At 38.9% G+C, this 225,765-nt stretch overlaps 3 protein-coding genes across 3 annotated transcripts; all 3 read right to left on the reverse strand.

Moving 5' to 3' along the window:
- Positions 1–31,241: 31,241 nt before the first annotated feature.
- Positions 31,242–33,369, reverse strand: LOC306650722 (ferritin heavy chain-like). Its single transcript, XM_079122979.1, has one exon. It carries the CDS (start codon positions 31,974–31,976, stop codon positions 31,422–31,424), a length of 555 nt encoding a protein of 184 aa, XP_078979105.1. The 5' UTR covers positions 31,977–33,369; the 3' UTR covers positions 31,242–31,421.
- Positions 33,370–57,711: 24,342 nt separating this feature from the next.
- On the reverse strand, positions 57,712–163,059 carry PRRG1 (proline rich and Gla domain 1). Its single transcript, XM_079122972.1, has 4 exons — positions 162,924–163,059; positions 116,365–116,417; positions 95,360–95,520; positions 57,712–58,916 (listed from the first exon to the last, which is right to left on the reverse strand). The coding sequence occupies exons 2-4, from the start codon at positions 116,372–116,374 to the stop codon at positions 58,431–58,433; spliced, it is 657 nt and encodes a 218-aa protein (XP_078979098.1). The 5' UTR covers positions 116,375–116,417; positions 162,924–163,059; the 3' UTR covers positions 57,712–58,430.
- On the reverse strand, positions 71,019–78,463 carry LOC306650730 (ferritin heavy chain-like). Its single transcript, XM_079122985.1, has one exon. The coding sequence runs from the start codon at positions 78,265–78,267 to the stop codon at positions 77,713–77,715; it is 555 nt and encodes a 184-aa protein (XP_078979111.1). The 5' UTR covers positions 78,268–78,463; the 3' UTR covers positions 71,019–77,712.
- Positions 163,060–225,765: the final 62,706 nt, after the last annotated feature.

A 225,765-nucleotide genomic window follows, 5' to 3' on the forward strand; every position in this document is an offset into this window, starting at 1 on the left:
AATTACAACTCTGGACAGAACACGTGGCATGTAATGTTTGTTTTTTCTTTTGTTTTGTTTTGTTTTTCGAGAAAAAGCAAAAAGTTTTATTGCTTTACTAGCAAAGGAGAAACACAGGGACTCCTATCCCAGAGGCTGTGATTTTGCCCATCAGCAGGAACAGGGGTCTTTTAAAGAGGTGGCTCAAAGGCTGCATTCCACATGTTCTCTGTCTGGAGGTGTAATTCACTTGTTAATTTGGGAGATAGTCATTTCTGAGATCTTCTGGTACCATCCCCAAAGTCTGGATTACTTCATTCCTATGGTGGGTGTGTACTCAGAGACAGATAACTCTACCTAGGATGGGGAAGAAAAGTAATCCTGTTTCTCCTGAGATTAGGGAAAGGGAGCAATTAGGTAGGAGCAGGGAGAGAGGAAGAGAAAGAAACATGTCCATTTAAAAAATAAGCTGCAGTGGCAGAGCAGCAAGGGCTACATTCAAAGCATAAAACTGACCACTGTTACATTTCCCCACTGTCAAATTCTACATTCCATTTCTATGGAAAAATGGGTGAGAACATCTCCAAGCTGCTTCCTGCTGAAAGGGGGTGAAGTTGAGGGAAATAACCAAATGTCCCTTGTTGTCTCTCATGTGAGGCATGGACAGTTCAGAGTATTCGACATCAGAGCAGTCCAGAGGTCCACAGGTGACTGGACAAGGCATACATAGGGAAGGGATCATGCTAAGACAACAATAAATAAGACAGCAAAGCGTTGGATTGTAGACTTTGAGTCACCTCTTTAAAAGCCCCTGCTCCCCTTGATGGGAAAAATCACAGCCTCTGGGATAGGAGTCCCCTGTGCTTCTCCTTTGCTAGCAAAGCAATAAAACCTATTTTTCCTTTTCCTCAAAACTGTGTCCTTGTTACTGAATTGGCATTGGGGACAAAGACTGAGCTTTTGATAACAATCTGCATGTAATATTTTAACTTGAATGAGATTCAGTAACTAGCTCAAAGTCACATAGGAGACTGAGAGTCAAACCCAGGGCATCTTGACCACAATATCTGTGCTTCTAACTGACATGCTTCTTCCTTCTTACTCCATGGTCTTAACTCCCCAGGTGTAGCAAAGACTCCCTTGTAAGGGGGCCTCAATTAATGTGGATTTCTAGTAGGTATAGATACATTTGCTAAGTGAATTCCTCATGTCCTTCAACGACTACATAAATCTGTGTTCTGACCCCTATATTTCATATTTATTTTTTCTTCACAGTATTAATATTGTAAGAAAAATGAAGCTAAGTTCGGGTCCCAAGGCAGCTCAGACCCTTGAATCCAGGGGAGCAAGCACTCTGGGGTGCCCGGTCTGAGTCATGGTCCAGTGACAGCACCCAGAAAGCCACTCCAGACATGGGAACTTACACCAGAGATTTTATTAGGTGGACGATCGCGTCTGCTCTCGGGGCTGGGAGAGAGAGAGAGAGAGAGAGAGAGAGAGAGAGAGAGAGAGAAAGAATGGCACAGGAGCTTCTCCTAAGTAGTGGAATTTCACGGGCTGACAACAGACCAATGACTGAGAAGGGGGCTCACAGGCTGAGTAGTGGACCAGTAACTGACTAGGATATTCACAGACTGACAATCTAGGCTGTAAGATCAGAGAGGGAGAAATGGCTGCAGCCTAAAGGGAGGGGGAGCAGTTTTATATTATAAATATGAATGCTGTCTAGTGCTCATTTTCTTTGGAGAGATTGTCTAGTCATATCTAAGCCTGGTCCTCTAGTTTCTGCTGAATTCTGGAGTCCAGTAATTTCTTAGATTTGATCTCATATAATTGAACCCTAGGGTGACCAAGAGCTCCTCCTCCCCCTTTCCTATGATCAACCAGATGTCAACATATCAAGAACAGGTCCTTGTCCTAGCACTTTAATGTCTACTTCTGTTTGTCCCTTGTCTTCCTGGTATATTGTAAAAAATGGTCACATTTTTCTATCATTATGGTTTGGATATGAGGTATCCCCCAAAAGCTCATGTGTGACATAGTGCAAGAAGGTTTAAGGGTGAAATGATTGGGTTGGTTAAGCTTTAATCTAGTCAGTGCATTATTCCCCTGGTAGGAATTAACTGAGTGGTGACTGTGGGCAGACAGGGTGGAGACGGTGGGTCAGTGGGGGCATGCCTTTGGGCTATATATTTGGTGAGCTAAGTTTAGTCTCTCTCTCTCTCTCTCTCTCTGTTTTCTGATCATCATATGAACCACTTCCCTCCACCACACTCTTCCACCATGATGTTCAGCTCACCTTGAGCCCTGAGGAATGGAGTTGGCTGTCTATGTACTCTGAAACTGTGAGCCCCCAAATAAACTTTTCCTCCTTTACAATTGTTCTTGTCAGGTTTTTTAGCCACAGCAGTGAAAAATCTGATGAAAATGTCCATTCTCTGCACCCATGTCCTTATATTTTGACACTGTAAACCCTCCACTAGCTATGGAATCGCTTTCCTTGCTCCTTTTGAATCTGATTGAGACAAATGCCTTGCTTTGGCAAATAGAGCACTAGCAAATAGGGCAAAAATATAGGTATTAAAAAGTGCTTGCACATTGGGCATGCCATGCCCTCTTGCTGCTCTTAGAACCCTGCTGTCATGTGAATTTTCCTGGGAATGCCTGCTGGAGGATAAAAGGTCGCATGGACAACTGAGGTAACCCAGCACACTGACAGTCAACCATTCCCAGACCATCCTGCAGCTGATGATGATGCCTGATGGGGCCCCAGGCAACACCAGTTGGTCTGGTCCAGGTATGAAGTTCTGCCTAGCTAAGCCCAGCCCAAATCACTGACCCACAGAATCATGAGTTAACAACAATCTACCAAGAGTCAGAGTAGTTTATTACACAGCTAAAAGTAATACCCCTCTTTTCCAAGCCTCAATTTAAGCATTACCTCCTTAATGAGGTATTCCCTAATGACCACTTATTGCAATTTTACTTTTTTTATATTTTGGTACTGGAGATTGAACTCAAGGGTGCTTTACCACTGTGCCTCATACCCATTCCTTTGTTCTTGTTTTTGTTTTTTTTTTTTTTTTTTTTGGAGACAGGGTCTCACTAAGTTGCCCAGGATGGGCTTGAACTTAGGCTCTACCTGCCATAGCCTTGAGGACCACTGAGGTTACAGGTGTGTGCTACCATGCCCAGCTATTTATTTTATTATCTTGTTTATTTCATTATTTGTCTCTCAAGCTAGACTGCAAGCTCAGTGAGGGGAAGGACCATATTCAGTATGTTCATTTCTGAATTCTTAGTTCTAGGCACATAGCAGATATGCAATAAAACTTGGTCAAATGAAACACATCACACTTTAGGCTCCTGGCTGGTAATCACGTTATGTCTAGAGTGCAGTGTGAGTTCTGGAGGGAGACTCTCCAACCTCCTTCTTGGCACTGGCACAGACAAGGGCACCTCTCTCCACAGCAGATAGTCTTTCTAGTCTCCTTTCTCCTGCCATAGTTCACTACAGCAATCTCCCAAAGAGTTTATACAAGTCAAACATTAGAAGGTAGCATTATGTAGTGGAGAGAAGATCTCTACCAGGCAATGTTATTTACCAAATTATATTGTTATGTTGTGGGCATGTATGAATATGTAACAACGAATCCCACTGTTATGTGTACTTTTAATGCACCAATTAAAAACATGGAATAAAGAAAAGCAAGATCTCTCATAGAGTAGAATCAAGTGGTGAGAGAATCAAGAGTTGTAAGATTTGAACAGTTTGTGTGCCTTCATTTTTATCATTTTGAAATTCATCCTTTTAATAACTGTTTTATTCATCTTTTTTTCATTGCTGTGACAAGAAGACCTGATGAGAATAATTTTAGAGGAGGAAAAGTCTATTTGGTGCTCATGGTTTCAGAGGTCTCAGTCCATAGTTGGCCAACTACATTGCTCTGGGCCAGACGTGAGAAAGAACATCATGGTAGAAGGGAATGGCAGAGGAAAATAACTCAGGATATCATACCAGGATGCAGAGAGAAAGAGCTCCATTCACCAAGAACAAAATACATGCCCCTAAGGCATGCTCCCAGTGACCCATCTCCTCTAGTCACACCCCACCTGCCTACAGTTGCCACCTAGTTAATCCCTACCAGGTTAAATTAGGTTAAAATGCTCATAATTCAATCATTTCATCTCTAAATTTTTTGTATTATCTCACACATGAGTTTTCATGAGACACCTAATATCTAAACCATAACAAAGTGTTAAATGTTAAATATTTCTGTTTAAATAGTGAGCAATTCCAAGCACTGTTTGTAACTCAGTGGCCCACATAATTCCAGATGAATACCCCCAGTGGAACATGATTTTACATGAACAAATGGCTGAATGCAACAGGAAGTCGGAATCACTTTTCTACATTTACTAAGAGGGTAGTATTTGTGACCTGACAGGGCTAGCTGGGATTACAAAAGAAAGAAAATTTTCTGGGTCCCAATATCATAAATATGCTGCCAAACAAAAATAAATAAATTTTATGAACATGACTTAGTAGCTAATACTGATGATTGCCACCATGTTCACACCAGCGCTGTTCAGTATAGCAGTCACTAGCCACATTGACCACTAAGTATGGGAAATTTGGCTATCCTAAACCAAAATGTGCTGTATGTGTAATGTATAAAGCCGCTCTTCCGCCCACCAGGTACAGCCATTTTGCCCGCCTCCCCACCACTTGTCAATCTGCGCTCTGCCCGCCTCTTACATTACAGGAATTTCCGGCTTCCGCTGCCGCCATTTTCCTGCTTCCCACGTTACATCCTAACATGGTATTGGTTCATCAGTCGGCTTGCAAGAATTCTCCTCCACTATTGGTTCCTTCCAGCCCGCAAGATTCCAATATCTGGGAGAAGCCACACGCTATCTTTCTCTTTTGCCCCTTCTTTTCGCCCTGAGCGGGCACGCTAATCGTCTGCATAAATAAAGTCTCTTGCATGAGACCTCGTGTCTGAGGAGCATTTTTTTCTGGGAGCTATTAGGAGCCACAACTGCCCCTAACAGTATGTATAAATAACACATCACATTTTGAATTGTTACTACAAGAAATAATGAAAAATGATTAATAATTTTTGTATATGATGACATTAAAAATTATATTTTACATATGTTGAGATAAATAAAATATATTATTAAAATTTTAATTTCATTTCTTTCTATTTACTCTTTCACTGTGGCTACTGGGACATTTAGAGTTTCCCATGTAGCTCCCATTTATGGTCTGTTAGAGTGGTCACAGTTGCTCCAGACCTTTGGCCTGGTGGACACCCAAACACCTGCATCTTCATAAAGAATGCTGAATGCATCTAGAAATGTCAGCTCAACCAAGCTTTGCTCCTCAGATGGCACTTTCCTTCACTCAAGTTAGGAAAGGTGTTTACAGTAAAAACAAGGACTCCCCACCCTAATTTATCACTTCTGTGTTTAGAGAATGTCCTAAGCAGCAGGGAAAATGTTTTTCTGTGCATGATTCCTAAACTTGGAGGCCCATTATCATCACCTGGGAAGGAGTACTGAGCTGATGGTCAAGAGTACAAACAAGAATAAATGCTGGAGAAGATGTGGAGAAAAAGGAACACTTACACTGTGGGTGTGTTACTGTCCGGGGTATTGGGTTCATTGTCTCCGTTCAGCAAAGAATTGAAGAACAGACACAGTGATGGCAAGCAAGCAGTGGGTTTATTGCAAAAGTGACAGAGACAGACTTCTCCAAAGAGAAGGGGGCCCAGAGCTGGGAATCCAGTGGAGAGTTTTGGCTTGTTCTTTTTATGGTCTCTGGAATTTCCTCCTTTCCTTATGTCCTCCTCTGTTCACACTCCTAACTATTATTGATTGGTGCCCCTTCTGTCCATGCATCTGTTTTAGTTTTCCTATTGGATTCCCTACAAGTATGGATGTGTCCGTCTGATTGTGTTCCCTGCTTGTATCCATACATACTTTCCTCAACTAGGAAGTTGACCTCATTAGAAGACTCTCTCCATACTCCTTTGTTCTGGACCTGCCCATGACCTCCTCACTCACCATCTTGCCCTGGCAGCCTAAGCCCTTCTACATCTCCCTCAGGTAGATTATAAATTAGTACAATCACTGTGGAAATCAGTATGGAGGATGCTCAAAGGACTAAGTATGGAATCACTGTATGACCCAGCTATACCACTCCTCAGTATTTATCTTGAATTAAAGTCAGCATATTATAATGATGTATGCATATCCAAGTTTATAGCAGCACAATTAAAAATAGTTAAAATATGGAACCAGTCTAGGTGTCTGTCAGTAAATGAATGAATAAAGAAAATGTGGTATAGATACACAATGGAATTTGACTCAGCCATAAAGAAAAATGAAATTACGTCATTTGCAGGAAAATGGATGGAACATGAGGCCATTATGTTAAGTGAAATAAGCCAAACTCACAAGGTCAAGGGTTGCATGTTTTCCTCATATGTAGAAGCCAGAAAGGAAAAAAGGAAAAGAAAGGTGCTGGTGGTTGGGAGTCTCATGAAAATTGAAGGGAAATCAATAGAGTAGAGGAAAGGGAGCAGGGGGATGGAGGAAGGGAAGAAAGGGAAAGTGCTGGGGAATGATTGGCCACATTACATTGTTATATTGCAGTGCATGTAGGAAGAAGTGACAATAGATCTCATCATTAGGTACAACCACAATACACCAATAAAAAAGGTGGAAAAAAAACAACAACAAATTTCTGATAGTGGGTCACACCTCAGATCAATTAAACCAGCTTTTCCTGGGGTGGGGCCTGATGGAGGATTTGCACCATAGCTCTCTAGTGTTCTAGAAATCTTCCTTCATAAGCAAAGGCAGGTGCCTGGGGCTTAACAACAGTGGGCCATTCATCAGATGAAAGTGTGGAAAGGTAGAAGAATCACTGGTTTCCTTGCACTGTGCTCCGGTGTCCGATTAAGAGCCCCTTCCTTGTACTCTCCAGTGGATTCCAACCTCCTCCCATTTCCCCCGGCCTTGGTTCCAGGCTGCAGGAGGGTCCTCTCATTGCCAGCACAGGGTGGCCTCACCCCTCTAGGATTTGTTTGGAAGGTTAAGGGCGAGCAAAGGGAACTTGAACAAGGTTTCTCCCTCCCAACAAAGCCTGGCTTTCAAGATGGGACCTCAACTCAAAATATCTTGCTTTTGCCACTCCGGAGTGGAAACACCACGTTCCTCTTTCCAGTTCCACCCATCCCATCCCTCTGCTCCTCCATCCCAGGCAGATGAGAAAGGAAAAGCTCCCTCATATTGTGAGAAATAGAAAGCCTGGTGGTCCATTTTCAGAATACAGTATTCAGCCTAAATTGGAACAAATTGTAGTCGTTTTAATTATAACCCTTCCCTTTGCCCGCCCCAATTTTAAGCTTAGCCAATCACATAGATTGTATCCCTGGGCTCCTCCAATCACCGCAAAGGGCACCGCTGAGTGAGGTATATAAACAGGCAGACTGCCCGCCCATGCTTGCTTGCTAGCCAGGTTTTGTAGCATGCCCTTCTGTCAGAAGTAAAGGTTTGCCTTGCCCACCCACTTTCAAACCCACGTTTGCTTTCTTGGGGCACCTGGTATTTCTAACAATACACATCTTAAGAGGATTATTATAGGGACAGTTCACTGATTTCCAGGCTCTGATCTAGGGACTTTACAGGAGTCAAGGCCTCTTAATCCTGACTACAACCTAGTGGGAAAGTGAGCACAGAGAGGTTAAGTTACTTGCCCAAAGACACATAGCTGTCATATGCCAATCAGGGATTTGACTCCAGATGACTCCAAAGTCTGTGCTCTTAACCACTGAGCTCTTGTCTACCCGTGTGGCCCTGTCCCCTCTGCTTTCTCCACATCTCTCTTCTTGGGCTACGCAAAGATGAAGAAGCTATAAGAAAGCAATATTTTGACATGGGAAGTCCAGGACATTCACTCTGGTATGCTTTTTGGAAGCGGTCGAAGTACGATATTTGAAAAGTAAATAGGAGACTACTTCAACTGTGCTTCTCATCCCTCCCTAAAGTCCCTTCCCTGACAGTATTCACTCAGTCACTGCCAAGTCCAGGTCCTTTCCGTAAGGCTCTCTGGAATTCCAGACACTTCCGTGGACCCAGTGTTGCTTCTGTTATCCCCCATCCCCCACAACCTGGTCCCTGGCCTCACTCACCAGAGTCCTGGTTCCTTGCTCCTCTCCTCTCAGCCCTGCAGCTTATGACACACCTTCGTGCAGTTCCATGGTGGCTTCTGACTGCTTCCACATGTGTGTTTGAGTGTTCCGACTTGACTGGCCTCCTTTAGGCCAGAGACAATATCCTGTAACTGGTTGACAGCCCCACAGTGTTTCGTGTAGTGGGGGACACATAGTAGGTGCTCAGGAAATATTTGTGAATGGATTCACATGGAAAGATGTTATCTCCACATCTTCTCTACGAGTTCAGCTCTTTTCCTAACTTATTTGCCCTCCAAATCTTTGGAATTCACATTCAATCTCTTGTTTCCTTTATGTTGCACATGTGTGCATTGGGCTGTGAGCTCAGCTGCCTGGGTAAACATTTCAGCACCGCCAGCCGCTTGCCTAAGGACTTTGGGCTAGGTGTATTCACCTCGCTGTGTTTGTTTCCACAATGTAAAAGTGTGTCTCAGGAAGTCACCAAGAGAAGTAAATGGGACAGTACACGTGCAGCCGCCTGGGACACTGTCCAAACGTGTCAGCTATGAAAACGGAACGGGTTTGCAGGGTGTGGTGGTCTGTGCTACTCGGGAAGCTGGGGTGGGAAGATCCCTTGAGTCCAGGAGTTCCAGGACAGCCTGGGCCACATGGCGAGACTCAGTCTCAAAGCAACAACAAATGGATTCCTGTTCCTCGTTCGCCCTATGATCTCACGTCTGCTCCCTGGCTCCTGTTCCCCAAAGACGGATTTGCACACGCATGGTAAAGCGCTACATCGTCAGTATTTTGCTTCTTCTGTCTGTTCACCCATTTCATCACATTGTTCAAATATTTGTCCTTTCCAAAAGCACCTCTCGGCTGTCACGTTCTCCCTGGCCAGCAGGCGGCGCTAGCTGCTCAGCCAGGCGCAGACTGCGTCCCCGCCTCCGTGCTAAGGCAAGCCAGGCTCTGTGGCTGCTCTGGAAGTTGCACGCATTCTAGTATTTTCTCTGGCGCGCTTTTCTTATTCTGTGACTGGATGTTTCCTCCTTCCACTTCTCCCCTCTGCTTCTGCCTCCTCTCTATACGCGTGTAACCCCTCCTCAAACGCGCTTCTTGTGAATTGTGGCCTTTCCGAAACACAGTGACACTCCCCACCTCCCATGCGCAACAGGTGACCAGAAACCATGCTTTTAAAAACAGCCATCCTAAAAGGTCTGCAGAAGTCCAAACCACTAAATATTAAAACCCGGAGAGGCAGGAAGGGCAAGCACTGAGCTGACCTCCAACGCTGTCCCCTGCAAACCCAGGTCAGGCCAGGGGGGTCAGGTCTGAAGCTGTGTCACCACACTGGGGCTTGCCCTGGCTTCAGAGCCCTTCTCAGCAGAGTCTTCCTCTAAGAGGCTTCCATAGAGTGACCAACAGGTAAGCTAGACCCTACTGGCCCGCCCAGGTAGAGCGAGTTTTTGGGTTAGTGTGTCAGCTCCCAGAAGCTCCCTGGTGCATTCAGTTGAGTCCCACAGGCCACTGCCTAGGTCTGGTCACCAGGTCCTCCTCCCACATGTGCTGGTGACAGCAACATACTAATAACAGCAGCTATCATTAGTGAGCCGAGCCACGTGCCAGGCATTCTGGCATTCCCATGCATCACCCTGATTGATCCTCCAAACAGGCTGAGAAGTAGAAGTTTAGCTTGGGTGAAGTAATTGGTCATGTTCGTGCAGCAGCTCATTCAGGGGAAGAGCTGGGGTGGAGTTCAGGCCACCGACTTTCAACCCCTGGCCCTTACCCTTCCACTCCCTTGAGGGTCTCCTAGAGGTCATGTGTGGTTACTCCAGCAGCTGCAGGTGGAGCAGTGCCTTCCCACCATGAGTCCCAGAAGTCACTGCTCTTCACTACCCCAGCTCACAGCTCTGCAGAGAAATCGCACCTGGCCATGTGGTCTGCCACCCTGGGAAGGCAGTGTCCTCTCCTTGGAGTCCATCTCCAGCCAGGTGGGAAGAGGCCCCACAGTACCCAGACAGGCACATGAGCCCAGGGGCAAAGCACATGGCCTGGGAAATGACATTGTCTGCAGGGATGCAGAGCCCGGGTGGACTTGGGCACATGGGGGGACATGAAGCAAACAGGAACGGCCTGTCCCTTGATTTAGAGCTGGGGTTTGCTCCTCTGAATTCTGTTACCCTCCACACCTGGAGAAGGACCAGTTCTGCTGGACCCACAAAGAAGGAAAGAGAAGGGGTCAGCTCTCCTGCAGCCTGGGAGAGGGATGGACAAGCCACTTCCAGGACCTGAGGTTCCCAGGAAGGCTGGCCTGGTTCCCTGTGAGAGCACAGCCCACAGACCATTCCTGCCACTTCACCTGGGGGCTGCAGTCCCAGTTCTGAGGAGGAGACAGGAGCAGATTGCCCTGATAGTTTTGGTGCACTGCATGGTTGACATTATAGGCCTGAAAAATGGGTAGTCATGGCAACTGTCGAAACTGTAAGTGCAAAAGAACGGGAAGCAGACCTGGACGGATTCAGAGAAGCCTTTATTCCTTCGCAGATTTGAGCACCATTCATGTCCATTTTCTGGATGGGAAAATGGCCGTGAGTTACAGAGGGGATTTTGGTTTTATGGGGTACAATGATGTAATCATTGGGAGCTGTGTACGTGCAGTTTTGACCATCAGGGGCTAGTTGAACAGGTTAAAACTTTAATTTAGGAGGGTAGTTTTAAAAATGTTGAAACTCAGTGTTTCCTGGGAAGATAAGAGTCCAGATCCCAGAGATGAGTACTCTAATCTTGCCCATTGGTATTTGCTGTGCTTCCGTTTAGGGCTAATTTGCCATGGGGGAAGGTCATGGTTTAGGGTCCAGCATTCAATATCCTCCCCTTTCCCCTAGGGCCCATTGTTCCTTGGCTTGTTTCCCCTCCCTCCTCCCGGGCCACACTGTCTCTCTGTTTTTCTTGGAGTGCTGTCTTTTAGGAGTATTATTTTCCATAACCCTTCGTGCCAGACTCTGAAAGGGGAGAGAAAATTGGGGCACTGAGTCAGATCTGGCTGCTTCAAGCTGAGAAGGGGCAAAGAGCAGGGACCCTCCTTTCAGAGTTCTAGAACCAAGCATGGAGACCCTGGTGGGGAGAGGTATGGGGGAGGGAACCTTGAGATCATCATAGGTGAAGTGCCCTTTGTGGTCTCAATGAGTCAGGAGGTGAGCAGGAGAATGATGTCCATGTGTTCCAGGAGGCTGCTGGGGTTGCACAGGTAAACTTACTAAGAAATTGTTCCTTTACAGATTTAAGAATAGGCAGGGGAAATGTCATTATAAGTACAGTGAAATCAGGCAGTTATAAGAAAGGTGACAATTATACTAAGGGAATAATTTCAGCAGGTAATGCAGTTGGGACCCTATTGTCCTTAGTCAGGACCATGGTCCCTACTCAGATTTAGGGAGTACTCTCCATGATTCCAGAAGTGTGGGTCCTTGGGGAGCATAGCAAGCATGATTAGCCCTGGAATCATAGTTTCCTGATGCTTTAATTATTGACAAATTATGCAAAATAAGAACAGAAATAAAATTAACAGTACAGTTATAACTAGTAACCCAGCTACATGTGTAGAAAAGTATTTAAAAGGGTTCAGAGAAGAAATTCCTTCAAATAAACTGCCCCATACTTCTTCATTATTAAGAGTAGCTGCCTTTGCATGGGTCAGGACCAGAACCTGAGATTGTAATTTTAACACATCCAAAGAGGCATTATGAAAAGGATCAAGTTCCTGATCAATATGTACTTGAATTGATCAGGTCTCAGTAAAATTTTTGAAATTATTGAAGGAAATGAGTTGTTGGTGCCTGCTGGTGCAAGGCTACCACTGCAGTAGATGCAGAGGCAATTATTCCAGCCACGATAATAATGTCAGCTATTAGCCCTCAGATAAAACATTTAGCACTTTTACAGGGAGACAGGTGGCTACTGACTTTTTGGGAAACATGACAATTTGTCCTGAACCCTATCACATAGTCCAATTGACATATTGTTGTAACAGTTTTCTCATTTAGCATATGTTCTGAGAGGCATTATATTGTACTTTGATAAGTCCATACAATAAAACATAGGGGTTTAATACACCTTCTGTGAGATAGGACTCCTTAAGAAAGGAAAATATTAATATGGGTAACATTTTAAACTTATTATATTGAAAAATCACTATTTGAGATTTGAAAAGCCTCCTGAGTCAGACTTATTTTCCATATTCCAGGTGATCCTAGAGCTGTTTAACCTTGTCTCTCATCACTCCTGATTGGTTTATATCGAAACAGCATTCGTCCCTGCTTGACAGATGTCAGGGAGTTCAATTGAGTTTGTAAAGTCAGTACCAAATCAGTGACCCATTGGATATCTGTGATAACCTGTGCTGACTATTTTTAGAGTGAATAGAGGTTCCTAACCCTGCTGCTCCTGTATTAATCCTAGTGGATGTTTTTAGCCCTATGAGTAAGGGAATAAGTTGGGGGGGGGGGCTTCTGCATCTGGTGTGTGCTGTTATTGGAATGGGTAAGCTTTGGTTGTGGGGTAAAGTGTTAGTTTGAGGAGTAATTATGGTAGGCAGGGATAAGTATGAGTCAAAGGAAAAAAAAAACCCTCGGAATTTGGGGGCATCAGGGCTGTGGGACTGACACAAGTGTACTTTCTTAGACTCTCATGTAGTTCATCATACAAAGACCTTCTTACCCAGAAGCATTTTCTTTTTCCTTCTACTGAATATATTTCCATACCTAGGACCTTCTATTTTTCTTTCCTATCTGTCGACACCTCTTTTAATTCACAATCTGAGACATCTGAGACAACCCTTATGAAATTTCTTAATTTAAATAAATTACTCCATTTTAATAAGAAGAAATACTTTATGTTATTTACAGTACTCTCATTGAAACAGCTGAAACTTTTGGACTCCTTGTGCATAGAATCACATCTGTTTGTTTACCAATTTATGAAAACTCAAACAACATTCAAGTATATCACCCCATGGAATTCAAGAAGTTAAGAGTACTGTAAGAACCCAGAAACCACTCCGGACATGGAACTCACATAAGAGAGTTTATTAAGCAAATAGAGTGTCTCCCTGCAAGTAAGAGAAAAAATGAGAGGAAAAGAGAGAGAGCACGCACAAGAGTGTGAAAAGCAAGGAGGAGAGAGAAAGAAGCATGAAAGCGAGGAGAAGAGAGAGAAAGCATGAATGTGAGGAGAAGAGAGAGAGAAAATGGCGGGGAGCTATCCTTAAGCAGTCAAATTCTGTGGGTTAACAGGACCAATAATGGAGAAGGATACTTGCAAGCTGACTGATGAACCAATAGCTAGCTAGGATGTTCACAGACTGACAAGAAGTTGGGAGGTGGGGAAATGGCTGCACCGGAAAGGGCGGGGGAGCAGCTTTATATTATATTACAAGTACTTTGTTATACTTGTTAGCATTTAACTTTGTAAATTAATCAGATGTTTCTAACAAACACATTTATGAAGATTAATCCCATATAGATCAACTCTAATTTACTTAATAACTCTAATTTACTTAAGAATCAAAGTATCAGACAAGGGTATTGGACAGCATTTCCCTTTTCTTTGTTGAAGAAAAATCCTAGAAATAATGGATGTATACCTTTACATTGTCATCTGTGTACCTAATGTAAACTGAACCTTTTAGCTTTTAGCAGGTGAATCTCCATTGCAATGTTATAGATGTTAAAAAATAAAATTAAATAAAACAAAACAAACTCTAGAGCTGAATAAAAATAGAACTGATCAGAAAATAACATTAACGTAGGTATGTATGTAGGATCAAAATTGTGAGCTCGAAAAATATAGCATTTAAGAAAAACAAAATAAAACAAGAGTCCTAGAAGAAAAAATGATAATGACTTAATTATTTTAGTAAAACAGCATGAGAGAGTGAGAAAGAGAGAGAAAGGCAGAGAGAGGGAGGGAGGGAGGGAGGAGAAGAAGAAGAGAGAGAGAGGGAGAGAGTCTGAAAACCATTTTTCTGTGTTGCAGGCCAGGAGAAGTTTAAAATTAACACTTTTTTTCCCCTTCAGTCTCAGGTTGGTCCCTTGCTGAGCCTGCTGGCTTACATTCCAATGCATGCTTCAGCAAGGCTATCCTAGGGAAATTGCTGCCTAGGGCTTTTTAACCCTTTTTCCCCTGGTTGGTAATCAGGTCAGGTTTGGATGCAGAAAATTATGAAACATTATCTCTCACTTCTTTTGAGGAATGGGCCTGTTATATTACACTCCTTACTGAGACAGGTCACTGGCTGTTGGGCTGTTTAGGGGTATTTTTCTTTGTCTCAGTGACAAACAGGTTAAATTTTTGCTCCATAGGTAAGTTGAGGGTAAGAGCTTGAAATAAGACTCTTTACATAATTTTGGGTTGGGACCTCACTTCATTTGTCATTTTGCAATAAATGATTTTTTAATTTTTGGAGAATTTCTTGATCAAACATTCCATATTTGGACCATTGGTGCAAATTATCTAATTTGTAGAATGGTCAAATTTGAGTGCTGAGCTTAATGAGGCTTTTGATTTTGAAGTAATTGACTGATTCCCATGTTGTAGGGGGTGAACAGGGTGTCAGATTGAAACCAAAGTGTCCCCTGGATTCTTTCCGACACTAAGCTGGACAGTGTAATGTATAAAGCTGCTCTCCCGCCCATCAGGTGCAGCCATTTTCCCCGCCTCCCAACCACTTGTCAATCTGTGAACATCCTAGCTAGCTATTGGTTCATCAGTCAGCTTGCAAGTATCCTTCTCCGATATTGGTCCCCTGTTAGCCCAGTGGAATTCAACTGTTCACTGTAGCTACCCCGCCATCTTTTCCCATCCTTTTGTCTCTCCTCCTCACTTTCTCTATCCTCCTGGCTTTCACACTCTCTCTTGCATGCGCCCTTTCTTTTCCTTTCTCTTTTCCTCTCATTTTCTCTCTTACCCTGCAGGGAGACACTCTGTTTGCTTAATAAATTCCCTTATGTGATTTCCCGAGTCCGGCGTGGTTCCGTGGAAATTACCTTACAGACAGTGCCACCAGAAATAGGGGAATGTCTTCACCCCAGTGTCAATCAGGCCAGAAGGTGTGGGTCTCAGGGCAGGGCACCTATCTGCTAGAGACCAGTAGGGGGAAACCTGGGGTCCTGTGGGCCAAACAGCATGGGTCTCAGGGCAGGGTGCCTGTCTGTTAAAGACAGGATGGACAAATGAACAGAAGGGCATGGATGGACAGATGGGATTTTACCTCTCTGGAGAATTTAAAGGCCAGCGTTAGATGCTGGAGCTAAATGGCAAAAGGGTATTGGGTCTGGAGGGTACTGGGAAAGGAGGGATCAGGGAGAGGATGGCAAGGGGGAAGGGGGTCAGAAAGAGGATGCCTCCAGCACAAATAAAGGACTCATACAAGTCCTTGCACTGTTTATGTAACAAACTGAGAAAACCTAGTGCAGGGCTGGAATCCGTTACGGGCCGTATACTGGCAGCCAGTTCAACCAAAGATGACTAGGAGGGTGTGGAGGGTCTCTTTCCGCAGGGTGGGGTGTGCGCAGTCAGTTTGGGGATTCAACCTTAGCATAAGCGGTGACTTGGGGGACCCCCGACTTCAGAGAACCGTAGGGGTGCCAGACTCTCAATGGTCACTCCCCAGGTCTTATCAGCCATTTATCTTAACTGCAGGGGAAGGGGAAGGGGGAATGGTCAATTTTACCTTACACTCGTTTCTGGTCAGGGAACTAAAATGTAAGTGCAAAAGGACGGGAAGCAGACCTCAACGGATTCAGAGAAGCCTTTATTCCTTCTTGTGGACTCAGGTGCACTTGGGGCCCATTTGGCATATCATTTGTAACATATTCCAGAATTCTTCCACCTTGGGTTGAAAACCATTAGTGGACACCCCCTCCCATCAATTTACTAAGACACAACCAGAAATATTCTTTAAATGGAATTAGACTAAAACTGAATAAGAAAGAAAATATCAGAGTGCACTGCCAGCTATTTTTGTAATCAGGTACCCTGACTCCAATGCTGTCACTTATATAATAATAAGAACTTAAAAAAAAAAAAAAAGAAGAACTTCACTTTATCAAAGGATCTCATTAAGTAGCTAGGCACTGTGACACATGCCTATAATTCCAGCGGCTCAGGAGACTGAGGCAGGACTGACTGCAAGTTCAAAGCCAGACTCAGTAATTTAGCAAGGCACTAAGCAACTTAGTGAGATCCTGTCTCAAAATAAAATATAAAAAATGGCTGGGGATGTGACTGAGGAGTTGAGTGACTCTGAGTTCAATCCCTGGTGCAAAAAGAAGAAGAAGAAGAAAAAAAAAATCTACTAGACTGTAGAAATACAAGCTGTGGAACAAGAGAATATATTTTAAGACATATATCCAACAGGTAATTTACCCAAAACTTGTAGAGGTCTCCTGGTATGAGAAAGACATTTTCAGCTTTCAGTTTTCAATCTGTCTTTATTGGTTGCTGCAAAACATCTTTTCAATGAAAGGTTCGCAGAAGTGATTAAGCAGTTAAATTACACCAGGTCCAGTTCCTTCCAGGTCAGTGCCATCCATTAAAACTAAGTGGGGAGGGCACTTCTGTATCCATGATGTCAAATAGGTGTGGGTGTGGAGCAAATGAGATATGTCCAGTGTGACTGTGGAACTGAACATTAAATCATATTTTATTTCAATTCATTTGAATTGAAAGAGTCACATATAGCCAGTAGATACCTTGTTGGACAACACTAGTAGAAAGCCACTTGATAGACATAATCAAAAGTACTGATAGGTTGATAGGCTTTCTTTCTTTCTCTCTCTCTCCCTTCCTCCCTTTTTTCTTTCTTCTTCTTCTTCTTCTTCTTTTTTTTTTTTTTTTTTTTTTTTTTTTTTTTTTTTTTTGGGTACTGGGGATCGAACCCAGGATTGTTCTACCTCTGAGCTACATCCCAGCCCTTTATTTTTTATTTTTTTAGAGAAATCTAAATTTGAATTCTACCTGTTACCTCCGTGGTGAAACTTCAGGTGGGTCACTTGCATTTTCTAATCCTCAGCCAGTGACATCTGCTCCATTAAAATGGAAACATTTCCAGAAGACCCAGCCATTGTCCTGCTAACTAGCTCTTTATTTCTCCTTAGCTTCCTACGGGCAATCATCTCCTGCTGAGAAGGGAAGCTGAAGCGGGTAACGCCCCTCAAAACCGGGGTGCCTGGCGCCAGGAGGGTGCCCACAGGATCCGACAAACCAGGTCTGCAACCGCACACAGACTGGGACATATGCATATTCTGAGCCCCTGATTCTGTTCTTCCCCGTTTAATCCTAACGCTTCTGTTGGGTGGATGGAGGCAGATTCGCTGTCTTCTCTCCATTTGGCCAGTCTGCAAATAAATTCAGTTTTTTAACCTTGTTTTTCTCATAGTCCCAACGCGGGCAAGTCATCTAACACAGCCTGTTGGGACCCCAGTGCCGAGCCTCGGGCCGCCCCCACCCGCAGCAGAATCCGAGAACCCGGCCGAAGCGCCCCCTGGTGGCGACATTTGGACATGACGCCCCCAGGGAACGGGGAGCAACCCGGTACCCAGGGGACTTTGGAGGAGAGGAACACATAAACTAGTCCTTGATAGTTTTGTTTTGTTTTGTTTGATTGGAAAATAGCTTCGTTTCAGGACCTTCATTTCTTTCCCTACGGGCCAGTATTGCCTGCCCTTGCCGTTTTTGATGAAACAGAAAGTAATTTTTTGGAATAATTTTTTTTTTCTTATTCTGGATGTCCCCAGGTGACTGAATTCAGCCTCTTGGAACCCCCAGAGCCAAGCCGCTGGCTGGGGTCCCGGTAACAAATACCCATCTGTAAAATACGGATGAGAAAAGATGCACCTTGATCTTGAGTGAATACTGTAAGCTCATGGGCCACAAATGGTGGAGGCAGGAGATGGGAAGCAAATCTTGGATCAGAAAGCTTTCCTTTGTTCTGCAGTAAAGTCCATCAATCAGGCACGGGAGGATCCATTTTCTGGGTATAGAGATGGCACCCAGGTTGCAGAAGGAGTCTGGGTTTTTATAGTTTCATTGGAGACTATTGATGTGAAGTTTGGACAGTCAGGGACTAGTTGTACAGGTTAGAAATGTAACTTAAGAGGGCAGTTGTAAAAAGGTTGAAACTCATTATTATCTGGGGAAATAGGAGTCCAGATCCGGAGGGAGGGGTACTCAAATCTTGCCCATTGTTCCCCCCCCCCCCTGGAATCCATTGTTTCCCAGAGTCTCAATATCCGCTGTGCCTCCATTTAGGGCTAATTTGCAATGGGGGAAGGTCAAAGTCCAGGGCCCAGCAGTTCAGTATTTGCCTCCTTCCTTCAAGATGTACTGGGGTTGGGAAGGGGTCAATGTTTGCTGATGGTGGAGATGCAGGGGATGAACCTGGGAAGGGATGAAACTTTGCTTTATCCCCTCTGGGCCCATTGTTATTGGGAAAGGATGTACTGGGAGAGTTTTAATGTTTAGCTAATTTCCCCTCCCTCCTCCCAAGCCACACTGTCCCTGTGTTTTCCTTGGGGAACTGTCTTGTAGGAATATTATTTTCCATAATCCTTCAAACACCTTATTAAAACTCATGAATGCGAACCAACTATCACAGAGACTGCTAGCAGTTGATGTTCAAGAACTATTGGCTTTTCCTTCCCCTCCCAATGTGGCCTTGGCAGTGTGTGACTGGTGAGAGAATCCTGATGATTTAGTGCACTCTACTCAGCGTCTCTAACAGGAAGTGCCAGCACATAGCTGCAGGGCAGCGGCAGCCCTGTGGCTCTGCAGCAGGGTTTCCTCCAGATACACACCTGCGCTCCTGTTCCTAAGGGGAAATGCCCAGCAGAACACCCAGCCAGCACCCAAATACACAAAGATCCCTCTTCCTATCATGGAGTTTTCTTTGTCTTGTTTTGTTTCTTAGGCTCAACAGTTTACACAGTCTATTCTAAGTAAAGAAGAGACATTATATACTTCTTCACTTGGTAAATAATTCTTCGGAGAGTCCTCCTTTGATATGAAGAGGTCCAATCTGATGTTAAATGTTACTGAAATTCAGTTTGTATTCTCTCTCAGCTTTTAAATGTCTTTGGGCCTTTCTAATGTATTAAAACGGGACAAGAAGTCTTGACATATTTGCAGCATTTGAGAAATGGAATTCTCATTCACAATTGTCAGGGGCTGAGTTGTCTCCCTGAATTTATATGTTGAAATCTTAGCTTCCAGCACCTCAGAATGAGGCTGCATTTGGGGATAGGTCTTTAAAGAGGCAGTTAAGTTAAACTAACTCTTGAAGATGGGCTCTAATCCAATATGACTGGTGTCATTCATATTGATGAATCTGGTTTCATCTCATGGTCTTCACATTTGAAAAAGGCCTTGATGGGGCCCATTAATGTTTCTACAGGTTAGCGTCTTGGTGTGATCTTTACATAAGAACAAGACCTTAATTGGGCCCATTACCCTGATTACCTCCTGACTATTGATTATTCTTATTCATTTATAAGAAGAGGAGGCTAGGATGTGGACATGTACACATAGAAAAAAATTCTCTGTGAAGATGAAGGAAGAAGATGGTCATCTACAAACCAAGGGGAGAGGCCTAGGAACTGAACCAGATCTTCTGAAACCTTTATCTTTGACTCGTAACCTCCAGAACTGTAAGAATAAAAATGTTTGTTGAATGAGTCCCACAGACTGAGGAACTTGGAAAAGGTGTTCCTGAAAACCAGCACAACAATACTTCCTTATATGAAGCTCTTCAATTTATATATACTTGGGCAGATACTTTTTCTATTACAATTACTCAATTGCTATTTTATATATTAGAAAGTTCTGATGGTTGTAGTTGATCGAACATTTCTATATGAGCTGATGTTGGGAGGCAACTCTTAAAAGGGTAGCACAGTGGGTTTGCAGTTGTACCATGGAAGTGTGGTCTCCACAGAGGAAGTTGAGATCCTCCTTTACTCTTGACCAGTCAGGCCATACTTGGAACATTTTCTCAATCCTTTGTAGCACATTTAAAAAGGGAGGCCAACTCATGCATTGCGCAGTGACCACTTGTGAAACAACAGGCCCTGTGTACACCTAATTCCCTTTCCCATTCTTCTGATGTCTTCCTTGGCTTCTTCATTCAGAGATCTTCACCTCACATGTACCTTCTCACCATCACTTCCTGCTCCTCTGGCTTCCTTATTGACTCACATTCAAAATGTAAATAAGTAGACATGGTCCTTTCTATATTTTGGATCTCGAACACCCCTCCAATGCTCATGTGTTAAAGGCTTGTTTCCCAGAGTAGCACTATTGGTAGATAGTTGAACCTTTAGGGGGTGGGGCCTGAGGAAGGTCTTTGGGAGTGTGCCCTCAATGGATATTCTGAGACCCCAGTCTCTTCTTCTTTCTTTCTTTGCTTCTTAGCCATGAGGTGAGTGGTTTTGCTGTGCCACAAGCTCCTGCCACGATGTACTGCCTTGCACCAGGCCCAAAGTAATGGGAGCAATTGATCATGGACTGAAAATTATTAGCTAAAATGAACTTTTACTCTTTATAATTTAACTGCCTCAGATATTTCATTACAGTGACAGAAAGTGAAGTAGCACAGTCCTGTTCCAATAAAATTTTATTACAAAAACTTGGTGAACTAGATTTAGATTGTAAGCCCTAGTTTGACATCTCATGGTATAAGATAGATCAATTAGTGATAAAATGAAATTTTAAAAATTTTGTGTGTATCTGTGTGTAACTTCAATACAGATAAAAGGTTTCCAAGCCCCTTTAGATATTTGTCAATTCAATAATGTTGAAATTTTCATAAACTTTTATTTTGTTTGGTTCCATACTTGCATGAGGGTATAATTGAGTGAGTCTGAATAGAAATATCAGTATTTTCCAGCTCCCTGGATATCTTAGTCTGCTTGAGCTTCTCTTATAAACAATGAGGTGCTGCAAGAAATCAAATCCATGCTAAAAGTGGGTGGGCAAAGCAAACCTTTATTTCTGACAGAAGGGCATGCTACCAGAACCTGGCTGGTAAGTGTGCCTGGGTGGGCAGTGTGCCTGTTTATGTACCTTTGACTGGAGGAGCTCAGGGGTATAATCTATGTGACTGGCTAATTTTAAAATTTGAGCAGGCAAAAGGGAAGGACTATAATAAAAATGACTGTAATTGGATCCAATTAAGGCTGAATACTATATTCTGAAAATGCATCACCAGACTTTCTATTTTTCACAACCTTCCCTTTTCTTTTTATACCTTTTGCTTTTATTTTTATTGTGTCTTTTGGTATTGCCATCTTCCTAGCTATATTAAATTTTTGAGGTAGAAGTCACCACTGGTAATGAGTTCTCCTCTTTTTTGCCATTTGGCTAGCCATCCTGGTGATCAGGAGTACTTGGTAAGGTCCTTTCCAGCTTGAACATTGTCTTCCCTCCAGATCTTGATTAAAAGAAGTCTCCTGGCTGGAAGTGATGAACTGTAAATTCTAGAAGGGGACTCTGAGAGACAGTTTGTCATAATCATACCAGGAAAAATTTTTTTAAAAAGCACAGATAGGTCTCAAATTCACTCAGAACAAACTTGTGCATTAGATACCCCTGTAAAAACAAAAACAAAAACACATTTTTTAAAATAACTTTCCATTTTAACTTATTTTTAGAGAACAGACACAAATGTACATTTCTAGTTACATTAAAATAACTGTTTTTTTTTTTTTTTAATGTCCATGTAGGACTTTGCTTTGGTTATACTCTCCTGCCAGGTATTTAAGACCAAGTTGGTCAAAATTGACCTTATTCCTTCCTATCCATTACTGAAAGTCAGCTCAGATTCCTCAGGGAGTCACTTTGGGAACTTGTGAGAAGCCTCTTAGCTTCTCTAGTGTCATCTACCAGGATGGGTCAGGATTTGCTGACCTTGTGTGGCTTTCCCTTGGAAGCACTAAGGAATTTCCCTCTCTAATTGCCCTCCTTTTTGTAGAATGTGCACTGGTTGGCTTCCTGTCCTCCAGGGTCCCTTTGATCCTCCTGATTGGGAGATCAGTTGACTCCACAGAGTGGTAGGGAAGGCCCTTAGAAAAGCCCCAGCTTCCCTGCATCCTTGCTGACCTTAGAGGGCAAGAGCCAAAATAGTGACTATTTTTCCCTGGTCTTCTCATGTCCTTGCCTTTGGTTTTGGTTTTAAATGTCCACCAAGTCAATTTCATCAGTCTTAAAATGAGAGTACTGGGTTTTAACTTTAATGTTTATAACTTTATGATTATTTATCCCTTCCTTTTAATTGGGGTAGCATCAGTACTGGAAATCAGCCTTATATTTTGTTTGTCCTATAGATGATGACTTTTTTCAAAATTAACTCAGGTTTTTTCATTAGAAGGAGTACTTCTTTAAAACACTAACAGACAAAAGTTAAAAAGATTTATAAGGAAAATACAAAATGAAATTAACAAGATCAAAACCATATTCAGTTTGTATAATAGATTTGAACCAAGAAATGTAACTTCTATAACACCAATACATCTGTGGTATCTGTTTTGCCTTCACAAAGACATATAAAATCATCAGCTTAATCACATATGAGACCCTTTACAATTTTACTTTCTTTTAAGACTCTCTTATAATATTATATATCTTTTATAATTTACCAAATCTTTACTTAGTGTTGTATTTTATCCCTTGGTTATTTTGAGATCACAGTAATCTTTACAACAAAAGTCTATTTTGTGAACATAACTTTAAATGAGCTTGTCTAGTTTACTTTGGAGCCATCGTAACATGGAGGCAGAAATTAGGTAAGGTGGGGCTTTTGACAAATAAGACAATAAAAATATTACCTCTGAAACATGAATAAAATAAAAACTAAGAGATCTTAACTTTTTTTGTGTGTGGAAAAGTGGCAAAATGTTTTCATGTTCCACATTGTCCACCTTTAAATAAACCAGATTTTTCTTATTACCTACTAAAAATACATTTAAATTTCCATCCCAGTGTAAAGAGTGACACAAAATTTTATATCTATCACTTATTGATGAAAGGCTATTTTTATCCAACTTCAGAATATTAAATGACATAAATAAATCTCCAACTAAAATTGTTATTTTTATATAAGTCCAAAGGAGACTTCTGTTATAGACTAGTTTAGTTTGGAGAACATCAGCTTGGTAATGTGCTCTCCTAAACTTTACATTTTACTTGGAGGACATGAATACATCTAATATACAAAGAAGCCAGTAACAGCATCACAATTACACTGTTGTCCTTATATTAACCAATTTTAACCTTTACAGAAAAATTTAGTATTTATAGCGTAGAGGAATAACCTAAAATAACAGTTGTTTGTTTAGCCAGAGTTGTACAAACCCTAATTCCTTTAAGATCAGTCCCCTGAATAACAAAACCTAACAGACACAAGAAAATTACCATGATAGATAAGAGCATATCAATGCTCAGAATTTGCTTCCTATCAGTACATTAAAGTTAGAATAACTTTAAGGATGGTGCTAATTATAGCCAATTTAATCATATATGAAAACTTTTTGAGATTTATCTTCCCTAAACCTTCTATAACATAGATATTCTACAACTTGTTTACATCCTTAGTTTGTCCTCTTTAATCTTGTATCATAGAACAAGAATATTACTTTACCATACAAAAATATTATCTCATTCAGAAACATTTCTTACCTTCTAATTTTGGGGTGGGGAGGGTACCAGGGATTGAACTCAGGGGAACTCAACCACTAAGCTACATCCCCATCCCTATTTTGTATTTTATTTAGAGACAGGGTCTCATTGAGTTTCTTAGTGCCTCACTTTTGCTGAGGCTGGATTTGGACTCGCAATCCTCCTGCCTCAACCTCCTGAGTCCCTGAGATTACAGGTGTGTGCCATTGTGCCTGGATTACCTTCTAATTTCTCATATTAAAATATATTTCCATACCTGTAACTTTATTTTATTGTGTTTTTCTAGTTCTAGACCCTTTCTTAAATGTATATTTTGAAGCAATCCTTATGAATGTTATCTGTGCATTTAATTTACATAATAAATTTCATCCCACGAGACGTATTAGACAATCTGGCATATACAAAATCTATGCACCCAGAGACACATTTTGGGGCTTTTTATTACACTAGCCGTATTGATTTTTAATGAAGAAGGTCCTTTCTAGGTCCTATCTATCCTTTTTTTTTTTTTTTTTTTTTTTTTGTCTCCCTTTCTGAAACTTACAGAGAATAGGACCTGAGAATATGAGGAAGTGCCATAGTGGTTTAGATTTAAACATGACATTTCTTTTTTCCTTCCTTTGGTCTCAAGCTGGTTTGGGTAATTGCTTATGTGATTCTGGCTGAAAGATGAAATTATATTTTATTCTTCCCTCAGTAGTTATCTCCCTTTGTCCTCCAACTAGTATCTGGGCCAAACCTGAATACAGAAAGTATTGTGCATTTCCCCCCAGGATTTGCAGGTCAAAGGAATTCTAGTGCATGAGTGCTTCTGCAAGATCGAGTATTACCCATCTGAAAGACAAGGGGAAGAAGGTGATCCTTGGCATCCCTCCATTGTCTGAATCAGATTAAGGCATCTCTTGATATTCCGTGGGTCTCAAAGCTTTTGGCAATTTGAGATCTGACTAGGACTCTTAAGTTGGCTGGATTAGATGCCCCTTATGGACACATGGCCCCAAATCCCCTTTATGTTCTTTCCCTTTTCAAGGGAAAAACCCTGGTTTTGTACTGTTCACCCCAATGATAGAAGCATGGTAGTTGGGGTTGAGTATCCCAGAGAACACAAACCAATAGTGTTCTCAGTTACTGTACTAAGGGAGAGACAATTTCCTGAAAGCCATGTGTCTTGGACAAGTTTACACCTTTCCTAATGTCTGTATTTGACCTCTTACTCATAATTAGGGCAACCAAAGTCCTGTCATACTGGTTGTTATATAAAGGAATCTAATTTAGAGGCCAAAGATAATGTACTCACTGTAACAGATCCGAAATTTGAGACCGGGAAGAGAGAAGGAGTAGATGACAATTGACTCTGCTATCTTTATTTAACCTAGGAGGTAAGGAGGCAGTGGACAAAATGTCTTAGAGCAGTTAAAATGAGAGTCATGGGGTTTTCCTAGGGAATCTGGCAGGGTTAGAAACCTAAGGACCCACTATTCTTCCTAGAAGGTTTAGGGTATCTTTTCTGTAGTCCAATTAAGTATAAACTGACAAAACTGCTATCAGTGGGACAGGATCTAAGACTGAGTGCCATTTTCCTGATCATGCTGAAAAGTTACCTCAGCCTGGGATCCAAGGAGCTACCAAGGGAGGCCTTCCCTCCACCATTGGGTGAGAGGCCATGAAAGGAGATTAAAGTGGAGACAGAGCTTCCATGTGCCATCTTTTGGCATTCAGCCATCGGAAGAAACCCTGTGATCACAATGGGGAGTAGCCCCAGCCAAAGACTTAGGGTGCTTCTAAGTCAGACCTCAGTTTCTTAATCAAATGGATTACTTTGGAAAGAGACTGAAGCAAGAACAGACCAACATTCTCTCTGCCAAAGGCAGAGAGGGATGGATAAATCTCACTCGAGCAAAGCCTTTCCCTTGAGTCTTGAGTTCAGCAGCCACATTTTTAACAGAATGATAGGGTCCAGAATTTTTAATAGAGATGGAATGTGTAAAATGGAGTATGACTCCTGGAAAAGAAAAGTGATGGAGCGTTAGTCCAGTTCACTCACCCCTCTGAAGCTCCCCATACAGCCTCAAAGATGAAGCTGGAGTTCTGAGATGACTAGGTTCCTTGCTTTGCCACCTTCCTCCTGGGTTTTTGTCTAGCAGATTTGAAAAACGAAATCCATGGACAATAATGGAGGGGAAGAAGATCTGGCCATGTGAGAGCGTGCCAGATAGCAGGAAAACCCATTTTGGTATGCTAGCTTAGGGGCTTATATATTAAACAGGCACTGAAAAAGTGTCAAGGCCACTGATTTTCTCCTTGAATCTGAATCTTAATTCTTCTGGTAACTTTTATCTGGTCATTCCCACCTTCAATTTTCCAGCCTCTGGCACAAAGGAGCTGGCTGGAGCATTCCCACAGGTAAACCTCATGGTCATTTACATTTGAAATAGGCCTTGAAGCTGCCCATTTATAGTTCTACCAGTTAGCATCTGGGTGTGGCCTTTGCATTTGAACAAGACCTCAGTTGGGGCCCGTCATTTCTTATTGCTGACCACTGGCTATTCTTATTCATCAGCACTCTGATTGGTGGCCACCTAGAAAAAAAATGTGTGGATTAGTAATTTCACACTTTATCTTAGCCAAAAGGCTAAGAAGCAATGGGGCCAGTAATTTCAAAGGCATCTTTACTTTTACCAATTAAGACTGACCCTTATTGTTAAAGTTTTATTTAAGTCACATGAACTGAAAGGCATTTGGGTCCATTAATTAAACTTATGAGTACTCATTCATCTATAAGCCAATTTTGATAGGGTGTCAATCACAAAATCATACAGACATGACAATACAACACACAGGTGTGCATACATACATAAAACAGATAGGAGACAAAGATCTTGTAAAATAGGGCCTATCACAGATATTTAAAGAATGACCCAGAAATAAAAAGGACCTGTACAATTGAGAACATTAGGAATAGAGTCCACCAGCCATTGTGGATGCTGAAATCAAAGGATCATCAGTCTTCCATGGGGAAGATTTACTCCTCCCATGGGGAAGATTTACTCCTACCATCGTTACTGTTTATTTTCCCTGCTTAGTGATACCGTAATGATGTTACCTTAATGAGTCCTGCTTCCTCAGGTATTAAAGTATAATGCCAGAGAAGCACGCCAAGGCAAGTGTAGAGTAGAAAGTAAGAAGCTTTATTAAAGAAATGTAAAAGCAGACTTCTGCCAGGTGGAAGAAGGGGATTCAAAGGTGGAATCCCTGGGATGAGCAAATCTTGTCCTTTTTATGGGTTTTATTCTCCCATTCTTTCCCCCTTATCTCTTTCCTTCATGTCTATGTGACTAGGCCCAGTTTTGCAGTTGAGGTGCAAAAAGTGAGAAGAGAATGGGCAGGGCAGGGGCAAAGGTGTTCCAGGCAGTTAAGGACCCAGGGGGCATTAGTTAGCAGCTCCCTGCCTGTAGTCCTCAATAAGGGCAGGTAGATTTGGTAATCAATGGACTCCAGAGATCTTTGACATTCCATTCTCCGAGGGGCAGTCTCCAACTTCCAGAGGCAGATGGCTTTCATGGCCTCCATTTCTTCGATTTGACCTGATCCCCTATTTCTACAGTAACTGCCTGTCCCTAATTCTGGCTTCATTAGGACTCTTCAAAGGAGAAGATTTATATATATGAGCTCTTTCCATTACTTTTTCTTTGTCCCTAGCCCTAGAATTTTTATTCTCCATTTTTGGTAGGTCCCTGTAACTGAGTTTCCATTTGTGCATTTAACTTTTTGCCCCCTACCCCACCCCCTGTGTGCTCAATCCCCCTTATTGGAGATTTCTTGTATACCCTGGCCCCTTGTATGCTCAATCCCACTTACTAGGATTTCTTGTATATCTCCTACCATTTTTCTAGGTGTGATCTTGTGTTCACTCTTATATTACCCTGGTACGGCCCAACCACCAAAGAAGTACTTCTTCCTCGGGAGAAGGTTGAGAATAGATTTTCCTACCTTGGTCTGTGCACAGAACTACTTGGTTGCTGTAGTACTTGCTGAGGTCCTTTCTCAGTTACCAGTCCACTTCTGATCCACTTCAGATTTTGGATCCTTTGTTGACCTCAGGGATTGCAGTTTCTTCCCTGTCTCAGAGGCTACCAAAACAAGGCCGTAGGACACATCTCCTCTGAGGAGGGGGGTCCCTGAGACCCCTAGGTAATATATGGAACACCACATTGGGTGCCAAAATTATTAGAAATAACGAGGTGCCACAAGAAATCAAACAAGTGCTTGAAAGTGGGTAGGCAAAGCAAATCTTTACTTCTACCAGATGGGCATACTACTGGAACCTGGCTAGCAAGTACACTGGTTTAAAAACCTAACAGTGCCGCCCTTTGCCCTGATTGCAGGACTTTTGGTTATACAATTGGCTAATTTCAAAATTGGGGTGGGGAAAAAGGGGAGGACTATAATTAAAATGGCTACAATTGGATTCAAATAATGCTGAATACTGGGTTCTGAAAATAGACCACCAGACTTTCTATTTCTCACAACATCCATAACAAAATATCACAGTCTTGGTTGCTTCCACAACAGATTTTTCTCACAGTTCTGGCAGCTAGAAGTCTGTTATCAGGGAATTAACTCTACCTGACTTGCAAGAAGATAGCTGTCTTCTTACAGTGTGCTCACAACGGGGCGGGGGAGAGAGAGAGAACTCTGTTATCTCTTCATAAATAAAGACCATCAGAACAGGTCATAAGTTCATGTCCTCTTATGAATCTAATTACATACCAAAGGCTCGCACATCAAATATCAGCCACATTGGGCATGAGAACTTCATGATATGAATTGGGGGAGCACAAATGTTCAATTCATAGCATTTTATCCCTGCCTTCCCAATATTATGTCCTTTAGACATGCAAATCACACCCATTCTGTCCTAGATCAATGTTATCCAGAGAAAGAGAACCAGTAGGACAAATGTAGATATATATGAGGTTTATCATGAGAATTGGCTTATGCATTTATGGAAGTCACTAAATTCCACTCTTGGCTGTCTGCAGACTGAAGTTGTGGTATAATTCAATCTAAGACTGAATGCCTAGGAACTATGGGATCCAATGGTGTAACATTTAGCCTGAGACCAGAGGTCTGAGAACTATAAGCTCCAATGCTTAAGGCAGAAAAAGATGGCTGTCCGATGTGAAGGAGAAAATTAAGTAATTTCCCCTTCTTCCACACAGTATTTATTTGTTTGTGTTTGAGATGAGAATCTCACTATGTTTCCCAGACTGGGCTAGAACTCAAAATCCTCCCACATCAGCCTCCCTAGAAACTGGGATTATAGGTCATTGTCACAATGCCCAGCCCTCAACTTTTTTGTTCTATCCTGGTCCTCAACTGTTTGGATGACGCCTGTCCACAATGTTGGCATACAGTGGATCACTTTTACTCAGTCAACTGACTCAAATGCCAATCTTTTCCTAGAAACATCCCCACAAATAAACCCAGAAATAATGTTTCAATATCTATTTGCGTATCTCTTAGCCTATTTAAATGGATATATAATGTTAACCATCACATATCCAAACCTCTCCAAAGGTCATAACTTACTCCAGTATCATCTTTAAAGTCTAAAATCCAAACTCTTATTTGAATCAAATATGGGGAAGATTCTAGATTGATTTTGAAAGATAAACAAATGTGAGTGATGGGTAACTTTATAGACTAGGACTACTATACTGACCCCCAGATGCTTTCTTTTCAAGGGCAATTTGCCTAAGGCTGCTCTGACACTACCTGGCTCAAGTCAATAGAATATGCTACATTCCTCAGCAACCAACTAGGTAATTACAGGAGAAATGCAGGCCCGAAAGTGTCCTCCCTGCTGATAAGAAGAACACAAGTTACCTTGAAGTGGGGGACTTCTGTGATCTTTACAACAAATCAGATTCCAGAACTCAGGAAGACAGGATAATTAGAAGCAAAGTCCCCCAACCATAAAAGTTTGTAAGAAAACGTTCCAATTAGAGCTGGTCAGCATGGACCAAGGCGACTTAGAGTTGCCTTAGATCGTTAACATGTCATTATAATAGTAAAATCTCTCTTCCATGATGTAGGATCATGTGCAGTACAGACTTGAAAGTCCAATGCTATCCTGCTATCAGTCAAAAGTGAAGAGGTGGACATGGGCAGCACTCTCTGGATAGTTCCCTAGGACTCCCATGAAAACAGGAGGAGCACCTGGTCTTCTCCCCTCTGAGAAAATCCACTCTCTCCCTTTCTCCCTTCAAAGTGTTTCCTTTTTCCCTTTTCTCTCTCTTCTAATAAAGTCATGCCTGCTACTATGTGTGATATGTCTGAAAACTTTCTGGCATGGTTGCAAGAGTGGTGACTATGGACATGCATGGTTGCTTCAACTCCATGGATGACCTTGCTCTGCAAGATTTAATCCTGAGGCAAAATTTCTCTCAGCTGTGAACCTGTGAAACCAGATGAGTTGTTTCCAAAATACAATGGTAGGACAAGCAAACAATAGAAATTCCCAATCCAAAAAGTACAGACAAGAAATGAGGAAAGGCTGAAGGTTACCATGAAAGCCCAAAACCAAAGTAAACATTCCATTACATTTCAAGGATTAAGAATAATCGATTTGGTTCCATACTTTCCCTGCAACCCAATGGAGTGGTCATGTCACTTTGCCTCATGGTTCCTGTAACAAGGCTTCTTAAGAGTGGACTCACCAACAAGGTTCTACAGCGTCTACCCAGTCTTCAGGGAAAAGCTACTGGCTTGATGAAATCTGGGTGGTATCCCTGATAATCTCACAATCACCTTGGGGGACATTTTATTGTGAAGAATCATATGTGTTCATACCTGAATTGTCTCTTTCAGATGAATCCAAGAAATCTAAGAACCTTCCCTCATTTGAAAAATCTCTGTCCCCATCTGCTAAAACTGGTAGTGTTTCTCTCTTGTTTATCAAAGAGTAGTACAACCACACATTGTGTCCTCTTTAGACTAAAATCTGAAAGTTTTCAGGTATAGTTTAAGATTCCTTTATTATAATACATACTCAATCCCATTCCCTTCACTTCTTCACCAGAGGCGCCATGTTCTTACACCCAGCAGTAAATAGCCATGAAGACCCCACGACAACCTCCCACAGGATCCTGTCCCTCTTGCTCGCAGAGGTTATAAAAGACAAATTTTGTGTTTTCCAGGAGCCTGTGCAATACTTTTTCCTCTCTACTCGTGGAGATTCTGAGCAGCCTGTGGATGGGACATGCGTGGCCAGAAAGAATCAGGGATCTGCCCTCATTCTCAAAAGGTGAGAGTTTTGCACGCGTGCGCGCGCACACACACACACACACACACATCAACTGGACACCTTCATTTCCTTAAGAACCAAATAAATAACTTTATTGGAAGTAACAATGAAACTGAAAGGCCGAAACTAAGGTGAATGGGCTGCAAGGGCAATGTGCAGGCCGGCCTGGGACCCACCCGGGGCAAGACTCCCTGGCATGGGCTGGGGCACAGTCCTGCTCAGTTGTCCTTGTCGCTGCGGCCCAGGGTGAGCCTGTCAAAGAGGAGCTCGGCCAGGGGGTTTTCCGGGGCCTCCATCCTGCGCAGGTTGGTCAGGTAGCCGCCCAGCTCCCGGATGATGAGGACCTGCTGGTGCAGATAGTGGCTCCGCAGGAAGTGGCAGAGGTGGGGGTCCTCCCTCTCGGTGGCCAGGCGGTGCAGCTCCAGGAGGCTCTGGTTGACCCTCTTCTCCAGGTGCAGGGCGCGCTCCATGGCCTGGAAGCCGCTGTGCCAGTCATCGCGGTCGGGCTTGAGGATGTCCTGGAGGCGGATGCGGCCTCCGCGCTGGTTCTGCATCTTCATCAGCTTCTCGGCGCCATCCCCCCACTCGTGGGAGCGGCGCAGGAAGAAGCTGGAGAAGTGCTCCAGGGCCACGCTGTGGCCGTCGCAGTAGAAGGCCAAGGACAGGTAGACGTAGGAGGCGTGCAGTTGCACCTGGATCTGGCGGTTGACGGCGACCTCGCAGTCGGGGTGGTAGTTGTGGTTCACCTGCGAGGCCACCACGACGGGGACCATGACAGGCGGCGGCTGGAGCGGCTCCACCACGAAGGGGATGGCTGCGCGGGTTCTGGGGCTGCGCAGTGGGCAGCGGCGCCGGCCGCGGTTGCGGCGGTGCCCTCTGAGCACCGCCAGGGTGGGTGAGGGCGGTACCTCGGCTGGTGGGCGGTGGGCGGTGTCGGGGCGGGGCTGGGCTGCGCTGGGCGGAAGAGAAGCGGGTAATGGCGGCCGTGGAGCCAGTAATGGCGGCGGAGATTCCCTCAGGAGTCAGGGGTCAGGGGTTGGCGGAGCCCGGATGTGGTCCGTTGAAACCCGGGCAACTCCGCTCAACGTCTCACCTACGTCATATTTTTTAAAGTTACAAGCACACAAGGGCAAACTGTTAATCGCGGCTTAGGTTTGAAAGAGGCTCATGTGAATACTGTCTAAGTGTGGTTGTTTCATTAAATGGAGGGCTTTTGCTGAGGGTTAATATCATATTGCTTTATTTGAATGGCAGCTTTCCTCAGTGATGTCAGTGTCTATATTAATGACCCTTTTCAATACGCCCTCACCCCTTTTCCAGAACTCAACAAATCCAGCCACTGCCTCTTTTCTCCTCCCACTCACGATCAAGTTCACACTTCTCCGACAGCAGAGCGTCACTCCAAAATCTCTGCATCCTTCTACCTTTCTGGGTTTCACTCTTTTCGGACTGGTTCCTGTCGTCCCTAGACTCTCTGGAATCTTCCACCACAATCCTAGCAACACATTCTTTTCGTCTTGTCTGGACCCCCAAATGGACAATCTCAATGGTCTCTTAATATCCCGGATCAGCTCACCCCATGTAACTAGGTCATGGATTTCCTCTTGGGTAAATACAATGTTCTCTTTTCTCTGATGGAAAACAAAAGGTTTAGGTGTATTCTTGGGAAAGCGCTGCTAACCATGTGGAAGTATTCATGCCCTCCAACCTCCTCTAGACTTTCATTGCCCCTCAAATAGCTTTGTTGTTTTTTATTCTCTAATTGAGAATCAATAAATCCCAAGGTTAGTCTGAGAAAGTGACTAAACTTGCAAATGTAGCTTATTCAGGAAAGATTTAAATAGGCCCGATGTTATTGTCCTCAATTGCTCTTTTTATCTTTCTGTCCAAAAAACTAAAAATTTTAAGATGGGGATCCTTAGTTATGTCTATGTGATTCTATGGCAAAGCTTCCTGTACTGGAGAATTAATAAGAATGATATCAACAGATCTTGTTTTTTAAGCTATTTTCTTTTGTATTACACAATTTTATTATAATAGCAATGTGATAGATATTATGTTAGACTATTTAATGTGCAGTAGATCTTACTTTAGTCTATTGAATGCATAACCTCACAGTACTGCCACTACTATTTTGTGCTTTATTGTAATAAATTTGATAGTTCAAAAGCTGAATTTGTGGGGGCTGGGGATATAGCTCAGTTGGTAGAGTGCTTGCCTCACAAGCACAACGCCCTGGGTTCAATCCCTAGCACTGCAAAAAAAATCCAAAAAAACAAAACAAAACAAAAAACTGAATTTGTTTTTACTTAGGGAAATAAAGAATAATAAAGAAAATGTACATAGATCTGACTAGTTTTTCTTTTTAGACATTAGTTATTTCCCCTGGACACCAGAAAGAAGGGCTGGTTGATAAGATATGATGAGAACCACAAGTAGCTGTCAACAACTCATGTTGCAGGACTGGAGATGAAAGGCACAGAATGCTTCTTTTAAATAAATTCTTACATTATTAGCAAGCTAGAGCCTACAAGGGACCACACCTTCATTACGAATTTAGGGGTTACTATAACTTGCTTTTCCTCTACTGTGTCAAAGTTGCTTTGCTACCTCCCTATCCTTAACCCATTCTACTCTATGCTTATAGTGTTACCTTTGTGCATTGAACTTGAATTACATGAGAATTAGTCTTTTTCCAGTGTTTACTGAGAAATGACACATCTCACTGCTGTCTTACTTACACATCTGACTTTACACATCTTACTGATGTAGGATTGTGTCCTCATGAGAAACTTTCAACTTCACATATACATGGGGACCAGTTCCTGAGAGCTCATAGAAATGTGGTTATTTTCATCATATGGAAGTGTTCTAATCCTTTATTTTCTCTAGCTAAAAATGTGTTTTAGGGTAGAAAGATGACAAGTCATATTGCCCTAGAGAATAGATATGTGTTTCCTTCTAAACTTAGATCATACTTGACTTTAGTGGATAATTATATGTCCTATATTTTAATGACACTCAATAAATACTGTATATTACGATATGCCCAACATTTTTAAAAAAAAATTTCCTCCATACCACTATCAGGAAGAATTTGAAAGTAGGAAAGTAAGTGATGACTTTTTTTTTTTTTTGAGACAATATTATAAGATTGCTGTGATGAAGTCTTACTTTTTTTTTTTTTTTGGTACCAGTATTGAACCCAGGACCACTTTACCACTGAGCCACATCCCCAGCCCCTTCTATATTTCATTTAGAGACGGATCTTTCTTAGTTGCTTAGGGCATCACTAAATTGCTGAGGCTGGTTTTGAACTCATGATCCTCCTGCCTCAACCTCCCAAGTCACTGGGATTACAGGCATGCACCACTGCACCTGGCTGTTGTGATTAAGTCTTTTCATCCCCATGCCACTTCTCAAGGATATGTTACTGAATATTAGCAAAGGACGTATTCTGATAATATTTATCTTCTGTCATTTTATGAGGCACTCTTCACCCAGTTCTCATGGAGCTGAAAACCTCAATAAGAAAGTATATATAGAAAAGTAATGTATTTGTCTTTGATGCTTGCAAGTGATTTTCTGTCTCAATGTTTTCTACCTAGTCTAATTTTACGTGAAACGTGTGTGAATAGAGGGAAGAGTAGTTTATTGGTAGAACATTCCAATCAACTCAATAGTACTTTGGTTGTAAACATTGGGTGTTAGTCCTAGAATTAGAAAAATTAATAGAAATTTAACATTTGACATTTGTTTTCAGTCTACTCTTTCTACTCTGGGATTTTTTTCCTCTTAGTGTTGGAATTTTAGCCAAGGGACACCTTATTACTCAGCTATACACCCAGCCCTTTTTAATTTTCAGATAGAGTCTTCCTAAATTGCTGAGGCTGATATCAAACTTGTAATCCTCCTGCCTCAGCCTCCCAGTTCTCTGCTATCACAGGTGTTCCCCACCTTGCCTGGCCCCCAATCTAGGAAATTAATTACAGAGGTATAGCATTTTTGTTCAAAATCCCTCAGTATTAACTGGTGCCCAGAAAGCATGTAAAATTAATTGATGACCAAATATTTGCAAGCATTCACACCTCATAATCCTTAGAGACCGTAGCGAAATATTTGTTGTAAGTTATCATAAGGAGACCTTCTTTGAAGCAGTTTGCCTACAGCCAAGGATAAAAACACAGCAGCATGGGGACACCAACTGGTTTCTGCCTTGCCCCATAGGCCTCAATCTTAGTGTTTCTCCATGCAGACTTTCAGAAATGAAATGAAATCATTAAACAAAGGAAATATTTCATCGTACATGCTCCTAGAACTGGGTTCTCCAGAGGTTTATTGCCTCTATATGACACTGTAATCCGACTGGTTTGTTCAGTATTTATCCACTATACCATTAGCTTTACAGGTATGACTGGCTTAAAGGAGAGGCTTACATGGATATATACATCACTACACGAAAATTTCTCAGGAAATTTGCTACAGCCTATTGTAACCTATTTTCACAGCCCAGACAAATCTTCTTTAAAAATAATCTTAATGTGAACGTGATGAATGTGGTTTGGTTTGCAATGTTTAAGAATTAGAGTGTTTGCAATTCAAAGTAGCCAAATTATGGAACCAGACTGTAGGTCCATCAATAGATGAGTTGATTAAGAAAATGTGTTATAGGGCTGGGGAGATAGCTCAGTCGGTAGAGTGCTTGCCTTGTAAGCACAAGGCTCTGGGTTCAATCGTCAGCACAAGGAAAAAAAAAAAAAGAAAGAAAATGTGGTATATATACACAATGGACTTTTACTTAATCATGAAGAAGAATGACATTATGGAATTTGCTGGTAAATAGATGGAAATGAAGAACATGATGTTAAGTGAAATAAGTCAGACTCAGAAAGTCAAGAGTCGAATGTTTCTTCTCATGTGTTGAAGCTAGAGCAAAATAAGGGGAAAAGTGGGGAATTGGCATCATAAAGATATGGTGAAGATCAGTGGAGTAGAAGGAGGAGATTGAGGGGGAGGGAGGAGGCACAGGAAAGGGAAAATGCTGAATGAATTTAACAAAGTCACATGATGTGTATACAGAAATATACCAGTGAGAATTACACCTTTATAGATGTAGAAAGCTCCAATCAAAAATATGTAAACAAGTGAAAGGAAGATCATAAGAGTAGAGGAAGGAGGACCAGAATTTTTGCAAATACAAATTGTTTCCCCTCAAAATTAGAAAGGCTGATATATAATTTTTCTTTTCTTGTGAGATACAACGGAATTTGTAAAGTTAAGTGCTGTCTGTGTCCTTGGATTAAAAAAGAAGCAGACAAAGAAGATTAATTAAGAAAGTGACAGATTCTTGTTTTTTGGTCATATATTAAACTATACAAATAGCTATTTCATCAGGTTTTAATTCTTCCATGTGTTGTTGAATTCCTTTTCCTGATGCAAATCTTTGTCAAATGAATGATGTTGTGAACATTTTTTTTAATTTAAAGCCGTAATATTTATTATGAACAACAAAAAATCCTTAGGTAATCTAATGACAGTGAAAATAAGGACATTATCTTCTGTTTAACTGGTGAGAGATCAGGAGCTCCTTACATAGGTACCACTGACCATGCAAACCAATTCCATTTAGTTTGTGGCCTTCCAGAGCTGAATTGATCCCCACTCCTGCCTCACTACTCACATGTGTGGTTGCTATGCCAGGCAATGGAGAATCAGACTCCAACTACTTGCAGAAACATGATGCATAATATTCTGTTTCCTTTGTTAAAGGACCCAGTTTCTATCCTAGTTTGAGTGGCATCATCTGGAGTCCAAGATTTCAAAGTCAATAGTTAATTTTCATAATATCATTAAATGTCATTGTGGAAATATGGCACACAGTGAGAAGATTTTCACTCTAGACCTCACTCCTGACCTTACATAACTCAGTTTTGAAGGTTTCTTACCAAAAATGGTAAGAAAAACATATTTTCCAGTCTATGTTGCAAGCGTCAAAAAGAAAGATAATGATGCAAAGACTGAAGTGTTTAGGAATCTATATTAACATATTTATGAGGCTCTCCTGAATTTCCTCTGTCTAAAAACCGGATTTGAGGCCATGTTCTTTAATGAACTCTTAACTTTTGAATAACTCAAATACGGCTTCCATTGTGTGTGTATGTGTGTGTGTGTGTGTGTGTGTGTGTGTGTGTTTATAAGAGAGAGAGAACTACTTCCAATGTGGATAATTATAGCATAGAGAAACTGAAACCCATATAATTTTCTCCAAGGAAAACTAATTTTATTGGGATTAGCCATCACCAATAAGCAAAGAAATGCTTACCAGTGACTCTTATTTTTCAAATACTTTTCTTCATTTTAAGCAATAGCTGAAATTAATTAATTAAATGTGATCCATTTGGAGACTCACCCAGGATTCATGTCATCATATTGTCCCTTGGCTTATTTCCTTTGTGCCTTTGCAATATCTGCTTCCTGCCCTCCCTGCCTCCTTCTCTTCTATAAATATATGCTGAGTTTCAATTCTGTGATGCTTGTGGCATTGGGCAATTATGTAAAGTCATCCTTTAATTCTCACTACAATGCCATGAAGTTTGTTGTTATGGTTTTCATTTTATAGATGAGGAGCTAAGCTACCTGAAACATGAGGTCACGTTAAAAAAATGTTGAAAAACTGATATTCAGGTACTTGATTTCTGAATCCAAATATGAGGCTATGTCTATGAAGCATGCATTTTTAAAGTTTTTTTTTTCTGATGGACATTTATTTTAATTATTTATTTGCAGTGTTGAGAATCGAACCCAGTGCTTCACACATGCTAGGCAGGTGCTTCACCATTGAGCTACAACCCCAGCCCTTGCATCTTCTTTAGTGAATATTTTGCAATACAAGAAAATCTAGCTTACTGATTTGGGTGAGATAGGAGACTGAAATATCCTTTCTCACCTGTTTCAGACATCATTGCTGTCCTGGTGAACCATTGCCCACTGTCATATCTCAAATACTATTTGGTATACCTGGGTTTTAAAAAATTTCCAAGATGCCTTCATTAATATATGCACTGAAATATCTCACTGCCTATTGTGGTTAAAATGAGGTGATGGTTATTATGATACAATAGGTGATTATTAGCAGAATCACTGACACATATAATGTTGAAAGTAAATGACACAGTCTTTGTTTTGGATGTGATTATAATAGAAATGATGAGAAAGGTGTGTGTTAAAATGACTGTTGTCAGAGCTTGATATATATATTTAACCTGGGGATAGAACACAGCTTGGTATATATTATTCCAAGCTTTCCTAGCTTTTAGGGTTTGGGTTGAGAAATTGACTGAGATTTGGGTTAGATTACCTCAAAATGTGACCAGTAATTTTTCTCTGGCAGCCCAATTCACAATAAGCTATGGAGTCAGTCTAGGTACCTTTCAACAGATAAACAGATAAAGAATATGTGGTATATGTGCACAATGGAGTATTACTCAGCCATTAAAAAGAATGACTTTATGGCATTCACCACTAAATGGATGGATCTGGAGACTATCATGTTAAGTCAAATAAGCTAGTACCAAAAACACCAAGGTCAAATGTTTTCTCTGATATGTGGAAGCTAACCCGCAATAAAGTAGAAGAAGGGAAAAATAAACGTTCAGTGAATTAGACAATGCGGAGTAAAGGAAATGGAGACGGGATAGGAATAGGAAAGACAGTGGAATAAATCTGACATACTTCCCTCTGTTCATATGTGAATACATGACCAGTGAAACTCCACATCATGTACATCCACAAGAATGGGGTTCTAATTAGAATAAGATATATTCCATGCTTTTATAAGTATATAAAAATGGATTCTACTGTCGTATATTACTAAGAAGAACCAATTTTTAAAAATGGCTGTTGTCAGAAAGATGAAACAGTGTTCTTTGAAAATACTTATCTTTCATAAACAGCTGTTGGATAAAATGTTCTGTAAATGTCCGTTAGGTCCATTTTGTGTATGATATGATTTAACTCTGATTTTTCTTTGTGGATTTTTTTGTCTTGATGATTTGTCCACTAATGAAGGTAGGGTGTTGAAGTCTCCAAGCATTACTGTACTGGCATTTATCTTTCCTTTTAGATCTAATGTTTACTTTATGTAATTGGGTGCTCCAACATTGGATATATGTTTTTAATTGTTATATCCTCTCATTAAACTGATGCCTTAATAGTTATACAGTGACCTTCTTTGTCTCATTTTATAGTTTCTGACTTAATGTCTATTTTATCTGCTATAAATGAGCTGTTCCTGCTTACCTTTGGTTTCACTTTATGTATTATATCTTTTTCCATTCCTTCACCATCAGTATATATATCTTTACCAGTTGCATATGTTACTTGTAGGCAGCATATATTTGGGTATTTTTTTTGTCCATTCAACCTGTCTGAATATTTAAACTGGGGAATTTAATCAATTACATTCAAGGTTCTTATTGATAAGTTAGGACTTGCTCCTAATAGTTTGTTAATTTTTTCTTCTTGTTTTGTAGAACTTTGGTCATTTCTTCCTCTCTCTCAGAGAGGGACTTTTTTGGTTAGATCTATTTGGAGTCCTTTGAGCCTCCTGGATTTTGATGTTCATCTCTTTCCCAGGATTTTGTAGGGTTTCAGCTACTATTTCACAAAATATGCTTTCTATGCCTTTTTTCTTCTTTACTCCTGAGGCATACATGATGGCCACTTAATGGTGTCCTAAAAGTCTTATCAGTTATCTTCATTCACTTTCCTTTCCTCTCCTTTTCCCTTTTTCTTCCCCTCTCTCTTTCTTTCTTGTATCACTGGGTGTTATGGTTTAAATATGAGGTATCATACAAAAGATCCTGTGGTAATGCAGAAATATTCAGAGGTGAAATGATTAGATCATAAGAACTATAATCTAGTCAGTCCATCCTAGTTTGAATGGACTGACTGGATGCTAACTACAGGCAGTTGGGGTGTGACTTAGGAGGTAGGGTCACCTTCCCTGCAGCCCCCCAACCCTGCCCTCTCTGCTTCTTGGCCACATGAGCTGAGCAGATTTCCTCTGCCTCACCCTTCTGCATGATATTCTGCCTCACCTTGAGCCCAGAGCAATGGAGTTGACCAACAATGGAATGAACCTCTGAAATGATAAGCCAAAATAAACTTCCTCCTCTACACTGTTCTTGTCATGTATTTTGGTCACAGCCATGAAAAGCTGACTAACACACTGGGTTATTTCAAAATAACTGTTTTCAAGTACAGAAATTCTATTTTCGGATTGCTATAGTCTGCATTGAGGCTGTCAAGTGTTTTTTGTTTATTTGTTTGTTTTCACTCATTAAGTTCTTTAGCTCCAGGATTTCTGTTTGGTCCTTTTTATTAACTGTATTTTTTTCTGATGGTGCTGGGGATCAAACCCAGGGTCTCACTCATGCCAGACAGGGACTCTACCACTGAGCTACATCCTTGGTCCCCTATGATCTCTATGTCTTAAGTTTATTTTTCATCTGGAACAGAATGAATTATTGTCCTAATTTTATTGAATTATTTTTTGTATTCTCTTATATCTCATTGTTTCCTTAAAATAATTTTTTTGAATTCTTTTTCAAACATTTCATTGATCTCTTTTTCTTTGTGGTTTGTTGTAGGAGAATTATTTTGTTTCTTTGAAGGTGTCATGTTGCCATGTTTTTTCATGCTTCTGTGACTCTTAATTAATATTTGTGCATCTGGCAGATCAGTTGTCTCTACCAATTTTATAGGGCAGCTCTCATAATGAAAAACTTTTTCCTGGAGATATGTCTTATGATGTCAGTTAGGTAGACTACACTAGATTTGCCACTAGGTAGGCACAGTAGTATACTGTCCATACAGTTCTTCAGCTGTAATGAATGTTAGCAATGCCTATGATGGCATTGAGTATGTGGCTCTGGGGGTGATGCCTATGACTGAGTGTGAGGTGCCTATCAGTTTCTGTGGTTTGCATGGGACCAGGGTTCCTCTGGTAGGCTCAGACAAAATGCCTATACCCACTCCAGAGGGCTACACGTGGGTGGGGGCCACTCCAGAGGGCTTGGGTAGATAACACATGGTGCACATGGTGGCAAGGGCAAGGCACCCATCACTGTTTAAGGGTCATGTAGGGATGGATCCATGTGTGGATATGACATGGAATGCCAAGGAGTGGGTGCAGAGTGCCCATAAGTGTCTGAGAGCTGCATGGGGGACAGGCCACAGTTGTAATATTGGTGTGCTCAGTTGGGGTACCCATTAGTATCCAGTGGCTGAGTGGGAGCTGGGCATCTCCAGAAGGCTTGGGCAGATGTGATGTGGACACTTGACAGCAGTGTATGGGTATCTATCAGTGTCTGATGACTGCATGGGAATAGAGCTGCTCTAGCAGGCCTGAGGGACTATGGGACACCTGTTAACCTCTGTAGGATTTGAGTGGGCTTTTTCTCAAAATGGTGCCATACATCAGCAGCCTGGGTTGAGGAGGGTACAATGTGTACTAAGCTTCTTCTGTGGAACAATGCAGTGTTGTACACTCCCTGATAGCTCCCCCAGTTGGACTTGGAACCTATAAAGTCTTCAGGGTTCCCCAGCAACAATAGTTCCATGGTGTCAATGAGAGCTGAGATTTATCATTTCCCCACCGAAGGAAGTTTCTCCCAGTTTCAAGCTGATCCTGACTTGGGCAATGGAGTGGTTGTTGCAAGACACTTTGGTCCCTTCTTTACAAGGCCATCCTGAATCTCCATGTTCTGTTTCTTTATTTCATTTACTGTACTCCAACACTCTCCCACAAATAGTCGACCCAAATAGCAGCTCTTTATTCTTTGATTTGTTCCTTCTTTATGGGAGGGAAGCATGTCAGTGACCTCTAGCCAGTCATTTTGTTAGAAGTTTGAATATACTTGTGAATTAAGAACAACTGAACTAGATTCTCAAGTTGGCAGATTAGTGTGAGACAGCATTGCTCTTAGTTTGACTACCCAGAACTCCAACAGTGGGAATAACATGTCTGCCTGAGGTCTAGAGTGAAAATTCCTGATCCTGTAGGGGCAGTCTGCTCTAGCCAAATCAGAGATTGATTCATTAATTGGATATTTTTAAAAAACCCTCTCCACCAGTCCACGATCTAGGAGCCACCTACAGCATAGCAGAGCCTAAGGAAACTGGAAATCCAGATCCCTGAGTTTGCATTTCACCTTGGGGAACACAGGTTAGAGAGGCAGGAGAGAGCCTGAAGCTTGCAGGGACTGATTACAGCTAGTTGGAGTTGGAAGGTTGGAAGAGGGTGTGAGGGCATTTTACTCTCAGCTCAACCAGCCAGCCAGTCTGTCACCTGGTGGGTTTCTGGGACCCACCCAGACCTGCACTCACTGAGTCCAAGCACCAGCCTGGTCCTCAGTTCCCTTCCTAGTCCTGTATATACTTGTCTCTGAGTCCCACCAGGTCCAACATCAGTCTGGCACCCAACAGGGCACTCCATATCCCCAATTAGAAGTCTTCCAAACTCTCCCTAGCCCTTGACCCAGCCCATTGCTCCCAGCTTCTCAGCTGGCCTACAGGTCATGGCACCTGGCCTTGATCCAATGGGCACTCAACAGCTGGGTCCCTGATGTGGCCCAGCCCCAAATAGCCCCAATGTGGAATAGCTGCTGGACCTGCCCAGTCCAGTGCCCAACTTCGCCAGCAACCATGGGTCCCAATGTACACCCACAGGTCCTGGAACCCTCCTGCAGGTCCCTGGTGCCTGCACACAGGTTCTGGTGCTCAGCTGTGATCCATGCCATGGTACAGCTGACGACTCCACCTAACTATTGAGAAGGGAAGCTGAGAAACTTTTGAACTCCAACAGAGATGATTGTTCAATTTTTCATTGAGATCTTTTCTCTCTCTTTTTTTTTCTCAAATTTCTACCATTTTTGAATCCAGCTATTTTTCATGCATCAATGTCTGAATGTTATATTTCAGCATTTTGTTGCATTCTTTTATATTCCTTTTTCTATTTTTAAATTTTTATTAAATTTTTATTTTATATACATATATTTTTCTCTCACTTATCTGTTCCCTTTGATATCTTTTTCTCTTCTCATGCTAACAATGAACCTTGATTATTCCCTCTTTCCCTCCTCATATAATTTTTACTTCTATCTTCTCTCCTCCTTCCTCATAAACATCACATCCTATACCACTACTGTTCTCTCTTTGTTCATCACCTGAAATTGTAAACCCTTTCACAAACTCACTGTTTTTATTGTAGGCAATAACAGAACACATCATTTCTGTTTATTGTGACAAAACTGTAGATATTGTAGTAGGGGCTGTTTGGTTTAAGGCTATCTATTTTTTGCATTGGTTGCCACTATTGTTTGTCGACCCCTTAAAGGCAAGGTACTAGAAACCTTCAGGGACACTATAAGTCTACAGTGTAGAAACTGTACTGCCTCAAGTCCACACTGCTAGATGGGTAGACACACAAACAGCATGACAAAACAAGGGAACAAATCACTCCAAAGAAACCAAGATGTGCCAATAATACAATCCATTCACACCATAGTGGAAGAAATGTCAGAAAGGCGTTTAGAATGTACATAGTTAAATGATCCATGAGGTAAAGGACGATGTAAGGACTGAACTCAAAGATAAAACTGAGGAGGTAAAAGAGCACTTCAATAAAGAGATAGAGATTGTGAAAAAAAAAAATCAAGCATAAATACTCAAAATGCAGGAATCAATAAACCAAATTAAAAATTCAATGGAAACCATCACCAACAGACTAGACCACTTGGAAGACAGAACCTCAGGCAATGAAGACAAAAAAATCGTGAAAATAAAGTTGACCATGCAAAGAAGATGTTAAGAAACCATTAACAGAACTTCCAAGAAGTATGAGACAACATGAAAAGACCAAATTTAAGATATATCAGGATAGATGAAGCCACAGACATACAAACCAAAAGAAAGCACAATCTTTTCAAAGAAATAATATCAGAAAATTTCCCAAACCTAAAGAACAAAATGGAAAATCAAATACAAGAGGCTTACAGGAACTCAAATGTACAAAATTACAACAGACCCACATCAAGGGAATGAAAGTGCCTAACATACAGAATAAGGATAGAATTTTAAAGACTGTGAGAAAATATGAGAGGTAACATTCAGAGGGAATCCAATCTGGATCTCAGCTGATTTCTCAACCTAGACCCTCAAAACTAAAAGGTCTTATCATAATGTGTACCAAACTCTAAAAGAAAATGGATGCCAGCCAAGAATACTATTCCCAGGAAAATTAAGCTTCAGATTTTAAGATGAAATCAAAACCTTCCACAACAAACAAAAGTTGAAAGACTTCACTACAGAATATTACTAGAAAGCCTTCACTACAGAACATTCTCAACAAAATACTCCATGAACATGAAAAAAAAAAAGTGAAAACCAGCAAAGGGAGGGACTACACTAAAGGAATAGTCAATCATAGGAGAAATTAATTCAACTTATAAACCAGAAATAAATCAAAATGACTGGGAATACAAATCATATCTCAATAATAATCTTGATTGTTAATGACCTTAACTCATCAATCAAAAGACATAGACTGGCAAATTGGATTAAAAAACAAGACCCAACAATATGCTGTCTCCAAGAGACTCACCTCATAGGCAAAGACATCCACAGACTGAGGGTGAAAGGATGGGGGAAAAAAACATATCATTCACATGTGCTGTGTAAACAAACGGGTTTATAGCCTCCTATCAGATAAAGTGGACTTCAAGCCAAAGTTAATCAGAAGGGACAAAGAAGGACATTTCATACTGCTTAAGGGAATTCTACATCAACAAGACATAATAATCATAAATATTTATGCCCCAAACAATGGAGCATCTACATACATCAAACATACCCTTTACAACTTCAAGAATAAAATAGACCACAATCCAATAATACTGGGTGACTTTAACACACCTCTCTCTCTACTGGATAGATCCTCCAAACAAAAACTAAACTACAAAACTTTAGAACTAAATAATACAATCAATAACTTAGACTTAACAGACACATACAGAATATTTCATCCATCAATGAGTGAATACACTTTCTTCAGAGCAGCATATGGATCCTTCTCTAAAATAGACCATACCTTATGCCACAAAGCAACTCTTAGCAAATGCAAAAAAATAGAGTTAATAACTTGCATTCTATCAGATCATAATGGAATGAAATTAGAAATCAATTATAAAATAAAAAATAGAAGCTACTCCAACACCTGGAGACTAAATAATATGCTATTGAATGACAAATTGATAGCAGAAAAAATCAGGGTGAAATAAAAAAATACTTAGAGGTATATAAGAACACCAATACAACATATTGAAATCTCTGAAACACTATGAAGGCAGTGCTAAGAGGAGAGAGTTCATTGCATTGAGCTCATTCATTGAAGGAATTAAAAAGTCAACAATGAAATGACCTGACATTACATCTCAAAGCTCTAGAAAAAGAAGAACAAATCAACACCAAAAGCAGAAGACAGGAAATAATTAAAATCTGAACTGAAATCAAAACAAAAATAATTCAAAAAATTGACTAAACAAAAGATGGTTCTTTGAAAAAAAATAAATAAAATTTATAAACTTTTAGCCACGTTAACAAAGAGAAAGAGAGAGAAAACTCAAATTACTAAAATTCATGATGAAAAGGAAATATCACAAAGGACACTATTGAAATACAGAAGATAATCAGAAACTATTTTGAAAATTTATACTCCAATAAATTAGAAAATCTTGAAGACATGGACAAATTTCTAGAGACATATGACCTACCAAACTGAATCAAGAGGATATACATGATATAAACAGATCAATTTAAAACAATGAAATAGAAGATTCCATCAAAAGCCTACCAATTAAGAAAAGCCCAGGACCAGACAGATTCTCAGTTGACCTTCAAAGAAGAATTAACACCAATACTCCTGAAAACATTCCATGAAATAGAAAAAGAGGCAACCTTTCCAAACTTATTCTATGAAGCTAGTATTACCCTGATACCAAAACTGGACAAAGACACATCGAAGAAAGAAAACTTCAGACCAATATCCTTGATAAATATATATGCAAAAATTCTCAATAAAATTCTGGCAAATCACATACAAAAACATATTAAAAAGATAGTGCACCATGATCAAGTGGGGTTCATCCCAGGGCTGCAAGATTAGTTCAACATCTGGAAATCAATAAATATAATTCATCACGTCAATAGACTTAAACACAAGAATAATATTATCATCTCGATAGATGCAGAAAAAGCATTTGACAAAATACAGTACCCTTCATGCTCAACACACTAGAAAAACTAGAGATAGTACAAACATACTTCAACATTATAAAAGCTTTACATGCAAAACCTAAGGCTAGCATTATTCTAAATGGAGAAAAATTGAAAGCATTCCCTCTAAGAACTAGAAGAAGATCACTTTTATTCAACATTGTCCTTGAAACTCTAGTCAGAGCAATTAGAAGAAAGAAATTAAAGGGATACAAATAGAAAAAGAAGAACACAAAACTATCACTATTTGCTGACAACATGATTCTATATTTAGAATATCCAAAAAAATTCCACCAGATAACTTCTAGAACTAATAAATGAATTCAGCAAAGTAGCAGGGTATAAAATTAATACTCATAAGCTGGGCATGGTGGCATATGCCTGCAGTCCCAGTGGCTTGAGAGACAGAGGCAGTAAGATCAAAGCCAGCCTCAGCAACTTAGTGAGGCCCTAACTAACTTATCAAGATCCTAAATAAAATATAAAAAAAGGGTTGGGGATGTGGCTCAGGATTCAATCCCTGATACAAAAAAAAAAAAAAAAAAAAAATTAACACTCAAATCAAATGCATTCCTATATATCATGATGAATCCACTAAAAGAGAAATTAGGAAAACTACCCTATTCACAATAGCAATAGCCTCAAAAATAAATATTTGGGAATTAATCTGACAAAAAAGGTTAAAGACCTCTACAATGAAAACTAGAGAACACAAAAGAAATAAATAGAAGACCTTAGAAGATGGAAAACTCTCTCATGCTCATGGATAGGCAGAATTTACATTGTCAAAATGGCCATACTACCAAAAGTGTTGTACAGATTTAATGCAATCCCTATTAAAACCCCAATGACATTCTTCATAAAAATAGAAAAAGCAATCATAAAATTCATTTGGAAAGTAAGAGACCCAGAATAGTCAAAGCAATTCTTAGTGAGAAAAGAGAAGCAGGAGGCATCAGATCACCAGATCTTAAACTATACTACTGAGCTATAGTAACAAAAATGGCATGGTATTGGCACCAAAAGAGACATGTGGACCAATGATACAGAAGAGAAGACACAGACAAACCCACCTAAATACAGTTACCTTGTACTAGACAAAGGCAGCAAAAACATACATTGGAGAAAAGATAGCCTCTTCAACAAATGGTGCTGGGAAAACTGGAAATCCATATGTAGCAAAATGAAGTTCAACCCATACCTCTCACCCTGCACAAAACTCAGTTCAAAGTGGATTAAGGACTTAGACACTAGAACAGAGACCCTGTGCCTAATAGAAGAAAGGTAGGCCCAAATCTTCACCATGTCGGCTTACGGACTGACTGCCTTAAGAAAATCCCTAAAGCACACAAAGTAAAATCAAGAATCAATAAATGGGATGAAATAAAACTAAAAATCTTCTTCACAGCAAAGGACACAATCAATAATGTGAAGAGATCCTAGAGAACGGAAGAAAATCTTTACCACCTGCAACTCAGATAGAGCATTAATCTCCAGGATATACAAATAACTCAAAAAAACTTAACACCAAAAAACCAAACAAATAACCCAGGCAATAAATAGGCTAAGGAACTGAACAGAGTGAAAGGAGTGGAGGGACTCTGGGGGTAGGAAGGAGAGTAGAATGAACTGGACATTATTACCCTATGTATATATATATGATTACATGACTGGTATGATTCTATACCATATATAGCCAGAAGTATGAGCAGTTATACTCCATTTATATATGATGTGTGAAATTGCATTCTATATATAACTAATTAAAAATCAACAACAAAGAAGAACAACTGAACCAAAGAGAGATTTAATCCCCAAGCAGTCTATATGTGGAAAAGATTCTGTAGATGTGTTTGGAGTGGAAGGATAAGGAACTATGAAATTGGAGATCAATAGGGGATGTTATATTACAGTAGTTTTTCACATGTTCATCAAATTCCAGTGTTTGCAGTGGTGATGTGCATTGAACTGAATAAAGTAAGGAGGGTTGACAAGGAAGATAGTTTTCCTAATTTCTTTTTCAGCAGATTTATTATTGGAGTATAGGAAAAAATATTTATATGTGATGATCTTATATCCTACTACTTTGCTAATTGTGGCTCTTCTAAATATAAGATCATGTCATCAGCAAACATAATTTGATCTCTTCTTTTCCTATTTGTATCCCTTTCATTTCCTACTCTTGCCTAATTACTCTGGCTAAAGTGTCAAGGACTATACTGAATAGGAGTTTCAAGCTGAGAGTGGACATCCTTATTCCTGTTTTTAGAGGAAATGCTTTCAGTTTTTCTCCATTCAGTATGATATTGGTCTTGGGTTTGTCATATATAGCCTTTACAATGTTGAGGTAAGTTTCTTCTATTCCTAGTTTCTGTAGTGTTTTAAACTCAAATGGGGACTGGACTTTGTCTACATATATTGAGTTAATCATGTGATTCTTGTACTTAACTATACTTATGTGATGGATTACAATTATTGATTGAGGTATGCTGAACCAACCTTGCATCCTTGGGATAAAACCCACTTGATGAAGGTGCACTATATTAATGCATTTTTAATGCAGTTTGCCAATATTTTATTAAGAATGTTTTCATCTATGTCATTGAGGATATTGATCTGAAGTTTTCTTTCCTTGATGTGTCTTTGTCTGGTTTTGGGATCAGGGTGATACTGTCTTCACAGAATGAATTTGACAGTATTCCCTCCTTTTCTATTTTGTGGAATAATTTAAGGAGGATTAGCATCAGTTCTTTAATTAGTCTGGTACAACTTAGCTGAGAATTCATCTAGTCCTAGGCTTTCCTTTGTTGGAAGGTTGTTAATAGCTGCTTCAGTTTTATTACTTGGTATTGGTGTGTTTAAGTTTTCTATAGCCTCATGGTTCGATTTCTTTAGGTCATACGTCTCTAGGACCTTGTCAATATCTTTGAGATTTTTCTAGCTTATTTGAGTATAAATTTTTAAAAGTTTCTAATGTTCCTCTAGATTTTATTAGTTTCTATGGTGATATCCCCTTTCTCATCTTTAATTTTGTTAATTGGGATCTTCTCTTTCTTTTAGTTCATTTGGCTAAGGGTTTATTGCTCTCATTTATCTTTTCAAAGAACCAATCCTTTGTTTCATTGATCCTTTGCATTTTTTCTCAATTTCTTTAATTTTGGCTCTGATTTTAATTATTTCCTATCTTATACTCATGTTGGTGTGTATTTGTTCTTTTTTCTAGGGCCTTGCAGCATAACATTAAATTATTTATTTCACATCTTTCTTTTTTTTAACATAGCAAATCAGTGCCATAAACTTTCCTTTTAGAACTGCCTTCATACTGTTGCAGAGATTTAGATATGTTGTATCTCTACCCTCATTTATTTCTAAGAATGTTGTTTATTTCTTCCCTGATTTCTATCTATTCCTCATTCAAACATGTATTATTTAATCTCCATGTGTTAGAGTAGTTTCTGTTTTTTAATGTCATTGATTTCTAATATCATTCCATTATGATCTGATAGAAGCAAGGAATTATCTCTATTTTTTTGGTATTTGCCAAGATTTGCTTTGTGCCCTAAAATATGATCTGTTTTAGAGAAAGCTCCATGTGTGCTGAGAAGTGAATTTAGTTGTTGATGGATAAAATGTTCTATAGATGTCTTTTAGTTCCATTTGTCTTTTAGTTCTGAAGAATCTTGATTTATGTCTGGATGACCTATCTAATGGTGACAGGTGTATTAAAATCATCCAGTATTATAGTGTGGTCTATTTGATTCTTTTTATTGAGAAGGGTTTGTTTTATGTACATAGATGCCCTGTTGTTTGAGGCATAAATATTTATAATCATTATGTCTTGTTGGATGATTCCTCTAACTAGTATTAAGTGACTCTTTTGTCTCTCTTGATTAAATTTGACTTGAAATCTACTGTGTCAGATATGAGAGCAACTACCCCTGTTTGCTCGTGGTTTCCATTGTGTGGTATATTTTCTCACATCTTATCACCTTCAGTCTGTGCATTTCTTTATAAGGTGAGTCTCCTGTGAACACCATGTTTGGGTCTTGATTTTTAATCCAATCTGCCAATCTATGCCTTTTGATTGAGGAGTGTTGACTATTTACATTCAATGTTGTTATAGAGAGATGATTTTTTATTTCCTGACATTTTAATTTATTTCGAATGCTTAATTCAGACTTCATTCTCCTTTAGTTGAGTATTCTTCTAGTGCAATACGTATATCTATACTGGTTTTCACTTATATTTTTCATTTTTTCTGCCTGAAATATTTCATTGGGTATGTTTTGTAGTACAGGCTTAATGTTTATAAATTCTTTTATTTTTCTATTTTTAATGAAAGGTTTTTATTTCATCTTCAATTCAGACAGATAATTTTGCTGGATATAGTAATCTTGGTTGGCAGTCATTTTCTTTCAGGGCATGGTATATATTATTCTAAGCACTCCTGGCTTTTAGGGTCTGGATTAAGGGATCATTTGAAATCTGAGTTGGTTTACCTCTAAATGTGACTGCCATTTTTCTCTTGTGGTTTTAAAAATTTCTATAATCATTCTTATATTAGACATTTTCATTTATAATGCATCCTGGAGAGGATTTTTTTTCCAAAAACCTTTCCTATTTGGAGTTCTATATGCCTCTTGAATTTGGATTTTTATCTCTTTCCTAAGATTTGGAAAATTTTCTAATATTATTTCATTGAAAGGATAATGCATTCCTTCAGTTTGTATTTCAGAGTCTTCTTTTACCCCAGTGATCCTAAAATTTGGTCTCTTAATGTTATCCCAAATTTCTTGACTATTCTGGTCATGGTCTCTTAACCTTCTTTTCTTTTTTGAACTCAGGGGCACTTGGCCACTGGGTCACATCCCTGATGACTTTATTTTCAAGATTATGTACTTTGTCTTCATAGCCTGAAAAAATCTGTCTTCAAGGTGATCTAATCTATTGATGATGCTTTCCACTGAAAATTTTATTTTGATTGATTCTTTCACTTCCAGGATTTTCATTTGGTTCTTTTTCATAATCTCTTATCTACTTATGTAAATGATCTTTCACTTCTTGTATTTTATAGTTCATTCTTTACATCTTCTTTTAGCTTGTTGAACATTTAAACTTTGGCCTTTCTAAATTGTTTCTCAAATATTTCCTCCACTGTGGTGTCAATGGGGTTGGTTGTGGAAGTGTTATGGGCTGTTTGGATTGGTTTTCTCTCTTGCTTTTTCATACTACTTGTATGTCTACCACCATCTTTCAAATGATTATCGCTTCTTCTTTTAGGCAAGGGACTAATCAGTGAGCTTATTTCTCTTAAAAGCCTCAAGCTGGGTGAATATCCAGGTATTGATACTTTTGCTCAGTATTTGTCCTCTGCTGTTCCCTGTATCAGTACCACTCTGTGATAAGACACTAAACCCTATTTACTACAATTACTTCAGAGCAAAGCCATGTACTATCCAGCCTTAGGGGGGAAGAACTTGTTGATGCTGTTCTCCACAGTTCCTCTAATCCAGATATAAACTTTTAGTAAAGATTTAAAATAGGTTTAAACATTGGTTATTAAATATAATCAAATTCCCATAATGTTATATAGGGACTGAAAGTGGGAGGAGAGAAAAATTGGGCAAAAGAAGAGAGGAAAAACAGAAAGAAAAAAAAAAAGAATAGATAAAACAGAAAAGAATAGTATGCACCAAGGTAAAAAGAAGAAAAGGATGGATGGGGAGGGGGCTTGAGGCCATAGTACATAATGTAAGAGGGAAAAGAGGGGGTAAGAGGGGCAAGTGTAAACCTGAGCTAGAAAAACAAAGATAGAATGATTCCAATTAGTGCTTTAAAACATGGGAAGAAATAAAATCAAGCGGGTTGAGGGCAAAATATTGAATATTAGCATAACAACTATCAAATCAAAATGAAGAGGGATATATATCAAAGTTTATGTTAGTACTATTTATAGTAAACCATGCCAAGGCAAAGAAAATCCTTTTTGAGCCTTGGTTTGGATTTCCTCAAGTTCTGAGACCTTTAAAAGATGTCTAAGACTCTTCGGCTTTGGATCTCCCAGAGGTGCTGGGTCCCTGGTTGTTGCGGACCTCCCCCAGCTGGTTCTCGTTTGTCAGCAAAGGAGCCTGAGAATGGATTCTTGGAGGGTGCTGTGCTATGTCTGCTGGCTGTTGCTGTTTTGTACTGGAGCTCAAGATGCAGGGCTCAGAACTGTGGCTCTGACTACTGCAGGTCATCGTGCACCCACTCCCCTCCAAAGGGTCCTCTTCAAAATGTCACAGAGCTGGTGGCTGTCTGCAAGCATGACACCTTGGTTGTGGGTTCTCTGTGGCTGATCTATGGTGTACAAGCATTTCCTTCACCGACACAGATTGCCACAGCCCTGTCTCTGCTACCAGGAAAGAGACTCAGCCAGTTTGCCTGAGTTCAAACTATCACTGTGAACCATGGGCATTGCAACCCTTAGCTGACTGGGACAGAGACAGCTATTTTGTCTGTATCCAAGGTCTTGGCGGGCTGCAGCTGCAAATCCTCAGTTCCATCCCTCTCTGCTGCTGTCTTGAATGAAGACTGCTCCCACCAGTCTCCTTCTGAACTCTCACTTCCTACTACTATGAATCTCTGGTGTCTGCTCCATCTCTGCCCAAGCTCCCACAGTATCTATGCAGAGCACTGGGTTAGGGCCAGCACTTCCCCTGAGTTTCCTGCTCAGGTTGCTCCAGCCCACTCCCCTTGTTGGCAGTAAGGAAAAGGGATTTCAGTAACTTTCAGCTAGTAGAGATCCCTTTACAAGTTCCTTCTAGATGGATTATTGACTGCAGGGGTACTCCTTCTGGTTTATTTGTTACTCTACAATTGGGGAGATGCTGTGTTGATTTAATTTCTTCTTGGGTGGCTGACCAGCTGTTGACTGCATAAAATGACTGCTGTGCTCCACATGGTTTTCAGTTCATAATTTGGGTTAAACTGCTTGATCTTTAATGTCCCAGCCGCAGCTCCTGTTGTGTTTTAACTTGGTCTGCTCCCAAGCCCCTAGTTATTGTTAAGGGAGTGAGCTTATGTGCTTTTCCTCTCATTTGGTCTCCATTTCTGCCCTCCCCGCAACACTGGTTCAGGTTCAGGGTTAAGGAACTCTGCCCTTATTTTCTTCTCTGGTAACCAAATTTCAAGTCCCAGTCTAATGTTGGGTCTTAGAGCATTTATGTCACCTATATCTCTGGTCAGCTGTTCCTTCACTGCCTCCTTTCTGTGCTATAGAAGGGTCAGGGTTCACCACCAAGCTCTGCTCTATCTTCTTAAATCCGTAATAGTATTATTTTTAATGAGAAGATCTGAACTATCCTTCTGGTGTACTAGAAATGTCTTTTGTCCTTTTTTCTGTACTGGGAATTGAACCCAGAGCCTTCTGAATGCTGTACTACTGAGCTCTATCATTTCCAGTCCAGCGAGGTCTTGATATAGGTGTTGAGTGTCGTTGAAATTGCTATATATTTTAAAAGTATTTTTTATGCTTTTTTGGTAAGTGTTTGGGGATATATGCTTACAAAACACTTAGACTTATAAATTACATTTGAAATTCTTCCTTGAATACAGCTTTAATTTTTATAACATAAAGACCAACTTAGGTTTACATTTGCTTGGCTAATGACGTGATGTATTAGCATTTACTCTTTGAGGTGGCTATACTTAGGAAAATGCCTGTGGTCACAATGTTTTCATGTTGTGTTTTCTTTTATCATCTTCTCAAATGTCAAGAGCAAGCTATTCTGCTAAGCAGGATAAAATCAGCTTTTTGCAAATACCACCATTCCCAAGTCTTGACAAACTATTGGGGGACTCAATCTATTCTTTTAGTGTTTACATTTTTTTTTTTTTTTGGTACCAAGGATTGAACCTAGGGTCCCTCTAGTCACATCCCTAGCCCTTTTTACTTTTTGTTTTGAGACAGGTTCTCGCTAAGTTGCTGAGGTTGGACTTGAACTTGTGATCCTCCTGCCTCAGACTCCTGAGTTGCTGGGATTATAGGCGTGCACCATCACACTCAGCAAGTGTTTTCATTTTTATCATGCCAGGGTCATTCAAAAGTGGTACAGAGAGGATTTATTTATTTATTTATCTATTTATTTATTTATTTTTGTGCTGGGGATTGAACCCATGTCCTTGAACTTGCTATGCAAGTGCTCTACATCTGAGCCATAACTGAGCCTAGAAAGTTCTTTTTTTATGCTGGGAACATCCTGAGGTTGTCACCAGGTGATTTCTGGTTTCTTAGCAATATTCCCTAAATCCCCAAAAAGGGAAACATAATCATTGTACCTTATCAAAAAGAACATAATTAATAAGAGCTTATGCAGCATGTTTATCATCTAACCATAATATGATTAACTCATGGCAGAAAAAGCCTCTTGGGTTTAAAAATAGCTTTATTTAGCATACCAAAAACACAGAAACAAGAAAACCCCTACCTAGTACAAACATAAAAATAGTTAAATACCATAATTTAATGTAAACCAAGCATTTAAAAATGTGAAATATTAGAATAAAATTCATGCTATTTACATAGAACCAAGTTAAAGCTACCTCCACAGTTATTGGATCAGATCAGTCTTAAAGAAGTCATCATTAGCAATGTAACAAACACAACATCTCCATTTGTATTGGTCAATAGGAAAAGAAGAAATCATTTTATTTCCTTTAAACAAATACAATTTATTGTGACATTTAGAGCAGAGAAGCAAAAAGTGCCAGTTCTAGGATTCCAGACACAACCACTGCATGTGGAGGTTGGTAAATCATTCCACTGAAAGACCATTGAGCCCATTCTTCAATTTCAGTCCAAATTGGTTGATTCAACTTAGTTACTGCTTAAGAAAGGTACTAAATACATTCTGCAAAAATAAACCTTTATTAAAAATGATCAAAAGCGAATGCAATATCAATCAGGTAAGAAAGGTAAAAGCATAAAAATATATATTATTCCAGACAAGCCCCTTTATTATAATAAATGTTAAGAAACTCAGTTTATAAAACCAGACGGGGTAGGAAAAGGGATTTTAAAAATATAAAACCCAAATCATATTCAAACAAAACAAACAAACCTAAGATAATGTTTCATGAAGAAAGTGGTATCTTGTTTATTTTCTCATCATCATGTGAAAGCTGCCATGAGATTTTGTGGTTGATGGAGCTATTTCTATGGGGGAGGTTTTCTTTAACCAACATTCTAAAAAGCTGTAGTTATCGATCAGTTTAAATATTTGGCTTTTGCTTCAAGGATCAACATTCATTATTATACTGCAATCCAGGTATATCTAAAAGGCAGCATTAAATTCAGTATCAGGAGTTTAAAATGTAAAATCAAGTCCCAAGAATAGATACGAAGCAATAGACTATTGTGTTTGCCTAAATCCTGCAGTTCTCAAACTTTTGATCTCTAGACCTCCTTTTACACTCTTAAAATCTATGGGGATCTGGATGCCAAAGCATTTTTGCTTATAAGATTTATGTCTATCAGTACTTACCACATTAGAAAATAAACAAAAAATTTAAGTATTAATTCACTTAAAAATAAAAATTATGTGCCAACATAAATAAATCACACTTTTTATGCAAAATAGCTATATTTTCTAAAACAGAAAAAAAGATGTGTGGGAAAATAGCATTGTTTTATGTTTTTCAACTCTTTAAGAGAATTAGAGTGAAAAGACAAATAATCTCCTTATATTACGATGAAAATATTTTGACCTCACAGAGTCTCTCAGAGGATTTCAAGGAACTTCAGAGGTCCACAAGCCACACTTTAAAAACTGCTGGTCTAATTTAACATCTGATATTAATGACAAAAGAGAAAAAATCCACACAAAAGGAGCCTTAATTTTCATTTGAAAACAAATAAAAAACTCCATACATACATACATAACTCACCGAATCAAACATTCCCTCCCACCTGCAGATTTAATTAGAAACCAAAGATCACCATGTAGTCATGGCAAAATTTGAAACAATATTATTGTTTCTGAGACCACTATCAAGATATGTTCAGTTTTTGGTCTATGGAAGCTATGATATCTATTAACCAAACTCATATATTTCAGTTCCCTTTCCATTTCTTCATCTTGTTTGCTGAGTTGGCAATCACCTTTAAGTTGGCACAGCTTTGGTATAGACCAGAGTATAGTATGGGTTAGGCAACAGCCCATATACTCAGACTGGGAATATGTTAGGGATTTATGGAGACATCTGCTCTATTTCTCACTATGTGAAAACTCTGATCAATTTTTGGGAAACAGGGAGAACATTCTCCTTGAAACACAACAATAATACTAGGATCTCACACTTGGATCACCCTCCATGTTGTATAAATTACATATGCACTATCTCAGTGGATGCTTTTTTTCTCTTTCTGAGCAATTTACATTGGCAGTTCCTTCACTGCCTGTCCCTTCTGCTCCAAGGGAAAAATAAAAAACCTGCATTTTTAAAAAAGTCTAATGAAAATACAAAATGAAATAGCAAAAATAATGAGATCTGTGTGGGGCTATAACTAGATTTAGTGTGCACCTGCCACAACACATACTTTGCAGTCTTTTTTTCACCAGATGAAGGGTGATGTAAAAAACTGTTTATTATTTATTTATTTGGTACCTGGGATTGAACTCAGGGACACTTGATCACTGAGCCACATCCCCAGCCCTATTTTGTATTTTATTTAGAGACAGGGTCACACTGAGTTGCTTAGTGCCTCGCCATTCCTGAGGCTGGCTTTGAATTTGACTCGAGATCCTCCTGCCTCAGCCTCCTGAGCCGCTGGGATTGCAGGTGTGTGCCCCCGCACCTGGCACATTTTATAATTTAATGGCAAGTGGTCTCATAATCTTGAGGCAAAGACTTCAGTCTGTACGAAAACATTAAGAATTGAAGAACTTTTAACTGAACTCATGGGTGCTTGAAGATTCTGTGGTGGTAGGAGAGACAATCAGTAGATTATAAGGAAACAAAACTGCAAGAAGAAAATAATTACTACCTCCCCCCAGGAGCAAAAGATTAATTGGTATCTATTGCCTATTATTAATACATCTATCCTCATTAAAAATTATTCCATTGCCAGGAAATCCTCCCCACCAAGATGTTAATACAAATAGCATGAGACATTCTAAGATGCTAGGCAATGTGTTTAATGGCAGGGGGTGGGGGTTGTGGGTGGTAGTCAACCAAGAAGAAAATCTCTAGTTCAAAATGAGTCAAATACCACTAATGAGCAAAGATTTCATTGCTAAAACTCTAAGTACTGTGTATACGTGCTGTCTTTATCTTTTTTTTTTGAGATGTTTCTAAAATCGAGACTGACTCTATACTTTCTTCTTTTAAGGTAAATGAAGAAATATGAGGTTAACAAATCCTTTAAAAATTAGAAAACATGCTAAGTACATCCTTTTCTGCAAAATTATACACCATGTTTATGGCTATGTATGACAAATTCTTGGTGCCCTTTTCCCCCCAATTTTGGTGAGTAATGCTCTGTTTACAGGTGATTTAGATAGAAGTTAATGAATTTTTAAGACAGTTATAAAATATACTGAGTTGATGCACACACATGGACACATGCATATATATACACATGTGTGTGTGTGTGTGTGTGTGTGTATACACATATCACATGAAGACCCTCACTGGGATGTTTTTCCTTCTTTACATTTTTCCTCTAGCAAAAATGAGCATGGATAATGATTTTATAATAGGAAACAAAACAGAAGAAAATCAAACCAGTAAGAATGAAGTAGTATGCTGAGTCTAATAAAATAAGTCAATACACATTTATGTAGTGGTAAAGTGCTAGAAAGTTCTTTCATTAGTATTTTAAAAATGATTAGAATAAAAAGAAGTTTGCAGCTTCATTTGATGGTGGTGACCACAGGCACCATAGCTATGGCACTGGCTGAGCTGGAGTTGACTATGTCTTCATATTCTGGGGGAGGGTCTAAATGAGGTTCTGTTTCACTCCTCCGTAGGTTCACCTGGCCAGTAGCTTCTTCATAGGTTGGTGGAGGATCACAATTGGACAGGCGAGTGGAGACAGAATCTGAGCGCCCAACTACATATTCCAGAAAGCCTGGAGACAATCCACTGCTATCAAACACTTCGTCTGGTGGGGGAGGCGGAGTGATGATATTAAGGTGCTGAGGGAAAGGAATATGGCTTTCAGTCACTGTCTGTCTACGAGTTTTGTTTCTTAGGAAGCATCTCCAGATAAGGAAAATGACAAGGAGGATAATGAAGAGACCAAAGATTAATGGAAAGGTAAGATAAAATTGAAACCAGTCACTTCCTCTGTTACTTTCTCCTTGCTGTGCTTTTGTATAGGTGCTCCAAAACTCCTTCTGAAAATGCAAACAAAAGAAATCAAAGTCAGTATCATCAAAAGATGGGAGATGTCAGATGAGCAAATCTCTGGGTTCAATGAACGTCATGAACAAAAGGCCAAAACCAGATTTGCTGGTTCAAAAGACCTACAGCCTGTATTTTCTATGATAAGAAATTATGAATACTGAAGAACCTACACTTAGGATGGGGTTATGTCCCAATAAGCCCATCATAAATTGAAAATATCATTAATTTGAAAACCCATTTAATAAACCTAACCTACTGAACATCATAGCTTAGGAGCACAGCACAATGTAGTCTTGGTTGCTTGGCTATTTGCCCTCATGATTAAGGGTCTGCCTGGGAGCTAAAGCTCCCTGCTGCTACCCAGTATGGAGAGAGAGTATTTTATCAAATAGTAGTAGCCCAGGAAAATATCAAAATTGAAACTTTGATGTATGGTCTTTAGTGAATGCATATCCCTTTCACCATCACAAAGTTGAAAAATTCGAAGTCAACCATCAGTAATCGGGGACCATCTGTACATCATTGTGCTCAGTCTGCATCCTCCTTAAAATAATCAGAAACCAAGACTTTCAAGACTTGGAGTTATTTGCATTTTCAGCTATGATATTTTAGAATAAAAAATAAGGAATGAGGATTTTCTCCTTTTCAAATTATACCAAATAATTTACCATTAAAAACATAAGTCAAATGTCACTGTCCATATCCAAGGTCCTCATCTCATGATCTCCATCATCATTAATAGTGTTAGTTTAGGGTGTTATAGGCTTTCTGCACCCAAACACTGTGCAGATGAAGCCTTGTTTTGTAATGGTTCTTTTGGGGTCCCCTTCCATCAGACATTCCTGAACTCCACCCACAAAGTTTAGCACACAGATGTTAACTGAAGGTTGAAATTACATATTATTTTAGGGTTGTACAGAAACTGTATTAGGGTATGCCCAAACCTAGACCTTAATCTTAATTGAAAAGTAGTCTGGCATTTCAAGTCTTGAATATTTGTAGAGGAAATATTTAAAAGATACAAAGCAAACTTGACTCAATGACTAGTTGAGATTTGGAGAAGTTACTCCTTTAAGCCTTAGTTTCCTCTAAGCCTTAGTAACCTATAAAATGGGATAATATGTAAATAAGATAACATAAATAACCTGTCTAATTAAGTCCCTGGCATATAAATAATAAATAGTAGTGATCATAATTAATTTTTATATAAAGTCTCTGCTTTAAAATGACTGATGAATCTATCCTATACCTTGATACAAAGGTCACTAGTTCACCCTCAGTCTCGATGCTATTGCCCTTCCTTCTTTCATTCCACTCTGGGCAATGAACCCAGGGCCTTGTGAATGCTAGGCAAACACTCTACCACTGTACTCCACCCCCAGCCTTTGCCTCTATTTTTCCATGTTTAAACATAGTCAATAAGTACTATTCTTATAATCTGTATTTATTTGCAGGTCACTAATATTATTTAAATCTTTGACATCAAGGGAGGAGCCCTTGACTTATATTTTTAATGGTAAGTTATTTTTCCAACTTGGGAAAAAAAAAAAGGAGTCATGGGAGGGAAATTGAGGGAGTTTGACTACATCAGGGATTTTAAACTCAGATGTTGCATGGGCATGGTAGTGATGCAAAATCATTAGTGTTTTACCCTGGAACTAGATCTTCTATGAAGGGCATTATTATTACAACACTCTGTGATTCTAAGATGCATTGGGGTGTGTTTTGGGAAATATTGTATGATTTTTACTAGAGGCTTATTAGCATATTTCAAATGATATACTTAAAATAGGCAAGGTTCAGTATTAAAATAAGCCCCAAATAGAAAAAGTACACCCTAAACAGTTTTCAAAGGATTATATCAAAAACTTGAAATTGTCAGATGATTCATTTACTTCATTACTATTAACAATGTAATCACAGGTGAAAACTTGTGAAATATAGATGAATGAAGTTTTTGTTTTTTGTTTTTTGTCTTTGTCATCCTGGGGATGGAACCCAGGGTCTTGTGCACGCTGGGCAAGTACTCTACCAATGAGCTACATTCCAAGCCTGAGCTTCTTTTAAACAATAAATATACTTTTAGAATTCTATGATATTGGGGCTGGGATTGTGGCTCGGTGGTAGAGTGCTTGCCTGGCATGTGTGAGGCCCTGGGTTTGATCCTCAGCACTGCATATAAATAAATAAATAAAGGTCCATTGACAACTAAAAAAAGAAATTAAAAAAGTTCTGTAATATTGACTCTTTTTATAATTGTCATCCTAATCAAAAATTTTAATTTTATAAAATAATGTTTAAAATATAAAAAGTAGATCATACAAAATTTCATTAATGCAGAAACAGATAGAAAGCAAATCACTTGTAATTTCATCACAAAGATACAAGTACTATGAACATTTTGGTTTACATAAGTACAAAAATTTTTTTTGTCTACTCTTTCTCCCATGCTATTATCAATCACAATTGCCTCCCTACACAAGTATCCACTCTTTACAAATTTGGAATCAAATTGCACTAAGTGGAATAAAAAGTATTAATCAGGGGCTGAGGTTGTGGCTCAGTGGTAGAGCACTTGCCTAGCATGTGTGAGGCACTGGGTTCAAGTCTCAGCACCATGTATAAATAAGTGAATAAAATAAAGGTCTATCAACATCTAAAAAAATTAAAAAAATATTAATCAGCTACTTCTGGAGACCTAGCAAGTATCTTATACAGGCTCAATTTTCCTTGACCTATAGGTGAAATTTTACCCTCTCTCTTAGTCTCTCAGACCATCGCATCTTTTGCCTCCATTTCATCTTATCCATGAATGTAAATAAATATGTGATATAAAATAATTATATAACTAACCCTAGATAGACAATAAAAAGTGGTCATTTCATATTATCCACATTGCTTTAGAATAACAAGCATTAATAACACACATGAAAATGAGTCTTTTTTGCATGCCTGGATGGCATAATTGTTCCTCTGGTTTCTTTGGTATGATAGGAAATAAAAAAATCTATAAGCTAATTTTTTTGTTTCCTTTGAAAAAATATAAAGAGAAAGTAACAGATGTTAATTTTAGAGGGATTTATTAAACCCAATTTTTATTTCACTTGTAGCAACTCAATCTTCACTATATCAAATAATGTAGGTACTCTTATCATCCCCATTTTGTATGTGAGGAAATGGAGGCCCAAAGAGATTACATAATAAACTCATGATCATTTAACACGTAAACTTTGGAGCTGGGGTTTGAACCCAAGAAGCCTGGCATTACAGCAAACTAAAAAGCTGTCCGTCTTGATGTATGGGGTATTTCAAACCAATGTGACCCCTCTCCTAGAAAATTCAATCTTGCCCTCATTTTTCATGTATAGTCAAAAGCAAGCCTGCTCATTTACCTTTCAATTAAGGTAACAATTGAAAATATATTTTTATTTTTTAAGTAAATAAAAAAATAAAGAAGGTACTGAACAAAAAGGTATTGACAGATTTTTTCCTTTGGGAAATACTTATTTTGTTGTTGAGGTCAGAGGATCAGAAGGAAATTCACATAAAATCAAGACTAATATTATAATTGGCAATTCAGACAAACAGATCCAGTTCATGTCTCAGTAAGCTATTTGCATAGATCTTTATCTCACTGAAAGCACTCAAAAATTACTTAGAAGCAAATAATTTAACACTTTAGTAGAACAGTGCTTTAGTATGAATGAGAACTGCATAATAGTTATGTTTACAGTGGCACAAATTTTGACATATCTAATCGAGAACTTGTATAATAATTAAAACATTTTATAGTAATCTAAAATACCATGTAAAATATTTGCTTAATGAAGAAAAAAAGTGATTAAAGAGAATCCAAAGTTTTAGAACAGGCTAAAGTTATACAAATGATAGACAGATCTGAAGCTGCCAGAAGGGTCTTGTTAGAAACACCGAGGTGCGTGATTGGAAGCGGGTGGGCAAGGCAAAGTTTACTTCTACTAGAAGCGTGAGCTACAGAACCTGGCTAGCAAATGCCTGGGTGGGCAGTCCACCTGTTTATATCCCCAATGCAGCACTGCCCTTCTGCCCTGATTGGAGGAGCTTGTGGTTACAATCTATGGGGATTGGCTAATTTTAAAACTGGGGGGCAAAGGGAAGCGCTATAATTAAAATGGCTATAATTGAATCCAATTAAGGCTGAATACTATATTCTGAAAATGGATTACCAGACTTTCTGTTTCTCACAGTCTGACAACTATTTCAGAAGGAGGAGCCTCTGGAGGTAGAATTTTCATCATGATAGGGGATTTAGAGAACAAAATCCAGTAGATATAAATTCCATCAAAGACTGTCTGCTTCTCTTGTATAAAATATGTGCTTTTCTGTTTTCCTGCTGCCATTTATGAATAGAATTTCAGAAACTCAAAGCAGTGAAGGCCTGTATTCATAACTGGAAAGAGTAGAGCTGAGCATATTTTTACCATATTTGATTAATCAGCTCAGAACCTACCTGGGAAAGCTGGGAAGTGGGTGATTTCCCTGTGAGTGTGTAGTGCTGAGAAGGGCCCAGAAGCATTGACATAGAACACTTCAGTTGACTTCTCCTTTCCTTAAACAAGAATGATAGGGAAGGAAGTCTGTAGAAGACAAGGGACTAAAAACCAATTCTAACACCAAAAGCTGCTTTTGAAAACTATGGATTCTCTTTAACAACACTTTTCTTCATTAAACAAATAATTTATTTGGTATTTAATGTTGCTATAAAAGTGTTTTAATTATTATAGACCAAACTAAGAGCCCCATTGAAATTGGGGACAACTTACTCAATAGGCTAGAGGGCTATCCCTGTCCTGGTCTGGGGGACATCAAAGAAACTGAGAGCGGAGATCTCCCCTCTCCCAGGGCCTGTTTAGCACATGCTAACTAAATATGCATATGTTTGTATCCAGCCTTTTGTCTCACTTTGCTTCCTTTTCACTTTTAAAAGCTTTCCACTCCCCAGAGCCTCCTGAAGATGGAAAATTTGAAACTAAAAGCTTTGTCTATCTTCCTTTGAAGCTGGCAGTAGTGCCATCAGGTAACAATTTGTTGAGAGCAGAAAGTCAAAAGAACTGCAAGCTGGAAATCCAAGCAAGAAGTTCAAAATTCCTCGAATTCCTTATCAAGAGGGGTGTTCTAGGGAAAATGGCTGGACTTATACACAAGTCACCTAACAGATATATCTAACTTCTGAGAAAATAGAACACTTGTAAATTGATACAAATAGTAAGGTATTTTTTGATGAAAACACACTAGGAGACAGTGAAGTTTCTGGAGACAGTATTTGCACTGGGTAGGTTATGTGCCAACTCTTTTTTTTTTTTTCAACTACCAGTTGAAATACAAACAGCTGGGGAATGAAGAAGAGGGGAAAGGTTGGCTATGCCTCATGTAGATTAACTTTGGGGACTTTATTTGTGTAAGGTGGCACACAGCTTACATAAAATAAAACCTCTTTAATTTAGATGTAACTATTCAGGATACTTGGATAAAACCAGTCAAGGTGGTGGATTTGGTAACTGTCCTGATATAAGAGGCAAAAGGAAGAATCCCCAGTCCCGAAATATCACTAGTGAGCAGTATGTAAAGTTGATTGACAAAAATTTATTTGAGGAAAATAAGCAAGGTGCAGGAACCTGTCAATTAGGCTACTATTTGGGTAAGGTAGAGGAGAGCATGTATCCATGCATGCTATATAAAACAAGTAGATGTAAGGCTTCCTAGGAAGGCTACCTTCTGTGGCAGGAAGGAAGATACTGAGGACAAGACAAAGGCTTCACCATTAATCATTTTATGGTTTATTCCTGAACCTTTTGGATATACTACTTCTTCCAAAGCAAAGAAATTCATTCTTTCAGGGAAGCTAGGGAATGACTGAATGCAGCAAAGAACATGGACACTGGATCTGAACACTTGGAAGGGACATGCACACACTGCCCACAAAAATTACTGCCAATCATTTATAAAGGACAGCTGTTGCTTAAAATAAAGTCCAATGTGTTTATATGTATTACATATAGCAGAGAATTGAGCAGAACAGAAATGATGCAAAGACATTACACTCTTCAGAAATGAGATGGTTCTTGTTCTGTCACTTACTAGTTTTGTGATTTCAGAAAATGACATTGCCTCAATGCCATTTTTGCATATGTACAATTTGGACAATCCATATAGCCCACCAGACTGTTGTTAACAACACAGACAACCTATTTTAGATACCTCAATCACTAACTCACTTATAGCATCCACGTATAACACTGGTCATTTAAAAAAATGGGGAAAAAGATGGATTTAATTCTGAGTTAGATTGAAAACTGCCATGTCCCTGTAGTCATTTTATATATGTTGGATGAGCCACAATGAATAGAATATCCACTGTAATATAAAGCCGATACTCCGCCTCCCAACCACCTGTCAATCTGCATTCTGCCCACCTCCTACATTACAGGAATTTCTGGCCTCCCAACCGCCTGTTAATCTGCACTCTGCCGGCCTCTTAAATTACAGGAATTTCTGGCTTACCCTGCCACCATTTTCCTGCTTCCCACGTTACGTCCTAACATGCTAAATAGCTATTGGTTCATCAGTCAGCTTGCAAGTACTCTCCTCCGCTACTGGTTCCTTCCAGCCCGGGAGATTCCAATATCTGGGAGAAGTGCACATGCCATCTTCTCTTTTTTCCTTTCTTTTCACCCTGGAGCGGACGTGTTAATCGTCCATATAATAAAGTCTCTTGCGTGAGACCTTGTGTCCGTGGTGCATTTTTCTGGGAGCTATTGGCGAGCCACAACTGAGACGAGTGAGTGGGCGGCAGTTCAGCGGGATGGCACAGCGGCGGCTAGAATCACCGCGGGTCCCAACTTGCCTTACATCCGCAAAGACCTTAAATGATAATATCAACTGTGTTTATTTATCAAGAAGCTTGTGTGATAGAAAATGCCAGGGCTGATGACTGGCAAAAGTATGACAGGGTCTACTTTGGAGTCCTGTAATTCTCTTGGCCTTTCCTCATGGTTACAAGGTGAATGTGTCTGCTCCTTACATTGCAATCTCATACCAGCATCCCAAGAAGGATGATTACCAAGATCAAATGCTTTCTTTCCACAAAGATCTGTCTGTTTTATCAGAGGAATAAACATTTCTTAGAAAACCAGACATTTCCATGTATTCCTTAGTGCAGAAGTCATATGGCCACCCCAGTGGCAAGAGAGACTAATAAAGTATCTTAAAAAAGGACCATGACTGCCATGACTGATGTAGACTAATTATGATTTATTAATAAGAACTGGGCACATTATCACTTCCCCCAAATCAGTGTTGCATTAACAAGGAAGAATGAGTGGAATGACTGTTAACCAACAGTGTCTATAATACCATTCATCCCTTAGCTGGAGATGTGACATTGAATTAGTACAGTCCTAAGCAAAAATCAATATAATACATGCTTTCCTTTTTCCAGAGGATGTCTGAGTTAGTGAAAATGGTGATCAAAGTGGAATGAGCATAACAACAGTTGACAATTTAGAAATATTTGGTAGTTTTAGGTAAATCAAAGGCCTATGAAAAATTACTATAAAACACAGTCAGGTAGCCAGGTGGTGCATGCTTGTCATCCCAGTGACTTGGGAGGCTGAGGCAGGAGGATCAGAAGTTCAGGGCCAGCCTCAGCAAATTAGTGAGCCCCTAAGCAATTTAGTGAGACCCTGTCTCAAAATAAAGAACAAAAAGGGCTGGGGATGTAGCTCAGTGGTAAAGCACCTTTGGATTCAATCCCCAGTACCAAAATTAAAAAATCAATTAAAAAAAAAGATGTCAGCAAACATTTTCTCTTAAGGACTTGATAATATTTTGGACTTGGTAGGACAGAGTCTTTGTCATACATATTAACTCTACACTGTTGCATGAATACAGCAATAGGCAATATCGAAACAAATGGACCTGCATCTGTTCTAATGAAACTTTATTTACAAGACCAGATGGGTTGGATTTGGCTTCTATACCATATTTTTTCAACTCATGTTTGTGATAAAACAAATGGTTTTTTAAACCATTTATAAAACATGATTAAAAGTGTGTGTGTGTGTGTGTGTGTGTGTATGAAACAAATGGAAACAAGAGAAGGTACCCAAATCTCTTTGGATATTTGTTAATTCATTAATTACTGTTGAGATATTCTGTGTTTTGTCCAATATGTGCATGAGGGCAGAGTGAATCGGTTGTTAAAATTTGAAAATCAGTATTAATTTTTAGTATCCTAGGTTATCCCATGGTGTAGCCATGGTTGACAGCCAGGCTGCTAAAGAGTGCTTCACAAAGGTCATTGAGCATATTCATCATTTGGACTTCCTTTGATTGTAGATTCTGATTCAGCAGGTCTGGGACGGGGCTTGAAATTTTGCATTGCTAATAAGCTCTCAGGTGAGGTTCAGGCTGTGGGTTCACAGATGATTTTTTGAGTCACATGATGAGCCACTGGTTTTCAATGACAGGAATGCCTCTTTCCTCCCAAAGGCTTATGCATTTAGTCTGGGAAGGGCCCAGGCACTGAGATTTTCAAAGGCATTCCAGAAGACTTTAATGTGCACCAGAGCTTGAGAACCTTCATGCTAAAGTTCATGGTGCTTTATGAGTTACAGTTATTAGGTTTCATTAGCTCTAATATGCTTCCTTTTGCTCATTCTCCCCCCATACTCATTTCTCTCCTTTTCAGATCCAAAACATCCAAACAAGGTGGGAAGCAGAGTTAGCACTTCATTCTTCTGCTCCTCTCCATCTCTGCTGAGTGGGGAGGAAGTTCAGAATGCAAGTGGGAGGCTCAGGTACCAGGTTTTTGGGAGGAGAAGCACAAAGCGTTGTAGATATTGGCATCAGAGCCACCATTTTAGGTCAGAAGCCATTTTTACCTATGGGGCTCCTAAGTTTCAATCCTGAGGCAATGCTGCTTAGCTTCCTGTAAAACATAGAGGTCAATATCACCCCAGCCCATGATGTAACCCCTGAGCATGCATACAATTCCTATTACAGACTATAAAACTGCTCTGTGAGAACTAACATGCTGCTCCTTTCTCTGGGGGGACAGACTTGTTGGTTGGCCCGTGTGCTACTGACAATAAATCTCTTGCGTGAGATTCCGGTGTGTGGTGTGGTGCTTGGACTCTGTTCGGACTTCCTGCGTGTCCTTTCATTGGTCCATGACTCAGATAGGCTCTCCCATCAATCTTGCTCTCCCTGTGGGGATCTGAGCTGCTTTTGGATCCTATACTTGGTCCTAAGCACACCCTCACCAAGAATTCACCTTCCATTTCACCAAGTACTTGACTTCTCATCCACCGCTGGCTGATTCAGGTAAGTTCCCCTGCCTTCAGTCAACTCAAACGGCCTGCAGGTCCTGGGAAGTGACTGTTGAACATCTGGCACTCCCAGGGTTCCTTGCTTGAAGGGGTACCCCCAACCAAGGCTTTCAGAGCCATGGTTGATCCCCACTGTCAACTGAGTCCACAGGTCCTGAGGGCATTACCCTGGTAAAAGATCCTTCTCTACGGGTCTCGGTCACTCTTCCAGCTCAAAGCCCTGCTGCTGGGCACCAAGAACCCCTATGGGCCTTAGCCCCAGACACTGTCCTGAGGCAGTGATGACTTCCAGACTGGTTAGCTCCTTCTTATTCGGTACAAGGGAACACAGAGGGACGCCTCTGCTTCTCCCTATCTACTCTCTCTTTTGCCATGGGTGCAGCCACCTCTGCCAACCCCTCAGACACCCTTTTGGGTTGCCTTCTGGCAAATTTAGACTCACTTCACCTTACCCCTGACTTGAAGGCACAAAAATTAGTTTGTCTTTGCAGCAGAATTTGGCCCCTCTATACCTTAGACAATGACTCCAAATGGCCACTTAACGGTACCCTAGATCCCAACATTTGAGGGACCTTTTCAACTTTTGTGAGAACTCGGGGAAATGGAAAGAGATGCCCTATGTCCAGGCCTTCTCCTTCCTCCATTCCAAGCCATCCCTCTGCTCCTCTTGTTCTCCAGTCCAGGTTCTACTAGCCTTTAAGACCCCTCGACCCCAGAACCCTCCTGAAAACCCAGATTTCGACCCTGCTGATGATCTCCCTCTCTACCAATCTCAACCTTTTGCTCAGACTCCTCTGGGACCTCCCTCACCCACTTTCAGTCCACCTGCTACTTCTCTCGCATGGCACTCTCTAACCAGCCTGCACCCCTGCTTCCCCTTCACGAAGTAGCAGGGTCTGAGGGAGCTGTCAGGGTACACGTCCCTTTCTCCCTCAGTGACCTTTCCCAAATCGAAAAGAAGCTAGGGTCCTTCACCTCCAATCCTTCTGGTTACATGAAGAGTTTCAATACCTAGCCCAATCATATGACCTCAACTTCCATGATGTTTATATGATCCTGTCCAACACTCTCCTACCTGAGGAATGCAGGCGAGTTTGGGAGCAGGACAGAAATTATGCTGACAAGGTCCACCAAACCACTTCTGCTCACCCAATTGGCACTGAGGCAGTCCCTGATCGTGATTCTAACTGGGATTATAATCCAGCTAGTGGGATCACTAATAGAGACCAATTTATTACCTGTCTCATGGCAGGACTATGAAAATCAGCACATAAGGCTATTAACTATGAGAAACTCCAAGAAGTTATTCAGGACAAAAATGAAAAATCCTCAATGTTCTTGGACTGCCTTACAAAGGCCCTTCTACAGTACCCCAATCTAGACCCTGAAACACCAGACAGGAGACAACTACTAATGACCTATTTTTCTCCCAAAGCTTCCCTGATATTAAGGCTAAACTTAAACACCTAGAGAGAGGACCCCTAACTCCATAGGCAGAGGTCCTAGTGGTGACTTTTAAGGTGTATAATAGGAGAGATGAAAAGGCTCGTAAACACAAATATTAGATGCCGGCTGAGGCCTTTCAACCTGCCCCAACCACTGGTACTTGGACACCCCCACACTCTAAGATGCAGCCAGGGGGACCCCCGGGTCCTTGTTTCAAATGTGGTCAAACAGTTCACTGAGCCAGAGCATGCCCAAATACCCAGAAGCCTCCTGGGTGCATGTCCCAAATGCAGTCAGAAAGGATATTGGGCTGTCAACTGTCCTCACACAGCAAGAGGTACAAGGCCATATGGCCCTGATACCTTTCAAGCAGATCTTCTAGGTCTGGCAATGGATGACTGAGGAGGCTCAGGATCCCCACACCCAACCACCACCATCACTTCTCGGGAGCCCAGGGTAACCACTGTGGTAGCGGGTAGGCCCAAATCTTTCTTTTTAGACACTGAAGCCACATACTGTGTCCTAAAGGAGTTTTGGGGACCTACTTCCATTTCTCGTTCCTCCATTGTTGGGGTAGAAGGAATACCTTACCAGCCTCTGCAAACCCCTTTGCTTCACTGCATATTCCAGGGCATTACCCTTTCCCATTCCTTCCTGGTGATTCCCTGCTGCCCAGTCCCCCTCTTAGGCAGAGATCTCCTAGCCAAAGTAGGAGCTCCTATTACCTTTGCTCCTGAGTCTCGCCTTGACTCCAGCTTGCCTTTAGTCCCCCTCCTGTTAGTACTTCAGGCAAATTCCGTGGACCCCTCCTACCCCTTACCTGCATGAGAAGTTAATCCCTTGGTCTGGGACGTCCAAAACCCTCCATAGCTGCTGACCAACTCCCTTTGGTTATACATCTCAAGGAGCCCACCTACTTCCCAACACAATCCCAATACCCACTTTCCCTCTAGAGTCTCAGGGGTCTCAAGCCTCTAATCTCTGATCTTCTCCAAAAGAGCCTCTGATGCCAAACAAGCTCTCCTTTTAACACACCCATATTAGCGGTCAAGAAACTGAATGGATCCTCCAGACTTGTGCAGGATCTTCGCCCCATCAGTGTGGCCATAATTCCTATTTACCCAGTAGTTCCCACTCTATATACTCTCCTTTCTACCATTCCCTCCGGCAACACTCACTTTTCAGTCCTGGATCTAAAAGATGCCTTTTTCTCCATTTCTGTACACCCTCAATCCCAAGACTTGGACACCCATATATCCACCAAGTTAACTTGAACCGTTCTGCTCCAAGGATTTAGATATAGCCCCCATGTATTTGACCAAGACCTTTCTAGGGAACTATTTTCCCTCTTACTCCCTCAATCTAAACTTATCCAATATGTAGATGACCTCCTTCTTTGAAGCCCCTCTCTACAGATCAGTCTAACTAACACCAACATCCTCCTCAACTTCCTAGCTCACCACAGGTATCAGATTTTCCCCTCAAAGGTTCAGCTATCTCCCCACCAGGTCACTTATCTGGGCCTCCTCATTACACCAACCCACAAGGCAATCACCACTGATAGAAAAAATTTAATTTCTTCCCTACCACCTCCCACTACTAAAAAAGAGATCCTCTCCTTTTTAGGGATTACAGGATTCCTCTGCTCTTGGATTCCAAACTACTCCCTTTTGGCTCGCCCTCTATATGAGGCTGCAAGTGGCCCTCTCTCTGAGTCCCATCACTCATTTCCACAAGCTTTAACAAGCCCTCCTGGAGCCCCTGCTCTCCGCCTTTGTGACCTTACTTGCTCATTCTCTTTGTATATCACAGAAAAGGATGGATATGCTTTGGAAGCCTTGGGGCATAAACCGGGATGACCTTCACTCCTGTCCCATACCTTTCAAAAAACTAGATATAACCATCCAAGGTTGGGCCCTCCTTGTACAGGAATCAAAGACACTAACCTTCAGATCTCCTATCACAGTTCTCTGTTCTCTCTCCACATCACCTCTCTGAACTTCTCACTTACAAAGATCTTCGAACACTTCTTCCTTCCAGGATTCTTTCCCTTAAAGTTGCTCTTATAGAGGATTCCACACTGACTTTTCAAACCTGTCCACTGATTAATCTGGCCAGTCTTCTTCCTCCTCCTTCAGGAAACTCCCCTCCTCCACTCCACTCCTGTGTGAAGACCCTAGAAGACCTTCTACCTCACTCTATCCACATACAGGAGGGGCCTCTGTCACAAGCCACCTACACATGGTTTACTGATGGGAGCTCTTTCCTTCATGAGGGTACCTGCAGGGCAGGGTATGCCATAGTATCCCTTAATGAAATAATTGAGGCCAAGCCTCTACTCCCCAATACCTCCAACCAACAGGTGGAACTTATTGCTCTCACAGAGGCCTTTACTCTAGCTCAAGGATACACTCTTAACATTTACACCAACTCCAAATATGTTTTCCATATCCTCTTGTCACACTCAATCATATGGGAGGAGAGGGGACTCCTCACCACCAAGGGAACCTCAGTGGTCAATGCCTCCTACATTATGCCCCTACTTGAGGCCTTCCACCTCCCCACTGCAATAGGAATAACTCATTTGCAGATCCCACCAAACCGAAAATTCTACAATTTCCAAGGGAAATAACAAAGCCGATGGGGCGGGAAGACAGGCAACCTTAAGTCCCCCTGCTGAGGCCCCCATTATGACACTGTCTTCCTCACTTCAAACCCATACCCATACCCCTACTACTCAAGATATACTAACTTACCTACATAACCTCTTCCACCCCAACACCTCTGTTCTGCGAGAATACATAAAGTCCTATATTCCCCTTTCCCTGCAGGACTCAAAATTTCTAAAAACCCTCTCTGCTCTTGCAACATCTACCAAAGTTCCAATCCCAACTCAAACCTTCGCTGCTGCCCCCCCGCCCCGCCTTTCCAGTCCATCAAGCCCAAGGCCATTTACCTGCATCTGATTGGCAGATGGACTTCACCCACATGCCCACAATAAAAAAAATTAAATATCTCTTGGTCCTAGTGGATACCTTCACTGGCTGGACAGAGGCCTCCCCTACAACCAATAAAAGGGCCCAAATAGTGGCTAACACCTTAATAAGAGATATTATCCCCCGTTTTGGGTTGCCTGGCTCACTGCTGATTGATAATGGCCTGGAGTTTACATCTCAAACCTCCCAAATTATTTCCAAGGCTCTAAATATCCCCTGGCACTTTCATATTCCCCACCATCCTCAGTTGTCTGGAAAGGTGGAATAGACCAATTGAACCCTAAAATCCATCTTGACCAAACAATCACTAGAGATACATTTGGACTGGCTTAAATTCTTTCCTCTAGCCCTACTCAGGGTCAGGGCCCTACCAAGGAAACCCCTAAACATCTCTCCCTTTGAGCTGATGTATGGCCACCCTATGCTCCCTCCTACTCTTGCTTACCAGCCCTCCACCATCCCGCTTCACCTAATGACCCCCCTATCTCAGTGGACCCATGCTGATCAGCTGCTGCCTAATCCTAAGGCCTCATGTTCTCCTCTAACTCCAGGAGATCTAGTCCTATTCTCTCCCCCCTATACCTCCTCTCCTTCACTAACCTCCAAATGGAAGGGTAATCTTGACTACCCCCTTCGCTGCCAAACTTGAGGTCATCCCACACTGGATTCACAACTCCCACCTCAAACTGTTCATACCATCTCACTATATGGCAACCCCACAGGCCCCCTGTCTTTACGCATCTCCAAAACCTTGGCCTTCAACCCTCTGGAGCTCCTGCCAATTCCTGATTAAGGCTCTTCTCTGCCAGAAGAGGCTGCTGCAATACATAAGAATGAATAACACAAATGGCAATCTCCCCTTTACCTTCATGACTCTAATCTTCTTCCTTACCCTCTTGCCAGACCCAGTCTCTCCCCAGCCAAATCTGGCTAATGTCCCTGCGTGTCCTGAGGCCTGCTCTTCCCAGGGATATTTTACTGCCTATACCCAAGTCCACAAAGGATGCTATGATTGGGCAACCCTCTGCAAACAGGGTCAGACTAGATATTGGATGAGGTAATCAAATTTCAAAGCTAGACTGACTCAATGTTCCTGGCCAGCTTGAGCCACTCTCAAGACCTACTGCTGGACTTACCAGACCCACGTGGGGCTGTCTGATGGGGGTGGAGTGCAGGATCAGGCCCACAAGGAACACCTTTTCACTGAACTCCCCAAGTACTCCACGACATGTTCTTTCCCACAAGGCGACCCATTAATCTATCAGTAAGATGTGAACCCATACCTAAGGATCCTTTCTTAATTCAGATAATCAATACCAATCACCACCTGCTAAACCTTACTAATCCCTCTCTGGCTCAAGGATGTTGGATGTGCCTGAAGGCTAGCTTTTTTCATTTAATAGCTAGCCCTCTAAACCTAAGCAGCTCACTGGTATTCAATGGATCTCTCCAGACCCTGCCAACATTTCACCTAAGCTTTCAAGAATACCTCTTTTCCAATTTGTTCCAATATGTTTTAACTCATCAGGGAATATGTCGGTTTGGGACTTGAAGGAGGATCAATGTAGACAGATCATCCCATACACAGTGTCTCAAAACTCTCACTGCTCACTGGTCCCCAAGGCCTCCTTCCTGCATGAGACAACTGTATATCGTTGCCTATCCCCTAGATGGAAGGGCATATGTGCTAGGGGATGAGAAAGTCCCCATCCCTCTCATGGCTCATATGAGCCCTCAGCACAAACAGGATGTTCAATTTATTCCCTTATTAGCTACCCTGGGGCGGGGGTGGGTCACAGCAGGCCTAGCCACAGGAACAGCAGGAATAACCACATCCATTACCTATTACCCTCAGCTCTCCAATCAGCTGATAGGCAACATCCAACAGGTAGCTGAGTCTATACTAACCTTTCAAAATCAACTGGATTCCCTAGCTGCCATGGTCATACAAAACTGCCTTGGACTGTACCTATTAACAGCAGAAAAAGGAAGCCTCTGCCTATATCTACAAGAGGAATGCTGTTTTTATGTCAACTAGTCAGGAGTAGTAAAGGATAAAATCAAACAACTACAAGAGCAGCTAGAAAGGAGGAGACAACAACTAAGCCAACAGTGCCCCTGGGGAATGATTTAAAATATGGCCTTGGCTTCTCCCCCTTGAAGGACCTCTATTAGACCTCTTTATGTCTCTCCTAATAGGACCATGCCTGCTAAATTGCCTACAGAAGTTCCTACAAGACCAGATACATGAGTTCACCAACCAATCAGTCAATCAACTGCTTTTCCTTCAAGACTACCAGCCCCTGACACTCAAAGCCGAGACCTGAGACTCACTATTGACACCTCCGGCTCCAAAAACTCTACTTCTACCTAAAGCCATCCCTGATCCCCTTTTTACAGGAATGTGACTCTTTGCCCCTAACCAGCAAGAAGAAGCTACAGAAGAAAGACCACTGTCCCACCTCTGGTATCTATGAAAACGAAAAGGGAGGAATATTGGCATCAGATCCGCCATTTTAGGTCAGAAGCCATTTTTACCTATGGGGCTAATAAGTTTTAATCCTGAGGCAATGCTGCTTAGCTTCCCATAAAATGTAGAGGTCAATACCACCCCAGCCCATGATGTAACCCCTGAGCATGCATAAAATTCCTATTACAGACTATAAAACTACTCTGTGAGAACTGACATGCTGCTGCTCTCTCTGTGGGGACAGCCTTGTTGGTTGGCTTGTGTGCTACTGACAATAAATCTCTTGTGTGAGATTCTGGTGTGTGACGTGGGGCTTGGACTCTGTTCAGACTTTGCACATGTCCTTTCAGTAGGGGTGATTTCAAAGAAGAGCAGGTGGAGACAGAAGAGGGGTGATACCATGGAAAGCTTCACAGTAGAACTCGCCTACATTCTTGGGTCTGGGTTTGGGGCAGGGAAAGGAGCAATCCACTCTCCTGAGTCCTGGACCTGACAACCAAAGCAGTCTCTACGGACTTTCCCTTCTCAGTAGGCAGAGTGCTTTGGTGGATAGAAATGCTAGAGACCCCAGGGACAAGGGATGGATGTGAAATGTCTTCTCCAAAACAGATATCACAAAAGAACCTAGAATTGAGGAATGTGAGATGATGGTAGTGACACTGATGACAAAGGACGGCTAACATGTACAGTATTTATACTGTGCCAGACACCCTTCTAAGTGATTTATATACATTAATACCAAGGGTTGGATGCTTTTATTACCCTTATTTTAAATTTGAGGAAATGGAGACACGGACAAGCTAAAGGCCAAGTTCATCCAAGAGGCTAAACAGGGATTTGAACATAAGCAATGTGAAGTTCAGAAACCACTAGAGCAAACTGCCACTCCAAGATGGAGAAGTAGGAAGGATACACAGTAAGCAATTTTAATTACTCACAAATAAATGACTATTTTGCTCCTCCTCATATCTAGGACAGAATTGTATATTGACATATGTGTATATGAGAAAGAAAGAGAAGGGAGTGAGTTCCTCAAAGCAACCAGAATAAATATAGTGAAAAGAGGTAGTTAGATTAAGATTAGTGAAGGGACATGAACACTTTCTGAAAACTCAAACAGCCACTATCCTCATTTTGAAGAAAGTGTTAACGTACATTCATGAAATGTGGGAGGTCACTGCTGCATAGCTAAATTTGTTCAATTTTACTCAGTTCAAACCAGTCAGTTAGCTATAAAAGACTCGAACTCCCCATGTAACTTTGAATACTGCATATGAAATCTGTAATTTTTCTCTTTTCTTTGTAATCCACAAGTAGAGGAGGCGGCTTCCAGGCCTTCAGCCTCAGACTGAATTGCATCAATGGTCTCTCTTGTTCTGAGGCTTGCCAGCTCCTTGGATTGAGCAGCTACTTGTTTCTCCAGCTCTGCAGCCTGCAGATGGCCATTGTGGGACTATGCAGCTTCTGACTGTGTAAAATATAATAAATCCCATTTTATATTTATATAATTGTTTCTATTCTTCAGGATAACCCTAACAGACTCCTAACTGGAGTTGAGGCTTTCACCTCAACTTCTCCCACCCCTCTACATTATTGCAAGCTGTGGAGTCATGGACATACCATTCAGGATGACTTACTTTTTTATGTTCACTGTCAGAAGTATGTCCTACATCCTTAGCCTCGTATTTTTCAGTCCTTCTAGGGAGATAATGTAGATGTATTTGGTACCATGTCACTTTATTGGAAGAAATGATAGGTTTGGGAAAAAACAGAAGTGTATTTGAGGGTAATATATATATCCTTCACTGGTGACCAAAGTAAGTCACCTTGTGTCTATGGGGAAGCCTGGCTAAGGCTTAGTCCTTTTATCACTGTAGGCTACTGTGAGTTGGTTAAAGAAGTACTCTGCCATGCCACCTTCCAGGGATCTCATCTGTTACCCAGACTCAATAAATGTTAAAGATTTGTATATTCTAGTAAACTAAGTTTTCAGTAAAAAGTTTAAAAAAGATTCCTTTATTTTACTACATGCTCAATCCCATTCCCTTCACTTCTTCACCACAGGCACCATGTTCTACTTTTACCCAGCAGTGAATAGCCATGAAGACCCCACGACACCCTCCACAGGATCCTATCCCTCTTGCACACATCATTTATAAGGGAAGACAAATTTTGTGTTTTCCAGGAGCCTGTGCAATACTTTTTTCTCTCTATCCGTGGAGATTCTGAGCAGCCTGTGGATGGGACATGCGTGGCCAGAAAGAATCAGGGATCTGCCCTCATTCTCAAAAGGTGAGAGTTTTGCACGCGCCCCGCGCACACACACACACACACACATCAACTGGACACCTTCATTTCCTTAAGAACCAAATAAATAACTTTATTGGAAGTAACAATGAAACTGAAAGGCCGAAACTAAGGTGAATGGGCTGCAAGGGCAATGTGCAGGCCGGCCTGGGACCCACCCGGGGAAGACTCCCTGGCATGGGCTGGGGCACAGTCCTGCTCAGTTGTCCTTGTCGCTGCGGCCCAGGGTGAGCCTGTCAAAGAGGAGCTCGGCCAGGGGGTTTTCCGGGGCCTCCATCCTGCGCAGGTTGGTCAGGTAGCCGCCCAGCTCCCGGATGATGAGGACCTGCTGGTGCAGATAGTGGCTCCGCAGGAAGTGGCAGAGGTGGGGGTCCTCCCTCTCGGTGGCCAGGCGGTGCAGCTCCAGGAGGCTCTGGTTGACCCTCTTCTCCAGGTGCAGGGCGCGCTCCATGGCCTGGAAGCCGCTGTGCCAGTCATCGCGGTCGGGCTTGAGGATGTCCTGGAGGCGGATGCGGCCTCCGCGCTGGTTCTGCATCTTCATCAGCTTCTCGGCGCCATCCCCCCACTCGTGGGAGCGGCGCAGGAAGAAGCTGGAGAAGTGCTCCAGGGCCACGCTGTGGCCGTCGCAGTAGAAGGCCAAGGACAGGTAGACGTAGGAGGCGTGCAGTTGCACCTGGATCTGGCGGTTGACGGCGACCTCGCAGTCGGGGTGGTAGTTGTGGTTCACCTGCGAGGCCACCACGACGGGGACCATGACAGGCGGCGGCTGGAGCGGCTCCACCACGAAGGGGATGGCTGCGCGGGTTCTGGGGCTGCGCAGTGGGCAGCGGCGCCGGCCGCGGTTGCGGCGGTGCCCTCTGAGCACCGCCAGGGTGGGTGAGGGCGGTACCTCGGCTGGTGGGCGGTGGGCGGTGTCGGGGCGGGGCTGGGCTGCGCTGGGCGGAAGAGAAGCGGGTAATGGCGGCCGTGGAGCCAGTAATGGCGGCGGAGATTCCCTCAGGAGTCAGGGGTCAGGGGTTGGCGGAGCCCGGATGTGGTCCGTTGAAACCCGGGCAACTCCGCTCAACGTCTCACCTACGTCATATTTTTTAAAGTTACAAGCACACAAGGGTAAACTGTGTTAATCGCGGCTTAGGTTTGAAAGAGGCTCATGTGAATACTGTCTAAGTGTGGTTGTTTCATTAAATGGAGGGCTTTTGCTGAGGGTTAATATCATATTGCTTTATTTGAATGGCAGCTTTCCTCAGTGACAAAAGTATTTATACCTATACTAATGAGCCTTAATTAGGAGGGGTTAGGCATTGTGCTCATGGATCTTTGAGTCCCAAGTTCATTAGCAAGGGAGGAGACTGTATTATGTGGTCTCTAGTGAATTTTAAATTTACAGTAGTATTTGCAGTGTCCAGGGATTTTCTATTGCTCCTTTTTATCATAACCTGTTTTCATTTTATATGTGTATGGTCTCCCTTATAATTCTGAGAATATGAATTTGCACTTTTTTTGTAAAGTTCTTGTGTGTTTGCCATATTCTGTTTTTCCCTCCAGAATTAGCTTTTTTTGTTCATGATGTCTCTTGAGCCCCTGAAATCTGGCACAACTTTGTCCATTCATATCTGGGAATCAAGGACTCCTAGGATTTGTCCTAGGGAATTAGCATGACTTTGATCGACAGTTGTGAGTTCTTGTGAAGCCCACTTCATTAACAGGACTTTCCTCTGAGTGCCAGGGCAAAATGCTTCAATTAGCGCTCTTCTCCTTTGGGAATACATGGCATGGAGCTTGTAGATGGGATAGGGATCATCCCAGTTCCAAAATTCAGGCATATCTAACATTAGAAGATTGGCTGATCTGTCTTCCATGTGATATGTGCTTCTATTTTGGGTCCCTTTTGTATAGTTTCTCAGTTGTCTCAAGCTCTGCTGTCACTTTTAACTGTTTTATTTCTTTTTTCACTGTTTTCTTTCAGGTCAGGTAATTCAGGTTCCTTGGTTTTAGGGATTAAAGATGGTCAAATACCATTGGTGCTCATTACCCACTTTAACAGATATGGGCGAGGGTTATAGCAAGGCAGGGGCAGGCAAGTCTGCTGTTCAGAAAGTATTTCTTTAAACTCACAGTTGACCTAGGTCTTTCTTCAATCTTATTGACTGTCCCTTAAATTTTCTCTGAATGTGGTTCAGTTTCCTGTTGCAAGGGTTTCTTTTCTTTTCTTTTTTGAACAAAGCAATGTGATAGTATCTCCTTTTCCATCTTCTCAGAATTCCTAACAAATTTTGGTTGCTTATGGTACTCTTGTGTGTGCATGAAACGTGTGTGTGCAGATACTTTTTGTGTGTTTAGTCAGTACCATGATTCCATTATCATTTTTTAAATTTCTAAAAATGCAGGCTGGGTGTACAGTTTAGTTGTAGAGTTCCTGCCTTGTGTGTACGAGGCCCTGGGTTCAATCCACAGTACCAAAAATAATATTTTTCTCCAAAAATTCAAATAATTTTCTGAATAGTTAATATATTTACATGGTTCAAAAGTGACGCCATCCTCCTTTCTAGAGGCAACCAATAATTACTTGTTAAGATCACAAAGAGAAAGAGTAAAAAAGAACATAATAATATTCAAGTGATAGATGAACTAGAAAAAGGCAAGTGATAAACACCCAAATCAAGCAGAAGGAAGGAACTGTTTTTTTTAAAGTATAATGCAGAAAGGTTTCAAGATGGCGGACTAGAGGGTGGCTGCATTTCATGTTGCTCTAGGATTCAGGATTCAAGAAGAGGAGATATTGAGATACTTGGGACCAACTGAAAGCCACCAGGTGAGACTCTCCTGTTGGGGAGGCATCCCGGATGGGGCGGTAGTCCCGGAATGCAGGGAACTTTGTGAAGTAGAGTTGCCCAACGAGACATCCCTGCCCCCGCTGGAGCAGTGAACTTGGACAACTGGGAGCATTGTAAAGGAGGCCGCTCAGCACGACGCTGGGACTCAGAGCAACCCACCGGGGCTCCAGGCACCTGCCCAGAGGAGGAGCTGCGCAGCGAGCTGTTTGGACTCAGAGCGACTGTTCCTGAATGCTGGGGGGCTGCCCGGAGGAGGAGGAGGGGGAGCAAGGCAGGTTGCTTGGACTCGGAGTGACTGCACCCGGGCTCCGGGCGGCTGCCCAGAGGAGGAGGCATACAGTGAGTTCCTTGGACTCAGAGCGACTGCTCCTGAACACCCGGGGGGCTGCCCAGAGAAGGAGGAGGTGTGGGGCGGGTCACTTGGACTTGGTGTGACTGCCCAGGGCTACAGTCAGTTGGCGGGAGGAGGAGGTACACAGTGAGTTGCTTGGACTCCTAGCAACCACACTGGGACACTGGGTGGCTGCCCAGAGGAAGAGGCGTGCGGCAGGTTGCTGGGACTCGGAGCAACTGTACAGGGCTCCAGGTGGCTGCTCAGAGGAGGGGCTGCATAGCCAGGCGATTAGGTGCAGAGCAGGGTCCCAGGACCTAGGAGGCTTCTTGGTGGAAGAGCCGCACAGAGACAGGCTTAGGGCGGAGCGAAGGTTCCAGGCCTGCGGGCAGATTCTCTGAGGAAGGGCAGCCTAAGGAGAGTCATCTGCAAAGGGTGAGGCTCCCAGGCCCAGGAGGTAGGTCCAGACCCCTGGGAACGTTGCAGAGGGAGGCAGTCCAGCCCAGGTGGTAGTTGTGGATTGAGGGGAACTTCTAGGAGGGGAACTGACCAGCGAGACCTCCCCACCGGCTGAGTCTTCCCTGCCGGGTGAGGTTTTCCTACAAGGACGGTAAAACCAGAGACACAGGCCCAAACAGGCCTTGCCTCAGTCCACAGCCTAGTTCCCCTTTGGATGAGCATTGGTCAACAAGTGGAGGCACCTCTGCCCACTAGCAGGGAATATACCCCACCTGAAGGCCACCACTCCTAGAGAGGCAGCTTCCTTGTGGAGCACCGCATTATCAACTTCCTCCAAGACTTCAGGCTACTGAAGGCTAAGAGGGGATATACTAGAAATCTTCAGGGACATTATAAGTCAATAGAGGAAATCTGCAATATCTCAGCAGTCCACTGATACCTGAACAATATGAGAAAACAAGGAAAGAAAATGCTGCAAACAAATCTAGATGTTACATCAATAAAACCCAATGACAGCATGGCAGAAGAAATGACAGAAAAGGAGTTCAGAAGGTACATAATTAAAATGATCAGGGAAGCAACCGGTGAGATGAAAGAGCAAATGCAGGCATTGAATGATGAGATGAAAGAGCAAATGCAGGCATTGAATGATCGCACCAATCGACAGCTAAAAGAGCAAATACAGGAAGCAAAAGATCATTTCAATAAAGAGTTAGAGATATTGAAAAAAACCAGAAATCCTTCAAATGAAGGAAACAATAAACCAAATTAAGAACTCCATAGAAAGCATAACCAATAGGATAGAACACCTGGAACACAGAACCTCAGATATTGAAGACAAAATATTTAACCTTGAAAACAAAGTTGACCAAACAGAGAAGATGGTAAGAAATCATGAACAGAATCTCCAAGAGCTATGGGATATCATGAAAAGGCCAAATTAAAGAATTACTGGGATTGAGGATAGCTTAGAGAAACAAACCAAAGGAATGAACAATCTATTCAATGAAATAATATCAGAAAATTTCCCAAATCTGAAGAATGAAATGGAAAATCAAGTTCAAGAGGCTTATAGGACTCCAAATACACAAAAATTACAACAGACCCACACCAAGGCACATTATAATGAAAATACCTAACATACAAAATAAAGACAGAATTTTAAAGGCTGTGAGAGAAGAGAACCAAATTACATTCAGGGGGAAACCAATACGGATATCAGCAGATTTTTCAATCCAGACCCTAAAAGCTAGAAGGGCCTGGAACAACATTTACCAAGCCCTGAACGAAAATGGATGCCAACCGAGGATCTTATACCCAGCAAAACTTACCTTCAGATTTGACAATGAAATAAAATCCTTCCATGATAAACAAAAGCTAAAAGAACTTAGAAAAAGAAAGCCAGCATTACAGAACATTCTCAGCAAAATATTCCATGAGGAAGAGATGAAAAAAAAGAAGCAAATCAGCAAAGGGAGGAATTATCCTAAAGGAATTGTCAAATAAAGGAGGAACCAAGTCGTGTCAAAGAAAATAAATAAATAAAATTTTAAAAAAATGAACCAAATGACCGGGAATACAAATCATATCTCAATAATAACTCTGAATGTTAATGGCCTGACCTCATCAATCAAAAGACATAGACTGGCAGATTGGATTAAAAAGAAAGTTCCAACAATATGTTGCCTGCAAGTGACTCACCTCATAGAAAGAGATACCCATAGACTGAAGGTGAAAGGATGGGGAAAAACATACCATGCACATGGACTCAGCAAAAAAGCTGGGGTATCCATCCTCATTTCAGATAATGTGGACTTCAAGCAAAGTTAGTCAGAAGGGATAAAGAAGGACATTTCATACTGCTTAAGGGAAGCATAAATCAGCAACACATAACAATCATAAACATCTATGCCCCAAACAGTGGCTCATCCATGTATGTCAAACAAATCCTTCTCAATTTCAGAAACCAAATAGACCATAACACAATAATACTAGGTGATTTTAACATGCCTCTCTCACCACTGGACAGATCTTCCAAACAAAAATTGAACAAAAAAATCATAGATCTTAATAACACAATCAATAATTTAGACTTAACGGACATTTATAGAATATACCATCCAACCAAGAGCGAATACACTTTCTTCTCAGCAGCACATGGATCCTTCTCTAAAATAGACCATATATTATGCCACAAAGCTAATGTTAGCAAATACAAGAAGATAGAGATACTACCTTGTATTCTATGAGATCATAATGGATTGAAATTAGAAATAAATGAAAGGTACACTCATACGTTGCTGGTGGGGCTGCAAATTAGTGCAGCCACTCTGGAAAGCAGTGTGGAGATTCCTTAGAAAACTTGGAATGGAACCACGATTTGACCCAGCTATCCCACTCCTTGACCTATACCCAAAGGATTTAAAATCAGCATACTACAGAGATACAGCCACATCAATGTTCACAGCTGCTCAATTCACAATAGCCAGATTGTGGAACCAACCTAGATGCCCTTCAATTGATGAATGGATAATGAAACTGTGGCATATATATACAATGGAATATTACTCAGCCATAAAGAATGATAAAATTATGGCATTTGCAGGCAAATGGATGAAATTGGAGAATATCATGCTAAGTGAGATAAGCCAATCTCAAAAAACCAAAGGACGAAGGATCTCGCTGATAAGCGGATGATGACACATAATGGGGGGTGGGAGGGGTTAGTGTTAGGGTTAGAGTTAGGGTTAGGGAGGGGGGCAAGAATGGAGGAAGGAAGGACTGTATAGTGGGAGAAGAGGGGTGGGAGGAGTGAGGGGAAGGGACAAATAACAGAATGATTAAACAACATTACCCTATGTAAATTTATGATTACACAAATGGTATGCCTTTTCTCCATGTAGTACAGAGATACAACATGTATCCCATTTGTTTACAATTAAAAAAAAAAGTATAATGCAGGGAATTAGACAGACACAGAGAGAAACAGATGGACAGACAGAAAAGGGGGGGGATGCAAAATTCCTGGTATTAAAAAAAAGACAACTCTCAGACAGTTTGATTAGGAAAAAAGATACAAATTACCAATAGGAATGGTAATGAAAGAGAAGAAATGAGAGAGAAGACATTACTACAGATTAAAAAAAGAACAATACTACCATGTTTAATAATGATTCAGCTCTAGTAATTTGGTATATTTTCACTCTCCATAATTGGGGTTCTCTTGGCAAGGAAGAAGGGGTAAAATCGGTTTTAGATAAGTAATCAAAATTGTCTTTGTTAGCAACATAGAATATAGTAATTCAATTAACTGCTTTCTTTCTTCCCAGGGGTGGTGGTGGTAGGGCAATCAATGGTTAAATTGCAATGAGCCCAGAATTTCTTGGATAATGTAAATGAGTAAACACAAGATGGTAGAATGAAGAAGGCAGATATGGTGGTCTATGCTGGCAAAAGTATCTCTTCATGGTTACAGTGATACCAAAATCTCTGGTAGGTAGTTATCTGTTTTGTCTATAGAGTTTACCCTGAGTTTAAATATTTTAATTTAGGAACAAGGAAATTAGATGGAACATTTCTAATGAAAAACCAATATGAAATCTGGGTTTATTTGGAATTATAATCTTTTACTCATTTATCCCATTTCATGTATTAGCACACACAGAGTTCTTTATAATATAATCCTCAGCATAATAAAAAATGAATCTCTGTAACACTGAAAAAGTTTTAATACTTTAGATAGGCTTACTTGTTTATCATCTCCTCTACCTCTTTATATATTACTCTAGACTTATAGTGAAATCTCATCATTTTATTTAACTGACAGATAGCTCCCTTGAAAATGATTTCATCATCAAACATCATAAATTCAACATTTCCTAAGAGTTTAGGATGCTACTTCTGAGAAAATAGGAGATCTCAGTTCACTTCTATATTCCTTTCAGTTTGGTTCAATTATATTGCAGGATCTATTAGGTTTCCTTCTCTTCAAGACATCTTTGTGTTCTAAGTGGGTCAGCAACATATATTGTTGGTAATCAAAAGCTATGAGTTTCAATACCAGTTAGAAATTGTACCATTGGTTTTTATGGCAGTCGAAATACTTGTTAAAAGATGGAAAAATACCACTTTGTCTCTCCCAGGCTATGTTGTTCTGAAGCATTTTAAAGTGATAAAAATAAGCTAAGTCCAAGTACCAGCCAGCACTTTTTCTATTTCTATCATGTTGATTTTGAACAAGTATTATGGGATGTACATTTACAACTGCCTAATAAGAAACTTGAAGGTAAAATTGTTCACTGTAAAGCCCCTAGCATAACCATTACCAATTAAATTAAAGCATTTTGTTCAATGAGGAAAAGAAGTGGGGAAGATACAGAATTAGGAGACTTGGGACCTGGGTCCCATTTCAGACTTCATCAGTATCTTGTGATGGGAAAATGAGCAAATAAACAACTGCTCTGGAGCTGTTAGTTCCTCATTTATGAAATGAAGAGTTTGACCTACTTGGTTTTTGTAGACCCTGTGAGAAGAGGATTAAAATTTATTCAAAGGGTCTTTTGTCAACAATGGAATGGTATGAAAAAGCATGAATAGGCATTCGTGATGAGCGATGCTTAGTATCAAATATTAGCTTTGGGAATTAGATACTATAAAACATAATTCAAGAAAAGCCAGCACCCTCTTTGGATTTCCTGGTGCTGTGTGTTGCAGTAGGTGATAGATTCCCTGTTACAGCGTGATGGTCCTTAAGACTTGGGCTAATGATATATGTCTATAGCAAGGTTCCAAAATTTTTTGCAGCTGATCTTATTGTACACTGGCAGTAGCTAGACTAAATCTTATTTCTGCTATTACTGATATTCCACCATGACAGCCATGGCCAGATGTCCTGGCTCAAAGAGTCCATGTCCTAATACTGGAAGAAAGAATCACTGACAACCACCAGTATTAAAGGGATTGGCAGCCACCCATTGTAACAGAAATTGATTTTTAGTAGTGTCTTCATCCACATCAGAATCTCTGGGAGTAAGCAAGGGTGTTAATTGATTGCTATACTTTAGCAAATATGCCATGATTTGAAAAGGACACCATTTTGATATATTGAAAAAGAAAAAAAAGTCTTTCAATTAATCTATGATATGTCATAGCTAACCTCCTCCCAGGATGCCATGGAAGACTCATTCAGATGGAATAATAGATACCCTAAGCAAGCCAAGTTGCTGCCCTGGGGTAACATTCAAATCCAAATTTGAATGTGAGGGTTTTATTCTCATCAATTCTACTGACTAGCTGCAGCTCATTATTGGATATTTGTGTCACTTCCTAACCATGACTGCCTTATCAAGCAGTCAACCATCCAAAATTAGCAGCATATTGGATGAGATGGTCACAGGGTCATTACTGCAGATGGTAGGTTGTCCTGCCGCACTTCAATAGATTCAAAGATATCATTTGGACCCTAAATTATAGATTGCTGAGGGGAGCTCTCCAAGAAAGCCAGTTGTAAGTTACCTGCAAGAAAAGAACACTGACATCTTATTTCCCATGTGGATGTCTGCTTAAGGAGTTGACTGATTGATATGCCCCACTCCTGTACCATATGCCTATATGATGTTTGGGGCAGATTTGAGGAAAGAGCAAGATTGAGAATAGGGTCAGTGATAGAACAGACCCTTTACATTGACTAAAAAGAACATGTAGGAATTTTCCACAGGTTCAGTGGAAAGATTGAGCAATGTTGCTGTGTTGCTGCTATTTTGTCCCAGAAGGCTGCTTTCTAGGCAACGGGCCCCACCAGCAAGAGAGGGAGGTAGGCACAGTTTCAGCCAGTTGAGGAAGGGGTCAAAAGAGACCAATGCGGAGCCATAACTCTGCTTCCTGGGACCTGTGTGGTAGGGAGACCCCTTCTAGGCTTCTCTAAAGAATGTCATGCACCTCACACCCAACTTACAACTAGGCCCACCATAGGATTAGTGACAGTTAAGAAGAGGCTATAGCAATACCAGTTAACTTAGAGACATTTGTCCCTTTCCCCCTTACTTCCTCCCAGTCCTCAAACTACCAGAGAGAAGTGGGAGAGTATAGGAGTTAAAAAACAGACCATGCCCCACTCTCCCCACTCCATGATCCTGAGGTCAAAGTCTAGCAGCAGCTGAAGGAGTGGAGGAGAAGAGGTAAGCATAAAGCACATTGAATGCTGAAGTTCAAAATGGATGAATGGATAGTTTTTAACATTCTTATTATTAATTGTATAAATGTATAGCATACAGGAATAATTTGATATATGTGTGCAGTGTGGCAATAGTCAAATCAGGGTAGTTAACATTTCTATCTCAGACATTAAAAAATTTTATAAACACACAATAATTGTACGTATTTATGAGGTACAGTATGATTTCAATGTGTATACTTACTGATCAAATCAGGATAATTAACAGTTCTAATTTATCATTAATTTGGAGGTTTTGAATGCCTCTCTTCTAGTTATTCATAAAATATATAATAGCTTATTGTGAAGTGTAGTCATCCCATTGAAGCCAGATTAAGGACAGGTAGTTAGTGTAGAAATAGGGGATTCGGTCAAATGGAGGAAATGAAGCCATTAAGTCATCTGCCTCTGGAAGTTGGAGTCTGCCCCTGGAAGAATGGAATGTCAAGGATCTCCACAGCCCATTGATTACCAAATTTACCTTCCTTTATCAAAGGACTGCAAACAAGGAGCTGCTAATTAATGCCCCCTGGGCCCTTACCTACCTGAATCACCCTGGCCCTCCCCCTGCCCATGGCTTCTCACTTAATGCAAAACCAGGCCTAGTCACATAGGCAGGAAGGAGAGATAAGGGGGGAGAGAACTGCAGAACAAAAGAGAATTTGATTATAAAAAGTTAAAAGATGTAGGGTGTGTTCACTTCTTGGGACTTTAGAACATCAGCCATGGCCCCCTTCTTCCTGCCGGGAGAAGTCTGTATTATTACCTTTAAATAAAACCTGCTTAATATGCTTGCCTTGGCGTGCTTCTCTAGTGTTCAATCTTCAACATTAGAAGGAGCAGAACTTGTCACCGTTAAACGGCGGTATCACCATCATACAGCAGAACATAAGAACTTACTACTTCTGTTTTGTGTACCCGTTATCCAAAATTGCTCTATTCTTCCTTCCCCACCATTCCCAGAATCTAGGAATCACTATTATACTTTCTGATCAACGTTTTAAAACATCCACACATGAGGGAGAACATGTATTTTGTCTTTATGTGACTGACTTGTTTTGTTTAACATAATGTGTTACTCAGCCATCCCACTTATGGGTATATATCCAAAGGAAATGATATCAGTATAACAAAGAGACATCAGCATGCTTATATTTATTGCTGCACTATTCACAATAGCTAAAACACAGAATCAGCTAGATGCCCATCAACAGATGAGCAAAGAAAATGTGTTAAATATATAAGATGGAATATTATCCAGCCATAAAAAGTGATATCTTTGGGGGGGGGCAGGTAGTAGGAATTGAACCCAGGGGCACACAACCACTGAGCCACATCTCCGGCCCTTTTAATTTTTTTATTTTGAGACAGGTCTTGTTAAGTGACCGAGAGCCTCACTAAGTTGCTGAGGCTGGCTTTGAACTTACTTGTGATCCTCCTGCCTCAGCCTCCTGAGCCACTGGGATTATAGGTGTGTGCCACTGTGCCTGGCAAACAGGATATTTTTAACTAGACACTGCTGTCTATAATATGCAGAATCCACAGTGTAGCTGATTCTGCAAGTGACAACAAATGGACCTGTCCATCCCACCAGTATCTGGTCACTGAGTTCAGATCTGAAAAAGGTTAACTGGTGCTGGGAGAGAAAACCTGCTGACATCACTTCAGGTCAATGTCAACACACTGCATGGGGAGGAGAGACTCCCACAGGGGCCAGTATACTACTTTACTAATATCATATGGGCTGAAACCCTCCTAATTATGTTAGAACTACAACCCAACAAGAATAACTTGAGACTTCAGAGGATTTATGAATTTAAAAAAGGGCCCAACTAACAGAGACTAAAATTGACCACTAACTTAAAATCAAAGTCGATAAGGGACAATGTGATGTCTGCCTATAGAAATCAGATTTTCCTCATCTCTGCAACAGCTCAGAATGTCAATCGTATAAAATGACATATTTTGGCCATTTGACTTTTTCTCAAGAGTTCTCAAAAGAAGTATCAAGGAAGCCTTTGAGAGCCCCAAAAAACCACCTCCATTTGTCTAAAAGGAACCATCTTATTTGGCTCACCCAGGAAGGCCTGGGATGAGTGTAGGGATCATGCAGAGAAATATGGATGGAAATGCACAGGGCATGGCTGAAAGAGGGCATGGCGATGTCTCAAGTTTGCCCCCTGTATTTCTGTGCCCAGGTTTGTCTTCTACCTTTCTTCCTTTCTGAATTAAAGTTCTAAATCTAGCTCAAGTGCCATCAGTGGATCAAGAGAAGCAAACTGAAACAGGAGATTCCCTAACAGTGCCAAAGAATATGAGTTTCTGCCTGCAAGTGAAATGAGTAATCTCCAGGAACTAGTGATCAATTCTTAAATACCTCAGACATGAGCACTGCTTATAATTGTTCACAACCACAAGTGTCTACATGCTACCTTCTGCCATAGACATTGAATTCAAAGATTTCCAAGGTAGTTTTTGTAACATGTCTTAGTTTGAAGGGATACCTCATGTCCCTTACTTCCCCAGTAGTTTCTATAAAAATTTAAATGGAAACACTTTGGAATGAGAGGGATTGTCTTAAAATAGAATTGCTGGACTTAGATCTCAAATTCTTGGATATTAACAACTTAGTCTCTAAAATACATCTGTAATTTGGAGGTAGGTTGGAGCATAGGGTATACAGAAAGTGGGTTAAATACTTGGGATGATACCAGACATAACATTCATCAACACCCCCAGAAATACCACACACTGTAGAACTCCTTGAAAAATTCTAAGTTGGTTTTGGCCAAACCATTTGCTTTAGAATCTAAAGTGTCATCTATTAAAGCAATTTCCCTGGCCCCATGAAGTCCTGTGAACCCTGGATTGGGCATTTTTAAAATGAATTGTCTTAGTTTGGAACAATTTTAGATTTATAGAAAAGTTGCAGAGATGATATACAACATTCCCCTGTACCCCTCACCATTTCCCCTACTGTTTGTTAGCTTTTATAGTCGCATGGTAGATTCATTATAATTAATAAACCACCACTGGCCCATTTCTAGTAACTCAACTTGGATTTCACTAGTTTTCCCACTGTTGTCCTTTTGTTCCAGAATCTAACCCACTTTTCATTTAATCGTGTCTCTTTAGTGTTTGTTCTGTGATCATCTCAGTCTTGTTGCTTTAATTTTTCATGACCTTGATAGTTTTGAGGAGTAACAGTCATTGTTATGGTTTGGATCTTAAACGTCCCCAAAAGCTCATGTGTTGAAGGCTTGGTCCCAGCTGATGAAGCTAATGGGAGGTGGTGCAAACATCAGGAGGTGGAACCTAGTAGAAGGAAGTCAGATCACTGGGGGTGTGTCTTTGTAGGGCCTCTTCCTGTCTTTCTTTGCTTCCTAGCTACCATGAGATGAGTAGGCCTTCTCTGCCATATGCTTCTTGCCATGATGCACTGCCTCACCACAGGCCCAAACTAATGGGGCCAAGTGACCATGTACTTCTGAAATTGGGAGCCAAAATAAATCTATCCTCCTTTTAAGTTGATTTTTCTCAGGTATTTCGTCACAGTGACAAAAAGCTAACTAAAATGGTCATACGATTTATAGAAAATCTTTTAATTTTGTCTGTAACTTCTCATGATTCAACTGGGCTTATGGGTTTGTGGGGAAAATATCACAGAAGTGAAGTCCTTTATCAGCATGTCATATATATGATGTATCACTAGTGATGCTAACCGTGATCACCCAGTCGAGATAGTGTTTGCTAGATTTCTCCACTGTAAAGTTATTTCCTCCCTTTTCAGACTGCTCTTTGAAAGCAGATCTTTAAATTCAAGCTAAACTTAAAGGAGGTAGAGAACTAAACTTTACCTCCTAGAGAGGGGAGTATTTACATACATAATTTGGAATTTTTCTGTACTGTACTATATTGTAATTTTTGTAGTACAGAGTTGCCTCTTTTCACCTATTTATTAATTTTTCATTTATTTATATTATTATACATTCATATATTTAGTTCATGCTTTGGGTTATAATCCAATACTAAGTTATTTATTTTGTTATTTGAACTGTTCAGCTTTGGCCACTGGGGCCTCCTTTGGCCACTAAGGATGCTAATTCCCTCTGACATGCTCCCATTCTTTGTTGCCATTTTAGAACTTATTTACTTACTAGTAGTACCATATGCTCCATCTCTAGAATCAACCATTTTGCCAAAGAGCCTTGTTTTCTTTCATTATAGAATGGCATTTGAAATGCAGATCTGGGTGCCAGGTAGGACTGTGTAGATTTGATAAGCACCCAAACTATTCCTATGTACTTTGAGTTTGGTGATAACTACTTTGGAAGTAAAACAAATCAAACCAGAAATTATGGGGGAAAAAAAGTTCTGAAATTGTTGTTTTAAAGAGTTATTACTGTTTTCTTCATAGTACCTCCAGATTAAAAGTTCCAGTGGTTCAGGAGGTTGAGACATGAGGATTGCAGGTTGAATGCCAGCCTTAGCAACTTAGCGAGGCCCTAAGCAACTTACTGAGGCCTTGTTTCAAAATAAATAATAAAAAGGGCTGGGGATGTGGCTCAGTGGTAAAGCACCCCTGGGTTCAATCCCCAGGACAAAAAAAAAAAAAAGATTACAAAATGCAGAGAACTCTCATGGTCCCATGGAAAGGGGAAGAAAAAAACAATGGTAGAAATTAGTAACAATTCCTAAATAAAGTATCTGTAATTCACCTATAAACTAAAATAAAATGTATTTATTGTACCTTTCACTGTGGTAGGCACTATACCAAAGGCATACACTCAAACCTAATGCTGTGGGTGTAATTTTTCCCCTTCAAAAAACATAAAAATAAATGGCGAAATGTTTACTACAAAGCAATATAGACAGTAGATGGCAGAGCTGAGACACCAAATCACATCCATCTAACTGTCTACAGAGAGGATTCAGGCAAGCCATTCAGATAACTACTGCTTTTTCCTCCTTGAGCTTTACTGGGGTACAAGTAACAAATAAAAATTGTATATATTTAAGATGTACAAAGCGCTCATATGAGTTGTGTGTATGTCAGCTCTCTCGATTGGATCTCAAAAGCCATGAGTAAGGGATAGCTTATTCACTGTGGTATGTCCTGTATCTGGTACATAGTAGGGATTCAGCAGATAATATGTGAATAAATCTGACCTAGTTTCTATTTGGTGAAAAGGAGGAACATTAAGCACAATATATTTTCTCCCATTGTCTAATTAGACTTGTGCTTGCAATTAGGTAAAGAATTATAAATAGAATTTCAAGTAGAATTTCAGTCTACTGAAAATGGACCTTTAAATTCACATAGTCTACATTTGGGGATGATGAAAATATATGTGAGTAAACTTGTTCTGAGCAATAAAATTTAGTAAACAAAAACGTAATAAGAAGTCTAAGAGTAGAAAGCAAATCTCAAAAGCCAAACATTTTCTTCATTGCCAAGATTAAGATGAAACTGTGCTATCCAATGCTAGATCCTTCTTAGCACACAACAAAAACACTATTCTGAAATAGTTTTTCTACAGCAAATAAAAGATGAGATTGCCAATTTTATTACACTTAGACAAAAGCCCTTCAACATACTTTATTGTAAATGGCCTTTTAATGGCATAAGCAAACCTGGATTACAGACTTTAAACCATAAAGAAGAGAATAAACATAATGCCAATATAATAAAAATCCATTTTAAAGTCCACATCTTTCAGTCAATGTGTGAAAAAGTTTTAAATCACATTTTCCTATGCATTAAATGTACTTCATAATATGCCAATCCATTAGTTCATCTATCATCAAATATTTATTTAGCGCCCATTACGTGCCAGCATTGCTAGGGACCATAGCTAAGAACAAAACAGATGAGAAAAGGTGTTGTCATGGAGCTAACAGTCCTGGGCAGAGAGTGATCAATTAACAAATACAACAAATGGATTTTAGGTGGTGATAACTGTTGGAAAGAAAAATAATTCATGGAAGGGACTCAAGGTTGTAATTTAAGGCCAGATACTTTCTCACTGAGAAAGTGAACTTGAGCAAAGACCTGACAGTGATCAGCGTGCTCAGACATATCCATCTGGAAGAGGAAAGAGCAAATGCCAATGCCATGAGGTAGATCTGTGCTGTGTGTATGTGTGTGTGTGTAGGCACAGGCAAGCCACAGCAAAGTGAATATAAGGGGTGGAATATCATAAGAGATGTGGTAAAGAAATAACTATAGAGGAATGGAAGTTTGGGATGGACATGATTGTGTAGTATCTTATAGATGATTCTGAGTACTTTAGCTTTTACTGAGGGAGAAGAGAAAATGTCAAAAAGAGATTTTTAAAGTATAGCCTACTGTTTTGAGAATCAATTATGGGGAAGAAGGTCAAGAAATCATACAGGTTGTAGCTCAGTGGTAGAGTACTTGTCTAGCACATATGAGGCACTGGATTTGATCCTCAGCACCACATATAAATAAATAAATTAATTAAATACAGGTGTTGCGTTCATCTACAACTAAAAAAATTTTTCTTTAAAAAAAGAAATCATGCAGATGAGAGGGTGGTGGTGACTTGGATGTATAATAGTAACATGTAGAGAGACTGAAATGTGACTACATTCTGAATGTATTTTTATGATAGAGTCAACTATTGGTAGATGGAATGTAGGATCCGAAAAGGAGAGAAGAATCAGGGATGGTAGCAAGGTCTGGATATCAGCAACCAGATAGATGAGCGAAATTAATATTTACTGAAATTAGGCTGTGGTAAGAACAGATTTTGGGGGAAGGACTGTAAACTGAAAGAAATCCTATTAGAAAGACTGACATTTTCTTTTTCTGGAGCTAGGAAAGTTTATATTTAAAGTTACATGGAACATCAAGAATGCAAGAATAGCTCACAAACCACTGAAGCAGTCCATATAAGGGAGAAGTGGTTCTAATTTACACTAAAACATGCTACATATCCATATAACTAAAACAGTGGGGTTCTAATATTTGAGCAGAGAGATAACCCAATGAACTACAATAGGAAATCCCCAAATAGACTAACTACATATAGAAATTAGGTACACAATAAAAGGTAACTAAAATCACTACAGAGAAGAAGAGCTTTATATTAAATGGTGTTTGGAAAACTGGGTAGACAGGTGGAAAAATCAAATCCATAACTTATACTATATACAACAATAAACTCCAAGTGAATTAGCGAAGCTGATGAACCTCACAGCTTATCAATTTCCAAATGAATTTTGCTTTTGCTGTGTATACTCAAACCTAGCAATCACGTCTCTCAAAGCCTTTCCTTGGGCTCCTTCTGGGGCTTTCTCTAGCTAACAAAAGATCAAAACTCCTCTCTTTAAAACTCTTCTGCATCCACTGCTCCTGAAGCATGTTCAATATCCCTCTGGCACCTCAGCCATCACTTGTTCAGCAGCTAGTGTTATTTTCATGGTGCAGAGCACTAGATCTTTCTATAATGGCTACCTCTGGTAATGTCATTTCCAACTGTGAAGCAGTTCTATAGAATATACATCACAGTCTCATGCGTACCTATTCTGCTCTCCTTGAATAACATGTAGTCCAGAAGAAAGAGAGATGAAGAGGAGTATTCTCACAGAATGGGGATGAGGAGTCCATATATGTCTTTTCTTTAGTAGGAGAAGTAAAACATTTAAAAATATTATCAGCTTTCATTAGCTTCCTCCACCCTTACTTTCTGATAGTAAGGTAAGGATATTAACTTTCTAGATCAAAGCCTTCAGTGAACTAAATGCTTCTCCCCTGCCAAGCTGATGAATCTTTGCTCTTGGCAGAGTCCTGTGGAAACACACCAACACACAGGGAAGTGAACCTAGCTTTCCCATGGATGGAATATTATTAGATGCCACTTTCAGGCTTCCTTGAAAAAGTAATTTTTAATTAATAACAATACACATACTTTGGAATTGAGATCTCAAATATAAATCAAAATGTAGGCAAATCTGTGAGAATTTTAAAAATTGCTTGTATACTTACAGTTTTTTCATTATTTTCAAAAGCTTCCCTGGCTTCTTCAAATGTGCAGACTTCTTCTTTGCACTCACGTTCAATATTGCCCTGTCTTATTTCTTCAAAAAGTCCATTAGCTCTTCGGTAGCGTTTTAATACTGAATTGGCTTTTTCTTCCGTGAGAAAAACTAAAAAGAGATATAATAATAAGCATAAAAGTGGAATGAAAACCCCATAAGATAAGTTACTATACAAGATGAAAACTGCAAGATGTTCTTCAGACAACACTGGCAACATCCTAAACCTCTTTGCGTGAGTCAGCAGTGAAGTTACACTTAGCTCACAAGCACTGCATCCACTAGCTTCCTCATCAAGTGAGTGTGTCCTTTCAGTAGCAGTTGCCCTGGGCAGGGACAGTGACATAATTTACCATGTTATATTCAAACTTGAGCACATTGCTGCCAACCATGGGTGTTTAAATATAGTAATAATGATACCACTACTTATATTCATTACTGTAAGTGGATACCCCAAGGCATTCGGCTGTTGGACAGCAGCAACCAAATCTAAATCCAGACTGTAGAAGACTATCAGTGTTTGTCCATCTAACTAAGAAGAAATAGACCTGCAATAGACCTAATAATGTTTACCGAGAGAACCTTGACTTCAAAAGAAGTGACAAAACAGTAACAAGAAGATAAATTTGGCTATAATTCATCCTAAGGAAACTCTAATAGTAATTTTGTTCTAAATGCACTTAAGCATAGTGTGATGACACTTTAAAACAGTCAAAACTCATTTTATTGTCCTTAAGAAAATGGAAATTATTTTGCATAACTTATAGAGGCATTTCATATAAACATTAAAAACACATTTATGACACTCAGCACAGTAAATTAGGCAATAGTTGCAGGTACACTTATGGAGCATTCTTTTTATTTTTATACACTAATACATTTTATGCTCTACTTAACAATGTTTTTCTAAAAGCATCTTGCTTCTTGGAGACATAAGTATAATGCCACCAGGGAAACTGATTGAAACTGATCTCCGCTAATGTCAAAAGAGTAGAAAATGTCCTAATTTTATGAACTTCTAATATGGGAGAAGGTATCAAGCAGATTTGGGGGGTGGGGTTGGGTACCATGTATTGAATCCAGGGAGCACTTTTTATTTTTATGTTGAGAGAAGGTCTTGCTAAACTGCTGAGGCTGGCCTTGAACTTGCCATCCTCCTGCTTTAGCCTCCCGAGTTGCTGGGATTGCAGGCATGTGCCACCATGCCCAGCTCAATACAGATCTTTTAACTTTTTTTATGTGGTTCTAGGGATTGAACCCAGGACCTTGTGCATGCGAGGCAAGCACTCTACCAACTGAGCTATATCCCCAGCCCCAGATCTTTTAAAATGATAAAGTAAAAGGTCTACATTTTCCAAAGAACATTCTGAAGTAAATGAAAAACATTTCAAGTATCTTGTAAAGATGACAATCACAGCAATGAATTTATGTTTTGCCTCATTATTTATATGTACATTTCAGTTTATAGAACTGAAAATTATAGATTAATAATTAATTAATTAATAATTAATCCCAAATTATAGATTAATAATTTGGGATTCTTTAAAGGATCCAAATTAATACCAGCTGGATGGCACTTACACTAGGGTAAGAATTCAATAAGTAGTTGAATTCAATAAGTAGTTCTTTCCTTTTATACCTTGGATGAGAAATGACCTATAAAATGAATTGAGTTGTATAATACCATTAGAAAAAAACATTAAAAATATAAATTATGGTAAATGCTATGAAGGAAACCAAAAGGGCACTGTTGAGTTTGGAGAATAACAAAGGAATTTACTAGAAGTGCTTTTCACATTTTAGCAACATCAGAATCTCCTAGAATTCATTATTACATAAATTGCTGGAACTCACCAGCAGTTTCTGATTCCACTGGTCTGTGTCAGAGCCAAGAAATTACATTTGTAATCAGTTCCCAGGTAATGCTGATGTTACCTATCCCATTATCATAATTTGTAAATTACTACTCTAATGTCAACTCCTTAGAAAACTAGTTCTCAGAAAGGTGTTTATGGAATGCTTTGATTAACTAATCAAAGAGAACTCTTACTGTGTGATGTTTTTAGGCCCTTAATATATATTTAATATATACACATACATCTCCTGAAAGGTAGCTTGGTATATACATTTGTAGTAATTTTTTGACTATGGTGGTCTTTTTCAAGAGACATTTCACTGAATTACAACTTCTCAGCCACTGGTCTAAATTGACTCCAAAACAACGTAAGATTCCTCCAACTCACACATGAAGAAAGACAGTAACCGTTTTCCCATGGGGCTTCTCTTTTCCAAGATAAACAGGTCTCTTTTCTTCATCCATTGGTCATATAAAGTGAATATCTGTACCATCTTTCTCTCATAAAATACACTGTCCTATGTTGTGTGCAATATTCTGTGTATGGTCTGACAAGTGCAAAGTTGATCAAAACCATGAACTTCTTTGTTTTTAAACAAAATACATATGCTAGTGCAGTTTTAAGATATCTCTGAGTTTTCAATCAGTTTCTCTGAGGAAAAAGCAAAAAAAATCAGCAATAATGTATTTTGATAGCAGAAAGATCAGTAGAGTAGAGGGTGGAGAGAGGGGAGGGGAAGGAGAGATACTGGGGACTGAATCAGAACAAGATATATTTCATGCTTTGATAATTATGTCAAAATGGATTCTACAGTCATGTGTAACTAAAAAGAACCAATAAAAATAAAAAAGAAGACAAGATATGAAATAATATCTTCTGAGTTTGGCAGAACTTCTAATGTTCCTTGGTAATAATACAACAGCATTCAAATCTTAATAACAATAGTAACAATAATAATAATAATGTACTTTCAGATTTTAGGAGGAAAATTCCCAAATTACTAATAAGAAAAAATATATATTTTTTATATATGCTAGCTAAATGGAAAAGGAGAGTCAAGGAAAGCAGCTAACTCTCACCAAACAGCAGGCTAATTCAGAAGGATAAGCAACTGGGAGGTAATGTAGCAGGATACAGATCTTCTAATCCTAGCCTAATCAAATTACCAAGAGCATTCCATAAACATCTTCTACATATTTCTTATACCAAGAGGCAATGTAATATAATACCAAGAACTCTAGATAGACTAAGCTGGTGAATAGATTTTATCTCACTTGCCAAATCCAGTCAATTAAAAGATATTACTTGGAGTTAAAATCTGACTAGTACGAAAGACACTATTATAGATTTAGGGAACAGGAAGTAGTGGCAGAGCATTTGCCAGTCCTTTTCAAAGTAACCTGGAAATCTAATGAACCTTACATGATAATAGCAGAATTAGAATTTTTTTATTCAGTGTGGAAACAAAATAAAGGAGCAGGTGATAGCTTTGATTTATAGGAGATCAGATTATTTCCTTTCAAGAACAGTGGGCAATTTCCACACTGGAAAGGCTAGAATTAGGACTTCAAAATTCAAAATTAGGGGCTGGGAGTGTAGGTGAGTGATAGTGCTTAGCATGTGTCAGGCCCTGGGTCTAATATTCAGCACCAAAGGGAAAAAAAAATCAGAACTAAAGCAGTGATGTTTGAAACTTCAGTTGATTACTTCCTTCCCCTTAAATTGTGTGAGTTAACCCATAGCTGGCAGGAATCACATGCCTGCCTTAACCACAGATTACATGATGTGTCAAATATACACAATGTAAATGTGCCTCAGGCACACAACACTGAGATGCTGCTTAAAATATCCTTTAATAGAAAAATAAACAAAAACCTAAACCTTTTTTCAGATTCATTTGAAATTGCTACAGAAAATATTTCAAATCTAAGACTGATATGCCCACACATATGTTCATTAAAGAATAATAACCACTTTTTCATAACTTAAAATAAATAAGCTCTCATGCATTCTCTTCAGAAGAAAACTATGAAAACAAATGAAATAAGAGGGCTACTGAATTTACTCCCTAAAGTACTAACTTAAGTCAAAATATTTTATTGTCCCATAAATTTTACATTTAATGCACTGAAGGTTACTAAAACTGACATTTTAACACAAACAATCTTTAGCTAAGTGAAATCGTGTCCATAAATTTCCTGAAAAACAGCAAAGGATAGGGCCTAAAAATTAACAGCCTGTTTGGAAAAATTTTTACTCTAATTATCTAAGGGTTCTCTCATCTTGGGCCCAATTTCATTGAAGAAGCCAGTATTTAATGGTTACATTTTTATTTTAAGTAAACAAAATTATTTTTCTTAGGACATATTTACTGTATGCAATGAGAATATAACAAGTCACAAAAATGAATAGCAGATGATCTCCCCCAAAAGATTCTTCAGTGCAAGAGGTAACCAAGAGAAAAGATACATAAAAACTCTGCTATAAGACTGAACTTGATATTCTTTGAAGTGTGTTTCTACTGGATGTATGTGTGTTTGGAGGTGAGGAGAAGTACCTGGGGAAGGGCCCCTGAAAAGTGTATTTAAGCTGGTTTATCAAGGAGTGGCAGGGCTGGGGCATGCAAAGATGGCAAGAAAAGATATTCTAGTGTTTTATTCAGCTTTTTTTGCTGCTGTGATTAAAGATCTGACCAAAACAATTTTAAAGGAGGAAAGGTTTAATTGAGGGCTTAGGTCTTAGTCCGTAGAAGGCTGGCTCCATTCCTTGGGGCTCGAAGTGAGGCAGAACATCATGGCAGAAAGGCATAGCAGAGGGAAGCAGCTTGCATCATCAGGAAAGAGGGGAGGCGGCGGGAGAGAGAGAGGGAAGGAGAAGAGACTCCACTCTCCATACAAAATATATACCCCATAGCTGTGCCCCAATTCCAATCTCCTCCAGCCACACCTCACCACTTCCATTAATCCCATCAGGGATTAATTCACTGATTGGGTTAAGACTCTTAAAACCCAATCATTTCTCCTCTGAACCTTCCTGCATTGTCTTACATGTGAGCTTTTGGGGGACACCTCACATCCAAATCATAACATCTAGGAAAACAAAACAGAGAAAGGGCTTGGAATTGAGCAAAAGGACATAAAGGAGGCACAATGACCTGGTTAGTAGGGCCAGAGTAGAAGATTCAAAATAGCTGGGAAATCCAACTGGATACTGACTAATTTCCAGGTCATAGAGGCACTTACTGTTAGGCTTACACATTTGAACTATTTAGTAGCCATAAAGGTTTGGGATCAATAGTTAAGTGAGAATAATCTAGAAAAGAGTGTATATACACACACAACAGATTTCGGGATAGAATGAGGGGGAAAGGCCAGGAAAAACTGCTTACAATAGACCAGGTTAAGAAATAATGAGATCGTGCATTAGAAATGGAAAGGAAAGAATATGAAAGGTATAAATATTGGGTGATTTCTTTGGCCATTTAACCTACCATGTATCTGATTATTAGCCAAACCAAATCTTAGCCATCCTACAAATTGGCTCTTTTGTGCCTCCATAATTTTGCATCTTTCTTCTGCCTAGCTCCTATTCCAATGTGATGTCCTCTAAAACCTTCCCCAGATTTCACTTCTTACTTCATTAGACAGACCTAAGGCCTACAGCTATTCAGCAAATTTTATTGTGATTTTTATTATGACTGTGGTTCCTCCTTAAGGTTATAAACTTCTTGAGGGTAGGAGCCATGTATTATTAATGTTTTGACCCAAACTCTTTCTTTTGTAACACCTAGTAAAGAACTTGGTACAGAACAGGATTAATGAAAAGGTAGAATGGGAAAGACTTGGAGACTGAATGAAAAGTACCTTGTAGGCCATGAATATACCTCTAATTATGAAGAAGTACTGAAATTTTAAATTATGATCGTCAAATGTGTTTGTATATTGTGTAAAATATATTTGTAGCCAAGTTTCTAGGAGATTTTTTTTTTTTTATTTCCTGTAGAACACACAATTTTTTTTTTTTTTTTTGGTTCTGTAAGAATGATTTAGTTTCTTTCAGAAGTTATGCAGATGTAAAATAGCTAGGCACCTAGTGTTCTGGGAAGAGGGTGTAGCCAGATATTTTTTGCTTTGGCAAGAAACTAGCACCCTGGTTCCCAAAGCATGTAGCAAAGCCCTTGAGGGTAATGTAGCAAACTCACAGAAGATATACAGTATATTTTACATTTTTGAAAGAGATTCAGTGATTTTTGAAGAAAATGCAGTGATAGTCAACATTTGTCAGATACCCACAGAAACTAGAGCTTAAGGTAGTTCACAGTTTTATCATTACATAGATCTACATTCCTTTTTCTTGCAAAGCTGGATTTTCAGCTGTGATTAAAAAAAAGTATACAAGTGTCATGTGAAAAATCAGCATGGAACACAAAATGGGGGTGGCAGTATTCAATCTGATTCCAAGATTTGAGAAGCCTGGCAGGGTCCAACATGTACACACCTTCTAGTAGTATGTTGCCTGGTTATTTAAGATTAAGATAAAATATTGCTTTTTCCAATTTACATATATTACTCTTTTCAAACAGCTACTGTGCTGTCAGGATACAATAATTAAACTGTTTGGACCTAATTACTTAATAAATGTAACTGTTAGTTCTTTCTTTCACTTGCTAGGTGCTATAAAAAAATCCAGTACTATTAATAATAGAGCACCATAAACTGAGAAAGTTTGGGAACCTCTGACCTAGATGCTCTGGAGATTGAGAGGGTCTCATCTCTCCTCTCCTCAATACATTCGGCATACCAAGCTTGAATGGGATAGGAACTTCCATCTAAGAGAAAGGAGCTTAAGATTCCCTTTTAAGTTCAAAGCCATTGAACCTCTCAGATGGGTTTCTATGGCCCTGGTAAGGAAAATATAGTGTAGTCCACTGCACCATTCAGTCATATCACCCAGTTATAGGTTATCTTAAGGTAGACATTCCTCAGTTAGTCACCTTGATACTATGAACTTGCCTAGGGAAGAGGCCAGGTGCTATGGTTTGGATGTTGTTTGTCTCCTCAGGGGTTCACAGATTGGAGGTGTGGTCCTCAATGTGGTAGTGAACCTTTAAGAGGTGGAATCTAGTAAGAGGTCCTTAGGTCACTGGGGTATGTCCTTAGATTCTGTGAAACCCCAGAATCTCTATTTGGAGATATTTTTTCCTCTCACATATGCCCCCACCACTGCTATTTGCCATGACATGACAGTTGAGAAAGGGGTTCTTGCCAGAGCATCCACCATGTTGTTTGGATTTTCAGCTTCCAAAACCGTGAGCTAAATTGACTTTTTTTCTTTATCAAATTAGCCTGCCTTAGGTATTTCATTGTAGTAACACAAAACAGGCTAATACACCAGAGATATGAAAGCTTAAACATTAGGTTAATTAAATATCAAAATAATGAGAAACCAAGCCTATTGTGCAAATGGAGTAAGCATAGGAAAGTAAAATTCTGGGTTGAACAGTGTCCTCCCAGCATTGTTATAATTTACCATTAGCCCAGTTGAGAAAACATATGTTTTAGTCACTGTGTTGATTTCTCTAGTTGCACTGCAACTATTCTGAGTATCAGAAAGCCTGATTTGTGTGCGCTATTTTTTATGTAAGACTATACACGAGCAACAGTAGCAAGAACATCAAGAATAATAGAGAACATGAACTTTCTACAAATGAAACTTGCATTCCAGTATCTTTTCTGCAATCTAAGGATCAAGGTCCATCCCTCTAGACCTCTTGTGCAATTTTGGAATTCTTGGATTTCCTATGGGAATAGGGTTGACTAGGAAAGGAAGAAAAACATTCTTACTGTTATACTTTGGATATGTGGTATCCCCCAAAAGCACCTGTTAATGCAGGAATATTCTGAGGTAAATGATTAGATTATAAGAGCTATAACCCATTCAGCCCATCCTAGTTGAATGGAATGTCTGGATGGTAGCTGTAGGCAAGTGGGGTGTAGCATGAGGAGGTGGTTCATGGAGGTGTGCCTTGGAATAGTGCATCTTCCCTGCATTCCCTTCCCACTCTTTCTCTGCATCCTGACTCCACCGGGGGCTGAGCAGCTTTCCTCTATAAGGCCTTTCCACCATGATGTTCTGCCTCACCTTGGACCCAGAGCAATAGGGACTGCCATTATGGATTGAGACCTTTGAAACTGTGAGCCCCAAATGAACTTCTCTAAGTTGTTCTTGTCCAGTATGTTGGTCACAGCATCACAAAAGCTGACTAAAACACTTACATCATGGGGAGCTTGTGATTATTTAATTTCAATAACAAGAGTGATCTCATTGATATCCCAAATCAGTTAAGTGGTATATATCATCTAGAAAGTAAGTAAAATATTGCCAGAGCAAACAGCTACTGAGGAAAGCAAAAACCTAAGTATCATTTTGGGATCTGTAAATTTGAATAGCAGTAGAAAGAGGAACAGGAAAGGGAAGTACTAGGGATTAAATTGGAGGAAATTATATTTTATGCCTGTATAATTATGTCAAAACAAACCCCAATATTATGTATAACTATAATGCACTAATAAAATTTTTGAATAGAACTAATCTCATAGTTACAAATGAGGTAATGTACAGACTGCTTTGCTCAGAGCTTAGCAAAGAATGGATGTTCAATAAATAGTATTATGACTTGTGGCAGTTATTGTATAAAAAAAAAAAAGGTCTACCAAACTGATAATAAAATTGTACTTAGAGCCAGTCATAGTGGTGCGCACCTGTAATCTTAGTGACTCAGGAGGCTAAGGCAGGAAGATTGCAAGTTCAACGCTAGTCTCAGCAACTTATTGAGACCCAATGTCAAAATAAAAAATAAAAAGGGACTGGGGAATGTAGTTTGGTGGTAAAGTGCCCGTGGGTTTAATTCTCAGTACAAAAAAAAATTGCACTTAGACAGTACAAAATAAATGAGCAAGGACAGTGTTAACTTGCAATGAGTCTATCTGCCTTTCTGCTTAGCTCCAGGAATTCCTGGGAGTTTGATCCCCCTGGTCAAATCTGGGATAAAATATACTAGCTTTGCAAAGTTCTGTTTAAAGTCTGAAACTCCCTTATAGGAACTCTGTAATAACTTCTCTAAGTTGTTTAATAAAAATGTATAGACTAATGTTTTGCACTTGACTTAATTGATTATACAGCCTAGTTTCAGCCACATAAGCAGTGGGACATCAAAGAATCATGGGAGCCTTGTACATATCTTGGCAGTTCACAATTAGAAGACAAATCTGTCCTCTGTAACTAAAAATGTCCTTGGGAGTCATCTTTCTCCTGTTGCATTTTACCTTTGCTGTTATTAAAGACTATGAGAACATGCCTTATAGAATCTTTAAAGTCTTTTCAATTATCCAACGTGATATGGTTGCTACAATATATTTTGAAGATTCATAAATATTTGGGGGGCTGTGATCAGATTTTAAAATTTCAGAAATTCTTCTGAATGCGAATTAAGGACTATTTTTGGTCCTTATTTATAAGGACCTCTAATTTGTAACAAACTCGTAATTACAAAAATACAATGGTTAAATTAGGTTCTACTGAATGTTAGGTTGATAGTTCAGATGGCTATTCAGTATTTTATATAATCATTGTGTATATTAATAATGGTAATACTTCATTTTTGCATAAGTCACTCAAGTAAATCCGTTCTTATGAACTCAGAAACAAAGAGATGACCAAGGTCATGTATTATAACTCATCTTATGCTTTCCCTTCAGGGGAGCCCCAACTTCCTTAGACAAATCAAGGGTCAATTTACTCTATCCATGTGCACCAGCCTGGCTGTGAGACTACAAAGCCTCACTGAACATTAAAACTGAAAAGTAGAAGGGGCAGTGTGGGCTGAACTAGATCAATATACTGACAGAAACAAGAAGTGAAAGCTAATTAATCCAAAGGCAAAGGAAAAGAAGACAGAAGGCCCTTTGAGGGATATTTAGAGAAGAATCTAATTCCTCTCATGCTGACAGTCCGAAAGCAGTAGACATCAATGATTATGTTTATCATGGTGAATCTGAGTCACCAATAAAGGACCATATGATGTTCAGGATAATGTTTACAGAGGCACTAAATTATATGATCTAATTTAGAACTATTTCTATAAAAACAGAACTTTAAAATGTTATTTTAAAATTTTTTTGCAGTGCTAGTGCTCAAACCTAGAGCCCTGTGCATGCTAGGTAAGCCCTCTACCACTGAGCTACACCCTCAGCCCTAAAGTTCTTTTTAACACATTAAAAAAGGGAGGCAATCTGCAAAATATACTTATTCAAATGGAAAATTTGGTCCCAGACAATATTGTGTAAATGTTGGTGTAATCAGGAAACTGATTTTCTTTTCTAAATAAATCTCTAATATCTTGTTTAGTTGTGCATTTCTCATACAAGACTGCAGAACATGCAAAGCTATCTGTTTATTCAAGCTTTCTGTTTGTCACATGAAAGGTGCCCTTTGTTGATATATTGTTAAAGTCTAAAAGAGCCAATATCCATTCACCACTTTCACCAACCCCTGTGTTGAGGCAAGTGAAACTATAGGATGAAAGAGTGGTATGGTCAGAGGCACTGAATTTGTAGTTAGGAAATGTGATTCCTGTTTCATCTCTGATACTAAACTGGATGCATGATTCTAATATTTGATGCTTAATTTACCTGGGCCTGTTTCCTAGTTTGTGAAGCAAGGTGTTAGATGTGATTTCTTAAGTACTTTCAGTTGTCATAATGACAGGTTCCATCATTGGAAAGAATTTTCAAAGTGGGAACAGTTTATCACATCCAAATTCTTTGGGGATATGAATATACTATTTTCCAGCCAAGCAATAACCATCCCCCAAACAAACATACTTAAACACATAGAAAATGGACACAGCACCCTCCCCATCCAATTCTGTGCTTGGATTTATTTTTAGAAATCTTATAAAGTGTCACATTCATGTTTCCTTATTTTCTTGCTTATGAACCATTTTGATATTATTACTCAACAGTGCCTGCATATAATGCCTTCGAGTTTTTTTTCCTGCCTATAGACCAATTTAGCCAGGCACAGTGAAATACACTTGTAATCCCAGAGACTGGGGAGGCTGAGGCAGGAGTATCACAAGTTTGAGGCCAGCAGCAGCAACTTAGTGAGACCCTGTCTAAAAATAAAATTTAGAAAAAGAGCTGGGGATGTAGTTCAGTGGTAGAGTACCCCTGGGTTCAATCTCTAATATAGATTATATATAAAAATATATCTTATCCCTTTATCATAGGCTGATGGAAATAACTTTCTCTAGGAAAACTAAGTCTCACAATCTGAAGTGATATTTCACTTAGTAAAAAAAATAAAACTATGCAAAATAAAACATACTTGAACTGCCTTCCTATCTTAGGATGATAGAAAATAGAATATTTTCTCAATTTTATTTCACCACTGTAATCTATTCATGGAAATTAAAGTTGACTTTTTCACGGCTGGTATGTTTATGATCTAGAATTTCTTCTATGGTGGTGCTCATGTGCCCAACCAGATTGTCACTAACTTATAGTTTAGATAGAACGGCGTACATTATTGTATTTATAAGGAATTAGGGAGCTGAAGCCCATTCAAGAATTCATGTATTTAAAAAATAATCTAAAGTTTCAGGATTGAGCTCTTGAGAGTAGAAAGTTGGACATGAGAGAAGAAACAATTGTTATTAATATCTTTAATTGCCGAAATGTTCTTCCAAAGACAATATGGTGGTTGTGATCATGAACTAAGACTTTGTAAAAAATATCTTTCTGCTACTAGAGTCATAAAATAAAATGCCAGATGATTACAGGCAGGAGTCCTGGAATAAGTGTGGATAATATGCCAGGAATGGATTTCTAGAAGAGAGAAGACAAAAGAAGTAATACATGTTTATAAAGTCAATATTCTTTAAAAACAAACAAACATGGTTCCCCTTGGAGAGCTACTAACTACCTCAATTTTTTTTTCTTTTTTAGGGACCAGGGATAGAACCCAGAGGCACTTAATCACTGAGCCACATCCCCAGCCCTTTTTATATTTCATTTTGAGTCAGGGTCTTGCTAAGTTGCTTAGTACCTTGCTAAGTTGCTAAGGTTGGCTTTGAACTTGCGATCCTCCTGCCTCAGCCTCCCAAGTTGCTGGGTCTCAGTATAGTTTTCTTAAAAGCCAAACTTTAGATTATACATTCATATGTCACTTGCCTAATAATTTTATGCTTTGAAAAGAAAATAAGGTATAAAGAAATGACCTAATAGGCTATCCCATAAAGAAAGGTAAAAGACAAAATTTTCTTTGAAGGGGTTTTACAATTTCTAACTATTTATAAAAAAAAAATTCCACATGAAATGGCAGATGGTAGCATTACTAAGAATTACATCAAATTACTAGCAATTATACCAATTGATATAAAGGCATGGTATTCTAATGTGATGTCTCTGAACTAGAGCCAATGCCTTACCCACATGAAATCAAACCAATATGGAATTAATAAATGATCTAATTTGACATAACTAAATATACAATTAGGTGGACCATCAAAACAGGAGTATTCCAAAGATGACTATCTCTCCTATTACTAGTGCCTCAATTTTATCAGGAAGGACATCAGCTGTGTTCATGTTTACAGTTGTTACAACCACAAAATTTCCTTTTGAGTTTATGGATCCTATTTATACCAATTACACTTCTGTCCTATATGAAAAGACATGGAAAAACTATAAATAATAATCAACATTTAATGGGGGAAAGAGAAGGTAGATAAAACTCATTATGTATGAAATATAGTTTTAAACACATAACTTTTTGTTATAGTGATTGCTTTATAACCCATCAACAGACAGTACAGTGTGTATTCTATGTGACAGCTGTAATCTAGACTCTAGGAATGAATAACTGTCTGAGCAGGACACATAATGTAACAAAAAGTCACATTCCAAATGTGGCTATCATAAAAACATTCAGCTCTCTTTCACTCCAGCCCACAACAAAGCATAATAGATTTAAGAAATGGAGTTTCACAGATGAATTGTGCTTTTGTTAATTAGTGCACAGATTTCAGAAATGACTTTTCAATGGTTAAATCAATGTTGTTTACATGTGAATTTGCTCTTGGAATGACAACAGCAAAGTTTGGCCTGAGTACAGTGTACAAATCTAAAACCTGGTATTTTGTGCCCTTAGGAATTGTGACCAAGACTTGAGTCAGTCCTAAAAGGCCCTGTGTTCAGTTTGAAGGAGTCTTGGTTTCTTGCCTCTAACTACATACGTTAACTGAATACCATTGCTAGCATACTGTTACATATGCCTCAGATGAACTTTTCATTTAAGGTATTGTGGTAGGACCTAAAAGGGGAAAGAAGTGGGAGCTCATGGAATTTACAGATTATGTCAGATGACATTTCTTACTGATAAATGTCTGTGTATAGAGCAAAATCTGGCCTAAGACTTGGTCGTAGGTAGCAACTAGATTGTGGGGAAACCCAGGCCTCACATACTTTTAACCAATTCCAACACTTACCAAAAGGAACCCAATAACTTTAAAAGCCAAATTGATTTGGATTTTTTCAATACTTTCTTTACTGATTCTTCATGTATATCAATGCCAAAAGATGTGTTAGGCTGATGCACAGAACTCTTTAATCTTATTTGATTCCAAACCAGACCTTTAACCACCTACAAGGTCCACACATTTTTATATGAGCTGGATGCTTAAGAAGCCTTTGAAGTCAAGGGCTCCCTATGTACATTGCATTTTTATCAGTTGAGACATATGGAATTATAATCTTTTGAAGGCCAAAATTATGACTTTCAGCCATTTTATGTGGCTCAAACTAATGTAATGATGTGTAAGACCACCCTGGAAACATTGGAAGAACTATATGCTTTACAACCACAATGCAGGGAAGCAACTAATTTGTCATGAGACAGAGAGTCACATAATATTAGCTATTTTTTAATTCCCCATGTCATTTTTCTTCCCCTTTACACATTACTGCAGCTTCAAAAAATGGATTCTAATGAGAGTTCATGTATTACAGGATCTCAGATCTCAAAGGAATCTTTGAGATTCAATTAATCCAGGGGTTTTCTTGTTTATTAGTCATGGAATTCTCTGCAAATCAAACCTACAAGAAATACAACATAAAATATGAAACAGTAGAGTTATTCTGTCTGAAGGGGAAGTTCTATATACCAGAGACACTTTACTTCCTTTTCCTCCTTTCCCTCAGGGGCCTGTTTAGATGATCAGGTGTTTCACTGAGTACACTGGACACTACAGACTCATCTTGATTCCTCCATTTTACTGACTGGACAACTGAAATGTACAGACTAAGTAATTTACCCCAAAATAAGAATATTTGATTATAGGACTAGGACTACACCCTAGTCTCCCAACCCTGTATACTGCTCTTCTTTTGACTCAACTTACTTCTATGTAACACACTATACCAAGAGAATGAAAAGAGAAACCATAGAATGGGTAAGAGTATTTTGCAAAAGACACATCTGATTCTTATTCAGAATGTACAATAAACTCTTAAAACTCAAGAGTAAAACAAACAACAGAATCAATGTGCCAAAGATCGTAACAAACACCTCACCAGAGAAATATATACATGGCAAAGATATGAAAAGATGCTTCACAGCATGTCATCAGGGAATTTCAAGTCAAAACAATGAGATACCATTACATCTCTGTTAAAATGGCCCACATCTAGAGCACTGACAATATAAAATGCTGTCAAGGATATGGAACAAGAGAAACTCTCATTCATTGATGGTGGGAATGCAGAATGGTACAGCCACTTTGGAAGATAGTTTGGCAGATTTTTACAAAATTAAAAATACTCTTACCATATGATCTAGCAGTTATGCTCCTTGCTATTTATCCAGAGTTAAAAATTTATGTCCACACAAATACCTGCACGTGGATGATTATAGCAGATTTATTCAGAGTTGCTAAGACTGAACAAGATGTCCTTCAATAGGTGAATGGATAAATTGTAATACATCTAGACAATGGAATATTATTCAGTGCACAAAACAAATGAGCTATCAAGCCATGAAAAGACACAGAAGAACTCCTAGTGCATATTACTCAGTGAAAGAAGCTAATCTGAAAAAGTTACATGCTGTATGATTCCAACTATGTAACATTCTGTAAAAGACAAAACTATGGGGACAATAAAATGCTAAGTAATTGCCAGGGCTTGGTGGGTGGGGGGGGGCCCGAAAGGGATGAATGAGCATAGCATCGAGAATTTTTAGGGTAGTGAAATGAACCTGTATGATAACTATAAGAGTGGATACATAACATTATATATTGTCCAAAACCATAGAATGTACAACACCAAGAATGGACTCTAATATAAACTATGGCTGCTGAGCAATAATGATGTGTCAATTTGTTACAGGTTCACAGGCTTTAACAAATGTACCACTAGTGGGATAGACTGATAATGAGGGAGGCCGTGATAATGAGGGCACAGAGTATATGGGAAATCTTGGTACTTTCTGCTTAATTTTGCTACAAACTTAAAAGTTTCTTCTAAAAATCTAGAATATACATAATAGGTAAAGTTTGGCTTATCTCCTAAGATTCCCTTCCATTTATTTAATATCAGTGGTTCTCAACCTTGGGCAATTTTTTTCCCCAGGAGATATTTGGCAATGTCTAGATACATTTTCAGTTGTCACAACTTTAAGGACAGGGGTGCTACTGGCACCCAGTGGAGAGAGGCCAAGGAAGATATTAAACATCCTACAATGCATAGGACAATCCCCACAACAAAGAATTATCTAGTCCCAAATGTTTTTAGTCACTATTTAATGTGTATCCAAAATAACTAAAAACCAACACTCAAACAAAAACCTATACATTAATATTCATAGTAACACTATTTGCAATAGGTGGAAAATGAACAAATTTTCATCAACTGATGAATGTATAAATGAAATGTGGTATAACCATACAATGAGATACTATTCAGTCATAAAAAGGAACGTGGTATAAATATTAACACAACATGAATAAACCTCAAAAACAGTATGCTAAGTGGGAAAAAACTAGATGCATGTGCACATGTGCACAGTGTGTAGCACAGTGTGTTATTCTGTTTATGTGAAATATCCAGGATAGGCAAATAAATAAATAGAAAACAGATTAGACTCAGTTGCCAGGATCTGGAAGCAGGGAAACAAAAGGCAACTTCACTTAATCCTTTGCAAGTGATGGAAATGTTTTGGAACTATTTTGTTGTACAACGTCATAAATGTTCCTGCCACTGAATGTTATACTTTAGAATAGTCAAGTCTATGTTAGTGAATTTTGCCTCAAATTTCAAAAAATCTCAATAATACTGAGGTTGAGAAACCAGTCAAGACTTATGTATATATAGTGTTATACTTAAATAAGTAAAAGGTAGAAAGAATTCCATCAAAGATATCTCATTATAAAGAATTTTTAAAAGTAGACTGACCCTTCAATAACCATTTTCTGTGGTAGGAAAGACTTGCCAGGAAAAAATAATGGCAGCTGTCAGCCCCAAACAGATTTGTATTATAAAATTATGAAGAGTTTACGATAAATTGGTGACATCATCTAAACTACAGAGACATGAAAATGTCACCATAATAAAGACTCTCAGATCTAATATAGGCCAGAAAATGAAATAATTAATTGACTTTAAATGTATGCCTTCACTTGAACTATAAACCAGGGAGCTGCCAAATGACATTAGGTACTACATTATGAGCTTGTCACTTTACACGGCTTGTCAGTTTGAAGATTCATTCCCTGTTTGAAAATATGGAGCTGTATGCTCAGAGTTAAAGTTCAGAATTGGCCTCAACTGGGCAGAAGTTCAGCAGTGAATCAAAGAACTCAGATTTACTATGGTGGCTGTAAACCATCTTTCCTCACAGTAAGTCTTAAGTTGGGGACATGGTTGGCTTCCTTGGGCCGAAGGAGTCAAGCACACCCATGGATTCCAAACAATCATGCTGGTCTGTTTTAATAAGAAACAAAGACAATAATTGGGAGTACTTCCCGTCGACAGCATAACTATACCGTTATACCAGAACATCAAGGGCATGTTACTATTAAGTATAGAAAATAAAAATGGAAACTGACTTTTCAGATTTAGGTTTTATAGACCTAAGATTTTCTTCGAAACTTTGAACTCTCTTAATGACTTGACCATTTTACGTTATCTCCAAAGACTAAACATTGTAAGAGGAGAAACAGAAAAAAATGCTAAGATATTTTCATATTTTTATTCTGATTATCCTCTACAAACAAGTCTTGTCTGCTTGCAATTATTAAGCTACTCCAGATATACTGTTTTTTCTATATAACAAAGTAAATTAATTCATGGCTATTATTCCTCTTTTGTAAAGGATGGGTAGGAGCACCTGTGGCTGCTGTTATTGAGACAACATGATGAACTTTTTCCAGAAATTCGGTTCTTAAGATGAAAATGGTGAAATTAGCTATCAGTAATTAATACATACCACAAATCACTGCTATAGACCTTAGAAGATGCAGTGTGTGTTCTGAGATGGAAAAATGAATATGAAAAGGCAGATACATTTTTTAAAAATCAGATTCTACTTAAATAGTCTAATAAAAGCAATAATCCCAGACTTATTTATTTATTTTTGGGGCAAGAAAACACCCAAAACTTGCATTCTGGGTCAAGACAATATTTACTGGGAGTAATGAGCCTTTTACTATTTTGTCATAAATATACTATTTGCTCAGGAAAGGAATAGAAGAGTAGAATAAAGTTTAAAGTAAGTTCCACCTGAAGAGGACTAAAGAATTATGTACATAGTATTTTGTGAGCCAATGCATATGTGAAGTCCTCACAGTGCTTTCTTTGTGAAAATGTTATGTCTCTATTATAACTCGATTTGTAATTTTATTTATATGTAATTCTTTTTTTTTTTTTTTTTTTTTTGTGGTGCTGGGGATTGAACCCAGGGCCTTGTGCATACGAGGCAAGCACCCTACCAACTGAGCTATATCCCCAGCCCCATGTCATTCTTTTTTGAACCAGCATCTCACCTTGTCTCAATCTATTCTGGTGTACCATGATGTAATACAGTCTTTGTGTCTAGAAAAGGCACAAATATGAAAAATTCATCATTCAAAAGGGGTGACTTTCATACAGAACAGTAAGGACCCCTTACTTTAAGCACTTTCCTTTGTGGGCCGTGCAGAGGAATACTTCTGAATTAAATTGTCTTGATATCTGCTATGATCATTGCCAAACAGTGCTGCTGCTTTTTGAATAACTGCAAACAAAGACTATTGCTGCTCTGAAAATTTTTGTATTTGAGGCACCCCACTATCCAAGACTTTTGTGTTTTAGCTATTGCCATAAATGCAGATGGACACTGAGCTATTTCCTTTTGCCTATCTGTCCTGTTCCCCCTGATACCTGAACATCATTGTAGATCTTAGAAAATAATTTCTTCCATACTTGACAGCAACAGAGGGCTCCCAGGTTTTTAATCAACTTTACACATTAGGGTATTCAGCATTAGGGTATTCAGAACATGGTTTATTTAGGGAAAAGACTATAACATAAGATGACCTGGTTTTGCATTTTAGCTATTTACAGGCTGCAGACTATAAGATCTTCTCTAATTAACCTCAGTTTTATAATATGTAAATGGAGATTATTATCCTCATTTTATATCATAGGATTATCTCATAACTAGTAGGATAATGTAGAGGAAATATTTGTGAGTTATGAAATGTTCTACAGATACTTGTTAATATCAAAATAATTATAGATTAGAGTCCCAAATACTAAGCTATGGCTAATACCTCATATATAGTAAATAGGATTTCAATGCCACACACAGTAGACACTGGTGGCCTAATAAGAAATTAAAACCACGATTCTGTTCTTATCCCTTCCCCTTTTTAAAACTTAAGACTCTGTTTATAATCTTTCTTGTCACATAATAAATGAATTCTTCTAACATGTTTGTAAATTATTTTTACCCTTATTAAATATTACTAAAATAAGTTCACCTCGATCTTAATTTCTCACCTACACTGTACAGTTGTCCTGCTGTATTCTTTGTTTTCATGGATCCTTAATTCATTTAATGAGGCTGGTGCCATATCTCTGTGATATTTCCCTTGGTGTCCTTTTGTATGACACACTGAGTTATGTTTGTGAAAATCTTTGCCAAATCCAGTAAAAACTTCATTGTATAGCAGCAGAAAAATGAGCACGCACTAGCATCTTTTATACCCCCTACTAACAGTGTCAGCGATTAACAAATGTAATCAGGCAAACTAAGCAAAGTTGGGAGAATAAAGGATAGCATCTCTTTGACACTCAGGATATTAAGAATGCTTTTAAAGTGGTCAACACAAGGAGTCAAAATGCTGCTATCACAGGCTTCGGTGTTTGTAAAAGCAGCATTATGTGAAGCACTTCTCTTATCTCATCTCTAGGTTGGAAATAGGTCCATTTTTGCAGATTACATTACCATGCCCTGTTCTTTATCAGGAACTCTATTAATTGCCTGCCTATTCAAACAAATACTTGCTGAGCTATCTTTTAAGGTAAAGACCTAATGATCCCTTTGCTAGCAACTGATGTTCGGTCTGAAGAGAAAAGAGAAAACAAGAAAGAATGGGTTGCTCGTCTCCATGCAGCTCTCTTCGCCATATGGTTATGATGATATGGAATAATCAGAACATTCTCCAAATCTACCTGAAGCTTTTGGAATTGGGTGAGAACTAAGCCACAATGAAATACTCTGGAAGCTTCCATTGATAGCCAATTTTGGAGCAGCATAGGGTCTGGATTAGTTCTAGAAATTTGCCTAGATTATTTCAATTTTTTATTTATATTTAATATATCTAAACCTTCAGAAATTGGCATCTTTTGCGAAGGTTTGGAAAAGACCAGAATCCCTAAGACAAATAAATTTCCAAGAAAAGCTCTGGAGAAAACAGGAACAAAAGCTGATTTGGCAAGGTTTAGGAAAGTTTTTTTCCATGACTGATCCATCATTTGGGGTCTGCCTACCAAGACACATACAGAGATGAAGTGCAGCGTAAGGAGCTCTCAGTTACCTACATAACCCCTGCCCCAGCCTGCCACCTACAGAAGTATCTGATCAAATAACTTCATTTTGACTGCAAAAAGAACAATAAAGACATACTTATTCAATAAGGACAGCAATGAGCCAATACCACTTCTTTATTCCATTATACTTTAGAGTTCTCAAAATACATGTATTATCACATTATGCCAACCACAACTTCCTGAGGCTAGAAGTACAGAATGCATTAATCCTACTTCAGAGATGAACAATTTTAGGGAGGCTGTGAGATCTAATCAAGGTAGTAGATGTAGAACTCAAATTCAGGCCTTCTGACTTTGCATCCAATACTTTTCTCACTATACTACATCATACAAAGTATTCTTCTGGGGTCTTTTATAGCACTCTGGCTTTATCATCTTCGTAGATTAGAATGATTTATGAAGTCACTGTGGTAGCTGATTAATATTTTCAATGAAATAATCTTAGATTTGTCTTTTGCCTACTTCCTGTAGCCTTATGAGAAAGCAAAAACAAGCCCAAAGAATTCATCTAACATTTCTTAATGCTGGACCTTAACATTTTAAGTGAAACCAAACTGTTTAAAAATCAACCTCACAGATGAATCATTTTACTACCATCGTTGGTTGCATAAGAGAAACTTTTTTAGTTGTTTATATTACTATTAGCAAAGCTTAGAAAATATTGAAAGCATATGGGTAGTCTTGCTTTGAAGTGGAAAAAAACTGAGTTTAAGCTGTCTTTCCCTTTACTAGTAGATCTCCACAAAAAAGCAGAATGAAAGACCAGTGGGCAACACGTGATATGTTCGTCTTTCTCTGCACAGCCCTGCTTCGGACAAAAACTTTCTAACACTAATAGGAAACACAATTTAGGTACACACGAACACTTTGAGTTGCAAATGAAATTTTCTGGTTACAGTGGGTTAGTATAGAGAGATTTTTAAATTACTTTAAAGGAATGAGACACTTACCCCTCCCCATATTTTTTCGTGGCCTCTGGCAAGTCCTGGATGATGATGATTCCCTGCACAAAACAGAGCATATGCACAGTGAGATTCACAGAGGCTGAGTCATTACATCAGATAAGCTCCATTACAGCTGATGTGGTCAATGTGAGCATTTCATTTCAGTGCATTCCAATCTTGCTCCCTTAGAAAAATGTTTTCTCTATCATAGATATCTAACCTCAGAGGACAAAACACAGTATTGTGGAAAGCATGGGCTCTGTACCAACTTACTATGACCTTCTTTATCTGGTATTAGTTTATGTCCTTGCCAAATAAAAATCATCAAACTGGTCACACGCTTATCTCTTAGGAAGGCAGTAATATCAACAAAAACTGGTGGACAAAAATGCCAAAAGGCCCAGTGTTAATAACCAGTCTAGCATGTTATTAGCTTGCTTGTCCTTGGCTTCCCTTCAATATCATTCTATGACAAATCCAATACCCTTTACAGTTGAACATTTTCCTGAATGATATCAAACAGCAGCACCCCTAATCAAATTATCCCTGAGGCAAAACAGCCCACAGAATTATTCCCAATAAACAGTATGAATCAATGACCCTGAACAACTGACAACAGAAACTTTGGAGAACCACCCCCCACACACACTGCGCATGCACACACACTACACACGTGCGCACATGCAGACATTGCAGTTGCAGAGGGGAAGGTATGCATAGGACAGCAACAATTCTGTTTATAAAAAAATAAAAATATATACATACACAGAAACTAATTCATACCATAATGCTAATTTTCTTAATTTCAATCATAGAGCTACCATACATTTACTCGAGGTATTTGCTTGTTGTGCACCCAATATGGAACAATAGTTGCGCCTGAGAGGTAAAGCTGTAAGATAGAATCTATCAGTCCATTAAGAAATTTATGAGTTAAGTAGGGACAATCAAGGAATAATACAAGACTGCCATCTGGTAACTAGCCATGTGACACTGGATAAATCATTTTCTACTTCAAATTCTTTGCAAAATGAGGGTGCTGAATTACATGGGTGTTTCCCAAATTATATGCCGCAGGATGTTATTCAGAAACAAGGTCTCTGATCAAATAAATGTAGGCTACACAGGTTTCTTTATTACAAGATTTTTCAGAGCCTCTAAAATGAGCAATATGGGAAAAATACAATCTCAATCTCTTTAGCTACACAGTGCTTTTTGTAAGCAATCAGCACTTCTCAGGAGTCTTATTTGGAGCTCATTTTGGAAAACTAGATAAGTCCTAAGTCTCTTGCAACTCTGAAATGCTATTATTTTCTAACAAGATACTAATTATATGGAGCAATATTAATAAAGTGCATCAAGAAAGAAGGAAGCTGAAAAAAGAAAAAGAAACAAAAGAAGGGAGCTGGATTTCTCAGAGAATTTTAGAGCTGAAAGGAATTTTAGAGATCATCTAACAACTTCTTACTACTCCACCTTTTTTGAAAGCATCAGACAGTCCTCAAAAACATCTTCCATAGAGCCAGGCATGGTGGCATACGCTTGTAATCCCAGCGACTTGGGAGGCTGAGGCAGGAAGAGCTGAGGCAAGTTTGAGGTTAGCCTCAGCAATTTGACGAGGCCCTAAGCAACTTAAGAGAGATGCTGTCTCAAAATAAAAAATAAAAAGAACTGGGGATGTAGCTCAGTGTTAAAGCACCCTGGGTTCAATCCACAATACAAAAAAAAAAAAAAAATATATATATATATATATATATATATATATATATATGTAGAACGCCAATTTATAAAATGGGTTAGTGTAGAACTCTTCTAAAGGGCTGTAATCCTACCTGCTGGGACTTCTCCTTGGGGCAGCCTGGATATAGTCATCAGAAACCCAGCACTACAGGAATCAGAGTTTGAAGTCCAGTGACTCCTGACCCTTCTGAGGAAGCTATTCTGGGAAGGCTTTAGAAAAGAGCTGGAATTTTTACATATTGTCACAGAAAGGTCCTTACTCTTCTCAAATATGATCTCAATTTTAACTATAAAGCTCTCCCAAGCTGATAAATAAAATAATTATTATGTAAACAAAATTATAGAACATTTCTTATTCCAGAAATAAGAAAGTCAACATACTAAAGTGTAATCCCTGTACAAGTGAAAAGCCATGAAATAATTGTGCAGGGGAGTGATCTAGCTAAACTTAGATTTTAGGAAGATATCTCTGGAAACACAAGGGAAAGGAGATTTGAGGGGTGAGGGCGGTTTGACCAGGGACAATAATATCAGATAATGATAGATAAATTTGGCAGGACTTCTTATATTTTATTTCTTGTTTATTCTTTAATATTTAATAAAGTCTTTTTTAAAAGTATCAAGCTTATTTCAACAGTGTTAGGGGAAACCACAAAGGAAAGGGTTATCAGACACAGTCCAAGATTTTCAAAAGGGAATTGCCTCTCTCCAGAGGTCAACATGGTGGACCCAAGAGTCATCATGAGAGCCAGTCATCTTCTAGAGGAAGAATTAAAACCAAGGAGGCAAAAGTGAATCCCACCTATCAGCCATCTCACCTAGCCTTCTAGATTAGATTTTTGTTTTAAAGAAAATTATTTCCTTACAGAGAAACAGGGTTCACAGCCTGTTTCACCCCAAAGCCCAATCTCTCCCAACTCCAGGTTATCTCCCTGCGACTTCTTCTATTGCAAACCTTTAGGTTTTCTTTCTACTCCAATCTCCTGCTGCTCTAATCCCTTCTTTCAGGGGGTGAGAGAGAGAGAGAGAGAGAGAGTGTGTGTGTGTGGTTGTGTGTGGTTGTGGGTCTGTGTGTATCTGTGTTATATGTGTGGCACTTTAGTTTTTTTTATTTTTCTAAGCAGGAATATTAGTCAATCTTGATTCCCCATCAGGTCACCACCCCAACTAAACATTACTTCTATAGTAATGGCGATATACTTAATAACAACAAAGCAGCTTTTGGCCAGACATTTTCCATGGATTTACTCAGCCTAGCACTGAACATCCTCTATAACCAGATTCTGTTTTCCTTAATAGTGATACTATACTTCCCCTCCCATGAAAACAGCCTCTACTCATCCATTAAACATGCTTTGAACTATTCCAACTCCATGTCTCTGGTCATTTCTTCTGCATTATCTGCTCCTACAAAAATTCTACTCATCTTTCAACATCAGTAGTGAAGTTTTCCTTCATTATCTGAGCAGGAAGTAATCTCCTTTTCCTTTGAACTCTCATATAATATGGAATTTAGGTCCTACAGCATACAGATGTGCATGCATTATAGGATCTATCAGACTGTCTAATTTTGGGAAAGTAAGCAAATTTTCTTCTACACCTTTATCTAGTCTGTATCTCACCTGGTACTGGAATAGCTCAGTGAGGAACCTAGTGGCCTATACAAATAGACTTAGGGGAAGCTCACCTGCCAGGAGTGTTCAAAACACATCAAGTTTGCCTGTTCTGCTTCATACAGATCAGTGCTTCAGACTCCAGTTATCCACATACCACCTTAATCAAATTTATGATGTTTGCCAAATGCATTTATTATCTACACTTAATGTTATTTCAATTTTAAAATTCAGTATCCACTTTATCCTTGTCTAATAAAGAAGTATGCAAAGTCATGGGTTTGCATGTTATATATTTTTAAATGCACACAATGTTGAAATGTGATGTTCAATAGAGCACTTAGGTAGAGTAAGCTAATATCCATGTTATTGTAGGAGCCCAGCATCACCAAAACTACCAAGGAACAACAAACAGAGCCATGCATCTCAAAATACAGGCTAAGTACTGCAATGTGGACACTGTTTTAGATGAGGACCTAGGCCCACTTTATATCAATGCCCTAGAACCTGCTATCAATTCAGTTCAGCAAATATCAAACACCATTTTATAACACTCAGCAGTTTGAACACTGAATAATTAGTATGTAATACTATGCCAGGCAGAGTGTTAGCATTATTTATTTATGTATTATTTATTCAGTGAGCTAAAATTTCCTTAATTTGGGATACTAACCATAGAGCTTATATCATATTTTCTCTAATTTTTTGAACTTTATTTTTTAGAATTATGTAGTTTTCAGTCTCTTTGAAAAATTTTTGGTGCATAATAATTACACAGAATAGTGAGGTTTTATTGTGGCTACAGTTTTTAAATTGTATATATTTAAGGTATACAACATGATGCAGTTTTGGGGGCGGTGGGCCCTGGGGATTGAATCCATGGGTGCTTTACCACTGAGCTAGCTACATCCTCAGTTCTTTTTATTTTTTGAAACAGCATTTCCTTAAATTGCTGAGTCTAGTCTCAAACCTGTGATCCTCCTGCCCTATACTCCCAAGTTGCTAGTATTACAGGTTTGCACCACCACACCTGGCTACATCTATTTTTGTGCATGGTGCTGGAGATTGAACTCAAGGCTCATATGTGCTAAACAAGTGTTCTACCATTGAACCATATCCCTAGCCCTTTTTACTTCTTTAAAAAATTTGTAGACGGGGTCTCATTAAGTTGCCAGTGCTGGCACTGAACTTGCGATACTTCTGCCTTGGTCTCCCTAGTAGCTGGGATTACCGGTGTGTGCTACCATGCCCAGCCTGATAGCCACATACATAGTGAAGTGTTGACTATAGTTAAGCATGGCTTTTTAAATAATGACTGGTTTTCTATATTCTGATGAAGAATTCCAACAAGTCAGTCAGAGCGTGGCTTTGCTACCACTTGTAACTGGGTTTAAGGCCTGGCTTGCAAGTTTCTATCTATGTAACCTTGGGCAAGTTATTTAACCTGTTTAAGTCCTGGTTTCTTCAAATATAATGGGGTTATTAATGGTAGGTCTAAGCTCAGGCTTTGAGGGAGGGTTAAATGAAAATACCTATAATAATTCTTGGCATCAGTAAGTAGGAACTGTGAAGATGGTAACAAAGGTTTGGCACCCCCCCCCCTAAAAAAAATATCTTTATTCAATCTTGTTCTTATGGTTTTTTTTTTAGTTGGTCAATCTGGTTCAATACATTAAGCAGAACTATTACTACTTAAGACAGAGCATACTGTCATATAGATTTTATGAGCTGAAATTTAAAAATCGAAATTTGATTTTTAAGTTTCAGTTTTAGCTGCACAAACTAAGTTTGGGGTATGCACCCCAGTTCCTGAATAGCTTCTTTTGCCCTTTTTGATATCCGTTACATGCATTCACCACCACCACCACCCCCGCCCCGCACTTTTTCCCAGCTTTCCTGTGTCACTCACAGTCTAAAAATTTCTATTCCTGGTAATTATTCTTCTTTCAGGAATTCCCTGAGATTCAATTAAAGCTACCTCATTTATTAGTTTCAAAACACTGCAGGCTACATTTTTATTTGGAGAGATGCACTTCCATGTTGGCTTTACTTTTCAGTCACATGGCCCTCTGGGGGCTGGGTCAGAGAGTCACTTCACTGTCTTCCACTGTGCTGGGATGCACCATCTCTGGCTATACTACTTAAGGCTTTTCCAGGTCTAGTCTCTGGCCTTACCCCAAATCCTTTCTAATTTTTCAGGGCAACTGGGCCTAAGGGCTCTGTGACATAATCTAGAGATGAGATATTCCCTGGAGTCCATTCCCTCCTTGTGCCATCTCTTAAAGACATAGCTCTCTTCAGTGGCCTAAGGGCTCTTCTTTAAGTGAAAGGTTAATTCTATGAGGCATCTGGGAGCTTCACCTCTGTAGCTTTTTGGATTCCACATCTTTCAGATAATAAAGATTTAGTAAGGCATTTCATTTGTACTATCTTAGTGCTCACAACAATCCAAAGAGGTAGGTACAACAAAACCTATTGACGAATGATAAAATTCAACCTCAGAAAAATCAAAGTCCTCATGCCTCTATAACTAGTGAGTAGAAGCATCCCAGGATTTATTTTTTTATTTTTTTTGGTACTGGGGATTGAACCCAGGGGCGCTTAAGCCCCAGTCCTTTTTTATATTTTATTTAGAGACAGGGTTTTGCTGAGTTGCTTAGGGCCTTGCTAAATTGCTGAGGATGGTTTTGAAGTCACAATCCTCCTGCCTCAACCTCCTGAGTTCCTGGGATTATAGGCCTGTACCACTGTACCCAGCCCACATTTCTTTTTAACATCCCAACATACCTATCAAAAGGGCAAACATTAAAACTCCATGATTTGTCATAAACACACCTGTGTAACTGGCATTAAGATTCAGAATACTGGGGATATAGCTCAGTTGGTAGAGTTCTTGCCCTGTATTCAGAAGGCCATGGGTTCAATCCCCATCACCACTCATATACAAAAAAAGATCCAGAATATATCCCAGGATCTTAACCTAGGGTTTCTGATACCAAGTCCATGATCTTTCAATCACATGTGTAGGCATTCAACAAATATTTCCTTAATGCTTATGATGTTGCAATAATTCTGCTGAACACTGGGGAGTTAATGGTGAATCAGACAGATGTGATTCCTGCTCTAATTGAATTTAGCCTCTAGGGAGAAGTTATATAACTTTTTAAAGTACAAATAAAGGAATTTAAGTTATTCAGAGGAATTTAAAGAAGTTCTATATGACTTCAGCATGGCCAGCAAGAGAGAAGGTTAGACAAATGGTCAAATCATACAAAGGCTTTACTGGCTGGTAAACGTCTTGGATTTCTGGTCTAAATGTAATAGAAAACCACTAAGCAATAGCCCTGTGTTCACAAAACGACCAATTCCCTATGAGTTCACTTAATTCTTTAATGACCCTAACTTTTTTGCTACTTCTTATATGCTGTACATGTCACCAAGCCCATTATCTTTAAAGTATAAAAACAGTAACTTATATAAAAGCCTAATATATAGATACGATATGCAAATAGTATATATAATTGTTTATAAAATCAATAAATTATAACATTAAAATATGACATTTTTTCAAAATTAATATGTAATATAAAAATATTTGCACATATGCTTCCTCACTAGGCAGCAGAACGAAAATGCTACCAGAAATGCTACATTTCAGGTTACCTCCTAGAATCTGGCACAAAGTTGGGCACATTATGCAAATTCATAAAGAATACTTTGTTTGCATCTGTTTTCCAGACATCCTCAGATTCAGGTATAGTAATATATAGCAAAGTCAGGATAGTTATCTTTTATATTCAACAGATATATATTGTGTGTCTATTCAAATGTACATTGTGTACCTGCTGCATGCCAAGGTACCAGGGATATAGCAAGAAACAAAACAGACAAAAATTCCCCATCTCATGAAAGTTACAATCTGGTGGTGGTGGGGGTGTTATTATTTCTATGCCTGTTTATTTTCTTTTAAAAAAAAAAAATTTTTTTGTAGTACTGGGGGTTGAATCCAAGGGTGCTGTATCATTAAGCTACATCCCCAGTCCTTTTTTTACCTTTTTATTTTGAGACAGGGTCTCACTAGGTTGCTGAGGCTGTCCCCTCAAACTTGCGATCCTCCTGCCTCAGCCTCCCAAGTCACTGGGATTATGGATGTGTGCCACCACACCCATTCTGCCTATTCATTCAAACATGTATGATAAACATGATAAACAGAGGTATATACCAAGGAGACAAGAAGCCAGGAAAGGAGAATAGGACTTATTTAAGTAATAATTATCTGTGTAAGACAAGCACTTCTGCTTTTTTGATACTTGTCTTTTACTAGTTTCCTTATGATACCACAGTTGGTATACACAGCAGTTAGCAGACTTTTTATGTAAGAGTCCAGAGAACAAGTTTTAGGTTTTGAGGGTCTCTTTCGTGACTGTGCAAATCTGCTATTATAGCATGAAAGCAGCCACAGAATGGAATTAGTATGTGTCTGTTTTAATAAAACTTCATTTCAGGATGCTGAAATTTAAATTTTATGTAACTTTCATGTGTCATGAAAGAGCCTTAGTTTTTTTCAACCATTTAAAAATGTTAAAGACATTCTTGGTTCACGATTATACAAGAACAGGCAGCAAGCCATTATTTGCCAGTCCCTGGTGTACACCACAAAATGATTTACTGAATTTTTATGAATCAACAAGTCAAAAGAAATGTAAGGAACCTCAGCATAAGTGTTATCGAAACACAAAGATCCAGCACCATCAATAACAAGTTAGAAATTCTCTACAAACTCTCAAGTGTGACATTAATTTTATATGACAGTAGATCTTACATTTCAAGTCCATGATAAAATATTAAAGATAATGGTATAACCATCTAAATAAATCATGTTAAAACTGCAGAAGCACCTCACTGAAAACTACAATCTAGATGCCTGATAAATCACTTGGTGAAGTCAACTGTATTTCCTAACAGAAATAGTTTATTTTATCCACAGTAATGTTTCAGTTATCACTTCCATCTCAATAAAACACAAATGTATATATCCAGCCTTGACCTTTCCCCTGAATTCCACAATTTCAAATGCTTCAGAAAAGTCTACACTTACATTATCTTGCCACCACCCGGAATACCACAGATCTAAAATGAAATATTTTCTCCACTTCACATGTAAAGGAGTTTCTCCTCAAATTCCATAATTATATTAACAATACCTTCATTATTTCATTCAACCCTATCATTGAGGGATGGCATTTCAAGATACTAATTAAAGTATTGTTTTCCCCAAGAGTTCACTTTCTCTCTTCTTTCTTTACTCCTCACTGACCACAGCCCCAACTAGTAGCTAAGCCATTCTATGTTCATTCCATCATATGAAAAACAAGTTTGGTCCAGAAAAAGAAAAAAAATGTTTTTCTATTTTCTAAAGTACTTGGGGGAAATGAGAGGCTAGAAGAAGAGACAAAATGAAGAAAAGAGTGCAAGCAGGGGCTTGCCTTCTAATCCCACCTACCCACAATTCCCCTTCCAGGCTAGAAAGGTCACTCTGGGTTAAAGGGAAGAGACAAGTCAGTGGGGCCTAGGATGGAAGGGTAGACCTAAAGGAACCAAACAGATTCAATTCTAGAAGGACCGTTTTTAGTAAGGGGCATTTCTTGAGTGCCCAGTAGCCCCAGGGAAGACAGTTCAACATCTGCAGACCACATACACAAGCATACGGCCAGAACCTTTTCTGGAAGTGAATACTGAGGGCCTCATTTAGACAGGAGCCATCCCCTGACTGATCACCTTTCTGCAAGAAGGATGCCTATCCATGCCTAAGGCCTTACCTGAGTCGCTGTTGAATATGCTCCATGTAGAAAACCATCATTGCAACCTCCCTGGACCATCAGCCCTGAAGAACAACAGGGCCCTGACTATACTGGGGCAGTGATGGAAGTAGTAGATGGTTATACTGATGAGGGCAAACTGTGTACTTGGAATCAGCAGGAGTGGCAGGTACTGCTAACCAGCCTGATTTCTTATACCATACATGACTTTTATGTGTTTTGATTGTCACATAATCATAATATACGTTCTTAGATCTAATTCCTTTTACTTAACATCTTACTTGTAGAGAGTCATCTATGTTGTTGTATGTAGTTGTCAAGCATTTATTCTCACTGCTGGCTCCATATTATGTGTGCATAAATAAATAGATTCATTCTCCTGCTGATGGGCATTTGGGTTGTGCTATGGTCTGACTGTTGGTATTCCTACAAAAAAATCATATGATGGACCTAATATGCAAGTACATGTAAGTGGGGACTTTGGGAAGTGATTAAATTATAAGGACATTGCCCTCATGAATGGGATAAGTGTCCTTATAACAGAGACTTAAGGGAGATCTTCAGCCCCTACTACCATGTGAGGACACAGGAAAAAGGTGCCATCTCAGAAGCATAGAGTGAACCCTTACAGACACTGAGTCTACTGGTGTCTTGCTCTTAGATGTCCCAGCCTCCAGACTATGAACAATAAATTTTTATTATTCATAAGTTATCCAGCATATGGTATTTTGTGATAGCAGCCCAAACTGACTGAGATATGCTGTTTTCAGTTTAGTATTAGTAGAATGAATTCCTATTACCCAGGTTTAAGGCAGTGGCAGTATACATAACTGGATCTAAATGACCAACCAGTAGGACCTACTTACTCTCTTTGCTCTAATACCTGATCCCAGTCTTTCCATTCTCACTACTACAAACCCTCATCATATTTCTTCAGGTTAATAGCATGTTTCCCAAGGATAGGAAATATCTTTTTTAAAGTATATTTTTATTTTTAATTGACAAATAGTGAGTGCATATATTTTGGGGATACAGTGTGACATTTCAATACTTGTATACAACGTGTAATGATCAGATCAGAATAACTGGTATATCCATCACCACAAAATTTCTGTGTGTTGGGAACATTCAAACTCCTCTCCATTAGCTATTTTGAAATATTCAATTAATTGTCACCACCATAGTTATCCGACCAGAGCATTAGAAGTTATTTCTCGTATCCATCTGCACCCCTATACCTATTAACCATCCTCTCTCCATCCCTCCACTCCTTATAACCTCCTCAGGCTTTGGTAAGCAGCATTCTATTCTTGCTTCTTTGGGATCAACATTTTAGATTCCACATATAAGTGAAAGCAAGGAAATATCTTAATTTTTGAATCCTTCTTAGAACATGCATTTAATATGTATTTGAGCAGTAGCTACTGTACATGTATAATCATTACTATCAAGCAATAGCTAACAACTTTTAATGTAGATACATAATTGGATTTTGACATCTTGGTTTATAAGGTCTTGGATTTTTTTAAGCATCCTATTTTAGGTATCTCTCAGCATTATTCAAATTCCCCAACCCTAAAACAGCCTAGTTTTTAAATATACACCTTTCCTCATCTTTAGCAAGATGCTCAGAGGGAGGTGATACTGAAGTAAGAGTGAAAAGGCAGAGGTAAATTCTGGTAGGCTATTTAAACAGAGCTCTATCAACTCATAGCTTTAGTATCATCAGAAAAAACTGAAAAGAGGCTTTAAACATCACAACACATGAGAAGAGCAGCAGATAATCACACAGTGCATTGTTACCAGATCACTATGTAGATTAATTCCTTTAATCTTTGCAATTTTATGACTTAAATATAGTACTATCATTATCCCCATTTTACAGATAAGGTACATGATACACAGTAGTTAAGCAATTTGCCCAAGGTCATACAGTTTGTAAAGTGACAGAGCTAAGACTCTAACCCAGGAAGTCTAGCTCAATAATAGGCAATAACATATTCTTGACTAAAGAAGTGGGGGTCTACAATTTAACCTCAAAATTAGATTGAACCGGGTGCGGGGTACACACCTATAATCCCAGCAGCTGGGGAGGCTGAGGCAGGAGGATTGCAAATCAATCCAGCCTCAGCAAAGGCAAAGTGCTAAGCAACTCAGTGAGATCCTGTCTCTAAATAAAATATGAAATAGGGCTGGGATGTGGCTCAGTGCTCGAGTGCCCCTGAATTCAATCCCTGGTACTCCCCGCCCCCCAAAAAATTAGATTGAGTTACCTGTGAGCAAATATAAGCATGGATTTTAAAGATGCTTTATATGTGTAAATAAAGCTTTTCAGTCATTGAAGAGAATGAGAGAAGGGATTACAAAGAGACAGGAGGAAACTTTTGGGGGTGATAACTTGCTTATTATCTTGACTGTGATAACAGTTTCATGGGTGTATACATACATAAAAGTGTGTCCAATTTAAATATGTACACATATGCTAATTATATGTCAATTACACCTCAACTGAGCTATATGTAAAAAGGATGGAATAGATCTATAGATGAGCCAATCACAAAAAAATTTAATAAAGAAAGTCCATAAGGTATTGAGTAAAGAAAAAAACTATGAAACAGTACTCATAATATCATTTGTTATATATGTATAAACACATGTAAAAACAAGTATACCTGGTCCCTGGCTTATAATGGTTCAATTTACTATTTTTCAACTTTGCCATGGGGTAAAAGTAATATGCATTCAATAGAAACCACACTTGGAATTTTCAATATGGACCTTCTCGCAGGCTAGATAATGGGTCTGATCCTCTCTGGCAATGCTGGGCAGCAGTAACAGCAGTGAGTCACACCTCCAGCCAGCCTAGAGATCATGACGGAGACAACTGACCCTCTTGGGTAGACCGTGTTGCTAAGCTAGGATGTGTGGTAGGTCAGATGTAGTAAATGCATCTTCCACTAAGGATATTTTCAATTTATGATGGTTTTATTGAGATGTAAACCCAACTTAAGTCAAGGAACATCTGATATAAAATGTAATCTGTGGGGTTTTTCAAAAAACATTTTTTTTTTTTTTTTTTAAGCTTTTGGTAATACAAAGAGCTTACCCTGAGGCTTGCCTAAGCAGGTACATGAGTTCATGAGTCAGCCATCCTGGAAGCAGATTCTACAGTCCCATTAAGCTTTCAGATAACAGCAGCCCCAGTGTACATCTTGATAGCAATCCTATACCAAGGATTACTGGCTCTCAAACTATGTGAGATAACACGTTTGTTGTTTGAAGCTGCTAAATGTTGGAATAATTTGTTATATAGCAGTACATGTATAATACAGCACAAATCACTTTTGTGTAATATTTTTAAAATATAGACCACATATACAAAAGTTCAATAATCATAAATATATGCCTGTTTGAATTTTCACAAAATGAGCACACCCATATAACTAGCACTCAGATAAAGAAACTTGAACAAAACATTACTAGCACCCCAGAAAGCCCCTTCCTGTCTACAGTCCAGTTTCTACCTCAAGGCTCCTAGACCGATTTCTTATACCAGATTAGCTGTACATGCTTTTGAACTTATATAAATTGAATCATTGTGCATGCCCATTGAGATAAAGCTTCTTTTGCTCAACATCATGTCTGTAAGATCCATCTGTATTATTGCATATGCTTGTTTATTCATTCTCCCTGATTTCATGTTAGGCATATATCGCCATTTATTTAATAGATGTTTGAGTTGTTTCTAAGTTGTTTATTACCAACAGTGCTCTACACATTCTTGTGTCTTTTGATGAACCTATATATCTATTTCTTTTGCACATATGTCTAGAACTAGAATTGCTGAGTCACTAGCACACCTGTATTCTGCTGTACTCATTTCTGCTAAAAGGTTTTGCACTATGGCTATACCAATTTCTACTCCACAGCACATTCTTGAACTCTTGGTACTGTAGTTTTTAACTTCATTATTTTGGTAGGAAGTCTTGGTATCACACTGTGCATTTTTTTGAGTGATAAAGTTGAACACCTTCTATTGTATGTTAATTGGCCCTTTTGGAGATCTTTTGTAAAGTGCCTGTATCAAGTCTTGTCCATTGAAGCATATATTACTTTTAAGATCAGCAAAAGACCATAATTTTCTGCACTAATGAGTTCTCTGCGGTATTGTGAAAACAAATGCCTTGGAGCAGCAGGACTAATCGCAGGAACATGGTTAGATGCCTCTTCTAAATCTAGAAATGTTTTAAGAAGAGAAACAAGGAAAGCAATAAGGCAGAAGAAACTTAAGAATGAGACAAAAAAGGGGAGGCTATTGTGAAGCCTATGCATCTGGGTAGGATTTGCTTCTTTTTGATAGATGGAAAATAACCCCATCCAGGAAATAGCTTGAGAATCGTGTTAGCCTGTCACTGTCCAGAAAGGCTCTTCTGAGGATAAGAAAGGGCACCAATGTTCTTTTGCCCTATGTCACAGTGCTATATAATTCAGGGAAGTTCAGTGCTACTAGGCAAAAGAGTATTCTGCAAATGGAAAAGTATATCACCTATAAGTGTGGTCCCATTACATCACAATTCTCAAGGGAGAAAAAAAATAGTCATTTATATATACCCTTGAATTGCCAATAAGTATATACTAACCTTCCTTTAACCTACAAGCCTACATTAGGCTTTGTTTTCTTTTTTTTTTTTTTCTTTATGATTTACCAGAATGTACTGTGGCATTAGCTGTGTATTTTTAGTTTACCGATTAAATTTTAATAAGACTCTTCAGATAGCAGAACAATCAGTTAAAGAAAGTTAATATTGCTGGACAAGATCAATGCATAATGGACACCATGTGTGAGTGAAAAAGTAGAAGAATAAACAATGTGGCTTTGTTTCTTTTTATCTTAGGCATATCACAGCACAGAATTTCAGGCCCAAATGTAACAAACTGGTGCTTTTGATGTGATCATGTAACAAGTTCAGATATTCCAATTTTTAAAATAAATAAGGTCAGATAACCAAATAACTTCAAAAACAACACAATTAAACCAGAAAGAAATAGGTTTTCTCACATTTAAAATTCTCCCATTATCCTATTGTGTGAATGTCACAAAACCATGATTTTAAGAAATCATTGCAAATAGCATATGGGACAAATTTAATATTTCTGAGACCTTAAAAGGAAAGGTTTCTTTCTGTGACCTGTATTACTATTTCATCACTGTCTAACAAATCATGTCATTGTAATAAATATGTTTAAGACTATTACATTAAAGCTACTTGGAGATCAAATTTTATGACCTAACAAAATTAAAATATTAACCTAAGGGCTGAGGATGTAGCTCAGTGGAAAAGCACTTGCCTAGCATACATGAGGCCCTGGGTTCAATCCACTTCAATAAAAATTATTTCTAGCTGGGTGTGGTGGCACACAACTGTAATTCCAGAGACTGAGGAGGCTGAGGCAGGAGGGCTGAATGTTCAAAGCCAGCCTCAGCAAATTAGTGAGGCCCTAAGCAACGTAGTAAGACACTGTCTCAAAATTTAAAAAAATCAAAAGGTCTGGGGTGTGGCAATTTAGTGAGACATTGACTCAAAATAAAAAATAAAAAGGGCTTGGGATGGGCTGGGGTTGTGGCGCAGTGGTAGAGCGCTCGCCCAGCATGCAAGAGGCCCTAGGTTCGATCCTCAGCACCACATAAAAATAAAATAAAGAGGTATTCTATCCACCTACAACTAAAACAAAATATTAAAAAGGGGGGGCTTGGAATCTGGCTCAGTAATTAAGCACCCCTAGGTTCAATTCCCAGTACTACCGCCCCCTCACCAAAAGATTAGTTCTAAGTAAAGGCCCACCTCTTATTCCACCCCCCATCCCCAGCATTGGGGATTGAACCCAAGGGCACTCCACCCCTGAGGCCACATTCCCAGTCCTTTTTATCTTCTGAGAGAGGGCCTCATTCAATTGCTGAGGCTGGCCTCAAACTTGCAATCCTCGCTTCAGCCTCCAGCCTCCGGAGCACCTGTGATTACAAGGGTGTACCACCATGCCAGGCTCCTATAAGTATCTTTTCAAACATGCTTTTTAAAAAGGAAATTTGTCTCAAAATATTAAATTGATAATGCTACACAAGCAGTAAGAATTACATCCCATAAAAGCCTGAGTGTGGGTTTATTTATAGGGCAAAATTAAAAGGCCCCTGCAGAAATGCTTTTTTCCTTTGCAAACTAATGCCTTCTCCTGCAAAAGCAGCCCCTGTCAAAAAAAAAAAAAAAAAAAAAAGTACAAGGACTGATTTCTAGGAGAAGCTGATGTTCCTGGGCAACACTAACCTTAGAGGCAAAGAAAATCTAAAGATGATAGGGAACATTAGGCTTGAATTATTTCTTGCTTTTGTTTTTAAACTCCTCTGCTTAATCTAACTGAACTGCAGAGTTAAGAATTAGGAGACAAAAAAGCAGAAGAGAAACTAAATGAAGGTCCTGGACAGTCTGCAAACTCTTTTTTTTTTTTTTTTTTTTTTTTTTTTGGTGCTGGGATTGAACTCAGGAGCACTTAACCACTGAGCCACATCCAAGCCCTTTTTTGTATTTTATTTAGAGACAGGGTCTTGCTGAGTTGCTTAGGGCCTTGCCAAGTCACTGAGGCTAGCTTTGAATTTGCGATCTCCTGCCTCGGCCTCCTGAGCCACTGGGATTATAGGCATGTGCCACCATACCTGGCTGAGTCAAACTCTTAATCCCCAAAGGGACATTTAATTTTGTGATGATGTCCTATTTTATTTAATGCTGGCAGTAATCACGAATATCTTTTTTGATACTATATCCTCACTCATCACTATACTTGACATGTAAAATTTATCAAATAAAAATATATATTTTAACAAGTTTAGCTCATATGATATTCCATTTTCTGTTCTGCTTTTCCATTCATACTTATTGTCTCATTTCGAGTTACTTCTGGATTTGAACATTTGGAGTTATAAGTCACTTACTCTTTGAGGCAAGTAAGCATATATTGCTGGGAAAATTAATGAGAGAGTTATCAGGTTTTCATACATGTGTAAATCATTTAATCAGCTTGCTTCTTAATACCTAGCTGAAACAGAATATAAAAACTGGAGTTATGCTATGGTCTAGTGGAGATGGCATGGCAGTAAAAGGGTTGGATCACAGAGGGTGCGTGTAGAGTAATTGATACCAATGAGGCAATACATACCAGGTCAGTCTGTTCTTTTCCTTCATCAGTTGTGAGATATTGCTGAGGTTCTATTTCCTCTCCTATAAAAGGCTTCCTGGGGAAATGTATGGGGACTCAGGGAAGTTTGGGAAGGGAGGTATACTTTATGTACACCTTAAGGTGTTCATTGTGGTGGTTATTGTATACATATGATTAGTTGTTGCTTTAAATCTCAAACTATCTCACTTCAAAGTTCAATTGTTACATATTTCTATATATCACCTAATTGATACTCTGGGTTATCAGCAAATCATGACAGACAAATAACAAGGAAAAAAAAAACTGTGCCAATTCCACACTCTAAATGGAATACTTCAACATAGAATTTGCTTTATTTACTCACATCCTACCTAGTTCTGGGAAGAATTAAAGCTCATTTATATAAAATCATATAATAAAAGAAAATAAAATTTATTTAAAAAACCATTTGAGGAAAACATGACAAAGGGGGAAAAAAAAATCAAGAATATAAAAGACAAAGACAGGATTCAAACTTGTATACAAAAAGTGCCAGAAAGGTTCTGGAACTTTGATAAAGGAAGAGATAAATTTCCCAGTAGCCAATGCCAAGAAATGCAATTAGTTACATGAGCCATGATATCACTGAGATAAAAACAAACCAGTTGCCCAGAAACTTCATTACTTATTATTTGGTATTTCAAAGAAAAATTATCCCTAGGATTCTCAAAAGAAGAAATGTAGTGGACAATGTTGTCAATATCCACATAGTAAATATAGTGACACATTTTATACTACAATTTCTTATAGCTTCTCTCTTATAAGTAGGCAAAAGGTAAAATAGCACAGAAGCAAGGTACTCTATATTTGTATAATATATTTAGAAATTGGCCCACTCAGCTTCCTAAAACAGCCTAGACATACAATTAAAAACATACCCAGTGGAATGACTGTGCTGAAGAAGACTCACTGCACCTGGCTGATCCAGACCAATGTCTGATAGCCACTCTAGAAACAAAACCTAAAAGATCCAACTTACTCTTCTGGCTCTTCTCCAAAAAGAATAGCAGTCCTGAAAGAAATGCTGATAAGCAAACCCAAAGGCCAAGAGAATTTGGAATGTCATTCCATTCTAAATTATTAAGGGCAAAGGATGTATTTCTTTTTGGGATAGCCTTGGGTCACCAAGAATTAGTCCCTAACAGCAGAATGTGAAAACTTGCCAGGTTGGTTTACCAAATCAGGATAGCCCTGGGATCAATCAACCAAAACAAGACAGGATGTTTGCTATTATACAGTTAAGGCTAAGGAATAACCCCCAAATCTCATATTGGTCCTGACTGTCTAGGGACAATGTACTAAAGGTTCTAGTGCTGGATAGGGGGAACATTTTTCTGGACTTCTGTAACATCGGTATTCCATTTTCACATGGGTTAAAATATCTCTGTAAATCTTTTCTCCTAATTACATATTTTTCCATCAGATTTGAAGTGAGAACACCAAGATGAGAGGGGATTTTGTCTGAAGAGTTTTTCTTTTGCTTCCTCAGCAGTCCATTAAGAATATTTCTACCATTTTACTTGATCTATATATTAAGAACCCCATGAGTCCAGAAAGGTAAATAATATACTTGTTTTACAGATGAGGAAATCAAGGCTTGGTTTGGCTACAGAGCCATTACTACCACATCTGAGGTCTGACTCTTACTCTAATGTTGTCCCTATTATAGTACTGAACCAAGAATGTAAAATTTTCATTTCTCAACTGAAAATGCACATCCTGCAGTGGAGTCTATAAAATGGCTATTTTTGCAAGTTTTAATTAAAAGCAACAAATATAATGGCATGCAAACCTGAATCTGGTCTTGTGACAAGGCTTTCAGAGTTTTGGCCCTTTTTATTGGCTCTTCAAGAATGCTACAAATTGAGTCAAGCTAGCTCTCTACAAATGCTGTGTACTTTCCCACTTCCAATCCTTTGTTCACATCAGGCCCCTTCATTTAAATGTGTTGTTCCTTCCTTTTTGGCTTAGTTGAATCCTAAAGCCATTGTTCTTTTGTTTATTTTGTTTTTCTGGGTATGGGGATTGACCTCAGGGGCACTCAACCACTGAACCACATCCCCAGCCCTATTTTGTATTTTATTTAGACAGGCTTTCACTGAGTTGCTTAGCACCTTACTTTTGCTGAGGCTGGCTTTGAACACACAATCCTCCTGCCTCAGCCACCACAACTGCTGGGATTACAGACATGCACCACTGCGCCCAGCCCTAAAGCCATTATTAATGACAGTATAATTCCCAATTCCCCACTTCCTTAGAAATGAATTTCCATTAGCCCAGCAGGATGTTATCTTTTCTGTCCTCTGAATTTCTAAAGAATTCAAATCTTAGTATTTATTCTTACTTGCTCAGTTTTTTTTTTATTAGTTCGTTTTAGTCGTACATGACAGAATTCATTTTGATATAATTATCATAGTATTTCCCCCAGATTGCAAGCTGCTTGAGGGGTAAGGCCAGGAATTGCCCTCTCCACACAGATAACAGGATCCAGCACCCAGCTGGCACACACAAAACACTCCAGAACTGATGGATCAGGCACTGAATCTGAATCCTCTGAGCAGTCTAAACAAACCAGTTGCCTATTTCCTACCTTTCTTTCATTGGAAACCAATCTTTTAATATCCCATTTTCTGGGATGGGGATATAGCTCAGTTGGTAGAGTTACTGCCTTGCATGCATAAGGCCCTGGGTTCAATCCCCAGCACCACCAAAAAAAAAAGAAAAAAAAAAAATTCCCCATTTTCCTTTTTACTTTTCTACTTTATCCATAATATGAAACCATATGTTTTAATACTTGATTGAATATAGATGACATTTATGGGAAATATTTTCTATTTGCCAAACTGGTGAATATTTAAAGCAGAGAACTTGGGAAATGCAGAGATTTTACTTGCTGTTTCATAATCTATGATATGAATATTTAACTTTTATTTAACCAGTCCTGTTGGTGTTCATTTAGGATGGTTTCATTTCTTTTTGTTGTAAATAATGCCAATAAACATACCTATGTTTTAAAACACACATTTTTTTATTTTCTGAGATTCAATTCCTAGGGTGAATAATTATTGCCAACTTGTGATCCAGAAAGACTGTATCAATCTCATTTTCACTACCAGTATTTTTACTACAAGGGTTCTTTATATTTATAGAAAGTGGTTGCCTCTGTTTGGCAGTGGGGGAGCGGGTATTGGCAGCCAAGGAAGGAGGGAAGAAGTAAGGGAACCAGATTAGGGGGGATTAGGTATTTAAAATATACTTTAAAATAAAATGGTTGACACAGAAGGTTCTGTTTTACTGGCCTCTCTTAATATTTGGTATGCTGATCTTTTAAAATTAAAACTTTTTAAGACTACCTATTCTGCACATTTATCAGCAATGAGTATCAGCATTTTGTTTTTCAAGTTTGTGAATTCAGTAAATTAAAAATATCATCTCATTAGTTTACAATTCCTTACTTTTGTTACTGGCAGCCCAGCCCAGGGAGACTGCCTGGTTCCCAGCTGGCTGAATTCTGCAGAAATAGGCAAAAGGTACAAAAAGAAAAAATGAACTTTATGCACTTTGATCAAATTAGGGAGAAGTAGCAGCTTAGACTGCTTCTCTGGCTCGTCCTACAGAAGCAATTACAATATATAGAAACATACAATAAACGTGTAGATTTAGTTGGCCAGAGAAGGTTTTTAGAGGAGAAGAAGAGGCAAAGTGAGACAAAAGGTAGGAAATATGCATATGCAGATTCAGTTTGCCTACAAACAGGCCAGGGCAGGGAGTGGTCTCCACTTAGCTTGCTAGCTTCCTAGGCATCCCCCCAGGTGTGTGTGTTGGGGAGGGGCAGCCTTCACCCTTAGCATCAGGAAGTTGTTCTCCATTTAAGAGCGTCCCAAGCTTCACTCTATTTCAGACTGAATATATAATACACAATGTGTGTACGTCTATTTTTTTTCTCTTATACCTTGGGGATAAAATTGTGTGCTCTGTTTTTATGGGTATGACATTCTGTTTTAAATTTTAAAAGCATGCAAGAGTATTTTCTTCTCAAAAAATAAGACTTCTACCCAAAAGAATTATGCTCTTAGTAGAATCTTTTTTTAATTTGTTTATTTTTTTATGTGGTGCTGAGAATCAAACCCAGTACCTCACACATGCTAGGTAAGCAGTCTACCATTGAGCCACAACTGTAGCCCCTTAGTAGGATCTTTACATATGTGGCCTTTTTTGATCTTTTCCTCCTCAGATATGTGGCTGTTGGCGGCGGGGTGGGGGAATACTTCAGTATCAAATTGGACATAAATTTGCTGGGAACAATTCAAAACTAAAGAAATATTCAGAAAAGCTCTTCCTTTCCAAGAACAACTGAATGGAAGGCCTATGGAAGAAAGTTCAGTCTCTGAGGAAAAGGATTAGTTGCACAGATATCAATGCAAGGTTTTCCTGTTACTGTAATAAGGACTAAGAAATTTGTGGCTGAAACAAATGTTCTGAATTGGGAGAAAGAGGCATTAAATTGGACAACTACCTACAGAACACAAAAAGGACAGATATAAATTCATTAATCAAAGGAAGGAGGGTGTAAGTATCTCCTTAACAGAGGGCCCTAAGAAGGCAATGGAGAATAAAAGCATGGGGAAATATCAAAGATTAGAGAGTACACTATGGATTCACAATTGCCCCCAGCCTCATTCCAATTAGCTTAAAGAGAATATCTCACTGATAACCAGAGATTCCTCATTGATTCAGAAATTAAACACACTACAAATAAGCAGACCAACAAAATGCTGCAGCCCCTCCCTGTATCAAATTCAATTCACAGGAGGAAGGAATTCAAAGCTAAAGGGCACCTAGAAATCACAGAATCCTAGGAAGCAGACATTATTTTAATATTTATGAGCCCATCATTTACAGAATTAAATGTTTTCTATACTGTTGGGGCCATTACAGAGTTCATCACTTACGCAGTTAAATGATTTCCATACTGCTAAGGCCAAGTTCTTGGAACCATATTATCTTGTACTATTGCTTATTTCCACTGCTCAACCATATTCTTCATCTTGGAAATGGCTAAAGTCAGTTTAATCTGAAACCATGAGCCAAACCACGCTTTTAAAATAGTACAAAGAATTTGGAGGAAAAGCAAAGAAGCCAATTTTGTCCTTTAGATTTAAAATATGTCAAATGAATAATAACACAATTTACTCGACATGTGGGAGAACATTTTTGAGGAAGGCCCCAATCATGAACATGAAACTGTAGACTCTGTACACAAATGCCATATACAATGCCTTTCCCCCGCCTTTCTCTAATAAAAGGGCTGGAAAACTTTTTCAGATTCCCTTGAAATTAAGGGTGGCTATGTGACCCAGTTCTGATGAAAGTGATATAAGAAAAAATAAGTCTTTTCAAGAGGATATACTTCTGACAAACCCTTCTGCCATTTGTCTCCTTTCTTCCTGCACCAAATACAGATGTGAGGGACGTACAGCCATTGTACAATCATGAGGATGAGAACCACATGCTAAGCTTGGTAGAATGCAAAAATAGAAAGATATGCGTCCTTGAAGACTTGCCCTGAACTATCTTCACATTTATTCTGTGAGACAGCCACATAGTTATCTATTTCTTTAGTAATTGTACTTCCTATTACTTGTAGCCCAACACTAACATACCAAAAATAGACAGATAAATAACAATTGAGTTCTCCACTGTGGTAGAGAGGTAGATACACATTTAAAAATGCAATAAACACATCATAGAGCTATGAATGAAGTAAAGGGTACATTGAGAGAAGAATGATTAGGCTAGTTGCACCCAGAAATGATCTGACAGCTTCAAAGACAAGGCAAGGGTCTGGAAAATGAAGACTTGTTTGTCAGGAGCAGAAGAGAAAGAACACTTTACTCTGCCTCCTGTCTAACACTGTTATCTCTATTCCCATGCTTTAAAAAAAATGTAAGGAAACCTAGGACACTGCAATACACTTTAACTTCCCATTCTTCCAACAAAAATTAATAAGGACTTACCACAGTCAACTATCTTACCAGGATTTAATGATTACCAAAATTATGTAAAACTTGTCCTTACACTGCTTATGGTCTAATGGACATCTTTGAGGCTATCTCACCAATTCAACTAGTCACAACTCTGTGGCTGCATAACTTTGTCTCAGATATACTGCTGTGTCTGGCCTGAAGTCTGATTTGCCAAGTCTTCCAAACTAAACCTACTCTTATTCCTTATCAGGTAGTAATTACTTCGCTCCTAGAACAAAGAGAAGGACATCATGTTGTCATTTGTGATCATTAGAAATCTCAGTGCAATTACAAACCTAGCAAGGATCCCAGGAGATCAAATCAGTCTACTGGGTAACTCAAAGCTTCTAAGCCTCTGGAGACAATCGGGATCCAAGTACTTTAAAAAATTACCTCACCATAGTCACCTCCTTAGAAACTGCTTCTGAAATGTCTAGCTGCAGCATTAGCTATCATGGAAAGCCAATCTTAGGAAAGGCTCCTCCCACATACCAATGTCACTACTAATTTGAGGAGAAAATTTTCTTTGGCCAAACATTCTGCTTAACTTTGCATAAGCATTATAGGATTCAAATACCTCATGCTATTAATTCTAAAACAGACTTTCTCCTTATCCATATCACACAGACATTGAAATATGAGGAAAGTCCCTTTAAAATATAGCTCCTTACCTCCCATTTAATTGAAGCATTCATCTACCTTAGAGATGTTAGAGTAAGCCAAAGGGTAATATTTAATGTGGTCTAGTACAGAATCAACAGGAATTCAAGTAGGTCCTCAGAAGAATAAAAAAAATGCATTAAATTATAAATGAATCTTTCAGAATCATCTGGAAAAAATATCCTTTTGGCAACACGCATGAATATCCATAAAAACATTTTTTAGTCTTGCTTGCTTACCTTATTATTCTGGTCTAAAATTGTTTTTCACATTTTCAGTGCTCGCTCATGCAATTAAAGCTTCAAAGCAGCTTGGAGCACTAGATTTCAACCCAGGCTACCTGAAGGAGAAAGAGACTGCACAGGTTGATCTGTAGCTATGGTTCACTGGAGCCCACAGCAAGATGGATACCACAGCCCCTTAAAAACCCAGAAATCACAAGTTTTTTCAGGGTTCCAGTCTGCCTATATCACTGAGTAATTAATTGAAGACTTACGGCAGAGAAATGAAGGCAGTTTCTGAGTTATGATGCTGAATAATTGGATGAATCCCAGGAAGAAGTTCCATAGTAATATCTCTTTTACAATATTCAACCTGACAAGTCAAAGCCAAATCTCTAATTTTACTGAAAGATCAATGAGACTACTTTGATTTCATTCCCATTCAATACTGACCAGCTCCTATAGTAAGGCCTGCACTTTACCATAATGATATCAAGACCCCACAAAATATCCTATGTGTGCATTAACAAGAGGATAAGTCAAAAGTCAAAAGTGTAGCAAGTTATATTTTAAAGAATTGTATACATTATTTGCGCCGACATACTCTCCAGAACACTTTAACTCCATTATCAGAGAAACGTATTCTTAGCTATTCTATACTCTTGATTCCATGATAATTTCTATACACCTCCTAATTTCTATATGCATCATTAAGGTATTGCTGTTAACAATCTCATTTACTTTGGCTGCTATAGAAGCAGAAACTACCAAATGAACTTTATTTAATTACTTAGCTCACTATTCCCCATAGTCCTTCAACAAATGAGTTAGACAGAAGTAGGAAATATTACAGGGACCTCCCCCAAAACATTTCATTTATATAGCACTATATAACAAATTATATGACAGATGAATCTTTTACTTAAAATGACTTGAAATATTGGCTGTGTAGCTACATGAATACAAGAAAAAAAATACAAAAGTAATTTTAACTAATCATCTTGAGATGATAAAATGTTAACACTCAGCTTATTTACTAATTCTGAGTAATTTCAAATGGCAAATCCAAACTAATGAATTCAACTAACATTTATTTAATAGCCAACTTAATAGCAGGCATTGTAGTAAGCACAGTAAAAGAAAGCAAGCATTTGGTTCAAAACAGTCATAAATATATTTTTAAAAATATCTTCAGATTCTATAAAGTTATTCAAATTTTAACAATTTAAGGCCGTGAGATTATATAAATTGCTCATAGCCTCCAAAGGGTTCTGCTTATCTCCCAAATTTCTCCTTCCCATACTTCCTGTTGTATGGAAAACAAAAGGTTAGGGCATCACAAGATGCCACCTTACTGATAGTCACTGATGGTGGTTTCTAAGAGATTATTTAGTAAAGGAGAGGTAAGTTTTTTGTCTGTCCTAAGGGAAATATTTCTCGAAACTTTCCACTTCTGTGTATGATGAACTCAGAACCTATGGGATCTCCTCCATCCCCAGCACTCATAGAAAACAATTACAAAATCTGGGTGTAATAGAAAAAGAAATGAACTTAATGTACTGGACAGTAAACAGAAGCATAGAGACTCAGATGAGGAACCCACAATTGCAAGGAGGAATGCAGACAGGGAGCTATACAAATTAAGTTTTCATCACTTTGGCTCTGAGCCTGGACTAAGTGAAGCACTTGTGGTGAAGAGCAGCTAGTGGAAGAGGGATGATACATGGAAAAAAACCCTCATTTTTCTGGCACAGAGAACCAGAAAAGTTAAGTTGAAAAATGCTGAAGAGGTTGTGGGAGGAGCAGAGGAAAGAGCCAGACAGGGAATTCCCAAACTCTGTCTACCTATATCTACAACTACATTCCCGAACAGGTTTGTGAGGAACAGATAGAAAACAAAAGAACAATGTTGAATTGAGACTAGAGCTGCCCACCCTGAAGGTACCTTCGAGTGAGGAAACAGAAACACACAGATGGAATGTGTCCACTCGCTTGGTGGAAGGGACTTGTTAGAGTCAAAAGATATACAAGCAGAAGTGAACACCCATGAAAAACCCAGTCATTCAGGCCAGGAAACCTAGATTAAAAGAATCCAGGAAATCAGGATTATTGAAAAGAAGAAGACCCTTAAGCCCTATCTACTCATCTCTGACTAAACTCTAAACCATGTTTATATGCAACAGACATTTTGTGGACTATCAAAAACCAAAAGATCTGAGAAAAAGATAAGAGTTGCCACACAAATAAAAGCATTAGCTGTTCAAGCTCAACTAAGAAAACAAAGGAAATGAAACAGCACAGTACTGTCACACCAATAGACAAATGGACCAATGAAACAGAACAGAAAACTCAGATATAAACCCAGGTATTACAATTGATTTTCTCCACAGGTGTCAAGAATGTACAAGAGAAAAGGACAATCTCTTCAACAAACGGTATGTAAAAACTAGATATCCACATGCAGAAGAATGCAATTGGACCTTTACCTCACAATGTAAACAAAATCAACTGAAAATGGAAAAAAGATTTAAAGGTAAGTCCTGAAACAACAAAGCTACTCGAAAAACAGGGGGAAAGCTTCATGACATTGGTGTGAGTGAGTTTTTGGAAATGACACCAAAAGCCTGGGCAACAAAAGGGAAAATACATAATTGGATTGTCTCAAGCTAAAAAACTTCTGTGCAGCCAAAGAAATAATCAACAGTGAAGAGACAAGCTATGGAAAGGGAGAAAATGTTTGTAAGCCATATATCTTATAAGGGGTTAATAGCCAAAGTATGTAAGTAACTTGAACAACTGAACAACAAGAAAACAACTTGATTTTAAAATGAACAAATGACCTGAATAGACATTTCTCAAAAAAAGACATACAGGTATATGAAAAAATGTTCAGCATCAGTGACCATCAGGGAAATGCAAGTTGAAATCACAATTAGATGTCACTTCATACTTGGTAGAATAGCTATTGTCAAAAAGACGAAAGACAACAAGTGTTGGCGAGGATGTAGAGAAAAGGGAACCCTTGTAAACTGTGAGTGGGAATGTAAATTTACAACCATTTTGGAAAGCAGTCTGGAAGTTCCTCAAAAAAATTACAAATAGAACTACCATATGATCCTGCAATCCCACTACTGGGTATATATCCAAAGGAAATAAAATCAGTATGTCAGAGAGAGAACTATACTCTCATTTGGTGTAGTATTATTCACAATAGCCAAGATATGGAATCAAACCAAGTGTCCATCAATGGGTAAATGGGCAAAGAAAATGTATACACACATAGAACTCAGCCTTTAAAATGATAGATTTGTAACAACATGAATGAATCTGGAGTTCATTATGGGAAGCAAAATAAGGCAGAGAAAGACAAATATTACATAATCTCACTTATATATAGAATCTAAAAATGTTGAACTCATAGAAGCAAAGATTAATGTAGTTCCTAAGGCCTGGGTAGGGGAGGATTGGGGAGATGTTGGTCAAAGGATAAAAAATTTAGACAAACAGAACCAATTTTGGAGATTTTTGTTTTTATTTTTGTTTCTGTTTTTGAAGTACTGAGGATTGAACTTGGGTGCTCTACCACTGAGCTTCATTCCTAGCCCTTTTTTATTTTTTGAGACAGTGTCATACATATTTGGTGAGACTGGCCTTGAACTTGTGATCCTTCTGCCTTAGCCTTCTGAATTACTGGGATTACAGGTTTATGCCACCACACCCAGCTTCAAGAGATGTTTTGTAAGACATGATGACTATAGTTAAAAATTATATATTGTACATTGGAAAATCACTGAGAGTAGATTTTAAGTGTTCTCACACTATACACAAACAAAAAATAAGTCTGTGAGGTGATACATGTTAATTAGGTCAATTTAACCATTTCACAATACATACATATTTTAAAACATATTGTATACCATGAACATACATATACATATACATATATATATATACTACATATATATATGTATAATTTTAATTTATTGATTAAAAAAACAAAGAAGAGAGAATCACAGTCTTTGGGACAGGAGTCCCCTGTGTTTCTCCTTTGCTAGCAAAGCAATAAACCTTTTTCCTTCTTCTCAAAACTGTGTCCTTGTTAACAGATTGCATCGGAGACAAGGACCAAGCTTTCAACAACAAATTTGGCAACCCAGATGGGAACCAAGAGCAGTCCCCACTCCAGCTTTCTTGGGCAGGTCTGGCTCTCCAAGGAACCCCACTTCCATGCTGACAATTTATGGTGCTGGTGAACTTGTTGAGAGCCAACTGTAGGAGAGTTAGGAGACAAGTGAGTCTGCCTCAGGTGGAACCAGAGAAGCTGTTCCTAATGAGTAAAGGGAGGGACTGAGGGATTGAGGGACCATCCTAGCAGCTGCCCAAGCTCCTTTTGCTGTAGGGAACTCTTACCTTCTCTCTCTGAACTATACAGGTTGCTCCCTCATGGTCCACTTCGAGAAAGAGGAAACTGAACTCAGGAAAGCTGAGACAACTTTGGCCATTTGCATGATCCCTGCCCTATGTATGCCTGTCTAGTCACCTGACAATTGCCACTGCGGACCTCTGGACTTCTCTGATGCTGAATACCCTTACTATCCATGCCTCACCTGATAGAGAACAAGAACTTTGGGTTACTTCCCCCAACTTTGTCCCCTTTCTGCAGGAAGCAGTTTGGCAATATCATCACCCATTTTTTCAATAGAACTGGAATGCAGAAATTGACAGTGGGGAAATGTAACTGTGATTCACTTTATGCTTTGAATGTAACCTTTGCTGCTCTGCCACTGCAACTTATTTTTTTTTTATTTTTTATTTTTTGCGGTGCTGGGGGTTGAACCCAGGGCCTTGTGCTTGCAAGGCAAGCACTCTACCAACTGAGCTATATCCCCACTCCTGCAACTTATTTTTTAAATAGACATGTTTCTTTCTCTTGCTCTCTCCTTGTTCCTCCCTAATCTCTCCCGGTCCCTAATCTCAGGGGAAACAGGATTATCTTTCTTCCCCATCCTAGGCAGAGTTATCTATTCCTGAGTACACACCCAACATAGGAACGAAGTAATCCAGACTTTGAGGATGGTACCAGAAGATCTCAGAAATGACTATCTCCCAAACAAACAAGTGAATTACCACTCCAGACAGAGAACATGTGGAATGTAGCCTTTGAGTCACCTCTTTAAAAGCCTGCTTTAATACTCTTTAAAAGTTCCTTGTGATGGGTAGGCTCACAGCCTTTGAGACAGGTGTCCTTGTATTTCTCCTTTGCTTGCAAAGCAATAAACTTTTTTCCTTTTTCTCAAAACAAAATGAAACAAAAAACAAAGAAGAAATCATAGATGCCAGAAATACTGGAATAACATTAAGGTTAAAAAAAAGAAATGTTAACATAGAATTCTATATCCAGCAAAAATATCACTGAAGAATGAAAGTGAAATAGATATAGCTGATCTAGCTCAGTGGTAGAGAGCCTGCCTACCATGTATGAGGCCCTAGGTTCAATCCCCAGCACCATGAAAAGGAATTAAGATATTTTCATGTGAAAGAAAACTGAAAGCATTTGTCATTGGCCTGCCTACACTGTAAGAAATGATAGAAGTTATTTAGATAGACAAGAAATGGTACCAGATGAAACTGGAATACTCAAAAATGAAAAAGAGCATCAGAAATGGTAAATGAAAGAGATCATTTTCCTTCTTTTTTTTGTGGGGATGGGTACCAGGGATTAAACTCTGGGGCACTTGACCACTGAGCCACATCCCCAGCCCTATTTTGTATTTTATTTAGAGACAGGGTCTCACTGAGTTGCTTAGCACCTCGCTTTTGCTGAGGCTGGCTTTGAATTTGCGATCCTCCTCCCTCAGCCTCCAGAGCCACTGGGATTACAGGTGCATACCACAGCACCAGCTCTTATTTATTTCTTATAAACCAAATAACTGTTTAAAACTAAAATAATAATAGAGTCTTATAGGATATATGTGGGGGAATGTGTTTTACATATAGCAATTATAATAAAAGGATTGGCATGGGCCTTTAAGTTTGCAAGATTTCCATATTCTACTTAAAGTGGCATATTATTAACTAATTCAGTGGACTGGGGAAAGTTAGGATATACACTGTAATCTCCAGGAAAGCCACTATAAAAATAGTGCCAAAAAAAGGTTAAAATATCAATAGGAAAACAAAACAGAATTCTCGTTCTATGTGTGTGCACGTGTATGACAGGTCTCCCTGTGTATTGCTCAGGCTAGACTTGAACTTGTAATCCTCCTGCCTCAGCCTGCTAACTAGTTGGGATTACATTGTGTGCCATTGCATTCAGCTGAATTTTTATTCTAATAGAGTATAAAGAAAACTTATTCTAGTGTGTATACACATACTCGAAGAGGGAGAGATGAAGAAAAAATAGAAAATGTGTAAAAATAAAAAATGGAATGTTAGCTGTAGGCTCATCCATATTGATAATTATATTTGATATTACTAGACTACACTCCAATTCAAAAGCAGATTATAAGAGGGTAAAAATACAACTAAGAAACTATATGATGTCTATAAGACACTCGTTTTAAATATGAATGCACAAACAGTTTAAATGAATGGAAAAGATATACCTTGCAAAGTATAAGCAAAAGGTTGGAATGGCCATTAATATCAGAAGACAAGTATAAAACCAAATGTATTATAAGAAATAAAGAGAGACACTTCATAATTAGAAAAAAAGTCAATTCAACGGGAAGGCTTAATGCCAAATGTTTATGCATCCCATAACAGTTTTAAAATACATGAAACAAGACTTGACAGAACTAAATGGAGAAATGGACAATTCCACAACCATAATTGAGTATTTTAACATTCCTGTCTTAGCAACTGATTTTACTAGAAAAAAATACAAAGACATAGAAGATTTGAGCACTATCAGCTACTTTGACCTAATTGATACTTACAGAACTACACAATAATAGCTGAATACACATTCTTTTTGGGATACATGTTGCACTTACCAGAAAAGACCATATCCTATATCATAAAACAATTCTCGAATTAAAAAAAAAAAAATCATACAGAGTATGTTCTCTGACCATAACAATTAAAATAGAATACAGTTTTGGGGGAACATAGGACCATCATCAAGTTCAGTGACTGATCAGGACTCAATAAAAGGTTATACTCAACACTATAATTTATTACAGCAAAGACTAAAGTAAAAGAAGCAGGAAAAAGCTATGTAATAGTAAAATGGTTTGAACCTTCCCATGAAAACTCATGTTAAGATTTAATCTCCATTGTGAGATGTATTAAAAGGTGAGGCATTGCCCTGATTAATGAATTAATGGGTTATTGGGTTAATGGTTTATCTCATTTTGAGAGTGGGTCTATTATAAAAGCCAAATTGGTTCTGTCTCTTGTATATGCGCCTCTTCCCATATGGTTGCCTTGGGACTCTCTGCATTGCCTTTGGACTCTGCAAAGAGTAATCACTAGGAAAAAAAAAAGTACTCTCACGGGATCTGACCCTTTGACCCTGGACTTCCCAGCCTCCAGAACTGTAAGCTAACAAACATTTTTTTTTAACTTTATAAATTTCCTAGTCTGTAGTCTTCAAGTACAGTAACTGCAAAAGGACTAAGACAATTTGGTAGAATCCAGCTACACATGCTTCTTATACATGCTTTCTCTCTATTAGCAAAATATAAGGACGTGCAGAATATATCTACCTGAGGAAGAGCAGAAAGGCATTTGAATCTCAGCATTCATGGTTTTCATGGAGGTTTGCCACATAGGCATATCCTGCTATGTGACTAGTCATGATAACAGACACTCAGAAACCAAGTACACATCATCATTCTTGAGGTGTGTACAAAGCAATTCTGAAAACAGGTACAAAGAGCACAGTCCATTGCTCCAGGTGTACATAAAAAGTCAACCATTAGCATAAAAAACAACCTGAGGGCTACATTCCTAGGGGTTGGCCAAGAGTCAATCATGGTTCCAAGTTCCCTTGACATAAGGAGTTTGCAACCAGACCTGCTGTGTTAAACCTTTTCTTCAGAAATACCAATACAAAACCCAGGAAAACTCTACATATTCGGAAAATAAACAATACAACTCTAAATAACCACTGGATTGAAGAATTATAAGAGAAATTAGATAAAAATTTCAACTAAATGGTAATGAAAATACAGCATCAAAAGTCTGTGAAATATAGTTAATATAGTGCTTAGAAGGAAACTTAAAAGCTGTAAATGCTTACATTAGAAAAGATCATACTACAAAACCAACAAGTATGGCAGAAACTTTTTTAAAAATGTACATTTTGAAATTATGTTTCATGTTTCCTATTTTTTCCAGATATAATGCCACCTTAGGAATGTTTTAGAGATGCTTATATGATAAAACATTTAGTTTCTTTGGATCCTAAAACATCATAGACTGAAGAGACCATAGGATTGGTGAGCAGGAAGCAGTCACATATTTAAATTATGCTTCCTTTCCTACCATACTCAGGTAAGTGAATGTGAGAGGACAGCTTCAGAATTGGTATGATCCTTCCAACTGTGTAAATAAGACTTTCTTATGAGGGGGTCTTGGTATTTGCCTTGGTCTAACAATGTGAGAAAAGCAATCCAGAGTAATTTTAATAGAAAGCCCTAGCCTCTATCTGCCTGCTGAAATGGGGGCTCCATTTTGCCCAGAGACAAGTACAAGGCTCCCAGAATATCTCATGGCACACTTACCGACTGGGTGTTTGGCCAGTGAGAGTCCCACTATGTCACACAAACATTCTCAAAGAAGCAACGTGGTGACTAACAAGGCTACATGTATTACTATTGCAGCTGTTAGGTTTGTTTGCCAAATTTCCATCAGTTTGGTTGGTAAGAAGACAATTTATTACTTACCCAGACAGCAAAAGCAAAATCAGCATGATATCAGTTCCCCGAGTCCCTAGTCTCACACGATGACACCAAACTGGAGGACCAGATGACAGATGATCCCAGCAATGGGTCATGCTGCTGTTGAACAGCCATTGCTAAACTAAACCCACGACGTTTTACAGACTTACAGAGAAACATGTAGCTGTACTCCCACAGGATATAAGGTGGAAAATCCTGCACTCCAACTAGGAAATGGGTGAGAAATGGCCACATGGCATTTCCTGTAAGATAGGGAAGACACAGTGCCTCACAGCAGCTCCTTACCAGGTTTCTTCCTTGCTCCAGCAAGAATTACAGGGCATTTTGCTATGATTTGGGTCAGACTGTAGTCAAGCATTGGCCCAGTGACCTTTATGAAGTCTTGCAAGGTTGTCAGGGTGCTACTCAATGAAGCTTCTCTACACTATACTGAACCTTTTTTGCTTCTTTGTGAACCGGAAGTAGAATGATACTCGATCCCAAGATTTTTTAAGCACTTACTAAGAAGGGATACTGTTTTGGCTGAGCACTGAATTAGTTAAAAGAAAGTGATAGTGGAGTAGGGCCAGTGTGAAGTTTTTAATAGAACATTCTCTGTCACCTCCTGTAAAGTCTAATGCAATTCGTCATTTCATATACAGGCACCCTTGAATCAGGGGACCTATTTTTGGGAGTTGTGAACAGTGAAGAAGGCACTTGAAGCAGCTGTCTGACTTCCCTAACCACTCACTCTTAATCCCACAGAAGGATACTCTTAAGGTCTGGTAATACTCCCTGGAATTAATGCTGTTGCTTCTAGTCAAACATAGTGAGGTCAAATCAAAGGCTATGGTTCTTAAACAACCATTGCTCTATAATCAGAAACATCTACCCAAGCTACTGTCAGAACCTGAAGCTGTAAAACAAGCTCAAGTCAGAGCTTTCTGAGATACTTTGACTTAGTTCTCTGGCAAAATAAATTTTAATCACATTTCCTTCAGTACAGATTCAGATAGATAGATAATGGGTAATTCACATAGCAACTAAGATTTACCTATGCCTACAAGTACATTAACTTTTGGTCATCGTAATAAAATTCATAGCTTTCAACAATACTACATAAGGAGCTATTTTAAACATTTTTCAGAATAAGAAAAATGTAATAACCCTTATAAAGTTCTATTTAATATGACTAAATGTAAAAAGGGAACACTTATAAGATATTTTTGTCAACATTATACAGAGACAACATCTGACTTAATTAAAGTCGTTTGGAGATAATTTGTAAACTGTTTTAGACAAATCAGTCCTGCCCAGTGTGTGAGGAATCAAAAAAGAGAAGCAAAACCATGTGCCAATGAAATAATGTAACCAGAAAAAAACACCATCATAGGTTGAAGTTCAATAACTACAGCACAAGAACCATGGATAGATCCAGAGAAACAGGTAAAAGTTAATTTGATGAGTGCTGGAAATAACAGGAAAAGGAAGCTGCAAAACAACTTGTGGCCTCTTATCCAGCTAGGAAAGAAATGGATAACGGGGAAAAAATCCATGCAAATCTTGAGAAAGTTTTGTGGATGTGAAACCTCAATGGAAATTCAAGAGACTATAATTGTCTTTACTAATTAAGGACTACAGACAGACAAGGGGATATGCTAAACCTACAATACAGAATAAAATCTCATAGTAATTTACAAAATTATGTGATTATTGTAGTCAATTGAATGTTAAATATCATCTGAAAAATAAGATGATTTTAATCCCAAGGCTTATATATAAGCTTGGAATGAGACCCATGTAAATGATAATCAGAGTGCATTTTCTCACACATTATGCTTGAGAAAAGGAAGTAATGAGAAAGAAGGCTTCCTCTCTTCCCATCCCTACTTGTATCAGCAAGGAGGAGTAGAAGGCTAACCAACAAGAGAAGCATTTAAAGGTAGAAAATTCTTTGGAGGGGTGATGAAGATTACCATTAGCCCCTTAACTTAGGAACCTTAACTCAAGGACCAGGACTGGGATTTTTCTAAGATTGGTGAAGGGAACCCTATGGGGGCACTTTTTCCCAGGGTACTTCTTTCTCAGAGGTCCAAATACAGAGTTTTCTTCTCATTTAACAATATGGGAAACAAAGGAGAAAAAGCAGGTAACACAGATTGGGTAGTATGCAAGGGAGAAGCTCTGTTTTAGACATTGTAATTTGAGGTAGGCAGTCATGTATACATTTCTTAATCTTCCAGAAAAAAATCTGACTGGATATAAATGTGGGGATTTTCTGTGTGCAGAATGAGTCTGAAGTCATGGGAACTGATGGTGTTGTCCAGAGAAAGGGCAGAAGTCAAGGAAGGAGTTTTAGGGAGTGAGAGGTCAAGTAACGTGAAGCAGGTAAACAAAAGCCTTCTTTTTGAAGTAGACTTCATCACATGAGTAGGGTTCAACATATAATATCAAGGACACTTTAGGGATCCAAAGAAAAAACTTCCACTACAACCAGTATTTTTTTTTTTCATTATAAAATTCGAGCTATGACTCAAATACTTTTATTCATTATCATCATCAGTTTTAATAGAAAGGTATCATGGATAATATCATTAATTCAACAATATTTAAGTAGATAATGTCATCAGTTCAACAAATATTTTTGAGTGCCTACCATAGCCTGTCTGCCACTGTGTAAGCACGGGGAGGTTACCTTTCTAATTAATTTGAATAATATCCTCTCATCTGATCACTTAACATTTATTAGCACTAACCCCTACTAGATCCTAATGCTAGATGCTTGAAATGCATGTGTAAGTGCTCAATATACATTTGCTCTTCCTAAACAAAGAGTTCTACTGTGTGCTTGCCATGTGGAACTGAGGATAGGAAGAGACAGTCCTCAAAGCATGCTTTATGCATGGGGGCCTCCTGAGAAAAGCTCCAACCTTTCAGTGTCAGAGAAACCTGAACTGGAATTCCAGCCCTACCATAGACTCACAAAGTGACCTTGGAAACTTAAAACCTTTTAAACTTCAGGGTCTTCACAATGAAGAGGGGATAATGTCATATACTCTTATAGGGTAATACAAAATCATGAAAATATCTAGTACAACATAGAGAGGTTATTGTGATTGTTATTATTAGTAAGGATGATAATCCATATGAGGAGGAGTTTTTTAAGAAATAAGAAGAAAAAATGGTTTCAGCAATCCTCTGAATAATGAACTATCACTATACTTCTGTGAAGGACAGGGCTGTCAAGAGAGTGGGTTTGAGTCCCAAAGGAAAAAAAGAAAATCCCATTTTCCATAGGATTTTCTCCAGGCCTCCCTTCACGGTTCACTGAGGACTCTGATAACCCCTTCCTTCCTCTTAAGTCCAATTAAAATACAGTAGGATCCACTTGTTCTAGTGCAAGGATTCTAGGGATATTTAGCCCTGAGATTCCTGGTGGTAGATCCAGGCAAAGACTTATAGATACTCTGACCGCTGGCTAGTAGGCCTGAGATGCTGGCAAAGAATTAGCTCCAGTCAAAAGGCTAAGAACTCAAATGCAAATGAGGAACTCAAATAGAAAATCAGAAGAAGAGTTAGACACATACAACTCAGAAAAGTTAGGTACACACAACTTTTGACAGAGTGAACAGTTTGGTCTATAGGGGTAGATGGAGTTTTCCAGGAACACTGTGAAAGATGGTGGGAGAATAGATAGAAATAGATATAGATATATATAGACATATAAAGGTATTATGTTCATCTACAAATATATACCTTTATTTTATTTATTCTTTTTTTTTTTTTTTTTTTTTTTTTTTTTTTTTTTGGCGGTACTGGGGATCGAACCCAGAGCCTCATGCTTGCAAGGCAAGCTACTCTACCGACTGAGCTATCTCCCCAGCCCTATTTATTCATTTTTATGTGGTGCTGGGATAGAACCCAGTGCCTCACATGTGCTAGGCAAGTACTCCACCACTGAGCTACAGCTCCAGCCCCAGGAGGTTTTCAATATCTGTGGATGGGTGGATCTGGATTAAGAACAAGGAACAAATGACTGGGGAGACCACTTAAAAGGTTATGACTAAAGTGTTAGGAAAGATGTAAGAAACCCTAAACTGGGACAACAATAATAGGAATAGACTATTTAAAACTTTGCAAAGGTCAATTTTATAAACTTTGTTGAATATTCATAATTTAAAGAATGAAATATAAAAAGAATACTAATAATAAATATGCACATCTACCATTTGTATTTTAAAGTTTAAAATTCAAATAACAGTTATTTTTACAATACTGTTCACATTAATACAACAAAAACATTTGTATTTTCAGACTCTCTGCTTACAAACCTAAAGAAGATATTTTTCTCTTTTTTCACTTCTATAACAACATTTTCTTGATAAATCCAAGGGATTTGAAGCAGAATACTGAAGCAAGATAAAATTACATACAAAAGTAAATATATCCTTGACAAAATAAATATTCTAGTCCCATAAGTAATACTAATATAGGAAAAGAAACTTGAAATATATCCCATTAAACTTTTTTTCTTTTTTGCAGTAACAGCAAATTTTAAAACTGGGCTTATGTTTCTGACTTTTTCTGCTTTCTCCCTGAAGCAAACATGTCAAAATGGATTATTGTGCAAGTTACTTATACAGTTTTTTATAAAACTGGAATGCATAACACTAGAAACCAAATCACAAAGAACAGGCACACTAGAGATAGGCTGGAAGAGATTCACAGAACATAAAGCGCTTTAAATAACAAGGCTTTGTCACTGAAAAAGGAGGCATTTGGTTAACTAGGACTCCAGAAAATAATGCACATCTTCAGAGACAGGTTTGAAAGGAGGAAAGAAAACACAACACAAGGAAGTTACTCCATGTCAGGGATTTTAAATATAACACATTTTCCTAAAGAAATTCTAGCTTCTACATTCTGAGGCACTGAAAAAATGTGCCTAAGAGTTCAAATTGCTTTTTCAATTCTGGTCCATTTAATTGCCAAGTCTTTGAAGAAGATAATGTGCTTTATCAAAAATTCATCACCAAGTATTTGAATGAGCTTGAAAATAACTATGTCAATTATTACCAGACAATAATGGAGAAAGCAAAGCAACTATAAGCATTTTTAAGAACTGTGATTACTCCAGCTCTGAGACTCTTTGATTCTCACTTCATTATGCCCAAAAACCAATAATGTTCTTTTTCTTTCTTTAGATACTGGGGATTGAACCCAGTGGTGCTTTACCACTGAGCTACATCCCCAGATCTTTTTATGTTTTATTTTGAGACAGGGTCTCCCTAAGTTACTTAGGGTCTCCATAAGTTGCTAAGGTTGGCCTTGAATTTGCCACCCTCCTGTCTCTGCCTCCCAAATTGTTGGGGTTACAGGTATGTACCACTGTACCTGGCCCAATAACATTCTTAAGAAGTATTTGTTTTTAATTTACAAAGGATTACACTAGCTTCCACACCCCCTACACACCAAAGGTGTTCAATAAACGCTTAATTTAAATTTAACATATATAAATTCATTTCTTTAGGAGGCTCTGCAAGTCAACTTGCAATGACAATATCATTTCTACAGTCCTCCAGGTTTTCAGGATAACCAAATCACTTTGCCATTATAGGAAGGATGTTGCAATAAAAAGAGCTTGTCTTCAAAGCCCTGAACAAGAAAAAGAATCAAAACAAAACACTAGGAGCTATTGTTTCCTATAAAAGCCCTTAAAAAAAAAAGCTTTATATCTTGTCTGTTACTCCCATACATACGCAAGTGAGCACACACTCACTTGCACACAAGGCACCAATATATCCTTTTTAACTTTACCTTATGTCAAGATAACCTGAACAGAATAAAGTTGGCAAAATCTTGCCTATAACTAAAAAGGCAATGTGGGAAATGTTCTGGGACCATATTACTATTTTATTCAAATCTTCAATTTACTACACTGATGGCAGTACTCATGTTAGTATGAAATAATTTGTTCCTTCTTAGTGCCCAATCCTAGCGAAAAAAAATACTTTGTGGAAAACTAAAGGACAGTTTCCTACTTCTTTCCTGCCCTAGGTGAAAATCTGTAGAGTAAATAACTGAAGTATTCAGAGCATGGTAAGCAGTTGAAAGTGGAATGAACTAGAACCATTTTTCTGCAAACATTGTGGAAGAGCAACATCGGCATCTCATGGGAAATTTTTAGGTAGAATCTCGGGCCCCAACCCAAACCTCCAGGGAATTCACATGCACCCCAATGTCTGAGAAGCACTCAACTAATGGATGTATCCCATATATGTAATATTGAGCAAAACAAATATGGATACATGGATGTTTTCATTTAATAAAGTCCAATACAGGCAAAATTAACTAACATTTAGAAATAATTATATGACTAAAGTCTTAAGAAAAGCAAAGCAATGAGAGGTAGGTAGAAATTAGGAATATTTTATTAACATGATACTTGTACTACCCATGGAAAGTACAGTGTTTTCAAAAATGGATTGGATTCACTGCAAAAATGTATATTAGAAAATTTAGAGAAATGATTTTAAAGTTTTTTTAAAGCATACTTGATATACCAAAAAAGGAGAAACAATAAAATCATAATTTTAGTCAGCTTTTCATCACTATAGCAAATTCCTGACATAATCACCTTTTAAAGAGAAAAGGTTTATTTTAGCTTACAGTTTCAGAGGTTTCAGCTCATGGTTGGTTCCATTGCTTTGGGACCTGTGGCAAGGCAGGACATCACAGCAGGAGGGCTTGGAAGACAAAACTATTCCCCTCATGGCTGGGAAGTGAAAGTGAGAGAGGAAGGGGCCAGGGTACCACCATCTCTCTCAAGGGCATGCCTCTAATGATCTGAAGACCTCCCAGAAGACCCCATCTCTTAAAAGTTCTATTGCCTCCTAATACCACCATGCAGGGGTCTAGAGTTCACCACATGGACCTTTGGGGAAACATTCAAACTGTAGCACATATAAAATGCTTAATTAAACCCATAAAAGGCATAAAAAGAGTAAAAGACAAAAAGAATAACAAAGAATAAAAGCAATACATAGAAAACAATAACAAGTTCAGCAGATATTAATTCAACTAAATCAATAATTGCTTTGCATGTGAATAGTCTAAATACAATTAAAAGAAACTTATTGTTACTCTAAAAGCACATAACACTAAAATTAAAGAGATGGAGAAAGATGTACCATGTCAACACTAATTAAAAGAAAGCAAGATTAGTTATATTAATTTCAGATAGAGCAGACTTCAGAACAAAGAAAATTATCAGAGATAAAGAGGCAAAAACTGATAGAACTACCCATATCGATGAATTCTGTCTGGCTATTTTAACAGTCATCTCAAACTCAGCATAATCAGTACTTAACCTTTAATCTTTTCTTTCAGAAAATGAAATGGCAAGTAGTCCATGTTCATGGATAGGAATACTCAATAGTCTTAAGATATAAGCTCTTTCCAAGCTGATCTACAAATTCAAAGCAATCCCAATGAAAATCCCAGCAAGTTATTTTGTGGATATAAAACATTGATTTTGACGTTTATATAGAGAAGCAAAAGACACAGAATACAATATTATAGAACAACAAAGGTAGTGCAATCTTCAATGTTCATTAAAGGGCTACTCCATTCTACCAGGGGTTCAGTTGAAACTCACTGGCATCATCCTTAACTCTCATCTTCTGTTACATTCTACTTCCAAATCATCAAGAAATCTGATCATTTAATATCACCTCCAGCATTACACTACCTGAATCCAACCACCATAATCCCTCTTCTAATAGGCCTCTCTTCTGTTCTTTCAATCTACTCTCTACACAACACCCAAAGAGATCCCTATAAAACAGAAATCTGATAAGACCACTCCTGACTTTAAAGTCTCTAATGGCTATCCTCACCTTAAAATGTCTTCCAATATTGAGCTGAATAGCTCTACGGAATTTTCTCACCCTCCCACAATCCTTGCTTGCCTGACTCTGTGTTATTATTCACCCCATGCTACTCTGGTTACAAAGATCACTTTGCTATTCTTTGAAAGAAGGTCTCAAAACGGTCCCATTACATGATTTCTGCATTTGATGTTCTCTATGTCAAAAAACACTTTTTCCTCTATATAAATAGTTTTCTTATCTCCTACAGGTCTTTGTAGATAGTGAAGTCTTCCCTGATCACTGCCCTCCAACACACCCTATTCACCCACAGGTGAATACCTGTAGGTGTTTCCCCATTCATTGTCCCTATTTTGTATTTGTCACAAAAAAATGCAACACTAATGACTTTATATATATATGTATCTGTGTGTGTGTGTGTGTGTGTGTGTATAGTCATGTGTCACTTAATAATGAAGATACGCATCTTTAGTCAATTTTGTCTTTAGGTAAGCATCTTAGAGTATACATATACAAGCCTAGATGGTATATAAGGTCAATCACTCCTCATGGCCTTTTGATGCAATAAAGAGATACAGTAAACACAAGATGCATGAGGCTGCTGCTAGAGTAACATGGCACAGTATTTTACAGTAATTTCTTATAAGTAGAAGCAATATACTCTAAAACTATAGAATATTAAATACATAAATCAGTAACAATCTTGTATTATCATTAGCAAGTGTTAATGTAATACATTATTATAATACACACATTATTAATATGTGTTGCACTTTTATACAACTGACAGTGCAGTATGCTTGCTTATATCAGCAGCACCACAAATGTGAGTAATGCATTATGACATTACAATGCCTACCATATCACTAGGCGATAGAAAAATTTTCAACTCCATGATAATCTTATTATAATCTTATGAGATCCCCATTGTATATGTAATCCATCATTGACCAAAATGTCATTATGTGGTTCATGATTATATACAAATAATTATATTTGTGGTAAATATATTTCTTTCTTATTTTCCTTTTTACAATTTATTTTCTGCCGTCCTCAAATAAGATGTAAACTACTTGAGGGAAGAAATATCCAATAAAACACAACTGTTTTATTCACTATTGTATTCTCAGTGCTTAGAACATTTTCTAACAAATTGATAGTTTCACAAATATTAGTTGAATAACTGAATGAAAAACATAAAAACATATGATATGGCAGTCAAGCCTGGGCCAACAGCATTACAACACAGCAGGTCTTCATTTAATTTTTTAAAAGATCTTCTAAGAAAGACTGTGGGAAAATGCAATTGTGTAATTATTAATGGTGACTACAATAGCTAAAATTACTATTTGCTAGCATTATTAAACTTGCAAAAATTAATTCTAATTAGAGTTCACCAACTACTTAAGTTCCACTGAAAAATAGTAGTATGCAAACGAACCTCCCTTAAAGAAAGTTTCTTCAGCTTAACATACCTCTAGATTTAGGTTTATTTTTTTTTTCACACATTCTTTTCTCTTCTCTTGGTGCCCCTAATTCCATTCTCTCTTGCTGTCCTACTCCAATACTCTAGTCTATCAATTATATCCTCCTAGCATTACTCTTTCAGTTGCTCCTCTGCCCTAACAAGTTTTTTATTCCTCTTTAAACATTCCCATTTTCTTCATCCCTTCAATTCGTCAAACTCCAGACTTTTTCTTCCCTTCTCCTTTCACCAACAATTACCAACAAAAGTTGTTTATTTTTACTGCCTCCACATCCTATCTATCATTGCTCAAAGAAGTGTTTCTCAAGCAGAATGCCCATCAAAATCTCCTGGGATTTTTTCATGCCTAAGTTTATACCCTGAAATTTTGATTTGATGAGTTTATATGGGGGAGGGATGCTAAATATAAGTATGTTGGTTGAAACAGTTCCTTAGGAGTCTGATGCACACACCAGATTAAGGAATCATACACACTTCTTCTCCCCCCACCCCGCGCCAGTTCTGGGAATTGAACCCAGGGCTTTGCCCTTGCTGGGCAAGTGCTCTACCACTGAGTTACATTCCCAGCCCCAGATTAAGGAATCATTGCCTCAAATACCTGCAATATTTTTTTCTGGTCATAATAATGACAGAATTCCACCTATAACAAGTATAGTTAAATCAGTCATCTGCACCTGACATACACCAAAAACAAACAAAAAGAAAAATTTCTTAGTTATCATACCCAAGTGTTTCTCTTGGTCCCACCCTCTCCATACTTTACAGTGACAGCTTTAAGAACATTCTGCTCTTAACTTCTATGAATTTTTGTTCGTTGCTCTCTTCTTCCTTCCTCTCCGCCAATCTGTCAGAATGTCATCTACCTAAGTGCTACTCAATGTTTTCCTAAGGCTAGCATATCACCATTATTTGGAAACTTGCTAGAAATGAAAATTTTCAGGCCTTATCCCATATCATAAACTCTGGGGGTGGGGTCCAGAAATCTGTGCATTCTTGTGATTATGATGCATGCTAAAATTTGAGAACCACTGTGCTATAAACAATTTGACAGAGATACATGGAAGGAAACCACAAATACACAACTGGAGTTTAAACAGGGTGTGAGATGTCAAAACATCCACATTTTGAAGTCAAGTGATAACTGAAATGATGGGAGCTCACAAGAAACATCATATACAAATAAATTGCTGCCATTTTTAAAACATTAGGATAAGCTATCAAAATACCTGATCTCACTATCAAGTAAGTATTATCATGATTATTTTTTACAGATGAGGAAACTGATGCTTAGAGAGAAGTTTAAAATTTTGTCTTGCTTTCATCCATGTCCTTGATTGCCATATTATTGTCTTCAGCACATAGTGAGAAAGAAAGTTTTGCACAGACTTCGTGGAAGTAATGAGTGAGCTAATCAAGAATTAAAAGAAAAATAGAAATACAAGGAGGAAGTTGTATTAGTTAGTTTTTCACCACTGTGACCAAAATGCCTGAGAAGAACAACTTTGATGAGGAAAAGTTTACTTTGGCTCATAGTTTTGGAGGTTCAGTCCATGGCTGGATGGCTCCACTGCTCTGGGCTCAAGGTGAGGTAGAACATCATGGCAGAAGAAAGCTGCTCCACTCATGATAGCCAGGAAGCAGAGAGCAAGGGGAAGGGGCTTCAGGGAAGGTGAACCCTTCCAGGATACATTCCTAGTGACCCACCTCCTCCAGCTATGCCCCACCTGTATGCAGTTACCACTCAGTCCATTCAAACTAGGCTACACTAATTAGGTTAACAGGTCTCATAATCTGATCATTTCACCTCAGAATAGTCCTGCATTAACATGGGAGCCTTTGGGGGGACACCTCATATCCAAACCATAGCATACGTCTAGATAAGGAAAGTTTTAAGAAGGAAGATATACTTGTAATGGTTTGGTTTGAAATATTTTTTCAATAATGAGCATATAGGTCACAGAAGACAGAACTTTTTAAAAAACTTCATGGCATCTGTTCATCTTCTCTGTGTCTCAAGTTTTAATAAAAGAAATGTTGAACACGAAGTGTTCAGGGGGTAAGTGGTTAATGTTATTTAAAAAGGAAACAGAATTGGATCACTTTTACATTTAGGTAGAAAGGGGAGAAATTAAGTGAAGGAAGAAAAATAGAGGTTACTAATTACTAGAATAGATTCTCTGCTTTGCACAAAGAAACTTGTACTAACAAAGTAGTCAATCAAGACTCATTTTTAGACTAAAGAATCAATTAAATTCTTTTACAAAGTGAGTGATCATTTGCTTCTAATAGTCTCTCCAATGGGAAAATCCATTCACGAGATGAAAGCTGGGGGAGGGAATGAGATTGAGTGGATCTGGTGATGAGCAAGGGGAAGTAAGCTCCTGTTGTGAACCAGAAGTGAATGGAAAGCCAGTAATGCTGGTGGAAATTAAGAGAATGTCAAAGGTAAGATGACAGAAATGGTTAGAACAAACCCATCAGGGAATACTACAACTCAAAGAGACCCATTAGCTAAAGGCTCAAACCACTTTAAGATTTAGAAGTACAGGGGCTGGGATTGTAGTTCAGTGGCAGAGTACTTACCCAGTACATGTGGGGCACTGGGTTAGTTCCTCAGCACCATATGAAAATAAATAAAGGTACTGTGTACATATACAACTAAAAATGGTTTTTTTTTAAGATTTAGAAATATAATACAACAGACTAGATTACAGTTTTCTTTTATTACATCAGGCTTCGGAGAATACCAACTGGCAAGCTTGGTTCATTTGTAGTACTTCCTAAATTCCAGCCGCACTGTTTTTCTACAAATAGTTAATCTGTTACATGTTGATTTTTCACAAGTTTCAGTATCAGAAATTAGCCTTTTAGAAACTTGGTCTTGGGGGCTGGGGGTGTAGCTCAGTGGTAGGGTGCTTGCCTAGCATGGGGATACCAGTTCCATCCCCAGTACCCTCTCAGAAAGAAACCTGGCTATTTTCTGATCCCGTTTTCCCTTTATCTGCAGTTTTTGTACTTCTTTTGTAAGGATAAACTATGACTAATATGTGGGAACATATTTCTGTACTTATTCCTTATCAATATTCCAAATAACACTACTCAAATACTAAATACAATTTTACCATTTTGAATTTTTTATTATCCCATGAACTTTATGCAAAATGAATTGGTATCTTTCTAACAGTATTTATTAATATCTAACTGTAAGTTTACTAGGCACTCACCACATGCCAGGTAGCACTATATACTGGGGTAACACAGGAGCCTCAGGTTCTAGTAGCAAGAGACAAATAAGGCCAGTGATATCAATTTAATGGAAAAGGGAATGATTAATTTATTCTTGGTGTGTTGGCAAATTTTTCCAAGAAGTGAATTGTGCTGAGTCTGCACAGATGAACTGGGAGTTCATTTGGGAAGTTCCAGGAGTTCCTTAGCAAAAGAACAAGGAATCCCTTACTCCCACCTCCCAAGTTTGGTAATTTAGCAACTGTTTCTGTTTTTTAAAATAACAGAAAAACAAAGAAGAAAGAGTAAAACAAGAATAAACGAGAAGAAATCTTATTCACTTCATACCTGAGGTGGGGCAACTGTATCTTTAAACATATTTCAAATCTGAAAGTAAATGTTTATAAAACAGGATTCACAATCAAGGGAAAGGGGTGGAGGAAAAGGAAGATCAGTTTGTTTTGTTGTATTAAATTAAAACAAATGAGTAAAAATATCAACATTTACTCTTGGGAATAAGTATACCATCTTTCATAAAAGATTTTAAAATTGAAAATGAAAGCCTATGGACCCTTAACCAACATCATAATATTTGCCCTAGTGTTTTGTATTCCTAATATCATTTTAAGGGTTCTAAAGAGTCTGCCAAAGTACTTGGCAGCACCCTAACCCCTATAATATGCTCGTCTTTGAAACAAGAGTACCCCAGTCAACTTCTTACTTACCCTGACTTGCCCATCTTCACATCTTTCAAAGTCTGGCTTTAAACTACGACTATTAAAAGGCAATTATTTAGCTCTTAAGTTTTGTCACTCCACCTCTTCACCGCCCCCCCCCCCCTTCAATTACTCCTTTCAAATTCTATTAGTTTCGGTTTTCTCCCTAAGGGACTCTAGAAAATATATGCACAACACGATCACAAAACCAAAGGCTGCAGCAGCCAGAGCCTGAACATGCACACTAACAAGCAGTCGTATTCCTCTCGGGGTTGTTCCTACCACTGATCAAAATCAACGGACCAGGAAGAAGGAAAAAGCTGAAGCAGGAAGGTTGTTCCCTTCCTTCTACTTCCCCCACGCCAGGCACCCCCTAGATCTCCCGTCCCCAGGACAGCATCTCGACTTTTCAAGCACCCCCCCACACACACACACCCGCCCCCGTTGTCACCCGCCACTGCCTACGAAACAGTCATAGCCTTTGTTAAAACGTCCACGAGCACAATGGACCAGAAGAGGGACACATTCCCGGGGGCGGGGTAAAGGAAAGTCACACGAAAGCTACGCCCTCCTTGGCACGAGCCCGGGCCAAGAGCCCACCTCTAAATCCTCTCCCCAGCTATGGTGAACGTTTCTGGCAACTATGCACCCCGAGTAGGCAGTGAGGGGGAAGGGATGTGTCCCGGACCCTGCTCAGAGGCACTAATCAAGGGGACTGAACTTGAAGCTGGGACACTCTTCAGCGCCCTTGGTGAGCTTCCCGATCCTGCCAATCTCATGTGTGGACTTGCAGCCTCTGGAGCCCTTTCCTCCAATTTTTCTCCCTATACACACCCTCGCCCACTCCCTCCACCAAGCACTTAGTTCCCCATGCGGTCCCGGCCGGACACCCTTAGGCAACGTCACCACCAATGCTGCCTCACGTCTAGTTACTTTCTCTTCGCCGAACTGAAATCACCCCCACGCACCCCGATCCCTCCTGGGACTCTCGTCTGGGACCAAGTTACCCAGGAGGAGCCCCGCGCTGCTGCCACACTTACCGCGCGTCCCTCTCCGCTACTCAGCGCTCTGAGAGTTGCACGCCGCGCCTGCGCGCTCCCACGACTGCCGAGTCAAGCGGGAGCTAGCAGGCAGGAGTGGACGCGAAGGGAGGTGGTAAGCTACAGGGCCGGGTTGGGGCGGAGTTATGAAAGAAGGGGCGGGGCTAGCAGAGGTGGGAAACGAGGGGCGGGGCCATGAAGAGTGGGAAACGGAGGAGTGGAGCTTCTGTCACCACTGCCTCTGCCCGGAAGACTAACTACCCGGGGCATGGGACTGGAGCTCTCCACTCTTGATAGACAGAAAAGCCATCGAGGCCCCTCTGTGCACCCCCACATTCGCCCTCAAGAAAACCAGGCCTGGTGCAGGGCCAAACAGTCAGCCCTCCGGACTTCCTCAAGCCACACAGATCCCTGCCACACTTTCCCCCCTTTCATATGCCTATCTCATTACACATTTTTCTTCCCTTTGTCACTTCTCATCATGCACAGTCCTCAGTCCCTGTGAAGGGGAGTGAAGAGTTCTCATCCACAGACCATCTGTGCAGGTATGCGTGCGAGTCCAGATCATGACTGGTAACCATCCAACCATTGCCCACAGTTACAACTCTGGGAATTGCCCTTTCCCTGAGGACAAACTCTCTTGCCGCTGTTTCTGGACAATTTTTGGGGACAACAATGTGCTTTCTCTTGAAAGAGAATCTTGAACAAACCTACAGGAATAGCTTGGAAAGGAGAAAACACAGGTTGTCAAATAACGCCATCTTTCAATCTGCCTTTTAGGTTGCTACTTTAGAATTTGAATTTTAGAATATAAAAGCCCTTCTTAGAAACAAAATAAAAGATCTGTGCTGTTGTGGAGACAACAACCTAAGGGCTGAAGGTTTTCTGGAATTTAGCATTCTAAGGAGCCTGACTTGATTATTATTCCATGCTGCATGTGTGCTTAGTTTGAAGTTCTATGCTTTTCTGTTTAGATTCTGGTCAGTTGTAGTACCTACCTCACATGCCTTCAGATCAGCCATTAAAATAAACACACACCTGAGTGAATTCAAAGTGAATTGGGCTGTGGGCCTGATTATTATCATTATTATTATTATTATTATTATTATTATTCCTTTAGTAATGATGAAATTAAGAAGTATTTGGTTTATTAAGAATAAAAGAATCACCACAGGGTCACACCAATATTCCTTCCCGGCAACTATTTTGATTGTGATACTAGCATTTTATGGAAGAGCCTGGTAATTGCCTTTAAAGATATGACTATCCTGAAATCTTCCTATTAACCTTTGTGTTTCTTCCATTTGTGTATTTTACAAAGCCAACTTTCTTGAACACATTTCTATATTGCCTTTGTCAAATAAATGTAAAGAGATTGTAGGAAGGACTTATCGCAAAAACAGTATGTTGGCAAATGCAGACACAAATTTTGTAGGATGAGTACCATCTGTAAGTGTCTGGAAGCAGGACCTTGTCCTACTCATTTCACTCGTAAAAGGTTTCCCTTATGGAAAGTGCTTAAAAATCACAGTGGGTTAATGAAGGTAATTTTTGCATCCTAATAGATGTGTATATGTGGTTTTTAAAAACTTCTCATTTAATTACTGGGTTTATTTATTTATTTGTTGCCTGAATTTGTCAGATTATTTTGGTTAGAGTAACAAATACTAAATTTAAGTAGCTTAGGTTATTGTGTAACTCAAATTGTAAAAGGGAAACTCTATAATTGGTCTTGGGGATAAATGGAACCAGAAACTAGAATGCTTCAAATTCCAGTTCAGGCTCTCAATCTTACCTCTCTCAGCCAGGGTCATTTTTTTCTAAACCTCCCAAAGTCATGATCTACAGGTGTGGAACCATGGTCTCTGAGAAGGAGTGAGCTTATGCCTATCAAATTGCTACCAGACAGAAGGCATCTCTCTTCCCCCACTTCCAGTTTTGTTTTATTTGGTTGGTTGGTTGGTTTTGATTTTGAGACAGGGTCTCACTACCATTCCAGTTTTTAAAACACCAAAGGAAGAGCCTGATTGGGGTGGGATTGAGTATCATAACCACTCCTGTAAAGAAAATACATGTGTGAACTCAGAATAAAGTTAAAGAGAAACATTTCTAAATGAAAACAAAGGTTAGATGGACATGTTATTTTCAGAAGAAGAAAAAGATACATATCTTGCATTTTTAGAGGCCAGAAGTCTAAAAATAGTCACACTGGGCTAAAGTAAGATATCAACAGAGTGAATATCCTTTCTGGAAACTCTTTGGAAGACTTCTTTCTTACATTTTCCAATTTTTAGAGGCTGCCCCCATTCCCTGGTTCATGGCCCCTCTCCATTTTCAAAATCAGCCATTAATCTGACATTAACTTTTCAAATTTAGTAAAAGAAATGAAACTCAGTTTTTCTTCCCAAATCTACTTTTTATTGCAGTTCTTCCGTTGTTAATGAAATCACCATGTACCCTCCACACACATACAAAGTGGTAAATCACTCATGACCACTTTTCTTAATCCTCAGGTGTCTATTCCTTCTACCTCCTCTGTGTTTCACATATTGATTCCTCTTTCTTGCCTCACTTCAGATTCATCCTCAATAACTTGAGCTACAACATGGTCTTCCAATGCATTTTCCTGTCTTTAATTTCTCACAAATCCAATCCACCTGTTATGATTTGGATATGAGGTGTCCCACCCAAAGTTCCTGTGTTAAGGCAGTAACATTCAGAGGTAAAATGATTAGATTATGAGAACTGTAACAATTAGTCTATCCAAGTTTGAATGGAATGACTGGGTGGTAACTGTAAGTAGGTGGAGGGTGACTGGAGGAGATGGGTCACTGGGGGTGTGCCTTTGGGGATTATATCTTTTTTATTTTTTAAACATTTTTTAGTTGTCAATGGACCTTTATTTAATTAATTTATTCATATGCAGTGCTGAGGATTGAACCCAGGGCCTCACATTTGCCAGGCAAGCACTCTACCACTTAGCCACAACCCCAGACCTGGGGATTATATTTTGTCCCTCTGACTCTTCCTTCTCTCTCTGCTTCCTGGCCACCATGAGCAGAGCAGCATTCTGTCACCGTGCCCTTCTGCCATGACGTTCTGCCTCACCTTAAGCCCAGAGCAATGGAATCAGTTGCAATGGAATCAGTTGACCACGGACTGTACCTCTAAAACCATGAGCCGAAATAAACTTTTCCTCCTCTAAGTTGTTCTTGTCTGGTATTTTGGTCATAGTGATATAAAGGTAATACACCACCCTTCCAATTTTGCCAATTATCTTTATAAACATAAATATGAACAACCTCTGTACTGCTTAAAAACATTTTATGGCTTCCATTCACTTAAACATAAATTACAAACTCCTTAGGCACAACCAAATATTCTAATTATCTGGCTCTATCACACCTTTGCAAATTCATACCTCTACTCATCATATACATACACCTAAGCTACTATTTCAATTTGTCTTATATTTTCTTTTCCTTTTTTGATAAGATGGATTTTATTTGCAAAATTATGTACATATCATTTGAAATTAGGAAACACTTCAAATTTTTATTCATAAAATTATAAAATAAAAATAGCAAAAGTATATTTACAGAACCACACAATAATAACAAAACAGGAAGGCAATGAAACATTCCAGAGACATCTTGGAAAGTTCTAAAGAAAGTAGGCTAGGAATCCACTTAAGCTGTAGTTGCATAACAGGTTACATTCGTTCCTGCATTTTCTCAATAAGCTCTTCTTTATGTTTGCTTTTTTCTTTTCCAACTTGTTGAAACTTGGCTTTGCATTCAAGAGTTTTTTTTTTGTTTTTTGTTTTTTGGTCCAGTTTTAGCTTGATGATAACCACCTTGCTCAGGTGAATGCCCACTTGAATGGTCATGTCATTAGCCTTCTTATGCTGCAACCACTTGATATAGATGACACATTTCTTTCTGTATAGCTGGACTACCTGGCAAATTTTGCTATCATTGTAGTATCTTAAACCCTGAACCTTGTCATTCTTGTAGATGGGCATGGAATGGATGTTGTACTTCTGCTGCAGTTTGTTGGAGAGCAGAGACTACATAATCTTCCTGTGTATGTGTAAGAGGACACTGAAATAGTGTTTGCAGTTTTTGCTGCAGCCCGGGATCACCATGAGGTTGAACTTTATGATGGATGTCTCCCTGATGCCTCTGTCTTATATTTTCATGCTGTTAGGCCTTTTCCATTCTTTCTGCCCAGTTGACACATGCTTAGAGACCCAGCTCAAATGATATCCACCATCTAAGGTATTCTTGGTGCCACTCCAGGCAAAGTAAAGTAGTTATTTCTACTTCACCTTGCTATCCCAGTACTAGAATCTCCCTCCTCCCCCTTCTTCTTTTTTTTATTGTAACAGGAATTATTGAACCCAGGGGTGCTTAACCACTGAGTTACATCCCCAGCCCCTTTTTTATATTTTATCTAGAGACAAGTTCTTGCTAAGTTCCTGAGGCTGGCTTTGAATTTGCAATCCTCCAGCCTCAGTCTCCCAAGCCGCTGAGACTACAAACATGCACCACTGCACCTGGCTAGCATCCCCCTTCTTCTTAAGGCTTGTGCTCTACCAATTTATACCTGTATCTTCCACTTCACTGAGGTCTTTGGGTGCAGATCCAGCATTTATCACAAAGCATGAGACATGTTAACTTAGAAAAAAATTCTTATGGAAAAATATGTGCTATGATTTAAATATTGTTCTCTCTAAAGTTCATGTTGAGATTTAATTTTCATTGTAACAAAAACAAGGCCTGATGGAAGTTTTTTAGGTCATAAGACTCCATCCTTGTGAATAAATTAATGCTTCTATCACAGGAGTGGGTTAGTTATAAAAGTGAGGGTTGGGCCCTCTTTTCTTCTCTTTTACATGCACTGGAATTAGTGGTGCCCTCCACTAAATTATGGGAGAGCAAGGAGACCTTCACTAGATGTAGCCCTTTGATCTTGGACTTCCCAACCTCCAGAACTGTGAGAAATAAATTTCTTTTCTTTATAAATGACCCAGTCTGTGGCATTCTGTTTTAGCAGCAGAAAATGGACTAAGACAAAAAGAAAAAAAAGGGAAAGTGATTTTGAACTGTCTTTTGTTGATGGTGTCCCAGTTCTTTTTTTTAAAGCTCTTATGTTACATATTATTTCACTAATATTCAATCCAATAGTTCATGCCCAACACCTGTTTTAAGAATTGGTTCAAACACTCACATCCAGAAATAGTGGAGGAGCTGAAGAAATAGCTTGTGTTGGAGAGTGCTCGCCTAGCATGCGCAAGGACCCCAGTTTGAATCCCTGGCCCTTCAGTGGGGAGAAAAAAAAAAAAACACTCAGAAATAGTGGAGTGGTGCACACCCTGATAGAGTCCCTGTTCTGATAAGTAATTTCCTTTAGGACTTTTCACCACTTATGTATTTAATCCATACTGATGATGTAATTTTAGTCTTTCCTAACCTTGTCCCATGGGTATGTATATATGAATATATGTGTCTGTCTATCTATCTATCTATCTATCTATCTATCTATCTATCTATCTATCTATCGGTGATTGAACCCAGGGGTGATCTACCATTGAACAACACCTCCAGTCCTTTTTATTTTCATTTTAAGACAAGGTATCATAAAGTTGCTGAGACTGGTCTTGAATGGCAATTCTCCTGCCTCAGCAGGAGGTGTGTACAACTATATCTGGCATCTTTATATTTTTAATACTTCCCTGTGATTGATAAACTGCAAGAAAATGGGGTTTAATTTTTGTATTTCTTTCATGTCTTTCAAAAACTGTTGGTAAACATAAATGAAGTAAGATAGAGCATCTGATGGGCAATAAAATTAGGGTCAATAAATTTAAAAGGATTGAAATTATACAGATTATGTGCTCTAACTACAATACAATTAGAGATCAGTACCTGTATGAGATCTAGAAAAAAAAAACATGTTTGGAAGTTAAATAACATAAAAATTAATTACATTTTAAACTAGCACACATTAGAAAATAAAATTTTAATTACAATAACAGAAGAAATTATAAAATGTTTAGCAACATATATATCAAAAAGTATATTCAAAACTTCTATATTAAAACCTACAAAATATTGCTGAGAAAAATTCATCAAATCTAAATGAAAAAAAAGTATCACACTCTTACATAGGAAGGCTCTTAATTATTAACACATCATTTCTCCCAACATGTATTTTAGACTCAACATTTGTATTGTAATTGTAATCCCAGTAGAGTTTTAAAGAAATACAAATTGTATAGGTCATAGAGGAAAATAAAGGCATATGGAAATGCAAAGGATAAATCTAGATTATGCAAAATAATTTTCAAAAAGAACAAAGCTAAAGAACTTAAATAACTACTAAGACATATACTTTAATAGTAATCAAGACAGTGTGGCATAAAGATCAACAAATATATCAATAGAATTGCATAAAGGGTCTAGGAACATCCTCCCACCTGCAAAGTCATTTGATTTTTTGACAAAGTGACCAAGGCAATTCACTGGGGACAGAAAAGTCTTTTCTATGAATGATGCTGGAACCACTGAGTATCCATATAAAAAGAAATAAAACTCAATTTTTACTTTATACTATAAACAAAAATTAATTTGAGATGGGACATATATGTAAAATAAGAGGTAAATCTATGAATCTTTTACACAGAAATATAGAATATCTTTGTGACGAGGGCAGGTAAAGATTTCTAAGAATAAAGAAAGCAAGAATCACAGCCTCAGGGATAGGAGTGTCCTATGTTTTTCCTTTGCTAGCAAAGCAGTAAAATTTCTTCTTCCTTTTCCTCAAAACCATGTCCTCATTATTAAATTGGCATGAATTGGCATTCGGGACAAGGACCAAGTTTTGGCAACAAAACTGGCACCCCAGATGGGACCTGAGAGCAGCCTCTGGCTCTGGCTTTCTTGGGCAGGCCTGGTACTTGAAGCAACCGCACTTCCATGCTAAGGATGTAAGGCAAATTTTTGAGAGCTGACTCCTGGAAAGTTAGGAACCAGGCAATTGTGCCTCAGGTAGAACCAGAGGAGCTATTCTTGTGAATAAGGAGAGAGACTGAGGGACTGTCCCAGCAGCTGCCAAAGCCCCTTTTACTTTGGGGAGCTCCTGCCTTCCTTCCCTGCACTGTAAGGATTGCTCCATTTTGGTCTACTTTGAGAAAAAGGAAACTGAATGCAGTAAAGGTGTGACACCTTGGCCATTCAGTTCTCACTAAGTTGCTGAGGCTGACCTCAAACTTGGAATCCTCCCGACTCAGCCTCCAGAGTCAGTGGGAATAATGACCCCCACACACACACACCAAGATGTCTACATTCTAATTTCCAGAACCTTTAAGTATGTTATGTTGCAGTATGATAAAGAAGAGGTAAGGCAGCAGATGGAATTTAGTTTGCTAACCAGCTGACCTTGAGTTGGGAAGATTATCCTGGATTATCCAGGCAGGCCCACTATTATAAGGACCCTTGAAGTGGAAGAAGAAAGTTAATAAGAGTCAACATGAGAGTGATGTAATGTGAGAAAGAATCAAGCTATTGTGGACTCTAAAGATGGACTGCAGAAGCCAGGAATGTAGGCCACCTATAGAAGAGGGGTAAGGCAAGAAAACAGATTCTCTCCTAGATCCTCCAAAAAGGAACACAGTCCTGCAGACACCAGGAGTCTAGCTTGCCCAAAGTGATTTTAGGCTTTCAACCTCCAGAACTGTTATACAATAGATGTGTTGTTTTAAACCACTATTGGTGGTAATTTGTTCAGTAGCAATAAAAATCTAATACAGACACTTTTGAAAATTCAAAAGAAAAATCATTTAGTTAGTCTCCTGGGGAAAGGGTTTATACATTTGACAGTTTCAGTAAAAGCACAAAGTAACTACAGGTCAGAGTGTCCCTCTGGTGAATATTAAGATATTGAAGGACAAAGCATTTCCACACTGAGCCCTGGGGACAGCAATGCATGGTTTATTCCTTAGGTGTCCTTTCCTCAGTACCAGGAAGTAATCCAGCATGGGGCTACTTTTCCGCATTCAACCTGGCCCTCCAGCTTGGGAATATGCTCAATCTTGTGAATGGGGGTTTTCCTGGTGACCTCGTTTAAGCAGGCTGTTTGTACACAGAGTTGCTTTTCTTTTTCCTTGATTCTTTTGCAGAATATTGCTGCCACATAGCTCCATTTTCTCCATGCATTGACTACCTGTATTCCCCTTTTGGTGTGTTTTGTTTTCTCAGCTGAAAATGGATAGACTGAGAGAAACAGTATGAGAAAGCCTTACCCATTTGCTTCATTCCATGTTCCCAAGAAATGACATCAGGCTCTCCATCCACTTCCAGGAGGTCAGAGTCCTGGCCCTGGGCACCCATGCTTCTCTGAGATCATAGGCTGTCTCCCTGGGACACTGAGTTCAGAATTTCTTGAGCAGATTTGTGCCCCATTTCCAGAAGGAAGAAGCAAAAAGAGCCCATTGAATACAGGTGCCCACCCTTGAAAGCCAGGACCAAGTTCTGCTTAAATGTAATTATTCCCTGGTCAGACCGTTTCCAAACCCCTGGAGCAGCCTTGCTTAGGAAGAGCTGTGGCTGGAATCTGTCATTTAGGCTCCACTCAACCAGATAGGGGATTGCCTCCCCTGTCACTCAGGCATCAGGGGGCAGCCTCTGCATCCCTAATCAGTGAGGGATGTTGTTTTAGGTTTGCACGGACTGTCCAATGAAGAGTGCTGGTCTTAGGAGGTGGATGCTCCAGACCTCCTGGATCTTCCTTTCTGAAGCTGCCATATTTGGTCCGCACAGCCGCTGAGAGAGGCTTCAGATGGCTCTCCACTGATCTCTCTGTGGTCTCCGCTGACTGCAGTAGCCACGGAGGACACCAGAATACGTGGGAGGTGGGGAGATGAGTCAGTGACCTTTGAGAATGTGGCTGTGAACTTCATCCTGGAAGAGTGGGCTTTGCTGAATCCTTCCCAGAAGAAACTGCAGATATGTGATGCTGGAAAGTTTCAGAAACCTGGCTTCTGTAGAATAAGAAAGGGGAAGACCAGAACATTAAATCTGTGCACAAAAATCCCAGGAGAAATCTCAGAAGTCAAGTGGTAGGAAGACTCTGAACATGAAGAAGGTAGTCAACATAAAAAACGTGGAAGTAGAAATCTTCAACTGTACTCCAGATCCTATTGTGAACAAGAAAATACTTCCTTGAATAAAACCAAGTGACAGTCTTACATGTGGAGATCATCCTTGATCGTTCACCTCTAAATGTGCCCTCAAGTGCTCATACCAGACAGGAACAATGTGAGTATCAGGAATATGGAAAAAGTTCACATAAATGCATAAATGAGGGGGAACCTTCATTAATCCTCAATGAAGCATCAAAAGATTTGCACTGAAGAGAGGCACCAAGAACATGAACAGTGTGGGAAAGCCTCAAGTCATCTCAGTTTCATTCAAATACACAAAGGAGTTCACACTGGAGACAGATCCTTCATATGTATGCAGTGTGGAACAGGCTTTAGTTATTCTCATTAGATTAAAATACATGAACAGACACAAGAGAAAACCTGTGTATATTGTAAACCACGTGGGAAAACCACTGTGATTCCACTTTCTATGGAAGATATGGAAGAACTCACAGTGAAATGAGAGCATGTGTATGCAAGCTGTGTGGAAAAGTCTTCAGTTATTCCAATTACCAAAAAAAAAAAAAAAAAAAAAAAAAAAAAACCACGGAAGAAGCTCACCCTGGAAAGAAACCCTGTGTCTATAAGCAATGTGCGAAAGCCTTCATTTCCCCTCTTCCCTCTGAAAACGTGAAAGAACTCATTGTGGAGATAGACCCTTGATATGTAAGCAATGTGAAAAAGGCTTTAGTTCCTCTTGTAACATTAAAATACAGGGAAGAACTCCCACTGGAGAGAAACCCTATGTGTGGGAAAGCCTTCATTCATTCCACTTCCTTTCACAGACATGGAAAAATTCACACTGCAGAGTAACCCCAAATAAAGGATGGGGAACAACTTCTTTATCACATGACCTTTCTAGCAAACATGCAAATGCACAGTGGCAAGAACTTGAATCAGGGTAAAGCAGATGGGAAAGCCTGTAGTCATCTTGATTCAATATACACATTTAAAGGAACTCATTATGGAGAGAAACCTGGAACAGATGTGCAGAAGCCTTCAGCTGGCCCACATGTAAGAAGGCACACTGGATGAAAATCCTGTGAATATTAAAAACACAAGAAAGTTGCCATTTGTACAAATAGTTTCAAAGTCTGTGAAAATTCTTCAAGTCATGGAATTCAATAAATGTAATTAATATTAAGACATTGAACCAAAATTATCTGTGAGAATGCTTGAAAAAATGTACTACTTAAAAGAAATGTATTAAATATTATAAATATATTGTAAAAAAAATAAAGGAAGCAATAACCATAAATGAAAAACAATGGTAATTTAGAAACATTTGCTCATCAAAAGCCATCATTAAGAAAATTAATAAACAGCTGGGCATGGTGGCACAGGCCTATAATCCCGGGAGGCTGAGGCAGGAAGATGGCAAGTTTGAGGCCAGCCTCAGCACAACTTAACAAGACCCTAAGCAACTTAGTGAGACCCTGTCTCAAAATTAAAAATCAGAAAGAGCTGGATGTTTCAGTTATTTTTTGTTTACAGATGAAGTTCAATGGTAGAAGCACCCCTGGGTTCCATCCCCAGTACCAAAAGAAAAATAAGAAAATTAATAAACAGTCTTCAGACTGGGAGAAAAATTCACAAAATATATATATTTGACAAAATATTGATATTGATATACACAATTCCACAATGCTAAAGATTACAAGTTAAAAACCAGGCTCAGCAACTTACTAAGACCCTAAGCAATTTAGTGAGACCATCTCTAAATAATTTTTTTTATATATACAGGGGCTGGGGATGTGGTATACATACAAAATCTTCACAATTCCACAATGTTAAAGATTACAAGTTAAAAACCAGGCTCAGCAACTTACTAAGACCCTAAGCAATTTAGTGAGACCATCTCTAAATAATTTTTTTTTATATATAAAGGGGCTGGGGATGTGGCTCAGTGGCTAATCTCCCCTGGGAGTTTTTAATTCCCCCCCCCCAAAAAAGAAGAAAAACGAAAAATATGTTGACTGAATAAAGCCTTACATGATGGAGCATGTATAGTTCTAGCTATATGACTTTATAGAGCATACAAAACTCATTTATGGTGAGGGAAAAGTATAGAATGGTATTTTCTTATGGAGTGTTGGAAGAATGGGAAATGGCATGAGATAACATTCTGGGGTAATATTGTTATTCTGTATTCTGGTTGAATAGATTTGTGCATATATGAAAATTCATTGAGTAATGTATTCAATACATTAGCATCATATTTTATCAAAATTTTACCTCAAAAGAAAACATAAATATTAAAGTTCATTTAATTCTGATGTATTTAAGAGAAATAATACTGATGTATACAATGTGCTTTCAAATGCATTAAAAGTAATTTGGACTGATGCAAGGTGTATTAATCTATTTTCTGTTACTATAACAAAACACCTAAAACTAGGTAATGTATAAAAACAGGTTTATTTACTCACAATTCTGAAGATTCACGATTCAGATTTGGTGAGGTACCCCTTGGCTGTGTCACAACATGGTAGATGGCATCATGGTGGAAGCATGTGTGAAAGGGATAGATCATGTGATGAGACAGGAAGTCTGAGGTATTCAGGGACTAGACTCACTCTTTTTATAATAACTCACTCTCGAGGAACTAACTAGAATGGTATGAAAACTATATTAATCCCTCCCAAGGGTGTGCTCCCAATGACCTAACCACCTTCCATTAAGTCTCACCTAACGGTGACTTCGGCCACTTCTATAATACCACCAAATTGGGGGTCAATTTGGGGAACAAATCACATCCAAACCATAGTACAAGGATAGAGGAATGGCTCAACAGACAAATAAATGTAATAGGTCAAGTAAAGTTAAATGCCATTTGTAGACTCTAGATGTGAGTGTTCACTATATGATTCTCCCCACTTCTCTGTGTTTGAAAACTTCTATGGTAAAACACTAGAAAAAATACACAACAAAATGTGATGTATTGTCAGGTGTGATGGCACATACCTGTAATCCCAGCAACTACGGCAGCTGAGGTAGGAGGATCATGAGTACAAAGCCAGCCTCAGCAACTTAACGAGGCCCTAAGTAACTTAGCAAGACCCTATCTCTAAATAAAAAATAAAAATGGGCTGGGGATGTGGCTCAGTAGTTAAGTGCTCCTCGTACCTAAAAAAAATAAATAAATAGATAAAGTGTACTTAGGTGATGTTAAATGATTTTTCTTTCTTTCTTTTTTTTTGCTGTCCATATTTACTGATCTCATCAAATTATGAGGAGATTTTGTTTTGGCTGCAGAATACAGAAGTTAGTTACATGATAACTATGACTTATTTATGTACAGATTAAATTTCTTAAATCTTTAGATTATCTAGGGAATCAATATTCATATTTCTTAAAATGTCTTAAAGTGAATTGGAAATTCTAGTATACATCTATAGAATTCAATCTGTCTGTTCGTATGTCTCTGTAAAAATGTATGTGAGAAAATATCCTTGGTTTGCTGTCATGATGAATAATCACAGTATGGCTTTCCATTTCTTATGTTCATGGCTTTTTTTGACCATATCTTTACATCACAGAGAAATACAAACCATAGTATATCACTCTGAATTTGGTAAAATGTAAGGATACAGATAAAACCTATTTCATTCTCAATGAATGATTTACATATAATGTGAAAGATATTTTATGCTATCATTATTTTGCAGTACTAGGGATTGAACCCAGAGGCACTGTGCCACTGAGCTACATCCCAGTCCTTTTCATTTTTTTTTTTTTTTTTTTAAATTTTTAAGACAGGGTCTCACCAAATTGCTGAGACTGGCCTCAAACCTGTGATCCTCCTGCCTCAATCTCCTCAGTGACTGGGATTGCAGGTGTCCTCACCATGCTCAACTGAAACATATATTTTAACTAATCCTTCAACACATTCTAAAAATGGGAAGCGATTCTTTGTCCATCAGAACTGGGCATTGCAGAACTTCTTGGAATATACTTGACGGTATGGATAATTTTTTTTTTTTTTTTGGTACTGAAAATTGAACTCAGGGGCACTCAACCACTGAGCCTCATCCCCAGCCCTATTTTGTATTTTATTTAGAGTTAGGGTCTCACTGAGTTGCTTAGGGCCTGGCCGTTGCTGAGGCTGGCTTTGAATTTGCAATCCTCCTACCTCAGACTCCCAAAACACTGAGATTACAGCCACCAGCCTTGGCTGGATACAACTCTTACACTCAAATAACTGAAAGAAGAGGAAGTTGTTTTTTTAGTTAACACGAGCTTATGATAATAAAGTATGTTCTCAAAATCACAAATTTTAATTAAATTCAAAATATGGGTGAAATGTTACAATTAAATATCTCAGAACTTTAAATGCCAACTTTATTGTTAAATTTAGGAGCAGAGCAATGGTATTTTACTTTGTTGCCTGAAAAATAAAGTAAGTAGATAAGCATTTAAAATGTATATTTGAAAATCCTTTGCTATAATTTTTAATTTGTTATTTAAAGCGAACAATTCAAACATTTGATAAAATACATACAAGAAAACTATAAAAGATGTTAATTATAAAATTTTGAATTATTTTCAGGCATGATAAACAGGGAAACTTATTGTAGTAAAATATGCTGAAGGTAGATATATTCCTGGAAGCTCTCCTTGGCATCTGTTCAAGTGCACCACTTAGTTTTCTTCAAGAACAAAAATTGTTCAGCTGCAAGGAACAGAATTAGCTGGCAGCCTCCAGCTACATCACCTTCAGGATGGGCAAAGGCAACACATACTTCCTGTGCTACCCCACTGGGTGATTGAGCACCATGAGGCCCTGAGGCCTGGTCATATCTACCCAGTGCAGGACTCCTCTAACATTCATATAAAAGAACAAGGTCAGTTGCCAGAGATTTGATTGACGAGGGTGTGGTCACTCAGGGATTTGCTATATGGTACCAACATTTCAGTAGAGGCTTAAAAATTTGTAAATAATCACTTAAAAAAATAACTCTCCTTGCTGGGTGTGGTGTCACACACCTATAATTTGGGTGACTTGTGAGAATAAGGCAAGAGGATCAAAAGTTCAAGGCCAGCCTGGTCAACTTAGGGAGACCCTGTCTCAAAACAAAAAATAAAAAAGACTGGGAATGTAGTTCAGTGGTAAAGTCTCCCTGGGTTCAATCCCCAGTACCAAAACAAACAAAAAAAATCCAAAAACCTCCCCTTTCATTCCTTCCTACCAGACTCACTAATCTCCTCTCTAAGAAATGACTAAGTTAGGATTGGGGATGTAGTTTAGTTGGTAGAGTGCTTGTCTAGCATGCCCAAGGCCCTGGGTTCAATCCTCAGCACCACCACCAAAAAAGAAAAAGAAATGAATAAATTATAGCTAGTATTTATTGAGCACTTCTATAACAAATATAGTGCTATGCTCTTGCATATGTAAATATGTATTAGCATATTATAATTATATCATTATCAATTATTCCAGTGATAATTATTAATTATACTATATACGATTATTCCATTTAATTATGGAATACCCATAATGATTTGGTTCAGTTATCCCTGTTTTTGTAAATAGTGAACCAAAGACTAGGAAAGGTTAAACACTATGCCCAAGGTTCTATATCAAAACTCAATAAGTATTTGGAACCAGTTGACTCACCTCTAAGAGGTTAAGAGTTTTCACCATTTTCATAAGGTAGAGTGGGACTAGAATCAGATTTTTTAACATGTCACTTTGTGCTCTTGCCCCTAAACCGTGAGTATTCCTTTTAATGTTAAAATCTATGATTCTTAATTTAAAACATTTGATTGAATCTGAATTCTTTTAGTCAAACAAACATCCAGCTTTCAGAACAGAAAAACAGAGGCAAACTTTAGTAATTTCCTGTTTGCCATCATTTAATTTGAATTTCTGTTGGCCATTTTGTCTTCACCTCAAGTGTATCTTTAGTTTTCCCACCATTTGAGGTGATTTTCCTAAATTGGAGGAAGAGGGATCAAGTCTCATTTAGTCCCTAGGAAGAAGCTTGTTAGTATTTTAGTGATATTTTCTTCCTTATTGTTAAGTCTTCCCTTTTGGTCAACAGCTATGGACTTGGGGGTATTTTCCCCCAAACCAATCCAAAAAATTAGGAAACATTTTGTCCCCAAATAATTTTTAATTTCTAACATAAATAATTTAGGAAAAGCCCAATTTCTGGTTATTGAACTTTCAAGATGATTCTATCAGAAGCAACTTGGGATCGCACTACCCTTTTCATTTTAGCCTTTATGATGCTGAAGAAGAAAAAGGAACTGTTTACTTTCTCAGCAGGTTGTGATTCATTTCTCTCACTTCTGGTCAATAGGCTAGGTTTCCTGACAGCTCAAACACCATCCACTTTAATATGATTCTGTAAGGTAATGTAATAGCAAAGAGGCAACAACATTGAATATTTGGTATCACGTACAAAGAGAGTCCACCAGGACACCTATAGAAGGCAATCTCAGCTTGAAGGACATTGGCCTTTGTATAAAATGAGTGGTGTATGGAGAAAAAATAACAGATTCAGAGTGGACCAAATGTCATGGGTTGAAGGCAGATGGTTTTACTGTTTTAGACTCTTTAATCTTTAAAAAAATGCATGAAAAGAAAAGATTGAGTGAGTGATACTTATGTCACAGGAGCTATGAATTTCTATAGGATTTGATATACATGTATTTTAGGCTAATAACTTACAGAAATTTAAATCAACCTAAAGAAACTCTTCATCTGCTGTGATTAGGTTTAGAATTGGTTTCTTAATTGGCAAAATTGGCTAAAGTGAAGAATAGAAAATTGTATCTTAACATAAAGTTACATGTACATTTATCTATCAGTCTTTTAACATAAAACCCAGGCCTCTTCTTTGAGTATGGCATCACCAATAAATTTTTCAGGTAACCATTAATTGAATAAACCACATACATAGTAGCAGTAATAGTATTAATAATAATAGTTGAAGATTTACTGTGCGTCAGCTATTGCTAATCCTCCCGGAATCTGTTGGAATTATCAATTATTCTTACATATCCTCATTTTATGTACAAGGTTAAGAAACTTACCAAAGATTACATAGTTAGCGAATAGAGAAAAGATTAAAATGCAGATTGTATGGCTCCCAAGTTTATAGTCTTAGCCAGAACAAGATTCTTTGATTTTCATTTCTGGATGTCTTTAGACTGATGAAACTGAAGACATTTGTGAAACACTCTATGATTTTTCCAAAAGTTTATATCCTCCATACATACTTCAACAATTTTTATTAGTTATTTATTAGCATTCTTTCCAAAGTGTATTTATGTAAACAATAGATTTCTTTCTAACTTATGTTTCATCCTTGAGTTAGTCAGCTTTTTATTGCTGTAACTAAAATATCTGACAAGAAAAACTTAGAGAAGGAAAAGTTTATTTTGGACTCATAGTTTCAGAGGTTCAGTCCATGGTCAGCTGACTCCATTGCAGAAGCATCATGGTGGAAGGGTGTGGCAGAGGAAAACTCATGGCAGCCAGGAAGCAGAGAAAGAGGAGCCAGGGTTAAGATAATAGTCTCCAATGGCATGACCCTAGTGACTTTGCTCTTTTAGTCATGACTACCTGCCTACAGTTACCATTTCATTCAAATTATTAGTCCATCAAGTCCTTCAAATCGATTAATTCACCCACAAGGTTATAACTCTCATAATCCAATCTTTTCACCCCTGCACATTGCTATATTGTCTAATTTGTGAAGTTTTTGGGGGACATTCCTAGATCCAAACCATGACAATCCCTTTGTGAAATACTTAGTCAAATTATGTAATTAAATCTGTACATAAACAATTATAAATCAGATTATAAATGTACTATTGAAATTAATAGGTTGGGGAACAAATACAATCATTCTTAGAACAGAACACTTAACTGGTGGGATCAGAAGTAGGCATGAGTATTATTGCCCAAAAGTGTTCAATGTGCTATGAACATCAGTACTATGTTTTACAGTTAAAATGGAGATTATCAATTAATGCACAATTCTTTTAAGAGGAGGCCAGTTCAGCTAGGTGCAGTGGTACACATCTGTAATCCCAGTGACTTGGGAGGCTGATACAAGAGGATCATAAGTTCAAGGCCAGCCTCAGCAACTTAACAAGGCCCGAGGCAACTTATCGAGACCCTGTCTCAAAATAAAAAATAAAAAGGGCTGGGATGCCATTTCCAGACTCCCTCTCCTATGCTCATAAGCCCCAGGTTTCTGTGCTACACAGGGGCTGAAAGAACCACAGGGAGAACACTGGGCACCCTGAAAGCCAGGAAATGCATGACAGTATGAAGAGCTCCCTGGATGTACACCTCTGCAAAACTGATGAAAATTACAAGCAGAAATAACTGCAGCAAAAATCCAACAACTTAAATCACTGGTCCAGGAATACCAGCAAGCAAACACAGAGTGAATGTAAAGGAGTCTTGTTGAGGAAGTTGGTTCCTAAGCTGACAGTTTGGAGTGTTGGATCTACAGTTTCTTTAGCAGGGAATTGAAGATCCAAGATGGAGCACTAGAAATCTTTAAACTTCTTCCTGGTCTTTGTCATCCAAAAGGCTATACACTCAGGAGAACAGAAGCCATTCTAGTTTTAGGCAAAATGTTTGAGAGAAATCAGGTGAAAAAGTAACCTCTTCTTGATCTGTGAGAAATAAAATATATAGGGATGTATTAAGAGTATAAATGTCAGAGATTTCCAAGAGAGAAATTTTATCTCTTTATGCAAAGTATCAAGGAAATAACAGGACCCCTAAAGTTTCAGTCAATCTTAACAAACAGAAGAGAGTTTCGAGAAATTCCTATATCCTAGTGCAAGTTGGGTCCACCAGAAATAGTCTACAACTTCCAAAGGTGAAATAGAACAAGCAGAGGTAACTGGACCCAGAGGACAGTAACACCGTAGGGCACTGTATTGCTCAGTGGGGACTTGCATAGAAAGATGACATTGAGAACCAGAGAATCCTCTCTCTGTTATATCTGACCAATATGTAAGCCTCCTGAAAATTAGATGCAACTGAAAATAATTAACTGAGGTGTGCTTTTGTTCTGCTTTGGTGGTGGTTGTTGTTTCTTTCTTTTCGGATTATACATGCTTAAAAGTGAATTACGTGGAGTTATATAAAAATAATACACTCTACCTAAAACTTCTGAATTCATGAAGATAATCATGTATATCTAAAAGGCCTGCATTTATCCAAAATGTTCTCTTTAACGTGAGGACTACACACTCCTATGATGTGCAAGGTAAAATGTTGTTCTGCTGATCAATTATGATAGGGAAAAAAGCTCCCTAAGAGATTCCCATGTTGACCACATACCCCCTTCTCACTCCCTCAAATGTTGGTGAAAATGTCTCCCTTAATTCAGAATTCACCTTATTTTAAAATTCAGTGATTCTATGTTTATCTGCATCTAATCTGCTGTCAAATCTGCCTATGCAAGTTTTTTTTTTTTTTTTTGGTCATTGCATTTTTTTCTAGATACTCCATTCATTAATTTTTAATACTGTTAGGTCACTTTTCATAGTTTGATGTTCTATGAAGATTTTTTTCTATGTCTTTCTTAAGTTGTTTAACATCTGTCAATTTCACAGGTTGGTTTCTGTTAGTCCTTGCTTATATGGCTTTACTTCTTGTGTGTATAAGTTTTACTGTAGAATATTTATTTTCCTTGAAAAATTATTTGCTTTTTCTGAGATCTAGAATGGAAGTGCCTTCCCAGAGGAAGAACTAATATTTATTTCTGTGTGATGTCTAAGGGAGCAGCTAACCTAAGTCCTTTTAGTGTTTTTGTTTTGTTTTTCTAATGTTTTTGAAGCACTGATGTATGAAAACTTTTGTGAGACCTATTTATAGATGTGGTTTCTTTGATAAAATCCATATTTCTCGAATGATAATCAAAGCAACTTCCTTTGAAGATGCTATAATAAAGATAGCAGTAGGATTACTTCTGTTTTTTTCCTTATCCTAAATTTGAACTCTTCAGGGCACCAACTTATTGTTTGAAGGACCACCTGTTTGACTAATTTAAGTGGACTTTTAAACAAAGGGGAAGGAAGAAGGGGGAATAAGAATAGGAAAGACAATAAAATAAATTTAACATAATTTTCCTGTGTACACATATGAAAATACCTAAGTGAATCCCAACATCATGTCCACCCACAATAATGGAGTTCTAATTAGAATAAGATACATTCCATGCTTGTACTGTTTTATCATAATGGATTCTAATGTCATGTATAACTAAAAAGAACCAATAAAAGTAGAAAAAATAAAATAAAATAAATTATTTAGAAAAATGGGGGCTGGGGATGTGGTTCAGTGGTTAAGAATCCCTGGATTTAATCCCTGGTACTGCAAAGAAAGGAAAACAGAAAAAGAAAGAAAGAAAAAAGTAAAAGTGGAGGCCAGTTAAGAGATAAATTTAAATTTCATCTCTGTTTTATCACTATTCCAAGAGATATAGTGATATTGGATATTATGAAAGTACTTTCATGATTCCAGAGGAATCTGTTGCATTTCCCATTTTTATTAAATGTGCAACATGCCAGATAATGTGTGTGTGTTTGCATGTTCCTTTTTTTAGCTTTCAGATTTATTCAAACTGGTTTGACAAGTTTTTATCCTATTGTTTCTGCAACAAATTATCACAAACTTAGTGACTTGATGTTTATTTATTCTCTTACAGTTTTGGAGTCAACTTCTGGAGGTCACCTGCATTTCTTTGCTAATTGTCCCCTTTGTCTCTTTTCTTACTCTTGCTTCCATTATCATATTTCCACTTCTGTTGCCAAATTTCCCTCTTCAAAAATCCCTGTAATTACATTTAAGGCCCACTTGAAAAATACAACATAACCTTCCCACCTCAAGATCTCTAACTTAATCACACCTGCCAAATCCTTTCTGGCAGGTTAGATAATATAGTCACAGGTTCTATGGGTTAGGACATGTATACCTTTGGTAGTCATTACTTAGCTTCCCACTTTTGGCTTAATGAGAGTCTAAAGTTCAATATATATATATATATATTCATACATTATAGATGGAGAAAATAATTATTTCAATTATAATCTTTAATACATGTGTGTATACACATGCATACTTATGTAATATGTAACTGAAATAAATATAAGTAGGATAATTTATTTTTCTTGCATCCAATGAAGAAATCACCTGATTGCTTTTTCCCCCAACTTAGACTACAAAATTAGATTAATTAGTTTTACTTCATACTGTTTATTTCAATCCAGAAGAAAACTATGATTAACTTTATCTACTCTGAAGTTCCACAGGGATTGTAGAGCTAACATAATTTGGTTTGGAGATGACATCAGTTTTTTCTATATTAGAGGCTAATGAGCTCTATCTCTGACCTTTTTTCATCAAGAAACTGGTAAGAGGGATTTTTCTTGATCTAAGGGATTTTATGGTTCATTACTTCTCTTTCTTTCAATTTAGAAAAATTTGAAACTCCAATTTTATAACAGTTTTACTCCATTTCAATCATTTAGTTGCTTTATGCTCTTCTAAATACCAATGTCAAGTTGCCCATCTATTTCTACTAACCACCTCCTCAGCTAACCAGGTATTCATGATTTTGCAATGGATTTGCTCTCTATCCATTTACAAATATCATTAAGTTTTCAGCACAAAAGTTTCCTAAATTTTGAATAGTAATTAGATGACAGCATTATGAAGTTTTAAAATTTCTTTTGACTTTAAGGGATATTACTCATTTACTTTATATTATATAAATTCTATAGTAGAAAATTTTATTCACTATACTTTTTTATTAAATTGTCTACTGTAGAAGGGACATTGGCACTTTCAGAATAAATTTTTTTATAATTTCTGCACAAAATACTGTATTGTATATGTCTTTTAATTTCTCTCTTTACTTCCCTCCTTCTCTGTACATGTGTATGAAAGGAGTTCAAAAATAAAACTAAATATGTTAAGCATTTCCTAAACAAAATCGAAGAGTTTAAATTAGAAAGTTATAAGAAAACAAAGAAATCTACCAAATAAACTTCTACAAAAAATCTGCTAAGATAGTCTAACTTAAAAAATTTAAGCTCAACTATAATACTAAAACAATGTGCACAAAGTAAGACCAAAATCTAATTCAGGAAATACTTTTAAAGGGAGAACCAGTAATCACTGAGGAACACTGCAGGCTTTGGGGTTTCTGAATGGATTACATAGTAGGCTTCTCCCATATGCTAGGAGCCCCAAATTCAAAGTTCAGACCACAAGCCTCCCTGCGGTTAAAAGCCAATCACTGTCATAGCAGCCTCACTGCAACAAACCTTAGTGGTAGGTCCCCAATACTCCTATCTTACATATAGGTTGTAGACCACTTTCTTTTATATAGAAACCACAGACAATCTATATCTCTTACTATACAAACACATGCTCTATAGTGCCGCTATAATATAAAGCAGGTTGCTAAGAAGACTTCTGAGAAGGTGGAGTTGGAAAGACATCTTCTAAAGCACTAGAAACTCCCCAAATATTCTGTCTATAAGTAAAGATATTACTCTTCATTGCTTTGTTCCTTTTGTATCAACTCTGTAAATACTTTTCTGAGATAACCTTGGCCCTATCAATGTTCTTGGAAATATGCAAAAGTAGCATCTGTAGAAAGAAAGTAATACCACTCCCCTTACTGAGAAGAGAAATGTGAGTGAAATTCATGTCTTTTTTCCTTCTTCTAGCCTTGATTAAATGAAGAATGTGTGACACACAAAGCCATGTTTACCATACCATTTTCTTTTCCTGGACACACAGAAAGATGACATTCACTTTCCCTGCTGCTCGCCCCCCATCAACAAATGAACTGGAAACATCTCACTAAGTTCTAAACAATGGAAAGTAGACAGAAACGACACTATAAAAAGCCTCTGTGCAACTATCTGGCTCTGTCTTTCCCTGTAACAAAGGTTATGCATGTCATATGTGTATATGACAACATTATAAGATGGCAGGAATCTGGATTCCTAAGTGACCGAATAAAGGAGACGTTCTGAAAACCTACATCAGACTTTGAGGGAGAAAATTTATACTAAATTAGAAAGTCAATGTCTATATAATAATATATAATAACATAGAATCAAGGTCACAGTCCTTTTACTTACTTCTCACCTTATAGCTTCTGTAATTAGTCACCTTTCGTTTCTTCAAATATCCCTAATTTATAATATAAATTATTGCCATGTGTGCTGAAATAAAAAAATAAAGGGCTGGGGATATAGCTCAGTGGTAGATTATCCCTGGTTTTACTCCCCAGTACCCCCACACACACAGACACAGTCACACAAATAATAATAAGAATAATATAAATTGTCAAGTAATTGTGTTTCTATTTATTTTCTGTTTTTATTTTATGGCCTTTTGGAATTTTCTATTTTCTCATTTAAATAGCTTATAGAAAGGCTATCTTCGTTAGTTTCAAATTAACAATGAGATAGATTTATTATTTAAATTATTTTATGATTACATTCCACTAGCAAAAATACCATAGCAACTTGTACAGTCACAAAATTAATTTTGTAGTTATAATATTTGAAGTTACATGGAGCTATAGAGTTTAACTTTTAGCATAGCTAAAAGCTCTACCAGGTTCAACCCTGACAGAAAATAATTTAAAATTCTGGGGGAAAAAAATACCAACAAAATCCAAATTAGTGACCAGGAGGCATGGAATAAAAAGAAAAGAAAAGAAAAAAGGTAGGTTTTGGAGAACACCTGAACTATGAGACAGGGAACAGTGTCTACAATGACTGGCTAAACCTCTGACAGAAAACTTGCAGTGTTTTTGCCTTAAAGACCCACAGGGCAGAGTTCAGAAGAACCACAGGATCTGTAAGTTGAGGGATAACAATGAAAAGGAAAAAGAGGAGGAATGTTCCAATTCTATCAACTTTCCTCAATTTCGTGGCTGACCTTTGAACCATACATGTGCCAGGCAGGCTCAAATTAATACAACTCAATCTAAAAGAATTGCAATTTGAAATGCTGCCCACTCAGGAGATTCAGACCATGCAGTTTGAGACCAAAAAACCAAAACCATATCAAAATCAATTCTTCGGGAGAATGTAACATAATCCAGAATCTCCACAACATTCACAATATTCAAGGAAAATCCAAAATCAGGAAACATGACCCATTTTTTTAGGAGAAAACACAATCAACAGAAAAAAATAGAGATGACCTTTAAGACAACACAAATGTCTAAATTATTGTTATTATATTTGGTACTGCGGATTGAATCTAGGGCACTTGCCCATTGAGTTATATCCCCAGACTTTTTGTTTTGTTTTGTTTTTTATTTTGAGACAGGGTCTCAGTAAGTAGCTGAGGCTGACATGAAACTAGCATGGCAGCCTCCTATGGCAGCCTCCCAAATCGCTGTCATTACAGGCATGAACCACTGCATCCAACTAATTGAGGGTATTTTTATTACATAGTTCATCACAGTTAAAATATCCCATTAAATGAATAGTAATTTAAGCCTGACATGTCATTCATTGTTGAGCCATCTATTCTGTCATCAGGCTGTAAAATTGAAAACTGACCCGGGGCCCTGTTCCTTCTTTCACAGTTCAAGACCCTTCTAGAATCTACTTTTTTCTCTTTAATTCCATGCCTCCCAGTCACACTTTTGAATTTTGTTGGTATTTTTCTTTTCCAGAATTTTAAATTATTTTCTGTGTCAGAATTGAAACTGGTAGAGCTATAATGAATATAAGGACAGAAATCCCAACAAAGAAATGGATACTGTAAAAAAGATTCCAATGGAAATTCTAGAACATAATCACACAAAGTTGCAACTTCTCTCTCAATTATTAATTTTTAAAAAACTCATTTCTTTGTAATAAAAGGAGCATGTTATCCCCATTACCCCCAGCCATTTTCTCTTTCAAATTTCTATTGAGTAAGCATTGGTAAGAAGAGTCTGAATGTAGAGAGGGAGCCTTAAGAGAAGAGTGATGGATTTCTTGCCTTAAAAGAGCTTCAGGTCTTAGAAAGAATTTTGTGGAGCCAAATCCATACACCTTTATTATGAGAAGTGTAACAGAAACAAAAAAGTATGTTACAGTGGCGCACACCTGTAATTCCAGTGACTTGGGAGGCTGAGACAGGAGGATCACAAGTACAAAGCCAGCCTCAGCAAAAAAGCAAGGCACTAAGCAACTTGGTGAGACCCTGTCTCTAAGTAAATTACAAAATAGCGCTGGGGATATGGCTCAGTAGTTAAGTGCCCCTGAGTTCAATCCCCAGTACCAAAACAAAACAAAACAAAACTCCAGAAAGTGTGTTACAAATGATTTACATATTCTAACTAGATTGAATATTGGAAAAGAATTATTTTTTATGACAATATTAAAATTATTTGCTAGGCATAATTATTTACCACATCACTTCTGTTTCAGTGACAGATCATGTTGAAAGGCTTACCAATTAGGGTAATTTAAAATTTTAAAACAATTTTTTTTGTGGTAATGAAGATTGAACTCAGGGGTGCTTTACCACAGAGCTACATCCCCAGCCCTTTTTCCTTTTTTAAAATTTTGAGACAGGGTCTTTCTAAGTTGCTGAGGCTAGCCTCAAACTTTTGATCCTCCTGCCTCAGCCTCCCCAGTCTCTGGGATTATAGGCATGCACCATGGAGTTCAGCCTAGAATAACTTTACAATAGTGATAAAAATATATAGTCCTGGAAATATAATTCTGAAACTATTCATCACTCTCACTGCCTTTCTTCTTTGAATCTTATCCTATGTTGGTTTTTTTTTTCCAAAACACATTTCCCCTTAAGGTCAATCATTTTTTTTTTCCTTTTTGCTTTTTCAGTACTAGGGATTGAAACCAGGGGCACTATGCCACTGAGGTATATCCACAGCCCTGTTTATTTTTTTTATTTTGAGATAGAGTCTCCCTAAATTGCCAAAGCTGGCCTTCAACTTGTGATTCTCCTGCCTCAGCCTCTCAAGTTGATGAGATTACAGGCCTGTGCCACCATGCCCAGCTAAGACCTGTAGGGGTGCCAGGCTAGCTCAGGTGCAGGTAAGAACTGTGGAGTCAGGACCCAGACCCTGGGAGTTGGGTAGAAGCAGGCTTGTGGCGAGCAGCCTACAAACTCATTTATTGCAGGAAAAACCATACATTTTATAAACTTTCTGCCTAATCACAATGTGCCATGGGGGATCAGACCATCAGGCCCCTATACAGATTCCATTGGTAACACTAGGTCAATTTGGGGGCAGTTGTTTACATTCCTAGGAGTCCAGAGCGGAATGCTCCTCTCTGCAAGTTTACACACTTGAGACATTAACTGCTGCAAGTCAAGAACTAGGATTTCTCCCAAAATTTGCCCCAACATTTCCCCCATTTTTATTAATTTGGACAAGGGATTCCTTTAGGAGTACCTGATTGACCTGAATTCTTGTGAGTCTCTTATTGAAAATGGACCACAAACATTTAAAAACTGCAAGTATTATAAGGAAGATTATTCAGGCTAATCCTAACATTACAGTAGGATTTAGCATATTAAGCAGGTTCTATTTAAAGGTGATAACACAGACCTCTCCCTGGAGGGAGAAGGGGGCCACGGCTGATGCTCTAAAGTCCCAAGAAGCAAGCACACTTTACATCCTTTATAGGCTAAGGTCTCTTTTGTTCTCCAGTTCTTTCCCCCTTATTTCTCCTTCTCGCCTGTGTGATTAGGCCTAGTTTTGCAGTTGAGATGCATAAAGTGAGAAGCAAATGGGCAGGGGAAGGGCCAACGTGATTTGATCAGGTAAATCTGGTAATCAATGGGCTCTGCAGATGCTTGACATTATATTCTCCCAGGGGCAGTCTCCAACTTCCAGAGGCAGATGGCTTTCATGGCCTCCATTTCCTCCATTTGACTTGATCCCCTATTTCTACACTAACTGCCTGTCCCCAATTCTGGCTTCATTCCCCCTTTTTGCTTCAGGAACTCTTTACTGCTGTAAGGAAAGGGGGTGATGACTGCTCTGGCTGCTTTGAGCTGGAAGTGGGCAGCGTGGGGCAAGCAGTTGGGAGTTCACTTTTAGAAACCATGTCAATCGAGGGGTCCATGGTAGAAGTCTGGTTGGGGAAGAGCAGGTTGTAAAGTCATCTGGGGGTGGGTGCTTCTATGAGAGAAGAACAAAAAGACATGAATACTGAAATGAGATTAGTATAAAGTAAATGTTGCAGCATCTGGAACATGTCATGAAGATGAAAGAAATCAATAATCCCTCACCAGGAGGTGGAAGAACTGAGAAATTGTTCCCATAACAAGGCCTAACAAAGGCTGGAGAGGACAAGGCCTTCATGTGGGAACCTTAACATTGTCCAAGTTATCAGGAATGTAAATACCACATTTAACTCTTACTGTCATTGATGTTCCCAGAAAATATAACTAAGCTACTTAAAAGACCAATCTTTTAACTTCATTTTGATTAAGAAGTCATTTTGTTTACAGAGAACAAAATAAGATTAATTATAAAGCAGTAAGTGGGTAAGAGGGTAGCAAGGAGAAAAAAGGGGGAACAGATGCCAAGGATGCATAAATATCATAGGAAACTTAGAGGGAAAAGCAAAGAATTTGGAGCCCTACTCTCAATAGATGAAATCTCTTTCTTAATTGACTATTTTCTGGAAACACTGTGAAAGTACATAAAATGTTTTCAAGGCTGTCATAACATCACACTTTACTCATTCTAAAAAAACAATCAGTTTAATAGGTGAGAAAAATTACAAAGATGTTTAGGCGATGTACATGAACTCATTGTTTCCCAACATTTTCTATTGTGTTACAATAGCTCTCTGTGACATATTTATTATGGATTGACATTTTAATTCCTGATGGCAGGAATATTTTCTTTGATGATCTCTATGAATACTCTGCTTTCTTTATTTTCAAATCAGTTTCAAAACATACCTACTGCTTGAATATTTTTCCTCCCTTTGTTCAAAAAATATTCTATAGCTACCCAGCAGCTAAAAATAAGAGCACACACTAACATAGCAGCAAAGGTAATGCTTTTGCAATTTTGAAAGATAGCATTAATAACATGATCCTTCTCTATCTCTGCCCACTTTCTCTTTCAGCTGCTATTTTTGGAAGTCCCCAGGAGATCTTTGCACAGCTTCTTAGATTTTTTTTTCACACGATTCTCAGAACAAAGAATAATTGTGCCCCAAGGCTGAAGGAACAATGACACTTGTGCTTATTTTTCCTTAAAAGTGCACTATTGTTTTTACTGTTTGCATTCACTGCCTTCCTGATTTCCTTTCAGAATTTCCTAGTATGTAAAATGTTTGTTGCAAAGTGAGGTATTGAAATCACAGATGGCAAATATATTTGGTGTTCTAGTTATCATTATAGGTGCCAAATGCCAAATCGTTCCACAACTCTGATAAAACACATAAACCACATAGTGTTGTTTAAATTAAAGTCTATGAATGGAAGATGCCTGTGGAAAGAGGCTGTGTTAGGGTCTCCAGGATCGCCCCCACATTTGAAGATTCACTGGAAGAATGAAGGGACTATTTATTACAGAGATGTAGTATGGAGACACAGCCAGATCACAGGGGAAAATTCATAGGCAGAATCTGGAGGAATCCATGTGCAGGCCCATCACACAGGGTATGTTCTTTCTCCAGCAACAAAAACCCAGCAACATGTGTGTGATGTTTGTGCTCACAGAAGTCCACTAGAGACTCAGCACCCAAGGATTTTATTGGGGTCTGACCATGAAGATATCCTCTGCCGATCATGTACCCAAATTCCAGACTCCGAAGAAAAGCAGGAGTTCAGCATAAACCACATTGTTTATACATTTTAGGCACAGTGAGCCACTTTAATTAGTTCTGGGAATGGTGAGAACACAGATGCCAGCCAAGGGCCAACCTTGCAAACAGACTTCTCTGAGGCCAGCACTCTCAGGCATGTTATCTTTTTCTTTTTGTAATTGGTGCATTATATACATAATATTATATACATAATAGTGGGGTTCATTATGCCATTTTCACACAAGAACATATCATAGTTTTTCCTCTTCTTTTTTATTTGTATTGATTCTTTTTAGTTATACATAACATTAGTGTTCATTTGACATAATTATGAAAGCATAGAATAAAATTTGCTTTAATTTAGTTCCCAGTACTTACACACATATCATAATTTGATCACTCTCATTCCCTAATACCTTCCCTTTCCCTCTTCTCCTCATCCCCCAACACTTGCTATGCTCTACTGGTCTGCTGTCTATTATTGTTATTGTTGGACTTAGCATAATTTGGCAGATTTCACTCCCTAGAACTTCCCCATGCTCGCCCTCCTTCTCTCTCCCTCTCAATCCCCTTCCTCTACTCTATTGTTCTTTAAGGCATGGTATCTTAACTCTGTTGTGCATAGTGGCTACCAAGCTAGCCTTTGCAAAGAGAAAATTCTTAAACACCAACAATTTTCCTAAAAATAAATGCCCTTTATATGGTAGGCTACCTACCTCTCAAAGTTATTATGATAGCAATTTATTTTCTGGTTACCAATTGTATTAGTCAGGGTTCTCTCGAGGAGTTGAATCAACAGAAAAGCATGATTATATAAAGGGGATTTATTAGATTTACATGACCAGAAGCTAGATAGTTCACAATGGCCATCTGCAGCTAGAGATCTGGAAGAACCAGCAGCTTCAGAGTCCAAAATGCAGAAGCACCAGAACAAGAGGGATCAACAGTGCTACCCAGTGTGAGCCCAAGGCTTCTGCAAACTCTCTGGAGAATCACTGGCAGAGTCTCCTTTGGAAGAGTGAAGAAGCGAGAGTCTGATATCCTCAGACAACAGAAGCAGCAATCGAGAATCTGTTCAAGAAGAGCCGAGCTTGCATCTGCCTCTGCTTCCTTGTTCTTCCAACTTTTATTCCATCCAAGCCACCATCCTATTGGGCAGTGCTGCCATGCTTGATAGTGAACTTCAGTTCACTATCCCACATTCCAATCATTCGTAGATACGCCCTCATTGACATACCCAGAGGCCTCTTAATCATCAGCATCTCTTAATCCAATCAAGCCGACAATTCAAATTAACCATTACAACAATATAAATTTACTCCATTTAATTTATCAGCCTTTCTTTATAAATGGAATATAATTTAAAATAACACCATAAAAACAATTGATCTTATATTCTTTTGTCAATGGTTTCATTAATAATCAGCTTGTCAAGGTATGCAATTAACAAAATTTTAAATTAATCAGGGTTGAATATGAAGGGTTATGGAAAATAATATTCCTACAAGATAGCTCCCCAAGAAAAATGGAGGGACAGTGTGACTCGGGAGGAAGAAGGGGAAATTAGTCAAATTTAAACCTCTCCCAGTACACCCTTTCCCAATAACAATGGACCCCGAGGGGAAAAAGCAGACTTTCATCTCATCCCAGGTTCACCCCCAGCATCTCCACCACCAGTAAACATTTACCTCTTCCCAACCCCAGTGCATCTTGAAGGAAAGAGGCAAATACTGAAATGGCTGGGCCCTGGACTTTTACCCTTTCTCATTGCAGATGAGTCCTGGGAGGAGAAAAGCAAACAGTGAAGCTCTAGGTTACAGTGGGTTCTAGAGGAAGGAAGATAAGCAGTGAACACCGAGTTCTGAGCTTTACACAGTGACTGTGAGTTTAAGCCTTTTTACAACTACCTTCCTAAGTTAAAGTTTTAACTTGCACAACTAGCCCCTGACTGTCCAAACTGCACGTCCGCAGTCTCCAATGAAACTGTAAAATTCAGACTCCTTTTGTAACTCAGGGGGCCATCTCCATAGCCTGAAAATGGGCCCTCCCATGCCTGATCAATGGACCTCACTGCAGAATAAAGGAAAGCTTGCTGATCTGAGGTTTGTTTCCTGTCTCCTGCCTCCATCATTTGTGGGCCATGAGCTTACAAAATACATAATTTCTTTCTGATCCTACTGAAAACTAAAAGCCTATTATAATACTTTAGCTACTCTAAGGCTCTTAGCATGCTTAGAGGTTCATGTTTTAAAGGTGAATTTAAGCTACTACACATCCATTGCTGTTCTTCTCTATCTTTTTTTTTTTTAGTTACTTTTTATCTAACATTACAAATTTCAGCTGCTGCTGGACATGGTGGTACACACTTATAATCTCAGTGACTTTGGGAAGCTGAAGCAATTTAGCAAGTTCCTGTCTCAAAATAAAAAAAATATAAAGGGCTGGGGGTATGTCTCAGTAGTTCAGTGCCCCTAGGTTCAATTCCCAGTACAAAAAAAAAAAAAAAAATCAGCCACTTTTAAGTAGTGGCAAAATAATTGAAGAGATGAAACTGTCTTTATTTTCAGATGATGATTATTTTATCCAAGAGGATCTATGACAAATTCTTAAAATTTAAAGAGTTGCAATTTTTGAGCTTATGTTTGAAGAATAATGAATACCTATTCACCAGAAATAATTAAATAGAAAATATGAAAGAAAAAACTAAGGATTTCATTCATAATTAAACATAGGAGTGTATCTATGCAGAAAAGAGTTAACATAGTAGGCTGAGATTCCTATTCTTGGAAAAGCCTGTGTTTTGGAACCTGACTGGTTTCCCTATATTGATATGAAACTTTCCCCAAATGATACTAGTGACTTGCCACACCTAAATTATTTGCAAAAACAGTGTGGCTTATAATACTTGCTTACTTCTGGGAGTCTGGAACTGTGGTACATGAAAGGTGGATGGTATCTATATGACCAGCCTCCAGTAGTACCTTAGATATCAAGTCCCTAGTGAGCTTCCCTGGTAGATGACACTTCTCATGAGTTGTCAGCACTTGTTGCTGGAAGAATTAAGTGTGTCCTGTGTGACTTCAGTGGGGTAGGGCTCTTGGAAACTTGTACCTGATTTCTTCTGAACTTTGCCCACAAGCCTCCCTTTTCCTTTGCTGAGTTTGCTTTGTACTCTTTTGCTCTAAAATTTTGGCTGTGAGGGAGGGAAAATAAAAAAGTAAATAGGAATTGAGCTGCTTATCTTTAAGCAGAACTGATTTGTCCCCCTTTTTTTAACCTATTAAAGCCTGCTACTCACTACTCACATATTTTATGCAGATATCATTATATTGGATTCACCTTGTGGGGCTTGGTCAGAGATTAAGCACAGGGTGATATTTGGAGCACTGACTCTGGTGTCAGGGAGACTGGGATTTAAGTGTTCCCTATGCCACTTCCTCTCTGTGTGACCCTGGATAAGTCCCTTAATGTAAAATAGGGGTATTATTATTATTTCTGAGCATTGAAAGAATTAAATAAAAATGTACAGCGGGGCATGGTGGCACATGTCTGTAATCCCAGAGACTCAGGAGGCTAAGCAGGAGGATCACAAGTTCAAGACCAGTTTCAGCAATTTAGAAAGGAGACCCTAAGCAACTTAGTGAGACCCTGTGTCAAAATAAAAAGGGTTGAGGTTGTAGCTCAGTGGTAAAGTACCCCTGGGTTCAATCCCCTGTATTAAAAAAAAAAAAAAAATTACATATGTCACATTCTACAGTCCCCGCTTAGTAAAATTTAGATCTTTTAAATTTAATAACCATTATCTTTTCCAAGACCATGGATGACTCAGAGTTTACTTTAAATGTAAAACATTGTATTCTTTAACTGGTATTACCAAAGTTAATTAATTAATTAATTAATTAATTAATTAATTTATTTATTTGGCTGGGAGTACCGGGGATTGAACTCAGGGGCACTCCACCACTGAGCCACATCCCCAGCCCTATTTTGTATTTTATTTAAAGACAGGGTCTCACTGAGTCGCTTAGCACCTTGCTTTTGCTGAGGCTGCTTTGAACTTGCGACCCTCCTACCTCAGCCTCCAGAGCCTCTGGGATTACAGGCATTTGCCACCTGACCAGCTACCAATGTTAATTTAAAAAGAAAACTTACAGGCCTGGGGTTGTAGCTCAGTGGTAGAGCGCTTGTCTCACATGTGTGAGGCACTGAATTTGATTCTCAGCACTGCATATAAATAAATGAATAAAATAAGGTCCATCAAAAACTAAAAAAAAAAAAAAATTTAAAAAAGAAAACTTTAGTCAATGCTTACAATCTAGCAAACTTGACAAACTTTCTAAAAAATGTAACTCCTAGTCGAAGTCAATTTCAGAGGAGTTACTTGGAGATAAAAATAATATGAAGCTAGGTGTGGTGGTACATGCCTATGTAAGAAACATGCTTACATGTTCAGACCCAAAGAATGGACTGAGACACAAAAATAGCGAGTCTTTATTGATCAGGTGCCTGGTGCCCAGGCACACCCAGAGCAGTTACAATCAGCATTTCATCCCCGGCACATAATCTTCCTAAATGTCATCTAGATTTTACTGTCTCCTATTTGGTTATTTAAAGAATTATACCTTTAGTTGTTCCCACCTCTCCTTGTTCTCTTGTGATAGGAAAGCCTTTTGGGGATGAATGCATTCTGACATGTACACAATTCTTCTTTACCTAAGTTACTATTTTTTTGTGGGATTGGTACTGGGGATTGAACTCAGGGGTGCTCGACCACTGAGCCACATCCCTAGCCCTATTTTGTATTTTATTTAGGGACAGAGTCTCACTGAGTTGCTTGGGGCCCCACTGTTGCTGAGCCTGGCTTTGAACTCTGGATCCTCCTGGCTCAGTCTCCAGGGCTGCTGGGATTTCAGGCCTCTACCACCGCACCCAGCCTAAGTTACTATTTCTTAATAGAGAGATTTTCTCTCTCTGTTGGTTATGCTGACTGACCCCTTCTTCCACCTCCTGTTTGTCAAGGGACTGTTCAGGTGCATGAACTTTGGATCTGCCATATCCAGAGGCTATGGCGCTATTGTGTGAGTTAACTGCTTGTAACTTTTCATTCTGCTCTATTTCTCCTTCAGCTGCCTTTCTTATATCCCAATTTTACATTTAAAGGTAAATACTGGTGGGTTGGGGAGATAGCTTAGCTGGTAGAGTGTTTGCCTCGCAATCACAAGGCCCTGAGTTCGGTCCCCAGTACTGCACAAGAAAAATAAAAGGTAAATACTGTATTCTGAAAATGAATCACTGGACTTTATATTTTTTCACACTTATAATTCTAGTGAATCAGGATGCTGAGGCAGGAGGATCACAAGTTTGAGACTGGGAAGTCAGGTTAGTGAGACATTCAGTAACTTAGTGAGACTCCGTCTCAAAATTTTTTAAAAGGACTGGGAATGGAGCTCAGAAGTGGAGCACGGTAGGTTCAATCAATAAACAATATGAATACATATATGCACACTTTGCACATAGAAAGAAAATAAAGTACCAAAAAATATACATTAGGAATTATATATCTATGCATTCAGAATGATGCAAAACAACTCTGGAAAAATTCTACTTATTCCTTTATTGTTCTAAAGTGGGAATGAGACAAGAGTGATTTTTTTAATGCAGTTCTGTCTTGGACAACTGAGATGTCTGAAAATTAGATCATTCTGCTTGTGATTATGGTTTTCAAAAACTACTAGTCATGTATATATTAAAGACTGAACAAATTTGAATTTAAATAATTTGCAGTTAGGGCTCAGATTATTCATTTCAGATTGATTTGTGTTTTTTATATTGTTAAATATAAAATATTTTTAATTATTTTGAAGCAGGTTTATAAATGTTTATGATTTTTAGAATGCAGCTTCAAATATATAATGAACTCATTATACTGTTTATGAGTATAATGGTTATATTATACTTATTATTATATACTTAAAATATATACATATATAATACATATATTATGCTTATTATGCATATATTATCCAGTATTTCAAACTATACTCATCCATGTCAAGTCAAATGAAAGTTACAACTAAAAAAGAAAATATTTTAGAATATTCATTTTGTTAGCAGCTGCCCAGCCCAGAGACCCTGCCTGTATCTCATTTGACTGGATTCAGTTGCCTGTCCACATAAGAAATAGGCAAAAGCGGGGGTGGGGGGGTGGGGGGGGTGGAATGAAATTTATGCAGTTTGATCAGACTGGAGAGATGGAGAGAAGCATTGCTTCTCTGGCTGGTTCTACAGAAATTACAATTTGTAGAAAAATCCAGGTGATTACACATACGTAGATTTAGTTGGCTTGAAGAAGACTTTTAGAAGAGAAGGTAAAGTGAGACAAAAAGCAGGAAATATGCATATGCAGATTTAATTAGCCTGCAGACAGGCCCTGGCAGGGGGCCATCTCCACTCTATGCTTTCTAGCAGTGTTAGGCCAGGGTTGGGGCAAACCCTCAGCTTACACTCTCAGCATGAGGAAGTTGCTTGCCATTTCAGAGGGGCCCCCAACTTCAGTCAGTTTCAATTTCAGCATTTGGAGCTAAAATAGGATCTAAATATTTTTATAGCCATTACAGCTGTTTTTAATAGGTATACAGTACTTTAACCATATCTGATATACAAAGTTAGTTTTACCCAAAATTTAAATTAGATGACTATGGATTGCATTAGTAAAACATATTCCACTGGATTTTTTAAAGTCAATTTATTAGCTGGGCATGGTGGCACACCCTGCAATCCCAGCAGAGGCTAAGGCAGAAAGATTGCAAGTTGGAGGCCAGTCTCAGCAATTTAGTGAGGCCCTAAGCAATTTAGTGAGATGCTGTCTCAAAAATAAAAAATAAAATGAGCTGGGGATGTATCTCAGTGATAAAGCACCCCTGGGTTCAATCCCCAGCACCAAAAAGAAAAAAAAAAGTAAACTTATTAAATGAAAATGTAAGTCCATTTGCAAAAATCAAGTTAGGCAAATAATAAAGATAGCATTGATACAGTTTATTTATCCCAATTATTTGAACTTGTAACAGTTGTAATAAATGGCATGAAACGAAGCTTCCTAACTAAATCAGTATGTAAGCAAACAAACTGAAATGCTTATCCACATAAAAAGGGCAATTTAAAGATTTGAAAAAAATGATATCAGCTTAAGAGTATGATATTATCATAATAATATGATTTCAGCTTTAGGTTTTTTAAAGATGTCTTTTATCATATCAAATAAGTTTCCTTCTGTTTGCAGTTTTTGGAAAGTTACTGTTATAAAAATGGTCATTGCATATTCTGAATGCTTTTGTCTACGTGCATTTAGATGATATTTTGTAACTTTCTGTTTATTAAACTAATTGTTCAATTTTTGATTTTTAATTTTAAAATAGTTAATAGGCAAATAAAATTGAAGAAAAGGGGAAAAAGCTATAAATAGCTATTATTACATGCTGTTGCAGTACTGGGTTTCTAGATTAGTGCATGAGACTTTGCCCATTTTGACTGATAGTTTGTACATTATGTTGAAATGATTTAAAATGTGCTTTTGCTAGTGTCCACCTTTTGTCTGTCTAAATGCTAAAGGGCAAACTTCCTAGTCATCAAAGTAACATTTTCATATTCTTTTACTTTCCTGCCTTTTCATTAATGAACCCATGGCCAGCGAGAGAAGACAGGAAAGACTGTGCAGGCAAATGGGGTACAGGATTGAGGAATCTCAATATATGTTTCACCCTCAATCAATATCCTTTCTCCCGACCCAAGTCATCATGCTCACCAGGCACGTGGTACAAATTGGGTAAGGGATAGAAAACGTGAGCTGTTGTTTTAGTCAGCCTTTTCATTGATATAATTGAAAGACCTGACAAGAAGAACAACATAGAGAAGGAAATGTTTATTTTGGCTCATGGTTTCAAAGGACTCAGTCCATAGATGGCTGACTCCATAGCTCTGGGCCCAAGATGAGGCAGAGCAGCATGGCAGAAGGGTTTGGTGGAGGAAAGCAGCTCAGGACATGGCAAGACTGAAGTAGAGAGAGCTCTGCTCACCAGGGACAAAATATAAATCCCAAAGGCACTCCCCCAGTGACCTATCTCTTCTAGCTACAGTTACCACTCGGTTAATCTGCATCAGTGGATTAATCTGTATCAGTGGATTAATCCATCGATGAGGTTAAGTCTCTCATAACACATTTGTTTCACCTCTGAAAATTCTCGTGTTGTGTAATACCAGAGCTTTAGAGTGACACCTCATTTCTAAACCATAACAGATGTGGAAGATGAAGGCAAGGAAAACAACTAGCACAAAAGCAATGATAATTTTCATTTGTTGTGTGACCATCAACTCAGGGTATGGTTCTAAGTGCTTGACATTTATGAACTCATTTAATCCTTAAATAATCTTACTAAGAACAATTTTATTTTATAGATGAGGCACTGAGATGCTAAGAGTTTTGCCCAAACTTAGAGTTTGGAAATGGCACAACTGGGATCCAGGCAGATCTCAAAGAATATGTTTCAGGAGTTACTGCTTGAATATGTAAAATTTTGCATGTAAAGCATCAGGCAAAGCCATTTCTTTTGTCTCAGAGGTTTCAGATCAACCAAAAAATCTCAGAACCAAAACCAAAACATATGGCCTCAGTGCAAAGGGAGTCAATCATTATTGAACAAGGAAGGATAAAGAGGACAAAGCCTTAATTCCCCTTAACAGGGTTCATTCGTCTCTTTTTAGAGGCCAGGCAGATGTATGAGTTCACCCATGTCCTTGACCCCTTCCACTCCCTCTGCCTGCCACATTCACTCACAATAAATTCCTTCACTCTGAGGGATTGGGCAGCTTGCCAGCTTCACATCCAAATTCAGCCAAAGGAGAAGCTCACTGTGTAGAGAGACAGGGCTCACTGTTGCTGTTTAGACACTTCATTTTATTTCACACTTGCTATTAGCAGCTAAATCAGTAACACAGCTTTCCACACCTTGAGTCATGAAGAAAACATTCAGATCTGAAGAGTTTCAGTTGAACATTTTAGGAATATGTTCAAGTTGGGTTGGAAATGTGGGTAGGATGGCAAAATTAACACTCTTGGTAATTTTTACTAAGAGGACAGAAATGATGAAGTTGATCAGAATCTCTTGACAGTTATTTTTCAAAATATAAATATTCCTGCCCAGGGCACTAAGAATAACCTAGATTGGATTGATGTAGTTTGAAAATGTCCCCAGAGATTTGGGGGAATAAAAACTGTTCTAGAGGACATCATCACATTTAGGGTTAGGAAAATGTGTCTTGTTTAAATTCTGCATCCACACCTCCTTAGAAAGTCACTAATATAGTGTCATTATATAAAAGGCAATTCAGAATCTGATTTTTCCTTAACTTTTTTTTGACAGTGATAAATATTTTTAAAAAATTCTTTTCATACATGTATATAGGGTATTAATGTCTGTCTCAGTCTACCATCCTTCCCATCCCCACTCCCTCTGATGTTTTTACATTATATCCTTACCTCTTTCATATGTGTCTCTTTCCCTTTATTGTGTAATGTGGTGGCCTATTGGAAGGCTACCCCACCAGAAATCAAACTTGTGTTTCCTTTCTTTTCATTATGTTGAGAGCAGTCTTATTTGGAAAGGGCTATACTACTTTGGAATCCCTTTGAAATCACTTTTGGAATCCCTTTGCCTACTTTAGAATTACCAGAAGAGCATCTTAAAACCTAGTCTGCTGGACCCTGTTCCCAGGGTATATGATTCAGTAAGTCTGGGGTGGGGCCCAGTAATTTACATTTCTAACAAGTTCCCTGGTAGTGCTGATGATGATGGTTCAGGGATCCCATCTGGAGAACCACTGCCTTTATCCCACTTCTGTGTGGGAGTTGCTGCAGCTGTTTCAGCATCATCACCCTGTATACTTTGTCACAGTTCATATCCAGAGGGTCTTGGTTTTATGGACTCTTCCCACCTTCACTTTCCTAGGGCGCCATTTTGGTAATTATGCTCTTGTGCACTGGGATTTCCTGAGCACGATGCATATCTTCTAAGCAATTTACCTTGTCTTGGACATAAGAGACTTGAACAATCATTTTTATTGCAATGATTTTGCACTAATCAGACATTCTGCTTGCAAGAAGGGAAGAAAGGAATGAATAGTGGCCAGAAACTGGAGAATTCTAGATTCCCTTTTCTGGTTATTCAAACACTAATCTAGAAACTACTGTGAAGGGACTCTACGGATATAATTACAGTTGCTAATCAATTAACTTTAAAATAAGGAGATGATCCTGGATTTTCTGTGTGGGTTCAATGGAAGCAAATGAGCCCACAAAAACAGAAGAGGAGAAAGAATAGTCAGTCAGAGAAATTCAGCACAAGAGGGAAGCAGAAGAGAGATGTGGTAGAAAGGGAGGCTGGGAAGATTCAAAGCATGAGAGGCACACACCAACTATTGCTGGATTTGGAGATAAGGGGACCACAAACCAGGGGATGCTGGCAGCTTCTAGAACTGGAGAGTCATTCCTGGACAACGGTCAGCAATGAAATGGGGATCTCAGTCCTATAACAGCATGGAACTGAATTCTGCTAACAACCTGAATAAGTCTGGAAGGGAATTAACTCTCAAAGCATCCGGAGAAGTGTTCAAGCTGACCAATACTTTGATTTTTGCGTCCTGGGACCCAGAACAGAGAAACCTGCTGATCTAACCCAAACTTTTGGCCTACAGAAATGTGAAATAGCAAATTTGTGTTTAAAGCTGCTAATTTTGTGGCAATTTATTAGGTCAGTGATAGAAAATGGATATAGGGGGGCTGGGGAGATAGCTCAGCTGGTAGAGTGCTTGCCTTGCAAGCACAAGGCCCTGAGTTCAATTCCCCAGTACCACAAAAAAAAAAAAAAAAAAAAAAAAAAAAAGAAAAAGAAAGAAAATGGATATAGGGGATAATAGAAATCAAAAGGTAATATAGATTTTTAAAAATACTCAAATATTTTGAAAAAAGTGTAACAAGGCAAATAGAAGAGGAGCATAGGAGAGAAAAGATTTCTTATGCATCAAAAGGCCCATGCCTGAGACTCCTATAACAAAGGACAAATTAACAAGATAACAGTATATACATTTTTGAGGGGGGTACCGAGGATTGAACCCAGAGGCACTCAATCACTGATCCACATCCCCAGCCCTATTTTGCATTTTATTTAGAGACAGGGTCTCACTGAGTTGCTCAGTACCTCGTTCTTGCTGAGTCTGGCTTTGAACTCTTGATCCTCCTGCCTCAGCCTCCCTAGCCACTGGGATTACAGGAGTGCGCCATCATGCCCAGCAGTATATGCATTTTTCTTAATAAATTTTTTTTCTGGTGCTAGGGATTGATCCTATGGCCTTGCACATTGCCAGACAAACCATTCTACCACCAAGCTCTACCCCCAGCCCTATTTAATGTATTTTATGTGACATGAGAACATTCAGAAATGAGTACCCAAAAACCCAGGGAAATTGTGTATATTTTGTTATAGATCTGATGAAGAAGTGGATAATTTGGAAGAAATGTAACTGGACAAAATAGGGATAGGATCAAATAGTCATAAACTGGAGCACAAGGACCTTAACAAGGCCTATTTGTTCAGATACTTCTTGGCATCCCTGGGTCACATTCCTTTCCTCCAGGCAAAGGGCAGGACCCCTCTGGAATGAGAGTCTTATGACCTGTTTCAGGAAAAGGTCAGCTAGGTTTTATGGCCCAAGTCAGAGGACAATTCTTTCTAGTTTCTATGGTCTGCTTCTTCTGTTTCTTCAAATGTCATGTATTTTGAACCTGTCCTGAACCCCAACAGGAACCAGAGTATTCATTAAAAAAAGGATGGTTTTGAATATATATAAGAGGTTCAAAGTGTTTGTTCAAGAGAAAAAAGCATTAAGAATCCTTGTTAGTTGGGTTTTGAACTGAATTTGTGATTATCGGGCTTCTGCCCTCTTTAGTCCCAGTTTACAAAGCTGGATTTCTCTCTTGGATGGTATCTTCCATTTCTACTCTTGTCAACCTTCTAGTTCCCACATTTTCTTGTAGGCACAGCAACTCTGCAACTCTGCTATGCTTCTTCTTTTTCTTCTTTTTTTTTTCTGGGAATTAGAATTCTGCTTTTGAATATCAGAGTTGGATGAACTGTAGTCCGAAGACTGACCTTCCAGCTTCCAGCTGCTCTTCTTCACTACTGTTTCTGAGTGGGTATTCTGTTTCTCTCCCAGTACTGACTCTACCAGAACTAAACTGGAGAAGGCATTACCCTTGAGGGACCAGCTTTCTCAGTCATAAAACGTTTATTGAACAGATCTTCCTTATACAGTGACCACAAATTAATCATCTAGCACTTTGGACAGTGAAGGAGATGCCATTAATTATCATACCAGTGTTGCCGTAAGCATTGTCCTGATGCCAATCCAATAACGAGGACAGGGCTTTCAGAAAAAGGAAAAAGAAGATTTATTGCTTTGAAAGCAAAAGAGAAATACAGGGGAATCTGTTCCAGAGGCTGTGATTCTCCCCCTCAGTAGGAACAGGGGACTTTTAAAGAGGCGATTTAAAGTTACATTCCATGTGTTCTCTGTTGGAGTTGTAATCACTTATTAATTTGGAAAACAGTCATTTCTGAGATCTTCTGGTGTCATCCCCAAAGTCTGGATCACTTCGTTCCTGTGGTGGGTGTGTGCTCAAGGACAGATAACTCTGCCTAGGATAGGGAAGAAAGGTAGACTTGTTTTCCCTGAGATTAGGGAGAGGGTGATATTAGGGAGGAGCAGAGAGAGAGGAAGAAAAAGAAACATGTCCATTTTAAAAACAAGTTGCAGTGGCAGAGCAGCAAGGGTTATATTCAAAGCATAAAGTGGACCACTGTTACACCAGGATCATAGGCAATAACTTAAACTGTCCTGGCAAGCTGGTATGAATGTTCACCTTGGCTATATTCCAAGTGATAATCCAGGGCTTGGTTTAGAGCAGTGAACAGTATGGACAAGGCACAAATCAGTGTCCTCCTGGTGCTCATATTCTACTAGGGGAGAGAGGCGATAAGCAAAACAATGAAGAAAATACTAGGTAATGTTTGATAGTTATAAAGGGCTATGGGAAAAATAAAACAGGAAAGGAAAAATGTGTGTGTGTATGTGAAGTGGTGCAAATTAAAATGTGCTGGCCAGTTGGGCCTTACACAAATGAGTACATACTGTATGCTTGTGTTTACATGAAATTCCAGAACAAGCAAAACTAAAGTATAGAGCTGGGCATGGTGGCACACACCTGTAATTCCAGTGACTTGGAGGCTAAGGTGGAGGATCTCAAGTTTGAGGCCAGCCTCGGCACTTAGTGAGGCCCTAAGCAACTTAGCAAGACCCTGTCTCAAAATAAAAATAAGCTCTACTTCCTGATGATGTGAGCTGCTTCCCTCTGCCACACTCTCCCGCCTTGATGTTCAGCCTCACCTGGAGCCCTGAGAAATGGAGCTGGCCTTATATGGACTAGGACCTCTGAAACTTCCTAGGGATTGAACCAAGGATCTTGCATGTACTAGGCAAGTGCTTTACCTCTGAGCTGTGTCTCTAGCCCTGAAACTTTTCCAGTTGGAAGAACTGGGAGTATATGACAACTAAATTCAAGGTCTCACTTCCCCAACCAGCACTGGAGACAAAGAAGTGTTATGGTGCCATATCTCCATTGCCTGCATATGAATGCAAATCTACCACAACCTGTGTGACCTTGGGCAAATTATCACCTCTGTGCTTTGTTATAAAATGGGGATTGGGTTATTGTCAGGAATAAATGACACAATTCATGAGTACTTAAAAAAAAATAAAAGACCTGTGGATGTGGCTCAGTGGTACAGCACCCCTGGGTTCTATCCCCAGTACAAAAAAAAAAAAAAAAAAGTGGATCCAAAAAGAAAATCTCAGTGAGAAGGTAACTTTTTTGGTTTTATTGGAGCTGGAGCTGGGGTCTTACCCAGGCCGGCCTCAAACTCCTAGGCCCAAGCAATTTTCCTGCCTCAGCCTCCTGAATCGCTGAGACTAGAGGCACACCATCATGCCCAGTAAAAGTTAATATCTGAGCAGGGACTTGAAGAGGGTTGTGGAGAGCAACATAAGGAAATCTGGGGGAAGAGAGTTCCAGTCAGAAAGACAAAATGCAAAGGGCCTGAGGAAGGAGTGTGCGTGCTATGTTCTAGGTAAGAGGAGGACACAGGTCAGATCAAGGAAGGCTTTGAAGGCCACTGGGAAGATTCTACCTTTACTTTCAGAGAAATGAGAACCCAAGGCAGGGTGGGAATCAGAGAGGTATTGATCTGATTCGGGTTTCAACAGGATCCCTGTAGATGTGATGTTCAGAATGTGGGGGCCCCAGTAGAAGGAGGAAGACATTAGGTAAACCTCGTGCCCATTGGAGGCTTCCTCTTGCCAATTTAAAATGTTGTGAATAGACAGCTAGAGCTTGATGACAATTACCAAGGGTTAAAATGAGATAGGAATCAAAGTTACAAATGTTTATATTATAAAGGAAGAGCAAGATAACTTACCACACCATCACTCGCATTTTGTACTACAACTGATCCCTGTGGGGGATCATGATATTGTGAGATAAGATGATATATATATTTGGTCTGTGTCCAAGTTCCTGACACAAAGCTCCTAAAATCCTTGTTAATTCCTGACTGATAGGGGTGCTAAGTACACATTCTGATATTTGACCTTTGATGCTGTCCCTTGACACTGAGCTCCTAATCCTTTGGAATTTCCTGGGTTGTAGGAGTAGCTTTCCAAATTAGGAGGTGAGTCTTTGTGGGCTCCTGGGTGGGAACAGGTCACCAGAAAGACCAAGCCTTGATAAGAAGTTTAGAAATTTCAGCACCAACCCCCACTCCTACCCCTCCATGTTCTTCCTCCAGGGAGGAGAGAGGAGCTAAAGAGAGAGCTAATAATTGATAGTGTTCACATGATGAGGCCTCCATAAAAATCCTTGAACTATAGAGTTTGGAGAGCTTTTAGGTTGCTGAACACATGAAGGTACTGGGAGGGGAAAATGTGAAATATGTGGAAGAGGGTATGAAAGCTTCACGCCCCTTCCCTCATGCTTTGTCGTATATATCACTTCTGCTGACTCTTCATCTGTATCCTTATAATGAACCAGCAAATGTAAGAGTTTTCCCAAATTCTGAGGCAATCTAGCTGAAGGATATGGTTACCTACCTGTCTTCCCACCCTACCCTAAATGATCCTGCCACCAAAACTCCCATGACCTCGTCCTGGTCCTACCTGCCAAAAGTAACTATCTCCTCCCATGGCCTGGCTCTGCTAAGCCCACATATAAAACCCAGACCCTCCTGGTTGCCTGCTGCCATTTTGTCCTGGAAGATGTGCCCGCTGCTGCTGAATAAAACATCCCTGGTCCATGAGGTCTGCTTCCATTTTTCTTTTTCTTCCTGTAATCTTTCCCATGTGCTTTCATTTGGATCCCTGACCAGGAAACGGGACGTTTTGGGGTTCTTTTTACCCCTACCCATTCAAGTGAACCTCCAGTTTTTCTCTCTCTCCATGAGACCTCCAGATCAGAGGTCACTTTCTGCCCAGTGCCCATGGGTGCTGCCCACGGTAAGATATGTAATGGGGGAGAACGCCAAACTGCATTTAGGTCCCCGCAGAACAGCCCCGTTACCTTGCTCCCCTCTGCTCAAAAAGCCTCCAGTCACTGTGCCCTTCATCCCCCCCAGAGCCCTGAGTCTGCGTAGGGAGAGCCGCCACCCTGCTAAGGTGCAGCTGGGCCCTTAACCTTCACTAGCAAATGATTAAATCTGAGAAAGAAGTTGTAGAAGCGGGGCATGGTGGTGCATACCTATAATCCCAGCAACTCAGGAAACTGAAGCAGGAGGTTCACAAGTTTGAGGCCAGCCTCAGCAACTTAGGGAGACCCTGTCTCAAAAGAAAAAATAAGGGCTGGGGATTTAGCTCAGTGGTAAAGTGCCCCTGGGTTTAATCCCCAGTACCAAAAAGAGAAAGAAATATGGGGTTGGGGTGGCAGAGTGCTCAGTGGCAGAGTGCTTGCCTAGCATGCATGAGGACCTGGGTTCCATCTCGAGCACTACTAAAAGAAAATTGAGAAAGGAGTTGTGGGTATCTCCAGTTTGTAGACAAGTTGAACCGAAGTTGTGGGTAACCTAGGAATTTACCACTTGAGATTGGTATCTGTGAAATGGGGAAGAAAAACGGTGGAACTGAACCCCTTAACCTGTGGGATCTGAATGCTATCTCCAAGGAGTGTCAGGATTGAGTAAAAGTGTAGGAAACCATCTCCCACCCCCACCATAGTATTGAAGAATTAGTATAGGAAAACCCCATATACCTGGGGTCACAGAAGTGTTCTACATTGATTGTAATATCACAAGAGAAGTGTTCTAGAAGTGTTGAGGTTGTAGAGAGTATAGTAAGAGAATATAGGCTTTATTTTTTAAACTATTACACAGGGATACTTGCTCTTGAAATTAAAATTTCCATAAAACAGCTATGCAAAATATGTAAATGTCCCAGTATACCTGCTAGGTCTAGCTGTGCTTGAATCTTTCTTTGTTTCAACAAAATAATTTTGTGTGAACCCTTCACACAGTGGCAGAAGTTGCCTCTCATCCAACCTTTCACACAATAGCAGAAGTTGCTTGAAATAGCGGGCAGCCAAGTGAAAACACAAGGGACATAGATGTTAATTTTAACTTGTTTTGCTGAAGACCAGAAGGAAGACTTTTCCTGAAGTGTGAACATCTGAGACCTGAGAAAAATTAACATCTGTAAAGCTCTTATTGCTATCCTCTCCTGTACTGAGCTGGAAACATAGCCCTTGATGTTACTATATCATGAAAATGTAGAAGAGTGAGCCTCACTTCTCAGTCAGGGGGAAAAAATCCAAACAATCCAGGCAAAGAAGAAGTTAATAAATAACCATTTTAAATGTCTGGTTTGTGTCCAGTACTCGCAGTATTCAATGTTTTCTGCTGTACTCATTTTCCTCATTGTTCTAAATACTGGCCAACATAGCACACCCAGGTTTCCTAATCTAAGAGCTATGCTTATGAGCAGCTTCATTTGAAAGGCAACTTTTGCTTTTGTCATACAGTCATTCAACTGTAAAAATCCTCCTGCCATTTACTGTAGTAGGAATGTGCAACCACTGACAACAACTGAATACTACAGCATTTCCCCAGGGCTTTTCAATGGAAGATTCGGGTTTTCTTCACATTTTTACATTGGGGGGCCCAGACTATCATATTAATCTAAAATTTCTTCAAGCCATAGTGAAATGTTTCCTTTAGGGCCTACGCAAAGTTGTTTTCACTTTGGTTTAAAAGAATATTATATAGATTCAATTATTTGCATAAGTAAATAATTCAGATTTTGATATAAAGTTTCATTCATTTAACATGTATTTATTGCATACATTTTACTGGGGGAGATAGGCAATAAACTGAAAGCACAATAACATGGTTTTATATATATGTATATGTACACACACACACATATATATACATATATATATGTCTACAATATACATATACATATATATTTGGTACCAGGGATTGAACCCAGGGGTGCTTAGCCACTGAGCCATTCCCCAGCTCTTTTTTTTTATATTTAGAGACAGGGTCTTACTGAGTTGCTTAGGGCCTTGCCAAGTTGCTGAGGTTGGCTTCGAATTCTCAATCCTGCCTCAGACTCCCAAGCTGCTGGGATTTCAGGTGTGTGCCACCACACCCAGTGACATGGTTATATATTGACAGCATCTATCTAGCCATCCTTCTGTCCATTCATCTATCTACCTTAGGATTGTGAAAAATGCTATAGTAAACAGAGAATTAAAGCAGAATAACAAGTTTGAGGATGCTGTGCACTATGGCACATGCTTATAATTCTAGAAACTCTGGTGGCTGAGGTAGGAGGATCACAAGTTCAAGGCCAGCCTCAGCAACTTAGCAAAACCCTGTCTCAAAATAAAAAGTTTGGGAATATAGCTCCAAAGTGAAGCATCCCTGGGTTCAATCCTCAGTACCACACACACAAACATGCATACACACACTCTACATCTTCAAAAGGAATGGAAAGGAAGGGCCTTTGAGGAAGGTAAATTTTGAAAAACATCTTTCAAAATGGGAGGATGCAGATGTCTGGAGAATGAACACTCCAGACAGATAGATTCACCAGTGCAGAGGCCAGCGTTTGTTGGAATTGTCTGAGGGAGAGCAGGGGGATTAGGAGGCCTGGAGCCAAACACATATGTATGGGAGGGGCAGGGACCATCCGTGGTACAGATGTCAGCATAGGGACCCATTTATGACCTAAGTCATAAAATTTCAGGCTTCTCTTTATGGGAAAGATTTACAAACTTAGGTACAAATTTGAATATTTAATTAGAATGACTAAAGAAATTGTAGAAAATTACAAACTTTATAAAAGTTGCCAAATATCACAAACATCAAAGTGTTTAACTGGACTTTTATGTGTGTTCTTGATAGGAGAAAACTTATGTTTAGGTGAACTTTGATATGAACCAGAACCACTACATAAAATTTTATACGTCTGGTGATTGGAAGATTTCTCCACAGTCTAGATTCCAGCACTACACATTTTAATGATTACTTCTCTACCTCTACCTATGTACTTTCAGGACCTGGAGTCAATAACACATGTTCTAATCACTGAACACTGCCTGACCTTGAGTCCTTGTGTCCTACCTTCAGGTGAGTCAGCATAGGGAAAGAGAATTCCTGGAAGTCATTCCTCATACTGGGAATGGTAGAAGTGGCTCACCTCTGTACAGGACTATGAGGAACATAAACATGTCTCAGAAATCCAAACTAAATATATGCTTGCAGACAGATTCCAAATACCACCCCCCCCCAGAGAGTAAAATGACAAAACCCTTTAGGGACAAAGATACAGTTGTTGGGGATGGAGGCAGAGAGTACACAGCACCTGGTAGGACATAGTAGGGAAGCTTGGAGGGTTTGGAGTACAGAAGTCATGTGAACAGATTTATCTATTTATGTATTGTGGTGCTGGGGATTGAGCCCAAGGACTTGTGCATGCAAGACAAGCACTCTACCAACTGAGCCATATCCCCAACCCCGTGCTCCAAGAGGCAAATTTTCCTACATTTTACATATCTTAGATCAGAGTTATTGAGATTGTCTTCACAGAAACTGTAAGAACCCAGAAAACCACGCTGGACATGGGGATTGACATAAGAGGGTTTATTAAGCAAACAGAGTGTCTCCCTGCAGGGTAAGAGAGAAAATGAGAGGAAAAGAGAAAGGGTGCACACTAGAGAGAGTGAAAAGTGGGGAGGAGAGAGAAAGCATGAGAAAAGATGGCAGGGGAGCTATCCTTAAGCAGTTGAATTCCGCTGGGCTAACAGGGAACCAATAATGAGAAGGATACTTGTAAGCTGACTGATGAACCAATAGCTAGCTAGGATGTTCACAGACTGACAAGAAGTTGGGAGGCAGGGGAGCAGTTTTATATTATATTATATTCCCCCGTTTCTGTTTTTATAAGAAAATCTCTTGCTCTCCAGTTCTTTCTGAAGCCTTCTTTCTCCTTCCTGCCTAAATGACTAGGGCTGGTTTTGCAGGTGAGATGTAAAAAGTCCATTCTCCCAGGGCCAGTCTTCAACTTCCAGACTTCCAGAGGCAGATGGTTTTCATGGACTTCATTTCCTCGATTTGACAGATTCCATATTTCTACACTAACTGCCTGTCCCCAGTCCTGGTTTCATTCCCTCCTCTAATTTTAGGAACTCCTTACTGCTGTAGGGAAAGGGAGACAATGACTGCTCTGGCTTCTTCAAGCTGGAAGAGGGCAGTGTGGGGCAAGCAGTTGGGAGTTCCTTTTTTAGAAATTGGGTCAATCGAGGGGTCCATGGTAGAAGTCTGGTTGGGGAAGAGCAGGTTGTAAAGGCATCTGAGGGTGGATGCTTCTATGAGAGAAGAACAAAAAGACATGAGTACTGAAATGAGATTAGTACAAGATAAATGTTGCAGAATCTGGAACATGCCAATGAATATCATGAAGATGATGGAAGTCAATAATTCCTCACCAGGGGGTGGAAGAACTGAGAAGTTGGTCCTATAACAAGGCCTAGCAAAGGCTGGAGAGGACAAGGCCTTTATTTGGGAACTTTAACATTGTCCAGGTTATCAGGAATGTAAATACAACATTTAGTAGAGATCTCTATATTTCTGTTACTAGCAAACATAGATTAAGCCTACCTGTGTCTGTAGGCCTTAAACTGACTAAAAACTTCTGACTCTGGCAGTTTCTCTTGATAGCTATCAGGCACATTTGTCTAAGAATCTCTCTTTTGTAGCTTCCAGTCTTTATTCTAGTGGGCTAACACAAGTGTACATCTTAAGTTACATTTAACTATTATTTCCTTTAAATGCCCAAGAATGGCTATATTTTGGTTTTAACTGTTTTACTAGGTGTCTAAGATCAAATGATCAAAGTGACCTGTTTCTGTCTGTTAAAGAGTCAGCTGAGTACCCACAGGGGTCACTCATGGGGAACTTGAGAGCAGCTTCTTAGCTCTGTTAGTGCTTCTTAGCTCCATTAGTGCCATCTGTTAGGCAGGGTCTCCTTGATGAGGTGGCTTCCCTTGGAAACATCAGGGATGTCTCCCTTTTTCCTTGACCTTCCTCTGCAGCAGATGCACTCATTGGCTTTTCATCCTCTAGTGGCCTCATCAATCTCACTGATTGGGAGATCATGTGACCCAGAGTTTCAAAGCCCTTTAGAGAAGTTCTCTTGTTCCCTGGATTCAGGTTGACTGAGGGCAAGACCCAAATACTGGCTTTTCTTGGCCTCTGTATTTAATCTCAATCTCTAAGTTTGATCTTAACCATCTAGCAAGTCAGCCTCACCAGTCATAAAATAAGAGTGCTGGGCTTTAACTTCAATGTCTATTACTTTACAGTTATTTACCCCCTTTTATCTAATTGGGGTCTACATTATCCGTCCTATAGGTGATGGTTTACTATTTATTTCAAGTTAATTTATGGTGTTTGTTCTTGAAGCAGTACTTCTGCAAATTATTAATCAGGCAACAGAGTTTACAAGGGAAATACAAAATGGAATCACCAACAGTAAAACATTCAGTTTGTGCAATGGCTATCTTGAATTTTGGCTGAGTTATTCATTATATCCCCTGTTTGAGATAAGCAGTAATCTTTACAACAAACATCAAACTTTTGAACACAACTTTAAATGAGTTAAAGTCTGACTTGGCTTTGGAGCCATTCTAACATGCAGCAGGGTGAGGCAGAGCCTTATCTTAGATAAGGCGGGCTCTTCACAAATCTTAGGTAAAATGTTCTTGTCCTGAAGCTAATTTTTGCCTCTTTTTCCATGACCAGCATGACCAAATTCTCAAGTTCAGTGAGGGGGAAAGGAGTATTAGAAAATAAAGGTTTATAAACACAGATTTTGAAGATTAAGCTGACATCAGATGGAGCTCTGTTCTCTGATGGAAATGCAGATCTGAAGAGTTACTCCATGGAATAACTTTGTAAATTAATCAGATATCTCTAAAAAACACATTTGAGTGTTATTGTAAAAAAAAAAAACAAAACAAGATATCAGACAAGTGTAAAAAAAAAAAAAACAAGATATCAGACAAGTGTACCAATAGTATTTGCCATCTCTTTCCTGTTGAAGAAAAGTCCTACAAAAATTGATGTTAGACATTTTATAAACATCAACATTTTATTAATTTGACCACCTACAGACTTGTGAGTTAATTTTACAGACATTTTACTTCTATTAGTTTACCCAATTTAAAATGAACCTTTTTTAAAACCATGTGAATTAAAAGTATTTGGATCCATTTTTTAAAAATTTTAATTTTACGCATGCTTATATTTAACACAAAAGCAAAGGCCTTTTAATGTTTATCTCCATCGCAATGTAACAAATGTTCAAAAATAACTCGAGTTGGATAAAAAGAACTGATCAAAAAATCATTAACCTTGGTATGTAGGATCAAAATTGTGAGCTCAAAAATATAGCATTTAAGGAAAACAAGATCCTAGAAGAAAAATGATAATGGTCATTAATTATAGCATGAGAGAGTGAGAAGGAGAAGGGCAAAGAGAAGAGGTAAAAGGGAGAGATAAAGTGTTCTGTGTTGCAGCCCAGGAGAAATTCAAAATGGACACTTTGTTTTCCTTGGGTTTGAGACTGGTCTGCTACTGAGCATTCTGGCTTCCTTCACTTACATTTCAATGTAAGCCTTGACTGAGATCTGAAAGGGGCTAACAGGTTCTAGCAGAAACTTGATGCCTAGGGCATTTTAACCCTTTTTCTTGGTTAGTAATCAATTCAGGTTTGGATGCAGAAAATTGTGAAACATTATCTCCACTACTTTTGAAGAATGGGGCTGCTATATCATACTCTTTACTGGGAGAAGCCACTGATGGTTGGGCTGGTTACTCCCTCCACACCACCGTATGCGGGACCTTGTGGCAGGAGGACTAGGTTGACTAGGCAGGGAAATGGAAGCAGAAACAGAGCTGAGTCAAAGTTGGAGGAGGAGGAGGGATTAAGAGGGGGAGAAGAAGCTAAAAGGAAGTGTTTGAGTTTGCAGGAAGAGCCAAGAAATGCAAGAAGGAAGAGACTTGAAGATAAGGAATCCCTTTCCATCTGCCCACTTGCTCACAGAAGCTGTGTGCCATTACGTGGCCATTTTGGATTGATTATCTAAAGAGTACTGTGGCCAAATATCATCAAATTTTGATGGCTTTAAGCCGGGGGTCAGGCGAAGGGTTCCCAGGGTTGAATCTGCCAGAATGGAGGACCCAGATCCCACGGTGGAGACTGATACAGCCGCATCTGTGGCCAGGGTGTCTTGAGGCCAGGGTAGTTGACTGGAGATGAGGAGGCAGCACATTGATTGTGTCATCACACAAGCATCAATGTGGGCCAGGCAAAAGCCAAGAAGGATTGAGGAACTGATATCAGGGTTTTTGAGCGTGAAGACAAGCCTCAACCCTGAGAGAGAATCTCCACCATAAAATCAGGAACTCACCCGGCAGATAAGACTGACTAAGGGGGCCAGCTGTAACTATAAAAGTTGTGGCTGGGGGTTAAATTGGCCTAGGGGAACCTGCCTAGGGGACTCGCCAATCTGAAGTCTGGTGATGAATGCAGAGCAGAGCAGAGCGTCCGGGCAAAATGGAAGGTGAGGCTGTGTCCGGGGGGGGGGGGGGGGGGGGGGACTGGGGCACCAGATGGGGTTCCACTTGCTTAAGAGACAGTGAAAGAGCCCATTCCGAGTCATGGCACCAATGTAAGAACCCAGGAAACCACGCCAGACACGGGAAATCACATAAGGGAGTTTATTAAGCAAACAGAGTGTCTCCCTGCAGGGTAAGAGAGAAAATGAGAGGAAAAGAGAAAGGGCACATGCAAGAGAGAGTGTGAAAAGTGAAGAGGAGAGAGAAAGAAAGTGAGTAGGAGAGAGAAAGCATGAGAAAAGATGGCGGGGAAGCTATTCTTAAGCGGTTGAATTCTGCCGGGCTAACAGGAGACCAATAACAGAGAAGGATACTTGCAAGCTGATTGATGAACCAATAGCTAGCTAGGATGTTCACAGACTGACAAGTAGTTGGGAGGCGGGAAATGAATGCGGCGGAAAGGGCGGGGGAGCAGATTTATATTATATTACAGAAACTGTCTTACAATAGTCAGTTGCCAGGGTTTAGACTATGGTTGTTGCCTGAGCATAGAAGAACTTGCTCAGGAAGTCTTTCTGTTTTTGTTTGTTTGTTTGTTTGTTTGTTTATTTGTTTGTTTTGTTTTGTTTTTTGGTTTTTGGGTTTTTTTTTTTTTTTTGGCACTGGCGATTGAACTCAGGGAGGCACTACCACTTAACTACACCCCCAATTCTTTTTATTTTTTATTTTGAGATAGCTTCTCATTAAGTTGCCTAGGGTGGCCTTATTTTCTTCTCTTTGGTTGAGTGCTGTGAATAATCAGTACTATGTTAATTTTGTTTTTTAAGAAATGTTTTCCAAAAATTATACAATGATTTGATATTGAAAGTTAAAGTGAGACAGAAAGTCAGGGAAACAAAATAATAGGGTATACATTTGATAACGACAAAATGAATGTTGTTGGAGGACTGATAGAAAATCCAAAATTTTGTACAAAGCAACAATGAAGTAAGTGCCTTAAAAGACAAAAGAAAAGAAACTCAGGAGCAGATGGACTTGTATTTTCTCTTGTTCCTAGTATACATGTGAAAGGATTGCCAAAAATTACATCTGGTGATACAAATGGACGCAGTTAAAAAAAAAAAAAAAACCACACAGTAAAAAGTGTCAAATATCTTGGTATAGCTGGGTACACCTGTAATCCAAGAGGTTGGGGAGACTGAGGCAGGAGGATGGAGAGTTCAAAGCCAGCCTCAGCAATGATGAGGTGCTAAGCAACTCAGTGGGGCCCTGTCTCTAAATAAAATACAAAGTAGGGCTGGGATGTGGCTCAGTGGTTGAGTGCCCCTGAGTTAAATCCCCGATACCACCCCTCCCAAAATATCCTGGTATTTGATGAAAGTATTTCCAAAGCAGGCAGATTCTGGTATAACTAAATGATGCTTTGAACAAGATTATTATTATTATTACCAATTCTCACAGTTTAGTTTATGGTAATGTCACTTAGGTATATTAAGACATTCTTATAATTGATGGTATTTTAGGTTCAGTAACATATGGTACATCTAACAGGATTGCTGTTAGTTGTAGATTGAAAATAAAACCTAAGAGGACAAGGACAGAAGCAGGGAGGCTATTTCACAGATGATTCCAGTGATCAAAGCAACTTGGAGCAGGCAGTAACAGTGCAAGTGTTTAGACATGGTCAGATTATGGATATATTTTGAAAGCAAAGGAGATAGGATTGGATAAAAGGTATGAAGAAAGAAACATGAAAAGGATATCTTCAAGGCTTTTGACGTGAGCAAATGGAAGAACAACAGTGCCATCAGCTGAGATGGGCAAATGGGACAAAGCAGAAGAGATTTGGGGGACAGCATAGGAATTTTGCTTTTAGGCAAGTTATGCTTGGATATTTATTGAAAGAGAAAGCAGAACATATGGGTCTAGACACTGGCAGGTGTGTAGATGAAGTGGTAGAGTCTGTGAAGTCCTCTTTAGATTAAGGCTTTTTCAGTGTAATAGGAAGTGGAACACTGGCTTGCAGCAGGGATGGGGAGGGGGCTGTTAGAAGTTGGAAAAGAGATGATAAGACCTAAGATAGTCATCTAGGAACTTGCTACCCAAGAGGCAGCAATGTCTCAATAACCTGGCAGTTTGCTAGAAATGCAGGTTCTCAAGACTGTGCAGCAGCATTAGAAACTAGTTATCAAGATCCTCAGGTGATTTATTAGCACATTAAAGTTTGATATATACTTATATCAAATATATATATATATATTTAGTACTGGGGGTTGAACCCAGGAGCACTTTACCACTGAGCCACATCCCCAGCCTTTTAAATTCTTTTAAATTTAGGGTCTCACTAAATTGGTTAGGGCCTTGCTGATTTTCCCCAAGGCTGGCCTTGAACTCATGATTCTCTTGCCTCAGTCTCCTGAGTTGCTGGGATTACAGGCATGTGCCACTATGCCCGGTCAGAAAAGAATAATCTGATGGCACTGCCGTCTAAGGGCCCATTTGAGGTTTGAAGCATGGTTGGGAATTTTTTCCATTCAAATTCAGTAACAGGACACAGCTAGGGTTGTGATTGTTTTAAGGAAGTAAGTTTGAGAATGAATCAAGAAAGTTGAGAGTATTTTTAAATAAATGTGTGTATATATATATTGGGGATACACAGATATTTTATACTTAAAAACTTTTAAAAAATTTACTGATAGTGCACATGATGGCACTCTCAGATGGCACTGGATTACATGACATTAGCTAAAGCATTTCTTCCCCAAGAGGATATTTGTTCTTAACAGGGTTTCCTGAAGGTCAATATATTTCCAAGATGTAGAGGAATCAATTTTTCGTGGCTTAATCTTGAGGAGGTTAATCTATAATCTTCGGGTCAACTGAAACTAAGGAATTTCTTGGTGTCCTCTGAAATCACATCTAAAATTAAACGGGGTCCTTTGTTCAAGCATTTGGTGTTTCTCACATAATCCTTAAAGATTAATTCTGGAGTGGGAAAATTCAAGAGTGAATATCACCAATGTAAAAGGATTTTTCTCCAAATTTAGAGCCAATGTTTAGGAGGAAATGTTAAGAAATGAGCCCACAGTGTTTGTGAGCATTCGTATGGTACCTGTACCTATGGTAACAATCAGAATAAAATTCAGAGACAATGGGACAACATCACTCTTGTTTTACTTTGGCTATTCATTCAGGAGAGTCTAAGACACATACATAAATAGGAAATGTCCAAATGAGTAAAACCACAGGGCCAAGGATTTTAGAGTATATGATTTATAGCTCTTCAGACTCAATCTCTCATCCAGTCTAGAGATACATATTCCTGCAGCCCTGTGAATGTGTCCAGCATTGAGGAACTTTCCTAGTCAGCTAATTCCATTGCTGGCCTTTCTATTTGTTCTGTATATTGACCCTGTATCTGTTTCTCAAAAGCTGCCAACATTGGTTCCAAATTTGGAGCAAAAGAGCATAACCATGATTCATTGACAAATTTTCAAAACCTCTTTTTAAAAATGTTAAGACAGCTTAGAGTCAGCCTAGTGACCTACATTGCCCACTCTACTTCTCTTATTTATTCATATCTATATAAGAATAGGGACCTTAGAAAGACAATTCATTTGTCTGAAGATGTTTGACAATTTCAGAATATCATGGGAGCTCAAACTCCATTGATCTAAGCTAGACACCCCCATTAATTTAGAATAAGATTCCATTAGTTTTCCAATGGCTCAGTTAACACTGTTAATTGATATTGAGCAACAAACCCCTTGGGTATTTTTCACATTAATTGCTGTCAAGCTGGATCTCCCACATCCAGTAATAGTAATCAATCTTTTGGACTTTAATGCAAGACTCCTGTTTTCCCTTAATAGGCTTCACCTTGTTGGTTTCACCTCATCATTCTATCCCACTGGGTTCCTTAATAATTTTGATTCCTCTTTCTGAGGTCTCAGCCAAGGTTCCTGTGCAGAAAAGAGTTAACATAGCAGATCTGAGACTGTTATCCTTAGAAAAACCCGTTTGCAAACTTGGCTCTTGGCTGGTTTCTGCGAGCCTGGATTTAGGGAGGGTTCTTAATATTACATAATTGATAAAGGTGTTCACTTTCCTCAGACTATTTGTGCAACAATGTGGAAACCTGTTATCTGTCTGGCTTTTTGGTACAGGATAGATAGAAGGTACCTATGCTACCAACTCTAGTAAAAATCATAAACTGAATCTCAATGGACTTTCCTGGGGCAGACATATTGCTGCATTTTTGTTGCTGGAGGAAGGATCCTCTGTGTGATTCCTCATGGGAGACAGAGCATAAGAAGGCATACAAATAGATTCCTCCACACTCCACCTGTGTCTTTTGCACTTATATTTTGGATGTGTATCCTTACTATATAGCTGTAATGAATCTTATCCATATAAGAACATGCTGGGTTTGATGTGTCCTTTTCCATGAATCTCTGAAAGATGTCATGGTATTAGGGACCCAGGAATTCCCCTCACTCAAACTACCTGCAGATTTAAATTGCCTGATTACAACTATCAAACAGGGGTGGGAGCTCAAGGATGACTATGATAGTCCAAACTTAAGTCTATGTCTTCATTTACATAATGTGACTAGTAATGAAAATTAATTGATGGTTTCCACTACCCATTAAAACAGTGCTTCACATATGTGTTCTGACAGCCCTCATTCCACAGATTCTCCTTGAAAAGCTAGGACTAAAGTCAAGTATTTTGTGCAGTTCTCATTATGGAAGGTTCCCCTTAGACATTCTCAGTATCCCACAGCAGGATTCATAACTGACACACTTCCTGAAAAAAGAAAATGTAGCTTCTCTTTTCTTTGTATGGAGCATTTCAAGTATACTAAAGAAAATAAAGGAGGAGAATAATGCAAAAATCTACCCTTTTTATAGTTTGGAATATCCCCCAAAGGTTCACCTGTTAAAGTTTGGTTCTCAGCTGGTAATACTACTGGGAAATGGTGGTCCTACAAGGAGGTGGAACCTAGTTTGAGGGAGTAGGTCACTGGGGTCATGTCCTTGAAGGGTTTATCTTGTCCCCATTTCCTTCCTCTTTCTCTGCCTCCTGGCTGCCATGAGTAGTTTTGCACTCCCACCATTGTATTCTGCAGCACCACAAGCCCACAGTGATGGAGCCAAGTGACTAGAAGCTGAAATCCCTGAAAACTTGAGCCAAAATAAATCTTTCCTCCTTTAAGTTGTTTTTCTCATGTATTTTGTCACAGTAATAGAAAGCTGACTAAAACAACCTCCACTCAGATGTATTCAATGGCAACATTTTGCCACACTTGCTCCAGTACATTTTCTTTCTAAAAGAAATTACGTATTTGGGGGAAAAAAATTTTTTTGTATGCTTCCTCAATGGCATTATCCAATGTCCTTACTCCTAAGAGGTGATAAAAACTTTTGGGTGTAGTTTATGTTTCTTGTCTATTTTTACACTTTTACCATCCATTTATGTGGAATTGTTTTGGGTTATTTAATCTTTGTAGAAGTGCTATTTTGTGTTATGTGTGTGCTAGTAAGCTTCTTATCACTGTGACTAAAATACCTGACAAGAACAAATTAAAAAGAGGAAAAGCTTATTTTGGCTCATGGTTTCATAAGTTCAGTCCACGGTTGACTGACTCCATACTTCTGTGTCCAAGGTGAAGCAGAATATCATAGTGGAAGGCCAGCAGTGGAGGAATTCACCTCAGGGTGTTGGAAAACAGACAGGAAAGATTTGAAAAACTTGCAGTTTGACCAGAAAATGAGGTGTAAAACTGGAGCTAATAAGGATGTGGTTGTCAAAGAAATTACAGCCACTAAAGAGATGCTAGATTATTTGCACAGAGACAATAGGAAAGATGCTTTGAGGGCATCTTAGTAATCAGAAAGACCACACCTATTGCAGACTTAGGGTGTAAAAGTAAAAATTCCTTTGAGAAGAGACCATGGGGTCACCCTGCTTGCACAGGGGGACTTGGACGTTGTTTTGCCATGCTTGGCCGCCCAGGTACACAGAGGCCACTGTGGCTATGATTCCAGGGACTCAGGTACTGCTTGACACTGGCATCATTCACATGGTGCTGATTCTGTAGGGATTCAGGATGGTAGACTTAGGTGGTCATGGAGTCTTCCACTACAATTTCAAAGGAAGACCTGGGAGGCCAAGCAAAGTGTACTAGGGTTGGAATCCCTGTGGGCTGCCCCTGAGAGGGTGATGTGTGAAACTATGAAAGTAAAGGTGAAGCTGGAATGGAGACCCTAGGAATTAAGATGTGTCATTAGCATGGATTATCTGCCAAGGAAAGTTGCTGATTGTGAAAAAAGTCAGGTTAAGAGAGAGACCTGGAGCTACTGTAACTGGCAAGGGCAAAGAGTTAGGGCTGCTCAAGCCCTTCGGAGCTCATATCTCACTAGCATGTGTCCCAGATTCTGGACTTGGAGTTATAGGGCTCCTTTGCTCAGCTGGGTTTCAGTCTTGCTTTGGTCTCATTCCTTCTTCTGTGTCCTATTCCTCCCCTTGGAATGAGAATGTTTACTGTGCTCCACTGTATATTGGATGTATATAACCTGCTTTTGATCATTACAGGGGCTCAAACCAAGAGCTGACCTTGAGTCTCAGAAGTGAATTTGGACTTGGACTTTGGGACGGTGCTGGAACTGTGAAGACCATGGGGACTCTTGAAGATAGACCCAATGCATTTTTCACTGTGAAATGGACATGAGCTTTGGGGGGCCAGGGGTAGAATGTTATAGTTTACAAATGCGGTATCCCCCAAAAGCTCCCATGTTGATGCAAGGATATCAGAGGTAAAATGACTAGATTATAAGAACTGTAATCTGATCAGTTCATCCTAGTTTGAATGGGCTAACTGGATGGTGTGGAACATAACTGGAGGTCACTTGAGATATGCCCTGGAAGGGTTCATCTTCCCTTCCCCTCTATTTCTGCTTCCCAACCATCATGATGCAAGCAATTTCCCTCCACATCCATTCTTCTTCTCTGGTGTTCTGCCTCATCTTGGACTCAGAGCTATGAAATTAGGCAACCATGGGCTGAACTTCCAAAAACCATGAGCCAAAATAAATTGTTTCTTCTAAGTTGTTCTTGTCAGGTATTTTGGTTACAGTGACAAAAAGCTGAATAACAATGTGATTATTTTCTGTACTTTGCTTTTTCTGGTGTGTGATATTTTTCTTTGTAGACCATGAAAGCCCTGGTTTATATATTTTCACTGAAATATACCATATAATATTAAATTATAACAATAACTTTAATAAAAATAACTATTCCCTGTCTAGTCTTATATTTAATAAATTAGAATTTCTGGCGGGTGGGAATTATTTTTCAAATTTATCAGGTTATTCCAGTATGTTTAGAGGTGATTTGACCATGAAGGTTCTGCCCTCATGCGTGGATTAGTGATAATTATACAAGGTTTGAGACAGTGAGTTTGATTTCTTTTTTGTTCTTTCAAACCACTTGCCCTTTTTCCCTGGGATGACATATCAAGAAGATCCTCACTTGATGTGGGCCACTCAGTCTTGGATTTACCAGCCTCTTGCACTATAGGGCACAAATCTCTGTTCTTTATTAATTACCCAATCCCTAATGTTCTGTTATAGCAACACAAAATGGGCCAAAATAGATAGGTAGCACTCTATACCTTTAGCTGTGTTATAAATTTGGTATACTTTCATAATCTTTACTGTGATTTTTCTTAGATGATTCTTATTGGGATAATGTTTGTGTATCTTGATACTACAACATGAATAAAGAGTGACTTTAAGACCTACCTTTATGACAATTTTTTCTCAACCAAAAGTATCATTTGTCAAAATTTGAATGAAGCATTGAAAAATCAAAATCTACAAGATGATTCTTAGAAGCATTAAGATGAATTATTTCTCATCTATAGATGTACAACTTCCTAAGAATTTGGATAGGTTTATATTCTGATAAAATCCCAAACAAGGATAAAAAAGAAGAAAGAAATTTCAGAAAACATTTTGGTTACTTCCATACCACATATGCTGTATGATGATTAAAATAACAACTGTGGGGTTTGTAAAAACAAAAAATATAATTGTAAATATATGCATACACATACACACACAAATATAAAATTACTGGCATAAAAACTTGAAAAAATGCAAAATGATACAAAATGGTCCAAATGTTAAGAAAACCTAACAACATGTTTTTATTTATAAAATAGAAATGGAATAAAGCCTACCTGATTATGGGATTGTGTTGTTAGAAAGTTTGATTTGGAAAACTGTTGATAAATTGTTGGTAGAAATTCTTATTATCCATTATTCTGTCACTTGAAACAGGCCAATCAAATTATTTAGCAAAGGAAAAATAACTAAAGTAATAAACTACATTTAATCATTACTTTATTAGAACCAAATGTGACTTCAATATAATAACGAATCATAGAGATGCTAAAGTGAACTGTGCTCCTAGGTTCCTGCTCTGAAACCAACCAACCACTGGAACAATTATATTTGTAGTACAGACATAGGCTGTCTGTATCCTATCGGTTTCTTGGTATACTATTTTCTTAATTTGTATCACTTAGTTGTATTAGATTCCTAAAGTTTGCTATAGCAAAATACACAAATTGGGTGGTTCAGAACAATGAAAATTTATTAACTCAGTTCCAGAGGCTGGAAGATTGAAATTGAGGTACTGCTGGGGTTGGTTCTTTTGGAGTGCTGTGAGGGAAGGATCTATTGTAGATGCACTATACTAATCTCTGTCTTCAGTTCCCCTGGGTTCTCCCTGGGTGTCCAAATTTCTCCTTTTTATGAGGACATCAGGATAGATTAGGGTCCACGCTAGTGATCTTATCTTAATTATGTATGCAATGACCCTATTTTTAAATGGGCTCACATGCTGAAGTACTGGGGTTATAACTTCAATAGATGAATTTTAGAGGAACACAGTTCAGCTGTTAATACTGGTCCATAACAGGTTATTGTTCAGATTCTAACTGTAGATGAAGGAAGAGGATAACTGTTCTAGAAGAAAGGTTTGTCTTTCAGTATAGGAATCTCATGAGTTCCTGACATGATGCCAGCTCTTACCTTATCAACTGAATTGAACTCTGAATTGAATACTTAACAGGAAGCAGGTTCACTATGCTTAGTACCAACTTGTTAGAGTCCAGTGAGACAGAACATCTACACACACTATGCGCCTACATAGGAATATTTCTTACTCACAGGGGTGCAGCAAGGGACAATAGAAGCCTAGGATTCATTGCAAGCCAGTTCCCCAAGGCTCAGAAAAGTTGCCTGGGGCAAATTTTATTGGTGTGTGCTCTACTTATGCCAAGTTGAGGGACCCCAGAGAGCAGCACATCCTGGGTTTTATATCTGGGGTTATGTGAAACATGGAGCCAAAACATTGAAGGATTTCCTGTTTCTGGGAGGACTGGAACAGAACCTAGGCTCTCTGGACAGTCCCTCTCTCCTTCAGGATATTGCATTCCAAGCACATTCTATAATAGGGCTCGAAGCTCCAGGTTTCTCTTAAGTACCACAAATGAAAAAGGAGGAAGAACTAGGGTGGTCCAAAGCCAACTACAGTATGACCCTGCACTTAAAGGAGATGTTGCCATGGACGCACCACAGATTCCAAGTGTCCATAAGAAATACGAGTATAAACCTTGAACAGACACTTTAGAATAATCTTTGCCACAGGTTAAAGTTCTTGGGAAATGGGGCACCAATTAGAAGGAAAAAGGTTCAAAACAAGCTAATCCTGAATCTAGGCTATCAAATAGTTGATATAGTTTGTAGCAGAACATTTCTTTGGCTTTCTAATGGTAAGTATATCCTGCCTAATGACATTAGGCAGACATGACCAGACAGTAGTGCAGAGTTCTGACATGCTTGAAGATATCTGCAGTTGTTAGCTGTCATCCACTGATTGATGTCCTCTCCTTGTGACAACATAATAGCTTCTCTCACATTGCCACTTTGAAGGGTGTTTTGCATGTTTTAAGTGTTCATCCTGATGATATACTTCAGGGGTGTTCTTCTTTAACTTGAATGTTTTAGAAGAGTGGTTGCTGAAGAGAAGCTCACCTTCTCTCTTCAGTGGCAAGGACAGGCCACCAGACTCCACTGCAGTCAGTATTTAGAGCCAGAACTAAGAGAGGATAGATAGTCCTAATTCTGTGGATAGTGTATCCCAGGCCATGGTTCCTCTGAGCTGGAGTTGAACTGGTGAAGATTCCTGTGCTGCCTCCCCCACCACATCAGCCACAAAACTGGACTCAGTAACATCCTGCAAGAGAAGGCTTTGCCTGCATCACAATTACGTTTGACACTAATCCAATTTCCAAAACAATTGAACATATATGGTGGCAAATTATATGAAGGGAAAGAAAGAAATTTTCTAAAGAACCTCAGTTTCCCCATCTGGTTTCCTCATCTGTAAAATATGATAATATGCTGTAAGTTGAAAGGATTAATTGACATAATGCATAAAGGGCACTTTGTACAGCATCTGGTATTCAGTAAATATTCCACATATGTGTCACTCAAGATTCTTTGGAGAAATAGAACCAATAGGAGATATATGTATTTATTATGGGAATTGACTCATGTGACTATGGCGGGTGAGAAGTCCCACCATCTGCCATTTGCAAGCTGGTGAACTAGGAAAGCAGGTGGTATAATTCAGTCTGAGTCCAAAGGCCTATAAACCACAGTTGATGCCTAAGGCAGGAGAAGATGGATGACCAGTTCCAGAAAAGAGAGAGGCAGAGAATTTGGTCTCCCTCCATCTTTTTGTTCCTTTTGGACTCTAAAAGGATTGGATGATGCCTGCCCACACTGATAAGGGCTGATCATCTTTACTCAGTTCTTGATTCAAATGTGGTCTCTTCTGGAAATACTCTCATAGACTTACCCAGAAATAATGTTTTACCTGATATCTGGGTGTCACTTGGCACAGTCAAGTTGACACAAAATTAATCATCATAACCCACATGAATTATTTTTGGCCTTTTGTTTTATTTTTTGGGTACTAGGGATTGAACTCAGGGGAACTGAGCTACATCTCCAGTCCTTTAATAATTTTTTATTTGGAGACAGGGTCTTGCTAAACTGCTGAGTGTCTCACTAAATTGCTGAGGTTGGCCTTGACCTTGCAATTCTTCTACCTCAGCCTCTCAAGTCACTTGGATTATAGGAGTATGCTACTACATATGGCTACATGAAATATTTTGGTATCCTGTTTTTGTTTGTGGTAATTTCAAATTATAAATATTGAAATGTTTGCTTATTTATTGTGATGAATTCTTCCTTGGAAATTATAGAAAATAGTCTATTCTCAGATTGGAAATCAGCATGCTCAAATTATATGCATACCAGTATTTAAAGCAGCAGAATTCACAATAGGCAAGTTATGTAACCAGCCTAGGTGTCTGTCAATAAATCAATGAATAAAAAAAAATACGGTACCTGTACATAATGAAGTTTTACTCAGTTATAAAGAAGAATGAAATTATGGCATTTCATAGTAAATGGAT

The sequence above is a fragment of the Sciurus vulgaris genome (genome assembly GCF_902686455.1).
Source record: "Sciurus vulgaris genome assembly, chromosome: X".
NCBI lineage: Eukaryota > Metazoa > Chordata > Mammalia > Rodentia > Sciuridae > Sciurus > Sciurus vulgaris.

What these genes read in the sequence shown, in the direction of transcription:
- LOC306650722 (XM_079122979.1), bottom strand. Translation starts at nt 31,976, where the DNA reads ATGGTCCCCGTCGTGGTGGCCTCGCAGGTGAACCACAACTACCACCCC.
- PRRG1 (XM_079122972.1), bottom strand. An exon ending in TTGAAAATAATGAAAAAACT is followed by an intron (nt 58,917 to 95,359) that starts GTAAGTATACAA and finishes TTGCATTTTCAG; the next exon opens with AAGGAGTTTTGGAGCACCTA.
- LOC306650730 (XM_079122985.1), bottom strand. Translation starts at nt 78,267, where the DNA reads ATGGTCCCCGTCGTGGTGGCCTCGCAGGTGAACCACAACTACCACCCC.